The 288358-nt window shown below is 36.7% G+C and overlaps 2 protein-coding genes across 2 annotated transcripts; one reads left to right on the forward strand and one right to left on the reverse strand.

Annotated features, from left to right (window-relative positions):
- Positions 1-2623: 2623 nt before the first annotated feature.
- MORC1 (MORC family CW-type zinc finger 1) lies at positions 2624-162810 on the reverse strand (the record flags this gene model as incomplete). Its single annotated transcript, XM_081077229.1, has 27 exons — positions 162726-162810; positions 156024-156077; positions 152285-152319; positions 146612-146680; positions 144148-144238; positions 143430-143538; positions 139005-139164; positions 136343-136448; positions 108647-108772; positions 97463-97542; positions 96387-96457; positions 94187-94251; positions 91882-92025; positions 89453-89607; positions 75940-76068; positions 72395-72500; positions 67024-67162; positions 44004-44069; positions 42812-43054; positions 39083-39187; positions 27720-27789; positions 25532-25598; positions 22068-22214; positions 15268-15355; positions 13675-13728; positions 5744-5938; positions 2624-2761 (listed from the first exon to the last, which is right to left on the reverse strand). The coding sequence occupies exons 1-27, from the start codon at positions 162788-162790 to the stop codon at positions 2624-2626; spliced, it is 2877 nt and encodes a 958-aa protein (XP_080933355.1). The 5' UTR covers positions 162791-162810.
- An 18140-nt stretch (positions 162811-180950) lies between these two features.
- Positions 180951-200977, forward strand: LOC308505422 (uncharacterized protein C3orf85; the record flags this gene model as incomplete). The annotated part of the gene is made up of 3 exons (XM_081067587.1): positions 180951-180999; positions 199263-199396; positions 200888-200977. 3 exons carry the CDS (start codon positions 180951-180953, stop codon positions 200975-200977), a joined length of 273 nt encoding a protein of 90 aa, XP_080923713.1.
- Between the last annotated feature and the right edge of the window lie 87381 nt (positions 200978-288358).

Here is a 288358-nt window from a genome sequence, read left to right on the forward strand (position 1 = left end):
ATGCTCATGAGTTTGTATTAATATAATTGTGAATCCACTTATAATTTGTACAATAATGAATGTATGTAGAGATTGAGCTGTCAATAAAAAAGATGTGGCCACTTAAAAAAACATCTGCACAATGATTACTTGCTGATACAGGGAAAAAAAATCTTTAAAACCATTGTAAATAGTATGATAATTCTTACATTGGATACAATACTGATATCTAGAAGTCAGGAGTCTTACTGTATAAAGCACTAATCAGTTATAAGATAATGGGAAAATAATTTATAATAGATCAAAGAATAAATCTAATTAATTACAATAAATATAACTAGAATGTGCTACATGTGTTTGAAGAAAAATTTTAAATGCTAATATAGGGCACCAATGAAGACAAACATATAGAAAGGCCTATTTTTGTTTGGTCTTGGGTAGGAAGACCTGGTATTTTTTTAAAAAGGCAATTCTCTCTATCTTGATTTTTACTATGATCATAAACCCAACAAAATACAAATAAAATCTGAGAGGTGACTAGAAATACTAAATCTGTTTGAATGAAAATTAAACATGCAAGGATACACAAGTAAATTTTGAAATATAAAATTATTGACTAGTCCTACCAAAACAACATGGGTCTGACATGAGAAAAAATGAAACAATCAATAAAAAAATAGTTTTTTGGTTTTTTTTTAGAACTCAGCACAAATACAATTAGGAATTAAACATGCAATAAAGGTGGTACTGTAGAGCAGTGTGGGGACATGGGGAAAGATTGATTATTCATTTAATAATTCTGGGACAATACCATGGCAATCTGGAAAAACACACAATGTTAAATTTTTAACTTACTCCTTACACTAAAATAAATTCTAGATGAATCAAAGTTTTAACAATATAATTATTAAAATCATTATAAGAAAACAAAGTAAAATTTCTTTATACTTTCAGCATTAGAAAGTCCTCTCTAAATATGACTACAAACCCCAAAAGCCATAAACAAAAAACTAAACCAAAATTTTTAAAATCCTGTATGGCTCAAAACATTATAAATATTTTTTAATAAAAAATTATGAGAAAATATTTATAATACATATAATATTAATAAGATAATTTCCCTAACATGAAAAGTTCCTATAAATCAGTAACAAAAAACCACCAAGTAGGAAAAAGGACAAAGGCCAAATTTAAAAATTCAAATTAATTTTAAACATGAAGAGATACTCAATCTTACTCATAAGAAATAAATGTACATTAAAGCTACAAGGGTATACTGCTTTTCATCCTTTGATCAGCAAGTTAAAAAAGTTTGATAATTCATTGGGTATATGGAGGTATGAAGAAACAGGCGCTCATACATTGCTGGGGAGTATATATTAATACAATGTTTTGGAATGTTATTAGGCAGTATTTATCAATAATAAACTGTATACATGCTTTGACCCAGCAATTCATCTTCTGAGATATATTTAACAGATATAATTGCACATATGTGAAATGAACATATTTAAAAGAATATTCTCTGTTGTGTGCATGTAAATCCAAAAGGATGGGAAAAATGTAAATATTCATTGAAAAGAGAATAGTTAAATAAATTTTGGTATGTCCAGGGAATGGAATAATAAGGAACAGTTAACGATAATGAGAGAGCTCTACATATATTGATCTTGATATGGAATGATCTTGAAGGTATATTAAGCGGAGAAAGCAACAGCATTTTTTGGATGCTATTACATCTATATTTACGAGTGTATCTATGCAATTATTTATATGGTTTTATATACATTGATGATATTTGGATGTATTCACAAGTAACTGGTGAAAGCATGCCTCTTGAGAAGAGCAATTAAGTGCCCGTAGACAAGCATTAGATGAAGACTTTTCACCATATTCCACTTCACATGGTCTGAATTTTATACTCTGTGCATGTACATAAAACTAAAATTATACAATTCCACAAACAAATACTAAACGTTTATTGTTTTTGTATGAGGTTACAGACATTTTTAAACAAACAAAATAATCAGTTATCAAAGAAAATGTAAAAGTACGATTCCTCATATATGTATAAATATAAAAACACAATTCTTACATATGTTTAATATGTGTTCACATTATACTTAGGAGATCTGTTATTTTACTATAACTCAACAATAAAATTATATAAACTGTAACTCAAAGTTTTTTGAGGATTTCTATTTTCTGCTTTACCAAGTATTAGCCATACTGGAGAAAAGGGCATAATGTCTGTCTTTTCCAACACAAGTTTCTAGAGGAGGTGATTCTGTAGGCTTTCAGGTATTGATTTTGCAAACCACTGTTTTCCAGTTTTCAGTCTTTTAAGTGAAAACAAAATTTAAGCTAAAATGACATTTCCATCTTAGTAGCTCACATGGGGATTAGAGAACTCTAGAAACAATTTCTGAAAGAACAGAAGTGTTAGAGAAGAGGACTGGGAAATATGAAAATTATCAATCACTCTCCATTTCTAAAGAGCATACAATTTCTTTAGTGTTAAACAGGATGAACTTCACAATAACAAGTACAAAGGGAAATACTCTTTGAAAAGAATCTTCCTTTTTCTTATTAGCATTTTTAAAATGGGACTGTCTTTCCTGACTTTTAGTTTTGAGAAGTACTTTCATTTTTTTTCTAAAGGGAGACTATGTCCTGTATCTGCAGTTCCTTTATTTAAAGTGTTCCGGAAAAGGAGATTATCTTCTTTAAGCAAAGCTTCTAAATAAGTGTCAATCTGCTCCAAGTCTCCTGCTGGACTGTCCTGGAAAAGAGAAGCAACAGTCATAGCAGGGGAGGAAGCTATAGGATTTATTCCTGTAATCTGGGTGGCCTCTGAACAGTTCTCCCTATGATTCACTTAGCAATGCAACCCACCTTCCATCTGAATAATGCTTTCAGCTTTTCAAGATGTTTTCACATTTAATCTCATTTTATGCTCACAGGTGGTTAGTAATGTGGATTATTACTTTTCTTCTTTAGTGGAGATTAGTTCAACTGTTTTTTTCTCCCTTCTATTTAATTACTTGATATATTCCTAAAACTTGCCTCATCCTTCTCTGTTGTAGGCTCTCATCTCCCATTTTAAAAATTCAGGAATCTTTAGCCTTACAGATAAAACAAACAAGTAGGAAAATTCCGACTTCTCTGGTTCTCCTCTTTCCTCTATAGCATCTTTTTCCACAACGCTTGTCTTTCTGCCCTCATTTGTTCCATTTTCTGCCTTTCCCCCCATATCTTTAAATTTCATGCTCTCCTTCCCTGGGCTTCTTGATCCATGAACAGCTGGACAACTGCTCCCTCTTTAAATCTCACTCCCCTCAAGCCCAATCATAGCCATCAACTCACTCTCTAACTGAGCTGATGGGTAAGAGAATTTTTAGGAAAGACCGTTCAGAAACAATCCCACTTCTGTTGTTGTTCCCAATACGTGTCTGGCACCACCATTCTAGTTTCTCCATCCCTTATCTCGTTCCAATAACTGTGCTTCTGCTTTGCTCCCTATGCCCTAGATTTGATCAGTCCTCTAACAAGGCTGCACTGTATTGAGTCCCAGCTTTGTGACAGTTACCTAAATTTCCAAATATTCACCGATCCTAAGGAATACCCTATGTAACTCTTTCTGAAACTGATCATTCTTGGTCTGTTCAGCTGAGTCTAATTCAACCCAGCTTGCACTTGGCTACTGCTCTGTACCTCATGGACTAGACTTCCTACTAGGTGGTTCTGTCCTCAGCTTCTACATGTGGTTGCCCCACTCCATCTGCTTCGGGTCCACCTCGTCTCACGTCTGTGCTCTATTCCACTGCAGTTGCTCTGGCAATCAGAGACAGTGAAAAAGGAAATTTCAATTTGGGGATGAGAGTAAATATATTTGGGCAGGAGCCCTTTGACTACTTCTCCAATGATACTAGATAAAGTGTTTCATATTCTTTAGCCTAAAACCCTTCTATCCTTACTAAACTTTGTGAATAAAGCAAATTAAATTAGTATAATTACCCTGACTATTATGGGAGAGAACCCAGGGATTTGGCATAGAAGGTAGAGCAAATTATTATTCTTTCATTTTCTTCCCCCAGCCAAACATAGATTTGATATTCTGAGGACCAACAATTTTTATGAACTTTTTTTTTTTTTCCAGATTAGAAGTATCTTCACTTTATTTTTAGGTCCATGCAAAAGGTTGGATGAACAAGGAAGAAACTAAATTGTGGACAATTAAAGTGTGGTCCAGCTGTCCTAGTTGGGTGGACTCCTAAGGAAACTTGCCATACTAGTCTGGAATGAGTTTTGGTTGATCTGATTAGACAACAAAAAGCTGGTTTATAATTCCAGAAGACTGACCTAGCCAGTTGCAGCCTTTAAGACTTTGTTATCAAGAAGTTTTATGAACTTTTTTGATAGAGTGTGGTATTCAATTTCTATGACATAGAATTTCTTTGGTTTCTCTAGTTTTTCTTGTTAGTGTAACAAGTATCACTGAAACTTTACCATGTACCAGGCTTTCTATCAGACCTTACACACATAAAAATATTCCCCACCCTTTAGAGTCCCAAGAACCAAAAGACGCTCCACTCAAATCCACTTACAGCAATAAACTCAAATAATAGGTTTAGTTAGTATTGTCGATAAACACACACAGAAAAACTACCATTATATGGATAGCATATTAACTGTCCTTTTTAAATTTACTAAGGAAGCATTTTAACTACTGCACTTCCCCACCCAAATACAGAGGAATCTTCTCTTCTGGCTCTATACTTCAATCAAGGAAAAAGATTTCTTGCATTTTACTCTGTATTTAACATAGGATAATTCCCAGAGAAACCAAAAGATGTATATTTTTTAAAGGAAGAATGGACTCTGTCCTTGAAACGTTCACTGCCAGGACTGAAACCCAGGCAATTTGGCTTCAAAGTCCATGCTCATCAACGTACTACACTGATGTACAGCGAGTTTCCCTGTCTCTCCCCAAACCCTTTCAAGGGCAAGGCAAGCCTTCAGTCCTCCTGTCAGGGCTCTCTGCAGGGGCCTCAGCTCCGGCCCCTTTACCCACACAGCCCACACAGGGCCCGTGAACTTCCCAGACTCAGGGCCTATTCTGAGGAAAATGCCATGTGCTCCCGAGCTCACTGTTGATTTCTCAATTTATTTCTAACATCTACAGAAAGACGTTTCAACTTTGGCTACAAATTTTATTTTTATTTTTTTGATGTATTTTATGTAACATTTCTATGTGCTATAGTAGAAGATGGGCCTTTCCTCACTAGCTCAATCTATCATAGAAGCAGAATTCTTTATACATTAAAATATACAAACAATAATCCATACTTATCCAACGTTTTCTGACCTCTCCAATTTCTCCTCTAAGATTAGAGGAGTCGATTTTTAACGTATTAGGATAAAATTAAATGAACATGTTTTGCTGTCAGAAAAAAAAACACAGCAATATTTCCCACTAGAGACATGCTATTGAGGAGACACTGAGGGTAATCAAACTATACCAATAGCACAGGAAACGATTCTGATTTTGTTAAGAGAAAAAAATAGGTCTTTAAAAATGTTCTAATATATACTTTCAAAGTTCACTTATTTATGATTCCCATATTCTTATAGGAAGAGTAAAGGCTAGGTTAAGTGATTGTCCAAGGTCAATAAATGAATAACAATGTTAGAAGAGGAAACTAGCTGAATGCTCTTCCCACAAAGTATATTCCTACTACTGAAATAAAATTTCATCACTTACCAACTGAAGTTTCTGTAACAATGCTGCCAGCTTTACACGAAGATTATTCAGTTTATCTTCAGTAATTTTTCTTTTTTTTTCACATTGCATGAGAGATATTTCATTAATCACCCCTCTTCTATTAGCATCGTAGATAATAGACTGCATTTTTCTCTTCAGGTTTTTTTCATATTGGACCATGTAAATCTTCTGGATCTGGGAATGTTTTTAAAAACAGTTTTAGGATATTTTTAAAATTTACTTTTCCCTCTAATATCAGAAAGAAATTTCACATTTCAATTATGCACACATATACCAAGTGTCAACTCCGTATTATTAGTGGAATAAATTTAAGAATGTTGATACTCTTAAGGAACTTACAATCTGATGGAAGAGGAAAAGAGAAGAGGTGAAATGTACAATAGTTCAGTAACTATAAGATAAGGATGAGAAAGTCACACCCATGCATTCCTTTGCCTTGGAACGAAGAAGGAACCCAGTAATGGTTGAATTTGTTCTCTCACCAGTGATACGAACTTATTCAAGGCACCAAGCGGGCAGATACCTGTAACTCTTTCTCCACAGAACCAGTAACTCATAGACAATGACAGAATGGCAAGCCACTCAGGGGTTTCATGGCAGATAATGTCATGTTATTTATAACTCAAGTCTGTAGCACCTGAGTAGCACAAAAACTATATATAGTAGGGGGCATTCCTGTTCTGTCACTCTCTTTGGATTTCTTTTCCTGATGTAAAGAGTGTGGTCATAGTCATGCATATGACCCTCGCTAATTTAAGAGTCTTGGTTGTTTTCCAAGAGCTCATGTTGTGCTTGAGGTAATCACAAAATAGAAAGGGGTAATGAAGAGGCCAAATGCTTCAATTTCAAAATGACATTAATTGCTTGTATCAACATTTTGAGAGGGCCAGGGGATACTCTGAGAAAAGAGATACAGGGCAAATCCTGTTTTCATAAACATTTGAATGTTTCTGTAGTAAGGAGATTTCTGTGTTCTAATATGACTCACTGGGTTACCAGGAAAATTATAAGGTAGCTCATTTATCTTCTGGGTCTGCCTTTCCCCTCTTCCCACTCCTGTACCATATTCATTAATATGTGTAGGCCCTTTCCAGACATTGTTCACAATCATCAACTTCATCATGATTTCTCCTTTCTATAAAATCTTTTAAACAAACAAAAACTCCTAAATATTTTAAGTTCTCTTTTAAGTGGCATTCATCAACTACTTCCTAAATTTAAGGCATTGAATTTAACTATAGGTGATACAAAGATATATAAGATTCAGTCTTTACCCTCCAGAAGCTTCTAGTCTAAAGAATGAGATAATACAAGCAATGCAAATATTATATTTTATGGGAGAAACTGCATGGTGTCCCCAAGTAAGATACAGATATTATTAGAGTTGAGAGAAGGGTGTGGATTCTCCATTAAATTAAGAGCATTAAAGACCTTACTTAAATATTTGCCTTGGATTTATGCAATTATTTATGCTTTTCATGGGCTATTAATTGAGATGAGTATTTGGGAGCAGGGATCCAAACACCCATAGTGGCAAACACTGCCCATATAGTGTGTATACACACACACACACACACACACAAATGTAGTCTGTTAAAGGTGAGACTTACTTGTGAGGTATGTAGATTGCCATAGAAAGAAGTTTTATAGTTTTAGTCTTAAACTTCCTGAAAGCTTGTGCAAAGCCCCAAGAATTAGACTCTGAAAGCCTGGACCTAATTCTGTCTATTTTTTACCTTATTTCTTGAGTTCTAGCCTCATTCTTCCAGGAAGATACCAGGTTCATTCCTGCATCAGGCCCTTTGCCCCTGCTGTTTTCTCTGTTTGGTAAGTTCGATCCCTGGTCTACACTCTTTAACTCAGGTCTGTGTTGAAACATAGCTCAGATATTCCAAGCTCACCTGAAATACCTTCCCCTTTCCCAATGCATACCATCACTTTGTGTCCCCTGGCTCTGCAGTTATTTTATGGCACATCACATTACATGTTTATTTATGTGTTTAGTATCTATCATGTGACACTCTCATTATGTGACACTGCATTGTATTTTATTTATGTGTTTGCTATCTATTTCTCTAGAATGTAACCTCAAAAAACATAGGTTTGGTTCACCTCTGTATTTCCAATGCCTGCTACACAGTAAGCCTGAAATAGTGAGGAGTTAGGAGAGCAGAAGTGTAGCATTCACATGGGGGGTTTCAGACATGTGGGCCAATCCTGCTTTGAAATCCAGGATACATTCTGAGATCTTGGAGGGAAATCCACTTTTGAACGATCTGGATTCAACCTACCAGAAGCTGATGACTTACAACTAAGGCAACAACCACCCCCTCCAGGAAGCTTCACAGATGCTTCCCGGGGAGGCTCAGTCAAACCCAGGGAATGCCATCTTCCATGGCCTACAGGTGGAGTAGGGTAAATAATTCAACTCAGCTGTAATAATTCAATGATCTAGGACAGGGTCATAGATAGTCCAGCCACTTATAGTTCTTAGTTTTTAGAACTCCAGAATTTTACATCCTGAACAATGGCCAGGAAACACTTTTTTTTTTATGAAAGCAACAAAAATAAAACATACCAAAACAAATAAAATTAAATAGAAATATAAAATATTAAGAACATTATTTAAAAAAAAACAACAGTAGTATTCATCAGCAACAACAACAAAAACAAACTATTGATACACTTGGATCTGAAGGACATTATGCTGAGTGAATGAAGCCAATCATAAATTGATACATATTTATGATTCTATTTTTACAACATTCCTAAAATGGCAAAATTATAGAGCTAGAGAACAATTGAGTGGTTTCCAGGGATTAGGGGTGTTTATATGTAGGAGTATGACTATACAAGGATAGTAAAGGGAGATTTTGTGGTAATGAGAGTTCTGTATCCTGACTTTGGTAATCTACACGTATGATAAAACAAGACACACGTTTTGCCAATTTCAATTTCTTGGTTTTGATATTGCACTATAATCATGTAAGGTGTAAGCATTGGGGAAAATTGGGTGAAGTGTACAAGGGGTCTCTACTATTTTGTAAATTTCTGTGTATCTATAATTATTTCAAAATAAAAAGTTCAAAGGACAACACTGTTCATACACTATATGTGGGGACAAAGCCCCCAAAAAAACAGTTTCCAGGCTCTCGGCCTCACATAGAAAGGTGCTGGCTCGGGTAGTAAATGGCCATCAACTGTGATCAGATGGCCAGCAGCTGTGGCTAGTTGGCCGTCAGCTGTAACCCGTAGGCCATTGGCCACTAATATAACGGCTGTGGCTACGCTAGCAGGAATGGAATGGGGGCTAGCAAGAAGATGGTGGCTGGCAAGCGCGGACTGCTGTTAGGCAGATTATGTAGATCCTGCTTCCTGTGTCTCCAGCCTAGCGGCCAGCGAGAATATATTGGTTTGACTCCCCTATCTATGGCTCCGTGGGTGTTCCTTTTTGGCCTTACCATGTCCTGCGTTCTTGGGCGGGGAGTGGGAGCTGAGACCCTGCACGACAAATGGCGCAGCGAGCAGGGTCCCCCGCATGACACTATAACATTAAGAATATGATTTATATAGCACACTACATTCAAAGTCACGTGCAGTCTCGCAAAGTACACTATTTTGTAACCAGCAAACTATATTTTCTTCAAACACTACGAGAGCCTGTTTCCTGATTTCTTCTTCTGCCTTTCTCAGGCTAACATCTCCAGGAGGTTTCCATAAAAGGCAGCAATTTTGACAACCTTTAAAGCTCACTATAAAAAGACTTCTGGTTGTATTAACATTTTAATTAAGGTCAGTAGAGAATTGTAACAAAATGAGAGGCTTAGTTCTGCTGGATAAACTTACTCTTGTAGAGGTATTTGTGGAGGATAAAAATGGAATTCTATCTGAACTACATTAATTCAGAACAGAATTAGGATTTGAACAAAATTTTAATTGTCTGCCTTGAATTTAAAAAGTCAGAGCTCTATCGTCTCTGGAGTTCCAGAATCCTAACAACTTTGCATAAACTATAGTAGGCCTACAACATCTACAGATTTTGTATTTACTGGCAGGGATATACATGTGAGTGTTTATGTGGACAGTCTTTACAGCAGAAACAATTAACTTTGATTCAAGGAACAGTTAAGGTCCAGATGCATTCAAAGGTACTGATTGCCACCAGGATACAGAGTTTGATAAGAGAGGGCTGTTATCTTCAAAGATTCTATCAACTAGTTGGGGAGAAAATAAAAGAATCTACAATACAAGGCAGAAAATTTAATTAATGCCAAAATAGATTTTTAAGGTTGTCTCAGAACACAGAAAGTCAAGAATAATTTCCCTTGGAGAGACTGAGGAAAGCTTGATGTAGAAGGTAGCATTGACCAGGTTCTACATGGAATAGGAAGGATTTCAACAACTCAGCTCTGGACTGGGAGAGTAGGTAAGAGTATTCTGGGGACCCTCAAGTGGGAAGACTCAGAGACGGGCCAGTATAGTAGATTGAAGCAAAAACTTCAAATTGGATGGACCAGATGGCTTGTGAGAGGAAAGAATAAAAGATGGAAATTCGGGTCAGTTGTACAGGACCATCAATGCTGTCATAAATCACCGACTACTCCCATAGTAGTTATGAAAACCACCGATGTGTTCTGGGTGAGGTGACCAAAGAAGTTCAAGAGTTATCAGGGGTCCTCCTGTACTTAGGTGTGGCTCTTTATTAAAAGTTGCATAGCAAGTTGCATAGCTTCATCCTCTATGTGGATTTCAAGAAATGATTTGAATAGTTTTTGTAACCACCAACTAAAGCTACCAGTCATTAATAAAGTCTTAAGACCAGCAGTTTCATGTTAAGGAAGTCACGATTCCAACTGTTCTGTGTGTTGCTTGCAACACCTCAGCTTTTACAGGAACTCGTGGTCTCCTGAGTTATCTTGCTTTGATTCTTTGAACCCCACTTGCCCTGAACATTAAAGAGATTCTATTCATCATCTATGCTCACACCATTCACCTGGAATAAACACTTATGTATTCAGTCTGGCCCCCAAGACCCAAAAACCTGGCTCCATTACTGACACTGAAAAATTATCATTTAGAAAGCGACATGAAGGACATATATAAGTTTGGGTAAACTGAGATGTATAACAATCTAATTCTTACCAAATGTCTAAGTTTTATAGTGTAAGTATTTAAATCAGTGTTCTCTAACCAGTAGATGAAGATCTGTGGGAAGATTCAGGAGCCTTACTGGTAATTCTTCAAGCTGGCTGCCACAGACTTACAGTTGGTACAGTCCCTGATGGAATACTACAGAACCTGCCTACCACACGCACCCCCGTTCTCTCCCCCCTGATACTTCATTATCAGTATTTCCAGTATATACAGCTCATCATGTACTATAAAGGCATATAGGAAGTACACAATAATTCTTTTATACCAACAGGCTTGGAAGCTGTAGTATATCTATTTCAGGTAATACATGCAAGCTATCACAAAGGTAAAGTATGACCACCTGGATAAGAATAAGATATAAGAGAGTAGCGTAGCGAAAACGGCTTCAAAGTGGGACAAATCTGGGTTCCAATCTTGAATTTGCTACTTATTTGCATCATAATACTGGAAAGTTACCTTTCTGATTCTCCATTTCCTCATTACTAACATGGAGATAGTGGCACCTACCTTCCAAAGGTAACGTATGTAAAAGGCCTACTTCAGTGCCTAGTTCAGTAGCTCTTGATCAATCACAGTTTTACATTCACTGATGGTAATATTAGTACTAGAACAGGGTGAAATATGTTGAAAGAAAACTTTGTGTTCTTTTCTAGTTTGGAAATGTTGACAAGTAGATCTTCAAGTTGAAAATGTTCAATTATTGCCTTTGCTTTTTCAACAAGACATTATTCTGAAAATAAACTCACTTTTCAGTTGAACAATAATGGGAAATTAAGAGCTACAATATTCCTTCATTTCTAATTGCTTGTCACAGTCTAGTAGGCATTCAGTCAGAAACATCAGAGGAAAATATATCAACAGGCATGTTAAATTTAGGCACACCCTAAAATTCAAGTATTTTGTGATACAACCTTTCTAAGAAGGAATCTGACGTAGGTTGTAATTTTCATTTCAGATTTACCTAGTTATATGTCTTTGGGAACTTACTTCACAATTCCATTTTACTTATAAAACAAGATTATTCAATATACTCCATTTCTTACAAAAGAAATAAGACTATACCTTTGCTTATAGCTGTGCTTTGCACAAGTAGGAGGGCACAATTCACCTCCTAATCTTTATAGATTTGCATGTTAGTGGGATAATTTTCCAGAAGGTGGCTGTAAGCATTATTAAAAAACAAAATTTAATTGAGTAAATTTGAAGATCTAAATGGCTTTATTAAGTAATTCATGAATCCAGCAGCATCCCATCTAGCAACTAGAAGAGCTCTCTGAGGGGCTGTACAAAATGGAAGGTTTTTAAAGAAAGAAGGGTGGGGCAAGGGAGTTATTAACAAAAGAAAAGACTATTTTTAGATCTGGACTTCTTTTTCGGGGAAGGGAATAGCAAGGGTTTTTATCATGCAAATTGCCTCTTCTTTCTGTGGAGAAAGGAGGACCACATGACAAATTATCTTATTGGTGTTGAACACAAAATTCCAGATTGGTTGATTAAGAATATATTTCTGGGAAGAGGTTGAAAAAGCAATTAGGTCAGGTATTAAATTTAGGTTTGGTATCATGGGCTTTAACCTAAGTGACACTATTTTGGGGTTGTGGTTTTCTCTTTAACAGCATAAGCACATGGGAGAAGATCTAGCGTATGTGCTAGGGATAGAGCTGGTGTACCTGTTTGAACAAACACAAGTGTCATTGGAGAGCTAGCGTCTCAATATTGATTCTGGTGACATGAAAAGTTCTAGACTGTTGTGGCCTCTACGATGAATCAGGGAACCTCAGTGGCTCCAACACTAATCCCCTGTGCCACCTTGGCCACATTCACTTCTTGGAGTCTCAGCTCCCTTGAGTGTGAATTAAGGGAGTTGAGGGAATATGACATTTTGAGATATTTCTCTAGAACTGAAAGACTGTATGAATTCTCCCCCCACCCCCAGGAAATCTTTAAGAACTAGATACACAGGATTATTCAAAGACTATAAATACAAAAGCATCTGTGCAGAGAAAGAGAGACAGAGATAGAGGTTGTAATGAAATACATCAAAATATTAATAGCAGTGACCTTGAAATGGTTTGGAACTCTGGATGATTTTTAAAAATTTATTTTACCTTATTTTATTGGCATTAATTATATTTATAAACAATGTTATAATGGAAAAATCATAAACTTTAAAACCTGTTGATAGGATACTAAAAACAAACAAACAAACAAACCCCAGAGAGATAAGAACTTGTCCAGAATATAGGAGGTCCTCAAATAATGCTGTTTCATTCAAAGTCATTTCTAAAATGTATGAGATGCCACAGGAAATTAACTCTTGTTTACATCAATAGCCTATGGTAAAATTGGTTTCATTTAATGTTGTTTTAGTTAAAGTCACAGTACCTCTTGATGACATTGAAAGAGGATTTACTGTAATTAAAAACTTTAATCTACAAATGATTTCTGGTTTAGTCCAGTGTCTCAAGAATTCAGTGAATCTCTTTCTTCAGGACTCAGAATGTCATGTTTCCTCCAATACAAATAATAGTCCCACTCCAAAGGTTTCATAAGCTTTATAATGTGGAAACATTTGCATTTTAAAATTCAAAAAGATGTTGCCTTGTGACATCTGATATGCTACACATTAATCTGTCTTGATAACTGAATGCAAATTTGATTTCCTCCCAAATCTAACATTTAGAAATATATATTACTTCTCCTTTGGAATACAGGATCACTTAGAATATAAAGGAATACATTGAAAGGAAGCTTACCTGGCTGAAACACATTTTCAGCTTTCTGTTTGTCTGCTCCGGGCATTGCTCCAGCTGTTTTTGTAAATGATAATAAAACAGGATATTAACTTTTAGAGAATCAGATGTCTACAACAGAGTTAAAACCTGCAATGTCTAGTATAAAAGAAGTATAAAAGCTTAGAACTGGCCAACAGTGATACTGTGATTCTTTTAAGCCTGGGTCTAACTAAATTAATTAACTAAGATATACCTAACCTATTCCGCCCCAAAATGAATAAGGCAGTTCACATAATTAATACAACATGGTTTAAGAAATTGCAAATGGGAAAAAAAATCCAGGTGAAGCAAAAGTAAATGATAAATAAATATTCAAAAAGATGCCAAGAAGGTAGAGCCTGGATTTCTTGGATGGGAACACCACGGAAATAGACGGGGAGTCACTGGCATATTGGATAGTATTTGAAGCCAGAGACTAGTTTAGGTCACCTAGAAACAGCATTTAATAGAAAGAAGAAACTAGTGCAGGAATGCGTCCTCAGACACGCCAACAGTTAGAAAGCAAGTATAGACGCAGCTGCCAGCAAAGACTAAAAGGATGCAAGAACATGAGAAGTGTGTTTTTAGAGAAGCTCTAAGGAAGAAAGTACTTAAAGAAGGAGAAAGGGTCGACTGGGTTGAAGGCCCCTGAGAGGGTAGGTAAGGTGACTACAGCATAAGTCAGCATAGCGGTCACTGGTGACCTGACGAGACAGTTACAGAGAAGTAATGGAGTCAGAAGCCTGATGGGAGAGGGTGAAGTGAGAGTACAAGGTGAAAAAGCAGAAACAGTGATTGTAGACTAGAAAATTATGGATTTCACCCAGGATCAGATTAAAGCTTATGGCACCTCGGCCCAATTAATAATTTGGTGCTCTTATCACTGATAGCCTTTCTACGTGTATCCATCCTTTCTACAAGTCACACTGAGCATGGGGGCAGGCAAGGAGCCCTCCCACCCTCCTCCTGCTCCTGTCTTGTGAGCAGCCGCAGGCCTGCACACCACACTCAGCTTCACCACAGCTGCGCTGACTCAGCAGCCTGGGGACCAAACACTGTGAGCCAGTGTGAGGCCACCCTGAGCACCCCAGGTAGCCCATCAAAGTTTTCCTTCCAATCATGTATGCTACTGGCCCTGAGAGGAGATTTGGTAAATACAATTTTCTTCATATTTCCCTGTGATGTCTCAGCAATTCTAATGAAACCAGTGTTCTGAGCCCCTGATATGGCTGACCCAACCATTCCTCACCTCAGCTTCTCATAAAAGGTGCCTGAAGAAGTGTGTCTATGAGATAGAAACTCTTTTTTGGTGTGAGGGAAGGAAGTGAGGGACTATGTCCCATTTCTTCTGATCTCCGCTACCAACTATTCTCAGGGTGTAAGATCTTCCCAAAGCTTACTTAACCCTTGGCCATACTGGTTTTTAATTTTGAGTTATCCATTTGGTATAGAGATCCTCATCTTCATTTACTTAAGCCATTCTAGGTCCTCTTACTGGTAACACTTTATATTTTTCTTCACTGAAGATTAAGTTCAGGCTCTTCTATCATTTCCTCAGTGTTCCAAAAAGCTTACCTCAGAACTTGCTACAAGTTCCTCCACAGACGTGTAGCCAAATTCTGAAGGTAGCTGATACTCAGGAAAGAAATGCAGAAGAATCTCCCTGGGAATATAAGCACAGCAGAAATGGGAATATACCAGGAAAAGAGACGTAGCACTCACCTGTTAGAGCTGGCTCCGACCCCTGGGTGTTAAACCTCTTGGCTAAGATGGACATTCATGCCCACTAAACTGTTTTTAATCACTGTCATCAAAGCATCCTTCAAAAAGCATAGACTGGGGAAAAGGAGGAGGGTTTAGCCATAAAAGGGCAACAGGAGGAATCCTTGTGGTGATGGAACTGTTCTGTATTTTGACTGCATCAGTGCCGATATGCTAATTGTGATACTGTCCTATAGTTTTGCAAGATGCTAGCATTGGGAGAAACCAGGTGAAGGGCAGAGGGAATCGCTGTATTATTTCTTACAACTGCATGTAAATTTACTCTTATTTTAAAATAAAAGGTTTATGGAAGAAAGAGACAGAGCAAGGGAGGGAGGGAGGGAGGAAGAGGGGGTGAGAGAGAGAGAGAGAGAGAGAGAGAGAGAGAGAGAGAGAGAGAGAGAGAGGAGAAAAAGGAGTAGGAGGAGGAGGAGGAGAAGAGAGGGAGGGAGGGAGGGAGGGAATGTGAAAAGACGGGAAGAGAAAAGAAAAGTGAAGACAAGATAAGACAAGACAAGACAAGACAAGAGAGGCCCACAATGCCCACCCATCTCCAAGCAGTCCAGGAAAGCCCTATACGTGAGTGTTCTCCTTGGCAGAGAACTCAGCATTGCAAAATTCCTGCAAGGCAACAGGCTGACTTTGGGCTTACTGACTTTTTTTCCTGAGAAAATCAAAGAACTTAATTCTCCAGAGTAATGGCTTTCATCAGGCCCCCCAAGACTACTCTTAGAAATCATACAAGGACCCTGTTCTTTCCAAACTGTGATGGCCACTGTTCTGACAGGTGCTTCATTTTGCCCAAAGGCAGTAGCATCCCACCCTCCTAGTGAGATGGCTTTTCTAGAATTAATCACCTAGACGACACATATTTCATTCCTAGGAGACTATGAAATCTAGAAATTTATAGCTACCACATCTTAAAAATATATAGTGTTTTTATGTTGAAGTGTGCCAAGAACCTCATGTATATTACCCAACGGATTAACAAAACTTGTCAACTGTAAAATAATCAGGCATACAAAAGATAAACAGATGTTTCTTATATAATTTACATTCATAGTATTTTAAGTATATTATTTGTGTTATCATTCATTTATAGTTTTAAGGACATTTAATCCAAACAGTTAAAAATCCTCAGCATTGTACAACATTAAATATAGCACACACACACACACACACACACATACACACACACAATGCTCGGAATTATTTTTCTGGCTAGTAACAAGATGAGTAGGGTGGGGACAGAGTGAAAAGGGGCCTCCCGGTATTTGACATGAGCAGAAATCAGATGGCATAGAAGGAAAAGCTATACCTGGAGTCACTGAGAAAGGGGACCTGTGGTCAACTTTATGGCTGGTTTGGTGGGACAGAGGGTGGGAGGTCTTTACACAAACTCTTCTCTCTTGCTAAACCCAGCCTCCCTGCCTCCAGTACAGGGTTGAAACCTCTTTTGAGCATTGGTCCTTTTCATGGTGGGTATAAATTCCTTTGGGTTTAGATTTAGAGCTTATCAGCCATCTTCTACAGAGGCACTTCTAGAAAAACAAGCTGAGAATGAGAATGCAGCACCATGGATACTGACAGGAGGGACCCTAACACATATTTAGGGAGCCTCAAAGAAGAGAAATTAGCTAGCTGTGAGGAGCAGGGGCTGGGGGCATGTGAAGAAAGTATTCCAGGCCTACTGCACTAGATGTTGGGGAACTCAGCATTTTTCTGAAGGTATTGAACCCCCTGGTCAGATTTAACCACTCTTTATAAAGTGCTAAAAATATGTTAAGCGTTGCTATCTGCTTTGTACACATAACTTCCTGTAATTTTTATGGAAACTGATTAAGGAGTTATTCCTGTTTTGAACCTCTCTGGCTTCCTAATGATTAAGGATTTCACCTCCACCCTCCATCCCCACCCAACCATCAGGCTCAGGTTGTTTGTGTTCTCCTTCGTCTCTCTCCCCAGGACCCTGACGTTAAACCTTTGCTCTCTCCTGCATAGGGCTGCTGCTAAACAGCTTTTCCTGGGGGAGTCTGTCTCACAAAAGTGACTAGAAAGAAAAACACATTATCCAGCTCTTATGGTCTCTAGGCACAAACATACAGAGCTTTTCCTTTTTCTTTTCCTGAAAAATTAAATCGGGAAAACTGTTGGATACTGTTAAAAAAAACAAAACTTGTAAGATGCCCAAATCACAAATGTAGGGTCTGAATGTGGATGCTTAAGAATGTTTTTTAAAATCCCTCATTCATTGTCTCTTGAGTCCCTTTTCTCGATGGTATTCTCCAATAATACCTTCTTTTGTTCCTGAGGGTATCTCTGATCAAAACTCTCTCCACCCCCAAAGCTCAGGTTTCCCTTAGGACATCGTGATTCTCTAATCCATGAAAGGTCCTGCAAAAGTAGGCATGCCAGGAGGAGCCAGCACAAAACCATAGGTATAAACTGGTGTCTGCTCACCAGCATCCACTGAATCAAGTATACCATGCCTTTGCAGGGCTCAGGAACCAAGTGCTGCCATTTCCACTGGACTCTTGTCCCACCACAACAGCCCTTCTCCCTTAAGACATTTACTCACAGTTCTACTCCCAGACTTGATAATAAAATCAGGAATTTGTCTTTGTTTAACATTCTCTCTCTTCTCAAGAATTCAAGAAAGAGATATCCAAAAGATCTTCTAGAGCTATTACTTGTATCCAGGCCATAGCAGGGCTTTGGCGTGGGCTTTGATGCCCACCTCAGTTAAATTCCGATAGAATCCATTTCTGTATCAGCAAGTTTGAATTGGAAGTTTTTGTAAGTCAACTAGGAGAGCTAAAATACTAAATCAGCTCTGTCTCTGTATGTGATGTCCAGGCTTTGAGAAGTCCTGGCTAACGGCCATTCCCTGTTTTACTCCATAATTACATTCCTTTCTCAGCAGAGGAATTTTTCCTTAAGAAAAATCTCTTACTTACATTAACACAACTCCACTCTTTCTAGACATGAGCAGGGATACAGAGTTGTACCTGGTCATCCGGCTGTTCTTTTAAAATAGTAACCTAGTTAATAAGCTGGGGCTTGGCTAAGAAGAGCAAGCCTCCTACGTAAGTTAGACTGAAATGATATTCTTCAGCCCAGTACAAGAGAAAAGCCAGGATGAAACGGGAATGGCCTGGCTCCACATTTTTTTTTTTTTTAGTTTCGGGATTACAAAACAATGTCATAGACATTTCACCCCTCACGAAGTGATAACTCCCCTCCCCCAATCTACTGCCCCTCTGACATCGTATATATCTATTACAATTCCATTGACTCTATTCCTTATGCTTTATTCTATGTCCCGTGACTACATATATATATATATATATATATATATATATATATATATATAATTCACATATATATGTGTGTGTGTTTAATGTATACATATTAAATTATAGTTGACATACAATATTATTCAGCTTTAGCTTCAGGTATAAATTGGCAACTACAATATTGCCAAGGGGAAATGAAAGACAGTTTAAGGAATATTATCAATAATGTTCTAAAGGTTTTGTAGAGTGTCAGATGGGCACATGTCTTAGTAGGGAGACCACTTCATGCACGGTGTAGATGCCTGACCACCGGCTCCACTTTTTAAAACCAGAAATTACCTCATGGTTTTTGACAGACCTTAATTGCTAGTGCATTTATTTCTATGGACTTTTCTTTTGCTTCAGTAACTGACAACCTGAAAACTTTCTTAAAACTTATTTTAAAATCTAAGATAACAGAGCATGTTTGTGCTTTTGTAGAGTTGAAATATGAAGTTTGTCTTATTATTAAGTTTATATATAAGCATAAACTGAAACAAAGCATTATAGGGTTAGCAGCTAAGAGCAAGGATTATGAGACCTGACTGCCAGGATTCCAATTCCTGCTTTACCATCCAAGAGTTACATAATGCTGGGCAAATTACTTAACCTCCACATACCTCAATTTTTCTCATCTGTAAAAAGACAAGAAATCTTTCGCTGGTGAAATGTAAGAAAACATACCACATACAATAGGCAAAAGAGAAAATTGGTAAATGAGGAGCTCGTTTTGTTCCAGTTAAAGCCTTACGTTCTGTATAATTCTTTTTCCACTGAATATTTTTACAAAATAATAAGCACAAAAATTCAAGCTGGTACCGAAAAAAAAGAGTTGATTTATTAATACATTTGGCTTTCAGAGTGTTCAGTTGATAATAGTATACGGATCTCAAGCACTAAAGTTTTTACATGTTCATTAGGGAAATCGTTTCAGGAAATTTTAATTTTCTATTGATATCTAATTATAGGAGTGGAGGCACTTTCAAGTCTTAGTGTACTCAATCGGATTATCTCCTTTTTGATTTCAAGTACCTCATTAAAATTAATAGTAAAATACACTTAGATGCAGAACAAAAATTAGCCAAGTAAAACAAAATAAATGATGATACACAGTGGTCCATGCAAACTGTGCTGCAACACAACCAGAGAGGTTTCTCCAGGAATCATTGTGTGGACACACACACACACACACATACACACAGCACACTTCCATAAACATACACACACGTTAAAAGCATGTGATTCCAAACCACGGAGCCAGAACTTAAACCCAGTCTGTCCTTAGTAGCTGCGTAATTGTCTTTGAGAGTTTCAGTGTGTTATTTCATTTTTCTAATCTTCAGTTTTCTTATCCATAAAAAAAGTTACAAATGATACCCATCTCACAAGCTTGTGGAAACAAAAAGCAAATGTATACAATGCACTTGGCTGAATGCCTGAAATATGGTAATGGCTCAAAAATGATAGCTATTAATTATGAAGGAGGCCTGGTCCCCTTGAAGCAATGTCCCAATCATTGGACATGTGGTCATACCCATACATTTTTAATAATATGACACATGTATTCAAATACACAAAGGCACATACATATATAATTTACTGATATTGCCAACTTAGTGACCAACTGGTATACCTGAATCTTAGATCTAGTAAGTAAAACGCCAGGATTCAAATCTATGGCTACCCAATTCAAGCTGAGAATCTTCCATATTACTTCGGATCAAATACTGACAGAAGGTAAGAAACTGGCTAGGGATTCCCATTCTTTAGGGACTGCCTATACTACAGGCCACAGCAGTATGAGACTGATATCCACCCAGATCATTGGACAAGTGGCCTTTTCCAACCTCAGAACATCTGTGTAAAACTGAGGTCTGGTCCACTTCTGTCTCTTTCCCAGGCTGGTATAAGCTTGCCAACCCAGGCACTACGGTAGATTTGGTGGTGAGAACTTAGTGTTCAGATGTAGCACTCTGGCTTCATGTTTTGGTCCATTAACTTGTCTCTGGATGCCTCGTATCATTAGTGAAAACGTGTCCTGATGCAAAGTCCAAGGAAGGTCCACCTACATATATAAGCAAGTGCTTCTTCCTTTCTCCTGCGGCAGGACTCATTAGAAGTGTACCCCGAAAGCATAGGTGGGTCCTTCATGCCCACATAAGCACAGCCCCAGAGCCGTGGATGCTGCTGCAGAAACTTCCATAAAGCCCAGGGTAACTGCAGAATTGAGTGCATGTCTACTTCACACATGAGATCACAGCCTGGGCCTGAGTAGAGGCTGTAGCTTCCTATATATAAAAGCCAACCTCTATCTTTCTTTTTCTTCCTACCTGCTTCTATTCTTTGCTAACTTTCTTCTTCAGGAGGATTTTGTCTGTCACTGATCAGAAAGTCAAAGTAATTGTCCTCAGGAAAAATACTATTCTAGCTAAAGCATGTTTTGTGGTCTTCTTGGCAGAAAGCCTTTTACCTCACACAGTCTCTCCTCATAGTCTGCGAAGCCTAACCAAACCAACTGGCTGCATTAATTTGGTGGCATTACTGCTCCTGCCTCCACCCTCCCACATGAAACCTATTTTAGAGCACTCTTCGGTATCCTAACTTCTTTGGCTTGCTCATAAAGCCTCCTTCTGTCATCAGTCCCTATTTGGAAAAACTGTGAATTCTGGACTTTACCCACAATGTGTGTCCATCCTTTGAGAACTGAGATCCAGATATCTAAATTCCTCATTAACCATATCCACACATGTTAATATTCTACGTTGAACCAAAAGTAAAACTCAGTAACTTTCATATCTAAAGCTACAAAAAAGAGATTTTTTCGAAGGCTACACAAATGTCATGAGGGTCTTTTTGGGGGGTGGAGAGGGTGGGGAAAGAGAAGAAGGAGGAGGTAGAGGAAGAGGAGGCAGGGAGGGAAGGAAAGAAGGAAGGAAAATAAAGGGAGAGAGGGAGGGACGGAAGGAGAGAGGAAGGGAAGGAGGAAATCATTCAGTAAGGCAAATTCAGTAAATTCTTTATGACATTTGAGAGATGACTAACACCCACCATATTGCCTGACCATGTAACAACAGGCAGTTAGTGACTGCAGTTCTATTTCAAGGGACATTTAACCCATGGTATGCCTAAATCAGTACAGTCAGAAGACAAGTCATAAAGTCATTTTGTTTAATTTCCTCATTAACATTATCACTTAATAAGGAACAAAAAAGTCAGGAGTAGTCACTGCTTTAGAAAGTTCAACAAAGCATATGGAAATATGTTAATAAATATGCATACCAGAAATTAGACATCAGTTTTCTTACTGTTTCCTTGACTGATGTGCTTTGAGAAGACTTTGTCAGCAAAGGAGGAACTTTACAACCACCACTCACAGAAACTCTGCATTTGTGTCCAGAACTTGGATTTAAATCTTCCATCGGCACACTGGACAAAAAAAAACAACAAGCTGAGGTTTATTATTTCAAAGTAGGAATCACATTAGATACTAATTAATTCAGAAATGTCAATATACAACACATGCAATGTTAATACACAACAAATGAAAGCAAGGACATCAATGTAATGCTGAAAACTGTCATTTATGTAACTATATACACTCAATTCTCAAGTAGAAGAATTAATATTTATTCCTGACAAATCTTGTTTGAAGGTTTTGGGGTGCTAAAAATTAAATAGAATTGGTGGTGATTTATGCTTAACAAGAGAAGTCACATACCATTTATCTCTTATTTGCTGAAAGAGGCTTTTAAACTAAAGTTCTATTTTAGCCTGGAGGAAGCTGTGTACAGAAATTTTTAAAAAGGTGGCAAAGTCAGTTGAAAGAAATATTTAGTCAAATCTGGAAGAAGAATGTTCCAGATGAAGTGTGATGATCCTGGGATAATAACAAGGTAGGACTGTTCAAAGAAGCATGAGAAGGCCAGAGCTGTTGAGGTGAAATGCACAGGAAGAAAAGGGAAAGAAATGAGGTGAGAGGGCATCACTTGTGGCCATGGAGCGGGAACTGGAGTTTTTTCTAAGCAGAGCAGGCACTACCACTGGAGGGTTTCTTGCATGGGAGAGAGGTGATCTCATACATGTTTTAAAAGAATAACTGGCTCCAGCATGTAGAATAATTCACAATGAGGATGCATAAAGTAGTATGTTAATGAAACCCAAAGCTTTCAGTATTATGGGAACAAGAAAGTTCAAGAGGGATGGGGGTCATGCAATATGGAAGAAAAAGCTGGGTGGGCAGGTACGGGTCAGATCATGCAGGGTTGTGTTTGTCAAGTAATAGGAGATTTTTTTTAATCTTCTCATGCTAACATCCATAAATTAAGATGACAACTCTACACACTTTTATATGTTCATACGATAATAGGCCTTTTAAAATATGGATAAGTAGTTCATACCAAATGAAATGTCTTCTATTGTCAACAGTTCTTTGGCATTAATTATATTGTCTAACTTCAGCTGATAGTTTATTTAAGATTAAGAATATTATGATGCTTAATACTTTGTTAAAGAATACTTGCATGATGTCTGAATGTCCATTAATAGTAATCTCCTTTAGGAAGGAGATTATTTATTACTATTATTTATTATTGAAATTGTATTAAAGAAATCCTTTAAAAAAAATTTTTTTTACCATTTTTGGGATGCTGGAATTTTATACTGGTGTTGGGGATAGAGGGTAAAATGTACGACACCAATGCACAGAGATGCCTCTCTGAACCTCTGTTTCTTTTCCTACCAAACGATAACACTGCCTGTCTCACAGTGATGTGTTGAGGAGTAATTAAGATATACAAAGAATTCACCTCAATGCCTACTGTTAGTAAATAGTACCTGATTATTATTGTCATTATCATCATCTGTATCCGCACTACCACTAGTAATGAGTTTGCTAAGATTCTTCCACTAAGATTGTTTTAATTGGGTCGTAGTTCTAACATTCATATTGTACTTAAGATTCAAAGATGATTAAAAAAAACACAACCCCATTAAAACCTAAAAGTAATATATAAAATCACACACACACACACACACACACACACACACATACATACACACACACAAACACAATGTGTTTTAGTTCTTGGATAGATTTTAAATTTTAATTCAAATCTTAACAAATAACTCTAGGGTAAAACATAGTCCATATAATGGCCTAGCAATAGCACTGGAGAAAAATTGCATCATTTATTTATTCAATCAACAAATATTAATTAATTATAGCAACTTTTAGTCAGATGCTATTCTGGACACTAAGAACACACAGAGATGCGCGATACAACCCCTGCTCTTATGGAGTGAGTTAGCATCTAGTGAAATATATATATATATATATATATATATATATATATATATATGTATATATATATATACACATAATAAGCAAGCTAGAATGTATAACATTGAAAGAAGGAGATGATAATGAGATACTTTAAAATAGTAGTAAATGCGTGCTCTAGAAAAAAATAAAACACGATATAATTTGATAGTGTGCCTTGTCAGAAATGGGGCAGGCTATTTGAGATGGAGTGGTCAGGGAAGACCTCTCACAGGCTTGGAGTCATGAAGAAGAAAAGACACGGCCCCTGTCCTTGATGCAGGTTAATGCAATGGAAGACAGATATTCAGACAGAAAATTCCACTTGACTGTGGAGGATTGCTCACCATTGTGTGTCAGAACACAGTCGCCATTTAACAAATAATTATTGAAGTTGAATGAATTATGAGGAAATATGATCACTGCAACAGAGGCTCTGTGAATACTTGAACTTGACTGGGAGAGTCAGGCCCCAAAGGAGAGAACACTCGACTTGAGACTTGAATGAAAGCTAACAGACTGGTGTACAAGTTTCACAGGGCATTCAAACAGAGGAAGCAGTGTGGACAAAAAAATGGAAATGTGATAAAGCAAAACTATAAGCAGTTTAAAAACTCTGGGATGCAAGGTGCGGGCTGAAGAGAGAGGCAGGAGTAAAGGGGATTTGTGCCGTTCTAAGGAGCTTGTAACTTATCTTAAGAGTGATGGGGCTATGAAAGGCGTTTGAGTAGAAGAGTGAAGTGATGGGATTTGAATGTTAGAGTGACTACTCTGTCAGCAAGTGTAGGAGCATAGAAGCTCTCTCTCTTTTTCTTGCATTTGATTCAATGTGCTCCTATGCAAAAAGAGCAGAGGCTTTGGATTCAGAGACACTGGGTCTGAATGTCTGAAAAACAGTGTTAGATAGGTTTGTAGTAAGTGAGGGTAAAAGCTTGCTTCCTTGAAAACATTCTTGTCATTCTATTGGATATTCAGCTGAGTTTATTTTTAAAGTCACGAGTCTCCTGTCAAGAAAATTCTAGCATGCAATGATTATTATAATTACATATATATATGACAATAAGATAATGAACCACATAAAAACTGGTTCATGGCTTCATAGTCATACTTTCTATATGTGACATTTTCCATTCTTTGACTAAATTACAGTAATTTGAATTAGTTGCTTTGCCAGGAGTAGGAAGTCAAGTCTGTTCCATTTCATTATTCCCAAATCCTCACAAAAGAAAATGAAAAGGTTTGGGAAAAACGTAAGAAATCTAGTGTATTCTATTCTTTCTTGTCTCCTTTGTAAAGTTTGGTTCCATTCTTAATTGCCTTTGCTTGTTGCTATTATTTTCTTTCTTCTTGTATTTAAACATTGATAATTACTTTTCAGCACTATAATTTCACTCACTTGGATTTTGTATAATTGCAGTATACTCACCTTTCCCAGTTAAGTAATGAAGAGTCTCTCTTTATTTCTGTAGTATCACTGCACAGCTCCTGTTTTTCTTCAAAAGAACATAGACAAAATGAAGACAATCATTTTTTCATGATCGCACAATAAAGTGAACAGAAAAAAGTGTTAGCAGTTCATTAAATACTTATATATAATTCGGCTTTGTATTCAAACATTCTTTTGTAAAACTGCACCAATATGTTCTCAAGGCAATTTATAATAATCTTTTAATAAAGTGTTTATAGTGCGTACAATAATCCCAAAGCCTCTGTAAATTTTTTTGTCATTTCTTTTTAATGATGCTTATTATTTGCTATTGATGTGCATGCGGTGATTTGATTAGGATTCCCAATCAATTCACTTCTCTCACCAGCCTCTGCCCAGACAACCACTTGTCTTCCCTCTAGTACCCTACTCTATTCCACTTTGGGTTCAGGTTCAAAGACATTGACAGATTCCAATCAGAAATGTGTCTCCAGTAAAGTCTTACTTTACAGCAGGAAGAGACCTACAGTCATTTAGTAGGTCTTCTCACTTAGAAAACCTCAGAATTGTAGTTCAGAGAAATTAGTGGTTTGTTTACAGTCCACAGAGAAGCAGAAATGCTCTGATCCCCTTGGGTTGGTTTCAAGAGTGCTTGGGGACAGTATCAGCAGTAAGTCAATGTGTTCTTCTTTCATCTCTTTTTAGAATTCTTTGTGATGATCTATCCAAATAGCTTGTTCCACCCAGTAAGCCCTGGCCCACAAGTTTAGGACCATTGAGGGCCGAGTGGAACAGGACAGCAACAAGGAAAGTTTTACATGGTGGGTAAATGGCTGAGGATCTGTCTGCCTCTGTTAAGGAAATACAATGGAATAGAGAGAGGTTTCCCAAGCACACTGCAGGCTCTGTTGATTTTGCTCACTGACTTGGAAGGTGAATTTTTTTAACCCGACAGCCAACTAATCTATAATTACAGTAATTTGAAGTATTTCACAATTTGTCCCTTCTAAACCTAGGTTGAGTGTTTGAAATTAAATATTAATTTTAGGATCAAAATTATATTAACAATTTTTCCATTACACTTTGTAAACCCAACAGGCACACACTTGACGGCATGTTAATAGTCAAAAATTTCTATAAAAGACTGGTTTTAAAATTAAGAGACCCTTACAAAAGAAATCCTGGTTGTGAAATTGCAAATTATGCTAATTAAGATGAAAACGAAAAAGTATGATTTCTTAGGGACCTCACTAATGAGTTCAAATATAAAGACGTGATTGAATGGCTGATTAGTCTACCTAAACAACAAAGTATGAAGGGAGGGAGAGCTTATAATCAAAAGTGGACACAAAATCATGGCATGAATCAATACAAAAAGGGTTATGATTGATGAAGCCAAAATAAGCTGAGACTTGCTAATGAGACTAATAAAGTCTTTAAAACTTATTTCAGAATAAGAAAATGACAACAAAAATAATAGACTTACTGCTTAGGCTCAGGGGTATAAAATTGGAAGAGAATCATTTAGTAATAATATAATATATAATAAAAGAATTATAGTAATAATAATGAATGCACACTAAGAAAATTAAAAAAAAAATTGATGTATTCTAACCTGCATTTTATTTAAGGAAATAAATTTTTCTGAGTCCAGTTTATTCCCAGCTTCTCCATCCAAGGAAAATGTCTTTAGATTGAATATTATAAGATGGCAACTTTACGTTTTAAAAAAAATTAAAGTCTCTCACCTGAGACAAATTACATCTCAAGGACATGAAGGAACTAATGTGTTTGTTGAACTAGTCTTAGTGATCTCAGAGGAATCATGAAAAGTAGGAAAAGGACTAAATGACTGAAAACAGGAGAATGTCACTATAATTTTTGAAATGGATTCTGAAAATTATAGATTGATAGCCATCCTCCACAAATTTCTAAGTTGCAGTCAGTGTGACAGTGTTAGGGGCACAATTCTCAGGCAGGAGGTATCTCTCTGCTTCTTCAAAATCCATGAGGTTGGCAGCCCTCTACCCACCTGCCTCCCACTTCTGGAAAAGCAAAGTTTAATTTTTTAAAAATTCAAACTGCTGCCAAACTTCTGATCTATAATTCACATAAGATACGTCATGTAAGTCACATTGAAAACATTCAAACGTTATAGCTAATGCATGTAAACTGAATTTTTTTTTACCTTTTTTCATAAGAGAAACTTCCTTTTCTTCTTGTTTCAAAGATACATCAGCATTACTTTGGTTTAAAACCTGAAAAACAAGCTCTTTATTTAAGGCTGAACAAAAACAGAGGAAATATAGGCTTGCAAAAATGACCTTGAACTTCAGTGTCCCTATCAGAGAAGAGACCACAGCATTGCCAGAAGTACACTTTTATGTGCATGTTATGAAGGGAGACAATCATACGTGTTGTAGAACATTATATTGCCATGCATCTCAAGGATGCTCGTATTGTAACAGTCATATTTACTTCTACCATTTCTTTAAAGGGATTTTTACATTTCTGCCAATCATTGTACAGCTATTTTTAAAAATCTGTATCTTACAAGGATATAACAATGACTCCAACAAATGAGCCAAGTGTTTGATTCAGTTGGAGCAGCTAGGAGCCTCTGCTGTTCTGAGGAGGCTTAAAACACGCCTGGTTGCTACAGAGTAGACACATAGTAGAACTCAACTGCAGTGCAATGAAAACCTTGGGGAAGTTGGGGTCTGGGCCTTGAGGCCCCAAAGCATGATGGACAAGAATATGGGGGCAGGGAGCTCTCCTAGAATACTAAGGGAAGGGACACGTTGTCTTTTCACAGGATCCTGGGAAATTTGTCTAAAGGGGGTTACAGAGCTTGAATGCATTGAACGCAGGAGCCAGGACAGTTGGGGGCACCTGAAAATGAGGGGATCCGTATGTGAGATGTCAGGGGTGAGGGTACAGATGGGTTGGTAGATTTGGGGGGTGGATGTGCCATTTAGCAGCTAGGTCATCACTTTAGAAACCCTGTTAAGACCCATTTTACAAGGCTTACACAAAACAAACATATTTTGAGAATATATTTCTTTAGGGGAGAGAGAGCGAGAGAGAGGGATAGAGATAGATTAAGTCCTTCAGGAAAACATACCCATACTGCTCCCTATATTATATATTTTGTATATCTGTGAGAAGGTGGGGGAGGATGGGACAAGCAGTAGAAAATAGGGAAGACCCCTGAACATGCACGAAGACACAACCGTGTTCCCCACATCCATTACCTGGTGGAAGGTGTGGAGCTGTCAGTTTTCTGGAGCTTACACATTATGTATGTCTTTCATATCCTGCTCAACAAACATGGGAGGGAGAGGCTATCAACCCTCCTTTTCTCCCCTACCAGAAAATACAGGCATATATCTTACATGGCATTCTGGAAACTGCGCTGTCAGGAAGCAGGTTAAACGGGCACACATGTAGCCTACCAATGAAAGAACTGTGAGGGTATGCAATGTTGCTATTTTCTATTTTACCCAAATCAAGAGAAAGAAAAGCTTTGTAGGTAGGGGAAAATAGATAAAACTGATTCTAAGCTACTTTTGTCCGTTTCAAAATATTTTTGTACTTAACACTGTAAATAAATTCATGCTCCAGGAAGTAAATAGAATGTACATATTTTTTTAAAAATTCATTTTGCAAAATGACCTTAAAATGTATGTCTTATTTATTTCTGATGTATCATAAAATTCAAAGTTTTCTTATGATGTGCTGATACATAAGGAAAACTTACATACTTTAAGTGTCTCTAACTTTAAACTAAATATTTTTGACTCATTTATAAGAAGTATAGACAATTTCCCACAATAGTTAACAGCAACGACAGATTAAGCTTATAAGAGGAACTATATATGCCTTAAGTTATAACCCCTTTGTTATAACACATGATGATTCTGCTCAGGATGTGTTCATTTTCTTTGCTGAAAATCTTTCCTACGGTGAAAAGCAGACAAGATGGCAGTAGCCAAGATTAATAAAAATGAGAAGACTCCCAGCAGGGAACTTTTGTTGGTGGTGTTATTAACACAGTCTCATGAAATTATTTTTGCATTTTATTGTTTAGTTCTCTGCTTTGAGCTTTGCCTTGTGAAGGCTGTTTCCATGAGGATCAGATATGTCCCCTCATCCCTAAAATGTTACTTAATATGAGCTTTACCATCTCTATTGCAAGAGAGATTTTCTTCTTTTTCTTTCCTGTGTTTTCTTTCTTGTTTGGCATAGAAATGCTTAAAAGATTTTAGATAAACAATTCACAGCACACAGTATTCCTTTTAAATAACACTATGTAAATAAATATCTGAGTTTGTAGGATGCTCCCTTCTATTATAGTGTAGCTTTGAAGGTCTGAATTTTTTCAAACTGAGACAAGAGACATGTAGTTGTCTTTTTAATGACAATATTTGCATATTTTGATACTACTCACAAAGCTTTTTCACATATTGTGAGGCAAGACCGTGTGGGGACAGAGCCAGGAGTGTAGTTTCCAGGCTCTGGGCCTCACGTGGAAAGGTGCTGGCTCAGGTAGTAAATGGCCATCAACTGTGATTGGATGGCCATCAGCTGTGGCTAGTTGGCCGTCAGCTGTAACCAGTGAGCCACTGGGCACTAATAAAACTGCCATGGCTACTCTAGCAGCAAAATGGGGTCTAGCAAGAAGATGCTGGCTGAGCTAGCAAAAGCGGATTGCAGTTAGCACAGCGGATTGCAGCTAGCAAGTGAGGTTGGTTGGCAGAGAGAAATGGACGGCAGGTTATAGACAGTGTGGCTCCTGCTTCCTGTGTCTCCAACTCGGCCGCCAGCGTGAATATAGTGGTATGACTCTCCTATCTATGGTTCCGTGGGTGTTCCTTTATGGCTTCACCATATCCTGCGTTCTTTTGTGGGGAGCGAGCTGAGACCCCACATGACACCCTCTATGACACATATATTACTTCATTTCATTATAGAAATGTTCTCCAGTCACTTAGGCTTAACTATGTTTCATATTCTGCAGTTTTGGGATATCTTTTTCCTAAGATTTTACCTCAGTCATGAAATAGATAACACCTCCCACACAGTAAATGAGAATATAGTTAAGTCTTAACATGGGGTTTTCAATACCTCAATTAAAATTATGTTAACAATGAGCAGGATGGAATTTGTCAGTTCTCCAAAGAATGCAATGGATCAGCATAATACCACATACTCAATTTTGTGAAGTATATATTTAAGAGGGTAAATACATCATAAATAAGTTAGAGGAAGGAAAAAGAACATATCACAATCAGCTGTGTAACACCTACCTAATTCATTTATTGTTAAGGAAGCTTAAGAACTGGTTGATATCACTTTATCTGTTTTCTTTCCTTCTATTTCTTTGTGCCTCAACTTACCCGCCCCCAAAGCATTTATTATTATCAAGGAACCATAAAGGCTACCAAACCAGTAAATGTCTTCATTTCTAACTCAAAGGCCCTTTCTGTTTTCACTCTTTCATAGTTAACATTAGGTTCTAGACTCCTCCCTTTCGTTCATTCTTATTCAATAAAACTGATTCCCAGTTTGAGTCAGACACTGTTATGGTGAAGAGACACAAAGTCCAGCCTCTACAGAGCTTATTTTCTAGTGAGGGAGAAAGAGATAGAAAATCAATAAAATAGTAGGTATGATATATTATGTCAGGTAATGTAAATTCTGTGAAGAAAAATAACACAGGTAAGAGAAAATTCCTGCACAACTGAGCCAAGCTGCCTCTTTGGGCCCCACTGTGTTCACACCCTCCATTTCTCCTCTCTAGCCACTTTCCCACAAACGTCCAGGCACCCTCCCGTCAAGGTCTTTGACTTGTTGTTTGCTGCTGATTTGTTTGTTTCCCCAATTTCTTTCTAGTCTTTCCTAAAATATCCCCTCAGTCAGACCTTTCTTGCCTACTTATACAAATTGAATCTCACCCTTGCCACACCCAACACAGACACTTCCTATCTGCTTTCTCTGCTTTAGTTTGCTACTTGGCAATTATCATTAACTACCATACACTGTATTTTATTTACTTATCTTGTCTACTGTCTGATTCTCCCACTAGAATGGAAGCCCCATAAGGACACGTTGTCTATTTTTTTTCTCATGTTCCATCCCCACTATCTAGGACAGTAACTGACACTTAATATACTCAGAATTTTTTTTTTAAATAGTTTTTCTCTTTCCAGTATGACTCCATTATCACACAGTTATTTCTTTAGACAAAATCTTCATCATTAAGTGTTCTTTTTAAAACCTTCCTAAAGCTCCTGACTGCTTCCTACCACAAGTACAAACTCTTTATCTGGCTTTCAAAGCTCTTCTCAATGTGATTGTAAATTATCTGGACATAATCCACCACCATCCCACCCACACACACAACACAGGGTCACTCTCTAGCTCTCCCTTTTCTTGCACAAGCAATTTTATGCTCTCAATTTTCATTCTTCACTCCCATCTCCTGGCCCACCCAATAAAGGCTGAATTTTCTCTTTTTAGAATTACAGAAAGTAGTTTACAAATATTTTTTGTAACACAAAAAGTGATTTTCATTCTGTCACAAATCATCCCATTATTTCTCATAACAACCTTGAAAGTAGGTAATATTATTCCTATTTTATAGATAAGAAGATCAAAAGTTGATACAACTGACACGTGGCACGTAGGTCTGAATTTCAAATTGGGTTGTTGTATCAGAGTGCAGAGCCTGTCTCTTTTCCATAACAGATTGCTATCTCATGGTTTTGTAAAATTGACTTCCAATTTTCCTTCCCCTTAAGGGTCATATACCGGGGGTGCCAAAAAAGTGTGTATACATGAGTTATATTCATCTTTTGCTGTCAGTATATGTTGAGTATTACAATTTTAATAAAGTTTTTTTCTTAAATGTGTATAATTTGTTTGGCACCCTTTGTATTTTATTTTCTGGTGTCCCTCAAAATATTTAACATAGTATTGTTGAATAAATGTGTCTTAATTGGTGCGTGGTTGCTGATTTGTCCACACACTGGCACTTGAATATTTAGTTTCATTATAAGTCACCCAGGAGATTTTCCTTTAGGTCACGGACTGTATCACATATTATTTTTCTGTCTATCTATAAATCTGTTGGCAATGATGCTGTAGAGGGTGAAGATAGATGACTTTTCCTCTAAAGCTCTTGGGGCAACTCTGGTTTGTATCTTGTAAAGGGGCTGGCCCTGCTCATAAAATTTCTGACACTGTGAGTAATAATCAGAGCATCATACAGATTCATATAGATGCAATGGTAACATCACCAACCCAGAAAAATGACTGAGAAAGGGCCTACTTTTGAAATTAAGGCAACTTCAATCATCTGAAATCATGTTATTGCAATACCAATGTAGTTTTCCATTAAAAATCTATTAGGAATCAGAAAAATTAGCTGTTAGGGACTAGCTAGGCAGGTTATTTGCTTTTCTTCTTTTTTCTAAGTCTTCTTTTGGATTACTGAACTATGTTTTTGCTTTTATTGTCATGTAGTACTGATGCCAAAACAGAGTACTTGTAGTTATCATTTTGGGTGTTTTGTTGTTTGTTTGGCCACCATAGAGCATAAACCTAAATGTTGGAAACTCATCAGCTCTTCTGTGCATTCCTCGGCTTTCATAAAATACAACAGAAGTCCTATCAATGACCCAAGGGACTCCAAGTGGGGTGATGCCTTTCTTGAGCCAGAATCAGCCTATTTTGAATACTGTCCAAAGAGCTAACCAGGTATAATTGGTAAAAGACATAGGTGAGTTCTGAGACAGGAAGATGGTTCCATCCACTTGTTCTTTCATTCATATGCCTTTCTTGAACTCCAGAAAGTACCACACTCTGGGTGAGACACTGGAAAGAGGTTAGACACCTCTTTCATAGTGAATACCAGAGGCTCCGTTGCAAAACTCGTAAAATACATTTGTCAGTGGTAATCTGGCCATCACATTTTTAAAAATGTCTTCAGATTGGGAAAATGAAATTCATTTGCCGATCTGCTCTGAAGGGCCCGAGCAAGCCAAAAAGACTTACATGACCACAGATGATACAACGGCTAAAGTCAGTCAAACCAAAAAGGCATTATGGTTCTTGGTTATTGAACAGACAGGTCTAACCTAACCTTAAATAACCACACTATAGATATTCTTTCACTGTTTTAACAATCTGAATTTGCCACTGACATTCAAAGCAGTAACTGAAAGAAGATTATTACAAAATATGAAAAAAACAATAAACATCAGTATTTAGGAGAAGGTAAATGTTGCTTCATGTTAGAGTCAGATAATTTGAATAATGTCAATTTGGGGTATGTGCTCCACCGAGATGAATAAAAGCAAGCACATGAATAACAAAATGTTAGTATTTTTATCCCTCTGACATGAGTCAGCAAATTAATTATTCCTACCCAACTTCTCTAACTTACTGTTGGTACTGGTAATTGTATTCCCCTGTTGTTCCTGAATTTTGAAGCTTTATTCAAATTAATCATTTGCTTTCTTGCCCATCTGTCGTGGTCTGGCAACCTAATTTTCCTACTTTCCTTTCAGAACAGATCCCCTAAGATATCTAGTCTATAGACTTGTTTCTTATATCTCATCTGATGACATAAGTTGAGACTGCTGGCCTCTTTGTTAGGATGTTTGGTAATCTAGTTTCATTGCTTCATTTTTATTTTTCTTGCTTCTGTTAAGCATAGTGCAGTGACAGCTAATCATAATACATCACTTTGAGGAGCACCGGGGTGGTATGGAGCTCATATGCCAAATTTTGCCTGGAGTAGAGTTGAACTGCCAATTTATCACATGGCAGTGTACCAGAGTTTTTAATTGAACTTAGACAAACCCTTAATTACAACAGAACCACAGGGCACTGCTCCAGTACAGCAGAACTACAGTAACTTTTCCTCAGATATTGATCGCTCTGATGGAGGCTGGACATCTATAAGAAGTTATAAAAGAATTGCTAGTTCCTTCCCTTCTGGGGTTAACTGAGACAAGTTTGAACTTGACTCATGGGTTTGAAAATGCTTGATACCAAAACACTTCAGAATATTCAGTATTTGTTAAAAAGAGAGGTCAAGGTATGTGTTTTGAGCATGGAAAATGAAAAATAATAGGATTTTCTGGAGGCCAAAGGTGAGATGGCACCTGTTCATAAGAGGGGTTGGTGGTATGGTCTGACTACAAACATGTAACTAGAGCAATAATCTTGGGCAAAGAAAAGATGCTCCTTTCCAGGAATCATCCCCGGTATGATGATCTGAATGACTATTATGTGACTTAGGTTGACTGGAAGGAGAAAAGCCTGGTCTTGAGCAGAAAATAATTTTACTGTATAGGTCAGATTTAGAGTGGATAAGGAGAAAAACGGGCTAATGGAAAGTTAGCTTAATCTTGGCAAGGATCAGATAATGGATTGATTTTTTTTTTTTTTAATAAGTGGAAGACTCTTGCCTGGCGAGTGCCCACCTGTGGAACTCTGGAAACCCGTATAAGCCAAAATGCTGAATGTTAATCAATACAGTATGTATTTGGACCTTCAATCCTCACTCCTGAGTAAGGTATGTTTGTGTACTGCAACCAACCTATGGAATAGGCTAGTTGAATCGATATGGAGGACAGAATATGAAGGTGGATGATAAAGAGAAAAGTCAGAAGGAGTGGTTCAGATAGTGAGAGCTGAAGTCACACAGCTAGAATTCAAGGTAACCATTCCTGGCAGTGTGACCCTGAGTGAGTTTATTTTCCTTGTCTGTAAAATGGGGATTAAAAGAGTACTTCCTCCTCAGGTGATTAAAAGCGTTAGATGAGATGATGTGAAATATAGCACCTGAATTTCATCATGACTGCATTAAAAAAAGGAAAGGTTAATTCAACTAAAACGCACATGCACATACACACACAGTAGAATTTCAGAAAAACAGGGTCAGAGATAATAAATCTGGATCAACTAGTTACCCTGCAACGGTGGAGGAAAGTGTAGCTGTGCTAACAAGATTGTGAAGCATAATGAAAGAAGTTCTCTGCAGTGCAGACTGATAGCCCTACACATATTGTCTCCACAGGTCCACCTGGGAGAATGCTTAGGGCATTTTGAAGAGAATTAAGATGTCCTTTAAAAGAAAACTCCTCATTATTTTCATGACAGTTTTTTAATCTCTAGAAAATGAAGCATCCCAGTTGGAGACTTCCAAAGCTCCAAATCACATGCAAGGTCTTACCAAGAACTCTCAGTGCACAGACTTTGAAAATGAATAGCCTGTGCTGGCTAAAAGGCCAAGCATAAATTAACATCAAAAAGGAAAAAAAAATGCCATGGAAATGATACCAATGATCAGAATATGATCAGTATATGATCTGATCAGTATATGATCAGAAGCCACTGAAGATGAGGAAAATGAAGGTCTGCTTCATTTGATAGGAATGATTTGGGAGCACGTTGAATGTGATACAAAGTGTGGAGCAAAGAGACAAATATTAAAAATGACTAGAAAGTAAGGATTATCCCACTGGGAAAAGAAAAAACAAGAGTCTGTGTGTGTGTTTAAATCGTTTCAATAGACTATAGGCCTTAGAGAAAGGAACATGAAGAACGTTCAAACAAGAATTAGGGGGAGTGGGAGGAAGAAGATGTTAGGAAAACAGATCACACTGTGAGTGACAGCAGGTAAGGTGGTTCTGCAAAATGAATGATAACATGACTGAAACAGTCAGCAATGGTCAGTTTCAATATAAATCAGACAAGTAAACAATATTCTTATCATTTCACTTGAAATTGCACAACTGTCAGTATGATATCCAGAGTGAGATGTGCCTGAAACTTGGAAGAGAGAGATATGAAGTGCCCTAATATGAAAAAAAAAATCTTTTCAAAAGGCAGACTGACAGACCCTATGAAGACAGAAAAAGAAAGAATGTGCTGATCAGAATAGAGTTATTCTCCATCCGATATAAAACAATTCACTCATAGATAGGTGCACAGGGTGAAGAGGCGGGGCCCTTTTAGTGTTATGGTCACACTGGTAACATCACCTCATCATCTCTTTGGGGGAGGTGGACGGGGCAGGCTGTTTGAACTGGAAGCCTTTTGAATATTCAGGCACGTAACTCATCAGCAGTTGGCTAGCCCATGCAGATTGGCATAAAGGGAAAGAATGCACAGTATACGTTAGTCTGTGATTTCCAATTGGAGTGAGGCTGTATTTATCTTTTAAATGACTAAACTGCCATTGTGGTCTTATACAATAGTCTCATGAGTTTGGATAATGGGGAATCATCCCAGTGAGATGAACTTTCTTCAGTGTGCTGAACATATACTTTTGAACGTATTACACCTGAAAATAAGACCCTGAGCCCTGTTAAATTCACCAAAATAATAGAAACCACCTGTATGTGTGTGTGTGTATGGACGAGGGGTGGGGGGGAGCAGGGGGGTGAGGGAGGTGTCCTGTGTGGTAGCTAATTGTTCTTCCTTCAGTGATAACCTGTTGCAGCACTGTTAGCCCTGAGTGCTTTCCTTCTTTAAATGTGGCAGGTGCAGGGTCGGAATTAAAGCACGTCCACGCACACGCACACACATGCACTACAGTTAGAAGATAACCGGGAAGGAGCCCAGGGGTTAAGAAGAATATTTTTTTTAAATTTCTGAGTTTAAGAAAATACAGACAGACATTCAGAATTATTTCCTACTGGAAGTTATTGCAACTATAGCCAAAGAGAAATTAATATGCAACTCTGGATAAGGCACATTCATCCAAGTTAAATAGACACCATGAGTTTGAAAACAAGACTTCCTACTAGGCGCACAGAGATACAAATAAATGATACCACACACATACACGCAAGGAACTTAAGAACTCGGGAAACATTACAGAAAAAGACAACAATTTTAATATAAATGTCGTACTTAATTTATGAAGAAGCACTTGCTGTAGGCAAAGCCCAGAGAGGTGACAAAGCAATGGCTACATGAAAAACACTTCACTACTTTGAAGATTCGGCAAAGCAGGCGGTGACTAGCACTGTTTACAGGTACTACTATATCACAGTCTGCCTCACCGAGGTAAATGGTGGTGGTCTTGTTTATACTAACTGCAGTTTTCTCTTCCTATTTGGCATCTGATTAAATTTTTACCCTTTTCCTTTGGAAAGTACTTCAGTGTTCCCTTTCTTCACGTCCTTGATTTAGTTGTTCCTTACTGTCAATGTGCAAGTTCTTTCCTGCTCCCTTTCATAAATCTCTCCTAGACCTTTTCAACATCCCCTCAGATGGCTTCTTAAAAAAATTATAATTTATAGATGAAGTGCTATGGTGCTTGGGAGTAATAGAGGCAGGGGGTAGGGGATAAGAATGAATCAAAAGTATCCATGAGTTGATCATTGTGGGAGATGGAAAATGGGCACATTGGAGTTGATTGCACTGTTTGAATTTTCCAAAATGAAAGAAAAAAAAATTATAATGAAACCAATTACCATGTACTTTATGACAATGATTTTTCTGCTGAAGGACACAGAAATTGGGCTAAAGTCAGAAGACTTTATTGGCTCATTTGTAATTGAAATCTATTGTGAAATTCCAAATAGCATTTTGAAGTGCCTTACCTAAAGATATGCACAATAAGGCCAGGTCCTTTTCTTAATACTCTCACTTATATTATCATGTCAAAAATAGCAACCATCTAGGTGACCATAGTTATTCTTATTTAGATTAAAGTTTAGCTATAACCTTCTTGGCAGTAAAGGTAAAAAGAGAACTATAGTGAGTAATAAAATTCATAAAAAGAAAATACCGAATAGATTTTTTCCTGACATTAAAATTCTAATGCCTAAATGAACTTTTGCATTATACTACAAAGGATGCTATATAACATTATGAACAATGTCTTTAACAGGACGTCACAGATGAAGTGTTCCTCAGGCAGCCAGTCCTTGAGTCAATTCTTCCTAAGGACCAAGGGCAAAGCAACTCTGTTGGGGTTTACAGTAGAGTAGTCCAGATATGTAGCTGTTTGACTAGACTACCAGGTTAGAGTCAGGGATACATAATCTACAGGTGTAAATGGAAAGTACGTCTGTATTTCTTGAATAGGCTTTTCTTAGCAGAACTATTTGACAGTGGCCTAATTTAAGTCAATTTAGAATTACACTTTCTGGTGAGAATTCGTATTACGGATTACAGACAGGTTCAGATACTTTGGGCATGCAGGTTTGTGGATGACCTTCAAGTTATATGGATATAATTTATATGTATTTATATAAAGTTAAAGTTTTAATGTTAAACCCTGGTAACTAAAATGAAAAGCATCATGGGCTAGCGGTGAGGAGATGTAAGTCGCAGTTATAGTGTTACTAGTTTGTGTAGCTTTAAGCAAGTAACTAACTTTTCTGAGTCTTATTTCTTCACCTGGAAACTATGTTATTCCATTAACTATTTCAATTACTCTGAGGCCCTCATGTGAAATGCTTCTTGGATTCCTCTAATCTTTATGAACGTGAATAAATCTCAAGGCGGTAAAATTTATCTCACCAGGATTAGATCTGGATCACTGTTGCTGGTTTCCACTTCAAGCAAAGCCTTACGTTCCTGCACAAGGTTCTGATTCTGCTTTCTTTTCATTTCCCAGGAAGAGGCCTGTAGCAAAGTGTTAACAAAAAATACAGACGGATTAGTAGGGATCACTGGTATACATCAAACTACCTTCATTCACCCTCTGTTAACTCTTGTACAGAAGGGGGGCTTCTGTAGGATAAACAGAGGAAATTCAATTTCTGATCTTTTCTCTCAAGAAGTATATGACATAGATAAGCATATATAAAGGTTAAATAATGACAGCCAACAGTAAAAAAAGAATATCATAAGACAAATTAAGTTTGAAATGAGTGGTGTAGGCTATGTGCTCAACAGTGAATCAAAGGGGCTGCAGTATTTTGCAAAGGATCTGCATGAATTACTGCCTATATACTGAATAAATAATGTTTCATATGGACACGTACATTGTTCTTAAAATGTGTGTAGATGTTGGTGGGGGGGTGAAGACATACATTCATTTCAAAATATCTATGATGGCTTTCTCTTATTATGTAATTCTTAATCAGTGGATACTAGACATGCCTGGTGTTATACGAGATGTAGTTGTTCTTTTGTGTGTGTGTGTGTGTGCGTGTGTGATATTGAAAGGCTATCCTCATATCTGAAAAGATGGAAACCATTAGAATGGAAAATATATGATGCAGGGAAGGTCTCCTTCGATTGGAATGGCTATGGCTAGAGGTAGACTCTTAGCTTCTTCAGAGCAAGAACTGTGTCAATCTCTTAGTCCTCAGTAAATGCTTAATATTTTGTTTGTTTGTTTGTTGAGTGAAGTGAATTAATAAAGGACACTGGAGGAAAATTAAAAGGAATTAAAAGTTGCAGATGTAGGAAACAATAAGAATATTACTTCTATTGGTAGCCCTGTTTTCAGGAAATGGGGGCAAAGTGGGTTGGGATAAAAATAAAAAGTAGAATCTTCTGAGAAATACAAGGGTGTGATAAAAACATTCTCTAGAAAGAACAGTTAAGTACCTGTATTAAAAGAGCTGAAGTGCAGTACATGTAAGCTCACACATTTGTTAATTCCAGAGCCATTTTTATCAAGCTTTTAGAGTACATCATAAGATTTACTGAGAGCATTTCTGCCTTCCTAATTCCATCTACTTAGGCTAACATTAAAATTAATTACACTTTCTGCACCTCCTCTGGTTGTTGTAATGCCTCGTGTTGTGTTTACTGGACAGGATATTAAAAATTTACTGCAACTAATCCTCAAGTAATTGAAAGTCGTTTCAATTGAAGTTTAAAACCTGATTAAAGTGATTTTTCAACAGTTTATAAAGAATTACACAGTCTCCTGATCTAGACACCTCACTTCTATATTTCTGTAAGTATAGAATGTCTTCTAAAGTGAAGTATTCTTACCTTTGCAAGAGTTGACATTTGCCTGTTTCCCTTTCTTCACACCTCCCACTTGCTAATCAGTTCATTCTAATCTTCTACCCTCTTCACTCCAATAAATACAATAAAATTCTTCCTGAGATAATTCTTATTACCTTTAGACCATTAAGTCAATAGACTTTTTTTAGGCCTTTGGCCTCTCAATAGAATTTAGCTCTTCTGATCACCTCTTCTTGAACTGCTTTTTACCATTGCTTTTTATCCTTCACTCTCGGCTTCTTACTGCTCTTGCTATTCCTTCACAATCACCTGTGCACACATTATCTGACAGCTAGCCAAAAAATGCTAAAATCCCTCAAGTTTCTATCTAGTCTTTCTTTTCTTCTTACTCTTACTCCTTTCTTGGTGTGTTCCCTTGGAAGTCTTGAACTGTGTCAGCTCAATTTCTGCCCCTCCTCACAGGCTCAGCCACCTTCCAGGATTCCTTACTTCAATGAATAGAATCACCAACCAACCAGGTGCAAGAGCCAGAAATTCTGTTGTCATTCTTGCCATTTCCCTCAGTTCAGCATCTATATCCAAACTTCAAAAGTTTGGACATCCCATTTTTCGGGGAAGATTTCCCTGTCCTCTCAGACAGAGTAAAAATCCCTGTTATAAACACTCATGCTGTCATAAAAAATGCCACAGTAGCAGTTTACATGCATCTGCATAATTACTGGATTGTCTGTCTCCCTGTAAATTTGATGGGGCAGGGATTATATGTGGTTTTCCTCACAGTTAAATATATATATTACACTAAGTGAATCTCTGTATTTAAAATAAAAAATGTCCCACTCTAACACTTGGGCACACTTTAACTTTTCAATCACTTGTGTGTTTTTGCAGCATGCAACCTATCCATATAATATGCCAACAAAATCCCAAATCTCTCACATACCAACACACACACACACACACACACGTCACTATAAAGTGATAAAACTACTTTTTAACAAAGTATTACAAACATGCAGTGTTAGGAACATAGCAAGGATGGAATAAATATCTGCTAAATATATGAACTTGTATAGGTATGATACATAATTCAAAGTAAAATTCTAATGATTATACACAGATTAAGCTAGGCTTCTATAGTAAAAAAAAAAAAAGATTTAGGGCCCAAACTTCAAAAGTATAGGGAACTGGACTTCAAGTATTTATAGAGAATGAGCTACCCAAAAACAGAATAAGGCTGCCTTAGGAGGCAATAAGTTTCCATCACTAAAGATTTTCAAGAAAACTCTATACACCATTTGCCAAAGATATTACAAAGGAATGTGTGAGGTATTTTTGTAATGTAACTATTGTTCAGAAGAATTCCTTTTGAAAGAACCATGCCTAAAATATCTTGTCTCCCACAATGCTTACTACAGTATCTTAACACAGGGCAGAAGTTCAGCAGATATTTGCTGAATGAATTAATATATTGCTTTCAGAGCCTATGGCGATTCCTTTTAATATTTTTTATGGTGGCCCATATCCACCCTTGAAGGGTGAATTTAATTTCTGGAAACAGTAAAAAGGCATTAGAAGTCAAATTTGATGAACAAGGCAGGTAAACGAGGCAATGAATTTTGTCTCATGAAAGATTTAAAATGGTAGTGAGATAATGTCCATAATCATTTAGCACTGACTCTGGCACAGGGTAAATGCTCATTCAGTTGTAGGTATTATTATCAACTGAGTCTGATGGCAAACTCTCAAAAAGGAATTAATCAAGGGTAACATTGTCAGGATGAAAATATAGTGATTCTTTTAAAAGAAACAAACTAATTTGGATATGTGGGCATTCTAGGGTGGTGCATTTGTTAAAATCATTCTTAACACTTAGCGGTACTATTGAAATTACATCCCATTTTTCCAAACCTTGACTATAGGGGTAATTACCTATCATAGAAGTTGACTAAGCATTTTTATTATAAAGCAATGAATGCAAAATCCTCAAGATTACAGGTTTATCCTACATAAATGAATATGTCTCTCTTAAATACAGATTTAAAATCCTTTTCCATCCAGGTGTTCTTCGGGAGCCCTTCAGTTGGTTGAGCTCTCATTGTGGTGATGTGCTGATATTAGCAATCTGACTTTACTTCCAAAAGAGAGAATACAGAAGAAAAAATAGAAATTGGGACATTGTCCAGGAAACTCAAATTACAATGTGTATGCTATTATTAGAGCGCTTTAAAAATGTGAAAATGAAGCAAAACCTTTACCAAATGCTATTTCCAGAGTACATGGATTTACTATACATTTGGTGAATAAGAAAAAAAAAAATACCACCTGGCATCCCTCAGCGAGGTTGACATTTTCTGGCAGGGCTGCTGAATGTCTCTGCTGTTGTTTCACTTTCCTTTGTGAAGACTTCTTCAGAATTCTAGTCTCTGAAATGTACTCTATATCAGAGTCTGTCCCTTCTGTATTTCTTTTACAGCCTCTGTGGCTGACCGAAATCTCAAAGGATGCAAGAGACTCACACTTCAAGTCATTACCCGAAGGCCTGATTTTCTGAGTTTTTGTATTTTCCTTAAAAAACAAAGAACATGTTTTTATGGTTTTGGTAGCCAGCTTATTTATAATTCATCACCATTTCCCTCAAAACCTTATAGCATTAGGTGAAATGTATTACTAACAAAAAACCTTAAAAAGCAGAAGCTTAGAAACAGACTTTATGGATACCACTATAATGGCTCATTCAGAATCTGATTCAGCAGAGCTGGGCTTAGTCACAAATATAACTTCGAGAATGCAGAAGACCCCAAATTGAGATCAGTATGCTTCCTGACTTCCTCCCAACAGAGATTTCACTTGCTTTTGGCTTCATAGTGCATATATATCAGTAATCTTTTAATTTTAAGGTTGGCTGGGGTTTATCAATCCCATCATCTGCCTGGTAAGAAATGTGAGTAACTAAAATTGTAGAGTTTTCCATATTTTTTGTGTGATCGGTGTAACTGAAAAGTTTTGTCTGAAGATTCAAAAATATTCCCTCTACACTTTAACTTTTAGATACTAACGACATTTGAGGAATATAATGTAATATGACATTTAGCAAACACAATAAACAATGTAGGATTAAATATACAACATATTTCTAGGCAAGTATCTATCCACAGACAGACTCAATCAATCGGTAAATAGATATTATATATATATATATATATATGTATACATATATATATTATATATACACATAGAAAATTTGGAAATACATTAAAAATTTAAAATGGTCATCATCTGCAGGAAGTAAGACACAGGACAAATTTTCTTATTTATATTGTATTTTCTGAGTTTTCCTTAATAAACATGTATCGCTCAAGTGAGAAAAAAAACATAAAGGCAGTTTAAAAAAATTCACTCAGAAGTGCGTCACTTCTGAAACTTATAAACCATGACGACATTTGGCCCAGAACAAGTCTTAGCCTTCATATGAGAAACATAACACAAATGATTGAATTCTACTCTAATTACTCACGTTTGATGCTGAAGTTTGGCAGGCGGTAGTGAACTCAGGGATCCTACTTGTTGGTATAAATTGTGGCTTTTATGGAAACAAGACGTGAGACAAATGTGAGTAAAATAAATTTCAACTGGCATATTACAATAATTCAGTATTCTTCATTTCTTAAAGAAGAAGTTTCAAGATTGCATACCGTCTCTGATAATTATGTAGGGGGTCCCTTTCAGTTTAGGTGTGCTATAACAACGTTCTGATTAGTGGTGACTGGACGATACCAGAGAACCCAATGGTTTGTTGAAACGCTACAGAACAAATGTCTTAGGAGAAACTTCAGGGTGCCACTGTACCAAAACATCTCTACAGTCCTCGTCTCCCCACTCTGGGGTCCCGCTGTTCTCCACTTTCAGGTCCTAGCATCTGAATGAATCCTGATCTCCAGAAATAGCTCTGTCTCATTCAGAGCTCTAGGCCTGAGCTTCAAGAGACTTTTGAGGTTAGATTGGCCTTAACTGTGTCCCTACTAATTGGATGTGGCCTTATCCCCAATATCTAGCTTTCCTTGAAAAAGAAGCGCATTTTAAGCTAAATTTTGATGTTTGAATTGTTACCCTAAAAATGATAAGACATCATTAATGAAATATACAGAGAGAAGATAAAGAGTAATGCAGGCTCGGCACCCCAGCCCAGGGTCACTCCCCTTGGAATGATACCCTGGTTGCTCCCTGGTACCTCCTTCTTGGTGCACCCATTATCTTTTACTATGCCATTGTGGTATCCAGCTCAGTCCAGATTCTCTTGGACAGAAAATTTACTTTGCTCTTATAAGTACCCTACCCCAAAACTGGAGTCCTGACTCTGATTAAGGGTTGGATCTGTTCTCTGATGAACATTTTCCAATGTGGATGACCTGCATAGATTTTGAAATGGTGGTTTTCCTCTGTCCTGAGATCCAAAATCCCCTTGGTGGATTTTACAAACTGCATGCACCTTCAAGGCGACCCTTCCTAAACTGAAGCCATTATTTTGTCTCTGTACCTGCACTCACCCCCAACCAGTATTTCCCAGTGCTTCCTACTCTCTCTTTTCACTACTGACATTCATTACCAAACACCTAGACATCCAAGCTAGGTTATTTTTGGCTCTTCATCGCACTCAAGCCCCTCCACCTACTCTGTGATCAAGCCTTGTGGATCTATTTAAATCTCTTTTAAATTCAAAATTTTGCACAGCCTCGAGTCTCCACACTTTTTAAAGGCCTCTCTTGATTATAAAGGTCATCTCTTGATTATTTTCTACAATTCCCTTGTTTTCTTGCTTCTACTTCAGAGACTGCGCTAGACTTGTTACCACCACACAATATTATCATTCCCTTTATTAAAATAAAGAAGGGGAGGAGGAAGGGTAGTGGGTGATGGAATTCTCAAAAGCAAACACATGTGATTATAATCACCTAATTTAAAGGTATGCCTTTAAAAAAAAACCTGTTGATGCCATGTTCTTACGCTCTAAAATTCTAATTTAATTGTTTTGGTGGTGCCTGTCACCAGTATGTTTTAAAGCTCTCCAAGGGATTCTAATACAGTCAGGATTAAGAACCACTAGTCTAGAAGATAAAGTCTCATTTCTGCAGCACCAAGCACATGGACTGGCACATAGCAGATATTCAATTCAAGTTTGTTAAAGGGAACCAAACAGCACCTAGCATGACATACAAACAGTTTTCAGATTATTGCACCTAAACTTTCTGAATTCCTCTTCTAAGCTATTTTCCATCCCTCTGACACCCCCTGTTGCTCTCATAGACTCAATGCCCAATCCCTGTTCCTAAGGTTCACTTTCCTGTTCCCCATGCTTTTGTGTAACCCATTTCCTTTGCCTGGAATGATTTTGCCAGTCTTCTCCAATTGTCGAATTTCACTCATTCATCAAGTCTCAGTTCAAGTATTACCTACTCTGAATGCGTCCCCCAAGTCTCCAAGGGAGAATTAATTGCTTTATCTTCTACTTATATGCTCCTATGGCATTATTTCTTTTTAGATGTTTATATAGATAATATATTCACATGGAACAACATATATTTTTTAAGTGTATTTTTACTACTCCATTCTCCATCTGTCTAGTTCACATTCAACTAACAAGTAACCACTGTTGCTACTTTTTTTGTTTATCTTTCCAGAGATTTGTTTATACACTGTATACAAGCATATGTAAATAAATTTCCCCCACTTTTTTGAGGTGGGGGAAATGGTGGTATATTATACATAGTCTGCATCTTGCTTTTTCACTTAAGGATATATCTTAGAGAATTTTCTCTATTGTTCATTCTTTTTCCAGCTGCATTGTATTCAAATGTATTGTTGTACTATATTTTATTTAACCAGATCTCTTGATAGCCATTTAGGTCTTCACAATATTTTACTATACAACATATTTTACAATATCTTGTAAAATAGGTAACTTTGTAAATAGGTAATTTCATGTTTGTGTGAGTACATCTACATAATCAATTTCTAAAAGTGAAATTTCTGAATCAAAAAGTTTTATGCATTTGTAATTTTGATAGACACTGTGAAACTACCTCCACCAGGCTTTCTGGTGGCCAAGCATATATAGTCATTCTTATGAATATTTTAAGAGCACTTGACAAGTGCATTCTCTATTTTGAAAGTACTGATTATATATTTACATATATTATATACATTACTATTATTGATTACTTAGGTATTCCTAGGCTGAAAGCAAACTAAAGTTTCCTATTATTAGCATGATTGTCTCTTTTTCTATGCATCATTTGTAAGTTTTGCTTTATGGAACTCACCATTGCATTAGCTGATGTGAGAGATTCGCAATTTATGTATCTTCATTGTGAACTAAGGACTTTAACCTAATTAAATGTCCTTCCCTGCACTGTATAATGTTTTTCCCCTTGAAGTTCAACTTGTCAGATATTAGGCTGGACTCGTATTTTATTTTTGTACATTTGTCTGAATTCAACCTTTCTGAATTACCATTTTAGATGTGTGTCTTATATATAGTACAGGCTTGATCTTTGCTTTGTGATACAACCTGAAGTTCCTTATCCTTTATTAAGGTAAGTTTAGGCCATTTATATTTACTGATACCATATATGTGTTTGGTATTAGTTGTCATATGATTTTATTTCTTTTTCTAATTTATCTTAAGTTTTTAATGATAAACAGTACTTTGTTTTGTGTGGGTACCTCTGCTAATTATTTGAGGGTTTTTTCTTCCTATTGACTACCATTATAATAACTTTATATAATACTCTTATTCTTAGTTCTTTCTATCTTTAGTATATATATGTTTCCTACTCTGAATGATGACAAAATTTGTTTATTTTCTCTTCTCTCTTTTCTTTTATCGCTGATATTTATTGATGATATTATATTTGTCAGTGTTTATAGTAGTACCAAAAAGTATGCTTAAATTGCTTAAATGATATCTCTTGATATCCTATTACAGGTGAAGCTAACAAATTACTTTTCAGCTTTCATTCTTGACCTCTTATTAGTTGAATTATTTCTACACTGTCAGGGCATTTACATTCAGTTTGATATCTAATGTCATGTTTTAGTCTCATTCCTATAGTTAAATACAGTCAATGCTTATTTCCAGTTCTTTGCTGTAGAATTCTCAGCTATTTCTTGGCTGGTTCAAATTTGATCTTTAGTTGTTTCCTCAAAAAGGGATCATAAGAATAATATTTCCTGAGTTTTTTTTCCTATTTTCAAAACTATTTGTAGGCTTTTTATTCAAAAAATAGTACGGTGAACATAAAATTATTGGTTCACACTTCCTTTCTTTGAAGATCTTATAGTTCTTACTTCACTATCACCTGGAGCTCAGTTTTTTGTAGAGAATTTGAAGCCAGTCTGAATATTTTTCTCCCTATAAGCAATTTGATCTAGATGCCTACTCGCCAAAGGATTTCTATCTTTCTCTTTTCAGTTGAATGGCTTTATTAGAAGAGTATGTCTTATTGGTGACTATTCTGGGACAGTTTTCCTTACCATGCATTGCACTGTTTCAAATATGTAGCTTCAAGTTTTATGTTTTTCTTGAAAACTTGCATTTTTTTTTGATTTCTATCTTTAAAAAATGTGTTCTTCCCTTTATGCAAATATTGAATCTCCTTTTCCTACTTCTATTATCAAAGTCTAAAATACTTACTATCTAGCCCTATGATCAATTTCAAGATAATTTTTGTATATAGTCTGAGGTATCAGTCAAGGTTCAAAGGGGGCATAAGGCATCCAAGTGTTTGGGTATCATTTATTGAAAAGATTATTCTTTTTCCCATTGAATGTATTGATATCTTTGTTGAAAAACGACCATATATGTGTGATCTATTTCCAGACTCTCGATTCTGTTCTATTGCTGTATTTGTCTCTTTTCAAACCAATACCACACTGTCTTGATTACTGAAGGTGTATAGTAGGTCTTGAGTTAGGTAGTGTCAGTCTTCCAACTTTGCTCCCTTTCCAATTTATTTTGACTATTCTAAATCCTTTGCATTCCATATGAATTTTAGAATAATTTTTTTAAAATTCCAGCAAAAGCTTGCTTGAATTTTGATCAAACTTAGGTTAAGCCTATAGACTAATTAGGAAGAAATGACATCTTACAATGTTAAGCTTTCAAACTCATGAATATAGGTTATCTTTCCATTTATTTCATTATATTTTTTAGAAATGTTTTGCAGTTTTCAGTGTACACGTCTTGCACATTTTTTGTCAAATTCATTCTTAAGTATTTCACATATTTTAATGTTTTTGAAATGGTATTTTTTTAATTTAAATTTCAAACTATTTGATGCTAGCAGATAAAAATAGCTTTTTATATACTGCTTTTATATACTTGCTCATCTCACTAGTTCTAGTAACTGTTTCATAGATCCCATCTGATTTTCTACAGACTATCATATCTGAGAAGAAAAATTTACCTCTTTCTTTGCAAGTCAAATGCCTTTTATTTATTTTTCTGTCTTTCTTGCTGCATCTAGAACCTCTTGTACAATACTGAATTGGAATGGTGAGAGCAAACCTCCTCGTCTAATTCCCCATCTTAGATGAAGAGATTTTAGTCTTTTAGTAATCAGTAGGATTTTAGCTCTATTTTTTGTAGATTCCCTTTATCACATTAAAGTTTTCTTCGTTCCTGATTTGCTAGTTGTTTTTTTAATCAGAAATGGATGTAGTTGCTTCTTTTTTTTTTTAGTTGCTTCTCTTTTTTTTTTTCATTTATAGTTTGTTTTTCCTCTTTTTTCTTATGGTATCTTATATGTTATATATTTTTAGTGATGTCTTACTCATATTCTAAACTGTTTTTCTTTTTCAGTATGATATCGTGTTTAGCTGCTATACTAGCAAATTTCTTAAATTTATCAATATAAGAGTTAGGTTTTCCAGGACTAGCTCTTTGTCAGAGGAAAGGTAGGTGGGAGATTCTAGGCAAATTTCTCTCCTTTTCTTTCTTCCCACAAGTAAAACCTCATCTAAAAAAAGAAAACAAAACACACACTACTTCTGCAAATACAGTATTTTTGAGTGCTTTAATGTGCATTCCACATCTTCTACTTCTGTGAAACAAAGCAGGCCTCATAAGGTTCCTGTTGCCTCCTGGCTTCTGCAGACAACGGATACAGCTCTTCCATCTCCAGAGGTACCCTTCTTCAATAAGTGCATTTGTATTGATTCTTTAAATGTCCTATTGTTGTGCTCTTTCTTCCATTTCTCTCCCCTTCCTCTTGTTGAGTTCCTGCATTAGCTTCACTGCTTTGAGCAGCCTTGAGCCATATTTTAGTATGTGTCTCCTATTCTGACTCAAATTTGAGTTTACATTTTCGTTATGTTTTCCTTGTTGTTGTTAGAAGACTTCCATGCTAAGCTATATTATCATATTTATACCAGAAATTTCTTATAACACTTTACCTACTTTTATCATGGCATGTATCACACTGTTTTAGTTATCACTAACACGATGTGTTGACAAGTGTGTCACTCTCAATAGATTGTGAACTTCAAAACTCATTTTTTATCTACAGTATCTCGCACAATGTTTAGTACTTTATAGGTATGCAGTACAATGCTGATGATTGACAGGATAAACAGATGCTCCCAAAACCTATTGCTCATCTCTTCTGCAGTTGAAACACTGCCACAAGTCTAGTCAGTATCCATGGTGTGACTATTCCTGCACAACTTCTCAAATATTAACCACATCTCTGAGATGCTTTAGATTAAATGCCAGTGTATACGCTCTTCCAATGGCTACATCACCCTGGCATGAGTCATGTGCCCAATATAGCAAACTGGATTGAGCCCAGCTTAGCGACAATGTATAATACAGTAAAACTATTTGGTTTTGCATCATTTTTGGTGCTAGCTTAAAGATAATTACTTTTTGCTACATAGTTTCACTGTAATTAGTTTTGATCTGAACTACTAAAAATCACATCACTAGAGTTATGAGTAAATAAAAATTTTTATATTCCATAAATTTTCCTCTCATATTAACTTCAGTGTTGTTTCTACAAAAGAACTTCAGACATTATAGAAAGGCATAGCAAAAATGTCTCAACTCCATTTTAAGCAGAAAAACATCAAAAATGATGGTCAAATAAAACACATTAAGGCAATATAGGAAACAATACCTAACACTGAAATGACCTCCAAAAATAATGCTTCCAGGGAAAGGCAAAATTCACTCATAACTAGAAGAACACAGTAGTAGATAGGGAAAGAAGCATTCAAAGATAACTGCACTTGAAAACCTTTCTCCCCTTTAGTCCGATATCCAGAAAGTTTAACTACTGTCACTGAATGATTTCACCATATTTACAGTAAAGGTACACTATATCCTTAAGACTATTGGGGTCTTATTCTCCTACCACTCTGAAACCTGTTCATCTTTTTCCTTAATTTATCATATATTTTCCTGCACCTTGTAACTCCAGGGATTGTTCAAGTTAAGTCAATTAACACCATTCTTTCTATATCTTAAAAATTATCTGAAATTCTTTTACTTCCCTATAACTCATAGTTTTAATTCTCAGCATTATTATAAGTACTTTCCATAGCCATTGAAACTTCTATTCCCTCAGTTCTTATCTTTTCTCTCAATTCATCATGTCCCTTCTTGGCCTCTTCCATTCCCAATTCTGCATGAGAAAAAAATAGTTCATAACTTCAGCTATGCTTTGCCACACCCATCCTGATAATCCCCAGCCTTAGATCAATCAGATCATTGATCATTTTCCCTCTTTGCTTAGAAATTTCACTCTGCTAAAATTTGCATAACTGTTGCATCCACACCATGAAATATGCATGGTTCTCGTCCTCTTACGAACATTGTCTTACTTGTCCCTAGTTACCTTCTGCCCCCTCCTCACAAAGGTTGCCCCAAATCTTCATTATGCCCTGCACACAAAGCCTGCCTCCTTCATTGTCAGCAGATGATCCTGACTCTTCTTTAAAGACAAAATTAGGTTATTAGGTATGTGTGAACACCTCTAATTTTTCTTCCAAAATCTCAGAGGGAAAAAATATCCATCTTCTTACCCTAACTTAAACTCTCTACCTGAGCCCTAGTAATCGTTTCTTCCTCTTTGCTACAGTCTCTCTTTCCCAATCAGGCCTCATCTCTGATGTGAACTTTTTTCCATTTTCACTGGTTCCTTTCTCTTAGTCCAGAAACATTGCCAAATCTCTCCCAACTATAAATCTACCTCAACTGTAACTACCCTCCCAGCTTCAACCCTTTTGTTTCTGTCCATTCAGTAAAAATTTCCTAAAGTAGCTTATTATGCATAGCTCCCATTTCTTTATTTTTCATTGACTCCTCAACCTACCTGGCTTACTCTCTAAAACTTATCCTTTACCAGAGTGTGTGAGGGTGAGGGGGATGATAGATGAGGGTAAAAGGGATCAAATATATGGTGATGGAAGGAGAAGTGACTCTGGGTAGTGAACACACAATGTGATATATAGATGATGTAATACAGAATTGTACACCTGGAACCAGTGTAACTTTACTAACAATTGTCACCTCAATAAACTTTAATTAAAAGAAAACACCTTATCTTTCTGATCTGAGAAATAGCCTTTAAGTTGTAAAAACCAATGCATCTACACAATGAGAAAACAAGTCAGAAACTGGGAGAAAATATTTGCAAAAGAAACATCTGATAAAAGACTGTTATCCAAAATGTAGAAAACTCAACAATAAAAAACATAGATTAAAAATGGACCAAAATATGTATGTATCCTCATGTTCATTGCAGCATTATTCACAATGGCCAAGATGTGGAAACAACCCAACTGTCCTTCAACAGTCCTTCAACTGTCCTTTATCCAACATGATTGGATAAAGAAGATGTGGTACATATGTACAATGGAATACTACAGTCCTAAAAGAAAAGATGAAATACTGCCATTTGCAACAACATTGAGGGATCTTGAGAGTATTATGCTAAGTGAAATAAGTCAGACAGAAAAGGACAAGAATCATGCCATTTCACTCATATGCAGCATATAAACAAAAAGCAACAAATGGAAAAAAAACGAACATCAAAAAACCAAATTCATAGATACAGACAATAGAATAATGGCTATTAGAAGGGAAAGGAGTTTGGGGGAGGATGAAGAGGGTAAAGGGGGTCAAATACAGGTGACAGAAGGAGACTTTGAGTGGTGTGCACACAATAGAGTACACAGTTGTATACCTGAAATTTATATAATGTTATTAACAAACATTACACCAATACATTTAATAATAATTTTTTAAATGGGTCAATGACCTTAACAAACACCTCACCAAAGAAGACACAGATGGCAATTAAGCATATTAAAATATGCTCCACATCATAAGTCATCAGATAAATACAAATTAATAATAAGATACTACTGCACATCTATTAGAATAGCCAAAATCCAGAACACTGACAACACCAAATGCTGGCGAGGATGTGGAGCAACAGGTAGTCTCATTCATCACTGGTAGGAATGCAAAATGATACAGCCATTTTGGAAAACAGTTCGGCAGTTTCTTACAATGTTAAAAATACTCTTACCATATGAGCCAGCAAAGTGCTCCATGATATTTACCCAAAGGAGGTGAAAATGTATGTCCACACAAAAACCTGCACATGGATGTTTATAGCAGCTTTATTCATAATTGCCCTAACTTGAAAGTAACCAAGATGTCCTTCAGTCAGTGAATGGATAAATTGTGGTACATACGAACAATGGAATATTATTCAACAACAGAAAGAAATGAACTATCAAGCCATGGAAAGGCATGTAGACACCAGAAATGCATATTACTAAGTGAAAGAAGTCAATCTGAAAAGTCTATGCATTGTATGACTCCAACTATACAACATTCCGAAAAAGGCAAAACTATGCAGCCAGTTAAAAGGTCACTGAGTGGCAGGGATTGACAGAGGAGAGAAGACTAGAGCACAGAGGAAGGATTTTTAGAACAGTGAAAATATGCTGTATAATACTATAATGATAGATACATGTCATTACAAGTTTATGTAAACCCATAGCACATACAACACCAATGGTGAACCATAAGTAAACAACTGGCTTTGAGGATTATGATATGTCAATGTAGGTTCATCAGTTATAACAAATGTATCACTCTGAGGAGGGATGTTGACAATGGGGAAGGCTACGCATGTGTTGGGACAGGGAGCATTTGGGAAATTTCTGTATCTTCCTCTTAATTTTGCTGTGAACCTAAAACTACTCTAAAAAATAATGTCTTAAAAAAAAACAATGGACTTAGTACAATGCCTAGATCATAACAGATATGGAACTAAAGGGAAAGTATCAAAGCAAAACATTACAAAAGATTAGGAGAAAATTTTCTAAAGCATTAAGACAAACAGTAGGATACTTCAGTTTTATCTATTGTAACATTTGTGGAAACAGGCATACACATATAATTAGTGAACTAAAATAAATTGGCACATGTTATGTGTACTAAATGAAGTTGACTTTAATGAAAAATGTTACAAGTTCTTCTAAGTTTTCCCAGCTAAATTAATTTGAGACACATATTTCCACGAATAGACACCTTTCTACTAATAGGTAAAGACTTTCAGCATTGGTTATGGAATTGGCCTATAATTTTTAAATGTATTTTTAAAAATCACATATATGCTTTTCTATTTGAGGAATACAGTTTTACACCTTGGATTGCACTTTTTGTAAAACAGAAATCTACATAACACAGCCAATCTGCTTCAAATTCTGTCTCAGTTACTTAATGAGTATTTGCTTACTAATAACAGTATCTGTTTTATCATCACCATTATCTTTATAGATCTGTTGTCAGATGGCATAGTATACAAGTGGCAGATAATCCACAAAGCAAATGAAGCTTAAGCTTCAGGACCCCTCCCTTACACTGGCTCCTTCCATGGTCCTGTCCCTAATCTCATATTTGTAATTTTGCATTTTCTTTTTTGAAAGGGGTCCCTTCAAAACTGTATAAGCCTCAGGCTCCAAAACAAAACAAAACAAAACAAAACAAAACAAAAACTAGATCTATCCTTGTTCAGAGCATTTTAAATAAATCTTTGTTGTTTTCAAATGCCAGGAATTATTACTAGTGATCTTGGCTAGAAGACCTTCTTGAAGAGTCTGAATAGGGGAAGGCTGATTCTAGACTATTGTACAGCAGAGGTCGTGGACAAACATCAGTTAGTTCTCTAGGACTGGATTAGAACCCCTGTGTATGTTAAGAGAGCCCCCTAGCACCACCCTCTGCTAGAAGGCTGAACCTGGTCAGGCAAAATTGACTGAAGGAACAGGAGGGCTAAGGAATATGCTGGTAAATGGCTAGGTGAAAAACAACTCAAATGAGATTTAGGTTTGAATTTTACTTGAGCCTACAGGAGTCAGGACAGAGTAAGGAACCAGATTCAGATCAAGAATATGATCAGGAGACAAAGCTTTAACAAGGGTAAATCAGGGGGCACAAATGATGGGGTTTGAATTCAAAATCAGAATGACCAACAAGTACAGTTCCTTAACTGAATTCAAAATGCAAGGTTGGATCCTGAGTGAGAGGGGAGATAAAGTCAAACAAGATGAGAGGAAGGATTCAAGCTCAGAGAGGAGGACTCAGGAGTGCTGCGCTCAGAGGCACAGGGTTCCTTTCGAAGGGACCAGCGAGAAGCCTGCTTTGGAAGGAAGCCAAATACCTGTACCTTATTCTGAACAGAGTCAGAGAACGGGCCCTGAGGTGTATCTGGGATACCAGGCAGCCTCTGATTGCCCCTGATTAGCATGCACACTAATTGAGAACCGGTTGTATATACAGTTCAAGTGCTTAAGGAAATTTTATAGGGCAGAGATCAAATAGGCATATTTTCTTTGAAACCCAAATTAGTATTTCTTCCAGTGAAAGTCATTTCAGACAATTCACCGGAATCTCTACTTCTGTCTCTATCTCTGTCGATGGAATAGAAATGACTGATAGACATGCAAACAGAGGGATCTGTCATGTGGCAAAACTGCTCAGCACTGTCAAAGCCACTTCTGTCCTTGGAGGCAGGATGAATTCCTCTGGACTCACATCCCTATTGGCTCTCAGTGGCAGCATGTGGTCACTTCTGTGAAACCCAGGAGCAGACAATTGATGGTATTCCTTCATCTCAATCTCCAGGACAGAATAGGGTGACTTATGAAGCCAGGAGCAAGCACTATCCTGGTCTCCCCACACCATAATGCCCCGAATCCAGGCTGTTCTGGTGTCCCTCTAACTGCTGGTAGTGTCCCAGTTTGTTCAATAAACTGAATGCTGTTCTGTCAGGTAGTATGACGTCAGCTCTTCAGGAAAGAATGAAAAAGAAAACAATCAGGACAGGCGTTTCAAGTTGAGAAGCTAAACAGTTTCTGTTAGACACCTACTGTGCCCAGCAGTGAACCATGGGTTATGGTGGAGGTACAGAAGAAAAAGAACATGTGATACTTGCTTTCAAGGAACTTCTAAATTAGTTCATCATGAGCAATTCATTTAATGTCACATTTGCTATGCTGTGAACACAGGGCCCAAAAGTGTGACTATATTATGCATTATCCCTTTTGGAAAAGCAAAGCATCACCATAGAGAAATGAGATCTTTGTAGCAAGAGTAATAAAGTAACATTTCAACTACAGTGACTATAATAGCCTCTTGTTAGACAAGGGTCTTTAGACATCATAAATTTTAGGCTATGGCAGTTATAGAAGGAGGCGGAAAAGTACTCTTGATGGATAAAAGTATTTTCTAAGGCATCTGTCTCTATAGTTATACAGACTTGAAATTTCAGCATCCAACACTATAATGAGACGTTAAAAAGATTAAATCCTAAATGGGAAAATGTGTCTACATTCTTCATTACAAAGTTGTACTCAGATACGCCATTTCAATTTGAAAAACACAGCTAAAAGTTCAGCAAGCCTTCTCCGCTCCATATTTACTGCTAAAACAACCAATGTGGGGCTTATCAGATTAAACTATTTCATTTTTTGTGTCCATGTGTGTACTGCGAAAGAATATAAAGCTACTGCTGGAGTTCCATTTCCAGAGGCATGGAATTTTACAGTCTAGTCATTAGATGCAAAGACTATGACCATGACAAATGGGGTCTCTACTCCCATCCAAATGCAACACTTGATTTTGACCAAGTATAAAAACAGTTTGGTCTCCAATAACATATGCAGAAGGTTTTAAGTGTAACCTACTTAAAGTCAACCAATCTAACCAGAGGAAAAATGTTATTTTTGTACCTCTTTGTAAAGAATTCAGCCTCGATTAAATTCCTTTGACCCTTCACTCTTGCTTGGGAAGCACCTACTGCGTGGTAGGTCCAGGGCTAACTGTTGTTTGGGAATGCAAAGATGAATAAAAATAGTCCCTTCTTTCTAAAAGCTTACAGTCTAACATAAGAGACAGATCAGATATACATGTAACTGTTAATACCAGGTAAAAAGTAAAACATGCTCTAAGAAAGACACACGTCAAGGACACAAGCAACTGGAGAGAAGGAGGTATTCTTATAGTAGGGAAATGAGAGAAGAGTTTATATAGAAATAACATTAGTTTGGGACCTTAAAGGACTATGCGAGGGCAGAGGCCACTTCAGACAAAGTGGCAGGAACAAAGGCAGAGCAGCACGGAAGCAGAGAACATTCATAAGGAATGGGAAGCAGTTCAGGAGAGAACCCCGCAGAAGGGAAGACACTAATGCCAGCAATGTAACTGTCAGGTGAGAAAGAGCCTGGTTTTACTGTAGGATAAGAAATTAATATCAATCAGAAAAGATTAACCCAGAAAGACCTAGAGAATACATGAGCAATACAGCACATTTGCACTAACATTGATTATATAAACATTACGTATGTACAAATGGCTAAATGTAGAGTAGGCTTCACTCAGGGAATCAAGTTATCATCTGTCTTATAATATTTGAGAGCATCAAGTGGATTTAAAGTGATACCACACACACACACACAAACCCTGAATGAAAGGTATCCAAAACTATATTTCTTGTGCTTGATTATGACATATTCATGAAGGTAGAAGAGAATCTAAACTGAGTTAAAACTAAGAAAGGGGGAAAATTGAGGACTTTCCAGTCCTCAAATACAGAGAAACGGAATTTGTAATTTTATGGTTTTAAAATTGTCGTCTAGGTTTACTGAAGAACAGAATAACAGTTATCCAGATAATAGGCCAACTAGTAGCTGAGCAATTGGAGTGACACAATGAAAATGAAAATGGCCAGCAGGTGGCACTTGTCACTCGATATAGAAAACAGCAGGTAATGAATGAGCTGGAACCGCGCAGTTAGAACAGATTACTCATTCATCTATTCAGAAAGGAGAAAGTGGAATGGTCTGTTTCAGAAGCACAAGCTGTAAAGAGGGTCTTGGCTTGTTGCCATAGATTACCAATTACATCTTGAATTTGAGCTCTCCTCTTAGGTTTATTAGTGAAAATTTACGTATTTCCCTTAACAAATAAGACTTGCAATATATCAGCTATGTTGCCTTTACAAATGTTCTCATATCCTTTTTGTCTGTATTTATCCTGTGAGATTATGAGCAAATCCGTGCTGGAATTAGGCAAAAAGGAAACAAATTCCAACTTTACCATTTAAAGATGTGTGACGATTCAAGTTATTTAACTTCTTTGAACTTCACACTTCCCTCTGTTCTTGTAATTGATGGAACTAGCTGGAATATGGTGGGGGTTAAATAAGATACCATCTGTGAAAATGACAGCTCTGGATCAAGCTACTTCATTTTCTCCTAGATAACCAGATCTAATCATTGGAATACCTCTTTTATCAGAAGTTTTCTGACTCGCTGTGAGTATTCTCTCACTAGGGTGTCCTATGGGTGTGTGCCTAGAAATTAGACTTAGTCATTCTACGTACCAGTAAGATGGATGAGGGGTGGAGAACAGGCTGCAGCTGCTGGTTTCTGATACTAGTAATGCTACCTTTCCTACCATTATTCTCTCCCTTCTGGTTGTCAGTGGCACAAAACCCTGAACCACTGAATCTAAGATCCAGAGAGGTCTTTGATTTACCTAGTCAACTCTTCATGTTTCAGATCAATATGCTTTCTGCCATTAGAGGTGAAATGCAAGAGAATAATAAATGGGGTGTGCAGATTTAGGTCATTTTTATATTTGCTTCTCAGGTCTGATCAATAGATACTTTACTCACTACTGGCCATTGTTAGTGAGAAGCAGGGAGAAAACAGGAAATGGGCAAACTATAATTACATGGCATGCATCTTATTACTTCCTGATATTGAGAAAATGGGCACCACAAATAGACATCGGGAATCATGGCAATACATTAGCCATTCTTCATTTTTCAGTGGTGTATATCTTATACCTGAGTCATGTCTGCATGGAACCTGAATGGCACCGATGCCCTGTGTTTTCGGCTTTCTCATCCTTGCCTATGTCGTAGTCCAACAGCACCCTTCCAAAAGGCAGTCAGAAAGAGAGTAAATTCACATTGAACATTGAATGGTTTTGAGTCTTCTTTCTGGCATCAGACAGCTATCACCAAAATAGTTTTTTAATACTTTCATGGATTATTTTTGTGAAAGGGAAATTGAGGTCACCTTCCAAGGTATTCTTTTCAGTAATTAACATATTTTATAATGAGTTACATAGTTTTTAAAATGATAGCTATGTCACACAAATGTTGGGTTTATTTTTTTTTTATTTATTTATTTTTTAAAAGAATATCTTATTTCTTTTTTTTTTCATAAATTTATTTATTTATTAATTTCAGGTGTACAAAACAAGGTAATACTTAGACGTTCATCATCCATATCCCTCACACTGTGAACCCCCCTCCCCCCATCCACCATCCCTCCGACCCCACACCGAACCACCACATTATATATATAAAATTATAGTTGGCATTCATTAATGTCCAGCCTCTGGTGTCCAATGCCATGATCAGGTATCCACAGCATCCCTGAGGTGGTCTCCCAAACAGGACTCATGCCCATCGGATACCCAACAAAATCTCCACAACATTATAGAATACCTTCCCCAAATTAATTTTCAAAAAAAAAAAAAAAAAAACCCGAGGCCATCTTGTGGTCACCAGCTGCCTCCAAATCCCTTCACCTTTCCCCTTATCCCCAACCCCCTCCCACACACCCATCTAACCACTCTCGGTTTTTTCTCTGCGTCCCCAAAACTGTCTCTGATTAGTTCATTCACATAGTCTTTTCTTTAGATTCCATATATAAGTGAGATCATATGGTACTTGTCTTTCTCTTTCTGACTTATTTCACTTAACATAATGTTCTCTAGATCCATCCATGTTGCTGCAAATGATAAGATTTCTTTCTTCTTTATGGCTGCGTAATACTCCATTGTATAAATGTACCACAGCTTCTTAATCCAGTCATCTACCGATGGGCATTTCGGTTGTTTCCATATCTTGGCTATTGTGTAAAGTGCTGCAATAAACATAGGAGTGCATACAGATTTTTGAATTGGAGTTTTGGATTTCTCCGGGTAGATGCCTAGGAGTGGAATTACTGGATCATAGGGCAGTTCCATTTTCAGATTCCTGAGATACCTCCATACTGTTTTCCATAGTGGCTGCACTAATCTGCAGTCCCACCAACAGTGCACTAGCGTTCCCTTTTCTCCACATCCGCGCCAGCATTTGTTGTTTGTTGATTTATTGATGATAGCCATTTTGACTGGAGTGAGGTGGTATCTCATTGTGGTTTTTATTTGCATTTCTCTGATGGTTAGTGAGGTTGAGCATTTCTTCATATGTCTTCTTGCCTTCTGTATGTCCTTTTTAGAGAAATGTCTCCCCAAGTCCTCTGCCCATTTTTTAATTGGGTTGTTTGTTTTTTTGGAGTTGAGTTGAGTAAGTTTTTTATAGATTTGTGATATTAATCCCTTATCAGATATATCATAGGCAAATATCTTTTCCCATACAGTAGGATCCCTTTTTGTTTTATTGATGGTTTCCTTTGCTGTGAAGAAACTTTTTAGTTTGATGTAATCCCACATGTTTATTTTTTCTCTTACTTCGCTCGCGCGAGGGGATATATCAGTGAAAATCTTACTCCGGGTAATGTCCATGAAGTTTCTTCCTATATTTTCTTCTAGATATTTTATGGTTTCAGATCTTACATTTAAGTCTTTAAGCCATTTTGAATTTGTTTTTGTATATGGTGTAAGGAGGTGGTCCAGCTTCATTTTCTTGCATGTGTCTGTCCAGGTTTCCCAACACCATTTATTGAACAGACTGTCTTTACCCCATCGTACATTCTTGCTTCCATTGTCGTAGATTAGATGGGCATATAGGCATGGATTTACGTCTGGACTCTCTATTCTGTTCCATTGGTCTATGTATCTATTTTTATGCCAGTACCATGTTGTTTTGATTACTGTAGCCTTATAGTATAGTTTGAAATCAGGTATCGTTATACCTCCCACTTTGTTCTTATTTCTCAAGATTGCTGAGGCTATCCGGGGTCTTTTATGGTCCCATATAAATTTTAGGATTATATGTTCTATTTCTGTGAAAAACGTCGTTGGTAGTTTGATAGGAATTGCGTTGAATATGTATATTGCCTTAGGCAGTATGGACATTTTAACTATATTAATTCTCCCTATCCATGAACATGGAATGTGTTTCCATCTATTTATGTCTTCTTTCATTTCTTTCTTCAGTGTTGTATAATTTTCTGAGTACAGATCCTTTACATCTTTGGTTAGATTTATTCCCAGATATTTTATAGTCTTTGGAGCAATTGTAAATGGAATTGTTTTTTTAATTTCTCCTTCTGCTATTTTATCATTGGTATATACAAATGCAACTGATTTCCGAATATTAATTTTATATCCTGCTACTTTACTAAATTCATCTATCAGTTCTAATAGTTTCTTGGTGGAGTCTTTAGGGTTCTCTATATATAGAATCATATCATCTGCATATAATGATAATTTTATTTCCTCCTTACCAATTTGGATGCCTTTTATTTCTTTCTCTTGTCTGATTGCTGTGGCTAGAACTTCCAGTACTATGTTGAATAGAAGTGGAGAAAGTGGGCAACCTTGTCTTGTTCCTGATCTTAGGGGGAATGGTTTTAGCTTTTCCCCATTGAGTATGATGTTAGCTGTGGGTTTGTCATATATGGCCTTTATTATGTTAAGATATGATCCCTCTATTCCCACTTTCTTAAGGGTTTTTATCATAAAAGGTTGCTGTATTTTATCAAATGCTTTTTCTGCATCTATTGATATGATCATGTGATTTTTATTTTTCATTTTGTTAATGTGGTGTATCACATTAATTGATTTGCGGATGTTGAACCACCCCTGCATACCAGGGATGAATCCCACTTGATCATGGTATATGATCTTTTTAATGTATTGCTGAATTCTGTTTGCTAATAATTTGTTGAGAATTTTTGCATCTATGTTCATTAGAGATATCGGCCTGTAGTTTTCTTTCTTTGTGGTGTCTTTGTCTGCTTTTGGGATCAGGGTGATAGTGGCTTCGTAAAAAGTGTTTGGGAGTCTTCCTTCCTTCTGGATTTTTTGGAAGAGCTTGAGGAGAATAGGTGATAATTCTTTTTTGAACGTTTTGAAAAATTCACCTGTAAAGCCATCTGGTCCAGGGCTTTTGTTTGTTGGGAGATTATTGATTACTGATTCAATTTCCCTGGTGGTAATCAGACTGTTCAGGCTTTCTGTTTCTTCTTGAGTTAGCTTTGGAAGGTTGTGCGCCTCTAGAAAATTGTCCATTTCTTCAAGGTTGTCAAATTTGTTGGCATATAGTTGCTCATAGTAATTTCTTACAATTTTTTGTATTTCTGTGGTGTCTGTTGTCACTTCTCCTCTTTCATTTCTGATTTTATTAATTTGGGTCCTCTCTCTCCTTTTTTTAATGAGTCTGGCTAAAGGTTTGTCAATTTTGTTTATCTTCTCTAAGAACCAACTCTTGGATTCATTGATCTTTTGTATTGTTTTTCTGGTTTCTATTTCATTTATTTCTGCTCTGATCCTTATTATCTCCTTCCTTGTGCTCCCTTTGGGTTTATTTTGCTGTTCTTTTTCCAGATCCCTTAAGTGTGAAGATAAACTGTCAATTAGTGATGTTTCTTGTTTCTTTAGGTAGGCCTGCAGTGCTATGAACTTTCCTCTTAGGACTGCTTTCGCAGCATCCCATAGATTTTGGGTCGTCGTGTTCTCATTCTCATTTGTCTCAAGATATCTTTTGATTTCTTCTTTGATCTGCTGCTTGACCCATTCATTATTTAGCAACATGTTATTCAGCCTCCATGAATTGGTGTATCTTCCTGGTTTTTTTCCCCTGTAGTTCATTTCTAATTTCATAGCACTGTGGTCAGAGAAGACAATTGGTATGATTTCAATTTTCTTAAATTTATCGAGGCTTGTCTTGTGTCCTAACATATGATCTATTTTAGAAAATGTTCCATGAGCACTTGAGAAGAACGTGTATTCTGCAGCATTGGGGTGAAATGCTCTGAAAATATCAATTAAATCCAACTGCTCCAAAGTATCATTTAAGGCTGTTGTTTCCATATTGATTTTCTGTCTGGAGGACCTGTCCCTTGTTGTCAGAGGTGTGTTGAAGTCCCCTACTATGATAGTGTTGCTGTTGATCTCTGTCTTTATGTCCATCAGTACCTGTTTTATATATTTAGGTGCTCCTATGTTAGGTGCATAGATGTTTACTAGGGTTATGTCCTCTTGTCGGATTGATCCCTTTATTATTATATAGTGCCCATCTTTGTCTTTTAATATTTTTTTCATTTTAAAGTCTATTTTGTCAGATATAAGTATTGCAACTCCAGCTTTTTTTTTTGCTTCCATTTGCATGAAATATGTTACTCCAACCCTTCACTTTCAGCCTGTGTGTGTCTTTTGATCTGAAATGAGTCTCTTGTATACAGCATATACAAGGGTCTTGTTTCCTTATCCACTCAGCCACCCTATGTCTCTTGATTGGAGCGTTTAATTCATTTACATTTAAAGTGATTATTGATAGGTACATAGTTATTGCCATTTTTAGATTTGTAGTAAATTGTTTTCATCTTTCTTCTATTTACAGAAGTCCTTTTAGTATTTCTTGCAATGCTGGCTTGGTTGTCATAAATTCTTTCAGTTTGTTCTTTTCTGGGAAGCTCTTTATCTCTCCATCAACTTTAAATGATAGCCTTGCTGGATAAAGCAATCTAGGTTGTAGGCCTTTGTGTTCCATCACTTTGAGTATCTCCTGCCACTCCCTCCTTGCCTTCAATGTTTCTGTAGAAAAGTCATTTGATAGTCTTATGGGAGTTCCCTTGTATGTAACCTTCTGCCTTTCTCTTGCTGCTTTCAAGATTCTCTCTTTGTCTTTAAGCTTTGCCATTTTAACTATAATGTGTCTTGGTGTGGGCCTGTTTGGGTTTATCCTGGTTGGAACTCTCTGCACTTCCTGGGCTTGTATGTTGGTTTCCTTCATCAGGTTAGGGAAGTTTTCGGACATTATTACCTCAAATATGTTCTCAATCCCTTGCTTCTTCTCTTCGCCTTCTGGTATTCCTATGATGCGCATGTTGTTGCGCTTGATGTTATGTTGGGTTTATTTTTAAAAATACATGTTTAACATGTAATGTAAAAGATTGTTTCCATGAAGGAAAAAGCCTGTGTTCATCTTCAAATCTTCCTTTATAATGTTCTTCTCATCTGGAATGCTATGTCCTTTACCTCTATTTACCCTAAAGAGACTTTAAATTACAAGTGCCACATCCTCTATGAAATATCTTTTTACTGAAGCTGCCCTCGTTATCTTCTCAGTAGAAGTAATGAACTTCTATTGTAGTTTCAGTTATGTACAGACAAGTATTGAACTAGTATTGTCTTATAGTGGTTGCTAATTTAAAAAATAGCTGTTAGACTTGGTCCACAACGGGATTGTATATTATCTGAGGGCATGGCTATTTGTTGATTAAATAACCATGTATTGAGTACCTACTACATGTCAGGCAGTTTTAGGTAATACAGATTCAGAGTAAACAGAACCAAGACTATCCTTGCACTCAAGGAGTTTACATTCTTGCACTAGTTACTCTGTATTCCCCACAATGTCTAGCATGAGACAGATCCAAGGGTATGTAGGTACTCAATGACAACCTCAAAATTAACTGGTTGCCCGTGGCTGGGTGAACGCTAACCAAAATTTTCCTTGACTACCACAAAAACAGTCAGTTAAGGACAGTGAGTGCTGGGAGTGTGTTAAAGATGCTAGGATTATTTTCACAAAAGGGGGCAGCCGAGGAGGTAGGTGAAGAGCCTATGTCCTTTTAACTGGTGGGAGTAAGTTACTATTTATGTCCTGTTAAACATCTTTGTTTATATTTGAAACAGACTGGTTCAACTTTTTATGGAAAAATCAACTACAGAGAAAGAAAGAATAAGCAGAACGGATGGCTCAAATCTGTTTATCAGTTACCACTACAATCTCTCCCTCGATAATGAATAAAACATCCAATCCTAAACAAACAAAAAGGCAATTAAAACTTCATGATTGGCACTATTACTTCCAAGGATCAGCTCTGACCTTTATAGGAAAAGCAAAATATCTAGAGACTGCAACAAAGATAAAATCAATTCTGAGTGTGCTGAATGCCTTCACGAAGCTACAAGGAGTGGTAAACAAAACAAGAAACAGAACAAATTATGATATTCCACATTGGAAAGATCTGACTTCACCTATTTAAGAAAATAACCGCAGGCTACGATACCTTTACTTTGTCGAAGAAAAAACATCCAGCCTAAGAGAAAGTTTAGGTGTTTATTTGAGCCAAACTGATGACGATTGCCGGGAAGCAGAATCTCATCAAACTGAGAAAATGCTCCGCAAAATGGCGGTTTGCAGCTTATTTTATACGTAGAATCAAAGGAGGAGGCTTAATCTACCATTGGTGGTAGATTAAGAGGGTAGGAGATAGGAAAAAAGCAAAGAGGGGGGAATCTCTGGGATTGGATCAAAGTAAATTGGAGAGACAGGTACTTATTTTACATAGGTGAGTACAGAATAATTAATAGTTCATTTTCTACAGCACATAGAGACAAGAATAATGAGGGATTCTATACTTTTCTGCTCTGGTATGGAAAAAAGGGGATACTGACATTCCAAGGGCATGTTATCCCAGATGTAAAAAGACAATAGACAGGCTCAAATAAGGTAAAGATTGACCTTTGTCAAGGAAGGCACAGGCTAAAGATGTGACTTCCTGCCATGGCCCACCTTAGTTGGGAACTTTTATGTTCACGCCATCCTATGTGGTTTCTTTCAGTCTCCTGAGCTTGTCAGATTTAACCTGTGGCCCCTTTTCTGCCCATAACTTTTCACCTGTTATCAAACCCATGACTACAGGCTCTAAACTTGTAGAAAGTTGAGCTGCTTTTAAGGGATGGGGAATGCTTAGATGAATGTGTTTGCAAGGTGACTCTCAGGATCTTCCTAAAGAAACCCTGAGATGCCAGGCTAAAAGAGTAAGGTCTTTTAGCTGTGATCCCAGGTGCTAGCTGATTTGCAAGGAGATCCCTAGCAAGTTGGGAGATGAAAGAAGGGGAAACTGGGGTGGAAAAGAAGTTTATCTTCTGAGAACCTAGGAATACACATAACAATAAGGTGTTAAGCTTGGAGGGTCTTACCTCCCACAAAAGAATTTTCTATTCGAATGAACATTTTATGTCTTGACCACTAGAGAGTATTCACACATTTGGATATATGCTGCTGACGTCTTCAAGTTCTATTTGAAGAAGTTAACAGACTACACAATTTAAAAATAATGAATTTGGGTGCTAAATCCATAAAGTAAACAGAGATCTCATGACTAGTTGATCAGAGATTAAAACAATATTTCTGCATGCCACTTTTTCCTTCACTTAAAATTGTCATGGTTACCTACAATTAGCGATAATAATGTTTTATTTGTTGAATTCTCCTAACAATTAAATATGACTCTGAATTTCTGTATTAATAGGCTAACATTTTTTTTAAAGAACATCTCTTTACCTCAAAAACACACACTCAAGGAAGAAACCTGATGGGAAAAAAAGAGCCTAACTTTTGGAGTCATACAGACCTGTATCGTGATCTTGCCCATGTGACCTTTGACCTACTGGCTGACCTCTCCTAGGTGCTTTGTGTATCTGTAGACTGGAAAAGCATTCACCTATTCCTCACACGCACTGTTGTGTAGATGGACTTAGATATCACATGTATAGTATTTTTTAAGAACTCTCTTCCCTTTCTGGACCCCTGAAGTACTCATGCTCACTCTAGAACAGTCCTTAGATGTAAAATTAAAAGAAGGTGACAAAATAGGATGCAAAAAAGAGGCTACACATTTGGGAAACCACTTGAGTCAATTTGGACACGTGAAACCAACAGCTCAAGAGTCTGGGCAGATTTTGGAAAGAATCAACAGCTCACCTGTGGCCGCTGTTCTGCTAGTCGATTCTGATACCTTTGGATTGACCATTGAAGTTGCTTATCTTTCTCATTTTTTGATGGTGATCCTCTGCTCATGGTGCCCAGGGGGATGGAAGGTAAGCGTTCTGTCTGATGACAACTTCACAATCAACAAGTATAAGAGATAACATCAGGAAAAATATAAAACTATTTACTGTCCGTTAAAGATTATTTATTTCTGCAAGGACTTACTTTTTATGTCTTATATCCAAAATTTGAATACAAGGGAAGAGCATTGTATTGATGCTTTAGGTAATACATGGCTTTATATCTCCAATTTGCATGGAAAAGAGCTTAACAGGAAAAAAAAAAAAAAAAAAAAAACCTTAATGGAAAATGTGAAGGGTGGTATATATTTCCCAGAATAGGACACTATTCATTATTTACAAATGCTTCATTTATCCTGCATTATCATGAAATGAGGCCTTTGCAAATATGGTTTTGGACTACTGAAGTTTATCTTTTTGCTGCCAATTTTTTCCCAAAACATTTGGGATAGAAATTTATGTCTGTCCAGAATGCACCAAATAATTCTGCCTCTGAAACACATGGACCCTTTGTATGATGACTCACGATTACTGTGAAGACGGGTAAATACTGTGATATGATGTAGTACTCACTGATTGCCTTGGGGGTGCAGTAGAGCCCTTCATCAAACAGCCCCCAATGCTGCCACTGTCCCCACTTGCCCCATCCTCCCGTACCCCTGACCCCACCTGCCCCTGCAACATCCTGTCAGTGTATCTGTTTCTGGCAGTCAGTCAGCTTCCCAACCTTACTGATGTGTTGTTTCTAATCACTAATGGGCTAATACATGTATTATATCATCAAGTAGAATTGTGTGTAAATAACAATAACAGGTTGTGAATGAGGGCTTCCTTGTTACGATTACAAAAAATACCAACGACTTTTGAGACATATAGTTTGGAATGTCTGAGTGTTTTTTTTTCCCTACGTTTCATTTTGTGGCTATGTTCTGGGAGCTGGGAGTTGAAAATTTCAGATATTATATTGTTCACATTGGTATCAAGGCTTGACAAGGGCAAAATGTTAAGGTCACTTCTTACAGCCTGCTTAACACAAGTGTGTTTTTATTATTATTATATAGGTATCAAAAGGAGGGGGAAGGGACAAAATAAATGTGCATTTCGCTAGGAGAGGCAGGAGGAGGTTGAGAAGAGAGAGAGAGAGAGCCTTATCCCATTTGAAACAGAACACTTAATTCCACCCACTTTTGGTATTTGTTGTTATCTTCAAGGAAAGGTGGTAGATAAACAAATCAGGGGACGCCTACTAAATATGTAGCCACCTGTAGTGTTGAGATGAAGACATCTGTGGGGCGTTACCTATATAGGTTTCTATTTCATGTGAGAAAAGAACCCTGTGGCAATATTAAGTTTTCTCTTCAGAAAAGAGAAACAACAAATATTTTATTAAAATGCACTCCATTCAGTTGTCTTCAAAGATCTTTGGAAAGAAATTTTAATGTACAATACAATCCATAGATATTTTTTAACATCCTTTTCAAAATTCAGACTTTTTTGGTGCAAATGATAGGCATCATTTTTACTCTGCTGGTGATCCTATTTTAAATGTACATAAGTACACAGCATGAGTGTAATAAAAGCGAACTGGTATCTAGTTCTTGGGTACTGTGACAAGTATGTCTAGCCTCCCTCTGTTCTTAAAGTGGAAAACAAAAAGAGCCTTCAGTAGTCTGAAAAAGAATGGCTCCATTTACCCTGGGTAACCAACCCTAATACCACCATTTATAAAATGTTGTATTTTGTCACCATACAGTATTAGGCTAGAATTAGGCTTTCCCAAAGGGAAAGGATGCTCTCCAACAGTGGGTGTGGTAAGACAGAAAGAGAACAAGCTTTGCATAAAATGCTTGGCTTCAATTGGGCAACTGGGCAAGTCATTGAACCTCTCTTCGCCTCACTATATTCTCTTCTGAGAAGCAGAGAAAGTTCACAGGATTTTTGTAAAGATGAAATGAGATAACACAGGTATAATTGCTATGTAGGAGAGAGCTGCTATTACGTTTCTTACCCAAGTTCTGGTGACACACATTGTTTATTCAAATGCTGTTCACTGGCATTAACCCTGATAACAACTGGTAATAAACTACATTTTCTGTAAATATATTATAGATAATGCCACTTTTCACCCATTACTCTGTCTTTCTATTCATCAAATGTTGCCTAATAAATAACTATACTCCTCATCACTTCAATATACTTACTTTATGTGATTCTGTCCAAATCCATTAGAGATTATATATATCAAGGTTTTGTCTAGCAATAATTTATTTCATGGCATATTCTCAAAGTATGCATGGCCCATCCTACCATATTGAATCAGAGGACTGAGTGAGGTCATCAGATCAATTTCTCTTTCCCTAAAAATCACCGTATCTACTTGCTGTCAATGATTTCCAATAAAAGGAGCATCAACTCTTATGTAACTGCCCTAGTAATCAGCCGTTTTTCTTTATATATTCCCTAAATCTCTTGCTGTCACTTTAAGCATATTTTTGTTATAATCCTTTCAAAGGAAATAAAATGCAGGTGGTCAAAATTATGTCCATATATTTAAAGAATCAAGGACTTAAGAAAATATAAATATAAGACTTTTTGAATTTTAGGTTTTTAAGGTCCTTCAGTTTTTCATCAACATAGCTAAATTTATCTTGCCTGTCCTCACAAGTGGCACTGTTTTGATGTGTAAAAGAGACAAAAGTATGCAGCTTTGAAACTAATTTTACAATGCTCTGTGATGGCCTCACCACTTTTCAAGGAAAAGAGGGTAAGAGTTTAGATAATTTGGAGATCAGGGAAACTGTAGGAGACAGAATCCCAGTTCTACAGGTCTGTCAATGTGTAAGACTGGCCTAAGAAGTCATAGGGATATGGTTAGATCTGTGGTGAGGGGCCTAAAATCTCATGGCTTGTTATCAAGGGGCCCTCCAGTGACCAGGGACTTAGCAGACTAACCTTACATGGGGCTCAACTGGACCCAGAGAGATGTAAAAGGTATTATTATTACACCCTATTCTAGGTGATGGCAAGCTGAGTTAAAAAGAGTTATATCACCTATCCAAAGTTTTGCATCTAACAGAGCTAGGAGTCAAACCCAGGCAGACTGGCTCCAGTGTCTGAACTCCAACACACTATTCTATGCAATATGAAAAGTTCTTAGCTCACAGTAAGTTATCAATATTATTAACTGTTCTTTTTTTTTTTTTTTTTTTGGAGGGTTGGGTGTTTGGGTCAATTTTATTTACATTTCTAGGCACTGCTCCCTCTACACAGAAATTGAAACAAAACCAAAAAATTTCTCACTTTGTTTTTATTTCTCAAGATTGCCATGACTATTCGGATCTTTTATGGTTGTATATAAATTTTAGGATTATATGTTCTATTTCTGAGAAAAATGCCATTGGTAGTTTGATAGGAATTGTGTTGAATCTATATATTTCCTTAGGTAGTACTGAGGGGGAAGCGGAGGGGATTAGAAAGCACAAATTGGTAACTACAATATTACCACGGGGATATGAAAGACATTTTGGGGACTATAATCAATGATGTTGTAAAGATTTTGTAGGGTGTCAGATGGGCACATGTCTCATTAGGGAGACCACTTCATGCACGGTGTAGATGCCTGACCACTGTGCTGTACACCTGAAGCTGAAGCTGGATAATATTGGATGTCAACTATAATTTAATATATAGTCACGGGACATGGAGTATAGCATAGGGTATAGAGTCAATAGAATTGTAATAGGTATATATGATGTCAGAGGGGCAATAGATTGGGGGAGAAGGGTTATCACTTTGTGCGGGGTGAAATGTCTATTACATTGTTTTGTACATCTGAAACTAATAAAAAATTCTATTAAACACTTGGATGAAATAATGACATTGACAATGAAATCACTACATATTAGACTATTCTTAATATTGAAACTAAACCAACAGTTTACTCCTATTTGGAAAATATTTAAGTTCCAAGTTAGGGCTGGAATCAGGTTACGAATCAGAAGACGTTGGCCAGTGGCTTCACAAACAGGTTTCTTAGCCTGCATTTGGGCTTCTATTTCCACTTCTCTAAAATGAAGAAGTGTGAGTAGATCACTGTTTTTATAAGCCTGCTCACTGGAGCTCTAAGCTTTTTGCATAGAGTAGGGAAAAAAAAGGAGAAGTAGATTATCTTTGCCCCCCAGATCCCCAACCTCAATCAGGACAGTTCTGCATTTATCTAGTTCATATATTTGGGATCTGAAACAAATTTTATTTGAAAAAAAAATAAAAGGTTCTTCTGCAAACCAAGAAAGAGAAACTGAAAAACCTCTGAGCCATGTGAAATCTAATGAATGCTTCTTTTTTCTTTTCTTTTTTTTTTCCTTAAGCAGGACATAGCTCAAAGTGGCCCACGCAGGGATCGAACCAGCAACCTTGGTGTTATCATCACCACGCTCTAACCAACTGAGCTAACTGGTAGCCCCCAAGCAATATGAAATCTAAAAGCCCTATTATCTCTGACATTTTTTCTTAAGTTTCTAAATACCTGGGGACTCCATGTACAAGGGATTTTAGTAACAGTTCTTGAGTGTTTCTTCCTTTTTATTTTTTTATTTGCTTTTTTCCCAAGGCTGGATAAAAGTAATCCAACAAGAGTTATTACCCTAATGTCTATATTAGCAATATTGAGTGACTTATCCAGGCCAAAGGACTTAGAACAAACTCCATGGAAAAGCAATGCTTGACTTAGAGGTGCCTTTGTTAAAGGGGTGTACTAACTCTCCCCAACTCTGAAGAACAAGAATATCAGTCTAAAAGGGCTTACAATAACACCAACATTCATCAATGTTTAATTGGTCTTTTTCGTGTTTTAGTCTGAACTTCTTCCTCCAAGAGCACAAAGCAATGAAATCAATATATGGCTTAGATAGAAAAAGCCCATGGTCTAACAGTGTAGACCCCTGGAGATAAACTCTGGATAAAACTCCTGTCCGATAGGCATTATGTTGTGTGAAAATGAACTGAAAGGCAGAACTCTTAAACACTGAGTTGTAGTTTCCCACCAATGGAAGTACAGAGATGCACACCCCAGTGTTTTCAAATAATTATATCCAGGTTTCTTATCTTGATGGAAAAGTACGCTAATGAGACATCTTTCCACAGGTGTCAAAGGGCTAGAAAGAATCCTAAGAGATGACAGCTACTAAAGCTAAAATGTATCTATATCTGACATTTTCCAGTTTCATACGTATGTATTTTAGGAATTAAATATGGGTAAAGAATTTTAGAAAACTATCAGAAACTACCTGTTTTCCAAGACGTTAGGATTATTAGCACACATCCAGATGTCAAAAAATTCTTTTTCCTGATAATTAGCAGAGGAAGGCAAGACTCTCCATTTAAGGCAAATATCTGATAATCAAAACAAAATCACACATAAGAAAGACCATAATCAGAAGTGAATCTATCATAGTAAGATGTCAGGTTGCATATACCAAAAGCATGGGTATCTTTTAGATCCAAAAACAAATAAATCCTGGATCATATACCATTACACTTCATGGCACAAGTAGTCTAGGATTCTATGAGCTACCTCAGACACTACCAATAAATTATTACTGTTGTTGTTGTTATTATTATTATTGCTTACGTTCTTTCTAGTTAATTTCTCCTATTTTTCAGCCAAAAGAATTTTAAGTCATAGATCCCTCTCCATCTCTTTTTGAACCACGTGCAGACTTCCAGTGACTTAACTCTCCCATTTTCTCCGATCTATTATCTATCTGCTAAAAACAACACTGTGTCTCCAACCACATGACGAAGATAACAAGGAAAATCAAGGTTTCTGAACCACATACACGGTTCCTTGTTCTGCACTTCTCCCCTCTACTTTTATCCTACTCTCCAGTCTACAGTTTCTGATTTCACGCTCCATTTCTCCCTCTCAGTCTCTACTTGCCTTTAGGACCAAGGTACTCTACTCTATCCAGGCTATTCTTAACTTGAATCCTGAATTCCTTCCAGACACACTGCTAATGGCTCTTAGGTAAATACTTCTCTCTGTTCCTCTAAGATGGAGGGAGTTTGCACAGTGGTTCAGAACCTGAATAGCTCCACCACTTACTATTTCTATGATCTTGGACAAATCATGTCTCTATGTCTCACTATCATCCTCTGTAAAAAGAGATTAATATTAGTACCTATCTAAAAGGGTTATCGAGAATTAAAATACATAATAATGATAAAAGACAACATTGTTAGACGTTATCTGTGATGGTTAATTTCATGTGTCCATTTGACTGGGCCATGGGGTGATGAGATATTTGGTCAAACATTATTTTGAGTATGTCTGTGAGGGTGTTTTGGGTGTGATTAACATTTGAATTGGTAGACTGAGTAAAGCAGATTGCCCTCTCTAATGTGGGTGGGCCTCATCCAATTAGTTGAAGGCTTGAATAGAACAAAAAAGACTGAGCTTCTTGTGAGTAAGAAGGAACTTCCTCTTCCTGACAGTCTTGAGCTGGGACATTAGTTTTTTCCTGCCTTCGAACTCAAATTAAACATTGGTTCTTCCTGGGTATTAAGCCTGTCAACATTCAAACTGTAACTACATCATTGGGTATCCTGGTTCTCAGGTCTTCATACTCAAACTGGTTTTAAACTAATGGCTCTCCTAGGTCTCCATCTTGCTGACTGCAGATCTTAGGACTTGTTAGCCTCCGTAACCATGTGAGGCAATTCTATATAATGACCTCTCTCTCTCTCTCTCTCTCTCCCTACCTACCTATCCATCTATCCTATCGTTCTGTTTCTCTAGAGAACACTAATACATTGTCTAAGCACTTAGTAAACTTTACACGTGTTGATAGATTTTATTTTCACAAAACTGTGTGATGTAACTATAAATACTAACCTCATTTTATAAATAAGGAAACTGTGGCGGCTTAGAGAAATCAAGGAATTCGTCCAATTTCATACAGCTCTCAGATACTGGAGACTGGATTCTGGCAGTACCTTGCACATATTTGACCAGTCAGGTCCTCTTTGGACCACCCTATGCTCAAGGTTAGCATTGCATAAGTAACTACAGCATTTTGCACACTACTGTGTTTTATTTGCTTGTTTGTTTGCTTGGTTTCCTCACTGCACAGCAGGTTCCCTGCAGATAGTAGAGAGTATCTTTAACTCGCTAACCCTCTATATAGTGGTTATAAGATTTATCAGACGAACACAATGAGTGTTCAATGCTTCAATGATGTTACTTTCCTATTGAAAAATTTCCACTGCCTCTCCATTGTTCATCAAAGTAAAAACACCTTGCATTCAATTGAATGCATCCTGGCATTTAAGGCCCTCCAACACGTTTATTCAACCTGATATTTTATCTTTTATTATTTATTCATCATTCATTTATTCAGTAGTCAATTACTAAGTACCAACTATACAACACAGTACTAGGTATTAAAAATAGAAAGATGACTGTTTCTATTATTCCACCCCCAACATGTTAGCTGAGTGTATACCTGATACTGACACACAGTTCCTACGACATCTCTGCCGATCACAATTCTATTGTAAAGATCACGGCAAAGGCCATTTCTACTGTGAAGCCTTGCCTCAACTTCCGCCTCCTCCCCTCTGAACTCTCAAAGAACTCCGTGTCTCCTTTACATCACTCACTGGACTGTCTTATCTATTGAAATCATTTTCATGCTTCTCTAAACCTCTCTCCTAGACCCTGACCTCCTTGAAAGCAAGAACCAAGTCGTACCCACCACCTTTGCCTCCCTCATGCCCACCCTTTTCGTTTTGGGTTTTTTGTTTTTGTTTTTTTTTTTTGCAGTTTACTTGTATAAATATTTTATCTAGTTCACACTGTGCAGAATTGCATTATCATCCACAATGTTGGTACAATAACTAAAACAGAAAGAAGAAAGCTAGGGGGGAAAAAGAGGTTCAGAGTGTGGCCTGACATATTTCTAAGGGTTCTCTCCATTAGACCACAAATAATATCAGTTCATTGGGTTTAGGAGAGTAAACTGTGCAGGATTCATTTATTGTTCAGGCACCTTCGCCAAAAGTGTGATAAAACAGGAGTAAATTCAATAATGAATGTCTGAAATTGAAACCAATTTAGCTATAGTGAAGGATATCTTTTTTTATCCATTATCACAAACATCCCAGCTGTTTCTGCTGCAAAAAATTCTTTCAAAAGTTAAGAGACAACTAATGATACCTTACTAATTCTCTCAAAAGCAAAAAAAAAAAAAAAAAAAAAAAAAAACCAGGAAAATATGTACCATTCAGCATATAAAAGTTACACATTAAAAGTACATATACAGCTTTCTTAACTGGCCCACTCATTTGGTCATCCTTACTTTTCACATGTACAGAATTCTTCATGTAAATGTAGGTTACTATTAATTTTTTAAAATTAATCAACACAAAACTTTCTTTCTTCTTATTGAAATCTTACCTCAGTTCTCAATCATTGTAAACTTGAATAAACCCACAAAGGAACACAAGCAAAGGTTTGCAATGCTTCTCTTAGTTTGGTGAACAGTCAACATACAGACAAACATCACAAATATTAATAAAAATTTGGGCCAACTCATTGCATATTTGGTCCCTGAAATGAAAAATATATTAGAACTAAGCAATGTATTGACATAACTTACCTTGTAGCTAAGCTGGTTTTCTTGTATTTATGGAACTTAGACTGGAGACATTACCAATGATCTAGAACAAGTATTTTTAAGAAGAACCTAGTTTTAAACTTTCCCTCATGGCCCATTTATTAACACAATGACTCACTAAATGATTGCTAATTAGAATGAAATTCAACACTCACCACACTGAATCATAAATGGAATGGCCATGGCTTGTCTTCTTTGATATTGAATAGATTCTAAAGACTTCTCCAAGTCCTCGCTATTTTGGTGTCCAAATTCATTCCAAAACAATGTAAGATTTCTATTGCCTAAAAAAAAAGAAAACAATACTTTTATTGCAAAGAATAATAAAAGAAAACATCAACAAGATCAAGATAATAAGGAAAAAAAAGTTTGGATATAAACAAATGTACATACAATATTGTCTCAACTATGTAAAAACAAATACATATACAGAAATAAGAGGCTAAAATATTAATGTCTGTTTTTCTCTGAGTATGGGTGAAATTTGTTTTCTGCTTTATACTTTCTTACATTTTCCTAACTATATACAATAAACATGCAATATCTTTATTAAAAAACTAAACACAGTTTTACATATACACGTGTGTGTATATATATATATATGTATGAATATATGTATACATACTCGTACTTTTATTGTTGCAATAAAAATATGTTGACATTTAGAACCTTTTTCTTAAATACTCCCTGGAGAGACAGTATTGATTAAACTTAAGGCTATCCTTAGGATTATTGATACAAATATTTATCATTGTGTCTCACAGAGTTTCTTTACTTTTATTTTATCTATAGTTCATTTCCTACCCATCTTTATTGTTTATGCCTTACCCTCGTGCCAGATTCTCTATTCCCTCCTTACTTAGAAATAGCACTTACCAGGAATGACCATTTAGGAGTCCTCTTTAAGAGGCTGTTTTCTTAGCCGGTGCAAAAATTATACTGCTAGGAATTTCCCCCCCAAACATATCAAATAATGGTCATATATATTATAGCACTATTTGAATAGCAAAAAAAAAACACAAAAATAAAACCCCGAAAACAACTTAAAAGCCTAGAATACAAGATGAATAAATTCCATTTCCAAACAAGGGAACACTAAGCAACCTTTAACATAGGTAGAGCTAAATGTATTGCTACATCAAGGTATCCAAGACCGTTTTAATTAAAAAAATAATAATAAAAGATGGAAAACAGCATACTTAGTATAATCAATTTTTGTTATTTATAAAAAGCATATACATGTGAACCTTTGATGGACATACTTTTTCCTTAGAAAAAGAAAGTGTTAATACTGGATACCACTGGAGAAAGGGATTGTGGCTGAGAAAAAGGCAGGGGAAAACACTTATATTTTCATTTTTTACTTTCTAAATACTGATTATTTTTACATGTGCCTGTATAATATTTTTTAAACATGCCTTTAAAATATTTTTTAAAAAGAATTCACGTTTACTATTCTGTCCCATATAGTAACCACTAGCCACATGTGGCTACTGAGCACTTGAAATATACCAGATATAGGACATTTCATCAACATACAAAGTTCAAAGAGTGAGGTTCTAAATATAATCATTGGAAATAAAATATATGAAATAGGACCAGCCATACATCAACCTTAACATATGACTGTGTAATCCATGCAAAATACAAATAAACATCCCTACACCTTATTATTCCTGTTAAAATTTAGGCTCAGAATGCTATGTGCCTTGAAGACCACCAAGGAAGGGACTCACCCTTCAACGGGGACTTCACAGTTAGGCCAGGCTGAAAGCTGCCCCCACAGATTCCCAGGTCTCCCACTTTGTGTCTTCACAAAATCCCTAACAGGTCTCAACTCAGATTCCCTTTGGATTCTACTTCTTGGGTTTTTCTCAACTCATACTTTTGTATTTTTGCTCTTTGGTCAGCATTTGGTCTTGCTCCAGCCCAGACTCCATTTCTTCACTGCACATCAAATCCTGATATACTTTTGGTGTCTGGAAAGCTCTCATGAAGACTAATTCTATGATTTCCACATTAACTACTCAGTTCATATTAAGTCAGAGACACTACAGAGTAAAGTCAGGTGGTTTCAAGTGCTGTCTCTGCCACATAGTAGCTGTGTAATTGTTGGAAGCCACTAAATTTCCTTATTTATAAAATGAGTGTTTCCAATAACCTACCTAACAGGTTTATCATAAAAAATAAGTGTGAATGCACATTAAAACCTATAGCACCCTGCAGAAATTTAAGTTGCTTCTTCTTCATTGTACTTGTCTTCTCTCTAAATGTTACTTCCCCCAGAAGACTGTAACTTTCAACGGAGGACCTGTGCTTTATAACTTTGCATGCCTTCAACACACAATTTAGCATCCTGTGCCTAAAAAGCCCTAAAAAATTGTTGCTGCTACTCTTAACAAAATACCTGATTGATGGGTTGTTTGGGATAAAAATGAAGGTGGAAAATGTCTCTTCCTGAAAATATTAGCTAAATACAGTTAACACAACACAGCTAACTTCTAATGGGTATCAACCGTGAACTCCAACACAAACATTTTAAGAATGGTTAAACTACTAGGATATTAGAAACGTAAGCACACACTCCTCACGGTGGAGTGACACCTGCTCTGTGATGACACCACTTTTACACTACTTACATATTACATTTTAGTTAACTTTGGGCCTATTTTCCCCTTTGGGTAGTGAAATCCTGGAAGACAGTGGTGATATTTGGAATCTTGTTTTCAGTAGCTAATACACAGAGCTTAAAGTTTACTTACAGGACTAAATAATGCTAAAGATTTAATGGCTATCAAAGGCAGAAATTAGAATATTTACTAGCCCAAACTTCTAATGACCAGGCCTAACAGAAGATATTATACGATTCAAGGCTAATATCAGAGCAAAGAAATCAATCAGGTTTTTTTATTCTGGGGATCAGAAATGGCTTTTCCTAACTGCCAATTGAACTTTGACTTTTTCTCTTCAGCTCAAAGTTAGTCCAACATCCACAACCTATAGTTGTGCTGATGGTGTTATTAAAACAAATTTCCATGGAGTGAATTCTGAAAACTAGGTAGAGGCTTCAGCAAGCAGATAAACAAGTTGGCCAAGGGAAGGCAGTAGGAGAAACCATATCATATCAATTTCTATTTTCTTTTATGTGTTACTCAGTCTATAGAGACTTACACAGCTACCTTGAAAAAAAACATTCCTCCCATAAAGGGAACCCCATTAGGCTATCAGCAGATTTTTTAGCAGGAACTTGCAGGTCAGGAGAGATGAAATGATAGAATCAAAGGGCTGAAAGAAAAAATGCCAACCAAGAATATTAAACCAGGCAAAGCTTTCCTTCACAAATGGAGAGAGAAAAAATTTCCCAAATATATCTCTGCATTATCCTTGAACTTTCCCCTTTCCCATTATTTTGTTGGTAACTGAGACTGAGAGAGAGAGAGAGAGAGTGAGAGAGAGAGAGAGAGAGAGAGAGAAGAAAAAATTAAAAAATTTCCCAAACAAAAGCTAAGGGAATTCGTTACCAATAGACCTGCCTTACAAGAAATGCTAAAGGGAGCTCTTCAAACTGAAGTGAAAGGACACTGATTAGTAACTTGAAAAGATGAAAACATAAAACTCACTGGTAAAGATAAGTATAAAATCAAATTCAGAATACTCTAATATTGTAATGGTGGTGTATAAATAAATTTAAAAGACAAAAGTATTAAAAATAAGTATAACTACAATAATTTCTTAATGGATACACATATAAAAATATGTAAACTGTAACTAGAAAATGTAAAATGTGTATATGGGGGAAGAGAATAAAAAGGTAGAGTTTTATATGCAAAGTTAAGTTGTTATAAGCTTAAAATAGACTGTTATAACTATAAGACGTTTTATGTAAGCCTCATGGTAACCACAAAGCAAACTTACCATTGTTACACAAAAAATAAAGAATTTAAAGCAGAAGGCTATGGAAAATGATTATATTACAAAGGAAGAGCAGCAAAAGAAGAAGAAACAAAGGAACTACAAAACAACCAGAAAACAATTAATAAGATGGTGACAGTAAGTCCTTACCTATCAAAAATTACTTCAAATGTAAATGGATTAAATTCTCCAATAAAAAGACATAAGGTGGTTGAAAACAAGACCCAACTATATGTTGTCTACCAGAGATTCACTTCAGTTTTAAGGACACATTTAAGCTGAAAGTAAAGGGATGCAGAAAGATATTCCATGCAAATGGTAACCAACAGTTATACTTATATCAGACAAAATACACTTGAAGTCAAGAATGGTAACAAGAGACAAGACTATTATATAATGATAAAGAGGTCAAGAGGATAGAACAATTGTTACTATATATGCACTCAACATCAGAGCATTTACATATATTATGCAAATATTAACAAATCTAAAGGCAGAAATATACTGCAACGCAATAATAGCAGGGGACTTCATTATCCCACTTTTAAAAATCATCCAGTGAGAAAATCAAAAAGACATAAGGGATTTGAACCATTTTTAAATGAAATGGACCTAACAGACATAAACACAATATTTCATCCAATAGCAGTGGAATACACATTCTTCTCAAATAAGCATGGGATATTTTCCAGGATAGATCACAGGATTGGTCATAAAATAAGTCATAACGAATATCAAGTATCTTTTCTGTCCATAATGGTATAAAACTAGAAATCAATAACAGGAGGAAATTTGGAAAATTCACAAATATGTGGAAATTACACAACATACTCCTGAACAACCAATGGATCAAAGAAGAAATCAAAAGAAAAATTAAAAAATATATTCAGATAAATAAAAATGGAAACAGCATACCAAAACTTACTGGATGCAAGAAAAGCAGTTTAAGAAGGAAGTCTACAGTGATAAACAAGAAAGATCTCATAAAGAAACAAGAAAGATCTCAAATAAACAACCTAACTTTATATTACAAGGAACTAGAATAAGAAGAACAAAGCAACCCAAAGTTAGCAGAAGGAAAAAATTACGATCAAAGCAGAAATAAATGAAACAGAGACTAGACTAGAAAAATAACAGAAAAGAACAATGAAACTAAGAGCTGCTTTGTGAAAAAATAAAGAAAATTGACAAATGCTTAACTAGGTTAACTAAAAAGAAAAGACTGAAGACTACATAAATAAAATCAGAAATGAAAGAGGAGCCATTACAACTGATACCACTGTAATGCAAAAAATCATAACAGACTACCATGAACAATTAAATGCCCCCAAATTGTTTTGTTAACCTACAAGAAATGGGCAAATTCCCAGAAACATACAAACTGCCAAGACTGAATTATAAAGAAATGGAAAATTGGAAAAACTTACAGTTAGTACAGAGATTGACTCAGCAATTTAAAATCTGCCAACAAAGAAAATTCCAGGAGTTGGTGGTTTCAGTGACGAATTCTATGAAACTTTTAAAAAATTAATGATATCTGTCTAAACTCTTCAAAAAAAAATTGAGGGGGAGGGTAAACTTCCAAACTCACTTCACAAACTTGGCATTACACTAAAACCAAAACCAAAAAGAACACTACATGAAAAGAAATATGGTGAACATAGATACAAAAACTGTCAACAAAATACAAAAAAACTTAATTCAACAGCATAATAAAAGAATCATACACCATGATTAAACAGGATTTATCCTGGGTGCAAGGATGGTTCAACATAAGCCAATCAATACATGTGATGGACCATATTAATAAAGTGAAGAATAGAAATCATATGATCATCTCAACAGGTACAGAAATAAAATCTGACCAAATTGAACATCCTTTCATGATAATTCTCAACAAATTACATATAAAAGAAACATACTGCAACATAATAAAGGCTATATATGACAAGCCCGTAGGTCACATCATACTCTGTAGTGAAAACTTTAAAGCTTTTCTTCAAGATCAGGAACAAGACAAGAATGCCCATTCTCAACATTTCTAATCAACATAGTCCTGAAAGTCTTAGCCAGAACAATTAAGTATGAAAAACAAATAAAGTGCGTTGGAAAGGAAAAAGTAAAATTTTCTCTGCTTGCAGATGACATATTACATAGGGAAAGCCTAACTGAAGCATTCAGTAAAGTTTCAAGATACAAAATCATCATCCAAAAATCAGTTGCATTTCTATATACAAATAACAAACTATCTGAAAGAGAAATTAAGAAAACAATCACATCAAATAGAATAAAATACCTAGGATTTAATTTATCCAAGAAGGTGAAAGACCTCTATATTAAAAACTATAAGACACTGATAAAGAAATTGAAGAAGACACAAATAAATGGAAAGATATACTGTGTTCTTGGATTGGAAGAATTAATACTTTTTTAAAATTTCCATACAACTCAAAATAAAGAGTCAATGCAATCCCCATGAAAATTCCTATGGTATTTTTCAGAGATGTACAAAAAACAATCCTAAAATTTATACATAACCACAAAAGACACTGAATAGCCACAGTTGTCTTGAGAAAAAAAGAACAAAGCTGGACACATCACACGTCCTGATTTCAAACTATATTACAAAGCTACAGTAATCAAAACAGTATGGTATTTGCATAAAAACAGACACATAATCCAATGGAACAGAATAGAAAGCCCAGAAATAAACTCACACATATACAGTCAACTAATCCTTGACAAGGATGCTGAACACACAATGGGAAAAGGTAGCCTCTTCAGTAAATTGTGTTGGGAAAATTGGATGTCTATAATCAAAAGAATGAAATTGGGCCCTATTATTATGCCACTCATAAAAAATAATTCGAAATGGATTAAAGACTTAAATGTAAGACCTGAAACCATAAAACTCTTAGAAGGAAAACCATGCCTTGACATTAGTCTGGAAATGATTTTTGGATATGACACCAAAAAACACAATTAAAAAGAAAAATAAAACCAAAAAAAGTGGGACTACATCAAATTAAAAGGCTTCTGCACAACAAAAGAAACAATCAACAAAACAAAAAGGTAACATACAGGAAAGGAGAAAGTATTGGAACCCATATATATATGATAAGGGGTTAATATTTAAAATATACAAGGAACTCATACAACTCAACAGTGAAAAAATGATAATAATAATAATCTGATTAATAAATGGGCAAGGACCCTGAATAGACAGTTTTCCAATAATATATATAAATGGCCATCATGTACAGGTAAGGTGTTAAACACCATTAATCATCAGGGGAATGCAAATCAAAACTACAGTGAGATATCACCTCCCACCTGTAAGGATGGTTATTATCAAAAACAAAAAAGTGTTGGCAAGGATGCAGAATAAAGGGAAACCTTGTACGCTGTGGGTGGGAATGCAAATTGGTACAACCATTATGGAAAATAGTATGTAGATTCATCAAAAAATTAAAAATATAACTACTACATGATCTAGAAATCCCACTTTTGGGTATGTGTCTGAAAGAAATAAAATCAGTATATTGAAGAGATATCTGCACCACCCATGTTCACTGCAGCAGTATTCATAATAGATAAGATATGGAAATAACCTGGTGTCCATTGATGGATGAGTAAAGAAAACCACCCCCTCCACAAACACACACAGTGGAATATTATTCAGACCCCAAAAAATGTAGATCCTATCATTGAGGGAACATGGATGAACCTGAGGGAACTATGCTAAGTGAAATAAACCAGACAATGACAAATACTGTATATCACTTACATGTGGAATCTAAAAAAAAAAAAAAAAAGTAATAATAACTTATAGAAACAGAGTAGAATGATGATTGCCAACAACTATGGGGTATGCAGAAGGGGAAATGGGATGTCTGTCAGAAGGCACAGATTTTCAGTTATAAGATGAGTAAGTTCTGGGAATTTTAATGTATGGCATGATGGCTAGTTAATAATTAACTGTATTGTATACCTGAAATATGCTAAGAGAGTAGATCGTAAGCAGTCTCATCCTCCCACACACGCAAAAAAAGGTTAACTACGTGAGGTGATGGACATGTTGATTAATCTGATTGTAGTAGACATTTCACAGTGTGTATCTGTGCATTTTAAATATACGCAACATTTTAGTCAATTATACCCCGATAAAGCTAAAATATTCTTGTCTATCCTAGTCTGGCAAGAAACAGTAAAAGTAATACTAATAATGTTTCATTATATAAGGTTGGCTTTGACTAACAGAGTCAATTATATACCTATAATTATGAGTAACTTTAATATATGGATTTAATCACTGATGTTTCTGTTAATGTGTCTTAAGGGTTTTAAAAATTGCCCTTTCATTCAGAAGTCAATTAAGAGCAAAAAAGTGAAATTTCAAAACTTGAAAAAGTACTTGATTTTTAAAATATATCTTAAATATTATTTCTATCCACTATGAAGAAAGCTATGTAGATAATCCAAATTTTTTATCAATTCTAAATTATATTATTTCAATATCCTCAAGGTATTCTGATTTAAAAATTCTGTTTATTTTTGTAAACAGAAAATGCTGCAAGCACACAGGTAATATTTAAAATTACAAAAGAATACATATCTTGAGACTTTTGTTTGAATAATCAACTAGCTTGTTAAATTAATGTAATAAACAGGAATTAATGTACACAAAATTAAAGTCCTAATTTCTAGAACAAGTACCTGAGAAAAACTGAAAAGTTAATTTGCTACTAGCTATGTACAGAGTACTTAATTCAGAAGATTTCTAATGTTTAAATTTATCTGATTAATTTTTCAGTAGCCTCTTAAAACCTGGAAAAAAATAGTGTAAAATATTGCAATAACTTACTAAAAATTTGTCAAAAACTAGTAACTAAAAGGGCAGTTCACAAAGATTTTGTCTCTGAAAAATTGGAGAAATGTAACATCCTCCTACATAGCAGTTTCATATCTGTTCATAGAATGCACAATGACACCCAGGGAATCAATTAGCCAAAAGGAGAAGTAATAAAATTCAGGAATAAACTACTAAAGCAAATCTCTGTTGGTTCAATTAGGAACCACCTTACTGGCCTCATTTTAACATAATCACCTCTTTAAAGGTCCTATCTCCAAACAGTCACATTCTGAGGTACTGGGGTTAGGATTAAAACATAAATTCAGGGAAGACACAATTCACCCCATAACACCATGATTTAAAAATTAAAAATAAAACAAAATTTAATATTGAAAATACAGTATTTAAAAAATAAACTAGAATAAATACATAACATTCATAATGAATTTAAAGAGCTATAAATTGTACCTCAGCCTGTTATCTTCATATAAATTTGTCTCATAGTGTCACCTTTTAATATTTTACATAGGACTCCTCACTCAATGTATATCCCTAGCAGAAAAGTTGTATTGCATTTTTCTTATAGTGCCTTTCTTAGATCTTAGATACTCACGTGTATCATAAGGTAAACAAAATTTTGTTTTTATGTGACAAAATTTTCTTGTCACATAACACTCTAGTGACAAGAGTGTTATGGACTGACTTTTGGTGTCTCCCCCTAAATTCATGTTGAAAGCTAATTCTCATTGTGATGGCACTTGGAGGGTGAGCCTTTGTCAGGTAATTAGTCATGAGGGTAGAACCCTCATGGATGGGATTAGTGCCCTTATAAGAAGAGGCTTTCAGAGGTAGCTCACTCTCCACCATGAGAGGACACAAGATGTCAGCCATCTGTAAACAGGAAGTCGCTCTCACTAGGATGCGATCATGCTGACACCCTGATCTTAGACTTCCAGCCTCTAGAACCGTGAGAAATAAATTGATGTTGTTGATACACCACCCAGTCTGCTTTGGTATTTTATGATAGCAGCCCAAGCAAAGACATAAAGCTTCATCTATTTTTAAAGGAACGATTCATCTAATAAATATTATCTCTCAGATTCAAAATTATATAAAAACTGAGAAATTGATATGAGTTAGGTGATAGCATAATTAAGAATATTTGTATTTCGTTAATTGTCTTCACCCAGTATCCCATTTATACCTCAGTGGAGGGCCAAGTGCTAGATTTCTCTCTCCTGTGCAACAGGAATTCAGTGAAATCATAGAGAAAATTGTGGTCAAACTTAGCATCTCTGGAAAAATAGCACATTAGTTAGAAGTCAACATTAGAGTCTCAAAAAGGTCCTGACAAACAGAAAGGACGGGCATACTAAGGTGATGAAATTTAACAGGAATAAATGCATGATTCTACACTAGGGTCCAAAAACACTTACTGGAAAAATACAAGAGAGGTATGGCTTAACAAGAAGACACATTAAAATTTTTATTAAGACTTTTCAATCATGATAGAGACACTGAGGGTCAATAGTGTGCTTACTGAGAGTTAATAAATTAGGCTGCATCAACAGAATTACAGCTTAAAAGAAGAAAGATGATGATCCCATTTTAATTCAAGGCTGTTTGGGTTTCACCTGGAATTTTTGTTTCTAGGTGACACACTTTATAAACTCTAATGTTAAAATGGTGAATACATTTAATGCCATATCAAATGAAGAATAGTAATAATACTTGGAAATGTTAGGATAAAACAAGGTTGGAGAGAGACAGAAAGCTTGTCTTCAAATATCTGGAGGGCTGTCACTTGTAAAGGTTTTAGGCCAATCATTCATGGCCTCAAGGGGGAAGAATTAAGTTGGCTTGGCTAATTCCTCCCCATTCTTCAGGAAATACCACTTTCTCAGGGAGGCCTTCTCTGGCCTCTAGACTGTGAGCTCCTGATCACTGGCTTCCACAGCACTCATTCATCTCGGTTGGGCACCAATCTTATTTCTGATTGTCAAATCATATTAGCCCTGCTGGATTGTAAATTCCTGAGAGGATGGACCATGTCTGATTTGTTAGTCCTATAATATTCTGCATCTAGCACAGGTGAATGAATGAAAGAACACATAGGAAATTGATTTGACTTTAATATAAAAATGTATTTTCTAATACAGTTGTGCAGAGATTTATTGACTGCCTCAAGAAACAGCATTTTTTTTCTTTCATAGGAGGCCCTTACTCAGGCTTAAAATGGCAGTCCACCTGCTTTGGGCAGGGATTGGGGAGATGGGCATTAAACCATAGGGAAAATGTGACTGGATTAAGTGTATTTAGCCTCCTTGCCAGGCCGAGGCCCTCTGATTTGAGTTCTGCTGGGAAAGATTATGTTTTTTTTTACATCATAGGTTTCATGTTAGGACATCAACCATATTCTGATCCATTTTGAAAAGTTCAGTAGTAAATTTCTATGTAATTGCTTCTATTCAAACCCAAATCTCATTTGATGTTTCTATCTTTCCTTTCTCTTTTTTCCCTACTCCAAAAAGCTGATGATTAATATTTCCATTTTATATCTCCATTTTACTGTAAGGATGCATAAAGATTCAGAAAACATAGACACAGACAGTAAGGTAAGGTCAGACTCAGACGAGGAAAATATTTCTGAGATTCTTAGCATCAGCTGTGCCAAAAGGAAATTCAAATTTGATAAATGACACAAAGTCATTACCTCTCCATTTCCCTTTCTGCTGATTCAATTTTTACAAGGGCCCAATTTTCCTAAGAAACAGATCAGATTTACAGCAAATACAAAATTGCATCTTTTATTTATAAGGCAAAAAACCTAGCCCACCTATTTTTCATTACAATTGTGTGCCCTGTAATACTGGCTTTCATAATAGTAGGCCAGTATTACATAACTTTGGTTATTTCTGTGGGTATTAATAGGTAAAGACCTTGAAAGTCAATCGCCTCAGCACAGCTCCTGAGACTACTAATTCTGACCTTGATGACTTGATTCAATTTGATAATGAAGTTTTGGGATTAAGTTGTGAGAAGTGTGAACACATGCACATGCTCACTATCTTTTTTTCACTCTGACTTCCTTCTAGAAGAACATCTTTTATGACAGCATCCTCTAGCCCAAAATCAATTCATAGACAATTATGGCGTTAGAAAAACAATATGTTATTAACCAGTCATCATTAAAATACAAATATAACATTCATTTTGAATCTTATTATATCCATTGAGAAGGATTAGAAAAAAATTAGATAAGATAGGGATAGGGCGTTACATAGAGGCGGGAAAGCTGGCAAGTGATACCCTCCAATTGAGAGTATAATTGTTAGAAGGGAACCCACACACCAGGAAAAGGAGATTCGAGAGGGCTTCCCCCACACCCGACTGAGTATGACTGTCCTAAGTATGAGCTGGATAGAGATCATTTCTGTCATCTTTAAATTTAATGCCTACCTCTTAGTGAACACTTCATTCCTTTTTCTAAGGGTAAGGAAAACAAGGAAAGGATGATAGAGAAAATATAAGGGGAATGGGGGAAGTTCCACAATTTTCAAATGCTTAACATTTTCTTTTCGTACCATGTCATGCTGGCATTTAAAGACCAGGGAACAGAAGCTTGATTTTTAGCTCTCTCTGTATATTCTTATGCTTTCTATAGGTTTCAGCAAACCCTACCAAATAATGTGGGCATTCCTATGTTTACACATATCTCTGAGAAGAGCATACATGTAAAAAATCATGCTTCTGCTAAGCAAAAATTACATGGATGTATTCTGTAGAGCAGTGCTTCTCAAACTTTAATGTACATACAAATGACTTGCAGATCTTGCTAATATGCAGATTTCAGTCCAATAGGTCTGGGGTGGACCTAAGATTCCACATTTCTAACAAGCTCTCAAGTGATGCTAGGGCCACTGGTCCCCAGACCACACTCTTAGATTTTATACCACGACATGAATATCCAGCTTCAGTAGGAAATCTGTGCCCTTAATTTCATTCCAACTTTTTTTTCCCCCGAGTTCCTACACTCTTTCCTGTTTCACTGGTGTACGAAAATTTTAGGACTAAGCAGAGAGGGTACGAAAGAAAAGGAAATACTCTAAAATTACAACCTCAAGTGGAGCAATCATAAGATTTTAAGTTGTCTCAAGGGTAAAGACATAATTTTTGATATGCATGAATTATACATGCTTCATGCAAATCACTGAACAAATACACAGTAGTCTATTTCTTCCCATAAATGAAGCCCTATGTCGGTATAGCTTACGGGAAGTTTAATTAATGCACAGAATACCAGCTCATTGCTCACGTTCCTCTGGAGAATGAGGTGATCTGAATAAGTCAACCTTTCCAGATAACTGAAGTTTTGCTTTTAAAATTTCCAAACATGTATTTGAGTGATTTCGAATCAAAATCTTTCTGGAATTAGCATATTCAAGACGTGTTAGATACACAAAGCAAAGCTTAACATATCTACAACTATCCAGAGCCAACAATGATTATTCTATGGCATGACAGCAGAGTAGCATAGGAGCTACTCAGGTCCAGGCGGCGCAACGTGCTCCTACACAGTGGAGTCTTAGGTGCCTTTTGGGGCTTCTCAGCCCATTTGGGGCACACGTCTGCCCCCTCCTTCTAGGATCAGCTGCCACTTTGGAGTGCTCTCCAACTGCCCTCTTCTTATGATTTTTAATCTGCTGATTTATTCTTTGCATAATATTATGGGAAAGATTCTGAGACTGGCTCCCTTCTCATTTCCCTCCTGTTTTTAATGCAGGAGCTCTCTTTCAGGACTTTGGGTTACTAGTTACCTGACGCGGTGCAATAATTCACACTTAAAGAAATCACACAAGCTGATCCCCCAGAAGCACCTCCTCCTCTGACCATTGAATACTCACTGATCCCGGTGTCCTTACAGTACTGGACCAGGTACTGTCCCATGACTTTTAGCAGATGATTATACTCTTGGACATTGAGAAATTCCTGCTTATTGTGAGATGGTTCCATGATCTCCAAAGGTATATTAACAATTCCAATGACACCTGCACCAAGTCTGGGGGAATAAATACATAGGTAAGTTTTATGAAATTTAGCTAAGGAAAAAGAAAAAAGCAAATATACCCTGATGTCTTGACATTTTTCAGAAATAAATTCCTTCACTTGGTCTAAACCATGCCAAAATTTAACAAGTTACCTTACAATTGTATTTTGCACATAAATCTACGATGATCCCAGGTGTGTTTGGTCTCAAAATACAAAATGGCTTTAATACATCATCACTGAACTAAAATGGTTCTTTTTCCAAACCTATCACCTTACATGTGGAGTCAGGGTGGGTGTTAAGAGGAGGCGTCTTAGCATTAAACACCACTAACAATGCTTTGCCGTAAGAAACAGACATGATCCTCTTAATGATACTGGCCAGAGCATCACTTTCTACACCCTCATTTCATCTGTCAAGTTGGATTTCTCCTCATCATTGCAGAGGTCCATGAAGTGCTCAGTGAATTCTACTGAGGGAACACAAGGGCTGAAGTACTCAAAAGAGTAACAGGTATCTATCTGCCTATTAGCCTGACGGGTAAATCCGATTGTTTCCCACAGTTTGAGCAGCTCCTGATGTATGAGTGGCTAAGATATTCTACTTAATGACATAATCTGTTTTGGGAACGAGCATGTGGACTCTTAACTCTTCATGGCTTCCCCAATGCCCTTGGCATGGCAGACAAATCAAGCCTTCCCAATTTGGGGCCCTTGCTTATCATGTTTTTCACCACTTTCCCTCCCACCTTGCTCTCCCTTCACTATTCATTCTGTGAGTCTAAATTAGGGCATTTCTTCCAAGAAGCTTGACTGGACTTCCTCTGCTTCAGTTTACTGCCCCTCCTAAATGGTCTTTTTGTACCTGATGCCTGCCTCTAACATATATTCATTCATTCATTCATCTCATTTAAGGTGAGCATCTGGCCCTATTCCAGGAACTAGGAACACAGTATGAACAGAAAGACAACGACGCTGTTTATAAAGTCCCTCTTCGATTGAAGGGTAACAAGGCATGATGCTTGTAAATGGATAAATGTACACATCATTTCCGATAGTGATAACTGGTATGAATAAAATAAAACAGGTACTGTAATATGTAAAGAGTGATAGCTGTGGGGTGGGGGAATGACGTCAGGGGATAATTTTATTAGATAGTCCAGGAGAACCTTCCAGTGGAGGGGATTTTAGAGCTGAGGGACATGATAGGAAGAGCAGTAAGATCTTGAAGACAGAAGGTTCAATACAGAAAATGGTAAGTGCCAAGGCCATAAGGCAGGACCGAGCTTCGGATGTCTGAGGAACCGGAAGCCTGCTGGTGTGAAGGGAATGCAGTGAGAGGGTGGGTACGGGCGGGGGTTGTCACAGAGCCACACAGAGGCAGTTCACTGGAAGACCTTGCTAACCAGTCCTATTCTACATGCACAGGGGTTTTAATCAAAAGAGCAAACTAATTTATGTTTTAAAAGGTCACTCTTTCTGTTTCCATGCAATATAAAAAATATGTATTTATACACTTTCACTGAACCATAAGTTCCTTAGCAAATAGTAATAGGTGTTCACGATCTTGTCTGCAGAGCTTAGTACAGAGCCTGGCATGCATAATACTGCAATATAAGTGCTTGTTGAATGGACAAATGAATGCATTGTTAATTCCTTGGAAGTGAGGAAGCAAGATGAAGAATATTCCCTGAGCCATTCCACTGGTCATGGTTACCTTGTCTGACTCTGTGCTTCTCTATGGTCTCTTTTCAGGATTCTCCATAATTCATGAAAACCGTTTGTGGAGTTTCAGACCATTGGGAAAGCACCAGAATGTATTACTCTGGGATCCAAATAGGCTGGAGAGTGTTAATAACATACACTCATGCAGGTAACTGGCAAGAACTCATACATAAAGAGGCTGCACAAAATGTTAACAGGGTTGCTTTCCAAGAAGACTATGGATTTTTCTTTCCTATCTTTTCTAAAATTTCTTGACTATGCTTGCATTCTTTTTAAATTGGTAAAATACTAAAAACTCAATATAAATAAAGGTCGCAAGGTATGGTAAAACCTCAAGTTGCTCAGGAAATGCATTGAAAAAAGTTCCACGAGTGAGTTTTTTCATTAAAGCAGGCATGCAACTCTACCAGTATTATAAATTAGACTAAGTCTGTGCATTGATGGGGAGGGTGAATAGAGGGTATGACACCTGCTCCCACTATGATTAATCACTCATCTAACTCTAGACAGAATCTTACTGCAGTCACCCTCAATGTGCCTCTGAAAACAAAAACATACTTACAAGGACTTCAGTTTCAACTGTGGGCCCACTTTCTCATGCATTTTGATCAAGCGGTTGTTGCTGTAAATGAACATCCCAGCTTGGCTTCGGTTTTCTATGTTCACTCCAAAGAACAGGGAAAGTGTCCTTGCTTTTTTCAATTCTCTGGGATTACATTTAGAAAAGTTAAAAAGTTTTTATTAAATAAAAATATACAGTTTAAAAAACTGTTAATAATTAAACTCAGAAGGTAAATTTCAAAGGAAGTATATATACAGATGTATGTACATCTCCAGGTATTTTGCAAAACCTAGTGGTACATTAAGTATCCTTAAGAGCCAAGTATTCTGCTAAACATGATGGACAATAACTATACCAGCCAAACACACACATTCAAAAACAAGTTGGCCAATTTAAATTTACAAGAACTAGAAAATGCCTAAATAGGTGTGAAATGTTAACTGGTTGAATATGTACATTGCAGCATTTTTTAAAAAATCAGGTATTTCTAACACTGGATTTCTAACTTTCAGCATGATCTCAAGCCTCGAAATATTGTACATAGGTCAGAATGTGCCCAACGACATTTTTCAGCTTTCTCTCTTTTTCCAAATCAAAGTTAATAAATCAAGTCTACAAGGGCAACAGATATGAGCTCCTGATTTTCTGACTCTGTCCTGCTATATTATGTTTTATGTGATTTTTCTATTAAAAGTGTAAACTAGAAACTGAGATACAGCAGAATACGATAGTAACCAGAGGCTGCTGAGAATCATGGAAAGTACTTGGATGTAAGAACCAGAAAGATGGACCTGGCTTCAAATACAAGCTTGTCTTTGTAATAACTGTGACTGTTAATGAGTCACCTCAACTTTCTGTCTCATCTGAAAAATGGGAACAATACCTACCTAGCCACTTGGGATGCTGTGAGGACTAAATGAGATAAGGTTAAATATAAACCTGGAACAGATTAGGTGCTTAGCAAATGTTTTTTTTTTTTTTCCCAACCAAGAATAGTACCAAATATAATTCTTCCCCTCCATCCATCTTGTCTCTCCTTTTATTCCACAAAAACAGCCTTTCTTTTCAAATCATGACCATGGGCTATTATTAGATAATTGATACAAGATACTTACTGACGGATTGAATGTATCTATCATTAAAGGACAATGATAAATTCTCTCAGTCCTTCTATGTGGATATGAGATAGAGTACATCAGACTTTCTGAGGTAGTTGTTGATATGGGTTAATATGTATGTATTTTTAATGCATGCCCATGTAGAGTTAAATACATGTGAATCAAACTTTTTCTCAAAACTGTCTACTCAATAATTAGATGCCCACTCTTTTAACAAAAAAGAATACTATGTAAGGAACCTCAAAAAAGGGTGTTATAGGATATGCCATAATCACTCTCTGATATTAAGTGGCATACTGATTGTTCTCAATTTTATTTTTTAAAAAAAAGTATTTTGCTATAAAACTAAGTTCATACCAACTGGCATTATTAACAAACTAGAGGTTGGTTATATTTCATGTATACCATTGTGACTTCAAACAAGTCATCCACCAGCTTTCTCTTTCTGAAGACTTTAAAGAGGCCTTTGCTTTTCAATGAAATATTCTATGACATTTAACATTTCAAATTTAAGTTTTGAGGAAAGTGATGGATATATGGCACTTCATGGTTCACAAAAATAATGCTAGTAATACTTCCCTAAAAAGTCGTTTCTCAAAGTTATTGCACTTTGATCTTACTTGCACAGCAATTCTTTTCAGTTTAACTTGGTCAACACCTGAGCTGGACGGCAAGTGTTGTCCAGCTCAGCAACCTTACAAATGTAAAGAATGGTGCTGTAATACAGGCTTGTTATTTTTATTTTAACTATGTATAAGCGACAAATTTCCCTGCCATATTTTCTATCTTAAATGTTAATTAGTACTAGAAGAGGGAAGAAACTGAGATCAACTCTCCAAAGTTTAAAGGGCAAGCGACACAGGGAAAATGAAGTTGTCAGCTGACCTTCTGAGCAGTTCACATCTTCATCCATTCAGACACTGAACTCATTTTTCACTCCATATTCAGAAGTTTTAACATTATGTAAACCTATGTGTACAGGCAAATATATACTTTATAAATATTTTACATTGATTATGTTGGTTGGGGAATTTTGACCACATGATGCTTACTATCATACATAAGATGTCACAGGCTGAGATAGAGAAATTGTCACAATAATCACCAAATCTGCCCATTCAGAAATCAGAATTTGTTTTTAATATAGTGTAGAGGGTTCTAAAAAACCAGAAAATCTTATGTCTCACCTCTGTTTCTCTTTAAGAATCTTATGCTTTGCTTCCACATCTTCCAAAGCTTTCTGTAATACATCCTGGAGAAGTACATTTAGTTAAGAGAGAACATTATGCCATTAAATGAATGAAAGCTAAGCTGATATTTATTACCCTATTATACAAAAGTTTCACAAGGGTAATAGTGATAGGTCGCATTGCCAAATGCAATTCTAACACAGTAGAAACTCAATAAATACTTGATAAATGACTAAGTTCCAATAGCTAAGAAGACAAACTAAATCCTAGCCCACAGTTCTCTTCTTGCACAACAAATTCCAATGTCCTCTTTGCCTTTCAAAGAGCCATTGCTCCCTGCAATGTCACAATAGTTTTCACATAAACTACGTGAAAGATTGGGAAAATCATTCAATGTACCTAGACTATGGCTTTTGTCTGTGAGAACAGAAAATGCTGAATCGCATGATTGATTTCATAGGCTTCTTTCAGTAAAAAGAATTATAATAAAAAATTTTGTCAGTAGCCAAAAGAAAATGTTTCCTTTAATCAACTTACAGATACCCCTAAGTAATACTCCCCAAACTTTTACTTTAGAGGAAAGCCCATCCATAGTCTTTCTCTCTTTCAGAGTGCCTCAATACCAGTCACCCGTGTCCGCTTTCTATTTTAATTTGGTATATTAGTTCATTCAATACCCTATCTCTAGTATGCTCCCCCTAAGTCAGAAAAAAAAAAGATAATGCATCATTATTTCACACATAAGAACATCTTTTAATGTGCTCCATCTACCATATGTGAAAAACGGGCACCTCATTTGATGGGTATACCACTGACTGAACACTATTTTCACTGACTTTAAAGTAAAAGAAAATCATAAATGGTTGGTAAATATTTCACTTCAAATTCAACCATTCAACTGCGGAGAGGAATTTAGGAGGTCAAAAGCCTAGGTCATTCTGCGTTGCATTAAAGAAACCAGTGTGAAGCAGAGAAACAAAGCCAGCTTGTCAAAGACATCCCTGCCCTTCCTGTCACTGTACTCAGAACACAGAGCAAAGAGGTAGTGAGAGGTAACAGCGAAGTAAGGCAAGAAGAAAGCAAGGTCCTGACCCATTTAGGAAGACTCTGTTTCTCTTGTTTCTCAAACACATAGAGCCAAGGAAATGGATTACTTAGAAACAAAATTTTGAAAGCTTAAACTTTAAATTGATAGCAAGATTGGTCTACCTTTAACTTCAAAAAAAAAGTGAAAAGAAAAAAGTAAGAGAATTTGGGGAAAGCCATGGGTAGCTTTAAGGCATTCCCACGTGCTACTCTTCATCCCCTATTCATGACCATTAGATATGAGAGCTCTTTATCAGACATAGCCCTGATTCTTGAAAGTTTAAGGGCAAATTATAGGAAGGATTAATACATTGAGTCTGCAGAAGAGGATGAAGGAAAAGTGAAGTGAAGCATTTTTTTCTCCAAATACCTACCTGTCCCTTTGTATGCAAGCAAATATGTTGTGTAATGATTCATCAGAGTAGAAAGCTTTGTACCATATTTTTGGTAAAAATTAGCAAACTTACAATACCTATCCTGAAGCAATATTCTTTTTCTCTTAGTCACCATTCATTATAATTAATAATAATAGTTCTTTATAGCCTGTCTTACTCATGGGCATATTGCAAGGATTACAGAGAATGTTTATGCACTATGTGGAGCACCTCATAAGAAAAAAAGCTTTGTAAGCTAGAAGCATTGTTATTAATATTCATAATTATAGCATATAATTCCCAGCACTAGAAAAAAGGATTGCTTATTAGTTTTCTCCTTGCTCTCCCCATTTATTTAGGTCCATAGGGAGCTATAGTTTCAAAAGATATTTTCAAGGAGACTTGATAAGCTAGTTTTTTTCTGCTAGTTTTTCATTACTTTCTTCTTTCCTCATATTTCTTTTCATTTTAAAGAAATGAGTTGTGATTCTTCCCCACTGTCCCAAATTCACCCCATGTTTGGTTCATCTTGGCGCTCGTCTCAGCCTTCCCCCACTTGCTGAGTTTCTGCTTCTTTCTCTGCAGTCACTGATACTGTTTACCTGTGTTAAAATCAACTTAATTTTCTGAGCTTGACTGAGTTTAAAGTTTAGGAAGTAAATGATAAGAGATGACTGTGTACAGGAAAAAGCAAATGACACTGTTGCCATCTAAGAAGACTGCTCTGTATATCATACCTTGGCAGAAGACAAGGAAGTTCTGTCAGGCTGGTTTACTTCAATTTGTGCTTCTTTCAACATGAGTTCAGCTAGAAGCAGAAGCAAGGTAACTATAATACCATGAAATTATTTTAAGCAATTTTAAGTGATATATATATATATATATATATATATACGGGGGGAAGAGAGAGAGAGAGAGAGAGAGAGAGAGAGAGAGAGAGAGAGAGAGAGAGCCAAAACATGTACACACATTTTAAGCAGGAAAAAATTATTAAAATTGTAATACTCAATATATACCAATAATAAAAAATGAATACAAGTCACATTTGACTTCTGCAATTACAGGAAGTGCTCAAAGTGGTTACCATCAGCGTCCAGCCACTTCTGATTACAACAAACTACTGCTTGAGCAACGTTGACCAAAGTGTCCATTTGTATACATTTTTGGCACCCCCGGTATGCACACAAACACACACACATACACACACATCAATGACAAGAAAAAAAGGCTTGCAGATAATTATCTCAGGAAATCCTATATTTCTTCTATAGCACATTCTAAGTCTAGGCAGCCATACAGGACTTTATCTTAGACGTAACAATTTCAAGAGCATAAATATATACATACAAATTAAAAAGTCATGACTGAATGGCTGACCGAAAACTTTCTAAAATCTGTGCAATATGGATGTAGACCTGTTGCTTGCTCCTGGATCACTGGGAAGGGATGGCCCTGCTCTTACTGTGGGAGGAGTGAATATGTAGAACATTCCCTCTTAAAGTGGAAGCAACACTAATGTCTAAAATGATCCAAGCAGCATGAGTGATAACAAGAGTTTCTAAAATATACCGATTTAGTTCCAAGTGTGTACTTGGAACTTGGATCATACTTATAACAAATAACATTATAATTAAACAAAACAAGAAATGGGGGGGGGGATGTGGTATAAAGTTCCTTAGAGGTAGGAGCTACGTTTGATTAATTGTGGTCATTCCTACAATGCCTAGAGCAGAATAGATCTCAGAGTAAGTGCACAATTAATTTTTGCAGTATGGATGAACAGTAAGGAGGTAGGACACAGGTAATTACATACAAATCTTTACTGCTTCTTCAGCCTTTTTCACTTCTTTTTTAAATGCTCCTTTAAAAGCAGATGTGACATACAGATACTTTCTAAAAAGAAAAAGAACATAATCAAGTCAGAGTATCATTTTAAATTACATAACACAAGAATTGTATTTAAGAGGACTATATACTCCAGAGATACATACTTATTAAGAAAGATTCATAGAGTAAGTTGCATCCAGCTGCTAAATAAGAAAACTACACCTAAGAAAAAATTCCTTACCTTTTAATACTTGGCAATTTTGCTTTTATAAGGGAAGTTAAAAAGAAAAATTTCCATGCAACTGCTCCATTATCAAAGTTTCTGTTTAATATACACAACGCTCTTATCCAGGTCATCACTTGCACTGAATAAATTGCTTCTCCCAGTCTCCAATTACATCTAACAAAAAAGCTCAGAAACATACATTACTGTAATTCTGAACTCCTAAAACATATTTTCTATTTTATTACCATTGCCTTAGTGATAACAAAGACACTCTAGATCAAGAAGTAGGAAAAAAAAATATGTATCTATCTATCTCCATAAACTCAAAGTGAGGAAAGCATAGGTGAAAAAAGCTCTATAGAACAGAGGATTCAGGAGTTGAAACTATGTGTGTATCTGTTATAGAAGATCTCTGGAATCCATGATTTTAAATGTTGATTTATATCATCATGGAGAAAAAAATTCCAGAACAACATCTGGTTTGAGAATGTTCAAACCTCTATACATCTCATTCTATAACTTCTGCCTGACATCCCTATATACTCCAGAGCTCACCATTCTCTGATCCCTTCGTGTTTAGAAAGTCATCGCATTTCCAGCGAGAGGTAGATGACTTGTAGATCATCTCTAGAAGCCAAAAATGTCTTAAGACATACAAAAAGAGGTGTTTGCTTAGGCAGAGAGGAGAGTCTAAATCTACCTATATGCACAATAAGTCTATGCCAGGGATGGGCGATACAGGATCCATGGGCCAAACTGGGCCAGCAGCTTGTTTTCGGTATAGCCTAAAACCAAGAATGATGTTTTCATTTTTAAAGGATTGTAAAAATACACACACAAACACACACACACACACACACACACACACACACAGAAAAAATAAGAATATGCAAGAGAGACTGAATGTAACCAGATATTTATTATCAGGCCCTTTACAGAAAAAGTTTGCCAACCCCTGGAATTTATGCTAATAGTAATACTTTTTAAATGATAGTTTGATCTAGGATTGCCTTTATATGTTCTGACTTTTAAATTAACAAAGCATGCAGTAATGCAAATTCTTTACAAACAGGTCACACATAATTTAAATGTTTGTTAGCTGGAGTCGGTTTACAGTTTGTCTTAAACAAACCATTACCTCAACATTATCTCAACAGAAGCAGTCCAGAAATACTCAAGACAGAACACCTTCATGATTGAACATTAAGAGCTGGACTGCCTGGAACCCACCTGCTGCGGTAAAAAGTCTAGATGTGTCCCTTCCTAGTAGTGTAAGACTAGACAAAGTACTTCCTTTTCTGTGATTCCATTGCTTTACCTGTAAGGAAATGATATCTGGATGATAACACTGGTATCTGTCTCACAAAGTTGTTATGAGAATTAAAGGTACCTATACATCTAAGAATAATGCTGGCTTGGAGTAAGTACTGAGTATGTGTTTATTATTATCTAAAAAACTCAATGTGTGTTTACAGGAAAAAATACATTGGGAATAAGGAAAGGAAACGAGTAGCTGGATAAATTCCTTTTCTTTTAAGCATCTGAAGGATTTGCAGAAATTTTCCCAGTTACCTACATGAAAGGCTTAATGTTTAAAATAACTAAATGTTATCCTGTATACACCTACTTCAATGTTTAATGAACAATTCAAGTAATAACTAACGTTATCTTTACTGCTAACTTTAATGTTCATTTTTCCATAAGATTATACGGTTAACAGAAAAGGAACACCCATAAAATCTAAGGTAAAATAATTGTTCCTTTGATTTTCTTTTACAATGAACATTATTCATTGAAGTCATAATCCAGGTATACTCCACTAGGTGTATTCCAAATTAGTCTTTATTACACTTAGAGAATAGAAAAATTTACCATATTTTGCCGTATATAATTCACTCCCATGTATAATGCATATCCACGTTTTGGACCAAACTTTTAGGGGAAAAAAATCTTTCATTTTAATTTTTAATTCAAGTTTTTTTGTTTATATTTAGGTACTTGTTTTTTGCATTATAAAGGAATTTTGGCCCTTATTTTTTAACATATTATAGTACAAGAAATGTTATGTACCAATAAATTTATGATATTTACGTATCATAAAAGGCCAAGAACTCTGCGTCGTTGCAAGTTTGTCATAAATTCAACAAAACCGATTATCGTATTCCAGGGTATTATTTTGCATATGGATATCATTATTGATTTCTAGAGTTACGCTTTTAACTCATAAGCAGAAATAAAAGAATTAAGAACATTTACATAGATACAGAATTAGTACTACCCATGTATAATGTGTATCCTTATTTTTCCCTCACAAATTTGGACAAAAAAGTACACATTATGCATGGCAAAATATAGTAATTTTTAAAGTAGAAAATTATTGTTCCCTATATACTGGAATTATTTTTTAATCACATATTAATCATAATTAATCTGGTCGAATCATTTAGTTCAAATCAAATTTTTTTTAAAAATCAAAATGAAATCAAGGAGAAACTGAACAGTGAAATAATCCTTCAAAGATGGTATGAATTAAACTATTCAAGCATTTTTATAGACTATGTGTTTACAACCGTATGAAAGTAACGGTGGTATAAAACGTGCCAACTCTGCATTAGTGCTTAATTTTAAACAACAAAGACCAAAAAAGGTGTTTTCTTCATGTAGTCTGCATCATTGAGATAACCTGGTCCCAGATGGCCTGCACATCTCAGATTATCTGATACCTTTACAATTTAAATTTTACAATTGTTCATAACTATTATAGAAAGCTAAGAAATATATGCACTTTTGTAAATCCAGTATAATGAATCTTTCCATTCTCATAAAAGAAATAATTTCTGGTCAAATCTCCATCCATAATTGGGAGCCTCCATCATCTTAACACTTCTCTTTTTTTCTTACTAGTGGATTCTTGAAGATAAAAATGCCTTTGAGAGTCAGACTCATGCATTCACTGGAGGAAAAGGAAGAGAATCCATCCAGCTTTGTCTGTTCCTCAGTCCTTGCAACTGAGGACAAGGGAATGGTGTCCCCTCTGGGACTGGGGCTCCAGTTCCTCAGAGGTTAGAATTTTTTCTAAACTTTGTGATTACTTAATTCTGCCCACAACCGTAGGCTGCAGCCTCTGAGGCTTCCAGATTGTTGCTGTCTTCTCTCTAAACCCTACAGTGTTCTGTCACATTTTAGGCCTGCCTTTACTTTTCCTTTCCCATTTCAACTTCTACAGCCCTCTCTTTCATCAGTGAAATTGCATTCAAATATTTTGTTTATATCTACTTTCTACGTAAAATGATTTATTGAATATTTTCTTCTAAACGAGCTAAAAAAATAAAGTCAGTGAAAAGTATTGAGGAAAATGAAAATTAAAACAATATAAAAATTTTGCTTCTTAGAATGGTAAAAATGAAAAAAAGAAAATACTGTTAATATCAAATGTGGATTTGGAAGCAGACCAAAGGGCACTCAATGTTATTACATTGGTGCAAAAGTAATTGAGGCTTTTGCAATGTTTTTTTAAAACCTTTTTAAACAGCAATTACTTTTGCACCAAACTAGTAGAATAAATTGGTTTCTATTTCTTAGAGGGTAAATTAACAACACCCATCAAAATTAATGGTATACCTATCTTCTGATCCAGAAATGTACTTTATAATATGTTCTATAGAAATAATCACATATAAGCATAAATATATCTATGTCCAATGATGCCCAAGCGTCAACTTAGCATAGCAACAAAAAAACTAAAAATCCTAAATACACATAAATAAAAAATAGTTAAATAAACCAGAGTACTATACAATGTATTTAACAATGACAGAGAAAGATCTCCAAGAGCTAATTTTGTAAGTAAAAATAATAGTTGCATATAATTTTGTTTTAAAAAGAACTCTGTGTGTGTGTGTGTGTGCGTGTGTGTGTGTGTGTGTGCATGTAAGTGTATCTATACAAATGTGCAGAAGACATTTGGAAGTTTTTATTAAACTCCTAGCAGAGGTTCCCCTTTGGGGAGATTATGGGTTGCTAAAGCAGAGTGAATAACAAGTGGTAAAAGGAGCTTTTAGTTATTTGATTTTTTCCCAATATCTAACTCAGTATTATATGAATTTTTATTAATTTTACTGTTTTAAGAGCAAAATAGAACTCCGCCCCCTCAAGGGAAATAAAAATATGAAAAAAATTGAGTAATTTTTAAGGTTTTATGTTGCAGAAGTAGAGTACAGCATAATACGGCATTTTCAGTGACCATTTTGATCAGAACCACCCCCAGAAATTTAAATTTTCATTGACATTTAATATTCACAGTTATAAAATTCGTCCAAAACACTTTGGCTAATTTCAAATATAATATTTTAAGTTAAAAAAATAGAATACGATTAAAGAAAACTACAGTTCTGAAGTTTAATTTATGCAGAAAAAGTTATGAATCACAACTACATTTAAGTATTCACAATCATAATTGTTTTCTTTTCAAAAGGATCAGAGTTTACCTGGTTTTGTCATACTGCAAAGTAGTTATAGTCCTTAATTATTCATCAAAACAAGAAATGAGGCATGATCAAGAATTTTCTTGCCTTGTATAATGTTGATAACTAGACTTGGATGTCACACTTCTCAAACTTACTCTGTCCAAAGCAAATGGAGAGAATGCCATTCACCTTTATTCCTAACTTTCCCACCCGCACTTCTCCTATAATTCCTAAGTTTTTGCTCAGGGAAAAAACTTAGAAGGCATTCATGACTCCTCATTTTCTCTCCAGCCCACATCCAATCCATCAGCAGGTCTTGCTGGTTATATCTTTACAACATATCGATAATCTGAACACTTCTCATCACTTCCACAACTAACTCAAGCCACAATGATTTCTCACCTAGAATACAGTAATGATATCCTGCCTAGTCTCCTTTCATCCCTTCTTGACCTCTAAAATCAATTCTCCACTCAGCAGCTAAAGTATCTTTTTAAAAACATAAAATCAAGTACTGTCACTTCCCTCAAAAGTCTTTACATTCTCAACACAACCACCTCTTCTTGCCATACTGCTCCATCTGGCACATTTACCTCACCTGTTTTCAATCACTGTGCTCTAGCTACAGTAGTGTTTTCACACTGACTTTACAATTACTCTCTTCTCTTCCTGGAAACATCTAACCATAAAATTCTTGCATGACTTATTGTGGTATCTACCAAGATGGTCTCTAATGTTTCTTACCTCCCAGTATTCACACCTTTGTGTAGTACCCTCCCACACTGAATCTAGGCTGGCCTGTGTGACCAAAATAATATATCATAAGTCATAATAGTGTGTGACTTTTGAGGCTAATTTCTGTAAGACTGCAGTTTCTACTTTGTTCTCAAATTGCTCGCTGTGGTGGAAGCCATCACTGTGCCATGAAAACACTCAGGGAGCCCTGTGCAGTGGCCCTTGTAAAGAGGAACCAACCTGCCAGCCATGTGAGCCAGCCATCTTGGAATTGTGTCCTCTAGTTCCAACCAAACCATCAGCAAGCCCAGACAAAATCTCTCAGCAACTTTATGAGAGATACCACGACAAAACTACCCAACAAAACCACTCTCAAATTTCTGACCTGCAGAAACTGAGAGGTGATAAATGGTTACTTTTATTAAGCATACTAAATTTGGTACGCAAGGATAGATAATATATTCACTCTCTCAGCATTTATTGTTTTCTGCTCAAGTTATTTGCTTAGAAGTAACTTCCTTCCTTGACGGCCTATCTAAAATAGTCATCCAACACCCCTCCCTCCCGCCTCCAAACACACCCACATACATACACACACACACACACACACACACACACACACACACACACTGCCATAAGTCTCTATTTCCTGCCCTACTTGTTTTTTATAGCACTTAGAATTACTCACTATTTTATTATCTTTTTTTTTTAACTTATTGTCTTTCCTCCACTAGAATGCAAGCTTTGTGAAGGCAGGCTGAATCCCAACTGCCCATAAGATTCCGTCACACAGGCTGGTCATTCCATCAACTTGCTATTATTCATTTGTATAGGAACAGCTACTGTTTATTTAAAATCATATCAGGAACATGCTTTAACTTTTTATATTTAAAATAAAACATATTTTGTTATTTTTCAATTATAGTTGACATTCAGTATTATTTTATATTAGTTTCAGGTGTACAGCATAGTGGGTAGACATTTATATAACTTACAAAGTGATCTCGCTGAGAAGTCTAGTACCCACCTGGCACTATACATAGCTCTTACTATATCATTGACTATATTCCCTATGCTGTACTTTACATCCCCATGACTATTTTGTAACTACCAATTGTACTTCTTAATTCCTTCACCTTTTTCACCCAGCCTCTTAAACCCCCTTCCATCTAGCCACCATCAGTTTGTTTTCTGTATCTATGAGGCTGTTTCTAAAATAAAACATTTTTATTTTGACCCTCACAATAACCCTAAGGGGAAGAGGAATTCCCAACACACAGTGGAGAGGTTTCAAGCTTAAGTAATTGCCGAAGGTCCACACTATTAAATGACAAAATTAAAACATAGACTCAGGTTTGGCTGATCCAAATTTTGCTTTCAACTACTACCCTATATTGAAAGACTAACTATTTTAAGATTATATAAATTCACGAAGAGATATGTAAATTGTACAGTTTATAAAAGAGATACTTATAAAGCATTATTAGTCTATCTAGCTAGGGGGAATCCCTTAGAAATGAAAAGACAGTCCCAGAAGCATAGTGTAGCGGCGTATTCAACAGATCATAAATTTAGTGTCCAAGAATAACTTAAAAAGGACCGTGCTGCTCCAATGAAAGCAGGATGATTCCAATTCCATATCATTGGACTCCTTTCAGTGCTATGGGTGTATGGCAAAGCAGTGTTAACAAAGAATTACGATCATCAAACATACACTTTGGTTCTGTCTCCCTTCAAGAGCTTTAGAAAATCACCATTTTGTGTCCTATTGTGCAGAAATTTAATGTCTGTATAAATTTGAGAGCTATTTCTCTATTAAAGTTAAAGAATTCAAAGCCAAAGAAAATCAGTAATATCTGTTGCCTAAGATCAAGTAACATAGCCAGATATTAACTAGTCTGTATTGCATAGGTAAACAATGTTTAAGACTCTAAGAATTACAGACTTATAAAATCTTTAAGTGGAAAAGAGACTTTGGAAATCACCTAGCTGAAATTCCTCCAGAAATAATAATGCCTTCAACAATCTAGACTCTTCCAAGGGCAAATTTGTCCTTGCCATGGATGGGAGGGCCTCCCACTGCTGAAGAGAGTGAACTTCATTACTCTCATGCCACAATCATAATCCTCTCTGAGTTGCTACCTCAGACCATATATGTCCAGAGAAACTAAATGTGCCATCCTGGGTACCCTAGATTTTGTACTTTGGACATTAAATCTGGGAACTGGACAAGAGATGGACTGGTATTCAACCAAAGGAAGCTATGTGAGCAATCAAACCCCTTTGATGTGTGTCTTGTCTCCAAATTCTTTCCAATCTGAAAGTTTTGAATTTGATGGTAGAAAATCCACTCTGAGAGGGAGAAGCGCTAGGTACACCTAGTAAAGACAGCTCAGTAGAGCCCAGGTGTATCCTGAGCAACACTGGGCTGTTACTTCAGTTCTCCAGAACATTCCATTCATGGAAACACTGAGTCAAATGTGACAGTGAAGCAGCTATGATGGATTTCTGCTACTTGACTTCTCTGAATATCCTTATATTAAGTAGACACCAATGGAAAAAGGTAATCTGTGTGTCTTATCTTTGCAAAAACAGCCTACCACTCCCATGAGTTTGCTCTATCTTCTACTTCTATCCAGCCATGCAAGTTCTTCCCTCTAGAATGCCAACCATCCCATTTTCCCTCTGTCCCTAAGTCTTCTCTCTTCCATGGAATGATGCTCAATCCCATCCATGACCCTCTACCAGTTCTGATAGTTAATTTCCTATAAGTTGGTAAGTCCATGTTCCTCTTAAAACATCCCCATCTGAATACAGCCCACCAGACATGGTATACAGGATATGGCTTATTAATACTATCACCATCTTATTCTGCTCACTAATTTCCATAAACATTTTTAGCAACCCTGTCACACTATCAGCTTATGCTAAGCTTGTGGTCAATTATTACATCTATGCTTCTAGGGAAAATAGTCAATACGGTTGTAATAACTGTGTACAGTGCCAGGTGGGAACAGACTAATTGGAGGATCACTTCTTAAATTATATAAATGTCTAACCACTATGCTATACAACTGAAATTAGTATAATATTCAATGTCAATTGTAATTGAAAAATTAAAATTAAAAATGACACCGATGATTCGTTTTTTATGTAAGTCATTGCCAAGTTTATACTTACACAATAGAATTTTTAATCTAAATTCAGGTCTGTACACTATCTATATTACGTTTATCTTTTAGACTTCAACTCTTTGACTTGTTTCTGTTATGCCTGATATAAAACATTCCTCCAAGTTCAAGGTCAACTATCATTATAAACATGATTGTTCTTTTATCCAATTTACTGACAAAAATACTGAACAGAATATGATCAAGGAAGGAAAGTAATGAAATAGCACCAAAAATTCCTCTCTAGTCCTCTTCTGAACTTGTTAGAGACATTGGAGTAAAGTAGCTAAAGCAACTGTGAGTCCAGCAACATGATTAAAATCTAGTCTTCTTTTTTGTTTGCTACAAAAATATGGAAAAATAACTGATCGTGAAGTATAGTCATATGTTCTTAAAGATAACACTACAGGGTTCATTTCTAGACGTTTGTTGGAGCCTGGTGGCCAATGGAGAGAGTATTTAATCATTTTAATACCTTTTAAATGCCTCTACTTTTGTCAAATACGGTCATTCCCAGCTCTTAATTTGTTCTGATGCAGCCATTAGAGCTACATTGCCTCTTAGGAAAGAAATAAAGTAAGGGTTATCCCACTACTGGTGAGATAAGATGGGGGGAACTCTATACATTTCCCACACAAAACTTTTACCATCAGAGAACCTGTGATGAAAATTATGCACAAGTAAATATTGCAAATGAAGGAAGCTATGTGAGCAATCAAATCCCTCAAAAGTGTCTTGCAAGCTAAAGAGATAAAGCCGTAAAAAATTTAATCTGTCCACACCATCAATACCAGGTATCAGATTTAGAAATTTATCAGAACCCCATATAAACCCTGTCAAAGGTCCAAGCCTCTTTAAACATCTTTTATGGAACAAAATAAATATTTACATTATCTCTACTTCCTGGTATTATGTATGTAAGAATATCACTTTGAAAGGTAAATAAAAGATATACTAGAATGGGAAACAGACTTCACTTGAGATAAGTAATTAGGTAGATGAAATTCAATTTACTATAATTCCCTCAGAAAATAAGACAAACCCACATTTTCTATTGGCTTGAACCATTTTTCACCCAAACACACTAAGAGAGAAATAATTTAATTTGAAAAGATCAGCACTATCGATTGATTCCCAAGACCCTTGATACTTCCCAGAACAATGAGACTGATGAAAAGGAAGTATCACTGCTATGAATTAGGGAACAAACAGGCACATTTATAGAGAAAGTTTCAGGCTTGATATACTTCATTTTTCAAAATATGATTTGTAGCATAATCAGAAATCAAAAGCTTTTAAGGATTCCATTGGTGTGTGGTCAGGGCATACAATTAAGACAGCAATAATTTTTAATATTAATATTCATATGAGTGATTCCAAGTCCCTAGGAGAGCAACCATTTTGTTCATGAAAATAAGACAATATAACAAACGTAGGTCTATTATAAACAGTTAGTGTAGTATGGAATGTGAATTGGTGAAGAATTTGGAGCCAGAAAATTTGACCTTTTGTCCAGTTGTGACGTTTCCTTATCTCTAAAATGGTTATGATAAAACATAACTCTAAGGGTCACTGCAAAAATCAGACAAAATAATGCATGTACACAGGCATACATATAGTGTACAAGCATTAAATGTTTCTTCTCTGAGAAGATATTAAGCTTCTCAAAACTAGAATTAATTTTATCTTTTTTATGCTTTGTACCTAAGAAAACCTCAAGCGCAAACATACCAAAGACTTTGATAAATGATTGATGAATAAATGAATGACTACCCAGAAACTCCACATACAAAGAATAACTATTCTGATTGTATGTATAGTTGGTCAAGATAATTTTTTTAAGATAATTTTTATAATATGAAAATGTCAGCTTAAAAAAAAAAGTTTGTAAAAAGAAAAAAAAAAAGTTTATGCTGGTACAAACTTCCAACTTTAAAATAACTAAGTCATGGGGATGTGTTGCACAGCATGGTAACTATAGTGAAACTGCATATTTGAAAGTTCCTAAGAGAGTAGATCTCAAAAGTTCTTATCACAAGAAAAAAATTTCGTAGCCATGTATGGTGATGTTAACTAGATTTATTGTGGTAATAAAAAAGTTTATGCTAAAATATAAAGATATTTGTCTTTTATAAATATAAGTGAATATAAATGAATCAAATGTGTATTTATAAATATGTTCACTCTATACATGAAATATATATACACAAAGTACATGATTTGATAGCTTAAATATATTGAGTAAACAAAAAATATAATTGAACTATGATTTCTTTAATGGAACCTATCACAAGCAAAGCACTTAAGATTCACTAACATAAAAAAAAAACAAATTCTGACTTACAGAATTCATTGTAGTGTTTTGCTATTAAAGCCAAATGCTTGTTATACATGATTACTCTATAGCAAGAGTTCCAGAATGCAGTTTGAAATTTATCTACAACAGTAAAATAAATCTTACTATCAAATTGTAAAAATCTTACTACCAAATCACTTTGACAATTTGAGGGAGGAGAACATGTCGGTTTTATAAATAAAAACTCTATGAAGATAAACGAAGGAAGATGAGTTACCTGGGTTTGTAGAGGCAGTGACAAAGGTGTTTTGTTTTAACTCTTTTGGCCTGAATGAATATTCTCATCCAAGGGTCAAAATACAGAACAGATGTGTAGGCTCTGAATGACCACCTCTCTGGAAAACTAGAATAGAAAACAGCAAAGGCCACAATGTAGAGGATGCAATAAGAGCACGTCTTTGAGAAGAAAATAACCAGACTACCAGGTGGTGATGGTTACTACCAGCAGCTTCAGGAACTTTTCTTCTGAACCAAATGACCCAACAAACATCAGCAAATCTTTCAGAGCTCACATACTTCATTAAGCAGGCCTCTAAATACAAGGGCCCACCTGAATAACCTGCACTCTAATTAGAACTGAACTTTTGTTGGCAACTAACTGATTCTAAGGAGACTTACATCAGCAATAGAAAATAGACTTTCCATTAAAGCTGTTGACCCAGAAGGACAAAGTTAGGTCAAATAAACAAAACATCCCCCTGTGCAAACCTAACAAAAAGAACCTAGGCCCACATGAATGAAAAATTTCCATGAAATTATTGCAAACAGAGAAATACAATAAACAAATCTCATTTGCTTTGAAAATTCTGACCAAGAAACATGAAAGTTCATTCTTTAAGTGAAATAAATATCAAAATAAGTGTTTATGGCCAGTTGAAGGAAGGAGTCTAATGATATGATAAGTGAAAGAGGAGAAAAGAGACAAATAAGGCATGGGAAGGCCATAAAACAGGAGGAGAAACAGTGCAAATAGCCTATGAATAAAACTACCCTTGTAGAACTACAGTTGTTGGGAAATCTCTGTGTTACTATACTATATATAGTATATAATATATATATACACACACATATATACTATATATGTATATATAAAATATATGTATATAGTATATATATACATATACTATATATGGTGTATATATTTATACATACATATGCTATATCTAGCAGTCTTCTGTATTAAAGTCCATTTATGAACTGTAAATTCTGTCCAATTAGACAAGAAATAAAGATCTAGAAACAAGCTCAGCCATGCTTAATACGTAGCACTCTTTATCAGCTGGGTTCCAGAAAAGGATACTATTAAGGGCTACAAGGCCAAATAGAAAGCATGGGTAGTAAACCTGTCATTTTTCCAACCCTACTTCAGTCCAGAGGGAGACAAAGATGATGGAAAGGAAATATAAAACTTGTCCAAGCGGGACTGCTCAAAGGGGTTACACCACTGCCAGTTACTCTGTTAGAAAGAACAGAGCTCCAAGGAATTTACAAAAATGAAGATGAAGCCTGTAAAAAAATCCAACTATTTCCTGATTGGTTATAAGTTCCTTCAGGTAGGACCTGAAGTTCATTAAAAAGTCAAGAATTTCTTCAAATTGTTTAAAAATAAATTATTTGAAACTAAGTCTTGAGTAAAATTTCCCAATATGAATTATAACAAAGTATCTAGTCCATGGCTATTCTTCGAAAGATGCTAATGAATTTGTAATGTGAGAAGATAGACTGTCTGCATTAGGGTGTAACACTACAACGGAGTTGACTTTAGTATACCAGGAGCTGCACAACACAGCAAGTGTTAAAAGATAAAAAGAATCATCTTGGGACACTATAAACATTCTGAGGACATGTGCCATTATTAAAATGCTTTCTGAAGCTCCTAATTTGAAATTGCCCTTAGAGTCGGTAGCTCTTTCTTTTGACTCAAAGTACACACATCTCTGCCATTTGAAGGTAACTGTCAAAAGAAATTCAGACCGAAGTTTGAGAATTTGAGAAAAATGGTGGAAGTCAAACTGAGTTAGACAAATTTTGGTTAAAAAATGATTATACAAATACAAAATAAGGACACTAATACTTCCACCTCATGATAGGTCAATTTTTTTTTACTCATTCAATAAATATTTATAGGTAAATGTTCATAGCATGTGTTTTGGGGATTGTCAAGACCTCCTCTGCATTAGAAGATTTGTTGGAAGGTCTCATGGCACTTAGTATATGACTGTACTCACAACTAAGATTTGTCACAGTGATGTAGTAAGAATATATATGTATATATACATATACACATATATATGTATATATACATACATACATACAAACACAGGGGATGATAAGGGGAAATGGCAGGTGGGGTCTGGAGGAATCCATGTGCAGCTTTCCTATGTTTTCTGCTTCTCATGACAGGTCACACAGAACACACTCTTTCCCCAGCTATGAAAATGCAGGAACATGCATCTGCCTAGGAATCCCTAGACATTGTCATTAGGGGCTGGTCACATAGGCACCCTCTCCCTAGCATGTATCAAAATTCCAGAGTCAAAAAAGGAAAGTAGGTTTTCAGCATAAACCATATTGTTTGTATAGTCTAGACACACTGAGCCATCCTTCTCTGTTAGGGAAAGTTTTATATTAGGGTAGGAAACTGTTTATCAGCCAGGTTCCCAGAAGCCAGGCTAAAGACCAACCTTGCAAACAAGACTTACTATGGATAGAAGACTTTTGTGTTAACCCTTTTCAACACAGATACCTACTTGTGAAAGTTCCTATTTATTTGTGACAAACAGAATGGCAGCAACTCTTATGCTATTGTGGTATCTGTGATAAAAAGAAGATAAAGAAGGCTAAATATAAAAATCTGTATATAAAATGGGCCACCCAATGTAACTTTCAAACCCCATTTTCTGATGCAGACTATTGCTCATGACCTGGCCCCCACTTAACTCTCCAGCCTTGTCTCTTGCCAGCTTTAGTCTAGCCATTTAGGACCATTCTCAGTTCTTCAGACATGGGGTTATGCTTTCTTATCCCCATGCCTTGGCACATTCAATTTCTTGGCCACTTTTGGCTTGTGCCTTTTTATCCATCAGAATGCAACGTGTGGTCTCACTTCCTTGTGAAGCCTTCCCTCCCTCCCCATGGGGTAAATTACTCTCCTCTGCTACCAGCTTTCTTCAGCACATCCCCATCATAGCACTTGCCACTTTGCAGTGTCATGTTTATCTGTATCCCCATCAGGCTATAAATTCAATGCAGCTACTAGTCTCTTCAATAAATATTTGTTGTTTAAATGATAATTATTCAGGACTTCCTTGGTTTAATTTAAAATGAATAACAGAGTTTCCCTAGAAAGAAAGACATTCGAATGATTGATCATCTTCAATGATGATGCCATCAGTCTTTATAAATAAAACTATTCACTAGGGAAACAGAGATACAAATGTACTAAGCAATCTGGGTACATTCAGATCTAATGGGGAAAAATACTGTTACTCTCCATCCATCAGGAACTGCTTCACATATCTTTTTCAAGACGTGTTCTTCTCTTTGTTTACTCCTAAATGTCTCTTTTCTGTCTTAAACTTTGCCAGAAGGGTCCATCTCTCTCTGTCTACGTGTTTCTCTCCCTTTCTATTTAACTGGCTATACTAAACTATTATGTTGGTGCAAAAGTAATTGTGGTTTTTGCAATTATTTTTAATCTTTTAAACCACAATTACTTCTTCACCAACCTAATAAAAAAGGAAAAGAGAGAGCAAATCCATGAACACATACACTCATTACCACCACCACTACCCCCTTCACCACCAGATACATACACAGTCACGTGATTGGCATGGGGGAAAAAGGAGTATTTTATGGTAGAAACAGGCTTGATAGTCTGTGGAATATAACAGGAGGGCATAGAGATGCTTTCTGTCACCTGTGCAGCAATGGGTATTCTTAAAACGTCTCTACTTCACCTCCAGCTGTGGCAGTAGCCTCTGTGTGCCCTCTTTCTTCTTCTAACCTATCCAGTGGTTCTGCTACTATCTCAAGTGTTGCTCCATATGGGGCGCATCTTGGGTGGACTGGTGTGTTGTGGTCAGCGAGTGTGTTAAGGACAGGAGAGAAGCTAGAAAGAGGAGTCCCATAGCCAAGGTCTTTATCTCCTTTATCTACCAACTCAGATTCTCTGTGGCTGTAGTCTGAAAACGTAAATTTTTTAAAGCTACCCAGGTGATTTCTTTAACTCTGCCAGTTTTGAGAACCACTGTCTACAGACCCAGTGCACAGGATGGTTGCCTGAAAAAGGGGAGCAGAACAGTCTCTCACAGGTGTTTAGACGCAGGATACCCTCTACATTTATCCACTGACAACAGATTCTCATCCAGCCCAACCATTGAGCTATCCTTACAAGATCCATAGTAGAAAAAATGACTTCTGAACTCCAAGCACTGGACTAAATTAGATCCTTTTTGGAATATCTCAAAAGTGCCATATTTTTATCCATGAAAATACTGTATATTATTTAAAAAACTGTTTTCTAAATTTATTGCTAAAGTCCATACAAAACCTCTGAAGATTTCTTGAAGTTAAAATTAACAAGGCCTGTATTATCTTGAATATAAAAAAGTGCATATTTTTAACTAGTTTAAATTCCGAACTATGAAGGGGTTAACCAAATTTAATCTTAGGGTAGATTACACCTAAGAGAAATGTCAACTCAAAGAGGTAATTTAAAAGTCATAAGCCTTGAAAAGTAATGAAAGTACTTCTATCATAACCACAATGTGGCAAGCAGCATATTATAACAATTTGAAGCTGTAACTCTTGATGTGTTCCCAGCCAGCTCAGTTAAGACATAAACTAGAGAAATATGGAATGCTGCCCAATGACTGTCAATTTAGAAACACACTGGTAACGTGGCACCTAATTTCAAAACATTACTTAGCACAAAATGTCAATTCCATTACTCCATATTATATCATCACTCTCCAAGCAGTTTTGTTGAATGCATTTCTCCAGCCGTCTGTGATCCTGTACCCTGATGGATTCCAGGGCCAAGCCAGGCCCCTTTGATGACAGCCAATTCTACAACATGCCTTTTTTTACTAGACTCTGTGTCTTCGTCCATTTTTCTCATAAAGTTCAGTATGTATAATATCTATAATGTTAAGAAAATAAGTCATTGAAAGCAACACGGGCACTAGTAAATCACACGCATATCAGACCAGGTGAAAAGATCACATGGTCTTGACCTTCATTCAGGAAGGGGATACAGAAGAATGTTATAGGAGAGGTGAAGCCTTCACTGTTTAAAACTCAGAAGGGATTTCATAGGTAAAAGCACGTGACAAAATTTCAAAAAACCCCTTCTCTCACCCTATTAAAGATCCCATATGATCTTCACGGATGGAGGAAAGTGGAACCCACTACTGAGAGTGCCAGCACCTTCCAATGAAAGTAGTTGCAATATCCTTAGAAAATCACCTAGACGACGGCACTCAATTCAGTTTACCTGAATTCATTTGCTGCTTGTTATGTACCAGACACTGAGTAAGTTTCCAGAGCATTATATAGTAAGTGTTGCAAAGAAGTGTTGTAGGGAAAGTAGAACAAAGGAAAATAAAATGCACTGAAAATTTCTATGTGCCAGGTACTGTTGCCATTCTATTTCTATAGCATTCATATGAAGTAGGTGATGTTATAGCCTGATTTTATAGATGAGAACACTGAAGTTCAGAGAGTATAGATAACATCACTAGAAATAAAGCTCTTCCAACAGAATGCAAGTCATTCAAAGGCAGAGATATTTGTCTGTTTTGTTCCTGGATATATTCCCAACCCCTAAAACAGGGCCTACATTCAGTAAATATCCATTGCATGAGTAAATGAACAGTCAGTCAGATGATATCTATAATCAGACAGCTATTAAGTGAAAAAAACAGGATTTGAAACGAGTTCTAAGCAACTACAAAGTTCACTCTTTTTATAATGTACCACCCTTCCTACCTCCAAGGTTGACTGGCTTGAAGCACAGCACTGCAATGTAACGTGAAGGGGTAGGACTTATAAGATGCCCTGAGGCAGCCCCACTTTACACAGACCCTACCAGTACGTAAACCTGAGGTTCTGGTGCCTTCAACTTACTCCACAGAACTGGGTTCAAGGATCCTGTGTCCATGTGCCTTACTATAAACAGAGTAAGTTATACAGAATTCAACTGCCAATGCCCCTCAAGTCATTAATTAATCCTAATGGCTCTGCTAATGGACCATGACATCACGTAAAGGAATATTTTTTTAAAAATCAAAGACACAGGTCAAAAGATGATATAGGAACATTTGTGACTACCTGGATGGATCTTGAGAGTATGATGCTAAGCGAAGTAGGTCAGACAGAAAAAGCAGAGAATTGTATGATTTCACTGATATGTGGCATATAAACCAAAAACAACAAAAGAACAAGACAAACAAATGAAAAAGAAAAACTCATAGACACAGACAATAATTTAGTGGTTACCAGAGGGTAAGGGGGGTGGGGGGGTGGGAGATGAGGGTAAGGGGGATCAAATATATGGTGATGGAAGGAGAACTGACTCTGGGTGGTGAACACACACTGGGATTTATAGACGATGTAATGCAGAATTGTACACCTGAAATCTATGTAATTTCACTAACAACTGTCACCCCAATAAACTTTAAAAAAAAAAGAAAAATGAATAGTGGATACTTAAAGAAAATAACTTCAATAAAGTTAAGAACATTTAAAAAAAAAGACACAGGTCAAAATCATGGCAGCCTGAGGGGTGCTCCTTGATATCTCCTCTTGAAGTTACAACATACTGAACAGCTACAATTCAACAAAGGCTTCCCTACACAACACATAAATATGTCTGAGAGACCCATACAGGGAAACATCTGAAGGTGAGTGCATCAGGAAGAACAGAGGCAGAGAGAGGGGAGAAGTGCAGAAACAGAGACCGTGGGAAAGAGCCCAGATCTCACTGCAGTCCTGGGAGAGAAAAAGGGAGAACTGAAACTGCAAGTGCACTTTCTGGGCCCCAGCAATTCTGCCTGAGAGCTCAGCATATAATACGGTTCAACCCAGAGACCAAGGCAGAGACATGGGGGCAAAGACCGGATACAGAAGTGCGACAACTGTGGTCTCTCTCTGCCAGGCAGAAAACAAAGCCACATGGCCTCCCAGGATTAACTGTAGGCCCCAGAAAAAAAACACAAAAAAAAATGATAGCAATGTGAAATTAAAGAGCAGAATATCTATAGCACCAAGAACTGGAGACACAGTTCCTGAGCGGCAGATGCGCAGTGTGGCTAATTCTAGTGACAAGACAGGAGCTATATAGGCGAGGCAGCTGTGGTCTGGCAGTCGCCATTACTCAGAGGAGAACAAAGTCACAAACACACCAGCTGCTTCTCCCAACCCACCCTCCACCACACCTTCTGCTGCTATCAGTGGCACCCAGGGCTGCAGAGGCACACAGCTCTGCATCTGGCTTCAGGTGCAGCACTGTGATTTCAGAGGCTCAGAACCCCATCACCCACCACATTTTCCCCACGAGGGTGGTGTCCTGGCACTGAGGCAACCTGGTAACAGAGGGAAAACCCACCTTCCCAAGAAATCTCCCATTGCAGGAAGCCAGTACAGCTCAAAAGAAAAAAGAACCTACCAGTGCGAGAGAGAAAATAAAATGTTCCAGCACCACCTACTGGAAAGCAAAGGAAAAACCTCTTTGTATCCATCTGCTGCAGAATCCACTCCCATAGATGCCCAGCAAGCGAAATAATCCATTAATTGTCATGAATAACCCAAGTAAAAAGGCAGCTCAGAAAGAAAATGAAAAATCTCCAGAAAATATATTTAAAGACATGGAAATACACCGAGTTTCCCCAAAAATAAGACCTAACCAAACAGTCAGATCTAATGCATCTTTTAGAGCAAAAATTAATATAAGACTCACTCTTATTTTAGTATAATACAAGATCAGGTCTTACATAATATAATTAATATAACATAACATAACATAACATAATACCAGGTGTAATATAATATAATACCGGGTAAAATATAATATAATAGCAGATTTTATATTAATTTTTGCTCCAAGAGACTCATTAGAGCTGACAGTCCAGTTAGGTCTTTTTCTCAGGGAAACAGGGAATGAATGAAAAAGAATTCCAGATTATCTTTCTGAAAAAACTCAATTAGATACAAGAAAACTCAGATAGGCAGTTTAATGAACTCAGAAATAAAATCAATGAATAAAATATTTTACCAAAGAGACTGAAATTTTTAAAGAGAATCTAATAAAAATTTTGGAGCTGAAGAACTCAATAAAAGAGATGAAGAATAAAATAGCAAGCTTAGGAAATAGAACTGACCAGATGGAGAAAAGAATTAGTGATATCCAAAATACAAATCTGGAAATGAAACAGATGGAAGAGAAGAAAGACTTGAGAGTTAAAAGAAATACAAAAACTCTGCAAGACCTGCCTGACTCTATCAGAAAGAGCAATATAAGAATGAGTACACCAGAAGGAGAAGAAAGGGAGAAGAGCACAGAGAGTCTGTTCAAACAAACAGTCGACAAGAACTTCCCAAAACTGGAAAGAACTGGATCCTCAAATCCAAGAAGCAAAGAAAACACCTAATTACCTCAATCCTAACAGGTTTTCTCCAAGGCATATTTTATTGAAGCTGTCACAAGTTAATGATAAAGCAAGAACTCTCAAGGCACCAGGGAAAAAAGACAATAACCTACACAGGAAAGCCTATTAGGTTATCATCAGACTTTTCAGCAGAAACCCTACAAGTCAGGAGGGAGTGGAATCAAATATTCAAACTGTTGAAAGAATAATACCAGCCACGAATAACATATCCTGCAAAGGTATCCTTTAGGTATGACGGAGGAGTAAAGACCTTTCCAGATATTCAGAAGCTGAGGGAATTTTCTAACACACGACCTGCATTACAGAAAATACTGAAGGAGACTATTTGACCTGAAACAAAAAGATACAAAACTATTTGTAAGACTACTAACAGACAGACAGAACATAAAGGGTAAAAGAGATTAAAAAAAAAAAACATAAAAAAGAAACAAATACAATTTGCTACTATAATTCAGAAATCAACTCACAGCATAAATACAATAATCTGTGACAACAAAAACATAAAAGGGGAGGGAGCAAAGGTCTGAATTTGCAAAGGGGAATGGAGTTAAGATGCATGCTGAAGAAAAAAGGATTATTGTATATGTGACATTTTCTTTTACATAAACTTAATGGTAACCAAAAAAATCCAGAAATGAGACACATAACATAATAAAAAAGGAAAAAAAAATCATAGAATACCACCAAACTAAAATAACAGACAGAAACACAAAGGCAAAGAAACAATGGATTTACTGAGCTACCAGAAAACAAAAGATAAAATAGCTATAGGAAATCCTCATATTATCAATAATCACTCTAAATGTAAATGAACTCAACTCACCAATAAAAAGGCACAGAGTAGCAGACTGGATCAAAACACAAAACCCAACCATAGGCTGCCTCCAAGAGACACGTCTCAGCTACAAGGACAAATATAGTCTCAAAGTGAAAGCGTGGAGAAAGATACTCTAAGCTGATGGTATTCAGAGAAAAGTAGATGTAGTCATATTTATATCTGACAAAACAGACTTCAGGATAAAAAAAAGTAACAAGAGACAAAGATGGACATTTCATAATGATAAAGGGGATTATACAACAGGAGGACATAATACTTATCTATATACAGAGGGTGGCAAAAAAATGTATACTCATTTTAAGAAAGAAAAAAACTGTATTAAAATTGTAGTAATATATACTGATAACAAAAGATGAATACAAGTCATGTGTATACATTTTTTTGGCACTCCTGGTATATGCTCCCATTTAGGAAGCACCAAAATATGTGAAGCAAGTACTAACAGAATTAAAGGGAGAAACTGACAAAAACACAATTATAGTACAGGACCAAAATACACCATTGACAGCTATGGATAGATCATACTAACAGAAAATCAATAAGGAAATGTCAGCCTTAAATGACACATTAGACCAAATGACATAACTAACATTTACAGAGCATTTCATCCTATACCAGACTGTACATTCTTTTCTAGTGTACATGAAACATCCTCAAGGATAGAATTAATGCTGGGACACAAAACTCGCCTCAGCAAACTTAAGAAGACTGAAATCATACCAAGCATATTCTCGAACACAGTGCTTTGAAATTGGAGATCAACTGCAAAAAGAAAGCAGAAAAACCCACAAATACGTAGAGATTAAATAACATGCTGCTAAAGAATGACTGGGTTAAAGAAGAAATAAAAGAAGAGATCAAAAGATACATAGAAACAAATGAGAACAAAAATACTATCAAAATTACTGGGATGCAGTGAAAGCAGTAATAAGAGGGAAATTTATATCATTACAGGCGTATCTCAAGAAACAAGAAAAAAATCCCAATAAAACACCTAAAAACATCTTAAAATAACTAGAAAAAGAAAAGCAAATAAAACCCAAAGTCAGCAGAAGGAAGGGAATACAATTTAGAGCAGAATTAAATGAAGAACAAAAAGACAATAGAAAAAAATGAATGCAAAAATGAGCTGGTTCTTTGAAAAAGTTAGTAATACTGACAAACCTGTGGGTACACTAAGGAAAAAAGACAAAAGACACAAATAAACAAAAACAGAAATGAAAGAGAAGTTATGATGAATACCACAAAAATACAAAGAATCATACAAGAATACTATGAAGGACTATATGCCACCAAATTCAATAACTTAGAAGAAATGGACAAGTTCTTAGAAATATATAGCCTTTCTAAACTGAATCCTGAAGAACTGGAAAATCTAAATAGAGCAATCAACAGTAAGGAAATTGAAACAATCATCCAAAACCTCCCCAAAAGCAAGGCCCAGATGGCTTCACTAGTGAATTCTACCAAACATTCAAAGGTAAATCACCTTTCCTACTCAAACTCTTCCAAAAAATTGAAGAAGAGGCAATACTTTCTAACTCATTTTATGAGGTAAGCATCATCCTGATACCAAAATCTGGTAAGGATAACACACAAAAAAAGAAAACCACAGACCAGTATCTCTGATGAACACAGATGCAAAAATCCTAAACAACAGACTAACAAATCGAATACATTAAAACGATTATGAATCATTATCAAGTGGGGTTCATTCCAGAGGCATAAGGATGGTTCAACGCATGCAAATCAATGTGATACACCACATTAAAAAAAAAATAAAGGATGAAAATCATATGATTATATCAATAGATGCAGAAAAAGCATCTGACAAGATACAACATCCATTTATGACTAAAACACTTAATAAAATGGGTATAGAAGGAAAGCACCTCAACATAATGAATACCATATATGACAAACCCTCAGCTAATATCATAGGTGAAAAACTGAAAGCTTTTCGTCTAAGATCAGAAACAAGACAGGGATGCTCGCTATCACCACTGTTATTCAACATAGTACTGGAAGTCCTCGCCAGAGCAATTAGGCAAGAGAAACAAAAGGCATCCTAATTTGGAATAAAGAAGTTAAATTGTCACTTTTTGCAGATGACTTGATTCTTTATGTAAAAATTACTAAAGACTCCACACACAAAAAAAACAAAAACAAAAAAAAAAAAAATACCATTAGAAACAGTAAACAAATACAGTAAAGTTGCAGGATACAAAAACAATGCACAAAAATCCATTGTGTTCCTATATACTAACAATTTCAGGAAATTTCAGGAAAAGAAATGAGAAAAAAATTCCTTTTGCAATTGCAACAAAAAGAATAAAATCCCTAGGAATAAACTTAGCAAAGGATATAAATGACCGAGACACTGAAAACTAGAAGACATTATTAAAATAAACTGCAGAAGTCACAAAGAAATCAAAAGATATTCCATGTTCATGGATTGAAAGAATCTGCATAGTTAAAATGGCCGTATTATCCAAACCAATATACAGAGTTAATGCAAACCCTATCAAAATCCAAATGGCAGTTTTTTAAAAAATAGAAGAAAAATCATGAGATTTGTATGGAATCACAAAAGACCTCAAATAGCCGAAGCAACCCAAAGAAAACAGAACAAGGCTGGCAGTATCACAAATTGGGACTTCAATTTATACTACAAAGCAACAATAATCAAGACAGCATGGTATTGGCAGAAAAACAGACACACAGACCAATGGAATAGAATTGAGAATCCAGAAATAAACCCACACGTAGATGTGCAGATAATTTTTGACAAAGGAGACAAACACATACAATGGAGAAAAGAAAGCCTCTTCAATAAATGGTGCTGAGAAAATTGGAAAGCCACACACGCAAAAGAATGAAACTAGACTGCTATCTGTCACTATATACCAAAATTAACTCAAAATGAATCAAAGACCTAAACATAAAACCTGAAACAATAAATTGCATAGAAGAAAACATAGGTACTAAACTTTTGGACCTTGGGTTTAGAGAGGATTTTGTGAATTTGACACCAAAGGCAAAGGCAGTAAAAGCAAAAGTCAATGAATAGGACTATATCAAACTAAAAACTTCTGTATAGTAAAAGAAGACATCAACAAAACAAAAAGGCAACCAACCGAATGGGAGAAGATATTTGCAAACAACTACTCTGATAAAAGGCTAGTATTCAAAATATATTTTTTAAAATGTACAATGTAACAACAAAAACAAAGCAATCCAATTAAAAAATGGGCAGAAGACCTGAACAGACATTTCTCCAAAGAGAACATACAGATGGCCAATAGACATATGAAAATATGCACAGCAGAGAAACACAAATAAGAACCACAATGAGAATCCACCTCACTCCTGTCGGAATGGCTATCGTCAACAAACAACAAGTGCTGGTAAGGATGTGGAGAAAACGGAACCCTCGTGCAGTGTTGGTAGAATTGCAAGTTGATGCAGTCTGTATGGAAAACAGTATGGAAGTTCCTTAAAAAATTAAAAAGAACTACCTTATGACCCAGCAATTCCACTTGTGGGTATTTATTCAAAACAAATCCCAAACAGTAATTCATAAAATATATGCACTCCTATGTTTATTGCAGTGCTATTCACAATAGCCAAATATGAAACAAACAAAAATGCCCATCAATAGACAATTGGATAAGGAAATTGTGATACATTTATACAATGGAGTATTACCGTGCCACAAAAAAAGAATGAAATCTTACCATTTACAACAACATGGATAGATCTAGAGGATATTATGCTAAATGAAATAAGTCAGACTGAGAAAGACAAGTACCATATTATCTCACTTATATATGGAATCTGAGGAGAATAAACAAGCAAACAAAATAGAAATAGACTCATAGATACAGAGAACAAATTGATGGTTTCTAAATGGGAGGAGGGTTGGGGAATGGGTAAGAAAGATGAAGGGATTAGGAAGTGTCAATTGGTAGTGACAAAATCTTTGTGGAGGTGTCAAATACTGTATGGGGAAAATAATAATGCTGTAAAGCCTTAGTAGGGTGTCAGATGGGTACTGGACTTATCAAGGGAATCACTTAATAGATTATACAAATGCCTAACCACTGTGCTGTACACCTGAAACTAATATAAAATAATATTGAATGTCAAATATAAACACACACACACACACACACACACACACACACACATAGTCACGGGATGTAAAATACAGCATAGGGAATATAGTCAATGATATTATAATAGCTATGTACAATGTCAAATGGGTAGTAGACATGGTGGAGTTATCACTTTGTGAGAGGTGTAAATGTCTAATCATTATGTTGTTTTGTATACCTAAAACTAATAATTAAAAATGTTAAAATATAAAATAAAAAAGAAGACATACAAACAGCCAACAAACATATGAAAAAATGTTTAACTTCACTAGCCATTAGGGAAATGCAAATCAAAACCATAATAAGATACCACCTCACACCAGTTAGAATGGCTATCATCAACAGGACAAGTAATAACAAGTATTGGAGAGGGTGTGGAGAAAAAGGAAATTGGTACAGCCATTTTAGGACCTCCACTAAACAGTACGGAGGTTCCTCAGAAAAAATGAGAATAGAATTACCAAACGACCCAGCAATCCCTCTTCTGAGTATCTACCCAAAAAGTCTGAAAACATTTATCTGTAAAGACATATGTTCCCCTATTTCACTGCAGCTTTATTCACAGTGGCCAAGACATAGAAACAACCAAGAATCCTTCAATAGATGACTGGATAAAGAAGAAGTGGTACGTATATACAATGGAATACTACTTGGCCATAAAAAATGAAATACTTCCATTTGCGACAATATCAATGGATTGTAGGATTATCATGCTAAGCAAAATAAGTCAGACAGAAAACGTCAAGACCCATATTACTTCACTCATAAGTGGGATATAAAACTGAAAACAACAAACGAACAAGACAAAGAAACAAAAGCTCATAGACACAGACAACAGTTTAGTGGTTACCAGAGAGTAAGGGGGAAGTGGGGTGGTAGAAGAGGGAAAAGGGGGTCAGATATATGGTGATGGAAGGGAAACTGACTCTGGGTGATGAACATACAATTTAACATATGGATGATGTTTAACAGAAATGTACACTTGAAATTTATATAATTTTACTAACCAATGTCACCCCAATACATTTAATAAATAAAAATAATTTTTAAAGACATCAAAGACACCGACAGAATCAGGCTGGTAGGCTAAGAACACATATCAGTTTTATGCTGAAATCCTAGGAAGAATAGTAATGAGGCTTGTGTGCCTCGTGAGGAGTGACAGAGGTGGGAAAAGATCAGAGAAATAATTAGAAAGCTGTTTATCATGCAGAATTCTGCAGTACACTGTAAAGACTTTTGGCTTTTTCTCTAAGTAAAATGGAGAATTTTGTCATAGAGTTTTTAAAAGGCTGCTCTGCTCCTACAGAGAGGCAAGGGTGAAATAGTTTTTACAGGGTCAATGGTGGAAGCAAGAAAACCAGTAGACCAGTGGGAGGGTTACTGCAATAATCCAAGTGAGACATCATGGTGGCTCGACTGTATCCTGATCATCACAGTACAGGATACAATAAATAGTTGAATATGGATCTATTTGGAAGGTAGAGCCAATATTAAATAAGCAAGTTAGAAGCACCCTCCAATAGTTATATAAAGAATTAGAAAAAGACAAGACCTATAAACAGAAACATTGTGGGAATTGTTAAAGGTTAAGAGAAAATCCTAAAAGCAAACCAAGGGGAAAAATGAGTTATTTACAAAAGTACAGTAACCACATCTGCATCAGATTCTCATTAACAACACAAATTCAAGAAGTCAAATGAGGAATGCATTCTGAGGGAAATTATTTTGCGCCAATATTTCTTTATCCATTTAAACAAATACAGGGATGGAAGTGAAATATAAAGACACATTTAAGCATACAAAGCTTTCAACAATTTACCTCCAATAGACTCTGAAATAATTATTTAAGAATGTAATCCAGCAAATGAACCAATAAATAAATAAAGAAGATATGGTATGAGGATACAGTGGTAAGCAAAGAAAATAATAAATCTTATAATTTAGTCTATTTATGCAGGGCATGATAAAATATTATAAAAATTTGTAAATAAATCCTAGATAAAATAATCAAAAAAGTAGAACTGGTATGGAGGAAAAAATAAAAGGACACTAAGGCCTTGACTTATTTGTGTGATGATATAGATACTGATTATCTCTACACTTTCATAAGAAAACTCTAAGTTGAGATATGTTTATAATGGAACAAATAATTTTTAAATTATTAGAATTAAAAAGATGAACCTTCCTGTTTGTGAAAAAGAAAATCACAACTCAACCAATCTCACAAAGGGGGAGAAAAGAAAAATAAAGTAGAGCAAAAAAAAAAAAAAAAACCAAGGGAGCATAAACATATAGCAACCAAAGAAGAAAAGTAAATATAAAACATAAGTTAAGAAGACAGAGTAAATCCAACCACAGAAGATATTACAATTGATGTGAACTAGATAAATTTCCTACTAAAAGACAGAAACACTTAGACTAAGTCAAAAATCTATAGTTATATTCAATTTGTAAGAGACAAACCAAAACACTCTTAAAAACAAAGCAGTGTCAAAATATAAAGGAGTTAACCAAAAAGAAAGCAAACATAGGTTAATATTAGATAAAAATAGAAACAAAATTATTGGAAGGTATTGACTGGAACACAAAAGGACACTTTATATTAATAAAAGATTCATTTAAACAAAATGATAATGTGTCTGAAATCTAATGACTCAGAATCATATCCATAGACACTTTAAGATAGTCTAACATACTGCTCTCAGAAATTGAGGGATCAAGGAGAAAAAAGATATGGGTGATTAGAATAACTTTTAAAAGTAACTCTTCAGCTAAGGAGAAAATCAAAGTGAAATTTATAAACTATTCAAAATTAAGGAACAATGATAGTACTAAATTTTGAAACCTGTACAATATAACCATAATGCAGAGGGTAAATAAGAGCCTTAACTGTTTAGATTAGAAAATGAGATTCACAGAAAGCAAATAAAATATATACCTCGAGGAAGTAGAAAATAAAAGAAATCCAAAGAATGTAGAAGAGAAATCTATATGATATATTTAAAAACTCAAGTTGCATCCCAGATAAGAAAAAGCCAAAGGAGTTTATCACCACCAAACCAGTATTACAAGAAATGTTAAAGGGAGTTTTTGAAGGAGAAGAAGAAGAAAAAAACATAAAAAAATATGAATAATAAAATGGCAACAACTACATACCTATCAGTAATCACTTTAAAAGTAAATGCTCCAATCAAAAGACAGCGGGTGGGATGTCATAGGAACGGAGGCAGCGAGGTGGGCTTCTTGAGTTCTCCTATGTAACTTACCACAAATTGAACATCTATAACCCATCAAAGGACTTTCTGCTCATCACACAGAACAGCTAAGAGACTCAGGAGGATTACTTGAAGGTGGGCAAACTGAGTGAGTAGGGAAAAAGGCTGCTGGGCCGTGGAGGCTTCAGGACACAGAACAGAGATCACAAGAGCCAGGAGACGGGCTCTTTCTCTGCATCTCACAGCTGACCTCTCCTGCCAAAAGAGCAGCTATCGGCCTTTGAGGCAGTAGCCTCAGCTGAGGTCTTCAGCTGGTCCCCTAGGTCAGACAAAAAAGACAAAAGGCAAACTCCATATGTGGGCCGCTCCCCCAACTCTCCCACAGCAATGCTACCTGCCCTTTCAGAGTCTCAAGCTGGTCCCTGAACTGAAGAGTAGTGTCAGATTACAAGGGAGCTGTAGCACTCAGGTCCTAGAAAATGCCACTTTACATCTGTGACCTAGGGAAAAGGCTGGGAAGAGTGTGACACTACTGGGCTGGGAGACTGAAGATACCTCCTTTTCCACCCCTACCTTTTCTGGGCTGCAGTGCAGGACAATTGCATCTATAGAAACACATGCAGAGGTCAACAGCAGGTGGCAGAGGCAGCTCTGGGCTTTCAGCAGCTCAGAAATCTCTCGTCCTCCACATCCCCTACAGAAGTAGTGCCCTAAGACTCAGGAGACCTGGGCATAGGGAATAAGCCCACCTCCCAGTGGCTGTCTGTGGTGCTCCCAGAGTGCATATGTGCAGGCAAGAGCAGAAACTGCATTGACTAGGTAAAAACTACCATCCACACCCCATAGCCCCACTCATCTAGAACTGTAGTGCCAGGGACACTCTGGGTGGCAGGAGGCTGGCTCTGCCTCCACAACACGCAGAGGACTCTGTACAGCAGAGGACAACCTAGAGATTGTTTGGTGGGCTTAAGCCAAGACGGGTGCTGCTTTTTTGTTGTTGTTGTATTTTTTATATTTCTGCCTGTGTTGAGTGTGGGTTATCAGTTGTTTTTACATGTGAGTATATCTGTTTTTTTCTTTGTCGTTGTTGTTGCTGTTGTGCTTGTTGATTTGTTTTGTTCTGAAATTGCCCTACACCAGGGCCCAACCCAAGAGGCACAAGATTCACCACACCTAGAGGCCAACTCCAGACCAATCCAGAGTATTACGAGGTTTGACCTACAAGTGACACACCCAGAGGGAATTCTCTACAGGCACAAGAGCCCATAAGGGCCAACCCTTATCTGAGCAGTCAACCCTCACACAGCAGCTCATCCACTGTGCGCATAGCCAATTCTCACAGCTAGTCAGCCTAGGAGTCAATCCCGCCTACTGACAAGTCAAAAGTAATTAAAGCTCAACCTTAACAGGAGAATACACACAATATAAGGGTCACCTTTGGAGCACATGCACAGGAGAATAGAGAAGGGGTGCAAGTCAAATATAAAGGACACATACTACATAAGATACCCAGCAATGACCAAGAACCCCAGGGGATCTACCTATAGATTAAAACAAACACAGAGAGTCAGCCAGAATGGGGAAACAAAGAAACATGTCCCAAATAAAAGAAGAAACCTCCAAAATTGGAACCAAATGAAATAGAGGTAACCAACCTATCAGAGACAGAATTCAGAACACTGATGATGAGAATGTTTAAGAGCTTAATGATGACATAAAGAAGGATAGAGAAATAATAAAGAACAACCAGTTAGAACTAAAGAATATAATAACTGAAACACAGAACACACTTGAAGGAATTACCAGATTAAATGAGGCAGAAAATTGAATCAGTGATTTAGAAAACAAGATAGCAGAGATCATCCAAGTGGAACAAAAAGGTAAAAGAATAAAAAACAATGAAAATGGTTTAAGAGCCTTCTGGGATAACATCACATGCAACAAGATGCGCATCATAGGGATACCAGAAGTTGAAGCGAGGGAGCAAGGGATTGAGAACCTATTTGAAGTAATAATGACTGAAAACTTCCCTAACCTGGTGAAGGAAACAGACATACAAGCCCAGGAAGTGCAGCGAGTTCCAACCAGGATAAACCCAAACAGGCCCACACCAAGACACATTATAGTTAAAATGGCAAAGGTTAAAGACAAAGAGAGAATCCTAAAAGCAGCAAGAGAAAGACAGAGGGTTACATACAAGAGAACTCCTATAAGACTATCAAATGACTTTTCTACAGAAACTTTGCAGGCCAGAAGGGAGTGGCAGGAAGTATGCAAAGTGATGAAAAACAAAGGCCTACAACCTAGATTGCTTTATCCAGCAAGGCTATCATTTAAAATTGAAGGAGAGATAAAGAGCTTCCCAGAAAAGAATAAGCTGAAGGAATTCATTACCACCAAGCCAGCAATGCAGGAAATGTTAAAAGGGCTTCTGGACACAGAAGAAAGGTGAAAATAACCTAACTAATGAAGACCAGAAACACAAATAACAAAATGGCAATAACTATGTACCTATCACTTTAAATATAAATGGATTAAATGCCCCAATCAAAAGACATAGGGTGACTGAATGGATAAGAAAACAAGACCCTTGCATATGCTGTATACAAGAGACTCACCTCAGATCAAAAGACACACAGGCTGAAAGTGAAGGAGTAAGATATTTCATGCAAATGGAAATGAGAAAGAAAATTGGAGTAGCAATACTTATATATGACAAAATAGACTTTAAAATGAAGAATACACTAAAAGACAAAGATGGACACTACATCATAATAATAAAGGGCTCGATCCAACAAGAGGACATAACCCTAGTAAACATCTATGCACCCAACATAGGAGCACCTAAATATATAAAACAGATATTGACTGACATAAAGACAGAGATCAACAGTAACACTATCATAGTAGGGGACTTCAACACACCACTGACAACAAGGGACAGGTCCTCCAGATGGAAAATAAATGTGCAAAAAGTGGCCTTAAATGACACATTAAACCAGTTGGATTTAATCGATATTTTCTGAGCATTTCACCCCAAAGCTGCAGAATACACATTCTTCTCAAGTGCACATGGAACATTTTCCAAGATAGACCACATGTTAGGCCACAAAACAAGTCTCAATAAGTTTAAGAAAACTGAAATCATACCAAGTGTCTCCTCTTAACATAGTGCTATGAAATTAGAAATCAACTACAGGAAAAAAACTGGAAGACACACAAATACATGGAGGCTGACTAACATGTTACTAAATAATGAATGGGTCAACAGTGAGATCAAGGAAGAAATAAAAAGATATCTCGAGACAAACGAAAACGAAAACACAATGACCCAAAATCTACGGGATGCAGCGAAAGCAGTCCTAAGAGGGAAATTCATAACAATGCAAGCCTATCTAAAGAAACAAGAAAAATCACAAATCAAATGCTTATCATTACACTTAAGGGATTTGGAAAAAGAACAGCAAAATAAGCCCAAAAGGAGTACAAGGAAGGAGATAATAAAGATAAGAGCAGAAATAAATGAAATAGAGACCAAAGAAAACAATACAAAAGATCAATGAATCCAAGATCTGGTTTTTCGAGAATATATGCATATTCACAAGAAGTGGAGTACAGCATAAGGAATAGAGACATTGGAAATGTAATGGCTGTGTGCGATGTCAGAGGGGTAGTAGATTGGGGGAGAGGGGTTATCACTTTGTGAAGGGTATAAATGATAAATGTCTAACTATTACAGTGTTAGACACATGAAACTAATAAAAAAATTTTAAAAAGACAGGGTGGCTGAAAGGAGCAGAAAACAAGACTCATACATATGCTGCCTACAAGAAACTCACTTCACATCAAAGACACACACAGATTGAAAGTAAAGGGTCGGAAAAGATATTTTATGCAAATGGAAATGAAAAAAAGCTGGGGTGGCATTAGTTGTATCAAACAAAATAGACTTTAAAACAAAGACTGTAACAAGAGACAAAGAAGCACATTTCATACAGGAGTATAACAGCCAAGATATGGGAGCAACCTAAGTGTCCATCGTTGGACAATTGGATAAAGAAGATATATACAATAGAATGTTACTCTGACATTTAAAAAAAATGAAACCTTACCATTTGCAACACCATGGATGGACCTAGAGGGTACTATGCTAAGTGAAATAAGTCAGACAGAGAAAGACAGATACCATATGATCTCACTTATGTATGGAATCTAAAAAACAAAATACACTAATAATCAAAACAGAAACAAGTTCATAGATACAGAGAACAAACTGATGGTTGGCAGAAGAGAAAGGTGTTAGGGGGCTGGGTGGTAAACATAAAGGGATTAAGAAGTACAAATTGTTAGTTACAAAATTGTCACAGGGATATAAAGTACAGCATAGGGAATTACGGTTAATAACATTGTAATAAATACATTTGATGCCAAGTGGTTCTAGACTTATTGAGGGAATCACTTAGTAAGTTATATAAATGTCTAACCACTATACTGTAACTTGAAACTAATATAATACTGAATGTCAACTGTAATTCAAAAACAAAAAACAAAACATTTAAAGGAAAAAACTCAAGTTGCAGAGTAACTTTGTAGGAGTAGAGAGATTGAGGAACTGGGATGGAGAATGAGGAAGCACTAGTACACTGATTCGTGTATTTATGCAGGTTTGAATAGTTTTCAATAAATTAGTATTTGTATACTACTTGAAGCCCCTCCCTTCATACCCACTCCACCCTCTGCCCAAAGATTAATGTCCCTGGAACAGCTGTGGGATCACCAGGGAAACAGTGCGGGCTACAGGAGAGAGGAAAGAAAACTCATGCTTGGATCCAGGATTCAGTGGTACATCTTATATGAAATTTCCGAATCTAAATTATGAAAATATAATTCTACACTGGTATCCACCTAAAGAATTCTATGTCCTATGAATGAAATTAAAAACATCTTAATTATAGAATTGCAATTCCACACATGGTGTCTACATAAACTCTCCGGGTAAGGAATGCCAAAGGAGAATTACAACCCTGTAGATTTTGCAGATACCAACTTATGCTAAGCACATATAAGGTAATGGTGGGCACTGACTCATTTTTAAAACCTCCACCAGCTTGTCGTCTTCCATTTGCTCCAGCCGACAGCACTCCATCAATGTAGGACCTTTGAAAATGACTCTAAATTTTAATCATCTGTGTGATTGTAATTGAAAGTTACTAACAGCCACTAGTGAGTAAAGAACAAACTCACTTGATTTTGTCTTGCACAAATGGATGATTTTGGAGGGAAAAATATACAACGTGGAGGGAAAATAATTTACAAAGGCTTGAGATGTGGGACTTGGTCCAGAATTCCAAAAATTACCACATCAAAAATTAATAAACAAACACTGTCTAAGTCCAGCCCTAAAGAAAACATCTTGTTTCCTGTTATGCGTTCAACTTTTATTTTCTTTAATATTCAGTATTCTTAGCCCTTTCCCCACTGTCTTTGTTCCAAATTCTTGATTTTCTTTTGATTGCTTACAAAGTTATTTTTCGTGCCACCTTCTTCCCTTCCAGGGGGCTTTGCCTAAGTTTAACATGACATATAATTCAACAGGGTTCTTTCCCAGCAGATTTCTCCCAGTTTCTGCGTATCACCCTAAACCTAGGTGTGATTCCCTGGCACTCTCCACATTCACAGATTAGAATTCTGATTTAATATATCCCACATTAAATGTAAACTTCTGCCTCATCTGCATTCGGAAATTCTGAGATGTGTTATCTATTTACACATTTTTTAAAAATTCAAGTGAAAACAGGTTATCTTTAGACTGAGATCACCAAAGCCCATGCCACTACTGCCTGAATGCTTGAACATTGCTCCTGATGAAATTTCCATGAGGTTACTGTCATCTTGAAACAAAGCCCTGCCTATGGTCTGATTACTATGGTTAGAGCCTCAGCCCACAGCAGAATGATAAAGGGTTTGGATTGCTACATTTAAACCTAATGCCAAATATTCACAAGAACTTGATGAAAGCTCAGACTCTGACTCAGTAGTCCCCAACCTGGGAATTTGTGTTAAGAAAAAAATTCAAAAGAATTTTTTTAAAAATCCATATACTGGAATATGTTTAGTTCAACATTACCCACAGATAATGTGAAATATTAGGACCAATGCTAGTATCCAAAAATACAGGAAGTCATGTAAATTATCATGAATTAATTCAATGGACTATTATAGAGGCAGTTATCAAGAAATCATTATAAAATCAGACTTATCAAGACTACAGAAGGGGGTGGTGGGTGGGAGATGAAGGTAAGGGGGATCAAATATATGGTGATGGAAGGAGAACTGACTCTGGGTGGTGAACACACAATGGGATTTATAGATGATGTAATACAGAATTGTACACCTGAAATTATGTAATTTCACTAACAATTGTCACCCCAATAAATTAAAAAAAACTAAAAAAAAAAAAAAGACTACATAATGGGGTGGGGGGTGGGAGATGAGGGTAAGGGAGATCAAATATATGGTGATGAAAGGAGAACTGACTCTGGGTGGTGAACACACAATGGGATTTATAGATGATGTAATACAGAATTGTACACCTGAAATTATGTAATTTCACTAACAATTGTCACCCCAATAAATTAAAAAAAACTAAAAAAAAAAAAAAGACTACATAATGGGGTGGGGGGTGGGAGATGAGGGTAAGGGAGATCAAATATATGGTGATGAAAGGAGAACTGACTCTGGGTGGTGAACACACAATGGGATTTATAGATGATGTAATACAGAATTGTACACCTGAAATCTATGTAATTTTATTAACAATTGTCACTCCAATAAATTAAAAAAAAAAAAAAAATATATATATATATATATATATATATGAAAAAGAATATGGAATGACTATATTATACACCTGAAACTAACATAACCAATATAATATTATATACATTAAACAAAAATATAATATTATCTACACTTAAACAAAAATAAATACATACATACATAAATAAGAAAAACAACAATGAAAAAAAGACTACATAATAACTTAGAATAAAGTTTAGAAGAAAATCATAAAAGGAAAATGAAAAATGAGAAATTGCACTTAAACACTAGAACGGAACAATACAAATTAATAATTAAGATATAAAAAAATATTTCCCTAAAAATTTTAAAAAATGTTTTGCTCTTGATTTTACAATAAATAAAATTGGAAGAAACTAAATAATACCAGAAAACCTCTTCTCTGAGGCCAAATAAAAGCCTAAAAGCTTGTGTTTTCCTATTCCTATGCACAAAATTAAATTATTTTCAGAGCCAGCAGGACCACACCATCTAAGACTGAAAGTGAAAATAACACAGTTCCAACATTTGAAATTTGTTTTGGATAGATGTAGAATCATGCCCAGTGGCTTCATATAATAACCACAAGAAAATAAAGGAGTTGTTACATTATAAACCACCTGATCTCAAAACCAAGATGATGTAAACAGTACTTGATTAGAAGTTCAAATATCAGGAAGTCAGAAATGTAAGAAGTGTCAGAAAATGACCACCTTGGACCAGAAATATTCTTTCCGCCCCAGGACTTAATGCTTTTCCAGTCCCTTAGTGAAGAGGAATGGGATGTCAATGTCAGAACTCACTGACTTCCTAGAAGGGAAAACTCAGGTGGCATTACTCTCCGCCCAGGAGGTGCTACTGCCACCCCTTCTTGGCACCACCATGGTACTCGTATCAGAAGCCATGAAATATATAGCACCCTACGTACAAAAATTATGTCTTCTCCTTACACTAATCCTTCCTCATAAAATCCCATCGTCGTCTTTAAAAGACTTTTCTTGTGATTAAACTTTGTTTAAAAATCAAACAAAATGAAATCCAATGTAGTCAATGTTCCAAAGTGGAATTGCACATGTCTTAGGTCTGATCCATTTTCTTTATTTTAGAATTAACTGCTTAAATGGTTTAAGAAGCTTCTTGGCTTTGTTAAACAATCTGGAAACAGTTAAGAATTTTTTTCTCAAACAATTAGCTGTCAAATTATTCCTCAAATAATGTATTGTTTCCTGATGCTAGTGCTGAAATGCCAAGGCACTCTGATAGATAACTGTTTGAAAATGTATGCTCAAGGCTTTTAAATAGCATGAGACATTGGTTTTGGAACCAGCTCTTAAGTGGAAAGACAGAGCCAGCAGGAAAAGGGAGAGGTAGTAATGGAGGTGCCAGTAACAATTCTGGGCCTCCTTTCTGACATTGGCATATTAATGTTGGCAAAAGAGTTCCCAGGATTCATCCAAAAGTAATTAGACTGGATTCCCCCCCCCCAAAAAAAAAAAACCCTCCATTTTTGTGTAAATTAAGAGTTCCATCACATGTTGGAATGAAATGAAAAAAGTATGTAAGTCAGAAAAAAGTAGAAAAGATAATCTTAAAAATGTGTTACCAGTTACATTTTCTCACTGTGGAAAGGGCTTTCTAACTATCACCTCAAAGTCAAAAAAAGAAGGAAAAAAAAAAGAGTTTTCTGTTAAGTTGATGTGTTTAATTGGGTGTTACAAATCACCCAATTAAAGGCCACCCCTCAGGAAGTACACTGTATGCGGGGTAGCTGGATGGCGCAGTTGGTTGGAGCGCGAGCCCTGGACAGGGTTGAGGTTCGATTCTCACATGTGCCAGTGAGCTGCACCCTCCACAACTAGATTGGAGACAACAACGAGCTGCCGCTGAGCCACTGGTGGGGCGGCTGGATGGCTCAGTTGGTTAGATACTAGCTCTTAACAACGAAGTTGCCAGTTTAATTCCCACATGGGTTGGTAGGCTGTGCCCCCTGCAACTAAAGATTGAAAACGGTGACTGGACTTGGAGCTGAGCTGCGCCCTCCACAACTAGATTGAAGGACAACAACTTGACTTGGAGCTGATGGGCCCTGGAAAAAACACACTGTTCCCCAATATTCTCCAATAAAAAAAAATGTTTAATAAAATAAAAAAAGTACACTCTCCGATATGGCAGCTACTGGGCACATGTGGCTACTGGGCACTAGTACAATTTGATATGTGCTATATGTGTAAAGCATACTATGGATTTCACAGATTTAATATGAAAAAAGAATGTAAAATAACTTCATATTTTTATATCTTCACAGCAGCTCACAGCAGCTTATGCCAACCTCTGGCTGCTCACGGCAGCCCAGCGCCAGGGAGAGCTGTTGTTCACAATTTTAGCTGTAGAAGGTGCAGCTCACAGGCCCATGTGGGAATTGGACCAGTGACCTTGGAATTAAGAGCATGGCACTCCAAAAAACCTGAACCACTGGGCCAGCCCTAACAAGTTTTATGTATAAAATTATTTTAGAGAAACCTTGGTTTAGTCACTATTCCATTACTTCTCACATTTTTCACCTACACCTCCCCCTACCCCAGTGCTTTCTGTTTCCTATGGATTTCTAAAAGTGAAGGAAAATGATTCTGTCAATTTATCTATTTATAAACTGCAAGTATGAAGTTTATAGGGCCATTATAAATTGCTATTTCGTTATATTCCTTTTTAATTTATACCATACTGATGTATTTTTAATGGTCTGTAATGAATAAGGAACTCTGTTTTTTTGGTTTTAATATTCACAAAATAGGAATTTTAGAATTAGAGAGTTTTAAAGATCTTATACTCCAGTGATCCCCAAACATGCTGGCACCTCTGAATCACCTGAGGAACATATGGAAAATATGCATTACTAGGCTTGATATCTGGAGAGTATGACTCGGTAAGTCTAGAATCAGACAGGATCCTATACTTTATTATTATTATTATTATTATTATTAAAGTTTTTAGAGAAGATTTTTGCAAACAACGCCTCAGATAAGGGGCTAATATCCAAAAAATATAAGGAACTCATACAACTCAACAACAAAGAACAAATAATCCAATTAAAAATGGACAGAGGACTTGAATAGACATTTCTCCAAAAGGGACATACAGATGGCCAGTAGACATATGAAAAGATGCTTAACATCACTAATCATCAGAGAAATGCAAATAAAAACCAAAATGAGATATCACCTCACCCGAGTCAGAATGGCTATCATCAAGAAGGCAAATAATAGCAAGTGTTGGAGAGGCTGTGGAGAAAAAGGAACCCTCATACACTGCTGGTGGGAATGCAGATTGGTGCAGCTGCTATGGAAGGCAGAATGGAAGTTCTTCAAAAAATTAAGAATAGAATTACCAAATGACCCAACAATCCCTTTCCTGGGTATCTACCTGAAAAATCTGAAAACATTTATCTGTAAATATATATGTGTTCCCAATGGAATACTGTTCGGCATTAAGGAAAGATGATATAGGAGCATTTGTGACAACATGGATGGATCTTGAGAGTATAATGCTAAGTGAAATAAGTCAGACAGAAAAAGCAGAGAACCCTATGATTTCACTGATATGTGGTGTATAAACCAAAAACAAAAGAACAAGACAAACAAATGAGAAAGAAAAACTCATAGACACAGACAATAGTTTAGTGGTTACCAGAGGGTAAGGGGGCGGGGGGGTGGGAGATGAGGGTAAGGGAGATCAAATATATGGTGATAGAAGGAGAACTGACTCTGGGTGGTGAACACACAATGGGATTTATAGATGATGTAATACAGAATTGTACACCTGAAATCTATGTAAATTTACTAACAATTGTCACCCCAATAAATGTAATAAAAATAAAAAAAAAAAGATATATGTGTTCCAATGTTCACTGAAGCTTTATTTACGGTGGCCAAGACATGAAAACAACCAAGTGTCATTTGATAGACAACTGGATAAGGATCCTATACTTCTTAAAAAGCTGCCCAGGTCACTCAGAGGTTCGGTCAGGTTTGGGAACCAGTGATCTAGTCTAACTTACTTCATCTGTAACTGGGGTAAAATGACTTGTCCTAGTGCTAAAGCCCAGTAACCTCTGACATAGAACCAGGATGCAGGGCTCCTAACTACAGGTCTGCACCATTGTTGAGAGACATTTTGTCAAACACACACATTACTCACTCCTCAAGAGCTCCAGCTATCAGTATATCTTCCTTGTCAGTTTTAATATCCAATTCTGGTTCTCCATTAAGCAGAAGCTTCAAGTTATAAATCACCAGCAAAGTACCTAGAAAATAGATGTTCGACTTGTCAATATTTTAACTGCACTAAATATTCATCATGGTGACAATACTCCATCTATTGATTTAAGCCTCCTCTAGGCCAAATTTCCCTTTGTACTTCAGTAAATATGCTTGGATGACTTCCACGATATACGTCTTATAGCAAACACCACTTTCTGCCAAACAGTGTTAGGTTTCTACAGTATAGCACTACTTATTACTACTCAATTCATTGTATGTCTTGCAATGTGGATTCTTAAACTTGGGCACTCTTTTCAAAATTTGCATTATGAAATTGTTATGAGCCTTAGCCAAATTGTTTTATAGGTAAAGCTCCATTGGTAGAACTAAAATCAACGCACATAAGAATAAAGATGAGTTTTTAAAATTTGTACATATATAAAATATTGCTTTGAGGCCCTATAACAAGTGTTGGTAAGTTTTTTTCCTGTAAGGGGCCAGGTAATAAATATTTCAGCCTTTGCAGGCCATATGGTCTGCATTACAACTACTTACAACTCTACCACTGTAATGTGAAAGCTGCCATTGAGAATACATAAATGAATTAGTGTGGCCGCATTCCAATAAAACTTTATTTATAAGAACAGGTATGGAGCCAGATTTGACCTGTGAGAAATGGTTTGCTGACCCCTAATCTAAAGCACAGTTAACAAAAAGTCTGAATTCTTTACAAGGTTGTTTATGATATGAAGACAAACAGGAATGCCAGAGAAATTAAAAGAACAACCAATTAGACGTTTCTATTTTTTTTTTTTGGTAGTGTTTAAAAACAAGGAAAAAGAGCATAGTGGTTAAAAATTTGGATTTGTGAGCCTACCTGTCTATGTCTAAATCCTAGATCAACCCTTTACTAGTGCAATAACCTCAGATAAGATTCTTAACCTCTTTGAACCTAATTTTTCTAATCTATATAGTGGAACTTATAAGGTATCCAAAACATACAGTTGTTTTGAGGATTAAATGAGTTAATTTTTATAAACCATTTAGAAAAGTATTCAGGAAATAGAGCACTCTCCATTAGTATTTGTAGAGACTATCCCAATTAGAAATCAACTAAGAGATTACATTAACTGTCCTCCAAGTATATTGTGTATATGTTAATAAAATTAAGACTTATTTAATTGCCACTATTTTTCCTCTATGAGAATGGGAAAAGGATGATATAAAAATATCATTATTAAGATACAGGTGATAAAGATGAACTGGGACTTTTAAGGAAACTGACTGAGAGTTCTATGAGAGGAGATGAACTCATGAAAGTTCATGAAAACACCTAGTTGAACTCTATGGTCCCACCTTCCTTTTCATAAAACTCTATGGTTCTAACTTCCTATCTCCCTACTTAAGTATCATCCATCGTAGCACTCAAGCCAGAACGTACATGTGGCTTGCCAGGTCTGCACAGGCTGGTGCTAGGTTGTAGCCCTTTTTCCTTTTCGTTTTTCTTTTTCTCAAATAAATCCTTTTTTGTGACAAAATAACTAGTCAATATTATTGTTCATTTATCACAGAGAACAAATTGATGGTTGCCAGATGGGAGGCGGGTAGGGAGGCTGGACAAAAAAGGTGAAAGGATTAAGAAGCACAAATTGTTAGTTACAAAATAGTGACAGAGATGTAAAGTACAGCATAGAGAACGTAGTCAATAATATTGTAATAACTATGTATGGTGTCAGGTGGGTACTAGACTTACTGGGGGGATCAGTTTGTAAATTACATACATGTCTAACTACTACGCTATATACATAAAACAAATATAAAATAATATTGAATGTCAACTGTAATTGAAAAATGGTAAAAATCACTATTAAAATGCTGCAGGTTAAGAAACAATGAAAGTAATGTAGGCTAAGTCAGAAACAACTTTCTCAGAATTTCTGCATAAACGTTATATAAATCAAGGAGTTGCAAAAAGCAGAATGCACACAGCTTCTCTAGAGTAGGGTTATGTTTGCTTCTAGATATGAAAAGCGGTGAAAGTCTAGAGAAAGATTGGCACTAGAAAATGTTACTAGACAGTACAATCTACATGTTGAGTAGAAAGTTGGTAGAGGTTGAAATAATGAAAGATCTGTTAATTTGGAAAAGAATATCGATAAAGCTTTTGCTAACTTCCACAGAAAACTAGATTCAACTTCCACAGAAAACTAGATTCACTACTTTATAAATAGCTAACTCTTACAACCCTGGGATCATCTAACCTTAGATGCAGCAGTTAAGTATCTTAGAATTTTGCTGTCTGGTGTAGGGACTATGAAGCCACTGTGGTTATAGCTTGCATCGTCCTCTTCTTATCCATTTTCACCAAGTTCATGCAAGTATAAACCTTTCTCCTAGTGTCAGGGACTCAGAGGTATTCATTTTTGGATTCTCTTAATACAAATGAAATATAATTCATTTATCAAATAAATGACTCGCCTCATGTGACATTCCACATAATACTATGAATAGAATAAATATGAACACATACACGTAGTGTCTTTCATAAGACACTGAAAACAAATACTTCCATCAAAATTTCAGAGTTTTGATGATCTTACCACATTTCCCATAGATTACATCAAATTGCTGCATTAATTCAGCTTCGGTTTTAAATGGAGAGTACTTATAAATTATAGACAATTCTGTTGAGAATTTCTGAGGATCATCTGTGACAGATTCTCTGGTTCTTGTTAACCACGAAGGTATTGGAACCACAACCTATTAAAAAAAATCAATTTACTATAAAACACACAAATAAAAGCCATCATTCTTTTTGACTGATCCTAATTCAGTCCACTCTTCAGCCAAATTACCAAACACCAAGTTAAAAGTTTATTTCCCTCTTGTATTCTAGTTTTATGAGGAAGAGACACACAACAAACATGTAGTAGAGTCAGGGTTTTATTCTAAAATGCTCGATTGTGCAATGGGACAGATGGAATCTACTTCTACTCTTTTGAAATACAGGTGGAATGGCAGAGGAAACAATATCGGCATTACATAAATTGAAAAGTAGAAGACGGCATATCCAAGAAAACCAATCCAAAGCCCATGAAGGAAAAGAGAAGAACCAGCCTGATTTATAATTCATAATCCCTTAAAAAGGCATAGAAATTGATGGCACAAATTAACTCTAGAGGTAGGCAAAGGGGGAAGGGAGCTGGAAGTGCATCCAGACCCCCATCTGACAATAGCTCCTCCCCCACCTCCACAAAGACTAGATAGGCACTCTTTGGAAACAGTGGGACAAAGCATTTCTGGGTTAAATGACATACTGGGCACAGCTGTCAGGGGACCTTAATGAAATTAGAGGGATTCAGTAGAAAAAACAAACAAATATATACAGAAAGAGATAGATATAGAGAGATAGAGAAATAGATATAGATGAATGATACTGAGAACACCAAATCTCTTCTCCCATTTGGCTCCCAGAAAGCTGTCAGGTAGGTCTTCAGGCAGAAGACTGCAGGAGTCTTCTCTGAGAAATCTGGCCAGCCCAGAAGGAAAGACATAAAGAAAATACATTGAGGATTTCCCAATAACACAGTCCAGCTAGATCTCGTTATTGTGACAATCATAGCTGCCAAGCCCTCACATTCTCAGAACTTTCAATTGGCATTTTACTGGACTAATCTTTAAAGTACAGCAGATTCTCAAATAATGTCCTTTTGTTCAACATTGTTCCTACAATGTTGATGAGGAAAAAAAAAATGATTCCTGGACAGGGCCACTGTCTGTTGAGTTTGCATGTTCTCCCCATGTCTGCATGGGTTTTCTCTGGGTATGCTGGTGTCCTTCCATACCCCGAAGATGCATACATGAGGTGAATTGTCGTGCTGCATTGTTCCATTCTGAGTGTAGGTGTGTGATTGCACCCCGAGATGAAAAGGCGTCCTGTCCAGGGTGGGTTTGTGCCTTGTGCCCTGCTGGCAAAGGCTCCTACTATCGGAGACCCTGCACTGGTATAAGTGAGTTGGAAACGAATTCTGTTATTTGTTTTTACTCATCTTTCTTAAATGTATATGTAGATCACATTTATTTCAATGTTTAATATTAGAAGGGCTTGGGGTCTTTATTTAGAAATTTGGTGATGTTTTTGTGACCAGAAGTCAGCTAAAGGAACTTAACTCTTATATCAATTAGCCTATGGTAAAATTGATTTCATTATACATCGTTTTGCTTAAAGTCAGTTTCCAAAAACCTACCCATAACTTTCAGGACTTACTGTATTCAAAAATGAATAACCATCCAAGAAAAGCATCTAATATGATAAATAGAGACCAAATAAACAAGTATAAACAAAAACTCAGTGGAAACAAAAACTGTAAGAGGAACATGAAAATTTCAGTTCCTCTGAAAAAAATTAATCATTGTTATTAGGTTGGTGCAAAAGTAACTGCAGTTTAAAAGCTTAAAAATCACTGCAAAAACCACGATTGTTTTTCACCAACCTAATAGTATTTCAGAGCTCTAAGAGGAAATGCTGTATCCATGAAACAAGAACTACATATCATTTCAAAAGTAACATTGAGAGAATATAAAAGACTTCTTGGAAATTAAGAATATGATTACAAAAAAAGAATTTCTATGAAAGTGTTAGAATGTAAATGTTATAAAATCTCCCAGAAAACAAAACAAAAATACAAAGGACAAAATATAGGAGAGGAAAGATAAGAAAATTAAAGAACTGGTCCCAGACATTTAAGAGCTAAGAATCAGGAATTACAAAAGGATATGGGTGGAAGAAATCATCAAATGTTACAGAAAAATATCCCAGAATTGAAGGATATGAGTTTCCAGATTGAAAACATACAACAAGCACCCAGCACAATGGATGCAAATAGCTTCACCCAAAGGCAAAATGCTGGAATCAGAACATTGGGAACAAAGAAGATTCTACTGACATTCAAAAAGTAGAGGGGTAAAAAAAAGAATGAGTCACACACAAGACCCAGAGTTAAAATGGCTTCAGATATCTCAGTAACAACACTACAAATCAGAAGATAATGGAGAAATGCCTTCAAAGTTCTGAGGAAAATTTATTCCAACCTAGAAATAATACCAAACCAACCTATCATTAAGTTTTCAAGTAAGATGAAAAGATTTTCATGCATGCCTGTGAGGTCTAAAAATATTTTATCTCTCATGCACCCTTGTTCAGAAAGCTACTGGAGGATATATTACACCACGAAGAGAGACAAAGCTATGAAAGAACGCATGAGATTTAGGATCTGAGATCTGACACAAAAGAGAGGTGAAGAAACTCGCCAGGGCAGTGGCAAGGGCAGATCCCAAGATGGCAGCTGAACACCACCCATGGGAAGCAGACAAGTGAGCTGCAACACATGAGAAATGATAACGACAAAGAAAACCATGCAAATATTCAGTGGTAGTGAAATACATTAAGAACACTAAGCAGAGAATTAATTCCAGGGAAAATAAAAAGTTGCATGAAAAAAAGAAAAAATAGTTTATGACATGGTATAATTGTGAACAGTGTTTATACAGTCTCATAATGTAAATACTGTAACCATAATTGCAATCAAGCTTTGTTGAGGGAGGAAAATTAAAAGGGTGTGTGTGTGTGTGTGAAAGAGAGAGAGAGAGAGAGAGAGAGAGAGAGAGAGAGAGAGAGAGAGAGAGAGAGAGAGGCGCGCAAAGGAAAAAGAAAACGATAAATTTTCCTCTGTTATCATGGGAGGTTAATAGACAATGCTTAAATCAAATCAAGAAGCAGCATCACAAGCATACCAAAAAAAATATCAAAATAATCAGCTAATATTGTTTAAAGACATTGCCTCTGTGGAAATGGAAAGAGGTTGCTGGATAGCACCAAAAAAAAGTGAGGTGAGGGGAATGGTCCACTTTAGGAAAGCTATAACCTAAGTTTTGGCCCAATTTCCCATGCCATTTACCTATATCAAGCACAACATAAAAGCTTAAAGTTTCACTTCTCCTCATGTCAGAATCGCACTCTGCTACTCCCTATTGCCTGTAGACTATTCCTATTACCAGCCCCACTGCACTGCTGCTGTGGGCATGCTGTGCTCCTGCTAAGCCACCTCACATTTCCATACTGTCCCTCCAAACCCCATACTCACCTCTAGGTCTGAGATGTGCTGTGTGCCATTTCTCTCTATAAATCAGCCTTTCCAGTTGCAGGTTGTACTTGCGCCATAAAACCCTCACTGACCACTCAAGCAAGGCTCTCTAATCTCTCCATCCATATCATTGCTTTTGGCAATTTGTAACAGCAGGAACACATACTCATTGTTCTTTTTAAACACCTTCGCTTTGTTATTTATGCAATTCATATAGGTCTGACTTATTTTGTGACAGTGCTGAAAACACTTTGATAATCAGATGGTTTTCTGCTTGTTTTCTTTCCACAGTGTCTATCCAGTGCTAGGCAGACATCAGTTTCTCAACATGTACTTTCCGCACTGAATTATAACTGATATTCTTAATAGTGAAACTCAGACACACCACAGATAAATAAAATGTCTCTGGGTCATCAAGTGGAGTTGAAATTAAGGTCACTACAGTTATAGTTTTAATTCTACTTCACATTCAATTTCTTTAGATTGTTGTATCCCAAGTCTTTAAATTCAATGTTCCATTTATTTTAAAAATGATAATCTGTTTATAGCACATAATGGTAGAAATGTTTTGCAGACTTCTTTGGAAAAAGTTCATTGTGCCAAAAGGAGCCTCTTATTCTGGGAGATCTGAGAGTAGGGAGAAGGAAAATAAAGTTCTACAAAATGATTAGAAGTTGAAAACCCTCAAGAAAGGGTCAATAGGAGATAGGAGAGGCTTCCAATAACACCAGAATGGCCAGCTACCCTCTCTCCACTTTCAAAACATATTCCTAAATTTCCAAATCAGAATCGTAAAGAACCCATGATACACATGGCCCCCTGATATGGGAAGTGAAAACAACACCGTTACCATTGAAACTGAAGGAAAATCTCAACTCTTACCTCACTCAGACCTTCTCTTTCACAGAATGTCTGAGAAAAAAACACACAGGTCATCATTTCCTCCTTCTTTGTAAAAAGAATAAAGTCTTTTCCAATCCTCATGGATCCACTATATTGAAAATCAAGAATATAACAGTTTACAACGCAAACACTAAAAAGAAGGAACAGGTTGTTCTCCTCAGAAATAATGCCATTAGTTTGCTGACCCACCATTAAGAGGTATAATATGACTTTCGTTCTCAAAGTAGAGCAGATGGATTTGAATTAATCCAGCCCCACACTCCTGCTTGAGACATGACTGTTGGACACAAGGTGCTATGGGGGCTGAAGAAAACAACAATTATCTGACCCTGGCAGGTGCCACAGTGGTGATAGTGACCTTATACCCTTGCCTTTCATTGCAGCATACTAAGAAAATAAGCTATGGGCACAAGTAACACATATACTAAACTATGCTTTGAGAAACAATAGGACATAGTGATATAACGAAGCTCTAAAGCACAGCAATCCTGGAAAGAAGATTCATCATCTATTTGAGAATTAATTTTTAAAATGTAAAGATCCAAGTCAGCTATGGTATGGAGATTCCAAAACAAGGTAGGACTCCCAAATTTATATATGTTTTTAGGTTTTACAAACTTGGACCATTCTGAATAAGATTGCCTTTAATGATTATTTCCAATATCAATGTATGCCATAAAGGAAAAAAAATTCTCACCTTTTAAGACCATTGCCATATTGCCCAATGAACTTTAAGGTCGATAACCGTTTCTTGGATGTTCCAAAGTAAATTATATCTGAGGCTTCCTCTGCAAGTAACAAAGACATGTAAGGTGGTTAGGAATCATGACAGTGACCGGAGGTCTAGCTGTCATGATGTCACATGTATCTCAGGATATTAGGACAAATGCATACCTTTTGGGTCAGCCCAGAAACAAGGATCCTTGTCAGGCTCCATAATCTGTGACTAGAATTTTAACAGTATTAGAGTTCTTCAAACAGACCTAGCCATGTGGCTTGGGGTAAATAAGAGTTTAAAACTCTCAATGTTAAGTTTCTTGTGTCTAGAAGGAAACTACTAATACTTATATCACAGTTATTCATGAAGATAAATGAAATGAATTAAATGAGATGATGTATTTGTGAGACCCTGAATATAACACATGGCACTTGATGAATGTGAATAAATTGTAAGTGTTAAGATTATTTGTTCCACTAGTAACTTTCCATGGATTTAGCTCTTATCCAGCCCCATGTGAAACTGAGAAAACCAGAATGCCTTCTGTTCTGATACTACTTGGCAAAAAAGGGCTACTTGTTTCAGACTTTCAGAGTTAGACTCTTGAGCTCTCCAGGGCATTCTGAAATTCTAGAGAATTCAATGGACCTCAGAAAATGTATACTTCCAGAAACAGGAATGATCCCAGGGAAACAGGAAAAGATAGAAATGGCTCTCCCAATTGGCCTAACTGAACACATACTCTAGAATTTTCCAGAGGACCCTGTGTCAGTCTGGTGGTAGTTTAGTCATATCCAGTACGGGAGTGTAAAGGCTACCAGGAACTCTGCTTGTCAAAAGCTAACTGGCTATTCAATCACATGTTCTTCTCAGGGGTTAGGTATTAGGTGAGAGTGCCCATAATGACAATACTAGCTACCACTTATTGATTGTCTAGTATGTGCTGGGTACTGTATTATATATTTTGAACTATTTAATATTTATAACAGAACTCCAAGGAAGGTATTATTATGATCTGAATATCATAGATGAGAAAATTTAAGAAATTGATATACTCTGTCTAAGGTCACACAGCTGATACGCTGATACATGCTACCGCAGGATTACAACCCAGAGTTGTCAAAGACCAAACCGTATAGTTTTCATCATATGGTGGCCAGAGTTCTGGACACAGGGACAGAATCCTGAATAGGACAGACATAAGCCCTGCTCTTAACCACTTTATGCAATGGTAAGAGAAACAGGCTGAAATAAGTAGGCAAATAAACAAGCTCATTTCTGAGAGTATAAAACAAGGAAACAAAACCAGGGTGATGTGACAGAGGAGTGTGGCCTGCAGACAGAATGATCAGGGAAGGCCGCTTTCATCAGGCGGTATCTGAGACGAGATTCAAGTGATGTACAGCCAGCAAAGTGCCGCTGGGGTGTTATCGGCAAGGAAGTGAGCAGCAGGAGTAAAGGTCAGAGGCCAAATCACGCAAAAAACCAAAATTATCCAAAGTCAGAACAAGAACAGAGTAGTATATTTGAGCATTTCTAAACTTGCTAATAAATGTTCTTTGATGATTCAGATCAAGGGGGAACCTCGGACGCTCAGAAAAAGATAACTGTTTTACTTTGTATTCTTACTTTCTATCAGCACCAATGAGCCGTCTTTCCTTTGGTGTGGGACTGACTAGAATGGTTCCATTGTTAGTTGAACTCACTCACCATTTAAACACAGTCAGTGGTCAAAAGTTTGGCTTGTGGGACATAGACAAGTGTTATAAGAATTCAGGATAAGCTATCCCAAATAACTCAAAGCCCTCATCAGAGGAAATGAACATTTCAATTTCACAGCAAACAGGTGTAGCTCACCTACGATGTGCTGGCTTTATGAGAGCCTTGGAGATAAAAAGATAAGTCATGCAATGTTTTGTAGATATATTCATTATGATAGGTACATTCAACTGAAGCAACTAACCTTTGAACATGCAGAGAAAAATCACAAACTGCTAAAAACAAAGAGAGGTGACCTTTACCCCAAGGTTAAACAGAAAATTAAAAAATAGCCTACAGGCATTGAAAACTGCCTCAGAGCTCTTGCAAGCAACATCTGAAAGATGGTCTAAAAACAAGCTCAGAGTCCAACCAGTTACTATTTGCATTCCATTCATTTCCAGATGCTGTTTCTTATAAATAATTGAGTGCCTTCTGTCTTTCATTTTTCTGGCAATATTTATTTACATTCCCTTTTTGTCTTGCTTTAGATGGTTACAATGAATTTACTCTGACAGCTGAAATATTTAAATCTAAAAAGTTCAACAGTATGTTAAGTCTGGGGTTTATTTTCCCTAATAGCTTCATACCTGTTTTTGCATAGATAGCTCAATTTATTTTTATTTTATGAGTTTTCAGACTGTTTCCTCTAACAGCCAGTTAGGTACCTAAACAATTAACTTACCAGGGCTCATACCACATCCATCATCCAGAAAGCACAACATGAACCCACCCTGCAGTTTTTCATTAGCCACTGTAAAAGAAAACAGTTATTATTAATAAATATTGGGGTTAATTTGTTCGTCAAAAAGTCATGCTGCTCATATAATTATTCGTCTTCAAATGCAGCCACTGAGTGACAGTGTTATGGCACAATGATAGAGTTCAGAAAGGCGGTTTGACTACATTTTCACAAGAAACTGCAGGGGGAAAACACTCAAACAACAAAAAGGCTTTGAATTAACATAAAACATCTACACATTAATAAATTATGTATTCAGAATGACATGCGCTGCTCTGGAACTTGACTGGTCCTTTAAACTTCAGGTATTTCCTCCCTGGGAGAGGGAATAAAGGTAGACAGTGATGTGACCCCAGGATCCTTCTAACCAACTGATCAACCTTTATTCCCTTCCACCAAAGCATTAATTCTAAAGTCAATCTAGGCCATTCTTATTAAATTCATCAGGCTCTTTTCTAAGTACTTAATTCCCATAAGAGCCATTTGAGCATCATTCTCAGTGGCAGCAAATATTTGCCACTTGAAGATGCATTTGATTTTTGAAAATGGCTAAGTTATTTAGAATCAATTTTGATGATTAAGAGATATTAAGTTATATAATATAATCGTTTGTTTAAAAAAAAAATTAACGGTGTAACCAAAACTAATGAGACTAATTTTACTGCAAGGTTTATAATCTGGCCCTGAAAGTAATTTTGACATTTGGATATATGAGTTCTAGCACTTTTTTTTTTATAACAATTTTATTGAGAAATAGCTTATACACACACACACACACAAACACACACAAACTGTACACACTTAAAGTGTACAATTTGGTATATTTTGACATATGTATATACACATTAAAGTATCACCACAATCAAAGCAATGAACATACCCATCATCCCAGATGTTTCTTTGTGTCCCTTTGTAATCGCTCTCTTCTGCCCTGTCTATGCCCTATCATCCTCAGCCCATCCCAGGCAGCCACTGATTTGCTAATGCTGTCCTTATCGATTCATTTCTGGCACATTTGTTAAGTCAACACATGTGTGCAACAGTCCCCTCTAATTCATATTTTAAAAATTCAATAATGTTCAAGATAATTCATGAATATCTAAGAAACACACCTAAGCTTTCTGGGTTCGTAATTTTATGGTCAGGTGCTTACTTCTAAATCCTCCTCCTCTCTCTAATTCACTTCCTGTCTATAAACCCTCTGTATCGTCCCTACCATCTTATTTTCCCAGTTTTCCTCTATATCTGGTCATCCGGTCTACTTACTTCACCTTCTGTGTCAGAATATTCCTCCAACCCCTGCCCTTTAAGTATTTGCTTTGTTCAGTCCTCCCTCTGACTAAAGCTGGCATTTCTCCATTGTTCATCAAAGGGAATCCAACTCTTGTGAAGGTCTTTGCACAATGCAGCAGTTCTCAACCTTGGCCACACATATGAATCATCTGGAGATATCATGAATGAATTGGTCTTGGGTAGGGCTCAGGAATAAAAGCACAACCCCCAATTATCCTAATGTTCTTGAGAATTGGGAACTATCTGATCCAGGCCTCAGGCAGCTCTGCATAGTTATGACAGTTGATTTTGCAGCTCTTGGGATATAGTTCTCATGAAAGGAGCTTACACAACGAAGGGCACTCCTTTAGTGAATAGATGAGAAAGACCCACAATGCCCAAGAGACATATACAGTCAAAATCTCAGGGTGAGCAAGTTCTCCATATCCTCGCCCATATACAGACTTTTAATTCCACATCCTTAATGTCTCGGATTTGACCACTTTCTCCATCCCTACTATACTGTTTCAGTTCAGAAAACCATCATCTCTCCCTTCTGGATTACAGCAACAGCACCCTAACCCCTTGTTCCCACTAAAATCAGAGTACAGACAGTCTGCAGCCAGTTGTGCATTTCACTACTCTGCTGCTTATAACCCTTGCGTGGCTTCTCATGGCCCACAGGATGAAATCCAAACCAGTTAACAAATCTTGCTTACCTGTTATAACCTGGCCCCCCTCTCTCTCTGTGATGGTTAATTTTATGTGTCAACCTGGCTAAGTTACGGTACCCAGTTTTTTGGTCAAACACCAGCTTAGATGTTGCTATGAAAGTATTTGTAGATATAATTAATATTTGCAATCAGTTGACTTTCATTAAAGCAGATTATCCTCCATAATGTGGGTGGGCCTCATCTAATCAACTGAAGGCCTTAAAAGCAAAGACTGAGATGTCCCCAAAGAAGAAGCAATTTTCTGCCTCAAGACTGCAGCACAGAAACCCTAATTTAGTTTCCAGGCTGCTGGTCTGTCCTGAAGGTTTAAAACCCAGCACGGCAACATCTGAATTTCCAGCCTGCCAGCTGCCCTACAGATTTCAGACTTGCTAGCCCTCACAATTATGAGAGTGTATATATAAATATATAAACACACACACGTACACACACACACACGGTGCCAAAAAAAAACACATATACACATTTTAAGAGAGAGAAAAACTGAAGCCCTTTAAGTTCTAAGAGAGAGAAAAACTTGAGAGAGAAAAACTGCTGCCCCCTATCACGTCTGCTTTTCAACATAGTGTTGGAAGTCCTTGCCAGAGCAATCAGGCAAGAGAAAGAAATAAAAGGCATCCAAATAAGGAAAGAACAAGTTAAATTGTCACTTTTTGCAGATGACATGATGCTATATATAGAAAACCCTAAAGACTCCACCACAATGCTATTAAAAACAATAAATGAATACAGTAAAGTTGCCGGCTACAAAAATCAATGTACAAAAGTCCATTCCATTCCTATGTATTAACAATGAAACCTCAGAAAAATAAAAGAAACAATTCCTTTTGCCAAAAAAAAAAAAAGTAAAAAGCTGGCACAGTGTGTACTCAGCACTTACCCAGTGCCTACCACTTGGTAAGCACTCAAGACACATGTATTAATACACACCCATGTTTACTAAGACTAATACACACAAACAGATAAAACACCCTTGGCTAACTATATATTTAGTTTGAATTTTACATCCCTCAAATTACTTAAAGAAAACCTAAGACTGGGGAATAATTCAGGAGCCTCATTAAATGATTTGAAAACTAGCCCAATGCTTAAATAAACTATGCATGCCCATACAAATTCTATATGTTGGCGCATAAGACCTGGCCTTGGTTTATTTATTTATTTATTTATTTTTAAGGAAAAATCAATTTGCTTGGTTAACATCCGTATTATTGTTTGCTGCAATAAAAATTTTTAAAAATATAACATGAATAGGTAATACAAAATCAAAAATCATAAGTTCAGTTTTTCACAAAACACATAAAACTAAAGAAAGAAGTGCCATTTTGAAATCAAATTGCGACGATTCTTTTTTATTTGTTACGACAATGACAAGTGCTAGAAAAAGTGAGGTAAATACCAGTCACGTCCTGCTGGTGTCCTGCCACAGACACAAAAGAACATAATGTGTGAATTCTGGTTACATTTGTTAACGTTGTGATTCCAGATAATTCCTCTCAACCCTTCATCATAATATGTGTGCTCTGAATGAAATGCAGCTTAAATCTGTCCTCCCTTTTCCATTTCTAAGACCTCTGCCCTCATTGAAATTCTCATAAAATCTTACGTAGGTCATTTCCATAGCTCCATCTTCCTACTATCTCTTCTTTCACATTTCTACAGACCGTCCTTTATGTTACTGCGGGAGTATCTTTAAAAAAGGAAAAGAGCACATTTCTAATTTGCCAAATGACATTGCTCAAAGTTCTTCAATAGTCCACTGTCTACAGGGGGAAAAAAAAACAACCTTAGTGTGGTATTATCCTTTTGGCTCCAACACTTAGCTCAGTCATTGTTCCCTGAATGCTTTTCCCCTCGAGTATCTGCATGGATCACTCTCTCACATCACTCAGGTCTTTGCTGGTACATCACCTATTTAGCTGATTTCCCTTATCGCCCTGTGAAAAATGGTACGTCTTGCCCATCGCTGTGTTCTCTCATCCAGCTTTATTTTTTTTCCCTTTCCACACTTATCATTGCCTGGTATATCATGTATTTGTTCATTTCTTTACTGCCTGTCGCTTACCGTTAGAAGGCATGTTCCATGAGCACACAGACTTAATCAAATATTTTGGAATGCTCTATCCCCGGGCCCTAGAATAATTACGTGGTTCATTCAAAATAGGCCCTCAATAAATTGTTATTGAATAAATGAATGAATCTCTGAATGAGTCTACCTCCGTTCTTTTTCTCACAGTAATTCCTCAGAGAGGAATATTCCTTTCTTCCTATACTACTTGACAAAAATCACATCCATATTTGAAGTCCTAGCTCTTTAATATGAGGCATACTTTCTCGGTGTTCCCACCACACTTTGAGTTTCTCCTGAGCAAGAGGCACTTATTCTGTTTGACTCTATATAGTTGGAGATGTAAGGGAAGATTTTCCACTATTGCTGTTTCCTTCTATGTGGGATGAAGTTCAATTAGTATTAGGGAAGGGGCCCTTCCCTGTCTCTTGATCACTTTTCCCTGTAGCCATGAGCTCACTCATCTGCCTGGCAATTTAGGGAGGCTCCGTTCAGATCTCTCATGGTCCCTCTTGGGAGTGAGCTGCCTGCAGAGTATGAGGTCTACTTCGCTCTCCCCAAGGCACTGCAGTTCCAAGGGGAAGCCTGACTCCTCTGGGGGACAAGTGGTTAGTCCTGAAGTGTGACCACCAAGTTTGTTAGCCCTTCACACTAAGCTCCAGACTCCAACCCAGCACTTATCAGTAGGAAAGACTGACTCTCTTGTTTTATTTCTCCCTTTTCAGAACTTGGAGAAGAGAAAGGGAAGAAGAATGTCATGTATTATGTTCCCTCAGGTCTCTCAAAATGTCCATATATTCCTCCCTCATGAACCATAAATACCCACCTGGCAGAGGATTGTAAACACTTAGAAAACTAAATTGAACTGAGTTGCTTTTTAAATACAGTTACAGATTTATATTATGGACCCTCTTCTCTCGCCTGTGACCAACAGCCAAAATTTACAAGAGATCTGACAGAACTGGGATGGGGATCAGTTGTAACACCACAGGCATCTCTCTAGGTGGTGTTAACTACAGGGCTGGATGACAGAACTTAACTTCCTTTGCATCATATTCTAGTGAAATGAACTAATAAGTGCAATAAATGGTGACTATAAATGAAGTTAATGAAGAAAACGTATTTGGTTTGAATTTTATAGCACTCAAACATTCATACTGCGCATTCACTTACGCATTTTAAAACTGTGATAAGTTGAGAATGATGTACACTTAATTATGAAAAGCCATTAAGTTAATATGCTTTTTAAAATAAAACTGTTTTCTCATGGCAGACAAATTGACTGTTCCAAATCACTCTAATGCTTTCACAAAACTTTGAAAGATCTAATTTTGCAAATGAGTCCTCTGACAAGTGAACAATTTCACTCTTGCAGTGTACTTTTCTCCACCTGGCTTCCCACAGGGTCACTGTATTCACAAAGCACTTTGATTACATTAAAGATCTATACAATATGGTGTGATTTCATGAAATAAAATAAAAGCAAAATAACTACAGGTTTTTCCCTTAGAAAAAGAAAAAGAAGAAAGCAAATCTGCTCACCTGAAAACACATCAAGTCTTGCAGCCCCTGCATCTCTGGAAACAATATGAAAATATCATTACTTTAACAGGAAATTATGTTTTTAAAAAAATGTATTAATCTGAATTGCTTAGGTGAACCATAACCTATTGTCAGATACAAACAATAGAGAAATCAACTTAAATTGCTTCAAAAACAACTTCATTACTAAAATGTTTCACTCTGCGTGACGTACTAAGATCTACGATCAATCACTCATAATTTGAAAATGTTGCAAAGCCTAAAATTCAGATATTCAAAAGAAGAGATGGAATCTAGTGGTAGTTTCACAAAAAGCTCAACAAAATAGATATGAATGTTTTTTAAAAACCAGTTGGAGAATAATCCAGAAGTCAGAGAAAGAATTTCATGATATATTTTAGTTTTAAAAAAGGTGAAAAGACAAATTACTAAATAATATGTACCGTATGCTCATATTTTTAAGAACATATATAGCATATATGTGCTTACCTGTAATAAAAGAAATCAAAATGTTAACAGTGGTTTTCTCTATCTCTGAGGTTGGCCAAATCTGGCCCACAAACTTTTTGTAAATTAACTTTCATTGAAACACAATCACGCCCATCATTTACATATCGCCTATGGTTGCCTTCACACTTACAATGGCAGAGTTAAATAGTTTCAACAGAGAACACACTGCCAGCAAAGGTGAAAATATTTCCCATCTGGCCTTTTACGGAGAAGTATGCTGGCACCCACACAACATGTGACAAAATTACCGGTTTAGTTTTCCTTTTCTTTTTTTTAATTTTCTCAATTTTCTATAATTCACAGATATTATTTGTGCATTTTTAATGTAAACTTTTAAAAAGGAAAAGAGAAAGAGGCAGAAGATTCTGGCTTCAGTATCAAGATCATGAAAGGAGAAAGACCTATAAGGGATAAGGTCTTACATGTGGAAGAGGTCATGTTAAGGAAATGCAGAGTCTAAAAGGAAGCTCAGAATAATAAAAACAACCAGTCAGAGTCTGATGGGGAAATCTGAGTCTCCCAAAATGTCCATCAATCTCAACACAAAAATACCCCAAAGAAATCTAAGTACGTACACTGTACTTGTTCTACATACCCAGTTTCAGAGTTAGCCTCTTGGTTCCTTCCTCTAACCAACTGCTGTTTCTCAGCTCCTCCAATAAACAAATTAGGGTGTTACCACTACTGTTTCTTGAGCATTTTCTTGTGTCAGGTACGCACTGAAGGAAGTATTTTTGAACTATTTTTATGTTGGATATTAGAAGGATTCTCTTCTAATCCTTACCACAATCCCATGAAATATAGATATCATTATTTCCATTATATATTAATAATTATGCATTGTACAAAGTACCATGTGCATAATAGGTGTTCAATAAGTGCCAAAGTACTGTAACGGACGTTTTCAAATGGTTTCTTCATACAGAAATTCCAATGGATAAGGCAAAGAATAATTCACTTTTACAGTACAAAACATTTTACAATAAACTTTATAATTTAGCCCAAGTACTTTCTCCCTGACCAACTGTTGTATCAGGAAGAGGCCCCTAACCACGCCTTCCTGTACTGTCATATATTTTCCTCTTTTCTTACAATAGTCTTCTAATATCTTCCAGTTCTAATTTTGACAACGTTGGAAATCATCAAAATCTTGAATACACTGATATTTTAGAATAACACGGGGACAATATGAAGATCTTCTGAATGATACCAACTGAACATCTGGAGTAAGTCTGTTAAACAGCTCCATTTGATGTCAAATACTAACATCTAAGCAGTAGTGGCAAACTCAAGTGTCCATGGAAGTCAGAGGAACTGAGGGGTTCAGGCTGACTGTGGGGATATTGTAAATGGTAAAGCTAAAGAAAAAAAAATGGCACAAGGTGAAGGCATAGGCTGGTTCTAAGAGAACAGCTGCTATGCACCTGATCTCACTGAGGAATGTGGCCTCAAGGTTTCTATTTCTAATCTTTAAAACAAATAAACAAATGCAGGGGATCCAGATATTTTTTATATGGCACCTCCTGTTTCTTAAACTTTACAAACGCTTCCTTCTTTGCTTTCTTTTCCTTATAAACACTGTGTGAACTTTCACTACGAATCGAATCGAACAAACAGGAGACAGGCTAGATTTGGTCAGGGGGCTGCCAGTTTAGAAATGTTGCTCTAAGAATTGCTTTATTGATCACATTTCTCTCAATCCCCTGAGTCTGGTCAATCTTTCTTTGTCAATCACCCTCTACTACACGAATTGTTCCCTCAGTTCTATTTCTTCTATATTCTGATTTTACCTGTCCTCCTGGGTTGAGAGAATGAGTGAAACAACTTCAGAGGAGAAAAGACAGTTGACAAAACAGACAAATGTGTTCTTACAGAATTAGAGATGTCCAAGTTGAGATTTGTTCTTTCAGAGTTACAAATGTCAAGTTGCTGAAATGGACATTCAGCAGGAGGAAGGACTAACAGACAGAAAAGGAGCTTTGCTGCAGAGCTTTGAGCAAAAGCAAACAGAAGCCATCCTGAACTATAGAGACTGGGAACGTCCATGTGTCTTGGCGCCATCCTGCTAACTTCTCCTGAGTTCAGGGCTCTCCTGACTAGCCAACTTCATTCTTTTCCTCCTCTTCCCTCCCTTTCTATGATAACTATGATTCCATTAGTTCTACAGAGAGAATTTCATATGAGGAGGAGCCACTGACTTTTTACTTAGTGCTGGGCTTAGTGCTGTGCAGAAAGTTCTGGATGGCTGCTTAAGTTACTGTCCCTGCGATCACACTCAGTCATCTCTCTTCTGAGGCCAAAACGGGGAACAAATGCAAACAGTTGAAATACATTTATCAACCTGTGGCAGGGAATTTAGTTCTCTCTATTGAGATGCCTGATCTAACAACTGCCTACTACTTCCTGAGTGGACTTTGCCTTACACAGAAAAGACAGGTAAAAATCTTCTGTTATAGGGAAATATAAATACAAAACAAATCAAATGTTGTATTCTGTCAGCTGAAAACTGACTCCCTCACAAGCCCCCACAAATACACTTATGAAATGGGCTTTAAATTGTTAAAGAAGTTTGTTTAAACTTCAGTGCCTTTGTCAGAGACAGTAAAATGGGGTAAGGGAGATCTGTAGTCAGACAGCCTCAATTTGAATTCTAACTCTGCCAAATATCAATTGTATGAACTTGAATAAGTCATCTAACCTTTCTGCACACCAACATCCACATATGTAGAATTGGGATAAGGATTCCCACCTCTAAGTGTTGTTGTAAAGATGAATGAGTTAATACCATATATAAGGTGCTTAGAACAGGGTCTTATACATAGTAGGTGATCCACAAGAGTTAGCTATTTTCTCCTTAACTATGCAATTCGTTTCGATGCAGACTTCAATAAATGTGCAGACCCAAGTCTAAATTCTCAAAATATACTGTACATTGATATACAACTCAAAAATATCCAAATGAATATCTGTTGTCATATGATTATTAAGACAGAAACAGACATTCAATTTCCCTGAACTTCAAGTTTGACCATATATACAAATTAATAAAGATGAATAATTCCTCCTTTCAGCTGTTCTTTTTCCTATATCTTGCTTTTATAGGAAATCAAGTTGCAAAATAATTCAGGTGGGGAAAATAACGACATTATCTTTTCATCTTTAAATGTAAGTAACTAGACTTGATTTATATCATGAGGTTGCCACAGTGACTTTCACAGATAAAGCTTACCTTGCATTGTCCAGCAATTCGGCCAGTGCTCCAAAAAGGAAACTGTGAGTGGTGCTGATGGAAGAAACAGAGGGAAAACCAAAAGTTAAACTAACTCTGTAATCAGTGTAAAAGGTTCAAGACACTTGCAGACAAGTGTTCTCCAGTTTTAGACAATCAATTAAAGAGTTATTCTAGAAACAACTTTCTCAGCACAGTCAAGATTCTGAAGTACATGCATGCCATGACAAAGCCTTGGCTAAAAACTCAATTGCCAAAATACCCTGTCTACCCGAAGGAAAGGGAGATTTCAACGACCTTATTGTACTTAGAGCAAATGTCAACATTTTAAAATTGCTTTATAAGCATTTGTTCAAGTTATTCAAATATTGTTTTCCTTAAAATTGTACTACTTAAGGCCAAATTATTTCTGAAAAATCTTGATCAAAACCCTGGCCCACTAACTTTTCTTATTAGGGAGACAATTTCATGGACGGTGTAGGTGCCTGACCACTGCACTGTACACCTGAAGCTGAAGCGGAGTAATACTGAGTGTCAACTATAATTTAATACATATATATAGTCATGGAATATAGAGTACAGCATAGGAAAGAGAGTCAATGGAATTGTAACAGCTATGTACGATGTCAGAGGGGTAGTAGATGGGGCGGGGGAAGAGGGTTATCACTTTGTGAGGGGTATAAATGTCTGACTATTACATTGTTTTGTATGTCTGACACTAAGAAAAAAAAAAAAAAAGACATTACTTAAGACTCCCTCTGCAGGCACTGACACCAGCAGGAAATCTTGGTTTGCCCCACGAATCTATATTTTTCTGTGGAATGCTTTCACCTCTGAAAAGCCTGTCCTTAGAAAACCTTGTGAATTACCTCCTGTACGCCCTCATGCCAGGTCCTAAGTAGTAGAACATATTAGATGGCCACCATTGTTTATATTTTGAAGGCTGAATGCTGATGGGTGAAATAAGGCTGCTTTCAGGGTCTCCCACTTGCTTTTCATTTCCTGATGTGGGTATCTCAATCAGCAACCTTATCAGAGCATTAAGGGTAGAGTCAGTATGCAGTTTTATTTTTAGACTTAGGAAACAGGTAGCAAGAGTGACTCATTTATCAAAAAACATCTGCTCACATGGTATTGGCAGAAAAACAGACACATAGACCAATGGAGTAGAATTGAGAACCCAGAAATAAAACCATATAAATATGGACAGATAATTTTTGACAAAGAAGCTAAAAACATACAATGGAGGAAAGACAGCCTTTTCAATAAATGGTGCTGGGAGAATTGGATAGCCACGTGCAAACGAATGAAACTCGACTATTATCTGTCACCATGTACCAAAATTAATTCAAAATGGATCAAAGACTTAAGCATAAGACCTGACACAATAAACTGCATAGAAGAAAACATAGGTACTAAACTTATGGACCTTGGGTTCAAAGAGCATTTTATGAATTTGACTCCAAAGGCAATGGAAGTAAAAGCTAAAATAAACAAATGGGACTATATGAAACAAAACTTTCTGCACAGCAAAAGAAACCATTGACAAAATAAAGAGGCAACCGACTGAATGGGAGAAGATTTTTGCAAACAGTTCCTCCGATAAGGGTCTAATGTCCAAAATATACCATGAACTCATGAAACTCAACAACAAAAAAACAAACAACCCAATTGAAAAATGGACAGAGGACCTGAAGAGACATTTCTCCAAAGAGGATATACAAATGGAAATAGACATATGAAAAAATGCTCAACATCGCTAATCATCAGAGAAATGCAAATGAAAACCACAATGAGATATCACCTCACCCCAGTCAGAATGGCTTTCATCAACAAGACAAATAGTAACAAGTGTTGGAGAAGCTGTGGAGAAAAAGGAACCCTCATACACTGTTGGTGGGAATGCAGACTGGTGCAGCCGCTATGGAAGGCAGTGTGGAGGTTCCTCAAAAAATTACAAATCGAATTACCATATGACCCAGCAATCCCTCTCCTGGGTATCTACCCAAAGTATTTGAAATCATTTACACATAAAGACACGTGTGCTCCAATGTTCATTGCAGCTTTGTTTACAGTGGCCAAGACATGGAAACAACCAAAATGTCCTTCGATAGATGAATGGATAAAGAAGTTGTGGTATATATACACAATGGAATACTATTCAGCGTTAAGGAAAGATGATATAGGAACATTTGTGACAACATGGATGGATCTTGAGAGTATAATGCTAAGCAAAATAAATCAGAAAAAGCAGAGAACCCTATGATTTCACTGATATGTGGTATATAAACCAAAAACAACAAAAGAACAAGACAAACAAATGAGAAACAAAAACTCATAGACATAGACAATAGTTTAGTAGTTACCAAAGGGTAAGGGGGGTTGGGGGGGTGGGAGATGAGGGTAAGGGGGATCAAATATATAGTGATGGAAGGAAAACTGACTCTGGGTGGTGAACACACAATGGGATTTATAGATGATGTAATACAGAATTGTACACCTAAATTATGTAATTTCATTAACAATTGTCACCCCAATAAATAAATTTAAAAAAAAATCTGCTCATTTGTAGAGGAGGAAGTACCATGTGCAATGTCTCAGAGACTCCAAATACCTCAGTGCCCAGGGCAACATGTTAGCTGAATTTTTTTTAAATATATGCATATATCCATTTTTTGGAATTTTAAACTTTAAACACATGCTAATGAGGGCTCTTTTTTTTTTATTAGTTTCAGGTGCACAAGACAAAGTAATACTTAGACGTTTATCATTTATATCCCTCACACTTTGTGAACCCCTCTCCCCCCATCCACTATCTAATGAGGGCTCTTTTGACCCAAGTCAGCTTTCAAGTTTATAATAAAAAATAAATAAACTATTAAATACTATTGCTGCAAAAAGGTGTCCTTCACTCAAAAGAAATCTAGTATGTAAAAATCTAAAATAAAGCAAAAGAGAAGTGTAGGTGATATGCTTTACAAAAGCAGCATTTTAAAATACAAGCCTTTCTAGTGAATTTAAAATGCATGATTCAATATACAAAAATTCAATCTATAAACAATTTAAGAAAGTCACTGCAATCATTCTAACCAGGAAAAAAAAAATGCCACAGAAGTTTCTATACTATTTCACTCAAGAGATTTTTACTGCTTGCCTGTCATGTGCCAGTGTGGAGTGAACAGTCCTTATCCTTTTGGGGCTCAAGCTAGTGGGGGATATGGAAAATACACAAGTCAACAAACACACTGAGCAGACATGACAGATGTGATTAGGTGCTATGAAGGAAGGGAAATGAGGAAGAGGAACTGGTGAGCAGAGGGCATGGTGGTCAGGGAGACCCTCTCTTCATAGAAAGTATTTAAACAGAGCCCTAACGTATGAGGAGAATTCCGTCCCTTGAAGAGCCAGGGTGAAAACTTTCCAGCAAGAGCAGAAGGTGAACAGACCTTGAAGCAGAAAAGAGCCAAGGAGGCCAGTCTGCTCTGGCTATGGTAAGACAGAAATCACACTGAAATGCAGGATGGCCGAGTCATGCAGTGCTTCCTACTCCATGGGTAGGACCCAGACGTCGTCTACATGCAACTGGAAACCAATGTTATGTTTTAAGAAGAGTGGCATATCTGGTTACTTTTTAAAAAGCTCATGCTGGCAGCTTTCAGGAAAATGGACCATAGAGGAGCAAAAATGGGAAGCAGAAAACCCAGTTTAGAGGCTATGTGGAAAAGTCCAGAAGGGAGATGGTAGTGGTTTGGACTAAAGTCGATGGCAATGGATATGGAGAGGAATGGATGAATTTGAAAACTAGTCAGAGACAGCATGAAGAGGACTTGATGATGGATTGGATGTGGGGCTGAAGCAAGGGAGAAATAAAAAAATCACTCCTGTTTTGTTTTGTTCTTTTAGTTTCAGGTGTGCAAAACAATGTAATAGTTAGATATTTACACCCTTCACAGAGTGGTAACCCCCTCCCCCATTATAATATCCCTCTGACTTCGTACATAGCTATTACAGTTCCACTGACTCTATTCCCTATGATGTACTCCACATCCTGTGACTATACATATATATTTAATTATAGTTGCCATTCAGTAGTATTCAGCATTAGCTTCATAATGGTGAATAATGAAGCTGAGGTACAGCTCAGTGTTCAGGCATTTACACCATTCATGAAGTGGTCTCCCTAGTAAGACAAGTGTCCACCGGATAGCCTACCAAATCTTTACAACATTATTGATTGTACTCCCCAAACTGTCTTTTGTATCCCCATGGCAATCTTGTGGTTACCAATTTGTGCTTTCTAGTCCCCTCACCTTCTCCCTCATCCCACCCCCCTCCCATCTAGCAACCCTCAGCTTTTTTTCTATACATCTGAGACTGTTTCTGATTAGTTTGCTCATTTATTCTATTCTTTATATTACACATATGAGATCACATGGTATTTGTCTTTCTCGTCTGACTTATTTCACTTAACATAATGTTCTCTAGGTCCATCCATATCGTTGCAAATGGTACGATTCATTTTTCTTTCTGGCTGCGTAATACTCCACTGTATGAATGTACCACAGTTTCTTAATCCAGTCATCTACCGATGGGCATTTCAATGGAAGAAGATATTTGTCAATGACACATCTGATAAGGAGTTAATATCCAAAATTTATAAAAAAAAAACTCATTCAACTCAACACCATAAAAACAAACAGAATGGGCAGAGGAATTTCTCTAAAGAGGATACAAATGGCAAACAGACATGAGAAAATGCTGGGCCTCACTAATCATTAGAGAAATGCAAATAAAAACCACAATGAGATACAGCCTCACTCCGGTCAGAATGGCTATCATCAATAAATCAACAAACAAGTGCTGGCAAGGATGTGGAGAAAAGGGAATCCTCGTGCACTGTTGGTAGGATTGCAGATTGGTGCAGCCACTATGGAATCAGTAGGGAGGTATCTCAAAAAACTGGAAATGGAACTACCTTATGACTCGGCAATTCCACTCTTAGGTATCTATCCAGAGAAATCCAGAACGTTAATTCAAGAAAATATATGCACCCCTATGTTTATGGTAGCGCTATTCACAATAGCCAAGATACGGAAACAACCAAAATCACTCCTGTTTTTACTGAGGGAAGTCTCAAACAAAAATCTATCTAGGAGAGCTGAGACGATGCTGTCGTGTGGAAGACCCGGCTCGCTCTGCCATTTGTTGTGCGGGGCGGCCTGCAGGTTCTCTAGTCCTGCTCCCCACATAAGAATGCAGGAGATGGTGAGGCCAAAAAGGAACACCCACGGAGCCATAGGTAGGGGAGTCACACCACTATAGTCTCACTGGAGCTGGAGTCAAACGACCTGCAACCGGCTGTCTGCTTTTCTGCCTGCCAACCAACCGACTCGACTCCCGACTCTGCAACCAGCACATCCGTGGCAGGTATATCAGTGGCTAACTGACTAACTGGTTATAGCTGATGGTCAATTAGCCACAGCTGACAGCCACCTACTACCCGAGTCAGCGCCTTTCCAGCACCTTTCCATGTAAGGCTGAAAGCCTGGAAACTGCTCTCTGGGGCTCTGTCCCCACAGATGCCAATTTGTGTCTGATTTTGTTGCTGTTGCTTCATGCACCCGTTCACTTTTGTTACTAAGTTACAAGACCACCCAATGATAATGGAGCAGAGCAGGGGGAACAACAAGGTGGTTTGGGGGAGGTTGGGAAGCAATAGCAGGAGCTACAGAACAGAAGTTGAGGAACTTTCTGGAGATAAAATGCACAGTCCTTCCTGCACTTGGCTTATCATTTTTCTTCAACTCAACTCAAAATTCCTGTTTCTTCATTTGTCTTCCTCCTCTGTTCAGTCCTTTTGTGCTTGAAATTATTCTCCATGATAGAGAAATAAAAAGTATCTGCTGAACACTGCGTGTTTTACTGTACTTCCTGCAAGAATTGCAGTTTGTCCCATGCAGCAAGGCTGGCTGTCCCTGCCTTTCTTTACACTTCCAACTCTGTGGTTTCAAATCTGGTGAATCCCTTACATCAATCAGTACTTTTAGTAAATCCAAATACTAAAAGATTCCCAAAAAGCAACACACCACTATGAATTACACAGCACTCTCTGCTATGCTTTCCCGTGCTGGAAATGACAGACGGAATAGAAAACCACTGTCTGAGTATTTGAAATTACACCTAATGAGTCGCCAAAGGCACCTGGACCTGAAAGAGAAGCAAGAATGCCCTAGTAATAACTAAAATGTGTGAATTCTATCCTCAGAGAGGTTACATTTTTGGAAAGACTTTAGAGGCCACAGAGGTTGGAATCAATAAATAGAAATTACTCTCTGGAAGCAACTTTAATCTTTAAAGTGTCAGCATTGGGCAGAGATATCACCAAAGACAGGCAACCTTGGTAAAATGAGGGCTATGCTGACCTACAATAAAACAGTTTGTTGAGTGTTAATTGTGGGGACTTTCTACCACTTGGTATTAGTTGGGGGGGGGGAACAAAAGAGTTTAGTCTGGCTCAGAATGTATACCTTTATCACTTTTCATTGCTTTTCTTTTTAAAGAACTTTAAATAAAGAATACTGCCATAAACCCATGATACTAAGTTTTTTTGTTTTCTCCCAATCTGGTATTTCACAAGGAGATGGACCAAACTCTTCACTGTGTGGAGACCTTCCCCCGTTCAGATTCTGCCGAGGCACTTACGAGTTGGCGTGGATGAAATCCAGATGTAACTGGGCCCGCCTCAGGGTAGCATACTTGTCGCCCATGTCGGGAACAGGACCCGTGCAGCCCTAAAAGACACCAAGGCCAGGCAGGATAGCTCTACGCCCACGCCGGATAGCCACACGCCCGATAGCCACACTCCGGATAGCTCCACGCCCACGCCCACGCCAACGTCCACGCCCACACTCCTGGCTCCGCAAACCCGCGCTCCCTCTGGCGACCAGAGCTCCAAGTTCACCCGGCATAGTTGACCGGGTTTCTGGCAAGACAAAATGCTGCTGGCGTTGGATTCACCTTATGAGCAAATGAGGCATATGAGCTGGGCTCCTCTTCCCAAATTGAGTTTTGTGTAACCTTCCAAAACAGTTGTTCCTATCATTCCCCAAATGGAAAATGGAACCCAAGACTGGGTTTACAATTTGATGGGAAATAATTACACGCACATAAACAATGTGAAGAATCTGGATCTCAAAAGGAAAACAAACTCCTACATACTGAGAACAAATTGATGGTTGTTACATCGGAGGGGCTTTGGGACGGGTGAAAAAGGGGAAGGGATTAAGAAATACAAATTGGCAGTTATAAAAATAGTCACAGGGATGTGAAATACAGCATAGGGAATATAGTCAATAATATTGTAATAACTATGGATTGTGTCAGATGGGTACTAGATTTACCAGGGTGATCACTTCATAAGTTTTCGAAATGTCTCACCACTATGCTGTACACCTGAAACTATTGTATGTCAACTATAATTGAAAAAGAAAATACATATTTAAAAAGAATGTGGGTGGCGAGGTCGGGGAGCGTAGGCAGGGAAAATAGGTAGTCCCCCTGTACTTGCTCAGTTTGTTACATAGAACCAGAGGTAAAGGTGCTTTGTGTTCTAACCCCAGCACTTACCTTCCTGGGCCTCTTGGGTTAATCACGTTTTCTCCAGTTGAAGGAAAGAAAGAAGAAAAGATCAGCCAGAGAAAGAAAGATAGGAAGAACTAAAGGCAATCAAGAACAGAATTTTACTCTTTGAGGTAAGGTAGAGGCTTGTGTTCTGTGAGAACATGTCAGCTGACATTCAGCTAGTTGATGTGCTGGCCCAGCTCAAGGAACAGACCTTCGGTATATTCCAAAAAAGAATTGGCAGGTGAAAGTGAGGGAGGGCAGGGATGTGGCGGTTGCGGATAAATGTAAGGAAGGATTCATACACCAGCTGTCCAAACGGTGTTATTCACAAAGCCCAGTGCCAAAACCCAGGCTGAAACAGGATTCATCAAGGATGCTGTCTGGAAAAGTTCTGGTTGGGATGAGAAATTAGTTGACCTGGTTGACCTCTAAGAAATGTTCAAACTCATTCAATTTGGGGTTAAATGACTTGCAAAATAAGGTAGTTCAATAGTATTCAGCAGAGGTTTTTCCATCATAGTTTTAAGATCAGAAATGAGTATCTGTTAAATAAAGGACCTGAACTGGATGTGTTTGTGATTTCTGGGAGTCATACAGGCAATGCCACTCTCAGAAAAGCAAAAAAAGAAAAATAAATGTCAGTTTTGGGATAGCCATTCTGCTTCTACAGGAAGGAGTTTATCAACTACTACATTTATAGGAATCAGGAGAGGAAGAAAGAATTTGAATGACAACCCAAAGGAACATGATGCGCTACTTTAATTTGAAAACTGGAAGTGAACATAAACATTTCAAGTAATTTTCCTGATTGCGTTTTTGTTTTACCAGTGGTGCTGATGTGGTGGTGTTTTGATTGCAAAGTTCTCTTTACTAAGCAACTTGAGTTATCTTTCCAATTTTTCCTTCCATAGAACTTCACAAATATGATATTTTATTTTCATTTAATGGCCAAGAAAAGCTTGATGAGCCTCTTCTGGATTTATTTTACTACCCCAATTTCCAGCTGCTGTCTCAAAGCAATTTATTATTGGGAGGGCACTGGAGCCACTAGCCTGTAATTAGTAAAGGCTGTAATATCAAATTTCTACCAAAAGGAAGAATGTGATCGTCGCAGAAGCAGTCCTAATAATCTAAGCAGGGCCCTTCTACAGTAAGGGGATGAGCCCCAGTGCCTTAGACAGTGCTGACTGGTTGGCCTGGATGACAGGCACACATGGAGACCTGTTAGATGGTACTAACAAGGAGGCTTGAGAGTCACTGCACACAATTGACCAGAAGCTTTTTCCCCTTCCCCATTTCAACCCTGTTTAGCCACTCTCTAGTCAGAAAGGAAATCCAGTTCCTCTTCAAAGTATACTTCTGGAATTCCTTGTCTTAGACACCATACTCCATCCTCCCTCAAGATTCATTCTAACATTATTTCATGATAAAAAAAATACTGAGGGGATCACAGGGAGGGGAAACGTAAAATGAGAACATCATCTGCTCATCTCATGACTGATTCTGATTTTAAGAAGAGTCAATTTGGGATAAGAGCCTCTTCAGCTTTTTCTGACTGAACATTTCAGCTTTACGACATTCGTGTACTAGTCACAAACAATGGCTCAAATCTTTCAAACTACATGCTCCCCCTTTCATTTCAATAACGTTGTATGAACCAACATTTCATTACTCTTCCCAAACATATTTAAACTCAAGACAAAGTTTATAAACATAAAAAACAGATGCTTATACCAACCAACTATGCAAAATGTTATACAATTTCCTAAGAAGTATAATTAAGAACTGATATTGCCATATTACAATTAACAGAAAGCAAATGTTATTAAGGTGATAATGTTGAAAGACGCCAATGACCCTAAATTGATAACAATGAAATATCTCTCAAAGCACCCTTCTTGTTTATTTTCTTGCTTTTGTGCAAGATTAACACTGGTTAGTGTGTTTTCATCTCTTCCAATCTACTCCACATTAGACAATGGTGAGGTTTTCATAACATCACTTCTCAGTTATCTATATAACCAGTAATCTTTATACTCCAGTACACAGCATAGTAGTTAGCACCTCTGGAGACCATGGAAAATATGAGGCACACTCACATCCCATGTCCTGGATGGTAGCAGAAAAAAAAAAAAAGGATAATATTTTCCACATGCAGACTCTTGGCTGATAAGGTGTCTAAGCATAGTTTCTAGTTTTTCAATCTTTCTAACTGGAGAGATTGAAGAGAAGGTGCACGGAGACGAAAAGAGACAATATATGGTTTTTACCACATCGATGGACTTTTAAGGCTTTGAAAGATGAGTTTAAGTTTGCTAGGTGAACAGAATTGGGATTGTCGTTCTAGGTAGGGTGCTCAGTTGAAAAAGGGAAAAGTGTGAATGTATGGACATTCAGCAAGTAGCTAATCATGTCTGGAGTGTAGGGTACAAAGTGAGGCAGGAAGGCAGGGAGTGCAAGTTTAGAAAGGACAGGAAAGGAAGAATGAGGCAGGTCAGGGTGGGCCCTGAATGCTATGCTGAAGAATTTGGGATGTATCCTGCAGGGATTCGGAAACCAGAGTCAAGCCTTAAGTCGTAGAGAACCATGGACGTATTTATGCTTCATAAGGCTCACTCTGGATGCATGTGAATACTGGACTGGAGGATTTCAACACTAGTAGAAGCAGGAAGGCCAATTGGAAGACTGTTGCAATAGAAAGTGGGGGATAGAGTCTTGAGCTGGGGAGAACCTTGATATTAAGGGGGAAAATGATGAACTGGATGCCCTGAGAGCTTATTTAGCTGGAAAGGTCATCTCTAGAAGACTTGCAATAAAGTGGAGAGAAGACAATGGAGAGGAGGACTAGGGTGTTGCCAGTGGAGAGAAAGAGATGAGTATGAAAGGTCTTGATTAGGAAAATTTGGAAACAGACATTTCTAAATGGGATCAACAGATAATAGTAAATGTAGTGGGGAAATGGAAGTTTGGGTGGCTTAATTTATTTCTTAAGGAATCTGAGGGAAGCAGAAAAGAATAGGAAGCAAAAATCACTCCATGCTTTTAAGCTTGAAGTCCTGCGGAGATGGCATTGCTGTTGACAGTATTGGGCAATACTGTACCAGTTTGAAAAGTAGATGAGAATAAGTTCAGGGTTGTCATGTTAACATTTAGCATTAAACAGCACATCCAAGTAGAAAATTCTCAATGCACTTTAATTAAATATATGATTTTTCTATCTTCAATGGAGTTAGCTAACAACAGGTTGTCATTTTTCAATAGAATATAACTCTGTGTTGGGGGAAATATTGGTGAAGTTATTGAGCCTTGTATACCTCTGAAATCCAAGACCAAGTGGATCACGGGAGTGGGAGAAGTCAGTTAAAAATATCAGAAAGGAAAAAGATAAGAAACCATAAGTAAATGGATGGCAAAATGCAAATTTTGTGGATATACGTCAGTATTTGCCAAGACAGATTTTTAAAAAGTGTCTGTAAAAAAAGAAATGTTCTGTACAGAACCCCCATTTAGATACTCATGTTTACTTTCTGAATCAGGGCCGCATATCAACTCAACAGGCTGCCAAGTACTAGCACCAGCCTCGATCAGAAAAGACAAGTCATTGTATTTCCTGGGATTTGTCCATAGAGAACAAAGGGAAAATAATGTGTCTAGTCCTTCTTAAACTTGTTCCATTGTCTTTCAACAAAACCCTTTCTAAAAACCATTGCCAACAGCCAAATATAGTACATTATTAGAATGCAAAGTGATGAAACGAGACACATTGATCTTTGGGGCACTCTGTAATTAAACTCTCTTTAAAAGTTCAAAGGTGGGGAAAAACCTCACACATGTAAAGAGGACGTGTACCCTGACCTTTGCACACAGCACTTACGGACATGCCATGAATCACTGGTAATTCAAAGGGAGAAGTAAGCACATTTTTTCCTGCTCTGGCAAAAAGAATGCCTGTTAAAATTTCTTATCTAACTCAAATTGCAGACCTTTGAAATGAAACCAACTGTATGCTGCCCAAAAAACAATTTTCAGTTTGGGGATCTTCCTTTCTTTTTTTGAAGAATATTTAACTTTAAAAAAAAAAAAATCTTAAATATGAAAGGAAGAACTTTACATTATTTTAACAGCAAAACAGTAATTTCCATATCTATATTTTATGTTTCCCCGAAAATAATATCTAGCCAGACCATTGGCTCTAATGCATCTCCTGGAGCAAAAATTAACATAAGATGTAGTCTTATTTTACTATAAGACTGGGTCTATATAATATAATATAGTATAATATAATATAATACCGGACCTTATATTAACTTTTACTCCAAAAGACGCATTAGAGCCGATGGTACAGCTAGGTCTTATTTCGGGGAAACACGGTGGATATATACATGCTTAGAACAGTGTGTATATTATATTAGTCAGTGGGGGAGTGCAGTGGGCATGGTAACAGGGGCCAATGCTTTGGCGGCCCCTGGGTATGGTCGTGGGTGAATACAGGGACTCCGGCATTCAAATTCCTACCCCTACCTCCTGTGGCCCAGTTTTTAGCTCCCTTCTGATAGCGGCTTTCTATAGGGAGAGGAGTGGGGAAGGATGGACATAGGTAGGGTAAGAAATCCCCCTAAAGAGCTCATCTCAGTCCCAGTGGAGAGAGTAGCTTGACTAATCGACAGAGCCCAGGCTGCCATGTCAGTTGGGCCTGCAGGACACTGGGGTACTCAGGGCTGACTCAACCTTCAGGCCCTGATTGGGCATCTTCCTTACCCATAATTGTATGATCTTTCCCATGTATCATACCATGACAATATCCAAAAAGTGCCTAGGATACTTTAGGCGCTCAAACTTTTATTTCTAATGTGAAGTTTGCTATCTGACATATTTTTTTGCTATTCTCATAACCTTTCCATATCAAATTGCCAGACTTCTGTTATATAAAATAAGCTCAAAGAATGTTGTGATTAAAAAAAGAGAGAAAGAGAGAGAGAGCAAGCACAGTTTTTGTCTATAACCAACGCTGCACAACTGTTTTAGAATACTTTTGGGGTTTATTTATTTTATTGTTGAATTTAAACTATCTTTGTTCTGCCCGACATATAACAATAGTGTAAAAATCCAACATGTAAAAGAAATGAGCCTGTGATGTGATGTCAAGGAATTTTTACCATCAGCACAACACTCCACCATCTTTTTATTTGTAGCCTGAAATTTCTTCCACAAGGCATAAAGCCTTTCATTTCATAGATACTGCTGGGAAAAATGCTCGGGTGTGGCGGAGGAGAATTACTGAATGTGGGCTGAATGTAGAAGGAGCTAGTTTCAAGGTTCCAAGTTGAAAAACCTGATGTTATCCTGCTCTTCGTCTCAGAGGCATTTGCTGAGTATCCTTACCTTGGATGGAGACTGGAGCAGTGTCCAGAAGGGGCAACTTGCTCTAAGACCTTCTCCTGGTGGTGTAAGCTTGGAGCTTCTCCCTCTGGCTGGCGACTGATGGTACGTAACACTATTGTTGAGTAGTTAACAACAGCAGCAAAATGCCCACAGACTCTGATATGAAGTATGCATATGTGGATTGAGAGTCCACAACATCTCTCGGGTTTCCAAATTCCACGCCTTTCCACCCTAAATCGTTTAGTTTGGGTGTGGCATAGGGAGGTTGAGGGTGGTGACTGAGTCATTTATTTAGAGCCTGAATCCTTTCCACAGTAGCTTCCTGACTTTTCATCAGTTTATGTAACATGCTTCTCTTAGTCTCTCTTTCTTTATGGGGACTATCTCTTTTGCTATTATTCTTCCTGTTGTGCTTCCCCAGTCCTAGAAGAAGTACTCTCTATCCTCTGATTACTAATCACCAAATTAGTATATTGGGTTTTTGTCTCTATACAGAAAACCACTTCCTGATGAAGCTATCATTTAAGGGACACCACCACCCCCAAAAAAAAAAACAGGTAGCCTCTCACTAAGAGTGACCATGATATTTGGAGTGAATATCACCACTCCAAAAGTGACATTTTCTTGTATCCTAACTCTTACAGATGAAAATCCCCATCGATACCAGAGGTGGTGGATAATTATCATTACCACCTTCCCACTGGCAGACCCTTCCCCCAGAAAGTCCTGTCATCATATGCCAAAGAGTTCAAGGGGCTGGGCTCATTAGACTTGCTGGATTTGTTAAATTTTGACCCACATTTTATCAACTCAAGGGTTTAAAACTTTTTTCAAGTCAGGTAGGTGCATGATAGAAAAGTACAGTGTTGGTCATATACATATCCCTCTTCTGTCTTTTACCATCTCCTAGGGCACACACATATCCCCAATCTCTATCATGGTCTTGTTTTTGTACTTGTATCTTAATCAGCCTATGAAATGTCTTTGTTTATGTTAGACTGAGTCCTAATGTTGCTTATTCTTTTTGGGTTTGTAGTCTCTTTTTTCTATTTCTCATCTTCCTTTTCAGGTTTAACCTTCTATTCTTGTCTCCATCTGAAGTTCCCTTCTTTACAGCATGATAATTCCCATCTAGAGTAACCAAGCAATTAATTGTTTGCAGAAAGTCTGATGGTGACAATGAACAACATGACATCTCTCTAACACAATGGGGATAAGGGTGTCAAAAGAGGCTGAGATTATGTAACCGTTATACCTCCATTTCTTATAGAAAGCCTCTGTGTGGGGATAACCACAATTTTGATAGCTTTGGAGCATGTATGAAATTTGATTTTCTAGTTCCAAAGCCTAATATTCTCAGGTTTGCTTGAGAAATATATTACAATGGATAACAAAGAAAAAAAGTGTAATAATGCATTTAGTGCCTACTGAATGACCAGGAGTAAATCAAATAATCTGATTTTAGGGCTCAGTGAAATTTGCGAAGTTTTCCTGAATAACCTCCTAAAAATGAAACCAGTGCTGTCATGGTATAAAAGGCCTCTTCCCAAGCTCCCTAACTTACTCTTGCCCATTTATACCTGCCCATTTATACCTTCCTTCCCGGGAACAAACAAAAAAAAAATGAATCCAGCAACCTGTTGGGCAACCTCAGTGGGAATGGGAACTAAAACTAAAATTTACATTTGCCTCCAAACATTGGCCAGATGTGTGAATCATTTAACAATCTTTGAATTCCTAGAATGGAAACTGATTTAGGGGAAATAGAGAGGATTGCAGGCGAGTGTTTCTTGTCTTTCCCAAGCCTCTCTTCTACCAAGAGAAAAAGGCAATCTCACCAAAGGAAAACATCATCAGCATCCTCAAGGAGGCTCTTTCTCCCTTCTGATATTCTCTATCAACCTTACACACACTCCTCTGCCTCATGGAGAAAGAAGAGTTGGGAGAAGCAAGCAACCCACCTTTGAAGAATTTTCTCTTTGCTACTGTTATGGACTAAATTACATCCCTCAAAAGTTCATATGTTGAATTCCTAACCTTAGATACCTTAGAATGTCACTGTATTTGGAGACAGGGCCTTTGAAGAGGTAATTAAGTTGAAATGAGTTTAGGATGTGCTGTAATCCAAACTGACTGGTATATTTATAAGAAGACGAGATTAGGACACACAGAAAGATACCAGGGATATGTGTGTGTGCCTGTGTGAACAGAAGGTCAGCCATGTGAAGGGGCAGCAAGAGGGCAGCCAAAACAGAGCCAAAAGGAGACCTCAGGAAACCAAATGTATCGACACCTTGATTTTGGACTTCCAGCCTCCAGAACTGTGATAGCCACCCAGTCTGTGGTATTTATTATGGCAGCTCTAGCAAACTAATACAGCCATCCAACAACCATTAATGAGAAGCAATTTCTGTCATTCTTACCCAGCCACTGCATCATCCCTGTGTTCCCCTTTTAACTTCTTGCTCCTTCCAATCCAGAACTCAAATTCTTGTTTTACTCTCTCCCCAATTATACCCACCTACCCATTTCATTTTCATATCATCTCATTTTCATTTTCCTATCCCTCTCCTGTATCTTATGTCTCCCATCTTTTCCTCAAGGAACCAGGGATTTCAAGCAATACTTTAAATCTTTTAAAGCTAAGCCTTTCCCTGGAGAATCCAACTGTTGTTTTCGTACACATTAGACTGAAACACATGTCCTTATATCTTGCTCCTGAGAAAGTCACACAGATGAAGACTCAATTATAGGTTGCAGCAGGGGAAAAAGGCATCATAGAATGACAGAACAGCCTTTACTTCAAATCTATACTAGACTATCAAGTTTATCTTCTGAGATTACCAGAACCATGGGAACAGATTGCTACGCTGTGGAACCAATACTCATACCCACCAAGCTACCTGCAGAGAAAATCTGGCTCCATTCACTCCTGCAGTTAATCTCCAGTAATGCTCTCTTTTGTTTCAGTTTAGTGAAGCATGGAAGACTTAACAAATGATGGGCTGCTTTTTGATAGTGAGCCCATAGGGCAGGGTCCCTTGATAGTTCTGTGCTCTGTAAACTAGCTAGCATACTGCTGATGTTCAATAAATATCACATATTGTCAACTCTCAATTATTCAGTGTATAATGAGGAAAATGTCTTGACATGCACTGCCTCAGAGCTTAATCAAGAAGTTGTGTGATTCTGATGCTTATTATATAATAGATTGACGTTTTTACTTAAATTGCTAGACTGTATACATTTGTATTAACAGTACATCTTTAAATGAGTCCAATTTATTTCTAGTGACAATATTAGAAATTATTTAAATTACTGAATATCAGTAACAGAGAATTTTTTAAGTAAGCCAGCCAGTACAGTATTCACAAATGTTATGGTGACAGTCTCAAATGATGACTGTCTATCTAATGTTCTCTGTCCATTCAAGCTCCTTGATCTTTACCCATGATCTTTCCTTTTTTGGAATTCTCTTCCTCCCCCAACTGGATCCGTCTTCATGGAAAATTCCAACTCACCTCACTGGGAAACTTTCCCTGAAAGTATATTCTCCCCCACAAAAAACAACTGTTTGATATATCTTTGTAACTCTAGTACTTGGAACAATGTATACTGAATGTGTTCAAAATAGCTAGAGTCTAAAAAATTCCTAGAACATAGAAATTATTCAGTAAATAGTTGTTGAATAACTTAATAATACCTGAAGGTTGAAACTATAAATTCCCCATTGTCTGTCTTTGCATATTGGTCCATGGTAGATGTACAAATCAGCAAATTAGTGGGAAAGAGGGAGGAGAAGAATAACCTGGACAATATGGGTGGCCTAGATCTCAAGATGACAATGAGCCTATATATATAGCCTATGTATATACACATATATATAATGGGGGCTCAGGTAGGATCAGTTCAACTTTCAAAGACTGAACTACCTACACCTAGTAAAAGAGAAAATTATCATGCAATTCATTAAACTACATTTCCAAACCACATTAAACTGAAGGCATTACAAGATGAGGTTTTTAAATCTGCAGCAGTCACTCTAAAAATCAATACAAAAGCAGAATACGTGCTTTACCATTTTAACTAATTTCTCCAGATGGATCTAACTCCTACTTGTTAAAGAGAGACTACATTTCCTGTTTGCCCTCAGCAAGGCTTTGTTTCATTCAAAAATTGAGAAAAAAGAAAACAAAAGCTCTAGCTTCCAAAACAAAACAATATTCCACATAGAAATTCAAAAGTAGTATCTGCATTATACCAACTGGGTCTGAATCTGACATGTTGTCCCTTACCAAAGAGCCACTTTCTGCATGAAGCACAAGACTTTACAGAAACTCTTACTCATTCTTGACACGTAGTTGCCACATCATCCTCTGCCTAAAGGTAAGCTAATAACCAGGGTGTCATGGGATATTCTAGGAGAGAAGCGGCACCTCTAAGAGGTTTGACCTGATAGTGATGGCACATTATACTCTGTTTTATAAATTATAACAAATCCATCTGCAGTCAAATCAGTTTAAAATTGACTCCTCTGCCAGGTGCTATGGTAAAATTTTGTTCTCATGTAGCAACTCTTTGAGAACTTCAAATAACTTCCTAAAAATAGGTGCTATCACCAGCTTGTTTTCAACAGGTTGAAGGCAGTTGAAAGCTCAGTGCAATGTTTATAAGGGTTCTTGTCCTCCTCCAACACACTGGCTGGCTCTTCACTTATAATGATGCTGATGATATCACTGAACCATGTCAGGCTGTACCATGCCCTCCATCTCTTCTTATCAGAATTTTATGAATGAGCATTGCGTTCTTCAAAGCTTTGTAGTTTATTGGGTCTGATTGCATTGGTGGTACAAATCAGAGCAGAAACTAAGTTCAGCTAGCTCTTTGGTAGAATAAAGTTTTCTGTCCTCCCCTTTTGTTCTTCTTAAAATTTTTTTTAATAATATTTGATTGGATTTCACATATTTTCTTTTTAACATCTATACATCATTGATATGGAAGAGACCACGGGAGCTTACCAAGGTCTATCATGTCATCTTAAAGTAGTACTTTCTAGGTATCAGGCATCAGTGTTATAAAAAGATTCCATTGATGGATTTCATTAATTCATGCCACTTGATCCTTCTATTTTTTTAAAGATAGATATTGCAATTTTATTTCAAAGAGCATTTCTCTATCTTTATAATTAAGATTATCAGTTTTCATGGATCCAACTTTTTTCATTTATAGATTATAAGAAGAGACAAACTCGGAGGAATGCTATATTTTTATTTTAAAACATTTTCAATTAGAGTTGACATACAATATTATATTAGTTTCAGGTGTGCAGCATAGTGGTTAGACATTTATACAACTTACAAAGTGATTTCCCCAATAAGTTTGCACCCACATGACACCATGTATACTTATTACAATATTATTGACTATATTCCCTAAGTTGTACTTTACATCCCACGACTATTTTGCAACTGAGAATTTGTATTTCTTAACCACTTCACCTTTTTCATCCAACCCCCAAAACCCCTCCCACTTAGTAACTATCAGGTTGTTCTCTATATCTATGAGTTTGCTTCTGTCTTGCTTGTTCTTTTATTTTGTTTTTTAGATTCCACATAAAAGTGAAATCATATGATATTTGTCTTTCTTTATCCAACCTATTTCACTTAGCACAATACCCTCTAGGTTCATCTATGTTATTGCAGATGGTAAGAGTTCACTCTTTTTTATGTCCAAATAATATTCCATTTTATATATGTATCACATCTTCTTATCCAATCATCTTTTGATTGGAGCATTTAATCCATATACATTTAAAGTAATTAATAGATATGTAGTTATTGCCATTCTATTCATTGTTTCTGATTGCATAGTTCTTCTCTGTTCCTTATTCTCTTGCTCTCTTCTCTTGTATGTTGATGATGCTCAGGTGTTGTGTTTAGACTCCTTTCTCTTTATCTCTTGTATATCTCTTGTATATTTTTGGTTTGTGTTTACCATAGGCTTCATATGTACTAAGCTATGTTTATAGCAGTAGGCTTTAAGTTAATGGTCACATAAGTTTGAACATATTCTGTAATCACTACCAATTTTACTTACCCCCTCCACATTTATGTTTTTGTCATTATTTTGTGTGTGTGTGTGTGTTTATGTGTATCCCTTAATTTACTGTTTTAATTACACGTGATCTTCCTTCTTTTGTCTTTGAATCTTTGTATCAGCTTTAGTGTTTGCCTTTGTCAGTGAGAGATTTTTTCTTTGCTATATATTCTTATTTATATAAAAAACTATATAGTTTTTTCCTTCTTCTTAAAGAAGTCTGTTTAACATTCTTATAGTAATTGTTTGATGGCGATGAACTCTTTCATTTTTTTTCTTTTCTGGGAAGCTCTTTTCCTCTCCAATTCTAAACGATGGCCTTGCTGGGTTGATTAATCTTGGTTGTAGGTTCTTGTATTTCATCACTTTGAATATTTCCTGCCAATCCTCTCTAGCCTGTAAAGTTTCTGTTGATAAATCAGCTAACAGTCTTATGGGAGTTCTCTTGTGGTAACTTAACAGCCTTTCTCTTGCTGCTTTTAAGAGTCTCTTTGTCTTTAATCATTGGCATTTTAATTATGATGTATCCTGGTATGCGTCTCTGAGTTCATCTTATTTGGGACTCTCTACTCTTTCTGAGCTTGTACGTTTATTTCCTTCACCAGATTAGGGATTTTTTTTTTTTTTTTTTTTTTTTAGTTTCAGGTGTACAAGACAAGGTAATACTTAGACGTTCATCATTGTTTCTTCAAACAGGCTTTGAATCCTTTGCTCTCTCTCTTCTCCCTCTGGTACCCCTATGATGAAAATGTTGGCATGCTTGACATTGTTCCAGAGGCACTTAAACTATCCTCAGTTTTTTTTTTCCTCCTCTGATTGGGTGTTTTCTGCTACCTTATCTTCCAAATTGCTGATTCAATCCTCTGCTTCTTCTAATCTGCTGTTGATTCCATCTAACGTATTCTTTATTTCAGTTATTGTAGTCTTTATTTCTGAATTTTTTTTTTTATGTTTTCTATCTCCAGTTTTGTATTTCTTATGTCTTTTTTGAACTGCTTCCTGAGATCATTGAGCATCTTCATAACCAATGATTGTAACTCTGCATCTGGTAGACTGCTTACCTCAAATTCGTTTAGTTCTTTTTCTGGAGTTTTGTCCTGCGTTTCATTTGAGACATGCTTCTTTAACTTCATTTTGGCTGTCTCCTGTGTTTGTTTCTATGTGTTAGATCTGTTATGTCTCCTTATCTTGGCAGAGTGGCATTATGTAGTAGGTGTTCTATATGGCCCAGTGGCACAGTCTCCCTGGTCACTTGAGCTGGGTGTCCCCTTGTGTGCCTTGTGTGTGGTCTCCTGTTCTGGTTGAGCCTTGATTACTATTGGCATGTCACTGGGTCAGATTGACCTTAAGACATGGTCAGGGGTAGGACTCAACAAAGGAACAATGGCTCCTGCTGATACCTCAGTCCCTGAGAAAGCTGCCTCTACAGATAATTTAGTTCCTCCCCAAATGTCCCTGGCACTTTTTGAGCTGCTGTCTCTTTGCTGAAGCTTAGGGTGACTGTTTGTAAGTCTGTGTGCAGGCCCTTTAAGAGCACTTCTAGCAAGTCTACAGCAACCCTGCTTCTCACCCGGACTGTGTCCCTGCTTATTTTCACAGCCAACAATTGTGAGGACTACTTATCCCAGCACTGGTGCTCTGGTCTGGGGAGCCCAATGTGATGCTGAGCCCCCTTACTCATCACGGGGGACTTCTGCAGCCAAGCTATCCCTCTTGATTCTTAACTACCACCCATGGGTATGGAACCAGCCCATTCCACATTTCTACCCCTCCTCCCAGTCTCAATGTGGCTTCTATTTTATATCCTTAGTTATGGGAATCCTGCTTAGCTGACATCAGGTGGTTCTTAAGAGTGATTGTTTTATACTTTTATTGTAACTTTGAGATGGTCATGGGAGGAGGTGACCATAGTGTTTACCTAGTCCACTATCTTGATCAGAAGTCCTCTGAGGAACGCTATTCAAAACCAAAGCTCAACATAAAACCAAAACTAATACATTGTACTGTTTTTGGCAGCCAATAACATATGGCTGCATACTGATAGACCAGTGCAGGAAAATACATACTCAATTTAGTGCAGTATGTTTTAATCTGAATAAGTTGATTCAATTAAGTTCAATAATGTTTATTGATGATTATCATATGACAGGCAGTCCGCTAGGCACTGAAGTCACACAAACAGGAGTAATTTGCAGTACCAGCCTTCAGGAAACATGTAATCTACTCAGGAACATTGAAATGTATACATGTAACCATAATACAAGGAAACATGGCCTGAGTATTAAAGGTATGCAGATGGAGAAATAGCAGCTAAACATGATTTGGGGGGATCAGAGAAATCTTCATTCACAGGAAGGAAAACATTTTCTGGCCTGTAATGGATCTTGTATTAAACTTATACCTCTCCTTTGAAACTTAGCTGTCCAGGCCACATGTACCTGTGGGCCAAACTGGGGTCCCAGTCACTTATTTGTTTCATTTCACTGGCTTGTACCTCTAAGCACAAGCAGCCTCTGCAAAGTTTCACCCTGTAATTTCTGAATGCTCTTTGGACAAGTTATGAAACCTCTCTGAGCCAAAATTTACTCATCTGTAAAATGATAATAATATCTTCACCTTTGAATTGTCATTAGGATTAAATGAGAGCATATATATATATATATATATATATATATATGTTTATATATGTATGTATACATATATAATATAGTTCATGAAAGAACTATTATTATTTTATACTTGCATTGTACATCTCATCCAAAATAAATGATTAATGACCCATTTTGTGAGAGAAGTAAAGTAAAAGAGATAGGGTGCAACCCTACTCCGATCCCTCCTCCAGACACACTTTAGGTACAAAAGTTGAAGAATGATGGAGGGAAGAGGAGAAGAGAAGAAAATTAATTTCTCCATTCGTTCTGTGAGCTTCCAGTAACATGTATTTTTCCTGTGATTTTCTTGAGATTTTTCTAGTCTATTACAAAACTGCCTGTTTATACCTCTCCACTGAATAAAAACCAAAGACAATGGCTGTTGCACCAACAAAATCTTATATAGATGGACACATAGAGTACACTGCCAAGGTTTTTCTGTGCTTATTTCCAGATATCTGTCTTCCCAAATCTTCCTTCCACCAGTAACTGGAGCCATAACTCCAGCTAGGTAGATCCAGATTTCTGAACACTCTCTACAATTCAAAGGTAGACAACAAGAAAGTTGACTTCTACCACTTTTATATCTCTATATGTCCTTGTTACAGATTACATAATCTTGATGAGACTGGCTAATATAACTGACACGTAGTTTGCTGTTAAGAACAAATTGTATGATGATAAATTCATTCAGTTAACTGTTAATCATGCCACTAGAAAGGGTAATTGGAAAATCAAACTGAACAAAATTCTGGTTTTATTATTTACTCTGTTGGAAACAAACACATTTTATTATGTAGTTTAACATTATGTTGTTTTTAATTCAAATTTTTATTTCGAGCTATCTAGAATCACAACCCCACACACACTTATAAGAAATAACACAGAGAGACCCTGTGTGTTCTTCACTCAGTTTCCCCAATGGTAGCATTTTGAATAATAGTAGGGTAGTGCAGTATCACAATCAGGATCTTGATATTGATATAATCTTGAGATAATCTACTCATCATATTCAGATTTCCCCAGTCTTATATGTACTCATTTGTGTGTGTGAGTGTGTGCATGCTCACGAGAGAGGGAAAGAGACAGAGACAGAGACAGAGATGTGTGTTTATTTCTATGCAATTTTATCACGTTTATGTTCACATATCCACAACAGTCAAGATACAGAACAGTTTTGTCACTACAAGGGTCCTTCATGTTGCCCTTTTGTAATCACACCCACCTCCCCTTCTATCCTTAATCCTTAGCAACTACCAAAATGTTCTTTATTTCTATAATTTTGTCATATCAGGAAGGTTATATAAACAGACTTACAAGTAACCATTTGAAATTGACTTTTTTCACTCATCATAATTCCCTTGAAATTCCTCCAAGTTGTTATGTCTATCGATAATTTTTGTTATACTATTACGGCTGAGTAGTAATCCATGGTATCGATGTACTTCAATTTGTTTAATGTTCAGCTTTGAAAGACATCTGAGTTGTTTCTAGTTTTTGCATATTACTACTATGCATAATAGTAGTAGCATAATAAAGCTACTATGAAAAGAAATGAATGAACTAATCAGAAACAGTCTCAGAGACATAGAGGAAAAACTGAGGGTTGCTAGATGGGAGGGGAGGTGGGGATAAGGGGGAAGGTGAGGGGATTAGAAAGCACAATCAGTAACCACAAGATTGCCACAGGGATACGAGAGTCAATTTGGGTATTAAATCAATAATGTTGTAAAGATTCTGTAGGGTATCCAATGCACACTTGTCCCATTAGGGAGACCACCTCAGGGATAATGTAGATGCCTGATCACTGCACTGTACACCTGAAGCTGAACAATAACGAATGTCAACTACAATTACATATATTGTAAAGTGACTGTATATATATACATACATATATACATATATATGTATGTATATATATACATATATACATACATACATATATACATATATACATACATATATATGTATATATATGTGTATATGTATATATATGTGTGTATATATATATATATATATATATTTACAAGAAGTGGAGTACAGAACTAGGAATAGAGACAGTGGAAATGTAATGGCTGTATGTGATGTCAGAGGGGTAGTAGATGGGGGGAGGGGGGTTATTACTGGATGATGGATATAAATGATAAATGTCTATTACATTCTTTTGTACACCTGAAACTAATTTAAAGAAAACAAAAAAAGACTTAAGCTATAACAGGGGAGGACAAAGGATTAGATTTTTCCAGTCCTATAAAAGTCATCTGGAGAATATTTACATTAATTACATGCAATTTAATTATTTTAAGTGGCATCCTTAGACAAACAAAAGGTTAACTGAAATTTTTACAGCATATAGGAGAGCAGACAATCTTGCTGAATTGTGTGATAGGCCTTGCCCAGAGCTTCCTTATAAGATGTTCTTAACTGCTTTAGCAGTTCAATCTACTGTCTTCATATATCTGGCACACACAAAAAAAAACTTATTTATTTAATAGTTTGTCCTTTTAAAATGAGAACTGACTCTGGTGGTGAACACACAGTGTGATATATAGATGATGTATTACAGAATTGTACACCTGAAATCTATGTAACTTTGCTAACAATTGTCACCCAAAAACACTTCAATAAAAAAGAAATATCATAAGGCATCACAACTATTCACTCATTTGTTTTCAAAAAAAAAAAAGAGCTACTGTGAACATTCTTGTACAGGTTTTTGTATGAATGTAAGTTTTCATTTCTCTGAGATAAATGCCCAGTGTGCAATTACTGACTTGTATGGTAATTGCATGCTCAGATTTACAAGAAACTGACAAACTGTTTTCCAAAATGACTGTATCATTTTATATTCCCACCAGAATGTATGAGTTATCCAGTTTTCTACCTTTTTTTTTTCACATTGCATTAGTCTGTGTGAATGGCAAATTAATAAGTAAATACATGGCTCATATAAGAACAGCCTGTAAAAAGTCAGTCCAAAAAGTCCAAAGGGTGAGAAGGCAGGAGTTATATAAAAAAGCAATCTCAAGCAACAGTTGCTCTCTGACTTGCCGCAGCTCCTAGGTCTTGCAGGTATGCAGCAAGTACTTCATACTCCTGGAACGTATCCAGTATGCCCTAAAACTTTGCTCAATTGGAATTAAAATAAGTAAATATTTTATTTTCAAACAGGATCATGACCTACAAAATGCTTCAAGTGGCCCTGTGTTCAACATTGCTTATAGGTAAGAACCTATTTCTTTTTTATTTATCATGTCTTTTATAACTACTAGGTTGATAAATGACCCCTTTTGAATTTTTAAAGAAACGAACAAACATGCTTTATCCATAGACTTGCTGCAGCTCCGAGGCAAATTCTAAAGCACTGAGGAAACCCAACTATTGTGTCATGCTGCAATTTTGAACATGTTAGTGTTAACTGTGTGTGTGATCATTTTATTTCTAATTATGTATTAACATATTAACATGTTACTGTTTCTAAGAAGTCTATTTCTTACAACTGCTGCCACGAAAGAAGTGCTCTGGTGTCCTGGAGCAAAGGAAAAAATTAAATGCCTTTTAGAAACTGTAATCTTTACATAGTACCATCATGTGGAGATCCCAAGAGAATATGAATTCATTAACCTTTAGAGCAAGTAGTAGCTCAGAGAAGTGGTGTTTTAAAGACAGATCAAGCAAGACACCGAAAGCCAGATGATTTGCTACCAAACTGACCCAGTAATTCAGTGGCTTATATCTGAATTGTACTGAGTGATCATTTGTTTTTCTTGTAATCAAAACTGAAGATACTAACAAAGGTATAAATTATTTTCACAGTTAAATCTCTACAACTTATAAATACTTCTGATGAAGATGCTTGAGTCAGAATAAATTTCTACTTTGATGATAAGCTTGAGACCAATGAAAACAAATTATGTACTTTGCTTGAGGTACACACACACACACACACACACACACACACACACACACACACACATAGAGAGAGAGAGACTATTAATTTAGATATGTATGAGGATATGTATATATGTGTTTGTGTATGCAAAATTAGCTTTTTTTATTCCTAAACCTGTGAGCAATTTTAATAAATTGTTTGAATCATCAATATTACACTTTGTATTTGGGACATGTTTAAATAAATTATTTAGAAATTCTTAGCCAAGTTATTTAAGCAATTATCATCACACCAAGTTACAGCCCATAGCGTCAGATGGAGAAAGTGAGGCTGGTTCAGTTCAAGTGCGTGCCTGCGGGGCACACTGCAAATTGAAGTCACGGGCTGGTTATAAGCCATCAGTATAAAGCTTTTCCTCGACTGTTGATGCATGCAATTGACTTTTCAGTGGGTGACAGTGGATGACTGCAAGACTAAAAGCACTACATCTGGTCCACATTTACCTGTGAACACTGCAGGATCAAAAAGATTTGGCAAAAGGAAATAGTTCTGCAAAATGACTTTTTTGAACTTTCTTCAGAAACAACTTGGAATTAACTTCAATTCCAGCTGAGATATAAATATGTCTATCCATAAAGACAACTGGTTTGACTGACTTCAATAAACAAACAAACAAACAAACAAATAAATAAATAAAATCATGTAATTGAAGTTCATGAAATAAGTTGAGATCAGAACCTACGGACAGAGGACCACTGACATTGCGGGGTTAGCCCTTGATGTCAGGAAAGAAGCTTTTATTGCTTGTGGGCTGAGGAAACTGAAGTCTGTAGAACCAAATTCATTCGTGACATTAATAACTAGTTTAACTGACATTTCCTAAATCACATAGGTCTAAAATAGGAAATAATAGCTTGAATCAACTTGCTTCGCTTCTCTTCCCTCCTTTTTTTGTATAAGAACGTAGCCTATTTATCTGCACATCACTGGAGCCCTTCTGCTTATCATAGAAAACAACCATTTTTAAAATTTGTTTCTATTTTTAAAAAGTTTCCTCCATTACAGATTAGTTATCTAACAAATTACTTTTGTCTAGAACTTAATTTGAAGTAAATAGGGAAAAGATCTCATTATCCATTGTCCTAATGGGAATGCTGAAGCCAAAAATGATGAAGAGCCTTACTCAAGTAATTAAATTTATGAGCAGAGTCCCCAAATTATTTTATTGATTTTTCTCAAAATATCAACTTATACACCTTAGGGATGGTTCTCTGGTCAGAGAATTAGAAGTCTGAGTGTCACGATTTGATTACAAAAAAAAGGGAACAAAACAACCGTCTCTTTAGATTTAGGTCAAGAATTGCCTTCTTCTATAGTAAAACAGCAAATATTACTACTACTATTTTAAGTCTTTATCATGTCTCAGGAGCTCTCCATACATTACCTTAGTTTAACTCTCAAAATCACTCTAAATACAGGTATTAAGTTTCCTATTATACAAAGAGGAAACTGAGGCCTAGAGAAGTTAAATGACCAGACTACAAAGTTAATCAATGTGAATGCCAGTTCACATCCAAATTCTGCATCCAGGTCTTCTTTCTAGTACACAAAAAACCTGTCCCCTCTGGCAAAGCAATGCTAGGCCTGAGATATGCAGATATGGGAAAGGCAAAAGAGCACACAAGATTTCTTGAAAAAGTCATAGAGCAAATATTGTAGTCATTGGTTCCACAAGAAAAGGTCAGGAGTTAGGGAGCTGCGTGACTTTATCTGAGGAAATAGAGCCAAACCAGGATATAAAGAAAAACTTTCTATGACAGTTCTTACTTGTGCTGAGGATAAAAAGAAGTTCTAAACTCACCATGTTCCACCTCAATCAAACAGCCCCATTTCACATAAAGGGGAAATACGGAAAAATACACATATTGGAAAGTGTTTCACTGAGTAAGTAAACCAATTTTCTTAGAGTTGACCCATATGTAAAACAATTTGGAGGTTCAGGCCCTTATTGTTGCCCTGTTATCAGAAATATCTATAATGTGCAAGTATGTCTCCTGGTTTGCGACAGGGGAAAATGAAACTGCCTTTGGCCTATTTTTCTAGCATAGTTCCAGCTTTTGTCTTTTGCCTCAAATAATGATCAAGACCAATTTGTCTTGAAGTTTTTGGTTTGGTTTGGTTTGGTTTGGTTTGGTTTGGTTTGGTTTGATAGACAAGGGCTGTGAAGCTCACATTTTCCATCCTATGACCTTGTCAGCACTTCCAATCCCCCAATCTCCTCCCTTTTTGCCTCCTCCACTGTAGAAGGTCTGGTCCTTCTCAGTCAGGCCTGTAACCCTGCAATTTTTTGGAAAGTCTATATTCTCTGATATACTTTTGATTTCTTTTATAAGATTTTGTTCTTAATTTTACCTACTCACTTTGGCTTCAGGTTGTTTGATGCTCCGAAGAAAGTGGGTAGTGAGAAAATAACTGCTAGACAAAAAAAAAAAAAAAGTCTTTGCCTGTGACTAGATTCATTGAGCATGCTGGATGTTGTAGAAAAACTATTTTCCTACTCACATGGCATCATTTGTCGTGGCATTAGATTTGGGAATCCCATCAACACACATAAGGCAGTGACCCGGAAATTTTCAATATTAGATCTCAAAAAATGCTGTCTTTAATAAGCTACAAATTTCTCTGCATACATGATTAAAATCTAATAAGACATCTGCCAGCTCCAAAAACATCCCAGGGAAGTTCATGGCCACACTGTGAGCGTGAATGTGGATGTGCGTTTGTGTACTGAGAGCAGGTTAAAACAGATTGAGGTTGAACTCAAGTGATACCAGTTTCTGTTTACATTTCAAAGTACTCAACACATCAGCAATGGTATCATCAATAAAGGCGAAGTTCCTGAGTTAAAAGTTCAGTTACGAAAGCATTTTATTAACAGACAGTTGAATATGAGGATGGGAACTTGGGAGCTGATCCCACAGTGTGGTGTGTGTTTTCTGTTTCTTCAGTTCATATCTATCAACCCTCTTTGCATTCGTTTTACTTCCTCTATTTATCTTGTTTCTTCTTTCCATGGCTTCTCACCTTTTGCAACCGCCCTTCTTTTTCTCTCTCCTTCCTTTGATTTCTTTTCATGATTTCTCACTTCTTTTTTCTCTCACAACCCAAATTTCTTATCTCACTAATTTTTATCTGAATTATAGCAAAGTGAGAGAATCCATTGTATTAATCCATTCTATCTTTTACCATGAATTTTTTGGCCACTGACTAAAGTTTAGAGTGAAAAGAAAAGAAAAAAAAATAACTCATTATTTGTGGAGAAAACTATTTGTTTAAAACAAAGAATAAAATATTCAAGTCTAAAACAATACGAACCTAAACTTGAGTATTTTAGTCTCACAAAATTATAAAATTTCTCCTGTATTTAGAGAGATCTTTAAAAATGCTACCATATTGTCAAGATGTTTGGATATCCTTTTCTCCTGATCTTCTTTTGTACTTAATTCCAAGAAGCCATTTATACTGTATTTTAGTACTTAATTCATGTACCACACATAATTGCCTGGGCACTTATTTCATATTTTTTTAAAGACATAAGTAATTTGAAGCCAGACACTGAGACTCAGTCCAATAAAAATAGTAAATAATAAATGTTATTCTCTAATTGATTATATTGAGTACTAAGTGCTTTCTTTCAGTATCCCATACCTAAGTATTTCTGAACTTGTGGCAGGATTATAGTTATCATTCTCCCTTTCCAGTAGCAGATATCAGGTGACACTCCAACTCTTGGTATCATCTAGCCCCTAAATGAAAGAGCTACTGTAAACCTAGCCTGTGAACCTGGCAGATCTTTTGTGTCTTCCATCCTCCCTTAATCCCTCCACATTTACTATACAGATTTTAAAGATTACATGAAGAAAAAAATTAATAGTCGTGGCTGTTCAGAGATGACAAGCTCCTGCAGGTAGGAGTACCCTGAGCTGTGCTCTATTTTTTATTTTCTTTGTTTCTTACTGAGACTCTAACACAAGAGAACTATTGGGTTCTCTGAGCCACCTTCACACACAGCACGACCATTCTTTGTCCCACTTTTGATCAAGTTGAGAAATAAACCAAAGATGATTGTGGAAGACAATCCATTTTCTTTATTATGGAGAAAGGCTAACTCGGAAGACACAGTGCGGTGTAAGTACATAAAGAGCCTGATGCCTGGACCCCAGAATTTGGCAAATTTCATATCTAATTGCAGGTTGTGGACCCAGAACAGAAACTGTACTCTTTCAGGGCAGCTTACTCTCCAGAGGAAATAGAAAGACTGAGCAGAACATGCCAAGTTATGCCACTTGGACTTACCAATTAAATGGGGCACTGCCCCTTTCAAGAATCAGAGTATACGAAGGGGAAAAGAGAGGCCTGGGATTACTCCAAATGAGCTCCCTTTGCATGGAAAAAAACAGGAAGCTGCCATCAGACTCTCCCCTTTCATTAGTAACATAAGTTTCACATTAGGCTTTGGGGTCTTTCTAATGTGTAGGTTTCTACCACAAGCATCATTTTCATAGTTATGTGCATAGTATATAGACTATTCAGTCATTTATCCACTATCAAATTTAAAGCCTCGTTTCAACCTTCCCTGGGTGATGGCAATACAGGGAATCTTTCCACTTCTAATTATATAGCTTCTATTACTCCCATACCACTCATCAGCCTATGATGGTTACTCATCTCTTTGTGCCTACTGTGAATACATCTTTATTGTTTTGCTTCAATTATTGTCTAGGTCTATTTTGACTTCTCTGTCACTTATTTCTGCCCATTTCAATGTTGAATTTCTCAGCATATAAATTCCTTATCAGTTGTAGTTGTGCCCACTTAGCATATTCCATATGCTTCTGATGACATAATATCATAAAGACAAAGACATTTTCAGTTAATGATTTATTTTTTATGAATACATCCCAGTTAAAGATGTTAGAGCCAGAAGGGACATTAGATGTCATATAACGAAGCTTCATTTCATAAAACAGAATATGTAGGTACAGGAATAAGAAGTGGTTTGTTAAGAAATGAAGAATGAAATAGCCAGCTTAGATAATTGAGCTGACCAGATGGAAGAAAGAATTAGTGATATTAAAGATAGAAATCTGGAAATGACACAGATAGAATAAGAGAGAGACTTGAGAGTTCAAAGAAATGAAAGAACTCTACAAGAAATTTCTGACTCCATCAGAAAGAACAACATAAGAATAATGGGTATACTAGAAGGAGAAGAGAGGAAGAAGGAAAGAGAGAGTCTATTCAAACAGTCAATGAGAAGTTCCAAAACCTATGGAAAGAACTGGATCCTCGAATCCAAGAAGCAAACAGAATACCTAATTACCTCAATCCCAACAGGCCTTCTCAAAGGCACATTGTATTGAAACTGTCAAAAATTAATGACAAAAAAAGAATTCTGAAGGCAGCCAGAAAGAAAAGTAGTAACCTATAAGAGAAAGCCCATTAGACTGTCACCAGACTTTTCAGCAGAAACCCTATAAGCCAGGAGGGAATGGAATCAAATATTCAAAATATTGAAAGAGAAATTATCAGCCAAGAATAATATATCCAGCAAATATATCTTTTAGATATGAAGGAAGAATAGAGACCTTTCCAGACATACAGAAGCTGAGGGAATTTTCTAACACATGACCTGCATTACAGGAAATACAAAAGAAGGCTATTTGACCTGAAACAAAAAATCAAAAGAATAAAATCCCTACACAAACTAGGGCACTATATACTTAAACATAACATACAAGGTGGAGAAGATAAAAACATTTAAAAAGCAAAAAGGAAAAAGAAAACTTGCTACTGCAATTCAGAAATCAACTCACAGCATAAGTAGGAATAACTTGTGACAACAAAAACATAAAAGGGAAGAGAGCAAAGGTCTGAATCTGCAAAGGGGAATGGAGATAAGAACCATGCTGAAGAAGAACTACTCTCTATATGAAACTTTCTTGTACGTAAACTTAATGGTAACCACTCAAAAAAAAAAAAAAATCCAGACCTGAGATTTATAACATACAAAAAGAAGAAACAGAGGAAAAACTCATAGAATACCACCACACTAAAATGAAAGAGAGTAACAGAAAGGGAAAGAAACAATGGTCACACCAAAATACCAGAAAACTAAAGACAAAATGGAAATAGGAAATCCTCATATATCAATAATCATCCTAAAAGTAAACAGTCTGAACTCACCAATAAAAAGGCACAGAGTACCAGATTGGGCCAAAAACAAAACCCAGTCTTTGCTGCCTTCCCCAGACACATCTCAGCTAGAAGGACAAATATAGACTCAAAGTGAAAGGGTGGAAATCAATACTCCAAGTAAATGGCATCCAGAGAAGAGCGGATGTAGTCATACTTATATCAGATGAAACAGACTTCAGGATAAAAAAATGTAACAAGAGACAAAAATGGACATTTCATAATGATAAAGGGGACAATAAGACAAGAAGACATACACTTGTCAATATATATGCCCCTAATCAGGGAGCACTAAATTATACAAAGCAACTACTAACAGAAATAAAGGAAAAAACTGACAAAAACACAGTTATGGCAGGGGACCCAAATACATCGCTGACAGCTATGAATAGATCATCCAAACAGAAAATAAGTAGGAAAATATCAGCCCTAAATGACACATTAAATCAAATGAACATAATGGATATTTATAGAGTACTTCATCCTAGAACACCAGACTATACATTCTTTTCTAGTATACATAGAACACTCTCAGGGATAGACCATATGTAGGGACATGAAACTAGTCTCAGTAAATTTAAGAAGATTGAAATCATACCAACCATATTATCCGATCACAAGGTTATAAAATTGGATATCAACTGCAAAAAGAAGGCAGGAAAAACCACAAATATGTTGAGATTAAACAACGTTTTTAAAGAACAACTGGGTCAAAGAAGAAATAAAAGGAGAGGGGGAAGGGTGAAGGGATTGGGGGGCGGCTGGTTACCACAGGATGGCCTCAGGGTTTTTTGAGAATTACTTTGGGGAACTTATTCAATGGTGTTTGGGGATTTTGTTGGGTGTCCGATGGACATGTGTCCTGTTTGGGAGACCACCTCAGGGATGCTGTGGATGCCTGGTCATGGCATTGTACACCAGAGGCTGGACATTAATGAATGCCAACTATAATTTTATGTGTATAATGTGATGGCTCGGTGTGAGGTCAGGGTGGTGGTGGATGGGGGGAGGGGGGTTCTCGGTGTGAGGGATGTAAAAATAAAATGAAATAAAATAAAACTAAAAAAAATTAAAAAAAAAAACACATTTTGGGCATGCACAAAAAAAAAGAAATAAAAGGAGAAATCGAAAAATGCATAGAAATAAATGAGAATGAAAATACATCCTATCAAAATTATTGGGATGTGGTGAAAGCAGTAATAAGAGGGAAAATTACATAATTATAGGCCTATCTCAAGAAAGAAGAAAAACCCCAGATAAGTAACCTAACATTATACCTTAAAGAACTTGCAAAAGAAGAACAAATTAAACTCAAAGTCAGCAGAAGGAAGGAAATAATAAAAATCAGAGCAGAAGTAACGCAATAGAGAACAAAAAGAGAATTAAAAAAAATAATGCAATAAAGAGCTTTTATGAAAAGATTTATAAAATTGTGAAATCCTTGGTGAGACTTGCTAAGATAAAAAGGGAAACAACATGGATAAACAAAATTAGAAATGAAAGAGAAGTTACCATGGATATTACAAAGGATCATCCAAGAATATTACATGCCACCATATTTAATAATGTAGAAGAAATGGAAAAGTTCTTAGAAACATAAAGCCTTCACAAACTGAATCACGAAGAACTGGAATATCTAAATAGACCAATCAGCAGTAAGAAATTTGAATCAGTCATCCAAAACCTTCCTAAAAGCAAAAGTCCAGGAGCAGATGCCTTCACTAGTGAATTCTACCAAATGTTCAAAGAGGATCTAATACCTGTCCATTCAAATTTTTCCAAAAAATTGAAGAATAGGCAATATTTCCTAATTCATTTTATGAGGCCAACATTACCCTAATACCAAAACCTGGTAAGGAGAACACAAAAGAAGAAAATTACAGAGCAATATCTCTGATGAGCACAGATGCAAAAATCCTAAACAAAATTCTAGCAAATCAAATACAACAATGCATTAAAAAGATTATACATCACGACTGACTGGGGCTCATCCCAGGGGCACAAGGATGGTTCAACATAAACAAATTGATCAATATGATACACCACATAAACAAAATAAAGGATAAAAATCATATGATTATATCAATAGATGCAGTAAAATCATTTGACAAGATACAACATCCATTTGTGATTAAAACACTTAATAAAATGGGTATAGAAAGAAAATACCTCAACATATATAACGAACCCTCAGCTAATATCATAATTAACAGTGAAAAACTGAAGCCTACATTCAGGAACTAGACAGGGTTGTCCCCTAACACCACTATTATTCAACTTAGTAGTGGAAGTCCCAGCCAGAGCAATCAGGCAAGAAAAAGAAATGAAAAGTATCCAAATTGGGAATGAAGAAAGTTAAATTGTCACTTTTTGCAGATGACATGATTCTGTATACAGAAAACCCTAAAGACTCCACCGAAAAGCTATTAGAAACAGTAAACGAACACAGTAAAGTTGCCGGCTATAAAATCAATGTACAAAAATTTATTGCATGGGCTGGCTCGGTGGCTCAGGCGGTTGGAGCTCTGTGCTCCTAACTCTGAAGGCTGCCGGTTCGATTCCCACTTGGGCCAGTGGGCTCTCAACCACAAGGTTGCCAGTTCGACTCCCGCAAGGGATGGTGGCCTGCACCCCCTGCAGCTAGCAATGGCAATTGGACCTGGAGCTGAGCTGCGCCCTCCACAACTAAGATTGAAAGGACAACAACTTGACTTGGAAAAAAGTCCTGGAAGTACACACTGTTCCCCAATAAAGTCCTGTTCCCCTTCCCAAATAAAATCTAAAAAAACAAAAACAAACAAAAAAAAAGAGATACATTCTGGAATGCAGGAACCATATTTCAAAAAAAAAAAAATCCACTGCATGCCACTGAACTTACAATGGTTAAAATGGTAAATTTTATGATATGTGTATTCTACCACACATATAAAAATGGAAAAAAATATATTGCATTTCTATATGCTAACAATGAAATTTCAGAAAAAGAAATTTAAAAATATAATCTCTTTTGCAATTGCAACAAAAAGAATAAAATACCTAGGTATAAACTTAACAGAGAATCTGAAGAACATCTACACTGAAAACTAAGACATTTTTAAAAGAGATTGAAGAAGACACAAAGAAATGGAAAGACATTCAGTGTTCATGGATTGGAAGCATCAACATAGGGAAAATGGCCATATTACCCAAAGCAATGTATGGAGTTAATGCAATACCCATCAAAATCCCAATGGCATTTTTAAAGAAATAGAATAAAAATATATATATCAGATTTGTATGGAACCACAAAAAATACTAAATAGCCAAAGCAATCCTAAGAAAAACAGAGTAAGGCTCGAGGTATCATACTCCTTGACTTCATCTTGTACTACAGGGCAACAATAATCAAAACAGTATCTTATTGACAGAAAAACAGACACACAGACCAATGGAATAGAACTAAGAACCCAGAAATAAACCCACATAAATATAGACAGATAATTTTCAACAAAGAAGCCAAAAACATACAATTAAGAAAAGACGGCCTCTTCAATAAATGGTGTTGGAAAAATTGGAAAGATATGTATAAAAGAATGAAACTAGACTGCTATCTGTCACCGTGTACAAAAATTAACTCAAAATGGATCAAAAACCTAAACATAAGACCTGAAACAATAAACTGCATAGAAGAAAGCATAGGCACTAAACTTATGGACCTTGGATTCAAAGAGCATTTTATGAATTTGACCTCAAAGACGGGGGATGTAAAAGCTAAAATGAATGAATGGGACTATATCAAACTAAAAAGCTTCTGCACAGCAAAAGAAACCACCGAGAAAATAAAAAGGAAACCAACCGAATTGGAGAAGACATTTAAAAACACCTCTGATAATGGGCTAATATCCAAAATATATAAGGAACACATACAACTCCACAAAAAAAAGACAAAACAATCAAATTGAAAAATGGGCAGAGGACTTGAACAGACACTTCTCCCAAGAAAACATACAATCAATAGATATATGAAAAAATGTTCAACTTCACTATCTATTAGGGAAATGCAAATCAAAACCACAATGAGGTATCACCTCACTTCTGTTAGAATGGCTATCATTAACAAGGCAAATAATAAGTGTTGGACAGGCTGTGGAGAAAAAAGACCCTCATACACTATTAGGGCAATGTACACTGGTACAGCTGCTATGGAAAACAGTATGGAGGTTCCTCAAAAAATTAAGAATAGAATTACCATATGACCCAGCAATCCTTATTCTGGGTATCTTCCCCAAAAATCTGAAAACATTTATCCCTAAAGATATATGTACTCCAATGTTCACTGCAGCATTATTTACAGTGGCCAAGACATGGAAACAACCTAAGTGTCCTTCGATAGATGATTCGATAAAGAAGATCTGGTATATATACACAGAATACTACTCTGCCATAAGAAAATATGAAATAGTGCCATTTGCGACAAAAAGGATGGACCTTGAGATTATTATACTCTGTGAAATAAGTCAGACAGAAACACTCAAGAACCACGATTTCACTCATATATGGGATATAAAACTGAAAGCAACAAAGGAACAAAACAAACAAAGAAATAAAAACTCATAGACACAGACAACAGTTTAGTAGTTACCAGAGAGTAAGGGAGTGGAAGGTGGTAGATGAGGGTAAAAAAGATCAAATATATGGTGATGGAAAGAGAACTGACTCTGAGTGGTGAGCACACAATGTGACATATAGATGATGTCTTACAGAATTGTACAGTTGAAACCTATGTAATTATACTAACCATTGTCACCCCAATAAATTTAATTTTTTTTTAATGTGGCTTGGTGACTAGTCACTGCCCGAGCCAGGATAAAATTTTGGATCTCTGATCCTTTTTGGCTTGTGTAAATAGAGGTGTGATCTTGAATATCCCCATACTCTGAAGTGTCTGCCTTATTTCTATGGTATAGAATTTTCTGCAGAGAATATCCTAGAAAGATTTAGATAGTAGAACTAAGCTTGACAGTTCTTATTAAAACTGACTATAATACAGAATGAAAGGAAGAAGGTTATGTATGGAGTTGGAAATAAAGAGAAAAAAGTATTTTTAAAGCTTATGATTATAAAGTTTTAAAAAAGGCATTATCTGGCTAATATTGCCCACATTAAAAACAAACAAACAAACAAACAAACAAACAAACAAAAACCCTGCCATTTAAAAGCCAACAAAGTAGTAAAAGTCAGGGTTCAGTTTTCAACCCCAACTGTATTATATATTATATAAGCTTACAAACACAAAACTGTGATCTTGCTCTCACTAACTTTCAAGGTTGATCAGACAGAATGAAAAAGGGAGGAGAAATTTCTGAAGCAGAGAGGATAATAGCATGCCCTCCTATATTACTTACATTTTTATTTCCAGCCCTGCCATTGACTTACTATGTGACCTTGAGTAAGTCATTTCATCTCCATGTGTCAAATTTCTCATTTGTAAAGGAGGATAATAAATACTACTTTCTGTCTCTCTTCTGGGTTATGTTATTATCACTATCAATTAATATTTATTGGATGCTTGTTGGGCGCATAATGCTGAGGTAAGAGCTTTGTTCTGGGGGGTGGGGGTGGGAGCTGGAGGAGATTGTATCAGTGAAATATTTTCCATGAGCAAAAAAAAAAAAAAAATAGAAGATTTACAAAAGACAGAATTATTAGAGCTTAAAATAGTTAGGGCTTATATTTTAAAGCTTGCTTCTTGGCCACGATTTATGTAGTAAGTTTTTTCATAATGATTGTACAATGCACCAGGATAATGATGGTGCAGAATACTGGTTTTACTTTTGGATGATTTCGAGTAACACTATCTTAAGAATTACTATCCTTGCTTTATCTAGCTGTAAATTATATTCCAAGCATAGTTTATTTAGAAATATTCATTCAATATTGATGTCATTGGATCTACTTTATCTAGTAATTTCCCTTTAAAAAAATAAAATAAAAAACAAAACCACGTTTTTTTAAACAGAATAAATACACATTAAATATGTAACACTTTATAACACCTTTTCTTCCAAGAGAATGAGGAGAAATCTGAAAAGCCACCTATTAAAACATTTCAGCTAGAACCAAAACTTTAGTGCTGGTCCATCCACACTAGTCAGCTCAAATGAATGAAAGTTCCCTATTTCCGCCAAATCCATCCTGTCTTCCAATCCCATCCCTCTGTCACCTATCTGATTCAGTTCCTTCTTATCTCTCATATGGACTATTCAGAAAGCCTCTGACCTTGTTTCTCTCACTCAGTTCTCTTCCTTTTACCATTTACCCTCCACACCACTGCAAAAGAAGTTTTCAAAAGTAAATTTGTGAATGGATAAACAAAATATTGGCATATACACCAAAACATTACTCAGCCTTAAAAAGGAATGAAATGCACCATATGCTACAACATTCATAAACCTTGAAGATATTATACTAACTGAAATAATTTAGACAACAAAGGTCAAATTATTACATGATTCCTCCTATATAAGGTACCTAGAATAAGCAAATTCATAGAGACATATAATAAATGGTGGTTACCAGGGGCTGGGGAGAGGATATAGGTAGTTATTATTTAAAGAGTGCAGAATTTCTATCTGAGACAATGAAAAGGTTCTGGAGATAGTGGTGATAGCTGCACCATATTGTGAATGTACTTGATGCCATGGAATTGTACACTTAAAAATGGTTATGGCTAAAATGGTAAGTTTTATGTTATGTATATTTTATCACAATAAAACAAAAACTTTCAAAGTACATCCTGTCATTTTCTGGTTCAGAAATGATAATTATTTACAGAATAAAGTCCAAACTCCTTGGTAGGACAGTAATAATCCTTCAACATCGAGCTCCAGCTCGTCTTTCCAATATTATCTTTGACACATCTATACCACAATGGCACCTTTGGCAAAGTGAGGGTCACTGAACCTGAGTCTTACCTTGCACTATTCCTGGGCTTTCCAGTCTCCTTCACCCTGGAATACAGGCTCTTTGCTGCCGCTCCCTTCCTCCTCACTGTGGAAACCTTACATATATTTTGATGCTCAGCTCGAAACCAATTTCTCTGTGAGGCGTCCATGCCAATATCATAATTTATCACTCTCCTTTTGGATGGTCTAGTCACACTATGTCTTCTTATAATTCTTTATGAACTCCTATATGAGTTCCTTAGTGACAAGAGTTATTTATTTATTTTTCAATTAAAGTTTATTAGGGTGACAATTGTTAGTAAAGTTACATAGATTTCAGGTGTACAATTCTATATTATATCATCTATAAATCACATTGTGTGTTCACCACCTAGAGTCAGTTCTCCCTCCATCACCATATATTTGATCCCTCTTATCCTCATCTCCCACTCCCCCACCCTCCTTACCCTTTGGTGACCACTAAACTATTGCCTGTGTCCATGAATTTTTGTTTCTCATTTGTTTGTCTTGTTCTTTTGTTGTTTTTGGCTTATATACCACATATAGGTGAAATCATAGGGTTCTCTGCTTTTTCTGTCTGACTTATTTCACTTAGCATTATAATCTCAAGATCCATCCATGTTGTCACAAATGGTCTTATTTCATCTTTTATTTTTTTTCTTTTATTTTTAAATTTATTGGGGTGACAATTGTTAGTAAAATTACATAGATTTCAGGTGTACAATTCTGTATTACATCATCTATAAATCCCATTGTGTGTTCACCACCCAGAATCATTTCTCCTTCCATCACCATATATTTGATCCCCCTTACCCTCATCTCCCACCCCCTCCACCCCCTTTACCCTCTGGTAACCACTAAACTATTGTCTGTGTCTATGAGTTTTTGTTTCTCATTTGTTTGTCTTGTTCTTTTTTTGTTTTTGGTTTATATACCACATATCAGTGAAATCATATGGTCCTCTGCTTTTTCTGTCTGACTTATTTCTCTTAGCATCATACTCTCAAGATCCATCCATGTTGTCACAAATGTCCCTATATCATCTTTTCTTACCACCGAATACTATTCCATTGTGTATATGTACCACAACTTCTTTATCCATTCATCTATCGAAGGACATTTTGGTTGTTTCCATGTCTTGGCCACTATAAACAAAGCTGCAATGAACATTGGAGCACATGTGTCTTTATGTATAAATGTTTTCATATTTTGGGCGTAGATACCCAGGAGAGAAATTGCTGGGTCATATGGTAATTCTATTCGTAACTTTTTGAGGAACCTCCACACTGTCTTCCATAACAGCTGCACCAATCTGCATTCCCACCAACAGTGTATGAGGGTTCCTTTTTCTCCACAGCCTCTCCAACACTTGTTACTATTTATCTTGTTGATGAAAGCCATTCTGACTGGGGTGAGGTGATATTTCATTATGGTTTTTATTTGCATTTCTCTGATGATTAGTGATGTTGAGCATTTTTTCATATGCCTATTTGCCATTTGTAAGTTCTCTTTGGAGAAATGTCTCTTCAGGTCCTCTGCCCATTTTTCAATTGGGTTATTTGTTTTTTTTGTTGTTGGGTTGCGTGAGTTCTTTATATATTCTGTATATTAGCCCCTTATCGGAGGCACTGTTTGCAAAATTCTTCTCCCATTCAGTTGGTTGCCTCTTTATTTTGTCAATGGTTTCTTTTGCTGTGCAGAAGCTTTTAAGTTTGATATAGTCCCATTCATTTTATTTTAGCTTTTACTTGACAAGGGTTATTTTTGTTTGTTGTTTATTTTTCCATGCAATGGTGATTATCAGAACAGGAACTAGGGTGAGGGAAGTGGAGGTCTAAAGGCACAAAATTTGTGTAAGCCTGAGAGTGAGTTCCTTCTTATATTGTGTGCCCTAGTGGCCTCACTTGTCTCATCCTAGTCTCAAGTCTGATAATTAGCAGTTTCCTTGATATTAGTAAGTGTTTTTAATACATTGTATTCATTGTCTACTATGGCATAACTAATTTCCCCAAATCTTAGCAGCTTAAAATAATAAACATGTATTATTTCACAGTTTCTGAGCGTCAGGAATTTGGGAGTAGCATAGGTCGATGATTCTGACTTAGGATCTGTCATGAGGTTGCAGTTCAAGATGTTAGTGGGGGCTGTGGTATCTGAAGACTTGACTGGAGAGTAGCATCAGGTCCCCAGGGATCTCACTTTCATGGTTGTTGGTAGAAGGTTTTAGTTCCTTGACATGTGGACCTCTCCCTCAGAGCTGCTTGAGTGTCCTTCCCTTGGAGAAAGTGACCCAAAAGAGGGGCAAAGCAGAAGGCATAATATATTTTATGTCCTAGTAACAGCAATCATACACTGTCATATCCATGGTATCCTTGGTTACACAGGTCATCTCTACTCAGTGAGAGAAGAGGCCACAAAGGATATGAATACCAGAAGGCAATGAGTGTTCTTTAGAGACAATCTTAGAGAATGGCCTCCACAGCCATTCTGGTTTGATTGTATTGAATTAGATTCCATAGTATCAGGCCAGTATAACTTCTGGCATCTGTTACTAATATGTTCTGAAGTTGACATTTGTCTTTTATTTTTAAATCATTGAATAAATACAATTGCTAACTTTTTTTTAAAATGGACACTATGTCTGAGTCATTTTTTGATCCGCCATTAGTAGTACAATGTTTTGTACCCAGAAGTGTCCTGATTGATGTACAATATTCAGGGAGGCTGTTCATTCTCAATAGGTACTCATTTAGAACTAGAGCTTACTGGATTGACAAATTGAACTGAAATAATGGAGCTAATAACTACAACTCTGCTTAGAGCTCATAGCCAAGCTTAGAAAAGCATGAGATCCTAGGCAATGTGTAATTAATGATTGTTTCCTTTTTTTCTATAAATGCATAAGACTTTTTTTGTGGTCGTCATTGTTGTTGTGATCTGACCCCAAGCATTCCTGTCTCTTAGTTAATATAGTGCACTGGCTCTGAAGGGAGAATTCTTTCTCTCCCTCCTACTTACTGTGTGGCCTTGAACATATGTTTTTAACTTTTCTTTGACTTATTTTCCATGTCTGCAAAAGTAAAATGATTGACCGTGTTACTTCTTATGTTTTTTTGCATTAAATAAGGTAATTCAGGTAATGTATTTAGTACCATGCTCAATAAATATTAACTAATATTGTTAATATTTGTTTTCAGACATTGGTCTTATAGATTCCTTATGACTTTTGCTCTCATCATTCCTCAATCTTAAAATTAAAAGTCTTGCCCCTTCTCCTATCAGGCTAATTTAATCTTTTCTTCAAGGAATAGGTTAAGCAATTGTCCTTACCATGAACATGTCTGCTTGTGCCCCAGTGCTCAATAACACCATCTTCTGCAAAATGCCCTGAGCACAACCAAATCCTGTGTTGACTTGTTTTGTTTCGTATCTTGGACACTTCATCCCCTTTAGAGGAGAGGTTTCATATTTCAGAGCTCACTGTGACCCTGCTCCATACAGAGTATTGGTCAACAGAGGCCTATTAATTCTGAAGCTGTAGAGTACCTAACATAACGATATTTATAGTAGATTTATAACAAATGCTTCTTTATCACAAGCAGTAAACAGATTATATTGTTATTACATATAGGTCAGGAGTGTGTTTTTCTTTATATTGATTCAAGTTACAACTCCAAACGTGATTATTAGGAATAAAAGCACATTATAGACTGTTATAATTTTAAGATCCTAAAGAAGTCTGGATTTTTTAAAACCAATTTTTTTCCCTTAATCCTGGAGTGAAAAGGAGATAGAAAATGCAAGCCTGTTGATTTAATGATGGCTCTATCAATACTAACGATTTTAACTACAGTGCCAGATTTAGGGGCAGTCTCTACTTCAAACTGAAAGATATATTCTATTTCAGAAAGCTAGAAAAGCAAGAATAATATTATTGACTGCCAGGTTTGAGCTAGATGGTTTATATTGATTAATTTAGCCAATGCTTATAGTAATGCAATGTTATTTTGTTACTGTGTTGTTGTTGTTGTTGTTATTATACCTCTTTACATAGAAGAAAATAGAGCTCAGAGAAATTAAGCAACTTGCAAAAAAAAGTGACAGAGCTGGAATTTGAATCCAGGCCTGTGGGCTCCCATGCATGTACAGAAGCTCTGAAAATCTTTTCCACCCACCACACAGCACTGGCTTTCATGCTGTATACAACATACAGGGCACACAGGGTGATAACAGTACTACGGTGGCAAAGGGCTAAGGAATAGCCACCTCCCTCAAGCCAGGGTTTCCTTTTCATGAATCCATGCTTCCAAAGACCACAGCTGTGTCTCTTTAAGAGGAAATACTGATGTAAACTGTTGGCCTAAAAGATGCTGTGCTCTTGAACTCTGAATTACAGGAGCATTAGGAGCACCATTTTTGTTGGAGGACCCAGCAAACCAGTTTCTACATCTCAAAAGACACATATATTTGCAGGATTACTGGGACCCAGCTCACAATCCGAATCTGTGGGAAAACACACTGGCTGATCAGGTATTTGCATGAGAAACAAATGGCCTTTCACCATCTATCTTTTTAAATAGACATCACATCAGCTGGCATTCACATACCACCAGTGTAGCCCTGATTTTTCCTCTCAATCTGCCGTGAGCTATACCTACCCTTTCCTCGCCATAAAGTGTCTTTCATCAGAAAATCCCACCTCCTCCTTCACGACTAAGATCAAATATTCCTTTCTTTCTGAAGCTTTTTCCTTTTTTCCGGAAAGCATTTGTCCTTCCTTTTTCTCTCCCCTTTGTATGCAGTTTATATGTGAATAGCTCACAAAATGTCATACTGGAACTATATGTTTCATGCACCCAACCTCCCTAACTCCTTACGACTAAGGCACATGTCTTATCCATCAAAATAATTGTTCTCGGGAGCTACCAAAATAACTGTTATGTAGTCGAGTCTCAGTAAAATATTACATGTTTGGGGAGGTGGATAGATGGATGATTGTAGTTACATCTTAGTTCCCTCTCAGTTGTTCAGCAGCTAATTTCCCTCTGTGATAATTATCCAAGCCTTTAATGTCATTTCTTCATCTGCTTGCCTTTTGTACATTTTTTTATTCATTTGTATTCTCACTCCAAGAGAAATAAAGAAAAAAACTTGTGTTAGCCTGTTTTATTCCATGTTTACCTTCTTCATAAAAGATATTGAAATTCCAGGACAAATGAAATTGCAGAATTATCTGAGGATTTCAATCAGTCATGATTTCTCTCTTACAACTTAGCAATTTAGAAAAAGAAGATGTATAACAAATTAATTAATTAATTCCTTCAGTGATTTGTTCTTTCTTTGCATATGTATTAGGCTCTTACTACCACCAAGCATGAGGGTTGTAAAAAGTCATTGAAAAATTGAATGTCATTGTTTTCCTGGGGCCTGGGTCCTCTCCTTACTCCACATAGCTGAGTTTTAACTGGTCTACCAGGATTAGCTTGGTTCTGCTTAGCATTTGCTGATGAAAACCACCAGCTTGAATAATGCATCTAGTTTTATGCCTGTTTCTCTCTAACAAGCATAATTTAGAGGTAGTAAAACAAGCCATTTGTTTATTCAGAAAATTAAATAATTATATAGACTGGAAGACTGTATCTTCTTTATGGAATATTAAGATTTTTCAAGTATACTCCTGACTATAATTGTAGACCAACTGTAAAAGACTATAGAGCTAACTGTGATCAACTGACAGATACTGCAATGTAATAAGTTTCTACTTCGAATAATACTATGGCACCACAAATAATGCAAAAAATTTCAGCATTGAAGTAAACAGATTACTAAAAGTGTGGAAACCAAACCTTAGTTAGTATTATTTTTCCATTGTATTTCTCTCAATCTTTTAGGACTATCTATATGATAATCAGAATGCAATCAGGTACATTGATTCAGGTACCTCAATCAATCAGGTACATTGATTGATACAACACGTGTTCTGCACTCAGAGATCATGACTTGAGTTTACTTTTGTTGCAGGCTTGTGAAACATGGACTGCTTTGAAAACGACAGCACAGTATTATTTGAATATGAATACCTTTACCTCTGACATGCCTACTGCCCAGTAAATGTGCTTTGCTGATTATAGTAGGAGAACAAAAAACATGTGAGTCAGCATGGCAATATACCAAAACCATGGGCTTTGGAGACCTGAAGGAAAACACATGTTATTTTATAGATTATTTATTATGTCTGTCTCATGAGAAAAGAGTAAATATAAAAATCTATGTATAGACCTAGAATTAGAAGTTCTCCATAAATGGTAGATAAAATGAACTAAAATAACAAAAGACTATAGAGCTAACATTTACCAAAAGGAGGCTTTTATGGGAAAAGAAAATCAAAAACAAAAAACAGTGTCATTAAAACTTTTTGTTCAAAATGAGAAACAAAAACTCATAGACACAGACAATAGTTTAGTGGTTACCAGAGGGTAAGGGGGTTGGGGGATGAGAGATGAGGGTAAGGGGGATTAAATATATGGTGATGGAAGGAGAACTGACTCTGGGTGGTGAACACACAATGGGATTTATAGACGATGTAATACAGAATTGTACACCTGAAATTATGTAATTTCATTAACAATTGTCACCCCAATAAATTAAAAAAAAAAAAAATTTGTTCATAGCTCACGCTATCTATTGGCTGTTCTTTATTATTTCATTTTTTAATTCTAGGAACAGGTATCTCTTAAATGGAATCGGTCCTCTCCTCTTTTCTTCAATACTTTTCACTGTCTAAAGCCAGGCCAAGACATGGAAACAACCAGTGTCCATTGATAAATGATTAGATAAAGAAGAACATATATACAATGGAATATTACTTGGCCATAAGAAAAAGATGAAATATTGCCATTTGTGACTACATGGATGGACCCTGAGATTATCATGCTAAGTGAAATAAGGCAGACATAAAAAGTCGAGAACCATATAATTTCACTCATTTATGGGATATAAATGTGAAAGCAACAAATGAACAAGACAAGTAAACAGAAACTCAGATACTGACAACAGTTTAGTGGTTACTAAAGGGTAACAGGGAGGGTTGGTGGTAAAAGAGGGTAAAGGGGATCAAATATATGGTGATGGAAGAAAAGCTGACTCTGGATGGTGAACACACGATGCAATATATAGATGATGTATTATAGAATTGTACGATTAAAACCCATATAATTTTATTAACAAACATCACCCCAATACATTTAATGAAATTTTTAAAAAAATAAATAAAGCCAGCCTATTTTAAGACCATGATTTTGAAACTTTTTGCATCAAAGGTGTATTGCTGAAGACAGCAAAAAAATAAATTCTTAACTCATGTTAGGGAGTAGATGGTGACTAAGAACCCACTGAAAGCCACCCATCTACATAAGTGCAAATTTCCTTAGAAATTTTATAAAATATGTCTAAATTTTACATTATGGTCCATAATATACTATTAATGTTTATTTCAATATGAAATAACAGATTTAACTTAATGGCCAGGTACATTTATTAATCTTTTTCAGTAAACTGAAAAATTAACTCTGAAGAAAAGTAGACTAAACTTACCCTGTAATGTTCCATATGTCTATGGAATACCACTTCAGTACTCTAGTTTGAGAAATACTGAGGAGATGATATAACCAACCACCAAGATTGACGCCCCCCCAAAAAAAAAAATCACGCATAAGTAGAATTTCTGTCTTCAAAAACATATTTCTTTGTATAGTCCTAGGTCAATTGTTATTTGGGGGGACATATTTTGGTAAATAAACAAACAAAAACTCATAGACACAGACAACATAGACACAATTTTGGTAAATAGACATGTCTATATTTTAGACATAGACATGTCTATATTTTGGTAAATAGACAAACAAAAACAAACTCATAGACACAGACAACAGTTTAGTGGTTTTAAAACCAAGACTATAGTTGGTTTGATGTGTTCTTACAATAGTCTTAAGCACTTTTTCAGTAGCAGGTATATAAGTAAAATCAGATGCCAAAAAGCTGCTCTTTAAAGACTTTGGCCCAGCACTTTCTTCTCCAAGTGGACACTGACAGCTACTCAGTATTCTTCATTTCTTATCTCACCCCCTAGAAATGTTTTCAGCAAAAAAATTGAGGCTAATGTGACATTTTTTGCGGTCTGTTACCCATTTTCAATATATAGAGACATTGATTTTTAAAAATCAGACACAGCTAAATGGACAAAAGAAAGGAAGATGAATCATTTGGTTCTGCGTTAAGAAATACGTTTGAGATTATATGTAAACATTGTTGCCATGCAGCAGCCTACCCGTCTGTCTCCTCGTACCTGCTCCTAAAGAAAGGAGAGTCTGTGAGACAATCCTTTCAGGCACTTTGCTTCACCTTTGTGCTTAGAATTTATGTCTCCCTGTTTAGCCCCAAAAAGATGGCTGGTTAATCAATGATAGGTAAGATTCCCCCACGGGGGGTAAGGGAGGCAACCCAAGCCAGACACAGCCACATAGGGAACTCGCGGGGTCAATAGAGGTGGACACAGCCCCACACCTTCCTCCGGCTAAGGAGAGCCTCTGCTGCTGTGGCTGCATTCCTTCCCACAACCTGCAGGGGAAGGGACTCAATGATGTGCACTCCATCTGTTCATATGCATAAAGGTTTTGTCCCTTGGGGAAGTACTTATCCTGGGACTTATGGTTCAACTATCTGCAGGCAAGGTTGATTGGCTTAAATCAGTTTCCTATTATAATGTATAGGATTCACAGATCTTGAGATTGACAAGCTTTACTTCTTTTACTTCCACACCTAACTAATAAAAGCTATGCGTTGGCCCAATTTGGGGCTCAGTACTTAAGACTTGAGTCCCTTGGCCCCACTTGCACTCTTGTCTACTGTCTTTCTTAACCTTGTGCCGCCTTTCTCGCTTCCCACTGCTCTTGTCGTGCTAGACGTGGCAAAACATATCTTCACAGTTTCAACAATAATAACCATTTTGCTACCACAAAGTTCTACTCTTAGATTATTTAATATAAAGTTAGAGAGTGCCTGTGTATTGTTCAGGATTTCCAGAGAGTCATAATCAATATGATGTGCACATATATAGAAACCGATTTATTTTAAGAAATTGGCTCTGGTAATCATGGAGGCTGGCAAGTCCAAAAACTGGGTAGGCTGGAGATCAGAGAAGAACAGATGTTGCAGCTCAAGTGCAAAGGCCAACAGAATAAAGAATCAGGAAAAAGTCAATGTTACAGTTCAAGTCCTAAGGCTATTTGCTGGCACCCTCCACTCGTGCTTGAGGGAGGTCAGTCTTTTATTTTATTCAGGCCTTCAACTGATTGGATGAGGCCCACCAACATTATGGAGGACAATCTCCTTTCTTCAAAGTCCACTAATTTAAATGTTATTTGTCCGGGGCCGGCCTGCCCGGACCCGCCCAGACATGCCCGGACATGTCTGCACCTGGTTGCCCCTGGGCCAAGCTTAAGTTTCGATTCTATTGTTTAAGTTTAACTTTCGATTTCTCAGCCAGCCCGCCATGACGAAGCACCCTCTGATTGGTCGGTCCCCATATTGGGAGACCAGGCGTTTCTTTGATGTGCCTAAATCTATATATACAAGCTGTTACCTTCAATAAAGAGAGACTTGATCAGATTCCTGTCTTGTCTCCATTTCTCGCGTACCCCTGTCCCCCCGAGCCCCTATTTCTCCCCCAGGTCTTCCGTTGTCGATCCTGCAGGTCGGGACAGTTATTCTTATGTAAAAGCCCCATCACTGAAATATCCCGGATACTATTTGATCACATACCTGGACACAGTAGCCCAGCCAAGTTGATACATAAGATTAAACATTTTTAAGTTATTTAGATTGTACACACACACACACACACACACACACACACACACACACACACAGCTGAGATTGGAGCAACATAGAGTGGAGAAAAAGAAAGGACTTTTAATTCATTCATTTTTTTCAGTACAGTACAAGAAAGAAGTTAAGTGGATTGTAGGCTCCTAATAATGTAAAATGGTAAGTTAGCTGTCAAGTTGATTTTGATTTAGGTAACAGTGAGAAGCAATTCTGCAATTAAGTGGTTATCTAATCAAACAAGCATGCAAAGTTTTCTTATCCAAACATCATACCATGAGAAATTCCTGGAAATTTATATAATATCAGAAAAACAAAAACAAAAACAAAACAACAACAAAAAAAGCGACAAAACAACCTAGGTCTATGCAAAATAATTTACGCAAAAATCTAGTGGTTATCTTCCACACAGCTGAGCAGGAAGTGGTAGCTATTCAGTTTTTTGTTTGTTTTTTGGTAGAATTTAAGTGAACCCAGGTACCACATGCTTAGTGTTTATATGCACAATTAGCTAAGACCAGAACAACTCTGAATTTAGTGTTTAAAGAAATTAATTGCATTGAGGTACCAATTATCTGCCTGACTCTATTTACCTGACTATTTTCAAAATGGTATCTGAGTTGACATAACTGATTTTGGGATGATCTCCAATTTGTTTTAAGTCTGTATCTAATTTATAAACCCCATATAAAAGTCTCCCTATTTGAAGACTTAATATTTTTTTCAACATTTTTAAGAGTCCTGAAGAAACTTCAACAATCTGGACAATATTAGGAAAAAGAGAGAGAATCAGCGACTACACTTTTCCTGACTTACTTACTGAGACTCTACATAACCTCTGCAGCTGAGATGTTCACATGTTCTACTGCAGCATTAAGAACATAAATACTGTGGTGACTAAATTCTTCTGAAGTAGGTTTCCATTCTAAGATCTAAAGGGAACCATGTTGATTTGCCCTCTTTGTCTAATTGATTAAGTCGGGCTACCATTTAAACGGAAGTGACTGGTAATTATATTCCCAGTAAATTCAGACTCCCAAGACTTCCGTGCAAATTTGAGGCTCACCATAAAAATAAACAGTATTCTCCTAAGTTTTCCTGCATTTTTTACAGAATCAGTAAACAAATATCTGAAAGATCATTGCTGACTCTTTTTATCGTCACTTGGATACTCTAACTCTAGAATTCCTGTAATGCTGATTCATATCGCTTCCCAGTGGATGTTCCAATGCTAAATTAGTCCAAGGAAACAATTCTGTGTCTTCCTTCAATGAAATTCATGAGAAGTGTGAGTCTAATCTTGTTATACATCCTGCTCAAAAACCTTTTAAAAATTTTTCTTTTGATGAGTAAGGGAATAAATAACATTTATTGAGACATACATATAGCTGTGTGCTATACTAGACACTTTATACATTTTATCTTATTGACTATCATAACATTCTCATAAGGAAGGTTCTACAGAGCCCATTTTACAGATAAAAATAAGGCTTAGATAGATTACCTAGATACAGCTAATTAGGTAGGTCTAAAATAGGAATTAGAATGTCTAGACCTAAATCCTGACCTTACCAATGTTAGCTGAGCAATCTTGTGCGTGTCACTTATATTTCTGTGCCTCAGCTTCTTTTCCTATAATATGGAAACAACTGGACCTACTAAATAAGAGGAACACATAAGATAATACACACAAAGCAGTTAGCATGGTGCCTGGCATGTAAATAAACAATCAATAAAAGTTAGCTATTATTATTAACTTGCCTAAGGTTACGTGAAAATTCATGTTCTTTTCTCTATATCACAATGTGGCTCCAGAATTCTTTGTCCAGAATTCAAAGTTCCCCATGATCTGGTCTTTTTCCTATTACTTCATCTATTCCCCTTAAATATTCTTGATACCTGGCATCATTTATTGACCCATGTATTCACTTATTTAACAAACACTGCTGCCAGCCTTCTTTGCCCTTTTCAAGATGGGGGTACAAAGAGCGCTGAGACACAGTCCCTTCTTCATAGAGCTTTGAATTCAGTAAGAGAGATAAGCATCCACTGTATTTATACAGATGAATAAGAGACTTAAATTATAAATCATGTGTGCACAGAGGACAGATAGTAACTTACTCAGCCTGGGGGAGTCGGGGGCATCAGGGAAGTCTTCACTGAGGAGGTGTCTTTAGATTTAGGTTTCAAAGGTTGCAAAAGAGTAATATATGTTATCACTATAATTACAGATTTTCTATTATAGTATCAATATACTCCATCAATATACTTATAGTATATTTTTAGTACGTACTTATACTATTATTATTATAGCATGTATTTACACAATTATAGTATAAGCTTTATAAGGGCAGGGTTTACAAGAGATTTATATTTGCAACTCCAACAATACCTAGGACAGTGCTTGATATACAGCAAGAATTTGATGAATAAATAGGTTATTATTGAGGAGGCTGCGTGTCAGGGATGTAGGTGGTATTCACAAGATTTTCCTCTTACCCTTTGTTATAGACTGAATGTTTGTGTCCCTCCAAAATTCATATGTTGTAACCTAATCTCCAATGTAATGATATTTGAAGGTGAGACTTTTGGTAGGTGATTAGGTCATGAGCGTGGAGGCCTCATGAATGAGATTAATGCCCTTATAAAAGAGACCCCACAGAGCTCTCTTGCCCCTTCTGTCATGTGAGGACACAGCAAGACAGATATCTATGAATCAGGAAGTGGGCTGTCACCAGACACTGAATCTTGATTTTAGACTTTCCAGCCTCCAGAACTGTGAGAAATAAATTTCTGTTGTTTATAAGACACCCAGTCGATGCTGTTATGTTATAATAGCCTGAACAGACTAAATAAGGCACCTTATATCAATGGCAGGACAAACAAATAAGATGCAGTATAATTTGTCCACATGTTGTTCAGTGAATCAACAAAAGAACTGAATAAGAACTCAATAATATATTTTCATTTCTGGTCTTTTGTTTCATCCATACAGCAGACCCAATCTCAAAAGGTATCCCTCCTCCTATGCAAATTAATTATAATTTAAATAGAATAAATAATGAATGGGAATACTGTACATATAGAACAAATTAAAAACAAAAGTATTTATTTTCATGTATTGATTTTACTTATTCTATTTATTTTCCTTGGATCGATCTGAAACAGAGAATATATACACGTATATACACATATGTACATATATATACACATATATACATATATACATATACATACATGTATGTATATGTATATACATGTGTATATATGTATATATATGTGTGTGTATATATGCATATATGTGTATGTGTATATGTATATATATATATATATATATATATATATATATATATATATATATATCACACAGTTATTTCCAATGATAGTAACAGCCCAAATGAATTTTATTGAAAGTAATTTAGCATTGACTCATTAAATATACAAACTACCCATCTGAAGCAGAAACATTGCCAGACTCCATCAAATTAGAGACAAAAAAAAATAAATGTTTGGAGATTACATCACAAATTGGAACTGTCTTGGAAAGCAGTTCAATTGTAAAAGTGAAATAAGGGGGCCGGCCCGGTGGCTCAGGCGGTTAGAGCTCTATGTTCCTAACTCTGAAGGCTGCCAGTTTGATTCCCACATGGGCCAGTGGGCTCTCAACCACAAGGTTGCCAGTTCAATTCCTCGAGTCCCACAAGGGATGGTGGGCTGCACCCCCTGCAACTTTCCCAAGATAGATGACAAGTTAGGCCACAAAACAAGTTTCAATAAATGTAAGATGACTGAAATCATATCAAGGATCTTCTTTGATCACAATGGTATGAAACTAGAAATCAATTACAAGAAAATACTGAAAAACACATAAACATGTGGAGGCTAAATAACATGCTACTCAATAATGAATCGGTCAAAAGGAGCTCAAGGAACAAATCAATAAATACTTTGAAACAAACAAAAATGAAAACACAGTGACCCAAAACCTATGGGACACAGTGAAAGCAGTTCTAAGGGGAAAATTTATAATAATGCAGGCCTACATAAAGAAACAAGAAAAATCTCAAATAAACAGGCTAAATTTACACCTAAAGTATCTGGAAAAAGGACAGCAAAGCCCAAAGAGAATATAAGGGGAAAAATAATAAATATTAGAGCAGAATTAATGAAATAAAGGCAAAAACAAAACAAAACAACAACAACAACAAAATCAGTAATACCAAGAGCTAGTTTTTTGAAAAGATAAACAAGAAAAAAAGAGATAGGACCCAAATAAATAAAATCAGAAATGAAAGAGAAGTGAAAACTGACATCACAGAAATACAAAAAACTTGAGAAAATATGAGCAACTATACGCCAACAAATTGGACAAGCTGGAAGAAATGGATAAACTGGAAGCATGCAATCTTGCAAAGCCTAATCAAGAAGAAACAGAAAATTTGAACACACCAATTACAACTAATGAAATTGAATCAGTTATCAACAAGCTCCCAACAAATGAAAATCCTGGACCTGATGACTTCACAGGTGAATTTTACCAAACATTAAAAAAAAAAAAAATCTATTCTTCTCAAACTTTTCCAAAAAATTTAAAGAGGAGTAAAGACCCCCAAGCTCATTTTATGAGGCCACCATTACCCTTATTCCAAAACTAGATAAAGACATTACAAAAAAGGAAAACTATAGGCCAATATTTCTGATGAACACAGATGCAAAAATCTTCAACAAAATCTTAGTAAACCAATACAGCAATACATTAAAAAGATCATACACCACAATCAAGTGGGATTCATTCCTGGTATACAATGTTGGTTCAATATCCATAAATCAATTAACGTGATAAGCCACATAAAGAAAATGAAAAATGAGAATCATATGGTCACATCAATGGATGCAGAGAAAGCATTTGACAAAATCCTGCATCCATTTATAATAAAAACTCTCAGCAAAGTGAGAATAGAGAGAACATATCTTAACATAATAAAGTCCATATATGACAAACCCACAGCTAATATCATACTCAGTGGAAAAAGCTAAAAGCATTCTCCTTAAGATCAGTAACAAGACAACGTTGCCCACTTTCACCACTTTTTTCAACGTAGTTCTGGAAGTCTTAGCACAGCAATCAGACAAGATAAAGACATAAGAGACATCCAAATGGGAAAGGAAGAAGTAAAGTGTCTTTATTTGCAGATGACATGATACTATATATAGAAAACCCAAACGAGTCCACTAAAAATCTATTAGAACTAATAAATGAATTTAGTAAAGTAGTAAGATACAAAAATTAATATTCAGAAGTTGGTTGCATTTTTATACACCAATAACAAACTATCAGAAAAACAAATTAAGAAAACAATTCCATTTATAATTGCACCCCCAAAAATAATAAAATACTTAGGATTAAATTTAGCCAAAGAAGTAAAAGATCTGTATTCAGAAAATTATAAGACATTGAAGATAGAAAATAAAGAAGTTACAAATAAATGGAAACATATACCATACTCATAGATAGGAAGAATTACCATAGTTAAAATGTCCATACTACCCAAAGCAATATATAGATTCAATGCAATCCCTATCAAAGCACCAGTGGAATTTTTCAGAGAACTAGAACAAATATCCTAAAATGTATATGGAACCATAGGAGATCCTGAATAGCCATGATAATCCTGAGAAAGAAGAACAAAGCTGAAGGTGTCACACTACCTGATATTAAATTATACTACAAGTCTACACTAATCAAAACAGCATGGTATTGTCATAAAAAAACACCTACATCACTGGAACAGAATAGGGAGCCCAAAAATAAACCCATCCTTATACAGTCTTTTAATCTATGACAAAGGGAGCAAGAACTTACACTTGGGTAAAAACAGTCTATTCAATAAATGGGGCTAGGAAAACTAGACAGATATGCAAAAAAATGAAAGTGGACCACCTGCGTTAACCATATACAAGAATAACTTCAAAATGGATTAAAGACTTAAACATAAGACTAGAAACCGTAAAACTCCTAGAGGAAAATATAGGAAGTAAACTCTTACACATTACACTTATTAATATTTTCATTGGTATATCTGCTTGGACAAGGGAAAATAATGATGATAATAATAATAACAATAGTAATATTAATAATAATAAACAAATGGGACTACATCAAACTAAAAAGTGTTTTCACAGCAAAGGAAGCCATCAACAAAACAAACAGATATCCTCCTGAATGCGAGAAGACATTTGTCAATGATACATCTGATAAAAGATTAATATCCAAGATTTATTTAAAAAAAAAAAAAAACACATAAAACTCAACACCAAAAAAAAACACAAAAAATCCAATTAAAAAATGGGCAGAAGACCTGAACAGACATTTTTCCTAAGAGGACATACAGATGACCAATATAAAACATATAAAAGACATACAAGACATATAAAAAGATGCTCAACACCACTAATCATCACAGAAATGCAAATAAAAACCACAATGGGATACCACCTCGTTCCTGTAAGAATGGCTATCATCCATAAATCAACAAACAGTGTTGGCAAGGGTGTGGAGAAAAGGGAACCCTTATGCACTGTTGGTAGGACTGCAAAATTGGTGCAGCCACTGTCAAAAACAGTATGGAGGTTCCTCAAAAAATCAAAAAATAGAACTACCTTACAACCCAGCAATTCCGCTCTTGGTTATTTTTCCAAAATCCAGTATGGGGAATATAGTCAATAATGTTGTAAAAACTAGATATGGTATCAGATGGGTATTAGACTTATAAATAAATAAAGATATATATACATATATATATGTACATATGTGTATGTGTATACATATATAAATATACACAGGATGTAAAGTACAGCCAATGGTATTGTAATAGCTAGGTATGGTATTACATGGGTCTTGTTGGGGCTATCACTTTATGAGGTGTGTAAATGTCTAATCATTATCTTGTTTTGTATCTCTGAAACTAATTTTAAAACTTGAAAACAATGTCACTTTTCTCACTAGTTTTTTGTTTTGGCAAATATTGTTGATTTACATAAAATATGTTATTTATATTAACATGTAATGATCTTATATTATTATTGTCAAGTGAACTAGTGCATACATATTTATAAATATGCCAGTTTTAATTTCTAGTACAGTAAATATCAGTGGCTAAAACCTCACATAATCAAAGCTCTTTGAAGCCTTAAACAATTTCTAAGAGTGTAAAGGGGCACTGAGACCAGGAAAACTGAGAACCAATAACTTTGCACAAGCCTGGCACATAATAGCCACTTACTAAATCATTATTGAATGAGATCTAAGATGGTGAAATAAATAAACACTGTGTGTGCTTCTTTCCATGAACACATTTAAATTACAACTAAATTATAGAACAATCAACCTGGAAAACCATCTGAAGTCTATTCGAACAGAAGTCATATAACTAAAAATATAAAGAAAAAGCCGTATTGACATTGGTAGGAGAGGTAGATGGCAGGTTTAGAAATTGTGGTGAGGGTAGAAGAGGGGCTCTACACCAAGCAAAGGACTGAGGCCTGAAAAGTAGATGAGAGTCTCAGTAAATCTGGAGAGGTGCAAAAATTGGGGCCAAAACAGACTAAGGCAAAGTTGAAAAAGGCTTCCCAAAAGAGGTTATGCTTACATGGCTGCTGGAAAGAAAGAAGGAATTTACAGATAGATAAGCTGGAGCAGAGTGACAGGTCATGAGGATGACAATGTGAGGTTGGCAACAAGCAATTTTCAGACTGAGAGAATTGTATTTGCAAAGGCACAGGTTGTGAAAGATCATCAGTCCAGTGAACTGCAAATATTGCTTGGCTGGAGAATCATGGTACATGAACACCCAGTGTCTTCTTCATTCTGAACAGCTGTTCTACCATCGCCAATTACCAAGCAGAAATTGAACCAAGGAAAGAGTTTATGACATACAATTGTCATGTTCGAGAAATGACTAATCATCATTTATTCATTCATTCATTCAATTCATTCAACAAATACATGTTTCATGCCTACAGTGTATGAAACATTTTTATTACAATCAAGATTTAGACCACAGAAGTCTTCTGCATTCTATGTAATCCTGTTTCTTGAAATATTCTGACACAAGGATATATCCAGTGACTGCTCCTCAATCTTTTTAATATCTTCTGCTTATGGGACAGAATGTGAGATTATCAGAGGGGATAGATAGATAGAGATAGACAGCTAGATAGATAGTAAATGATAGATAAATAGATAGATAAGAGAGAGAGAGAGAGAGAAAGAGACAGAGAGAGAGACAGAGAGAGAGACAGAGAGAGAGACAGAGAGAGGATACATATAGAGACAGCGTTTTTTTTAATGCCCATGTTTTCCTGACAGCAAGTCATTAATTCTTCATTCTATAGATGACCCTCTGATATTGTGTTATCTGTGAAATGAGCATGGAGATTTGTTAACTAAATGTTGACTGTTGGAATATTTTTAAGCATTAAAAATTAGTAATGAGCAAACTATTGCTCTTTTCTTGCCTCTGAGCCATTGTACACATTCAATTGTTTTCTATAAGAAAAAATGTATGAAAGAATTTCTATTCACTTTGAATATCTTCACCTGAGTTCATGTGAACAATATTTCAATGATCCTTGAGAGTTTACTAGGATATTTTGCGCTGCTGCTAGATTTAGATGCCTAAGAGTGAAGTAGAGTCGATACGTCCACCATTATCCACTGTCCTTCCCAATGCTCAGGTCCTTTCTTCCCTCTTTACTGGGCTTAGAAGTCATGGCCCCTCATTGTAACACTTCTTTGTTATTCCTCAAATGCTTTCCCGGTGTACTCATCTGAAAAAAATTCTCTAATACTGATTAATCTAACTTTCTGCTTATTCTGCACCTGTACCTGTTTTGTAGTTGGGAAACAGACACACACACACACACACACACACACACACACACATACACACACAACTGTGCTGGCAGATCTCACTTTAAATTTGTAACCTGTAATCTCTCACATGAGCTCTTGTCACTGACTAGAAAGTCAACTACATTTTCCTAATTCCTTCCTTCTCTCACTCTTCTAGACAGGCATTTAATACCCTTCTTTTAGGGCAAATCCTCCCTCATTCTCTTTCTTGGCCACTGGCTTTGGTTTGTAGTTCTCTCAGAAAATAGAATCGATACAAAGAAAAGTACAGAATTCCTAACTACATCTACCAGCCTACTTATACTCTTGCCCCTATACCCTCACATTCCTCCTGTTTACACAAAGTATAAACTGTCTGGACTCCTCTCTAAGAACAATCTCCACATGTCACTGGACCTCATCATCTGTATTCAAGAATATCACTACAGCCATTCTTTCTTCTCTCTCCCGCATCATCAATCTCTCTCTCTCTCTCTCTCTCTCTCTCTCTCTCTCTCTCTCTCTCTCACTTCCCATCAGTCTATAAATTTGCTCTATTTCTCCCACTTCAAAAGAAAAGAAAAAAAAAACGTCTTTTGATTCCATATTACTGTCCCCCTCCGTCCCCCATGTCTCTGCTCCCATTAACCCCCATTCCTTTCCTCTCATTCACCCATGAAACCTCCAATGGGTTTTTGCTCCCCAGTAACATCATTGTTCTTGTCATGACTGTCAATTTGTAAGTCTGATGATCAATCTCAATTCTTACTTTACCTGACCCATCAGCAGCATTCGATAGAATTATCACTTCTGCTTCATAAAAAATTTTCTTTCTTTGGTATATGAGGCATCAAGTTCTCTTCCTATATCACCAACTCCTCTTTTTCAGTCTCTTGCTGATTTTTCACATCTCTCTGACCTCTAAATTTTGGGGTGCCCTTGGGCTAACTCCTTCTATTCTCTATTTACATTCTTTCCCTAGGTGACTTGATCCTTCCTTGTGGTTTTAAATGCCTTCTACATTCTGACAGTGTCCAATTTCTATCTTCAAATTGAAACTTACCCTGGCATTTCCGATTCATATATCCAAATATATAGTAAACATTCCTACATGGATGTCTAGTAGGCATCTCAAACTTAGTATATCTACAATTCCTGTTCTCTGCCTCCACTACACAAAAACCTGCTCCTTTGCCCATCTTCCCTATCTTGGTAATTGACAATAAACTCTTCTAGTTGCTCAAGACCAAAACAGTTCATTGATCATTACTTTTTAGTTGAGATATAATTCATATACCATAAAATTCACTCTTTTTTAGTGTACAATTCAGTGGTTCTTGGTATATCCACAAGGTTCTGCAACTATCGCCACTGTCTAAATACATTTCAGTCATTCCTTTTTGTTGTTGCTTGGGCTTTTGAATTTTTGTTTTTTAAAGTGAAATACAATAAAAAAATAAAATTACAATGAGACATCACTATGCACCTATCAGAATGGCTATAATTAAAAACAGCAACAACACCAAATACTGATAAGGACAAAGAAAAAGTGAATCATTCATACATTGCTGGTGCCCATGCAATACAATAAAGCCACTTTGGAAAACAGTTTGGTAGTTTTTTTGTTTTTGTTTTTGTTTTCTGTTTCTGTTTCAGTCACTCTTGACTCCTGTTTCTCACACACTACATATCCAATCTATCAGCAAATTCTGTTAAAGTTACACTCAAAATATATCCAGAATCTACAAATTTCCCATCACTTACATTGTTATAAAATTGTGACGTGCCATGAGGATTGTAAAAACATTGTCCTAACTGGGCTCATTGATTCCCACTCTCTCCCTCTCTCAACAAAACAACCATAAAAAGCCCTTTAAAAGTCATTTTAGTCACATTAAATCATCTAATCTATGAATGTTGGTATCTGTCTGTTTGTGTCTTCTTTGATTTCTTTCATCAATGTTTTGTTGTTTTCAGCGTACAACACTTACACATTTTAGTTTATTCTGAAGAAGTATTTTATTCTTTTTGTGCTATTATAAACGAGATTATTTTCCTAATTTCGTATTTAGGTAGTTTGTTAATGTATAGAAACAACAAATTTTTGTCTGATCATTATGTATGCTGTACCTTTACTGAATTTGTTTATTTGTTCTAACAGTGGAGTATTTAGTTTTTTCTATATATCAGATCATGTCATCTGCAACAAGGGACAATTACACTTCTTCCTTTCTGATTTGGATGCCTTGTATTACTTTTTCTTTCCTAATTGCTCTGTTTAGGAATTCTAGTACTTTGTTGAACCGAAATGGCAAGAGTGGGCATCCTGACCTTGTTGTTGATCTTAGATAAAAAGCTTTCAGGTTTTTACTGTTGAGTGTGATTCTAAGCTGTGAGTTTTCACATGTGGCTTTTTTAATGTTGTGGTACTTTCCTTCTATTCCTAGTTTATTGAGGCTTTTTATCATGAAAGGGTATTGAATTTTGCCAAATATTTTTTTCTGCATCTATTGAAACAATTATGTCACTTTTATTCTTTATTCTGATAAAGTAATGTATTACATTAATTGATTTATGTATGTTGAATCATCCTCGCATCCCAGGGATAAATCATAGTTGGTCATGGAGTGCAATCTTTTTCATGTAATGTTGGATTAATTTGCTAATAATTTATTGAAGTCCTTTACATCTATATTTATCAGAAATATTTGCCTTTAGTTTTCTTTTTTTCCTTCCTTCAATTTTAAAGGAAAAGGAAAGGAAGGGGAAGAGATCCACTGATAGAGTCTTATGTGGTACACAAGTTAGGTGAGGCTGGATTTCAAGGAGTCAACAGGGTAGGATGAATGGTGTTCATCAGGTCAATGTAGATTCTGATTTGGGGCCAGTGCTGAGCCTGGAGCTACTCAATGAAAGTCTCAGAGCATAGTGAGGCCAGCCATCACCTCCCAAGAGTTGTCCAAGAAAAAATGCAGTGCAAGAGGGACTAGCTGCTGGCCACAAAAGTGCCTCCAGTGTTGCAGGAGTTGGAAGGGGCAGAGTCCCAAGGAGTCACCAGGGCAGAGTGAGCAGAGTTCACCAGGCCAATATAGTTTCAGATTTGGCTGTATGGGGATATATCAACACAGGAAAGATGGATTTTTTTTTTCCTGACAGCTTCATGGGAGGAGGTTTCTACACAAGGAAAACGATGACTGTTCTTCCAGTCCTCACCGTGTAGCTATACATCTCAGTCTCACCCTGTATGTCTCTGATGCCTCCCAAGTCACCATCCCTCCACTGGAACCCATGGTGAGTGCCTGAGAGTGAGTGAATCTGTGTGAGGGTGCTTTAAGTAGACATCTGGGTTTCCCACAGCCTTCTGTCTCACCCAATCAGAAGCCCCACTGATTTTCACAGCCAGATGTTGTGGGGTGCCTCTTCCTGGCACTGGTACTCCAATCTGGAAAGCACGGTGTAGGGCTAGGATCCCTCACTTTTTCAGGGTGTACCTCTGCAACCAAGATATCCCTCTGATTCTCATGCACCACATTCAGGTGTAGAGCTGAAGACATTCATTTTTAAATATTAAATAAAAGAGAAGGTAAAATAATTGAAAACAGAGACTCATATAATTGTACACCAATGTTCATTGCAGCATTATTCACAATAGTCAAAAGGTAGAAACAAATCATCTGTCATCAATAGGTGAATGCATAAACAATATGTGAAATATGTATACAATGGAATATTATTTAGCTATAAAAAAGATTGAAATTCTATACATACTACAACATGGATAAACCTTGGAAATAGTATACGAGTATTACGTGAAAAGAAGCTAGACACGAAAGGAGAAGTATTATATGATTCCACTCATACGAAATATCTAGAATAGGCAAATTCATAGAGAAAGAAAGTAGATTAGACATTACCAGCCACTGGGTAGGGGAAAACAAAGAGTTATTGCTTAATGGCTACAGAGTTTCTGTTTGCTAGTTTTTTGTTTGTTTGTTTTTAAGGAGGGGGCAGCTCACAGTGACCCATAGGGATCGAACCAGCAACCTTTCTGTTATTAGCACCATGCTCTAACCAACTGAGCTAACCGACCACCCACTAGAGTTTCTGTTTGGAACGATTAAAAAAAAAAAAGAAAAACTTTGGAAATACAAGACGGCACAGCATGGATGTACTTAATTTCACTTAAAATGGTTAAAATGGCAAATTTTGTTATATATATATTTTACCATAACAACAAATTTTAAAGGAGAGGGCTTCTAGAAGAGGGTAAATGGGGTCAAATATATGGTGATGAAAGGAGAACTGACTCTGGGTGGTGAACACATAATGTGAGATATAGATTATGTATTACAGAATTGTACACCTGAAATCTATGTGACTTTACTAAAAACTGTCACCCCAATAAACTTTAATTTAAAAAAAAAATGAAAGGAAGCTATTTCAGGGTTAAAATAAGCTGTGTAGGAGTGACATAATCCAACTTAGATTTTGAAAAGATCACTTTGGTTGTAGTATGGAAAAAGGAATTGGATGAGATCCAAGATGTTATGTGGGTAGACCAGTTAGATTTCCAGTGGGAGTAGACACAAGGGGATAGATTTGAAGTATATAAATTTTGGATGGGTGATTGGGGTGAGAGGTAGGGAAGTAACAAAGATGTTAGCCCTGATAGGGAATACAGTTACAAGTTCAAGTTTGTGTATGACAAGTTGTGTGGTGTCCATGGAATGATATCAAGTAGATAGTTTGCAATACAAGTTGCTCTATGGAAATATATAAACTAGGGATATAAAAAAAGACTCGGATCTCTCTTCTAAAAAACTCTGTGATATTCTTGAAGCCACAGGATTTGCCCATGTAGACAAATTAGAAGAAAATATAAAATGGTAGGTGATCAAATGCAAAAATATTTGGCATCAATAATAACTTTTTAAAACAATGCATATGTAGAAAAGAGAGACACAAATACAGTCCAGAATAATGAGATACATTACTTGAGGGAGTGCGATTGATGGTGCTCAGGGAAGATAGAAAAAAATTAGTTTATAAGAGAGGAGGAAAGAAGTGGTGGAAAAGCTGCTCTAATTAATTGGAGACTTGAAAGGCTCAGCAATGATATAGCTTAAGAAACAGAACTGGGGCTATGATGAATGATATAACAATAAGATAACATGATTATACATCACCACCCATTGGGCATTACATGCCATTGACTCCAGTCCAGAGAAAAGGCCAGGTGAGCTGGCCTTTCACCCTAGTGCCTCTGAAGCATCGTGGCCTCCTAGAAGGACTTCAGTTCTTGGGCTGAACCTCTATGCTGAGAGCCAACCACATGCCCAACTTGGCACTGACAGCCTCACCACTCTGCAGAGAACTCATGCTGTTCCCTGTAGGTGGGGCCATCTGGCCTCCGGAAGGACTCAGGCCTATCAATGACTGCCACAGAGTCAGCTAATGGAGATGAGTCAATGAAAGAGCAATGTTCAAAGAGGAGCACCACACTGGGATTCTGAGAACAGCAGAGCCCTTTCAGGCACAGTGATTCACAATGCTTTCCCTCTTCTGAATCAGTGCTCAGATCCATTACTTGGAACTTGGCAAAATGAAGGTCTGGTGCAGGGTCATGGGTTTAGTGCATCTAGCTATACCTATCCTTTAATACTTGTGGTTTTTGAGACGGGAAAATGCACCAAATTAGCTGAAATTTCAAAAAGAAAGAAAGAAACTATGAAGAAACTATGGAAGAAACTATGAAACTGGCACTCTTAATGTATTTTTTAAGCAAATTTTCATTAAAATTAGTACAGTCACTCTATCTAAGGAAATGATTTTAAGGACACAATCTAAAATACAGAAATAAGTTTACATACAAAGGTGTTCATTATAGAATTATTTAAAATAGTATAAAGTTGGAAAAAATCCTTAATTTCCAGCAACTTGGAAATGGTTAAGTGAATTAGATGGTACCATGCATTGTAGTATTAGTCACCAAAAATATTTTTTTTAAAAAATTATTTTTATTGGTAAAACTTAAAAATTTTTATGTTGTAACATTAACTAACAAAACTAAAATTTAAAATAAAATTATATATATATATATATATATATATATATAGTGAGCCCAACTTTGCTAGGAGGAAATAAAAACAATGGAATTCAACAAATTAAGTAGTAGTTATCTCTATGGTTCATGGAATTATAGGTGCTTTTTAAAATCTTCAGCTATACTTTACAAGTTTTCTATAATGAGTAGATAGATGGTTATTTTGCCATTGTAAATAAATAAACATCTAATTAGAAAACAAAAAAAAATGGGAGTGTAAATTGGAAATTATGATTGAATTGTTTTACTTACATGGGATTCAGAATTATTTCTGTTGACCACAAACACTACCTGTTCCTTACCCAAAGTCATCCCCTTAATCCTATATTAAGTCAGAGGAGGTACCACTGTCAGAGGAAGTCCCTGGGCAGGCATCTTCTTACGTTTGTCATCGGGGAAGCTGGCTGGTATAGATTTGGAGGAAGCTTTCTGCCTAATGAGTATCAAGCAAACACTGCTTTCAGCATGGCCCCTGCCCTATCATGCCTAGTGTGGCAAGGTGCAAGGCCAGCGGGGGCAGACGAGACTGACAGCTGGTGTCTTGGGCTGTGTGAGTCTTGCTGAATGGATAACCAGCTTGAAAAGGCAACAGGAAGCAGATGGCCAGCACTGCCTTCTTTGGCTGGCCTGTGAGAGCCATCTGGAGAAAAGGAAATTGGTCCGCTGCCTGGAGAGGAAGGTGTTGGTAATAAAATAACTAATCCTCACATTTTACAATGTGTAGTGTCCAGGGAGGAACCTAGCAAGGCCTGCTTCAGGTGTTGATGAAAAAGCAAACCCAAGCATCACAGCTCATAGGATACATAAGGTAACCTTATTGGAGGTGACAGCTTTCTGGAGGTCAGTAGCCCATAGGATTCCACAGGCGCACCAACACAATCGTGACTCGCAGTGTTGTGAATGCGAGAGAAGCAGGCACAGAGAACGCAGAAGCCCTTTCTTCTCCTAAGACTACAGGCTGGACAAGGTGCACCCTGTGTGGAACCTGCCTCTCTTTGCACTTCCCCCTCAGTCTCCAGGTTCTCAGATGCCCTTCCTGCCTCTGAGTTAAGAATCAGTTCCACAAGGAACCATTTGCAGCCTCAGTCCAATTACTCCACATGTCTTCACCTGCTTTGCCTTTTGACTTAAATTTCTCGTTCCCCAAATGGAGGTTATAATCCCCAGTTCTTTAATGATGGAAGTGCCTGTGTTCTGGAAGTTGAAATGTAGATAAAAAGATGTTCCAGTGAGGGCAAGAGAAAAAGAAAGAGGGCAATGAGATACTTAATCTTCTGCCTCTGAACATCAGAATATTGTCCCTTCCCTGTGCTTTCATGAAGCTCTGTAGCCCAGAGAAGGGGCAGGTGGACCACCAGGCTCTGGTTAAAAGCTGCCAGAGCCTCTTAGATACTACCTGGGGCAGCCTGGTGTGAGCCCATATAGTGACTTTGGGCAAATAGAAAAAGGCTGATTCAGTCCCTCTCCGGAGCACCTGACCTGTGGGGGGGGGGGGCAAGAGTTGGATTTCAGACCTCAGTCATCCCTTTGGTTTGGTTAATGCAGGGAACAATCAGTATCATCCTATGTAGAGGCCCTGACTGTAGGGTTTAGCTAGCTTCAGGTTTTCATCACTGAAACAAAAATAGAGCCCAAATCTTATCATCATCATAAAATGTCATTCACACAAGGACCTCAAAATCATGATTTATTTATGCGTGCATTCATGCACTTATTCAACAAACATTTATAAGGTGCTTACTCTGGGCTAGAAGCCAAGATAAAAAGTTGAGTGAACCATGATCTCTACTTATAAAGGCTTCCTTTCATATGTATTATGAAATACATACCCAATGGTTGGTAAGCACAGGAGGAAAAACCTCCTCTGCATAGGGAAGTCAGGCAGGGGGAGGGAAACATTTTAACTGGCTTTTAAAGCTGTGAGTTAACTTTTTCTTTCGGTCAGAAACCTTATATTTTGGGGGGCAGGGTGTTGGCAACACAGCCAGCCCCAAATCTACATTTTGCAGCTTCACAAGCAGCTCTGCATGCCAATGTGACCAAGATCTATATAATAAGATATGAGTAGGTGACTTGAGACTTCCAGGAAATTTCCTTAAAGGAAAAGGAATTAATATATTTTTTTCTTTTTCCTCCTGATGTCAGCCTGGAACTCAAATGTGATAGTTAAAACTCTAGACGCCACATTGAGTTGTGAGTTATACTCAAGAAGTATGGAAGCCATGTACTGACAATGGTAAAACAGAAAGATAAAAGTCTGGGGCTCAGACAACTGTACAACTGCCACACCATCCTCGGACTACATATCTCTCTACTTCTTTTATATTAGAGAAATTAAATTTATATCTGTGTAAGCCACTTATAACATTATTTCTTGTCCCATATATCCAAATTTAACTGTAATGACATAGAGACATAAAAAGGCATGGTGTGAAAGGTGGATAAGAAATATGGTGAGAAAAATAAATAAATAAAGATGGATAGGTATTCTGGATGCAGACTGATTGGATTTGGAATGTCATAGTAAGGGATTTGGATGTCTTTACTTACAAAACAAGTAAACTAGATAATTTTCTCTTTGGAAAGATACACACATGATATGGGAAGTTGGATATGGGAAGTAAGGGATTTGGATGTCTTTACTTACAAAACAAGAATGATAATTTTCTCTTTGGAAAGATACATACATGATATGGGAAGTTGGATTAGAGAGGGGGGAAATCTGTGGCAAGGAAACCATTCATAATTTAGGTGACAGATGACAAAGGTTTAGGGGAAGATGGAAGCAATAATAATGGAAAAGATGTGACCAGTTCAGAAGACACTTCTGAGGTAGAATTAATAGACTTGACCTCCCAATGGATAAGGAGGATGGAGTTCATGATTACATCTAGGGGGATGGTCATAACATTAGCTAATGTAGACGCAGTAGAAGAAACTGATGAGAAGGCAAATTTTAGGCAAACTCTACTATTAACTATTTATCTTGTGATATTAGGCAAGTCACTTAATTTTCATAGGTCTCAACTAAAAAGGAGTAGGTTAGAATAGGTGACTTCAGATGCCCTTGCCTCTTTTATAAGAAAATTAGTTCACCATTTCACAAAATAGTCAAATCCCTATAGTGCTGTTGACATCTCAAAGGACAGAATCTGTTGATTCATTTCACTATACCAGAATGCAAGTTCTCTCACAGAACACTTGAACAGCTATCCAATCAACTTTTAGTTGATCCTTTCCTTTCATTAAAATTGTTTAAGGACATCAGAAAAATGGCAGCAAGAGGGATGCTCCTTGATAACTCCCTTAAAGTTACAACAATTTGAACAGCTATAATTTAACAAAGGATTCCCTATGCAACACACAAATATGTCTGAAAGATCCATACATGAAAACATGTGAAGGTGGGTGAATCAGGGCAAACAAGGGAAGAGGGAAGGGAGAAGTGCAGAGATGGGGGTCATGGGACACAGCCTAGAGTTCATTGTGGTCCTGGGAGAAGGGAGGATTGAGACTGCAGGTGTACTGTCTATGGTCCCAGCAATCCTGCCTGAGGGATCAGCATATAATATGGCTGAACCTAGTGATTGGGGCAGAGATCTTCGGGCAAAGACTGAATACAGAAGTGCAACTGCTCTGGTCTAACAGCCCTCATTGCCAAGCAGAAAAAAAAAGCAACAGAGCCTGGCCACCTCCCCATAACCTCCCAGAGTTCACCTCCCCTACAAGCTCCCAGTGTTAACAGTGGGTGCCAGAAGAATCAATAGCAGTTTGGGGTTAAGGAGCACAATATCTACAGCCCTGAGAACTGATGAGAGAGTTCCTGAATGGCAGACATGAAGTGCAGCTAATTCGAGTGACAAAGAATGAGCTATAGGGGCAAGACAACTGTGGTCTGGCAGTTGCCATTACTCAGAAGGAACAAATCGAAAACACACCATCCACTTCTGCCAGCTCACCCCACCTGCACATTTCACAGCTGATAACAGCAGGGCACCCAGGGCTGCTGAGGCACACAGCTCAGAATCTGGCTGTAGGGACAGCACTGAGATTTCAGAGGCTCAAAACCTCATTGCCTACCACATCCACCCACAGGGGTAGTGCCCTGAGATGGAGGCAACCTAGTCACAGAGGAGGAGTCCACCTCCCCAGGAAACCTCCCAATGTGTGAGAAGCCAGAATAGCTCAACAGAAAATAAAATGCTTTAGTGCTACCTACTAGAAAGCAAAGAAAGACCTGTTTATATCAACTTGCTGCAAAATTCATTCTTGTAGATGTCCAGAAAGAGAAATAATCCATTAATTGCCATGAATAACCAAGATAATAAGGCAACTCAGAAAGAAAAAGAAAGAAAGAAAAAAAAACTCCAGAAAATATACTTAAGAACATGGAAATATGTAACTTAAATGACAGAAAATTCAAGATTGTAGTTCTTAAAAACCTCAACAAGATGCAAGGAATCTCAGATAGTCAGTTTAATGAACTCAGAAATAAAATCAATAAACAAAATTAACATTTTACCAAAGAGATTGAAATTATTAAAAAGAACCTAATAAAAATTCTGGAGCTGGGGAGCTCAATAAAAAAGATGAAAAATGAAATAGCAAGCTTAGCAAATAGAACTGACGAGATGGAGGAAAGAATTAGTGATATTCAAGATAGAAATCTGGAAATGATGCAGATGGGAGAAAAGAGAGACTTGAAAGTTAAAAGAAATAAAAAAAAAATCTACAAAACTATCTGACTCCATCAGAAAGAGCAATGTAAGCATAATGGGTATACCAGAAAAAGAAGACAGAGAGAGAAGAGCACAGAGCATCTATTCAAACAAATAGTCAATGAGAACCTCCCAAACCTATGGGAAAGAACTGGATCCTCACATCCAAGAAGCAAACAGAACACCTAATTACCTCAGTCGTAACAGGCCATCTCTAAGGCACATTATATTGAAGCTGTCAAAATTAACGACAAAGAAAGAATTTTCAAGGCAGCCAGGGAAAAGCAGATGGTAACGTAAAAAGGAAAGCTCATTAAGTTATCATCAGGCTTTTCAGCAGAAACCCTACAAGCCAGGAGGAAGTGGAATCAAATATTCAAACTATTGAAAGAGAGAAATTACCAGCCAAGAATAATATACCCTGCAAAGGTATCCTTTAGATATGAAGGAGAAATAAACACCTTTCCAAATATACAGAAGCTGAGGGATTTTTCCACCAAAATATTCTACATTACAGGAAATACTAAAGGAGGCTATTCAATCTGAAACAAAAAACAAAAGTATACAAAACTATGAACAAAAGTACAAACAGACAGGCAAAAGCAGGAAATGACAACCCTGACACAGAATGGGGCACTATACAGTTAAACATAACATAAAGAGTTAGGAGGAAAAAAAGAAAGAAAAAAGAAAAAGACAGTTTGCCACTGCAACTCAGAAATCAACTCACAGCATAAGTAGGGATAATTTGTGACAACAAAACCAAAAAAGAAGAGGGAGTAAAGGTCTCAGTTTGAAAATGGGAATGGAGATAAGACAGATACTGAAGAAAAAGGACTACTGTATATATGAAATTTCATTTTATATAAACTTAATGGTAACCACTCAAAAAATCAAGAAATGAGACACATAACATAAAAAAGGAAAAAAAAATCATAGAATACCACCAAACTAAAATAACAGACAGAAACAAAAAGGAAAGAAAAACAACGAAGACAATGAACTACTAGAAAACAAAAAATAAAATAGTTTTAGGAAACCTCATATATCAACAATGACCCTAAATATAAATGGACTGAACTCACCAATAAAAAGGCAGAGTACCAGATTGGATCAAAAAACAAAACCCAACCATATACTGCCACCAAGAGGCACATTACAGCTATAAGGACAAACATAGACTCAAAGTGAAAGGGTGGAAAACAATACTCCAAACGAATGGCATCTAAAGAAAACCAGGTGTAGCCATACTTAGATGAAACAGACTGCAGGATAAAAAAGATAACGAGATAAAGATGGGCATATCATAATGACAAAGGGAACAGTACAACAAGAAGACATAACACTTATCAATATACATGTTCCCACTTAGGAAGCACCAAAATATATAAAACAAGTACTGTAAGAACTAAAGGGAGAAACTGACAAAAACACAATTATGGTAGGGGACCAAAATACACCATTGACCATTGACAGCTTTGGATAGATCATCTTAACAGAAAATCAATAAGGAAATAACAGCCTTAAATGACACATTAGACAAAGCAAACATAACTGATATTTACAGAGCATTTCATCCTAAAACACCAGACTATACATTCTTTTTTAGTGCACATGGATCATTCTCAAGGATAGACCATATGTTGGGACATAAAACTCAGTGAGCAAATTTAAGAAGACTGAAATTATACCAATACTCTTCTAATACAATGCTTTGAAATTGGATATCAATGCAAAAAGAAAGCAGAAAAAACACAAACATGTGGAAATTAAACAACATGCTATTAAAGAATGACTTGTTCAAAGAAGAAATAAAAGGAGAGATCAAAAGAAACATAGAAACAAATAAGAATGAAAATACATCATATCACAATTATTGGAGTATGGTGAAAGAAAAATCCCAAATAAATAACCTAACATTACATCTTAAAGAACTAGAAAAAGAAGAACAAATAAAACCCAAAGTCAGGAGAAGGAAGGAAATAATAAAAATCAGACCAGAAATAAATGAAATAGAGAACAAAAAGACAAGAGAAAAAATTAATGCAACAAAGAGCTGTTTCTTTGAAAAGATTAATAAAATTTACAAACCCTTGGCTAGATTCACTAAGATAAAAAGAGAAAAGACACAAGTAAACAAAAACAGAAATAAAAGAGACGTTACAAAGGATACCACAGAAATAGAAAGGATCATATGAGAATACTATGAAGGACTGTATGCTACTAAGATCAATAACCTAGAAGAAATTGGCAAGTTCTTAGAAAGATATAACCTTCCTAGACTAAATCATGAAGAACTGGAAAATCTAAACAGACCGATCAACAGTAAGGAAATTGAAACAGTCATCCAAAACCTCCCCAAAAGCAACCAAAAGTCCAGGACCAGATGTCTTTACTAGTGAATTCTACGAAACATTCAAAGATAATTTAATACCTATCCTCCTCAAACTCTTCCAAAAAATTGAAGAAGAGGCAATACTTCCTAACTCATTTTATAAGGCAAACATCATCCTGATAACAAAACCTGGTAAGGACAACACAAAAAAAGAAAACTACAGACCAATGTCCTTGATGAATACCGATGCAAAAATTCTGAACAAAATTCTAGCATATCAGATAAAACAATGCATTAAAAAGATTACACATCACGATCAAGGTAGTTTCATTCCAGGGGCACAAGGATGGTTCAATACACAAATCAATCAATGTGATATACCACATAAACAAAATAAAGGATAACAATTATATGATTATGCCAACAAATGCAGAAAAAAGCATTTGACATGATACAACATCCCTTCATGATTAAACAATAAAATGTATTTGGAAGGAAAGTATCTCAACATAATAAAGGCTATATATGGCAAACCCTCAGCTAATATCATAGGTGAAAAACTGAAAGCTTTTCCTCTAAGATTGGGAACAAGACAGGAAAGCTCCCTGTCACCACTGATATTCAACATAATATTGGAAGTCCTAGACAGAGCAATCAGGCAAAAGAAAGAAATAAAAGGCATCCAAATTTGGAATAAAGAAGTTAAATTATCACTTTTTGCAGGTGGCCTGATTCTTTATATAGAAAACACTAAAGACTCCACCAAAGAAACTATTAGAAACAATAAAAAAATACAGTAAAGTTGCAGGATACAATGTCAACATACAAAAATCCATCTCACTCCTATATACTAACAATGAAATTTCAGAAAAAGAAATGAGAAAAACAATTCCTTTTGCAATTGCAACAAAAATAATAAAATATCTAGAAATACACTTAAAGGATATGAAGGATCTATACACTGAAAGATATAAGACATTATTAAAAGAAATTAAGAAAAAACACAAAATATTAAAAGATATTCCGTGTTCATGGATTGGAAGAATCAGCATAGTTAAAATAGCCGTATTACCCGAAGCAATAAACAGATTTAATGCAATCCCCATCAAAATCACAATGGCATTTTTTTTTTGAAGAAATAGAACAAAAAATCATCAGACTTGTATGGAATCACAAAAGACCCCAAATAGCCAAAGCAATCCAAAGAAAAAAAGAACAAGGCTGGATGTATCACACACCTGTACTTCAATTTATACTACAAAGCGACAATAATCAAAACAGCATGATATCAACAGAAAAACACATACACAGACCAATGGAATAGAATAGAGAATCCAAAACTAAACCCAAATATATATATGCAGATAATTTTCAATAAAGGAGACAAAAACATACAATGGAGAAAAGAAAGCCTCTTCAATAAATGGTGCTGGGAAAATTGGAAAGTCAAGTGCCAAAGAATGAAACTAGATTGCTATCTGTCACCGTATACCAAAATTGACTCAATATGGATCAAAGACCTAAACATAGACTTGAAACAATAAATTGCATAGAAGAAGGCACAGGCACTAAACTTATGGAACGTGGGTTCAGAAAGGATATTATGAACTTGACCTCAAGAGCAAGAGAAGTAAAAGCAAAAGTCAATGAATAGTATTATATCAAACTAAAAACTTCTGTACAACAAAAGAAGACATCAATAAAACAAAGAGACAACAAACCAAATAGGAGAAGATATTTCCAAACAATGCCTCCGATAAGGGACTAATATTAACAATATATAAAGAACTTGTAAACCTTAACAACAACAAAATAAACAATCTAATTAAAAAATGGGCAAACGACATGAACACTTCTTCCAAGAAGACATGCAAATGGCCAACAGATATATGAAAAAACGCTCAACTTCACTAGCTATTAGAGAAATGCCAATCAAAACCACAATGAGATACTACCTTACACCTGTTAGAATGACTGTCATCAACAAGACAAGTAATAACAAGTGTTGGAAAGATTGTGGAGAAAAAGGAACCCTCACACACTGCTGGTGGGAATGTCAATTGGTACAGCCACTACGGAAAACAGTATGATGGCTCCTCAAAAAATGAAGAATAGAATTACCATATGACCCAGCAATTCCTCTTTTGGGTATCTATTCAAAAAATCTGAAAACATTTACCAATAAAGATATACATACCCCTATGTTTATTGTAGATTTATTCACAGTGGTTAAGACATGGGAAAAACCAAAGTGTCTTTCTATAAATGATTGGACAAAGAAGATGTGGTACATATATACCATGGAATATTACTTGCCCATAAGAAAAGATGAAATACTGCCATTTGCAATAATATGGATGGATCTTGAGATGATCGTGCTAAGCGAAATACCATATTTCCCCGAAAATAAGACCTAGCCTGACAATCATCTCTAATGTGTCTTTTGGAACAAAAATTAATATATAATAATAAAATTAATATATATTAATATTACATTATATTAGGCCCAATCTTATTGTGGGGACAGAGCCCCAGAGAGCAGTTTCCAGGCTCTGGGCCTCACATAGAAAAGTGTTGGCTCAGGTAGTAAATGGCCATCAAGTGTGATTGGCTAACCAACAGCTGTGGCTAGTTGGCCATCAGTTGCAACCAGTGAGCCATTGGGCACTAATATAACTGCCATGGCTACACTAGCAGAAAATGGGGGCTAGCAAGAAGATGGTGGCTGAGCCTGCAAGCAGCGCTGTGAGGGTTGCCAAAAGTGTGGCTCCTACTTACTGTTTTTCCAACCCAGCCTCCAGAGAGAATATAGTGGTATGACTCCCCTATCTATGGTTCCGTGGGTGTTCCTTTTTGGCCTCACCATGTCCTGTGTTCTTATGTGGGGAGCAGGAGCTGAGACCCCGCAGGCTGCCCTGCATGACAAATGGCGCAGCGAGCAGGGTCTCCCACACGACAAATGGCGCAGCGAGCAGAGTACGGTGCTGGCCAAAGCTCTCTGAAAGGCGGTGGAGCAGTTTGTGTGTATGAACACTCATTCTCAGGAAGACCAGGAGGAGAAGCTGCCTGAGAGCTGGACCCCCGTGGAGGGGTGAGAAGACGTGGACGGTTCCCCAACCATCAGAGGCCGAAGAAAACGAAGGTCGTTGCAGCCCTGTGGGCTGGGAAGTGCTTGCTGAGGCAGCCCAGATGCGGGACTTGTCCCAGGAGGAAACGCTTGCTGAGTCCTCCATGGGAGCTGAGGGTGAGGTCAAGGTTGTCCCTCACCCTCAGGACAGCCCTGGCGAATGACTATGGACTATGGGGAATTGCTTTCCATCCCTAATTTAATGGACCGCTTGACTGTCTGTTTGGGAACATACCACCATGTAGTGGAACTGGCGGATGTTTGCTTTTGTGTCTCTACCAGCCGCCATCAAGAATATGTAAGCACCTTGACTATGAGTCACTGTTGTTCCAGCCCAGTATTCTGAGAGGCCCAGAGAGAGTGGCAGTGCCGTGAGAGCCCTGGCTGAGTCCTGGAGGTCTGGCTGTGCCCAGAGAGAGTGGCAGTGCCCTGAGAGGCCCTGGCTGTGCCCGGGAAGACTGGTGGTACCCTAAGAAGCCCAGGAAGTCTGGCTGTGCCCAGAAGGACTGGTGGTGCCCTGAGAAACCCTGGCTGTGCCCAGAGAACCTGGCTGTGTCCAGGATATTGCATTCACCTCCAGGCTCCTCGCACAGGGCCCCTCGCGGAAGACGCTTGTCGTGTAGATTGTGAGGCGAGACCCTGTAGGGGTGGAGTGTGGGGACAGAGCCCCAGAGAGCAGTTTTCAGGCTCTCGGCATCACATAGAAAAGTGCTAGCTCAGGTAGTAAATGGCCATCAACTGTGATTGGCTGGCCATCAACTAACTGTAGTTAGTTGGCCGTCAGCTGTAACCAGTGAGCCATTGGGCACTAATATAACTGCCGTGGCTAATCTAGCAGTAAATGGGGGCTAGCAAGAAGATGGTGGCTGAGTTAGCAAGCACAGATAGCAGTTAGCACGGTGGATTACAGCTAGCAAGTGCGGAGTGTGGTGGAGTGTGGATTGCGGATTCTGTGGCTCCTGTTTCCTGTGTCTCCAACCCAGCTGCCAACGAGACTGTGAGATGACTCCCCTATCTATGGCTCCGTGGGTGTTCCTTTTTGGCCTAGCCATGTTCTGTGTTCTTATGTGGAGAGCAGAACCAGAGACCCCGCAGGAGACCCCGCATGACACTTATACTATAGTAAAATAAAACCAGGTTTTATATCAATTTTTGCTCCAAAAGACGCATTAAAGCTGATTGTCCGGCTAGATCTTATTTTCGGGGAAACACAGTAAGTGACACAGAAAATGTCGAGAACCATATGACTTCACTCTTATGTTGTATATAAAACTGAAAGCAACAAATGAACAAAACAAACAAAGAGAAACTCATAGTTACAGACAACAATTTATTGGTTACCAGAGGGTAAGGGGCATGGTGGTGCAAGAGAGAAAATGGGATCAGAAAAATGGTGTGGAAGGAGAACTGACTCTAGGTGGTAAACACACAATGAAATATATAGATGATGCATTATACAAATGTGCACTTGAAACCTATATAATTTTACTAACCAATGTCACCTCAATAAATTTAATAAATAAAATGTTTAAGTTAACCCTCTTGTTTTAGTAAATAAAAATGGATTCACACAAGTCGTAGGACAGACTAACAGATAAATTCAGTCAATTTTCCAGAGGTTGAAACTTCTAAGAAAGAACATGGGTTAGCTCCCTCAATAAAGCTATGTGGAAAATACATTATGCAAATAGATGTCTGAGAGGTTAATAGATTATCCTTATACTTATTGTGCTCATTATGAGGAGGGATCTGAAATAAAAATCTGACGTAAAATCTCTAGTTATGAAAACTCAGATTTTGTAGATTACTGTTTCTTTTGATCATATTTTGAGAGTTGAAGTCTCTATTTTATCAAACTGATGCCCCTAAATCCAGACTGTAGTACTCTTTATCAGGACTTGATTCTTCACTTGTATTTTTTCCCTTGAGATTTTCATTTGAATTGCTCTGCAAGTGTTTTTCTGATCTTTGTAAGTCTAACTTGTGAGTGATGAGGGTGAGGTGTGAAAATTCATTGAGTTGATCTCAGAGAGTCCTTTCAGCTATGGGAGTCCCAATAAACACCTACACTCAAAGGCGAACTCTATTAATTCATTCATTCATTCATTCATTCATTCGCTCATTCATTTATTCAATAAATATATATTGAACGCCTTTCCTGTGCCAGCCACTCTTCCAGGTTCTGGGAAATGGAATGGAAATAAAAAGATAAAAATTCTACATTCCTGAAGTTTATATTCTAAAGGAGAGGTGGGTAATGATATAAATGTAATTACATATTCTGTGTTAGATGTTGATAAGTGCTAAGGAGAAAAAAAAATTAACATCGAGAACAGGAATTATAGGTATCACAGAGGAAGATTAAAATGTTAGGATGGGCCAGAGAAGTCTCATTGAGAAGATGAGTAAAGACCTGAAGAAAGCGAACTGAAAAATGTGATGGAGAAATGGACATCATAAATATGAGTGTTTTAAAGTCCAGGAGGGTTCAACTTCCCTTCTTAAAACTGAACGTGTTTGGGTGTCTGGATGGCTCTGTTGGTTAGAACGCGAGGTCTCAACAAGGTTGCCAGTTCAATCCCGCATTGGATGGTGGGGTGTGTCCTCTGCAACTGAAGATTGAAAACAGAAACTGGACTTGGAGCTGAGCTGTGCCCTCCACAACTAGATTGAAGGACAATGACTTGGAGCTGATGGGCCCTGCAGAAACAAACTGTGCCCCAATAAAAATTTTTAAAAAAAGAAATGTTCATTAAAAAGAAATGAACGTGTTTATTTTTCTACCTCTGGACAAGATGAAATCTAGAAAGCTTGTTTGGAAAGAAAGAGGAAAAACAAATTTATTTGGGCAGTGAAAGAAGGGAGGGGGAAAGGAAGGAAGGAAGGAAAGAAGGAAGGAAGGGAGGGAGGCAGGGAAGGAGGAAGAGCAATTCGGGTAGAGAGAATGACAAGTACTGAGATGGGAGCATTTCTGACTCATTTGAAAAATAATGAGGAAGCCAACACAGTTAGAATGGAGAGGGGAGGGGGGAGTAGGAGTACAAATCAAAGAGGTAACAAAATGAGAGCTGTGATGAAGTGAAGCTAAGAAGGGAAGTGTGAGGTGTTTCCCTCATATTGTTAGAGAAATGAATAATGGGTCTTTTCTAATGTCCTACCAGCTTACAAAAGCAGAAGACAGGTATGAGGATGAGGTCACGGGATGATGCACGAACATCAGGGAGCTAAATTTCCTCATATGGTAAGAAAAAATTCATTTCAGCTAGATCTTTTTATTTCCATCCTGATGTGAAATTTAGTTAGGAGAATAGAACAGAAGAGAATTGACTTCAGGGGCTACCAGGAACTCAGCTCTATTGAAAGGTTTTTGTAAGGAAGGTACGTAGTAGTTTTCACTTTTATTTAGAGTAACCTCAATAGCCTTGTCCACAGATGGATTATGCCCTGTAACCCCATCACTCACAGTGTTGTCATTCTGCAAATGATCTACCTTTCTGTTGTTTTCCCAGTCTGCTTCTGCTTTTTTTTCTTTCTTTCCTTTTTTTTTTTTTTTTTTTTTTTTTTTTTTACATAAGCCCATTCCATCATCTCATTCAACCTGATTCTTCCTGCGGCCTGTGTTCTGCAATCAGTTCTCAACCCACAATGAAATTTTCATCAGCTAAGCCATTCCGGTTGAATACACATAGTCATGTCCCCAGAAAGTGAACAAGGTGCCCTAATGGGAATTTTTCATTTCTACCACCAGTGATACCATAAATACAATGTAGCCAGCAATGTGCTCAGCATTGAAAAAGAGCAGAACTTCTATATTTTTAAAAGAATCCGTGCTCATTAGAACCAGATGGTGTAAATTAGTGACTCTAATGCTGGAAGTTGGAACATGAACATTTTATTCCTAGCTTTATTACTGATTTACCAGTGAGACCTTAATTGACATGCTGCATTTCCCTCCATCTTCTATTCTATAGCTGGAGATTGTCACTGAGCCTGCATTCATTCTGTACCATCTGATTATTGGTGCTATCGGAGATGAACAAGAATATAGATAAACAAATGTCATTTCCATTTGGCTTGAGAATCATTAACTTGCTTTTGTGGAACTGATTTTTGGGGAAGTTACAGTGTTTGAAACCAGAAAAAAAAAAAGCCACACTGTAAAAGCTGATTTAGGAAAGTTTAGAATTTACATATATTTTTTATATCTCAATATATTATATCAATATTGAGATATAGATGATAGAGATAGAGATAGAGATAGAGATAGATAGACATAGAGATAGAAATAAGGATAGAAATAAAGATAGAGAGAGGTAGAGAGGGTGCCAAAAAAATGTACACACATTTCAAGAAAGGAAAAAACTGTATAAATTGTAATACTCAGTATATACCGATAACAAATGATGAATGAATACAAGTCACGTTTGACTTCTGCAATTACAGAAGTGCTCAAAGTGGTTACCATCAGCATCCAGACATTTCTGATTATGGCAAACTACTGCTTGAGCATACATAACATCTCTTAAAACGTGTATACATTTTTTGGGCACCCCCAGTATACACACACACACACACACACACACACACACGTGTGTATGTATGTATATATATATCTTTTGTACCTCATTATCCATCCTCCTTTCCTCCCTCTTTCCCTTCTTCCCTCTTTCCTTCCTCCCTTCCTTCCTTCCCTGCCTCCCTCCCTCCCTCCCTCCCTCCCTCCCTCCCTCCCTCCCTCCCTCCCTCCTTCCTTCCTTCCTTCCTTCCTTCCTTCCTTCCTTCCTTCCTTCCTTCCTTCATGACCCACAGTAAATTTGTCCTCTTTCTTTCTAAATGAGCTTTCTAGATCTCACCTTATCTAGAGGCTGGAAAATAAACAAATTCGTTTTTAACATGGGAAATCAAAACCTCCTGAACTTTAAACACTCATATTTGTGATATCCATTCCCAGGTAAGATAGCCTATAAAAAATAGGTAACTGGATCAGATTACAAGTGCCATGGTCCAAGGTCCAAAACATCCATACACACTGATTTCAGTGGCTTCCTGCTTTGAATAGTCTCTGGGTAAGCAGCCAAAATCGGCCCGCTCTTTGCTGGATACAATGAGTGCAAGTCTTGCTTTTGTATTTAATGTCTTCTGGTATTTTATCTTGAGTGCAGATTAGTCCTAAAGTACTTTCTTCCCCAATAACCCAAGTTGCCTGCCATCTAGTTCAAACAAGGGAGCTATCTTACAAAATACTCTCAGAAGTATTTAAGGATAAAGGAACTTGATGTGTAAAGCATACCCTCACGTGGTTCAAGGAGGGAGGGTATCTAGATAGATTGGTAGGTAGTACAAAAGATAAAGCAAATGTAGTAAAATATTACCATTAGGTGAATCTGAGTAACGGTATATGGATGTTATTTATAACATTTTTATTTTTGCAACTTTCCTGTAAGTTTAAAATTATTTCTAAATAAAACATTTTAAAGAATTGACACAATATTAGTGTATTCTATGTTATAGACATATGTAAGTGTATATGAATGTATATATGTACATATTTCACACAGAGAGAAAGTTTTACAAGGCTAGGCACAAAGGTATTACAAAGGTATCTCTGGGTAGAGGAAAACTGAAGTTTTCATTTTTGCCTGCCTGTATCGTTTTCTGTAATACATATATACTACTTCTATAATAATACATTTTTTTTTAAAGAACAAACAAAAAGCAGAGCAATGTCCCACTTGTCTTAGTTGCCCTTGGATGGGGTACTGCAGTCAGTGCCCCATACAGCTTCTTTTGCCCCATACATTGTTCTTTTCTGCTCCAAGCTTGCAGAAAATATTGAAGGTCCTTAGAAATGAAGTAGAACCTTTTTGTGTATTTCTCCACCATTTCTGCTTTAAACTAGAAAATGAAAACTAGCCTCAGACACTGAATTATGGGAAAGAAAAGAAGCACCCAAATTTTGGTCATAATTCTTTCAAGAGGTCCTCCAACCCCTTAAGAGTCATAAATTGCTTTGAACCCTTTTTGAACAATACTTTTATCATCTTATATAAAGTGTCTTTAGAGATGTGCATACACATATATTGATACTGAGAACTGAGTTATATAATAATAAACACTGATATATATGTCAGCTAGTTCAACCACCTACCGTGGATTTAGTTTGGCCTGAATGAGCATTAATGTAAGTATATTGCTGTTGGTCCATACCACTTACATAGAACTGAAATTTGTAAGTAATGGTTCATTTTAGGGCCAGAAACCAATAATGTGTGAGTAGTGTATCAGGCTGTAATCCAACAGACAATGGCTGGTGAACACCATTGGCCTATATTTCCTCTCTTTGGGCAGAACCACAAGCTTTTAAACCTCAATTTGACATTGATATAGGTAATAAAAGTATAGCAGAGTGTGAAAGCCAAGTTAGGTTTCTGTGACTGCCTGTTCATAGGCTTTCAACCAGTAATCATTGAAAAGTTAGAGAGGCCATGTGGCCACATGATGGGTGCTCTATAGCCTTCCTTGCCTTGAACCTCTCTTGTTGGTGTAATCTGTCAAGTTGTTAGTGGCCTAGCAATTAGGGAATCCTCTTCACAGTATCCTGTTGTCATCACTAACCTCAAAGAAAGTTTTAAAATTGATGTCATTGGGGCCATTAGGTATTTCTTTCAGGAACAGAGCACTCCATGATGTCTTTACTTGTCCATCATAATTCATGAAGATTTTTCAGCATTAATACTTTTTAGGGAACATCATCAACTCTGCTCTTCCTAACTTCAAGAAGTCTTTGCTCTGGATTTTCCAGAATCCTGCCAAAAATGATTGTCATCTAAATAGATAAATGCCTCTATTTAATTTATATTCCACAATTACCTTCTCCATTAAATACTGAAAACTGGCAGAAGCCCTGGAAACACTTTCGGGCACACTTTCAAACTGATACTCCATCCCCTTTTCACACACAGAGCAAATTAAGTCAATTTTTTTCTCAGTTCTCCTTAGACATAGGTATTTGATTATTCTTAATTCTCAAGCCCAGGTGTGACCTCCAATGTCTCTCTGGAAGACAGTCCAAAATGGCTCAAACTCCAGGAACAGAGTTCTAATTTATTTAGTACACATAGTCCATGGAAATAACCTTTGGCAGGTTTCTTCCATACCACTATGCTGGACCACACCTAAGGCTCTGGGATTTGGGTATAATGCTGTTGGTGAGTAATTTTTAATATGCTGACAAATGAGCTTGATTTAATTTCATACCTTACAACTATCTCCAATGCTTCTAGAAAATGTGTGGAATGTTTTTATTCTATACTATTCTTTTATTTTTTTTTTTTTTTTAAGGAGGATGCAGCTCACAGTGGCCAATGTGGAAACTGAACCAGCAACCTTGGTGTTATCAGCACCACGCTCTAACCAAATGAGCTAACAGGCCACCCCTTATTTTATTTTTTGATATCACTTGAAACATATTTCTCATTCTTAGATGGTCAAAATTTCTCCTGTCTTGAAAAGTTTTTTTCCTAGTCTTTCCATCCCTTCACTATGTACTAAGGAATCTTCAAAATCTAAATATTTTGGCTTTAATTTGGGAGATGCTGTCTCCTAATGTTCGCCTGCTCCTCTTCTGTGTGATTCTCTGAGCTCCTCACCTGTCTCTTACCCATACACCTCCTCTCAGGCTTTAATCCTTTTCTGGCTTCCCCTCAGAAGATGGAGAAGCCAAGACTCATCATCAGCTTATTCTCCAGTGGCATCTTTCTGACATAAATTCTCTATCCTTCTTCATGTCTTCCCTTTGGACTCTGTATGATTTACTAGTATTTGATGCATGCTATAAAATTCTTATTTCTCAAGACAACATGTATGCTCTGATCAAGGAACAGATTTCATTCAAGGATGTTGGCTGGGGGGAGCACAAAGATTAATATTTTAAGATATTTTCTTCCTATTTTTAAACCCCAGAAATTTCCCCATTTTCTGACTTTCCTGCTCTAAATCCCATCCTTTCTCACCCTCCCAAGAATTTTGCTGTTTTAGTCATCGCTTCTTTCTTCTGATGACCAAACTTTCCTCCTTGTGGGATCATTCCTCTTACGTAAAAATGTGCTATTATCATTCAACCTTAAAAATAAGTAAATAAAACACCCCTGACCCAATAATCCTCTCCAACTATTGCACCAATATTTTTTTCCTTCACAGCAAACCAGATTATAAAAACTTTCTACACACATCATTTCTACTTCTTCACCTTCCATTACCTTCTCAATCTACCGTAGTCTCAACAATTACCTCAACCTACTTCATACTAAAGTCACCAATAACATCCACTTCTTTAACATCATCTTACTTGACTGCTCAGAATCACTGACAGCACAAAATGCTGTCTCATTTCTTGAATTACTTTCCTCTTAGTTTCCCTGACATCGTCTTATCCTAACATGGCCACTCCTTTTCAATCTCCTTTGCCTCCTCCTCATCTAAATGTTAGAAATTTGCTGGCATTGCTTCTCTTCTTTCTACACATTTTGTTTCGGTGATCTCATCTATTTGTGTAGCTTTTAAAACTATCTGTATGCTGACAACTCCCAAATTTATGTAACTATTCCACCGTCTAAGCCCCCACAGTTGTGAAACCAACTATCTACTTCACATCTCAGCAGCTTTACATGCATCTCACCATACCAAAATAAAACTATAGATTTTCCCCAGAGCGTGGTAATTGAATGAGAAAACTAAGCTTCTAGATAAAACACCAAGAAAACAGAAGAAACCAAACACTTTTTTTTAAAGGAAAGAATCGAATATTTCAAAATAAAACTAAGTAGTCATCTTGATTAGACATCTTTTCATTTGTTATTACTTAGTGTTATTTTTGTTTTCTATTGTTTAGAAAAGGGAAGCATGTGATATTTTTATTGTATAAGGCCTCTACAGACTCTAATATATACCCCCGCCCTCCCTCAATTTTCTAGTAAATGCATCAACATTGTAATCCATTTGATTTCACAGCCAGAAACCTGGATATCATCCTTGATGACTTTCCTCATGTCCCATATTCAATCTAGGAATAAGTCCTGGTGTATAGTTCCCCAAAATATCTCAACTCGTGCACTGTCCTTCAGCACTGTCACTGTCATCCACTTTAATCTCTCATCTGGACTATCGCGTAGACCCTCCTTGCTGCATGTTACATGCCCATACATGCTCCACTCAATAGGCAGAATGTCCTTTTAAAAATACAAAGAGTCTCTCCAAGTACTAAACACCCCTTGATGGTTTCTGGTTGTTTTTCAAATACAATTCCAACTCCATGCTATGGATTTCTGGGCCCTGCTGCTCTCGTCAGTATACTTTTCTTGGCCACAGCCTGCAACTAGATCACATTCTAGTCCTGGCTTGATGTTCCTCACCATTTGGTCTCAGCATTCTTAGGTGATATGTAATCAAAGAATGAGAGAGAAACTGTATAATGAGAACCGGCTCTCTAGTTTTATATCACTTCACCTTGCTTATTTTCAGAATTTGCAATTTTTCATTTGTTTGTTTTCTTCCTTTTGACTATTTCTTCAATTATACTGTAAACTGAGTGAGAGTAGAGGCCTTATCTGCTTTGTTTTGTTTTTGTTTTTTTTTTTACACTGTATTCTCCTATGCCTGACACTTAGTAGGGGCTCAAAAAATTAACGATGAACTGTGAATTCTACCCATAAGTGGAATCAACGCTAAACCCAGTCTATGACAACAGATCCAGTGTTTCTTCCACTCCCTCTCCCACTAAAGGAAACAACTGTAAAATTCTGGGCATGATAGCCATGACTTACTTGCTTTTTAATCACAGAATCTAATAGAAAATCAAGTCGGTAGACTGTTCTTAGTGAATGATAATGAAATGGATGAGACAGTTACTCTGGTCTTCTGTTTCATCATTAATAAAATTAGGACAATAATATTTAAGTTCCTTCCTGCTTTAAATTTCAAGACCTCTTAAAGTCGCATCAGACAAATATTTAAATGACAGACAAGAAGTTTAGCCACAGGTCTGAACTATGCTTCTGGAAACTTCTTGGCAAGTTTAGCCCTTGAAGTGCTATAGAGAAATCATCAGGAATTCATCATAACAATGTCAACTTCCTGTCTCCATCCTGTTTGAAAAATGGAGTGATATTTCATTGTCTATTCTTATAAGAAAATGATCTCAATACGAGATTCACCAATACTTTGTAAACACTGATGAGACTGAGATGCTTATAGTTTACAATATAATCCACATGAATATTTAGTAAAGTGTCTATTGCAAAGTAGATCTTCAGTAAATGATAGTATATATAAATTTCCTGTACATCTTGATATATACACCAAATTCACATGGTCTGTCACAGGAAATATTTTCAACATAGAAATAAGAAAAGCTGGTGTCTTAAACTTCTATCCCAACTCTGTCTGAAGAAGAAACATCCCAACTTGGAAAAATAGTTTAGAGGCACAGATTTGGCCTCCCTACCTATGTACACTTTTTGTTTTTCTACTCTGAATATGACATCTTAAGGAGTGTGGTCAAGTTGACAAAATCAACAGTTTTTTATGCATTCTGACCTAGAGCTTCCCAGCACTAATATTCTAACGTCCATGGAATTTTTTATTAGGCTTTAGTAAATCTATTTGATGTGCTAAAATTCAATCACACACTAAATGCAGCATGGCATTTGGACTGTTAATTTCAGCCCCCTTTTCAATTGTGGGTATTTACTCCAAATAACCTATCACATTGAATAAAGATTGTTTTCTAAGACATTTCTTAAAACCTCTCACTAGTGTCTACTGAACTAGTGGTCAAATACTAAACCATAAATATAATCCATTAGAAGCTGTGAAACATACACCCCAAGATGGAATAAACTTGGTAATCATTTTGACAAGGGCGAAATTGAAGTAAAAGACCTTGCTTAATCTACTGAACCAAATGTGAGGAACTGTGATAAAGGCCCCGCCCTTCAGCGCTATACACCACAAGATGTTCTTGTCTTGGTTTGAGGAAATGGAGCCACCAGAAGCAGCCTTACTCCATGTGGGGATCTCTATTCTGCTAAGCTTTGAACAAGTTGGCACCCACTTGCTACTTGGACACAGGCGCACAATCTAAAATCTGCTCGCAGGCACAGATGCATTGGCACAAAATCTGTCCATAGGCCTAGAAACTGGAAGTTTTGGCTGCATTTACATAATATGTCATTCCAACAAAGTGATTGAAACTGCAGGAATGGGCAAATTTGATAAGATGCAGAAGGCAGAGCACGAAGAATTCAGACGTTGTTGGCAATAGACTCACAGTTCTAAGGAGAAAAAAAATATTTTGTGTGGAAAATTTCTGTAAGAATGTATGCCAAACTGTGAATAGTAGTTATCTCTTAGAGAAAAAAATTATTGGAGATTTTGTCTTTGAAATTATGTTTCTATAATTTTGATTTTTTTATAAAAAGCGTGTTATATGATAAGAAAAAAATACCAATAGTTGGAAAGCAAGGAAAATGCCATACCCATAATCTATTTACCAACCAATCCCCAGATCTTTACTTTTAAAACACTGGAAGGGAAATATGGAATTTTTCCCTTTTAATTTCCACTTACAAGGACATATCATTTCCTCCATAAATGTTAAAAAATTCCTTTTTTCCTTTATGGAGTAAACTGCCCACAAAGTAGATTTGCCTGGTAGTCAATGTGAGGTTGAATAATGTGTATAAAATAAAGACTTTTAGTTTACCTTCAGTAAAACAGAATATTTTTAAACCAACAGTGCTAGGAGAAACAACAATTTCATTAACAAAAATGTTGAGCCAAGTTACTGGATGGTGCTTTTCACCTGCCACAGCGATTAAAATGTCTCTAATAAAATACCATTGAGATAAATTATAGTCCTTTATTCAGAGCCCATCAGAGAAAATCTAATTTATAGCATTGACTATAACTTGTTAAAAAGTCTCTATTTGAAAGCTAATTCTATGATAAATTTTAATCATGTGGCTAGAATTAGCTTCAAAACTATATTAATCACACATTTAAGCTCTACATACAAACTCGTACATTATAGTACAACCAGGACATGTAAAATATAGTTTGAACCAAATTAAAATATGCCAATTTCCTCAGCAGTTATTTGGTTTTGATATACTGTAGTTATTTCAGTTCATTCTTTATAAACATTAAATTACCACTGTGCTTTCTTAGTCATTTTGCTTCCCTAGAGAGAACGCCAGGCTCTAGTTAACTTTCCGGCATGATTTTCTACTTCCACAGGTTACAAAGTAGGTATTCAGGATGTCTTTGTCCATCCAAGATAAATGCTTTAATAAAAGGGGTAAAAGTTGCTAGCACGTTTCACCGTCTTATCCCAAATTCTGCCAGCTGTGTCCACCCTAGCTACTGCAATTCCTAGTCTCACTCTCCTGTTACTCTCTTGGCTCTTTATCCCTAGCATCACAAACACAGGTCAAGCCACCAGAGTCCCAGTAAGTACAAATATATAATACATTCCCTTTTTCAGAAACAGTCTAGACCAGCAGCCAGTCAGCAAATATACCAGTCTTTGAAAATACAAGAAGCTTGTGCCATATATAAATGGACATTTTGTCTTCCATCGAGAAAGTCTTGGATTCAAAAGTCGACTGAATTAAATAGTATGCTTAGTGTTGTGGTTGAGCATTACATATATGTAATACACCACACAGTAAAAAATTTAAATGAAAATTTATAGATTAAAAATATAGCCTATTTCACCTCTCTTTTTCTTTAGTTTTCTAGTTTTATTCCTTGGAGATAACTTTACCAGTTTACAGATATTCAGTGCACATAAAAGCATGTTTAAAATAAAAAGAATCACATACTATACATAATATAATTAAATTTACTCTTTTAACATATGTATGGAAATTGTCCAAAATCAATACATACAAAACATCTTCATTCATTATGAAGACTGTACAGTATTTCATGCTGCATAAATTATTTTACCAGTCTCCTAATATAGTCATGCTGCTTCCAATCTTCCTGCTATTTCAAACACTTCTATGATGAATACCCTTGTATGTTTGTCATTTAAGATATGTCAAGGTTAACTGTAGATAAATTAAGAATTTAATTTGCAGAATCAAAGGATAGGTGCATTTGTAATTTTTATAAAGTATTACTAAATAGCCTTGTATAGAGTTTATACCAAATTCTATTCCTAAGAGCAGTGTATTGGATGCCTGTTTTCTCCTACCCCTTTCAATATATAGTATGAGGCCTGACAATTAAGTTTGTGAACTTTTTGCAACACTGTTGCTAACCGTTTTTGATGTCAGAGGGATTATTCATTATGAATTTGTACCAACTGAACAGTTAACCAAGTTTACTATTTGAAAGTGCTGAAAGGCTGCTTGAAAAAGTTACACGACCTGAACTTTTCACCAACAATCCATGGTTCTTGCATCACGACAATGCACCAGCTCACATGGCACTGTCTGTGAGGGAGTTTTTAGCCAGCAAATAACTATATTGGAACATCCTTCCTGCTCACCTGATCTGGACCACAATGTCTTCTTTCTTTATCCAAAGACAAAGGAAATATTGAAAGGAAGACATTTGATGACATTCAGGACATCAAGGGTAATATGACAACTCTGATGGCCATTCCAGAAAAAGAGTTCCAAAATTGCTTTGAAGGGTGGACTAGGCACTGGCATCAGTACATAGCTTCTCAAGGGGAATACTTCGAAGGTGACTGTAGTGATATTCAGCAACAAGGTATGTGGCACTTTTTCTAGGATTAGTTCATGAACTTAATTGTCACACCTTGTATGCTATCAAAATTCTTTCATCCTTGCCACACTAACAAGGGAAAGTGGCACTTCACTGTAATTTAATTTTTAAATTAATATTTTTATTATTATGTATAAAGTGAATATCTTATCATATCTTTTCATAAGACCTATTTATATTTCCTTTGATATAAACTGCTTCTATCTTTTGTCTATTACTTGTAGGATTACTGTTTTTTTTCTTACAAATTTATTTGTATATGCTGAGGAACATATCCTTTGGACTATGTCATGAGTTGCAGACAAATATTTTTCCTGGTTTGTCATTTGTTTATGGTATTTTTTTTTTAGAATGGTATTAACTGCATTTATAAGGTGTAATCAAACAATACAGTGAATGTTTAAATAAAAAGAAATTATTACAGTAAAAGACACATTGACATTAATTCCCCTCATTTTGAACACACTTATCCCACCATCCTTGCCACTTTCTGAAGCAGTTCTGGAAGTCCTCTTTCGTGAGTGTGTTTAGTTGTGCTGTCATGGCAGCCTCCATGTACTGAATTGGTTTGACTTTGGGGAAGAGCCAGAAGTCGCACAGTGCCAGATCCAGTGAATAAGGTGGATGAGGACACACCGTAATGTTTTTATTTGACAGACATTGCCGTCTACCAGAAGTGATGTGTGACACGGAGTGTTTTTGTGATGGAGGATGATTTACGGCACACTTTAAAACACCTTCTCTCAAACTGTAGCTCACACCCACCTGACACCAAACAAGTTGAAACTTGCCACACACTGTTACTAAGATTTGATGCATCACTTCCCGTATTGAAGATCCCTGCCTTTCTGTTGGATGGCACTCGCAGCAGCATTCACCGTATATTTTGAAAGGCAAATCGCTTCTGGTATTGCAATTTCTGTCAAATAAAAACATTATGGTGTGTCCTCATCCACCTTATTTTTTTTTTAATACTTAGACGTTTATCACTTATATCCCTCACACTGTGTGAACACCCCTCCCCCCATCCACTATCCCTCTGACATCGCACAGAGCCATTACATTTCCACTTCTCTATTCCTAATGCTATATATATATATATATATATATATATACAATTATATAATATAATTATATAATTATATAATGCTATATATATATATATATAAAATTATAGTTGGCATTCATTATTGTTCAGCTTCAGGTGTACATTGCATTGATCAGGCATCTACATCATCCCTGAGGTGGTCTCCCAAATGGGACACTGTCCATCGGATACCCTACAAAATCTTTACAATATTATTGATTACGTTCCCCAAATTAATTTTCAAAACCCCGTGGCCATCTTGTGGTTAACGACTGTTTTCTAATCCCCTCACCTTCCCCCTTATCCCCCACTCCCCGCCCATCTAACAACCCTCAGTTTTTCCTCTTTGTCTCCAAAACTGTTTCTGATTAGTTCATTCACTTATTCTTTTCTTCAGATTCTGCATATAAGTGAGATTATATGGTACTTGTCTTTCACTGTCTGACTTATTTCACTTAACATAATGTTCTCTAGGTCCATCTATGTTGCAAATGGTAAGATTTCTTTCTTCTTTATGGCTGCGTAATACTCCGTTGTATAAATGTGCCACAGTTTCTTAATCCAGTCATCTACTGATGGGCATTTCAGTTGTTTCCATGTCTTGGCTATTGTGTATAGTGCTGCAATAAACATAGGAGTGCATAAAGATTTTCGAATTGGAGTTTTGGATTTCTCCGGATAGATACCTAGGAGTGGAATTACTGGATCATAGGGTAGTTTCATTTTCAGATTTTTGAGATACGTCCATACTGTTTTCCATAATGGCTGCACCAATCTGCTATCCCACCAACAGTGCACAAGCGTTCCCTTTTCTCCACATCCACCCCAACACTTGTTGTTTGTTGATTTATTGATGATAGCCATTTTGACTGGGGAGAGGTGGTATCTCATTGTGGTTTTATTTGCATTTCTCTGATGGTTAGTGAGGTTGAGCATTTCTTCATATGACTGTCATCTGTATGTCCTTTTTAGAAAAATGTCTCTTCAATTCCTCTGCCCATTTTTTAATTGGGTTGTTTGTTTTTTTGGAGTTGAGTTGAGTGAATTTTTTAATGATTTGTGATATTAACCCCTTATCAGATATATCATTGGCAAATATCTTTTACCATTCAGTAGGATCCCCTTTTGTTTTATTGATGGTTTCCTTTGCTGTGAAAAAACTTTTTAGTTTGATGTAATCCCACATGTTTATTTTTTCTCTTACTTCCCTCGCGTGAGGGAATATATCAGTAAAAATCTTACTCTGGGTAATATCTGTGAAGTTTCTTCCTATATTTTCTTCTACTTATTTTATGGTTTCAGATCTTACATATAAGTCTTTAAGCCATTTTGAATTTATTTTTGTATATGGTGTAAGGAGGTGGTCGAGCTTCATTTTTGTGTCTCTCCAGGTTTCCCAGCACCATTTATTGAATAGACTGTCTTTACCTCACTGTACATTCTTGCTTCCATTGTTGTAGATTAAATGGCCATATAGGCATGATTTATTTCTGGACTCTCTATTCTGTTCAATTGATCTATGTGTCTGTTTTTATGCCAGTACCATGCTGTTTTGATTACTGTAGCCTTGTAGTATAATTTGATGTCAGGTATTGTTTATACCTCCCACTTTGTTCTTATTTCTCAAGATTGCTGAGGCTATCTGGGGTCTTTTATGATCCCATATACATTTTAGGATTATGTGTTCTATTTCTGTGAAAAACGTCGTTGGTAGTTTGATAGGAATTGCGTTGAATATGTATATTGCCTTAGGCTGTATGGAGATTTTAACTATATTAATTCTTCCTATTCATGAACATGGTATGTGTTTCCATCTGTTTATATCTCGTTTCATTTTTTTCTTCAGTGTCTTATAATTTTCTGAGTACATATCTTTTACTTCTTTGGTTAAATTTATTCCCAGGTATTTTATAGTCTTTGGAGCAATTGTAAATGGGATTTTTTTTAAATTTCTCCTTCTGATGTTTTATTATTGGTATATACAAATGCAACTGACTTCTGAATATTAATTTTGTATCCTGCTACTTTACTAAATTCATCTGTCAGCTCTAATAGTTTCTTGGTGGAGTCTTTAGGGTTCTCTCTATATAGTATCATATCATCTGCATTTAATGATAATTTTACTTCGTCCTTTGGATGGAAGTAAATTTGGATGCCTTTTATTTCTTTTTCTTGTCTGATTGTTGTGGCTAGAACTTCCAGCACTATGGTGAATAGAAGTGGAGATAGTGGGCAACCTTGCCTTGTTCCTGATCTTAGGGGGAATGGTTTTAGCTTTTCCCCATTGAATATGATGTTAGCTGTGGATTTATCATATATGGCCTTTATTATGTTGAGATATGATCCCTCTATTCCCACTTTCTTAAGAGTTTTTATCATAAATGGCTGCTGGATTTTATCAAATGCTTTTTCTGCATCTATTGATATGATCATGTGATTTTTATTTTTCATTTTCTTAATGTGGTGTATCACATTAATTGATTTGCGGATGTTGAACCACCCTTGCATACCAAGGATGAATCCCACTTGATCATGGTGTATGATCTTTTTAATGTATTGCTGAATTCTGTTCGCTAATATTTTGTTGAGGATTTTTGCATCTAAGTTCATTAGAGATGTTGGCCTGTAGTTTTCTTTTTTTGTGGTGTCTTTGTCTGGTTTTGGGATCAAGGTGATAGTGGCTTCGTAAAAAGTGTTTGGGAGTCTTCCCTCCTTCTGGATTTTTTGGAAGAGCTTGAGGAGAATAGGTGATAATTCTTTATTGACCGTTTTGTAAAATTCACCTGTAAAGCCATCTGGTCCAGGGCTTTTGTTGTTGGGAAATAGTTGATTACTGATTCAATTTCCCTGGTGGTGATCAGTCTATTTAGGTTCTCTGTTTCTTCTTGAGTTAGCCTTGGAAGATTGTACGCCTCTAGAAAATTGTCCATTTCTTCCAGATTGTCAAATTTGTTGGCATATAGTTGCTCATAGTAATTTCTTAAAATTTTTTGTATTTCTGTGGTGTCTGTTGTCACTTCTCTTTCATTTCTGATTTTATTGGGTCTTCTCTTTTTTTAATGAGTCTTGCTAAAGGTTTGTCAATTTTGTTTATCTTCTCTAAGAACCAACTCTTGGATTCATTGATCTTTTGTATTGTTTTTATGGTTTCTATTTCATTTATTTCTGCTCTGATCTTTATTATCTCCTTCCTTGTGCTCCCTTTGGGCTTATTTTGCTCTTCTTTTTCTAGATCCTTTAAGTGTGAAGATAAACAGTTGATTAGTTATGTTTCTTTTTTCTTTAGGTAGGCCTGCAATGCTATGAATTTCCCCCTCTTAGGACTACTTCACGGCATCCCATAGATTTGGGGTCGTCGTGTTTTCATTTTCATTTGTCTTGAGATACCTTTTGATTTCTTCCTTGATCTCCTGCTTGACCCATTCATTATTTAGTAATAAGTTATTCAGCCTCCATGAATTGGTGTGTCTTCCAGTTTTTTTCCTGTAGTTGATTTCTAATTTCATAGCACTGTGATCAGAGAAGACAATTGGTATGATTTCAATTTTCTTAAATTTATCAAGATTTGTTTTGTGGCCTAACATACGATCTATCTTGGAAAATGTTCCATGTGTGCTTGAGAAAAACGTGTATTTTGCAGCATTGGGGTGAAATGCTCTGAAAATATCGATTAAATCCAAGTGGTCCAATGTATCATTTAAGGCTGTTGTTTCCATATTGATTTTCATCTGGAAGACCTGTCCCTTGTTCTCAGAGGTGTGTTGAAGTCCCCTACTATGATAGTGTTACTGTTGATCTCTGTTTTTATGTCAGTCAGTATCTGTTTTATATTATTTAGGTGCTCTTATGTTGGGTGCATATATGTTTACTAGGGTTATGTCTTCTTGTCGGATCGATCCCTTTATTATTATATAATGCCCATCTTTATCTTTTAATATGTTCTTCATTTTAAAGTCTATTTTGTCAGATATAAGTATTGCAACTCCAGCTTTTTTCTCATTTCCATTTGCATGAAATATCTTACTCCAACCCTTCACTTTCAGCCTGTGTGTGTCTTTTGATCTGAGGTGAGTCTCTTGTATACAGCATATACAAGGGTCTTGCTTTCTTATCCACTCAGTCACCCTATGTCTCTTGATTGGAACATTTAATCTGTTTACATTTAAAGTGATTATTGATAGGTACATAGTTATTGCCATTTTAAAATTTGTAGTTAGGTTGTTTTCATCTTTCTTTTAATTACAGAAGTCCTTTTAGCATTTCTTGCAATGCTGACTTGGTGGTAATAAATTCCTTTAGCTTATTCTTTTCTGGGAAGCTCTTTATCTCTTCATCAACTTCAAATGATAGCCTTGCTGGATAAAGCAATCTAGGTTGTAGGCCTTTGTTTTCCATCACTTTGAATATCTCCTGCCACTCCCTCCTGGCCTTCAATGTTTCTGTAGAAAAATCATTTGATAATCTTATGGGAGTTCCCTTGTATGTAACCCTCTGTCTTTCTCTTGCTGCTTTTAGCATTCTCTCTTTGTCTTTAAGCTTTGCCATTTTAACTATAATGTGTCTTGGTGTGGACCTATTTGGGTTTACCCTGGTTGGAACTCTCTGCACTTCCTGGGCTTGTATGTTGGTTTCCTTCATCAGGTTAGGGAAGTTTTCGGACATTATTACTTCAAATATGTTCTCAATCCCTTGCTTCCTCTCTTCACCTTCTGGTATTCCTATGATGCGCATGTTGTTGCACTTGATGTTACCCCAGAGGTCTCTTAAACCATCTTCATTGTTTTTTATTCTTTTTTCTTTCTGTTGTTCTGTTTGGGTGATCTCTGCTAACTTGTCTTCTAAGTCGCTGATTCGATCCTCTGCTTCATCTTACCTGCTGTTAATTCCTTCAAGTGAGTTCTTAATTTTGGTAATTGTGTTCTTTAGTTCTAACTTGTTTTCGTTATGATTTCTACATCCTTCTTTATGTCGTCTCTAAGCTCCTTAAACATTCTTATCACCAGTGTTCTGAACTCTGTCTCTGATAGGTTGGTTACCTCTGTTTCATTTGTTTCCACTTCTGGAGGTTTCTTCTGTTCTTTTATTTGGGACATGTTTCTTTGTCTCCCCATTCTGACTGACTCTCTGTGTTTGCTTTGATGTATTAGGTAGATCCCCTAGAGTTCTTATTTTTTGCTGGGTTATCTTATGTAGTATGTGTCCTTTATATTTGACTTGCACTACTTCGTTCTTCTCCTCTGTGTGTGCTCCAAATGTGACTCTTGTGTTGTGTATATTGTCCTGTTAAAGAAGATCTTTAATTGCCTTCACCTGTGAGTAGGTGGGGTTAACTCCCAGGCTGACTAGTTGTGAGACTTGGCTCTGCCCACTGCAGGGTGTCTGCTTCAAGAGGGTTGACAGCTTAAATGTGGTTTGGCCTCTATGGGCTCTTGTGCCTGCAGAGAATTCCCTCTGGGTGTGTGACTTGTACGTCAAACCCAGTAGTACTCTGGTTTGGTCTGGAATTGGCCTCTGGATATGTTGAATCTTGTGCTGGGTCTTAAGCTGGGTCTTATGCTGGGTCTTAAGCTGGGTCTGCTGATCTCTGGGAGTGCCTCCGCAGTTGTACTTGCCCCGCCCTAGGCAGACCAGAAAGGGTGGGGGTTGGGGATGGAGGGTTTTTCTCTCTCCCAGCCCAGCCATGTCACACTCCTCCCGCAGGCCAGAAAAGGCAGTGGCTCTGGGTGGAGGAGTCTCCCCTCTCTCAGCCCAGCAAAAATCACACTCTTCCCAGCCTCTTCCCTGGGCCAGAGCTGCCTGCCATTCCTCCCAGAGCCCGAGCACCAAGGTTCCTCCGCAATCCGACAGCACTCCTCAGTTCAGGGGCCAGTCTAAGTCTCCGGAAGGGCAGGTGCAGGATTGGGGGGAGGGGGTATGGTATAGGCCCAGGTATGGAGTCTGTGTTCCCTGTCCTACCCTAGGGCCCACCTAGCTGCCCCCTCGGTGGGAGAGATCAGCTATGGGACACAGGGAAAGAGCCCACCTCCTGGCTTTTGTGTTGTCTGTTCCGTCCTGAGATCCCCTGCGTCTCTGCAGCTGTGGTTGCCAGCAGCGTTTCAACCACCGCAGATGCGGGCCGCGTCTCCACTCCGCTCCCTTCCCTCTTCCCCTGCTCGCCCAATTTGCGCACCTTTAAGTAATCCTTCCACGAGTCTCTTAGCTGTTCTGCATGATGAGCAGAGAGTCCTTTGACGCGTTATATGTCCCGTTTGTGATAAGATCCAGAGGAGAACTCAAAAAGTACGCCCCACTGCCGCCATTCCTATGACGTGACCTCTCTTCTGGTATTTCTATGATGTGAATATTGTTATACATGATGTTGTCCCAGAGGTCTCTTAAACTGTCCTCATTTTGTGTGTGTGTGTGTGTGTGTGTGTCTGTGTTCCGATTGGGTGTTTTCTGCTACCTATCTTCCAAATCATTGATTTGATCTTCTGCCTCATCTAATCCACTATTGATTCCCTGCAATTTATTCGTCATTTCAGTTATTGTATTCTTTATTTCTAACTGCTTCTTTTTTATGTTTTCTATCCCCATTTTTTAGGATTCTTGTTTCTTTGTTGAAGTTCTCCCTGAGATCACTGAGCATCCTTATAACCAGTGTTTTGCACTCTGCATTTTGTAGATTGCTTGTCTCCACTTTATTTAGTTCTTTTTCTGGAGCTTTGTTCTCTTCTTGTCTCTGTGACATGTTTCTGTTTCCCCATTTGGCTGCCTCCCTGTGTTTGTTTCTATGTGTTAGGTAAGGGCTGCTATGTCTCCCGGTCTGAGTAGAGTGGTCTTATGTAGTAGGTGTCCTATGAAGCCCAGTGGTGCAGTCTCCTTGGTCACCAGTGCCAACTGCTCTAGTTATATCTTTTATGTGGGTTGTGTGAGCTTTCCTGTTGTATATGAGCCTTGGTTGCTGTTTGTACATCAATGGGAGGGATTGACCCTCAGGCTCATTGGTTATAAGGACTGGCCATGGCAGCAGTGGAGGAGCTGATGTGTAGGGGCTTACACTACAGAGAAAGATTTGCTATAGCAAATCTTTTAGGGTTCTGGTGCTTGCCCAGTCTGCCCTCTGGGTGCATCATCCTCAGGAGGTGGCTGAGTGATGCTCTTGCTCGGTCCAAAGCTGGTCACTGGATATAGCAGCCCCAGGGCCTACTGGAAGTGAAAATGCTACAGGCCAAGTTCAGCCACAGCCTGTGTCCTGCCCAGGGCATCCCAGCCTGAGTCACAAAGCAATCCACAGATGGATGCCACATGCACTGTGCTTGGAGCTCTCTCAAGAGGCCAAGCCGTGAACTAAGGCTGGCTGTCACTAGTTTCAGGCTTAGGGCTGTTTGGCCAGAGGTATAGGATACTCCAAAGTGAGGTGCTGCTTGCTTGGGTTTTGTGAACCTTTGAGAGATTTTAGGAAAGTCTGCAGCATGAGCCAATGTAAGCCGTTTATACGGAAAAGCCACTGGAAGCAAGCCAGAAAGTTGAGTGAGGCAGGATCTCAGAATCACCAGGGAAGAGCAAACGAACTGTGTCAGCCATCTTGATGCAGACTCAAATATGGTGGCCACTTGCATCTTTACATTGGGAAGGTGGAGGGCTCAACAAAAAAACAATGGCTTCCTCCAGCTCCTCCATCCGGGAGAAACCTGCCCCTCCAGCCTTCACCCTGAAACCAGACAACTCAGTTCCTCCCCATATGTCCCTGGCACCTTTCGAGCTGCTGTCCCTGCCTGGAGCTCGGAGTGAATGAGTCTGTGTCAGCAAGTGCATGGGCCCTTTAAGAGGATCACCTGGGACTCTTCGCCTCAACCAGCCACAATCTCCACTGGTTTTCACAGCCAGAAGTTATGGGGACTTCTCTCCCCAGCACTGAGACCCTGGGCTGGGGAGCCTGATGGGGCGCTGGGATTCCTTGCTCTTCTGGGGGATGAGGAACTCCTCAGCCAAAACACCCCTCCCAATTTTTAATGGTCTCTCTTGGATGTAGGATCAGCCCATTCCACATCTATGTCCCTCCTACTAGTCTAGAGGTGACTTCTTCTGTATGTCCTTAGTTGTAGGGGCTGGGTTTGGCTAGTCTTCAAGTGATTCTCAATGACTGTTGTTCTGGAGTTTAGTTGTAATTTTGATGTGGTCATGAGAGGAGGTAAGCACAGCAGTTACCTACCCTGTCATCTTGACGCTAGACTTTCTTGTGTATTCCATTTATCTGCATGTGTATTTATGCATTATTATTATATTATTGCAATTACTATAATTCTATATTTTAAGATATGGGAGGGCTTACAACTTATTACTCTTCCCAAAATTTTTTTGAATATTTTTTTCCATTTTTCATGTGACTCCACCTTTCCAGTTTAAAAAACAAATGAACAAATAAATAATACTCATTGCATTTACTGGTATAGAATTAAGCTTATCATGTGCACAGGAACAGCTGACATCTTTATAAAATTAATCTTTCTATTTAAGAAAATGTATTCTTTCCTTGTGTACAGATTTGAATATTTTTTGTTAAATTTATTTCTATATTTTTTTTAGCTATTGTAAATATGACATTTTCTTCAATTATATCTTTCAATTGGTTATTTTCTGTATTTATGAAAGCTGTTAATTGCTATTTGTTATTGTACTCAGCCATTTATAAATACCCCTATTGTTTGTTATAATTTTTCAGTTGATTCTTCTGTATATTCATGTAAGTAAGCACAACATTTGCAAGTAATGATAATTTTATGTTCTCTTTCAAATATATTGACTCATTTCTTCCCCTTTCTAATTGCATTGACAAGTACCTTCAGAACCATGCTAAAAAAGCAGTTGTGACAGTGGACACTCGGGATTTGTTGTTGACATTAATGGGGATTTTCCCAGTGTGTTTTCATTAAACATGATGCTGGCTTTTAGATAGTAACTATCAGTTTAAAACACAGTCATACAGTTACTAGTTTATTTTAAATACTTCATTGTTGTGGTTACAATATTTCTCTGATTTGTGTTCCTCCAGGTGAATTATACTAACAGTTGCTAATGTTGAGTCATTTTCCCATTCCTGGAATAAGCCAGTACTACTGTCCCCACCATGCTCAGTCATTGTCTAGGGGCAGCCTTGAGGAAGGAAGTATACTTTTTGTATAAAGAAGAGGTTGGCAGCTAGAATCTGTCTATCATCAACTAAGCTCCTCACAGCAGGTTCCCTTGAAGGAGATTTGAGCAGCACATTTCTTCAGCTACCACATGAGTCAATAAAGGACTAGAAGTCAGAAAACTTGAGCATAAAACTGTCGCTATCAACTGTCTGTGTTTTCTTGGACAAGAATGCCCTCTCTGAATATCACTATTTTCCTTGCTTGATAAAGATAAACATAATAACAGAGCACATGCATTTAAAGTACTTAGAAGAGGGCCGGCCCAGTGGCTCAGGTGGTTGGAGCTCCGTGCTCCTAATGCCGAAGGCTGCCAGTTCGATTCCCACATGGGCCAGTGGGCTCTCAACCACAAGGTTGCTTGTTCAATTCCTCGACTCCTGCCAAGGGATGGTGGGCTGCATCTCCTGCAACAAACTGGCAACTGAACCTGGAGCTGAGCTGCTCTCTCCACAACTACGATTGAAAAGACAACACTTGACTTCGAAAAAATCCTGGAAGTACACACTGTTCCCCAATGAAGTCCTGTTCCCCTTCGCCAATAAAATCTTTTTAAAAAATGAGTAAATAAAATAAAGTACTTAGAAGATGGAGGAGCCTCAGATCCTGGAAAGTAGTAATAGCTACCATTTATCGAGCATTTACTATATGCTGGGCAGTCTGTGTGAGCAAAGGAAACAGAGGATCGGAAAGGCGGACAGGAGGAAAAATGAAGAAATTGTGGCACTTACTGGTTCTTGTCACCTTTAAAGGAAGAGATTCTCTAGTATTTAGAATATGCTAAAACAAAACGAGACTTATGAGGAAGAAACAACATTAGCCAAAAATTTCCTTTCTAGAGGTGTTAAGTTTACTGCGAAGGCAAGATAGCAAGTATTTAAGGTGGCCAATGTTCAGAATAGTGGACGCTTGGCTAGAGCTTCCATTTGGCTCTGTCTGCTGGGTCCCCCTGGTGGCAAAATAGGTTAAGAAAGATGCAAAGTAGCAACAGATAAAGAGAGAGCAAGGATTTGGCACCTGCAAAATAACTTCTGAATCCTGCACCTTCCACTTACTAAATTTGAAGAAAATCTTTAATTTTCTGGTCCTCATCTTTAAATAGATTATTCTAAGGAATCAATGAGATCATTATAATGCGTGTAAAACACTTGACACAGGATTGTTGTGTAGTAAACATAGTTGTTGTTATTATTATTATAGCATAACTCACATTTTACAATGACCTAAGTTTTACTTATAAAACTACTATCCTAACTCTAACCCAAACGATGCTCATTTTTAATAAGTATTGATAGCCACCAGAAATATTTTCCATGAATTTTCATTGTAAAATTCTTGGAAAAAAATCATATGTGCTACAATGTTTTTTGATACTTACCCAGGCTCTAATTATAGTTTGATTTTGCACTAAAAAAAATTCAAAGAAACATTTTAATTTTTGAAATAAATTCATCTTTTATGGCCAAGCTAGCTGATAATATCCTTTTAAAATAAATAATCACCAAAAGCTACTTCTTTTCCAACTCCTAAGTTACATGTAATAGTTGAAAATATGAGAACCTAAGCCACAAATATCCAGTCATTATATTAACATGGTCTTTTATGTAAACATGAATCAGCATATACCCAACAGACAATAATAGTCAGTTTGGAAAGATGGAAGTTCCTATTTCAATGGATAAAATATGCATGCTTTTGAAAAACTCAGCGTTAACACGAACTTTTCTTGTTTTAATCTAAGGAAAGATTAAAATAGGAAAGATAAAGCTAAAAGTTTGCATGAGAATGTACACCAACTCTTTAAAAAGCAAAGAACACAGTTGACATGAGATGGTTTTTAGAGAGAAAGCATTTATTGTACAGCCTTGTAATTGTTTCCATTCACATGGAACAACTCCAGCTGCTTTCAAAAATCAACAAATGATAAGCAGAAGGAAGATGGGAAGAAACAACGGCATTTTTGTTCTGTCCAACTGATAAACACTGGGTTGCATATATATATTATGTTAAGCATAATTAAACACAGAATTAACATCATTTGCAATGCAATAAAATAAGACAGCTGAGACAAATGAGAAAAGGTCTCCAACATATAGCTTTGATGATCTAAATTGACACTGCCATGTTATGTATTTACAAAAAATATGGACAAAAGGTCAAACAATTAAATTTTTTTCTGGGTGTATGTGCAGAGGCTATGGCTAAAGGTCTGAAAAAATTTATATCCTGTTATTCATCAAGTTTGATAAATCCTAACCTTCCATGAACCATACCTCTCACAATGTATCTAATTACCCAGAATGGATCCAAAAAGAGTCCTAATCATGCATTATAGTAGTTAAAGCATCCTGAGAAAGAGATAATTTTTTTCTTTAGTAAAACTTTGGAAACACAAATTTACAAAAGAAGTCAAGAACAAATTATTGAATGTGTTCAATGTTTTAAGTACTAGGCACTTGAAATATGTCATTCCTTCACTCAACAAACTCATACTCTTTAATAAACTGAGCTCATACTCTTTGATAAGTAAATGCTCTGTTAGTTGTTGAAAATATAAGGAGTATAAGGCCATCACAGTTTAATGGGAGTCACAGACACATTTCAATTTCAATACAATGAGAAATTCAGTGATGGCACAGGGTCCTGGTGTGAAGTGGGAGTAAGTGGGGGAAGGGAGGTGTCCAGAGACAAAACATTTTATCTTATATTGTGAAAGAAGAGATTCAAGAATAATTTCTCAGAGGAGGTGATGACCACATTGTGACCTCAAGAATTAATAATCCTTATTAGTAGGGAACATAATTATTCCCATTTTGTAGTTGAGGAAATGGATATACTGACTCATAGCTTATTGCTAACTGGTAAGACCAAATCTACCTGATCTCAGTGTCATACATTTTCTATTGTTTTCCAAGGTTGAGAAAAATACTCTATATGTATCTTCAAGTCACACAATTTTTTTACCGTTTCTTATATCATCTAGCAATTCCATAATTCCATTATTTTCTTACAATTCTCATTATATTCAGCTAAGAGAATATAATTGGTGGCTTGTTTTTCTGCCATATACTCTTGAAATTCTCATGAAAACACAAGATATTACAGTTTTCACAGAAGAATAAATATGAAAACCAACAACTGTTGCTAAGAGGAGAGAAAAAACTCTTTTAAGACCTTTATAATAAGCGTCTGGAAATATTTCCTTTAAATGACCAAATAATCTCAAATTTAACCAGAAGGATAGGAAGCTGTCCAAAGATCCTCTGGAATAAGGAGTTAATTTACTTTTCTTCATGATGAAACAAACACAATAGGAATTTCTTGATCTTTGCCTACCTTCTTAAAAGAATTAGGGGACAGTTTTATTTTCAGCCTATTATATTCTCCAATTAAAAGAGACTATGTAAGAGCTTTAGGAATTTGGGAGCTTTTCTAAGTAAGAAACACTTCTTCTGTGTCTCTCCTGTGTTACACCGAACACCGCTTCTGACACTTTTAGTTACCAATGTGTGTGCGTGATATTTTATTTTCCACACCAAGCAATTCTGCAATACCAGGTGGGTGTCCTACACTTTACTCAATTCTGACACTCTTTACCTGGAAATAGTGTCAGATCCCGCAGGTTATGGGCTCATCCTACAAGACCGCCCCCTCCCTTCACATTTCAGGCACCAAATGCAAGTCCAGGTTGTCACCTGTGCTTCAGACTTACCAACTATAAAGCAGAGGTTCTCATGACCCCCACCTCAGGGTTTGAATAATGTGCTAGAGTAGCTCACAGACCCAGGAAAACAGTTTATTTACTGTTACTGGTTTATTACAAAAGGAGACGATAAAACGTACAGATGACCATGCAGATGAAAGAGATGCACAGGGCTAGGTGTGTGAGAAGGGGCATGGAGCAGACCACATTTCCAGCAGACCACATTTCCAGCACCTCCACAGGCTCACTAACCCAAAAGCTCTCTGAACCCATACGTTAGGAATTTCTATGGAGAATTTATCACATAGGTATGATTGATTATTAATTCCATTTACACTACCTCCCCTCTCTGGAGAATGGAGGGTGGAACTAAAAATGCCAAGCTTATAATCATGGTGTGGGCTTTGTAATCATGGTGGGGCACCAGCCCCCCACCACCACCACATTGAGGAGCCCACCAGAACACACACACACACACACACACACACATACACAGAGTTGACCCTTGGACAACATGGATTTGAATTATGCAGGTCAACAGTAGGCTATTAATACAGTTGTCCATCCACATCTCTGGATTCCCAACCGCAGATCAAAAACACAATTTTTATATGGTGATGGAAGGAGAACTGACTCTGGGTGGTAAACACACAATGGGATTTATAGATGATGTAATACAGAATTGTACACCTGAAATCTATGTAATTTTACTAACAATTGTCACCCCAATAAATTTTTTAAAAATACAATTTTTTTAGTCCCCTGTTGGTTGAATCCACAGATGTGAAACCCATGGACACAAGACTGCAGGTAAGTTTTGGGGGAGTCAAATTTTCAACTACACAGGGGCAGCAGCACCCCTAACTCCCACATTGTTGAAGGATCGACTGTATTTTTTTTTTAATCTCACACATCTTGATCACCCATTGCCAGCAGTTCATAATACTTCAAATTTATCTATCCATGAAAGCACACTAAGATATGTCATCAGCATCATATCATCAATGAGCCATAAAATAGGAGATTTGGATGGATCCACAGATATGTTCACTTAAAAATATTTAGTGATGAGGTACTATGTACCGGGCAATGTGCTACCCACAAAGGAATTAATATTGAGCAAGCCACAGTGCCTGACCTTTGGAGCTTACCATCAATGGTGGGAAGCAATTAGAATACAAATGCATAGACTCCAGTCCACTTAGTTTACACATGTGGGAAAGAGGATAAGAAAATAAGTAGTTTGCCAAACTTTCATTATGCATTGCTGATAGGAGTGTAAATTGGTATAAGCTTTTTTGAAAAACAATTTGGGAATGCCTTTTAAATTTATAAATGTTCTTCTTCTTTGGTGTAGCTATCATACACAGGAATTTATTCTTTAGATGTACTTGGAGAAGTTCCAAAGATATGTGAAAATATTCTTCCATTGTTGTTTGTATTAGAGAAACACTGGGCACAGTCAAAATGTCTGTCAATAAGAGATTGATTGAATGAACTATAGAACACTATGCAGCAATCGTGGATCTGACATAATGTAAACATGGAAAGATATTCAAGAGTTATCGATATTGACCAAAAGTTGTAAAACAACATAGATAATATGATTCTATGGTTAAAAAGGAAAACAAATCACCACAATAATACATGTTTAGAAAAATAAGTATCAGGAAAATGTATACCAAATTATAAACAGTGGTTAAGACAATGGTTACAGATAATTTGTATCTTTCATGTTAATATTTCTGTAATGTTGGATGGACATTTTTTTCTAAATAAAAAGTATGTTCAACTCAGCTGTGATTTATAAACACTGTGTCTTTCAAGCAAAGATTCGACATTTTTAGGTTTTTATATTTATAAAAGTTCTTGGATAATTGTAAAACCTTATATAAATTATATAATTATCTATTTGTATAATGATGATATTCCACATTATTTTGAAGCACCCTGAAAGAGAATATGTTTATTCAAAAAAAGATTTTAAAACCGTTAACAATAACACTAAGAATTAGGGTAACAACATAGTTTCCTAGCTTCTTCAAGAATTCCTGAACTTTCATCCAGGTCTCTGGAATACTGGTCTAGTTCTCTCTTAATGCACTTATCTCTTGCCTACTAGTAATCTGTTAAAAGCTTTTGCTTAAAGGCAAAAACTCTTCTAAGCGAAACTAATTCTTGTTACAGAACATGCAAATATTGGAGTGTTACTCTGAATGAAAAAGAAAGCTACTAATATTGCTAATAAGCATTTGTAATGATATACTGTGGAAACTAAACTTTACACAATCACAAAGTAAAGCCGAAACAACCAGTGACTTCATCTGTCAATATGGAGGTCTCACAATTATCTAAAACTCATAGTTACCGATGCATTTGGGAGGCATTTTTGTACAAAGTAATCATAATCTTATACAAATAACATATTTAGCTTACCCAAACAGAAAACCCTATCAAATTGAGATCAGAAACTCAGCATGTAAGAATGAGGCACATTATCAAATATATGGTGATGGAAGGAGAGCTGACTCTGGGTGGTGAACACACAATGTGATATATTGATGATGTATTACAGAATTGTACACCTGAAACCAATATAACTTTACTAACAATTGTCACTCCAGTAAACTTTAATTTAAAAAAAAGAATGAGGCACATAATTGGACAATTGAAGTTTCTATGCATGTAAGCAAACTGCAGCAGGCTCTGAGCTCACTTGAAAGAGAAAAGTTTTCTGGAATAGCAAAATCAAGTGAAAAACCACTCAACAGGGACTGTAATGTATGCTGACTGCATTGAAAATTCACAGAATTCAATTGAAAGAAAGAAAGGAAGGAAGGAAAGAAGGAAGGAAGGAAGGAAGGAAGGAAGGAAGGAAGGAAGGAAGGAAGGAAGGAAGGAAGGAAGGAAGGAAGGAAAAAAATAGAAAATTCCCAGAATTCACATACCATAAATTGAAGAGTATAAAATTTAAAGAAATCTAAAATTTGTCCATCTTCAGGTTTGGTCACTTCAATGTACAGAAGTGAAAAGTGAAGGTATCACTTTATTCAACTCAAGCTTTGAATTACCCAGTGAGTGATTAAGTATGTAAGAGAATATCAAGACGGAAATTTCTGCTGAAACTTAAGAGTCATCAGATAACAGAGACAGTTGTGAAATAGGCCAGCCTCTAGAATTTAGAATAAAATCTGCATAGATATTCCTAAACCTCTCACTTACATGAAAGGTACAAGCTAGTACTCTTACATTGTCTGGAAAGAGGGCTCCAAGGAACCACTTGAGGAGCCTATTCTATGTCCTTGCAGTTTTGGGAACCCAGGGGACTAGTGCTGGACTCTCATCTGAGAAATCTAAGAGAGGCACTGTCTATAGGCTGATGGAAAAGGTAAAGGAGAGGATATGGTATTAGCCTAAAATCCTAGAATTTTTTAGGGTAAAACATGCAGGGGTGTTTTCTGTGGACCTGACATAGACCATGTACAAGAGAGCCAGTTTGGGTTTATCTTAGAATCTAAGAGAGTCCTTGGAGAATAACAGACCGCAGCAAAGAGAAGCTGGAGACATCAATGGATTCCATGTGACTGGAGGAAGAACTAGTGAAGTGGAGATGCATTTGCCTATATCAAGGACTACAAATGAGATATTCCTTGTAATGGGGACTCCAAAGCATTACAACACAGAGAATCTATTCTTAGTCAAGGAACACAGAGCCTGAAGCAGAGCATGAACACATGCCAAACTTGCAAAAATATCAAAAGCAGAAACATAAAGGAGCACCCAGCTGGGGAGGATTGGGTGGACAAAAGGGAGGACAAAAGATAATGAAGATACTGATGCCAAAGTTTTCAAAAGCTGCAGTAAGGAAAACAAACTAAGTTAAAGTAAATCAAATCAAATCAAATTAAGTTATAAGGAACAAAAATAATACACTTGAAAATAAATTAGAAGCAGTGACTTAGAAAGAGAACAGGAGTAAACTGAACACACTGGTAAAGAATCTAGAGAAAAACTTCTTAACTTCTTAAAGTTAGAAGGAAAAGAACCAGATGGGGTAAAGATGGGGACTTTTGCCATTCTGGAAATCTTGTAGTAGGAGAGCCAGGTTACTCTTCTGAAAGATTGGGGGTGACAACTGACATATTTCAGTCTGGAGTAAATAACTTGTAAGAAAATAAAAGAAACAAAGTGATACTCTAATGTTATTAAGCTTCTATGGAGCATGCTATGACATCACATTTGCAAATATAGGCAAGAATGTTTTGATATGATCTATTTGATTTATGAGAGAGATTCATCTTCTAAGTGATCTCAGTATCCATGAGTTTTGACCACAAGCCAAGATTGCCCATATGCTATACAGATAATATAGTGAATGTTCTAACAAGAGGCATTTTAGTACTTTCCAGGAGTTGGAGACACCAGTACCTAAAGATGAAGTCCACAATAGGACATTTGACATGGCAAAAGACATGGAGGGTATAGAAATTGATACAGGTTGTTTGACTCAAATAATCAGGATAGGATCCCAGCAGTAACTGCAGTGAGGTATAGAACTCCAGGTGAAAGTTTTGAGTAAAGATACCGAAATGTTCGTTCCGAAAGAAACTAGATGAAGCCACCTAGTTGGTTAGGGAGTGTAGGAGACACAAAAGTACCTGAGCACCAGGCCTCCTCTCAATGTCATCTGTCTTTTGGACCCTAATACAGAAAGAAGCATCTAGCTGAAAAAGTGACCAATAGGGGTGGCCAGTTAACTAAGTTGGTTGGAGTATGGTGCTAGTAACACCGAGGTTGTGGGTTCGGCCCCCGCATGGGCCACTGTGAGCTGTGCCAGCCGTAAAAAAAAAACAAGTGACCAATAATCTTGAAGCACTGCACAGCAATTCCAGGGGCTGTTGTAAGTATACATGAAGTTAAAAAAGCAATGGATATTTTCATTCTTTCCTCAATTATTGACAACTTTGAATATTTAATAGAAGGTTCTGATGCAACTAAAAAGACTGACTTTGCTAACAAGAGATGTAATGATATTCAGAACTAATTGGATTTCACTATATAATGTACACTTTTTGCATTCTTAACTTAGAAAATACTTACAGGGGACATTAAATATTTTAAAACTGTATTTTTAATTAAAGTATGGAACAATCAGTTTTAGTATCCCAAAGATTGAGCATGTATTAAGTAATAAGGCTGACTCTTGAATTATAAAAAATATATATGTATAAAAAATTGTATATGTATGTATATATATATTTGTATGTATGTATATGTATTTGTATATGTATATATGTATATATATTTGTGCATACACACACACACACATACACACACTCAAAAGCAAAGAAGCCATGGCATCTTTGGAATAACTAATGCAACTAATGCCCAAATATTGATTTCTACACATTATTGCTCATAAGGAAAACCTGGTCTCCTTTAAGATTGGCAGGTTTCAAATCTGGGGCAGAAAGCATATAAAGTCAGTCTAGGATATCTTATGCCAGAGACAAAGGAGGAGTCAAATATTAATGGGGTTATATCAAAAGTACACAGCTTAAAAAGTGCTTTACATCAAATCTTGGAAGTTTTGAGCCTATGATTACTATAAATAATAGTAGGTGAAATTAATTATAGTTATAGAAAGAAAAACAAGAGAGAGAAGGGGGGAAAGCTTTCATTACCACTGAAGGTGATTATTAAGCTGACTCATTCTGAAAATTGATAGTTAAACAGAAAGAGTTAAACATCTACCCTGAGTTTTTAGAAGCAATAAAAAAAAAACTGTTTACGGAGAAGTACCAACTAATAAATATAGAAAAATAATAAAAATATAAAATTCTCAACCTTTAACATACCATAAAATAATTGATAAGGAGATAATAGTTAATAGATGCTAAAATCTTTAGGTAAAATAGTTTTGAGTAACAGAATATTAGTATAGCACCCCACAGATTACTTGCTCATTACAAATGAAAAACAAATCACCTTTATATGGAGAGACAGTACCATACCAGTTTAATCAAGTGTTAAACTTAGCATCATCTAACTTCCTCATCTACAATCTGAGTTGAAGTATGAAGTACTCAGCATCACCTATGAACTAGTCTTGCCCAGAATGTTTATCCAGAATCAAATGGAGCCTTTAGAACTAACTTCAAGTTTATCTCAAATTCATTAAACAGAGTATCATATTAGCACATGATTTCACAAGTAAACAGTCAGCCAAGTACAGCCAGCCTGTTACAAGACAACTGGTTCACTCTCTTCAGAAATCCATGTCAAGAAAAATGAGAGGGACTATTCTTAGACTAAAAGAGATAAAAAGCCAAATATAATGCATAGAACTTGATTGGCTTCTAGTCCAGAATACAGTCACTTTGAGGATAATTTTGCAATGTGGTGATAGAATAAAATTTATATTGAAATTTATATATTTTAGATTTGATCATTATATTAGAGTTATGTAAGGAAGCGTCTTAATTTTTCAGAGAGTCAGGCTAAAGTCTTCAGGAGTATCATGATGTCTATATCTTACCTTCAATTGGACAGGAAATAAAAGTATATGGTAAAATGTCAAGCATTGTTGAATCTAGGTGATGGGTATATCGTCCTTACTGTACTACTTTTTCAACTTTTGGGGGATGTTTGACATTTTTTCATAATAAAACTTTGAGGGAAAAAATGGAAGACAAATTATAAGGGACTTGCATCCAGAATATATAAAGAACACTTACAACTCAACCATAAAAAGACAAAATACACAATTTTACAATGGGCAAAAGATCTGAATAGACAGTTCTCCAAGAAGATGTAAGAATGACCAACAAGCACATGAAACAAAATTTAATATCATTAGTCATTAGGGAAATACAGATGAACACTATTGCCTGCATATGTAGAACACTATTGCCTGCATATGCATATGGCTAAAATAAAAAATAAAAAAAACACAATGGCTGAGGGTAAAAGGGATCAAATATATGGTGATGGAAAGAGAACCGACTCTGGGTGGTGAACACACAATGTGATATATAGATGATGTAATACAGAATTGTACACCTGAAACCTATGTAACTTAATTAACAATTGTCACTCCAATAAAATTTAATTAGAAAAAAATACAATGGCAAATGGTGAGGATGTGGAGAAATTGGAGCCCTTTTACATTTCTAGTGGAATTATTAAAAGGTGCAGCCACTTTAGTAAACAGACTGGCAGTTCCTCAAAATGTTAAATATAAAGTTACTATATGAACAAGTAATTCTACCTCCAGGTATATACCCGAGAGAAATAAAAACCTAAGTCCATTCAAAAACTTGTACACAAATGATCATAGAAACATCATTTATAATAGCTAAACAGTGAAATAATCCAAATGTCCGTCTATGGAAGAATATATAAACAAAAAGTGGTATACCCATACAATGAAATATTATTCAGTAATAAAACAAATAAAATACTGATATATTATTAATTTAAAATAACTTGTATTCCAGTATAATTTACATGCAGTAAAATTCACATGTTTTACTATACACTTCTTCAACTTTTGGTATGTGGATAGCCATGTAACCACTACTGCAATCAAGACATAGAACAACTCGATCAGCCCACCCACAAAATCCATGCCCCCTCCACATTTTTGCCATCAGTTGACCCCCATCTCTGCTCTAAGCAACCACTGATGCAACCACTCTATCACTAAATATTAGTTTTGCCTGTTCTAGAATGTCATATAAATTGAATTATACACATATACCCTTTACTTCTTTCACTCAGCATGTTTCTGAGATTCATTCGTGTTGTTTCATGTACCTGTAGTTTGTTTCTTTTTGTTGATCAGGAGTTGGCATGTGAATTGCATATCAATACACCTGCTATTTAAAAAAAAAGCCTTTCTGTTGGTGGAGGCTGCAGAGTAAGCACTGTTAAAGCCTCTCCACCCGTAGTCGCCACGTCTAAGTCAGAGTCTCCCAAAGAGCTGTCCTAACAGTTGCAGGCGCCCTTCATCAGTGGTTGTAGCTTTGAAACCACTGATGAGAGTCTGAGGAGCCATTCTGAGTAGTGGGGAACGCTCACAGACTGTGGTGAGAGATCCAAACACTACGCGCTCCAGAGGCTTTGGGTTTGTCACCTAGGCCAATGTGGAGGAGGTGAGTGCAGCCGTGAATGCAAGGCCACATGAGGTGGATGGAAGAGTTGTGGAACCAAGAGGGCTGTCTCAAGAGAAGATTCTCAAAGACCCGGTGCCCACTTCACTGTGGAAAAGATTTTTGTGGGTGGAATTAAAGAAGACTCTGAAGAACATCATCTAAGATTATTTTGAACAATGTGGGAAAATTGAAGTGCCTGAAATCATGACTGACCGAGGCAGTGGCAAGAAGAGAGGCTTTGCTTTGTAACCTTTGATGACCATGACTCTGTTGACAAGGCTATCATTCAGAAATACCGTGCTTTGAATGGCCACAGCTGTGAAGTAAGGAAAGCCCTATTTAAGCAAGAAACAGCTAAGGCTTCATCCAGTCAAAGTGTTCTGGAAACTTCGGTGGTGGTCGAGGAGGTGGTTTTGGTGAAAATGACAACTTTCGTCATGGAGGAAACTTCGGTGGTCAAGGTGGCTTTGGTGGCAGTCATGGTGGAGGATATGGTGGTAGTCGGGGTGGCGATAATGAATTTGGTAATGATGGAAGCAATTTTGGAGGTGGCAGCAGCTACAATGATTTTGGCAGTTACAACAATCAATCTTCAAATTTTGGACCCATGAAAGGAGGAAATTTTGGAAGCAGAGGCTCTGGCCCCTATGGAGGTAGACGCCAATCCTTTGCCAAACCATGAAACCAAGGTGGCTATGGTGGATCCAGCAGCAACAGTAGCTATGGCAGCGGCAGAAAGTTTTAATTACTGCCAGGAAACAAAACTTAGCAGGAGAGGTGAGCCAGAGAAGTGACAAGGAAGCTACAGGTTACAACAGATTTGTAACTCAACTAAGCACAGTGGTGGCAGGGTCTAGCTGCTACAAATAAGACATGGTTTAGGCAACATGTGTATGGGCAGAAAACTCGAGGACTGTATTTGTGACTAATTGTATAACAGGTTATTTTAGTTTCTATTCTGTGGAAAATGTAAAGCGTTTCAACAAAAGGTTTTAATGTTTTGGGGGGTTTTTATTTTGCACCCATGATGTTGATTGCTAAATGTAATAGTCTAATCATGATGCTGAATAAATGTATCTTTGGGGGGAAAAAAAACAAAAAAAAAAGCTTTGAGGAAATATATAACTGCTCCTTCCAGAGACTTTTAAAAGCCCACCCTTGAGAATGTTAGTCAAATAAAAACTTTTGTTTCCTTTACTTCGCTTCCCTCACCCTGAACCAGTCTCCTGGGGTCTAAAACCCCAGTTAGGTAGCTGAGTAATAGAATGGTAGAGAGGCATCATATGAAAAAATAAGCCAACTATGTACCTATTCTTGACTTTAGGCTTCCTGCCTGAAACAAACCCTGGAAAGACAGGAGAGAACCCTCAATTCTAAATCAAGTTTGAAATTTATACTATTAAATGGAAGTCAACATTTCCATTTCTGAACAGCATTGGCTATGAATGACCAAAAATATTTTACTGCAACCAAAATTTCACTTACAGGAAAGGAAAGGAGAAGCTCTAAGGAATAAATGTAATGGTAATTGAAGAGAAAGTAATAAAATAATTGAAGACCAAGTATGATTACATCCCGTAGGTTGTGCTGATTCAATGTGCCAGTTGCACCTGAAAGACCTAACTGACAATTCAGCTTTTAAGTAGCCCAAAATACAAGAGTCTTTTACTAGATTTGTTCAGAAACTCTTTTCTGCTCCTCTTGGCCATGATTCTACTTCCTGGACTACCTCAATACAGTCTCTCTAATTAATTCTGTGACAATAAAACATATACACAGTGTGATGATGATGTACCCTAACATATATTTTAACAAGTAGAATCTTCAGGTATTAAAAAATGTATCTTTTGATTAACATAAAAATTTTGACATTCAAAATTTCCTCAATCAACTTCCAAACGGGGTACAGTTTTTGAAAAAGCAATGATTACAATAGCATTTGGAAACTGCTAAGGGTGTAGAATGCGGTATAGTGAAAAGAGCATCTACTGCAGAACAAGGCAGACTTGGGTGACAATCCTGGCTCTGATTCCTAAGAAAGTGGCCTTGGTCCAGTTTTCAGTCTCTCTGACTCACTTATATCTCCTATAAGCACAACATTCCTTGTTTCGTCCAGTCCTGAATAGTACTGGTTTGTTATTGGCTTTTTTTTCTCCGAAATAGTTTTATACTTTTTAAGAGAAGGATGTATTTATTACTCCACTGAGCAGTAAAATTAATATATATTTTTCTCATGACCCATCAACCAGCACACAGAGTAAGCAATATCATATGCTCCAAGCCAATTTATGTGCTTACTCTGACATGATTTTCTTTCTGCCATTATTTCATGTTTTGTTCAGCAGTGTGAACTCTTAATGGCTGATGAACGGCAAGCAAATTGATAAGTGTTGGAGATGTTGCAAGATGCTAAGGCAGTAAATATTAAAATGCACCTTTTATGGTATGTGATCACCTTCAAAAAATTGATGGTGGTAAGTAATGGTAAAGTTTAACAGTCAATCAGGGGTTGGGGAGGTTCTTTGACATGAAGGTCAACTTCAGTAGCCTTGGAGGAAGTGGCCAACAGTTGTTTGTATAGTAGCCTGCAGAGATTATGCTTGGAGATGTATCACAACTTTGGATTTGAAAAGAAGCAAATGGTAATTGCCAACATATGATAATGGGAAAACATTCCTATGGCCCTTTGCTATACAGCTCTCACATAGTCCAGATTCAATTAGCTTTTCCATGTCAAATGAGACTACTCTGTGCTAAATGGGATTTGTTTGTAGTAATTCATATAGTGCAGTGTTGTGTGCATTAAATGAGATAATCTGTAAAAGTAGGCAACCTAGGGGCCGGCCCGGTGGCTCAGGTGGTTAGAGCTCCGTGCTCCTAACTCCGAAGTCTGCCGGTTCGATTCCCACATGGGCCAGTGGGCTCTCAACCACAAGGTTGCCAGTTCAATTCCTCGAGTCCCACAAGGGATGGTGGGCTCTGCCCCCTGGAATTAAGATTAAAAGCGGCAGCTTGAGCTGAGCTGCCTCCCGGATGGCTCAGTTGGTTGGAGTGCGTCATCTCAACCACAAGGTTGCCGGTTTCGACTCCCGCAAGGGATGGTGGGCTGCGCCCCCTGCAACTAGCATCGGCAACTGGACCTGGAGCTGAGTTGCGCCCTCCACAACTAAGACTAAAAGGACAACAACTTGAAGCTGAATGGCACCATCCACAACTAAAATTGAAAGGACAACAACTCGACTTGGAGAAAAGACCTGGAAGTACACACTGTTCCCCAATAAAGTCCTGTTCCCCTTCCCCAATAAAATCTTTAAAAAAAAAAAGTATGCAACCTAATGTTTGGCACATAATAGCTTCTCAATTAAACTCTTCTTTCCCTATAATGAAGGGTTTTGCCAAGAGTTAAGGCAGGAAAGAGTGAAATAAAGAATAAAGAGGCCTAACTCAATCTAAAGACTTGAGATAAACCTTCAAGATTAAATAAGAGTATACCAAGTAAATAAGCTGGGTGACTGCATTCAATGGGTGTAGAATGAAAACAGCATGAGCTATGAATGGAGCATGAGAGCACTGGATACACTGGGGCAACTGCAAGTAGATCAGAATGGCTGGACAAACGGTGATGGAGTAAAATATGAGAGGGAAAACAGACTAGGGAAGATAAGGAACATTGGGCCTTATTCAGAAGAGCTTGAGAAATGGTGAAAAGATGGTAAGTGGGGATGATCAGCTTCATGTTGTACATTGGCTAGAGCATGGAGAGTGTATTGAAGAGGAAATCATTGGACATTTAGGAAGTCTATAATCCAGGTAACATAAAGGGAAGGCCCTTATTTAAGGTGGTGTGAATATTTTAGGAAATAAAGAGATATATAAAGAAGAACACTCTAATAGAATCATCATAATTCGGTGATTGATTGTGTATGGGAGATGAGGGAGAGGCCAAGGATGACCTCAGGCTTCTGGCTCACTCTACTGAGTTGATGGTTGCAGCATCTATTGAGAATGCAGGATGAGCCACATCCATATGTTTGGAATTTGCAGGGACATTTGAAGCAGGGCAAGATCCCCCAGCACATAAGTCTCAGCTGCTCCATGTTGTCTTCTCTGTAATTCCACATGATCTGTCTGCCTCTGTAATTCCTAAGATTCCTAAAGGTTACTCCCAATTTTATCAATTGAATATTTATTTGGATGTAGTGTCTGTGTGTAGTTCTCTGATTGTCACAGTCTTTGTGGCAGAAAGGTCATTTGCCTATCTGACAGCTATTGCCCTCCTTCCCTGTTAACAGAACACCAGTTTTGTTAAGGATGATGATGTGCCCAGCCCTTTTCCATGTACATTTCTCTAAATTTACCTTCAGAGGACTGCATGGAAACCTCCATTCTAGTGAGTCTTAAGCATATCCTGAGGCAAAAATTGGCACTTTTTCAGAGCCAGCATGGGAGGTAGTTTTTGTTTTCTCACAATGGCTGAGACTCAGAGGAGTCAAGCACCTCCATAAATTAACCATGTTCATTTCCCTACTTTGCAATAATGACTAATCTATAAGGTTAAAATGTATATGGCACTTTTAATGTGCCAGTTCTTCCAAGTTTTATCTTCCTAACAACATAACGACATTAGAACTTTTAATTTCTCCATTTTACAATGATAAAAACTGAGCAGACAGGTTAAGAAGCTGGCCTTATGTCACATAGTTGATAAGCATTAGAGATGAGATTTGAACCTAGGCATGTTGAAACTGGGTGCTAAATCACATATTGCTCAGATAGTTACAGAAACAGCTTCCCATTGGTAGGCTCCACTTTAGAGGAACCAGTGCAATCAGTATTTCCTTTCACGCAAAAATACTGAACAGTATCTTATAATAAAATCCACAACACACATTCAAAAAAAAGAATCAAGGAGCAATTGTACATGACATTGCTAAATAGGGCGGTCAATTATGTTGCACATAATTTGACACTACGTTTCCAATTATTTTGATAAGGTTTCATGGTGCTACAGCATCATCCTGAGACGTGCAGCACTTGTGAGAGAAATGTTTTTACACTATTTTTACACGCTGCTTTTACACTATTCTTGCTATAAATAAATTTGTTTTAGGAGGGTTCAAATGGCCATCGGTATTATCAAGAAATATAGGAAATACAATTGTTAAAGAATAATGAAGTCCAAGGGCAAGAACCCACATATGTGAAGGCAAATATGTCTACTAATTATCTGTGACATTTTTCAGAGTTTTGTAATTATTTTAAGATGTTTCCATAGTCTGTTAGTAAAATAATTTGCAGTGTCATAAACAAGTCTTTTTGTTAAGAGTCTCAAATTTTCTGAACTTAAAAAAAGTACTAAACATACACCGAGAAACCAGAGAAACTAGCTTTATCCTACTCTAACAATATCACTTTTGGAAAATCAGTGGTTTTCTGATCTGGAAAGTTCAGATAATGATTCAGCTTCTTGAATAATACCAGAAGTCAACTAGTGGTCAGAAAATGTCAATGGTTACATCATGGCCCAAATGATAAATTGGACAAATTTAGTGTGCATAGAGGTATGTCCTTTCTTCCAGCTTTTGTCTGTGTGCTGTTTTCTTGTTCTAGTCTTTTGCGGCTTAAAAGAAACCTCCTTAAAAGGAATGCAAAGACTTTATCCCATTATGCATGATATTAGGGAAAAAAGGAAGCTCCAGTGGGCAAAACTTCAAAGTGTTTCCTGAATAAAGAGTTTTTAATTCCTCCATCAAGACTTTTGGATTAGGGGTGCACCCACACAATTACAAAGAGCTTTGGTTCTGTGAAGTAAGGCCAATAGGTTCAAGAGCCGTTGGTATTGAGCAGGTAAATGAGTGCTGCCTCGGATCCTGAATCTTAGGCTATTAATGAAATTCCTTCACTGACTTCCATCCACTTTGTAGCCAACTCTGCTAGTCTTATTCAATGTTCATTTTTCACATCAAATGTTCCAATAATATTTATGACAGCAAGGTGTCCCACTAGAAAATGGACATTGTTAGCCTCCCTTGCAGCTAGAAGTGGCCACGTGTATGGTTTTGATCAATGACACATAGGTAGAAATCTCTTGGGGATTTCCAGGAAAGTTTTATTTTTCTGACATAGTCTTGATTCTTCCATCTTGTCCCCTTTGCTTCTTTGTCCTGACTAGAATAGAGGTAAGAAGTTGAACTGTGGCTATGAAGTAATACTGAGGTAAAGCTGTTTACTGAGGTTAGAGGAATTAAAAAAAAAGAGATAGACTGAGATGTTAATGATTTAGCCCGTGGCTGCCTATATCAAGCTTCTCATTTAAGGAGGGGGAAAGTCCCTTTATTTTATAAACCCCTGTGGTTGGGTTTCTGTTACCTGCAGCAGAAGGGCATCCTTAATGAAATATTCTTAAATGAAATCAGCCCTCAGAAAAATTGTATAGAAGACAATGTTCAATATGGACAACTATTTCCTCTTTCACACTCTGTATGTCTATTCATGACATTTCTTCCATCTGAATTGTCCTGTCCTCCAACCATCTCAGCTACCACACACTCATTTATTTGTTGGTGTAGCAATGAGGAGCAAGACACTCTGCTATTAAAAATACATACACACACTCAAAGTTTGGTCACAGTCTAGTGAGGGAAATAAGACGTGAAAATAAATGAGCTAATTGCAGAAATAGAGAAATTTCCACATCTCAGGTCACATAAGACTGGACAGCCAGCACCAGAGTGTCAGAGAATGATTTCCAATAAAAATGGTGATTGACCTGGATCTTAAAGAATTAGCTGAAGTTAAAAATACAAATAAATACGGGCCTGCTCGGTGGCTCAGGCAGTTGGAACTCCATGCTCCTAACTCCGAAGGCTGCTGGTTCGATTCCCACATGGGCCAGAAGGCTCTCAACCACAAGTTTGCCAGTTCGATTCTTCGAGTCCCGCAAGGGATGGTGGGCTCCGCTCCCTGCAACTAAGATTGAACATGGCACATTGAGCTGAGCTGCCGCTGAGCTCCCAGATGGCTCAGTTGGTTGGAGCACGTCCTCTCAACCACAAGGTTGCCGGTTCAATTCCTCGAGTCCTGCAAGGGATGGTGGGCTGCACCCCCTGCGACTAGCATCGGCAACTGGACCTGGAACTGAGCTGCACCCTCCACAACTAAGAATTAAAGGACAACGACTTGACTTGGAAGGGGTCCTGGAAGTACACACTGTTCCCCAATAAAGTCCTGTTCCCCTTCCCCAATAAAATCTTGAAAATAAATAAATAAATAAATAAATAAATAAATAAATAACAACAACAACACAAAAAAAAAACAAGCAGCCCTACAATGGCCTCCATCCGAAAAGATCTTTCTTACAGAACCTTATTTGTCCTTGATAACATCAATCTTATTCTGCCCTGAAGCTTAAGATTGTGTCGTCCCTCTTTCATGGGACTTTATAACCCTGAAGGCAGGGGACTACATCTGACTCAGCCTCCTATCCTCCCATGTGTCTGGAACGTCTTAGACCCCTGATACATATTAGTTGAATGAGCATTACTGATCTGTCCTATGATGTTAGACAACCAGAGCCTTAGCTATAGGGAGCAGGGACTGGGTGGACCCAACTGGGGCAGGTGGGGAGGTTCCACTGGGAACAAACTAAGGCAGCTATGTGTTAGTTTCCTGTGGCTACTGTAAGCAATTACTGCAGACTGGGTACCTTAAAACAATAGAAATTTATTTTCTCACAATTCTGAAGTCCAGAAATCTGAAATCAAGGTCTCAGCAGGTTAAGTTCCCTCTAGAAGCTCTGTGGAAAAATCTGCTCCATGCTTTTCTTCTGCTTTCTGGTAGATGCTGCCAGTTCTAGGTGTTCCTTGGCTTGTATGTGCATTTCAATCTCTGCTTCTGTCTTCACATAACTTTATCCCCTGTCTGTCTCCCCCTCCTTCTCTAATTGTATTAAGACACTCGTCATTGGATTTAGGGCCAACTTGAATCCAGGATGATCTCATTTTGACATCCTTAACTTAATTACAGCCCCAAAGACCCTTACTCCAAATAAGGTCACATTCACAGGTTTCAAGTAGACATGTCTTTTGGGGGATACCATTCAATCCACTACAAGTTCTGTTGCTGCTCTCCCCGCGTCCAAGAAAGGATTAGCAAGACTGTCTAGAAAGCACTGGTCTTTCCTCAAATAACCATGTTTTAAGGCTCTTAAGGGAGCAAATAGAACACTGCTGTTAGAATGCAACAAAGAAAGAGACCATTTTGGAAATGGGTGCCTGGCTCCTATTAGGTCTCATCTCTTCAGAAAGTCAGCCAGGCAAGATTCTTTCTATAGAATGGTTTTGTGTATCCAAATTTATTTCACGTCTATAGCTAAATCCCACAGACATAAATAAGATAGGGAAATTGTCTTCTGCCTAAGCACAAACCATCTGATATCACTCTTTCATTTTATATCAGAAGCAATTATCTACATTAAAATTTTCAGGCATAAATCTGGGGGCAGTTTAAATATGAGTCTGTGGGCTTATAGTCTTTGGTCTGTGTTACTATTGTCATGTGTTAACACTTGTATAATAGAACTAGACACAATTTTCTAGGCATGTGGTAACTTTATTTCATACGTAACCTCTGTTGATGACTTTTTCCTCATTAAAAATTAATTCCATTAACATAAACAGCTATGAAATTACAGAGATCCTCAGAGAAACAATGATTTTTCTCAGAGGGCTTTTAGTAAAATAAAACACATTTTCCTACAACAAGCTTGACTATAACCCACAATACCTGTTTATTATGAAACAGATTGGACTAAGAATGTGGTCTCTGAGTTTATCACCAAGAGATAATTGAAAATAGCCCAATATTCACCAGCTGCCATTAATTATGACCCAGGTACCATAATCTCCCAGTTATGGTCACATCATCACCTTTTGAGATTACATCAAATGATACATGATCATTTTTATAAAGATTGATTGAACACAAAATTCTCAACCTTTCCACCAATTCTTTTTAAAACTTTCTTACATTGAACAAGGGTTTTGGCATCAACACTGAGAAACCAGTGTTGAAAGCTGAATTGTTTATTTTAATAACATTCTTTAACCTCTTTTCTGCCTAATTTCACTATTTTTAATGTATTTAAATTTTAACGCCAAATACTCCTATATGATTTATTATGAAAAGCAGTAATCATTTGACCTCTCTCCCCACCCCCTCCATCCTCTTCCATAGAGGCAACCATTTCCAACTTTTTGGGCTTTTTTTTTTTTTTTATTGGGGTGAAAATTGTTAGTAAAGTTACATAGATTTCTGGTGTACAATTCTGTATTACACCATCTATAAATCCCATTGTGTGTTCACCATCCAGAGTCAGTTCTCCTTCCATCACCATATATTTGATCCCCTTTACCCTCATCTACCACTCCTACCCTCTGGTAACCACTAAACTATTGTGGGCTTTTTCTTTTAGCATTTAACTCATGTCTAAATAATATATTTACAAAGCTAGTTAATAATTTTTTTCAGTTTTAGTAATTATTTATTAAATTTTCTTTATAGAACATGAGAACTTAACTCCTTTTCATACTAATTCCTCCCCAAAGCACAGACTTTCCCATTTTATCCATCCAATAGAGGGAAAACATAATTTTAAATATTCAGTATTCACATTAGTATGATTATGTTACATTATCTACACCTGCGCCATGATGCTTTTTCTTTTTGCATAACTTAATTTTATCTATATTTAATAATCATCCCTTTTTCATTAACCTGGATTTCTATGTACCTATCAGACTCAATTTCCCTGGCAGAAGTACGTTCTATCAGATTCATCTTCTTGCAGCACTCTGCCCTTCTGATCCAGTCTAAACCACTCCATCTCTGGGCCTGCTGACCAGCTATCATCACAGAATCTCCCTTACCCATCCTCAGAGGATTTCCTTTCCCTATCACTTATTGGATCTCCTGAATCTCACATTTTTTCTTTTTATCAATTTATTTTCTCCTTTTGGCATAGTACATTTCTCTCATTGCTTCCTGAGAAGTGGTATACTATAATTTTGTCAAAGTACTCATTTCTGGAAATGAATGCCTTATTTGTTCACTAGACAAATCTCCACTCATCTCTCAAGACCGTACAGTTTTTACCTCCTCCGGAAAAATTTTTCTGATTGCTACAGGCAAAATTAAACTTTCCTACCTATATGCTTCTGTAACACTTTATTTATTAATTTATTCATTCATTCATCCATTCACTCATTTATTCATGTAACCAGCAAATATTTATTGAGTACTCTCATGGACTAGGCACTGGGATAAGCAAAAAGATAAAGAAAATAAACTTGATTTGCTTTTGTTCATTCAGTCAAGGCCAGGAAAAGAGACTGAAAAAGAGAGACCAGTGAGAAAAAAGGCCAATCAATCAAGGATGATGTTACAAAGAAAGGGAAGAGTGTTTCATGCAGAAAAAGATACTCAACTTTGTTAGGCGATGTTGAGAAATATAGTGAAATAAAAACCAGAAATATATATTGAAGATGGCAACAAGGACATCTTTGGTGACTTTGGCAAAGGCAGTTTCTGTGGAATAGTGGGCAAGAAACCTGACTGGAGTGAGGTGAAAGGAGGAGTCAAGGAAGTAGAGATAGTGAGCATAGACAGTTTGAGAGAATTTTTTCTGGCAAAGGGAGCAGTGAAATGGGGTGGTATCTGAAGAGGAACGTGCAGCTTTAAACCATGAAAGGAACTGTGGTTTGCTGAATGCTTTTGGAGCTAATCTGACAGAGCTAGAGAGGATGGTATGTAGGAAAGAGGGACTCAGCCCAAAGAATCTTCTAGCTCTTGGTCTCTGTCACTCTCTGTTCAACCTTATTTTTCCTTGATGATTTTTTTTCTTGTTTTGCTCACTGTTCTAAAATAATGAGTGGAACATTTAAGAGATTTCTCAAATTCTAAATTAGGTTCGTTTTCACTAATTTTACCCTTAGTTATTGATTTTGGGGGGCTTTGTGGGGAGGGAGGGTCTGTTGTGTGGATCTTAACTGGAAAAAAAAATCCCAGTCTGCTGAGAAGTTATTTATCCTGAGGTTAAAATTCTGACACTACTTAAAAATTATTTGACCTTGGGCAAGTTACATAGCTGTTTTTTTTTTTGTTTGTTTGTTTGTTTTTGCTATAGCTTCATGAAAATGGGTTTAATAGGAATACACAGCCACAAACTTTTAAGGATTAAATGAAAGACTGGTAAACACAGAATAGTGCCCGATAAAAATTAAAGACTCAAAATAATGCTAGCTGTTGTAGCTATTGTTGTCATCATCTTTATCTTCATCCTCATCATCCTCCTCCTCATCTGAGGCTAAGAGGGGAGAAGAAAGGATGGCTCCAATAAAACGTTATTTTGAAAAAGAAAAAAAAATGTTATTTTGCCTAAAACTTGGCCCCTTAGGTGGAGGTAGGGGTGCACTGTCACGTTAGTTTGACCTATTATACAAACACACACCCGTACACACATGCCCTTATAGAATGCGTGTGTGTGACACAAACTCTGATATTCGAATGTTAGGCTTTTTTATGTATGGGTTTTCATTCTTAAGTATTAGACCAAATATAATATTCTATGAAAAATATTTATTAGCTATTTCTGAAATCTTTATAAATTTTGCATATGCAATAAAAGTTAACTTTTGAGTTTATTACTTTCAACTACAGCTGAAGAAAATTGCAAAACCAGGACGGTTTCCTGCAGTGGTGGTCCTTCGCTTTGTGGAAAACCTACTTGTCACATCGCTGCACTTTGCCTGCCTTTGAGAGTCTGTTTCAGGATGCCCTCTTAGGTTCTCAACCCTGTTCTACGGTTCACTGCAGTTCTAGCTCCTGCCAAAGAACTTCATTTTTTCCTGATAAACAAAAAAGTTCAATTAAGAAATGCTAACAACAGCAGACAATTTAATGTTTGAAAATGTGAGAGGGGCAAAATTTCAACAAAATACAGGATGTGGATTTTTCAGTGACATGTTTAAACATGACTTAAAGAAATGCAAAACCCGAAATTCTATAATGTTGTAAACAAAAAGACTACAACAAAGATGTGAGCTAAGGGAAGAGCACCTGACTCCCAGTGAAACCAGTGTCCTACAGATTTGCTTCCCAAATGGTCAATGCATCACATTGGCAGTACTATGGTAGCAAATTAAAGTGAATTCCATTTACTTATTTTAAATAATCTTTTCTATCTCTAGACTATTGTGGAGTGTTTAGTTAAACACCCTTTAAGGAGGTCAAGTACAAAAATGATTGAATTCTTCTATGACAGTGATGAAAATGACAGAGCCAATTAGAGTATTAGACTATCAAAGATTATACATGAAAGGAATCTTAGAAATAATCTCAGCCTAATCTCTTAAATTACATAGAGGAAAATTGAGTGTCAAGAATTGTGAAGGGTTTGAGATTTTGCCCTGCTTTCAAGCTAATATATTAGCTTGCCCACATTATCATATATGCTGGCAGAAGATGTGAGACTCCTAGGTCACAGACAGAGGACTTTGGTATACAGGGAATAACAGGCAACATAAGCTTCCCAAGTCCTATCTGGGGGTGAAGGTGTGAGCCTAGGTGGATACTGGGCATACAGTGGATTTGTGTCACAGCTGACGAATTTTGAATATAGGAAACACTCAATTTTATAAGAAGGATGCTAGCAAACCTGCCTAATGTGTACTGAGAGGGAAAATTATCACACTGGTCAGGAAACAAATCTGCTTTGGAGGGAGACATTACCTATACAAACATTTGTGCAAACAGAACAAAGATGTCAATGCCTCCTTCTCAGAAGATGTACCGAAATGTGAGAGACATAAAGAATTGTCTCTCAACACTGAGATTTAGTGAGAAGAGATTTTTTAAAATCACCAACTGAAGTGCTAAGTTCTTAGTAAGTACAATAAAATATGGTGCAAATGTAGTATTTAATATTTGATGGTTAGTTGGACACATCCTAAGGTGACACCTAATGAGTAAATCTTTTCTCCTTGAACGCAGGAAGAATCTGTGACTTGTTTTTGCTGCTGTTGTTGTTGTTCATTTATTTTGTTCTTTAGATTCTACATGTAAAAGAGAGATCACATTGAAAGACAAAGATCATATTTGTCTTTCTCTGTCCAACTTATTTCACTTAGTGTAATACACTCTAGGCATATCCATGTTGTTGCAACCTGTGACTTGATTTTATCCAAAAGCACATGCCAAAGGTGATAGAATATCATTCCCATGATTAGGTTACTCTAATCTATCTATATCTATTTACCTATATCTAATTTTAGCAGCCCTATGGCATGTATCTATCTTTATAATATATATAAAATATAATATAATATGATATATAATATATATGTAATAAAGATAGATGGATAGATGATAGATAGATCACCTAAGATTATATACCGATGGTGCCAAAACAATGTATATAGATTTTAAGAGATATTATCTATGTATTACTTTTCGAAGTTCAATTGAATTTACGTAGCCATGTGTAGTATGACGTTCACTCAAAAGACGGTGTTAATCAAATGAATCCTATTGTATTTATTGTATTACAATTTTAACAGTTTTTTTCTTTCTTAAAATGTGTATACATTTTTTGACACCATATATATATGTATATATACACATATATGTATATATATACATATATATGTATATACACACACACATATATACATATACACACATATATACATACACACACATATATACATATACACACACATATATATACATATACACACACACATATATATACATATACATACATATATATATATATATATATAGATATATATAGATATATATAGATATATATAGATATATATATATGACTTAGTAGACCAAGGCCAATACCTGCTGGTCTTGAAGATACAAACTTCTGTATTGTAAGTGCTCATGGAAAGGTTCGTGTACATAATAGAAAATTATGAATGTCTTCTAAGACCAAAGACGGCCTCTCGCCAACAGCCAATAAAAAGCTGGGGTACTCAGTCATATAGCTACAAAGATCAGAATTCTGCCAACAACCTAAATGAGTTTGGAAGCAGATTTTTCCCTACTTGAACATCCAGGTAAGAATGCAGCCTGGTCAACGTCTTGATTGTAGGCTTTTGAAACCTTGAGCAGAGAACTGAGTTAGCCTGTGCCAAGACTCTTGACCCAGAGAAACTATGAGTTAATAAATATGTGCTGTTTTCAGCTGATAAATTTGTGGTTATTTGTTATGCAGCAATAGAAAACTACTGCAATACCTCAGCACAGACCAGAATTTAATCTGTTGAATATCTCTTCTATCTCAATGAAATAAAAATCAGATCTTGAAATTTATCCTATAAATTTATTGATCTATCCCTAGAAGGCTTAAGCTGACCTTATACAGATCATTATAAGTCATTTCCACCAAAAAAAATCTGTTTGTTTGGTAGTTTGTTTTTTGTTTTTTTTTTGCTTTATAGTCATCCCACCCAGAATAGACCTAAAGTTAATAAGCCTTCAGTTGATACTCCATTTCTTTTGGTAAAACCTTATTAATTATTCCAATCCATGAAGATTCTCTCTTTATTGAACCTATGATTAGTACATTACTACAAAATTTAGCATCTAATTTTTCCTAACAATTACAGTGTTTCTCCAGCATGACTGTATGTCCTCTATTTGTCTTACAGATATTTTTATATTTCCCACAGTATTTGCAACAGTGTCAGGCAATAAGGAGATGATTGTTAAGTGTCTGTTGATTGTCAAGTATGATCTAATTTTTCAGATGTTCCTGCTAACATTTGATTTGCCTGGATACTGCAGAATTTATTCAGTATGAATTTGCCCTGCAGCCCCCGCCGCACCCCCAATCACTCTGGGCTATTTAATTTATCCCCAAAACCTAGGACTGAAATAACCTCTGGGGATAAAAATGAGACCTTATATCAATATCACTCTCTGGGTTAGTTCTATTTTCAGTCACTATGTGGCATAATTTATCCCCATGTCAGAGGGCACATCCATTTGAATACTTCGGATCAGTCTTTATACATAAATTAAACCAGAATTTCAACATATTTGCTACAAAAAGAATAATGGAATGGATAATTGGATAATTATAAAAATGAGGAGGAAAGGAATTTCAGGTACTTCTAAACCACAGACTTTGTTGTAAATAAATAATAAACATGTGTCATTGATTATTGGATACTGATAAGTCTAGATTACAATTTTATCAGCCATAATTTTAGGCCAGTCTCTTCTCATCCCTAAAACTGTCTATAGTGGCAAGCAGCCAGCATTCTTCGGATGATGTATCATAAAACATTTGCATTATAAACCTTTTGCATTTCGCCTCAAACTAGAATATATCTGGTAATATAAAATAGCAAATATTGTCAGGTTTGGCTTTATGACTTAATAAAGAACTAATTAGATATAAAAAAAAGATAGTTATTGCTATGACTCATATGCTTGTTCATTTTCTACAGTGACTAGGAAAGGATAAAAGCCAAACATTTGTTCAAATTTATTTATTAAAACAAATAGAACAAAACAAAAGAAAAAACATAACTTTCTAAACTTGGAAATAGGTCCTATAGGAATTTTTTTGACCCACTCATATTTAAGGAGCAATCTCTCCTTGTCTCTGTCTCTCTCTCACACACACACTTGAAATTTCTGCTTATCTCTTATTTACATGAACCTTTTGAGGAATTTTAAAATTGTAAAAATATGGAACCAATCACCTGCCATTTTTTCTTTAAACCAGTAGCTACTTACTACTTCCTTTTGAAAACAACCTTGTTAAAAGAATTGTTATAATTCTAAATCACAGTCTAAATACAAAGATAGTGATAATGTTAATAACTTAGTGTATTTTTTCATTACTTACATTTCTTTTCCATGAAATTACTTGAATTTCCATTTCTTAAGTGGCTTTTAAATAGTTTTCGCTGATCCTGACTTACTGTTGATACCTATTGTTCAGTCTATACTAAAAGCAAGTTTACTTTAAAATAGAGTTTCAAAACAGTTTCAAAATAACCACTTCCCTTATGAAGAATACATTAGACAATTATTTAGTGTCTTGCTCGTAATTTGACCTCAGTATATATTTGAAGAATTAAAAATAGCAAAAACCAAAACAGAACAGAACAAAACTGGGAGAATTCCTTACAAACAGATCTATCCTATAAGAAATGCTAAAGAAAACATTTCAGTTTGAAGGGCAATGATACCAGACAGAAAATTAGTTCTATAGGAAAAAGTGAAGAGCACTAGAAATGCTCTTTTAAAAAAGACAACAGATTATTTAACGCAAACATTCTAATACTGTGTTTTGGGGATTATAACATATCTATATTTAAAATACATGACAATAATACTACAAAGGATGGATAGGGTGAGTGGAAATATAGTGTTATATGGTTCCTTCATTACACATAACTCAGTATAAGTTATATATTTATTCCAGGTAAACTGCGACAAGTTATAGATGCATAATGTAAACATTCCACAACTACTGAAATATGAAATAGAAATAAGTATTTTGAAAGCCATTAGAGAAGAGAGTGATGTCAGCAAGATGGTGTTATAGGGATTTCTAGCATTCGTCCCCTCCCAGAAACATCAATTTGAACAATTATATAGTAAGATATATACTAATTATATAGTAAGATATATACAAATCTTACACATATTGTTCCTTCCTTGAGGCTCTAGAGGAGAATCCATTTATTCGTTTTTTCCAGGTTCTAGAGGCTACTTGCATTCCTTGATCTGTGTCTCTCTTTTATCTTTAAGATACATAGCAATGACCAGTCAAGTCTTTCTCACACTGTATAACTCTGACTCTGCCTCTGCCTCCCTCTTCTTCATATAATAACCCTTGTGGCAACATTGGGCCCACACAGTTAATGCAGAATAATCTCCTTATTTTAAGGCCGACCAATTAGCAACCTTAATTCCATCCACTACCTTAATTTCTAGCAATTAAGATGTGGACATCTTTAGGGAGCCATATTTTGCCTAACACAATGTATATGTCCACATACTAGCAACACACTCCCTGGATTATTTCAGAGCAAATCTCAGACATCCTATCTTCTCATTTCTTAACTATTTCAGCATGTACTTTTAAAATAATTCTTTAAAAAACTATCACACCTAAAAAAAAATAACAATTTCTTAAGATCATCAACTTCTACTAATTATTTAGATTTCTCTTATAATTTTAAAAATATTTTGCAGTTTTAAAGAGAATTCAAATGAGATAGATCCATACATGGCATTAAATAATTTTCTATTGAAAGGATAATATTTCTTAGGATCCCTAATATTACTTTAAATCATTTAAATTATGCTGTTGGTTAAATACATACAAAAATGAAACCAGATATAAATTCCTCAAGTGTATTGCTGTCATATATCTATAAAATAATATTCTTGAAGCAAACTTGTGAACCCAGTTTGAAAAACATTGTTCCTGTATCATTGTCTGCATAATTCATTTTGAAATTAGTTGTATCATGTCCTGTTCTTCATCATTGCTTAAAACTATTGCTTAATATCATTGTTTAATTACCATTCTTCAATACATATTTTGGTCACCTACTATTTGCCACTCACTTTTCCTAGGTAGGAAAACACAAAGGTGAAGAAAACTTGGTCAATCACTCATAGTGAATTTTTCAAAAGGCTATATATTATCAGAACAATTGGAATAAAAGCTCTGCAAAGATAGGAACTATTATGCATCTTTATATTCACCAAGGGACCTAAAGAGTGCTTTTATAAAATCAGTACTCAATCAATGTTCAATAATTGATTAGACTTAAAAGCCTACATTTTAATGGTTCAGTTAAGTTTGGCAGTCAGACCTGAAGAGAAAGAACCATGCCTCTGTATTTCTCTCTCTGCTTTTGGATGAAGAAGAGGTGAGTGTGCATGTTTGTGTGCTAGCAGTCATGGTGAAGGGAAAGATGTTTGGCGATAGCAATGATGTGACAGCCATTGTGGCAATTTGGAGCCAAGTAAGTCATAAAGCTGACCTCACTGTGGGTAGCTCCTTACCAGTCAGCATAATGGATGGATAGCTATTATGAGTCAACAGTGATGGATGGCATTTGCTCAAAATAGCACAACACATTCAGCTCTTTGGGGACCATGAACATTTATCACTGATGATTAATCCTTTCAAGAGTCCATTTTGAGGTTAACAGAGCTCTTTTCTTGCATTCTTTGTGTATCAGGCCCATGGTCCTGCTCATTCAGGAAATGTGTACTTTCTAGGGCTGTGCTATGCATATAGCTCCTGAGTGTTTAATCGTGGAACTGCAAGGCAGATTTGCCCCAGCTCCTAGAACTATTTCATAATCTATTTTCCAGCATTTTTCCAGTCCTTAGAATTTCTCACACTGGAGATACACTTTGGCTTGTGTCATCTCATAATGCATAACCCTTTGAAAAATTCACTATGAGCAATTAACCAACTTTTACTCACCTGGTACAAACTTCAGTATAATATCTGAGAGGGATTAAACATTAATAGATGTAAGCTTTATAAAGCAATAGAGTGATATATGAATTCTCCAAGAGCAATAGCCTCAAGAAGGTATACTCACGGAGTATATATGAGTTTTAAAAAACATAGCATACATTATTACTGTCCAAGAGAGTGAGAAAATTTGGTGACCTTGAGAATGGGACAATACAGACTAAAAAAGAAGAGCTATATCACACTTACACAAATATGGGTTGTTTGACAGTTCAGACCTATGCTCATCACTGACTATAGTATAAATCCTTTAAGGGTGAGACCAGGCTATACACATCTTTGCATCCCAGCCATAGAACTCAAAATGTATTTCATAGATTGACATCATCATCATCGCTTGGGAGCTTATTAGAAATACAGAATCACAGGCCCCATCGCAGACATACAGAATCAGAATCTGAATTTTTAAAAATCTCCAAGTGACTTTAATATACATTAAATTTAAAAAAAAACACTGCTCCACCACACTAGCATAGTGCCTATGCACCGTAAGAATCAATGCATGTGTTAATTACCCTCAAGACAAAGGCTTCATAAATTGTAAATATATCAGGTGTATAGGGCTGGGCCAAAACAGCTTGAGAAAGATAAGAAGCACCATAATAACATGCACATATTAGGAATATTGTACTTTTTGGGGAATCCACAATAATTATATGCTAAAAGAATGGGATATTCTAGCGTACCTATTTTCCAAGTGAGGTATTTGGCCCTGAATGTGTGTAAAACCATCCAATAAAGTATAGGGAGAAAATATTAAAATTTTATTTACATTTTTATTTTTTAAAAGGAGCTATATTAATATGTAATATTTAGGTTGATCATGTTACCTACCTTATTATGCTAGATAGTCTATCAAATTAGTAGCAGTACTCACAGTTTATTGAAATTTTCTGCAGTGTGTGTATGCCTTGTTAAGCAAATGTAACTAAATGCACAAATGATTTCAAACCATTCATTTCCATGAAAATGAAGATTAAAGATATAGTATAGTCCCCCCTTATTCGAGGAGGATACTTCCAAGAACCCCAGTGGATGCCTGAAACCACAGATAGTACAGGGAGGGATATCTCAGCCATGGAGATTCTCCCCAAAAGAGGGAGGAATCCTAGCCCCACACAGGCTTTCCCAGCCCAGAGTACTGGTGCTGGGAAGAGGAGCCTCACAATATCTGACTGTGAAAAATAGTGGGGATTCCAACCACCTAGGTGGGGTGGAAGACTGCGGGAAATCAGACATCCTCTTAAACAACCTGCGCACAGACTTTCTCATCCCCAGGCTCTTATCTTTTCCTCTAGCAGAGGGATGGTAACTTGGGAGGTATTGAAGACATACAGGAGGGCAGACTGAGTTGTGTGGATTTAGGACAAGAGCTGGAGTACAATCAGTATTATCCCTGTGAGGAGTCCTTCTCTAGTGCAGCCGGCAGGTGGCTGCCATATTTAATGTGTTGAGCCCTCCTCCTACACTTATGGCTGAATCTGAATCTGATTGGCCTGATGAGCTCTGCAGCTCTGCTCTGCTGAATCACTGGGATCCCACCCTACCCAATGCCAGAAGCACTTTCTCCAAGAACAGCCAGCCCTACCCACATTGCATTCTTTCTTGGAAAACTACCAAAGTCCGACAGACCCCAGCTGTGTTGCAACTGGCCTCAGTGTTCTCTGAGACTTTTGCTGAGTAGCTTTAGGCTCAGAACTGCCACCAAACCAGAATTGACATTAACCTGGTGACCAAAACTCTTCCCATTCTAGTGACTTCCTGAGAGCCTGCTACATGCAACTTGCACACCACATAAGGCTTTATCAGTGGCTGAACCTTAAGGGTGCTGGTGGGTGGCAGCAGGCCTTAGAGTGTCCTGGCATTTTGTAGAGTTATTCCAGACCAGGTTCTGGTGGCAGACATGCTTCGTTCGCAGCATGGGCTCTCTCAGGTGCCTCCACATTTAGCACAGGCAATGAACAATCACGGATTATGTTGTAGTTCTTACCAGGTAGTCCCTGGCCAGTCACAAGCAGTGGCTGACCTGGGCCTGAACTGGAGCCCCTTTTAAGAGGCCACAAGCACATACTTGGAGGTTGGCTTCAGACCACAGCACAGTACCATCCAATTATACCCATAAGTGGCACACCCAAAGGACAGTCTCAACAGGCACCAGGGACTGCTGGGGTGAATCCCGCTCAGTGGGGTAAGCACCCAGCACAGCAGCCTGTAAGCTATGGATGTGGCAAAAACCCATAGTCAATCAGCCTGAGGGTCAGTCCCACCCAATGACATACCAATATCAACCAATGCTGAACTATAATAGGAGGGCACACACAACCCACACAAGAAACTACTGGAACACCCAGTGCAGGTGACCAGGGAGACTGTGCCACTGGGCTCCACAGGGCATCTACTACATAAGGCCACATGGCCATGACAGGTGGATGTGGCAGATCTACCTAATACATAGAAACAGAGAGACAGCCAAAATGAGGAAACAAAGAAATATATCCCAAATGAAAGAACAGGAAAAAAATACTCCAGAAAAAGAGCTAAACAAAATGGAGGTAAGCAACCTACAAGATACAGAATTCAAAACAATGTTTATAAGGATGCTCAAGGAACTTAATGAGAACTTCAACAAGTAGACAGTGAGCATAAAAAAGGATGTAGAAACCATAAAAAAGAACCAGTCAGAAGTGAAGGATACAATAACTGAAATGAAGAATACACTAGAAGGAATCTCCAGCAGATTAGATGGAGCAGAGGATCGAGTGAGCAATTTGGAAGACAAGCTAGCAGAAAACACCCAATCAGAACAACAAAAAGAAAAAAGAATCTAAAAACATGGGGATAGTTTAAGAGACCTCTGAGACATCAAGCCTAACAACATTCACATCATAGGGGTACCAGAAGGAGAAGAGAGAAAGCAAGGAACTGAGAACCTACTTGAAAAAATAATAACTGAAAACCTTTCTAAACTGGTGAAAGACATAGACACACATGTCCAGGAAGCAGAATCCCAAACGAGATGAACCCAAACAGGCCCTCACCAAGACACATCATAATTAAAATGGCAAAGGTTAAAGACAAAGACAGAATCCTAAAAGCAGCAAAAGACAGGCAGCTAATAACTTATAAGGAAACTCCCATAAGATTGTCAGCTGATTCTCAACAGAAACTTTGCCCACCAGAAGGGATTGGCACAAAATTTTCAAAGTTATGAAAAGTAAATATTAAGACTACTCTACCCAGCAAGGTTCTGATTTAAAATTGAAGGACAGATAAAGAGCTTCCCAGACAAGTAAAATCTAAAGGGATTCATCATCACCAAACCAGTATTACAAGGAATGTTAGCGATTTCTTTAATACAAAAACAAAATCAAAATTATGAATACTAAAATGGCAATAGCTACATATCTATCAACAATTACTTTCAATGTAAATGGATTAAATGTTCCACTCAAAAGATATAGGATGGCTGAATGGATAAGAAAACAAGACTTTTACATATGCTGCCTACAAGAGACTCACTTCAGATTGAAAGACACACTCAGATGGAGTGTAAAGGGATGGAAAAAGATATTGCATGAAAATACAAATGGTGTAGCAATACTTATACCAGACAAAATAGACTAAACAAAGGTTATAACAAGAGGCAAAGAAGGACCCAATAATCCCACTTTAGGGTATTTATTTGAAAAAATTCAAATGCTACTTCAAGGGGATGTGTGCATCCATATGTTCATTGCAACATTGTTTACAATGGCCAAGATGTGGAGGCAGCCTGGGTGTCTGTCAATGGAAAAATGGATAAAGAGGAGGTGGTACGTGTATACAATGGAATATTGCTTGGCCACAGAAGGTAATGGGTTCTTGCTATCTGCAGCATGGATGGACCTACAAGGATTGTGCTAATGGAGTGTCAGACAGAGAAAGACAGA

This window comes from Rhinolophus hipposideros (genome assembly GCF_964194185.1).
Source record: "Rhinolophus hipposideros genome assembly, chromosome: 2".
Classification (NCBI taxonomy): Eukaryota; Metazoa; Chordata; class Mammalia; order Chiroptera; family Rhinolophidae; genus Rhinolophus; species Rhinolophus hipposideros.